The 288,358-nt window shown below is 46.2% G+C and overlaps 2 protein-coding genes across 3 annotated transcripts in view; one reads left to right on the top strand and one right to left on the bottom strand.

Moving 5' to 3' along the window:
- CREB3L2 (cAMP responsive element binding protein 3 like 2) overlaps positions 1–63,181 on the bottom strand; it is a 395,423-nt gene extending 332,242 nt beyond the window's left edge. For both annotated transcript variants that reach the window (XM_030215916.1, XM_030215917.1), the window contains exons 1-2: positions 62,893–63,181; positions 19,907–20,123 (exon numbers count right to left, since the gene is read on the bottom strand). In XM_030215916.1, coding sequence (XP_030071776.1) covers positions 19,907–20,123; positions 62,893–62,991 — 316 coding nt within the window. In that variant the 5' untranslated portion in view covers positions 62,992–63,181. The remainder of the gene's footprint in view (positions 1–19,906; positions 20,124–62,892) is intronic.
- Positions 63,182–131,119: 67,938 nt separating this feature from the next.
- On the top strand, positions 131,120–276,123 carry SSBP1 (single stranded DNA binding protein 1). The gene is made up of 5 exons (XM_030215619.1): positions 131,120–131,332; positions 180,965–181,027; positions 216,866–216,926; positions 275,297–275,437; positions 276,032–276,123. Exons 2-5 carry the CDS (start codon positions 181,004–181,006, stop codon positions 276,121–276,123), a joined length of 318 nt encoding a protein of 105 aa, XP_030071479.1. The 5' UTR covers positions 131,120–131,332; positions 180,965–181,003.
- Positions 276,124–288,358: the final 12,235 nt, after the last annotated feature.

Here is a 288,358-nt window from a genome sequence, read left to right as displayed (position 1 = left end):
GGCAAGGTGGTGTTCTTAGTCACTGCCATAACAAGGGAGTCCACCCTGGCAAGCTGCATTTTATCTTTTTCCTCCAGAACCATTGTATACAGGTGAGTCATGGCTCTTCCCACTCTCAGCCCCACATCCAGTGAAACCCATCCTGCTGTAATCAAGAGGCAGATGCAGCAACCAAACGTAAAAAAATCTAAATCGTTAAAGTCCCTAACGATTTTAAAATAACGAAAAATGCACCAAAAAAAAAAGTCACACATGCTGAGATCGGTAGTGAAACGTACAATGTATCAAAGAATCACAATACACATCGTTAATCGGCCCCCAAATCATGCGCAGAGCAGCCAAGCGTTATGTTAGCTGCTCTGCGCATGCCACAAACAGTCAAAACACAGTCAAATCGCAAGCACATGGCTCCCAAATAAAAACAAAAATAAAAAAAAAGGGGCGGGAGGGGGCAAGGGCGCTCATCAGGAGCGTCCTGTACAGACGGCCTTGCCCCCCCCCCCCCCGCTGCTCCCCACTTTCCGCCGCTCCACCCACCCCGAAAAAGCAAACTTCTAGAAGCCCCCGCCCCCTCCCTTCCTCACTACTCCCTCACCTCAGCTCCGCCTCCCGACATCCTCCATCCGTGCCCCGCCCCCTTTTGGGGTCGTCGCCGCCATTCCCCTCCTCCATCGGGCCCCCCTTCCTCTTACCGGGCCCGTGCAGCGCCTCTCTCCTCTGTCCGAAGGCGCTGCACGGGCAAGAAGAAAGCTGAATCAGCTGATGCCTGCCTTCGCCTAGCTTCGATAGAGCGTCTTTCTCCTCCTGGGCCCGCCCCTGTCTGACGTCAGTAACCTACGTAGGTTACTGACGTCAGACAGGGGCGGGGCGCAGCAGAAGAAAGACGCGCCATCGCGAAGGCAGGCATCAGCTGATTCAGCTTTCTTCTTGCCCGTGCAGCGCCTTCGGACAGAGGAGAGAGGCGCTGCACGGGCCCGGTAAGAGGAAGGGGGGCCCGATGGAGGAGGGGAATGGCGGCGACGACCCCAAAAGGGGGGGGGCACGGATGGAGGATGTCGGGAGGCGGAGCTGAGGTGAGAGAGTAGTGAGGAAGGGAGGGGGGCAGGGGCTTCTAGAAGTTTGCTTTTCGGGGTGGGGGGAGCGGCGGAAAGTGGGGAGCAGCGGGGGGGGGCAAGGCCGTCCGTACAGGACGCTCCTGATGAGCGCCCTTGCCCCCTCCCGATCCTTTTTTTATTTTTATTTTTTTATGTGTTTTCTGAGGTCCTTTGGACCAATCACAGCGCTTTTAGCTCTGCTAATGCGCTGGGATTGGCTCAAAGTTTGTTTATTTTTTCACTTAACACTTTTTCCTGCCACGGAGCTGTCCTAACGAGAGGTCCAGACCTCTCGTTAGTTTTCCTGCCTTTTTCCTGCGTAAAGGCAATCGGAAAAGGTTAGTGCATGTCGTTTCAATGGGGTTTTCACACTAATTGCTCATCTCCATTCCGTTTTCGTTAGCTGCTACTGTCGTCGGAAAATAGGCTTAAGTGCATGGAAAGGATAGGAAATTCTTCCCTGAGGGCTCATTTAACGATGAAAAACGTTTAGTGCATCTACCTCCAAGTCCTGAATGTCTGGATGCATCAGGAAGGCCTGAGAAAGACTTCTAAGTCCACTCATGATCAATGAAGATAGAACTCCTGATGCCGAAGCAGAAGACTCCTCAATGGAAAGCACTGCCAGTGCCTCAGAAATAGGAGTACTGAGCTCCTCTTTATGAAACAACTTCAGTACTTTCGGATCACCTCCCTCCTCTATCAGCACCTTCAACGATGGCTCCTCTAAACAGATCAAGGTCACATCAGACAAGAAGGCGGAAGAGATAGCCACATCTGCCCATTCCTGGGGGTCTAAACGAGATCTCTTAGGAGCTGGAGGCAGCGAGGCAAGAAACTGAAGTACCTTGAAGCAACTCTGACTGTCCTTGCATCAGTAAATAGGTCTGGTGTAAGAGAAATATAAACTCTGAAGAAAACAAAGATTCCGATGCAGCTGAATGCTGTCGGACCCTGAGGCTCTAAAATGGCAGCTGTACTCTATGCGTGATCAGACAGAGGCTGTTCCTGTCAGTTAGCCCCCAGCAAAATGGTGCCCGTTCCCACGCTCTCTTGCATCAAACTGAGCACCGGCCCTGCACCAATCTGAAGACATATTGCCACTGACCATTTCCTTTGCATCCTGTGGGCTTACACACACCTAAACAACTTGACGCCAGCCAGCGGGAACAACACTTAATTGCATCCACGGGAGTCGCCATTCACCCCCAACTGAATCAAGCGCAGCACAACGTGGCCCCTTCACCAAATAGAACTTGCAGTCTTCCAAGCAGTTCCCAGTTAAACTTTAGTTGAACTTACCACTGCCAGTTGCTCCCCACCATGAGAAAGAATCAGGACTGACACTCTGTCCCACGCTCTCCAGTAAACTATCTTTCCTGCTCATTTTTTTTTTTAAGGTTGTTGTGCTGAAAAAGGAGAGCTCCACAGGAAACAGGGGAGAGATGAAGGAAAGGAAGAAGTAAATTTGCAGGGCACCAAAGACAAGGATCTGAAGACCTCCACATATGAATGCAGATTCAAACCACCTGAAAAACTCAACTGGGAACCAGTTGATCAACTGGACCAGGAGCAAATCATTCAGGAACAGAGGCTGAAAAGTGCATCCTTTCACCTGCTGGAGATAGAAAATACTGAGGAGCTGGACTGGATGCAAAGAAAGACATATCTCTCTTTGCATCCAGTCCAGCTCCTCAGTATTTTCTATCTCCACCTTTCAGTTCTCTCCCCACCTGCTGGTTGATGGACACAACTATCCCACAGGTTCTGGAATAGTGCATAAGTACGTAAGTATTGCCATACTGGGAAAGACCAAAGGTCCATCGAGCCCAGCATCCTGTTTCCAACAGTGGCCAATCCACATCACAAATACCTGGCAAGACCCCCCAAAAAGTACAAAACATTTTATACTGCTTATCCCAGAAATAGTGGATTTTCCACAAGTCCATTTAATAACGGTCTATGGACTGTTCCTTTACGAAGCCGTCCAAACCTTTTTTAAACTACATTAAGCTAACCGCCTTTACCACATTCTCTGGCAACGAATTCCAGAGTTTAATTACACATTGAGTGAAGAAACATTTTCTCTGATTCGTTTTAAATTTACTACATTGTAGCTTCATCACATGCCCCTTAGTCCTAGTATTTTTGGAAAGCGTGAACAGACGCTTCACATCTACCCATTCAACTTCACTCATTATTTTAGTGGGAAGCTATGTAATAGAAATGAAAGTAGTTGACAGTAATCTATGCACTAGTCACCTCACAGATTGACTATTGCAATTCTTTGAACAATAGCCTTCATATTGTCTCTTAAAAGATCACACAGTAGGGGTGTTCAAATTCTTTCAACAGTGGGCCATGTATGTGTGGGCAGAATGAGTACTTTTACCTATTGTAGCATGATTTGTGTGTGGGCTGAATGAATAATTTTACCTATTGTAGCATGATTTGTGTGTGTCTTTCTCCTGAAATTGTGATTTCACGTCCACTATGTAGCTCTGTAATGCTTCAAAATCATTTGCAATAGCTAATTAGGTAAACTCTTTTTGCTAAAAAAAAAAAAAAAACTCAAGTGGGCCACATTTCAAGGTCAAGCAGGCCACACACTGGATACTCCTGGGACAGCTAATACAAACTATTATTGCTAAGCTTCTTTATGGTGCAAAGAAATTTGAATGAATGACTCCATTTTTATGAATCTCCAATGGCTTCCAGTGAGTTACTAGATTATATTCAAAATTCCGTCTTCAACCCATCACACCTTTTTCACTGATGCACCTATTTGGCTACCCATCTCATCATATATTTCCCTTCTAGAACTTTATGCTCTTCTCAGGCCCATCTTCTCACAGTTTCTCCTCCATACTATATTCATTTAAACAGCACTCGTAACTTGTTTTTTGCCAATTTGGCACCTGCCCTTTGGAACAAAATGCCATTTGAGAATTGTGATCAGAAAATTTTTTTTCAAAATTTAAGGTCAAAATAAGTAGGCTTTAATCTCACTATGTGAGGTTGTGCTCAGTCCAGTAGCTTTTCTTTTCCTTTTCTCACTCTTTCCCTCCAGATCCAAAAAGAGATCTAGGTAGTATTCTGGAATAGAACAGAATGCATGGAAGGTTGGCTGATGAATATTAACTCAGTATAAAATTGGAGTTGCACAGGCTCTGCCATGCCTGAGGGTACATAGATAGCCTTCACAAACTCCCATTTTTCTATCAGAAGGAAAAGGAGATTAAGGGTCTGTCATGCTTCACTTACATATTTTTTTGCACAAAGCTGCAACAAAATGGCTACAGATCTCACCAGTACAGGAGTGCTGAATAAGCCTTATTCCATCCACAATCTCATAGGCCACAACTCAATCTGGAGAACCCCTCCAGCTTCATTTCTGGTTGGGTGCTCAACCTCCACCAATCATACCCACCCACCTGGCACCTGCTTGTCTGCCTGCTCCCAAGTCAGGCCAAATACACTAACTCAGTGGTTCCCAAACCTGGTCCTGGAGGCACCCCAGCCAGTCAGGTTTTCAGGATATCCACAATGAACATTCATGAGAGAGATTTGAATGCAGTGGAGGCAGTGCATGCAAATCCGTCCCATGAATATTCATTGCAATTACAATCTAGGTCTCAACTCTATAATGTTACACATTATATTACAAATTATTCACTAGTAATTGTTTTACATTTTAAAATATATTTCTTTATTAAATCAATACAATTTTTCTAAAATAAAATCCATTCCCTTAACCCATAGTTATTAACCAATCCATACACCAATACATTTAAAACCAAACAATTCTCCACAATACTCTTTCAATACACATTCAAATAGCATATATCTGGCAATCTTTTACATCAATGTGTGATCACAGCTCTTTAATCATGTGTTAATCCACTGCTCCAGAGTCTCCCACAAGATTCAGCCTTGCTTCAAATCAGACTCATTAAATCACCAACTTATAAAACTTGTGAAAACAAGTGGAGTGGGAGAAGAGGGAGTGTGATCACTTCAAAAGGTTATACTGTCAGTAGCTCCTACTATCACACCCACCAAAGGTGAAAAGTCACCAGGCATCACTCAGTACTGGACCCACTGATGTGGGAGCTCAGACCCAACAGAATCTTTTCCCAAGGGAGAAGAGAATCAGCCTCAAAACTGCCCAGAGAAGCCAGAACAGGGTAACTCAAATTTCTGTCAAAACTAAGATAACTTGCCAGATGTCCTGTAGTTACTGTGTATTACTTAATATTTATTTTGATTTTGTTCACACCTTTTTCAGTAGTAGCTCAAGGCAAGTTACATTCAGGTACACTGGGTATTTCCCCATCCCTGGAGGGCTCACAATCTAAGTTTGTACCTGAGGCAATGGAGGGTTAAGTCAGAAGCGTAGCTAGGTGGGGTGCAGGGGGAGCGGTCGCTCCCCTAACCAGCTGTTTTGAAAAAATGTCACCGAAGCGCCTCGTGGCAATAAATATTTTTTTCTGCTCCCTCCCTCCCAAGTCCTCTTCTGCTCGTCTCTCCCGTTCTGTCCACGTGGTCACTTTTTACTTCCCTGAAGCCTTCTCCGTCTCCCTCCTGCGCCGCACTGGCGATTCACAGCCAGCCTTCTGGCAGCGTTGGGGTCTCTCTCTCCTCAGGCTCGTCCCGCCTACTCTACTGCAACTTCCTGTTTTCCCCAGAGGTGGGACGCGCCTAAGGAGAGAGAGGGCCCGAAGCTGGCAGAAGGCTGACTGTGAATCGAATCGCCAGTGCTGCGCAGGAGGGAGACGGAGAAGGCTTCATGGATGTAAAAAGTGACCACGCGGACGGGAAGGGAGAGACGGGCAGAAGAGAGGGTGAAACCAATTTTGGTAATCTGTTTCCACTCCCCCCCCCCCCCCCCCCCCGCCATTGTTGACGTTCGAAGCAAGCAAACTTACAATCTGCTGCATACACGTTTATTGTTGGTCCATCTGTAAAAATGCTAAAGCTGTTTCAGATGATAGAATATACTGAAATTAAATGGAAGTAGAATTAAACTCTCCCTTTCATTGGGGCACATGGAATCACATCTTCATCTGTGTTGTAGAAGTTTACCTTTTAGATACACAAATGGATTATTCTGTTTTTTTTACATGTTTCAGGGGCATGTGATTTTATTTATTTATTGCATTTGTATCCCGCATTTTCCCACCTATTTGCAGGCTCAATGTGGCTTACAATACATCATGGGTAGAGGAAATATAATAGAAAACAGACATTTAGTGTTACAGAAAATTTTTGGCAACATGATAATGATAAGACATGATAGTAGTATAACAGGCAGATATTATAAGACATTTCTAACTATGTGTTGAGGGGTTATGTATATTCACACTGGTTGATCTTTGTGGTAAGCTTTGCTAAAAAGAGATGGGTCTTCAATAGTTTGCGGAAGTTCGTTAGTTCGTAGATCATTTTTAAGTTGCGCGGCAGTGCATTCCATAACTGTGTGCTTAAGTAGGTGAAGTTTGACGCGTGCATTAATTTGTATTTTAGACCTATGCAGTTAGGGAAGTGCAGATCAAGGAATGTGCAGGATGGTCTTTTCGCATTCCTGAGTGGTAAGTCTATCAGGTCTGACATGTAGGCTGGTGCATCTCCATGAATGATTTTGTGAACTAGGGAGCAAATTTTGAACGTGATGCGTTCTTTGAGTGCGAGCCAGTGTAGCTTTTCTCGTAGGGGCTTAGCACTTTCATATTTTGTTTTGCCAAATATGAGTCTAGTTGCAGTGTTCTGGGCTGTCTGAAGATTCTTGATTATTTGCTCTATACAGCCGGCGTAGAGTGCGTTGCAGTAATCTAGATGACTGAGCACCATTGATTGTACCAGGTTACGGAAAACATTCCTTGGGAAGAAAGGTCTTACTCTTTTTAATTTCCACATTGAGTGGAACATCATCTTGGTTGTGTTTTTCGCGTGGCTTTTGAGTGATAGGTGTCTATCGATGGTAACTCCAAGAATTTTTAGGGTGTCCAAAATAGGAAGGTTCAGATTTGGTGTGTTAATGGCTGTGAATTTGTTCTTGTTATGCTGAGAGGTGAGTATTAGGCATAGGGTTTTTTCTGCATTAAGTTTCAATCGAGAAGCATCCGGCCATGAATGCATGATATGGAGACTTTGGTTGATGTCGTTGTAAATTTCCTTTATATCTTGTTTAAATGGGATGTAGATCGTTACGTCGTCTGCGTATATGTATGGGTTAAGGTTTTGGTTTGATAATAGTTTGGCTAAAAGTATCATCATTAAGTTGAATAGGGTCGGCGAGAGGGGGGATCCCTGTGGAACTCCGCATTCAGGTATCCATGTGGCTGAAGTAGTCGAGTTAGATGTCACTTGGTATGATCGTGTGGTTAGGAATCCCTTGAACCAATTGAGAACGTTACCTCCAATTCCGAAGTACTCAAGGATATGTAGTAGTATTCCATGATCAACCATGTCGAAAGCGCTTGACATGTCAAATTGTAGAAGTAGTATATTCTTTCCTGTTGCAATCATTTGTTTGAATTTCAGTACTGTGGTTAGACCGAAATCCTGACTGGGAGTCGTGGAGTATTGAGAATTTGTTTAAATAGTTTGTGAGTTGTTTGGTCACCAGCCCTTCCGTTAGTTTGGTTATTAATGGAATGGATGCTACTGGCCTGTAGTTGGTTAGTTCACTGGCGCTTTTCTTTGCGTCTTTGGGTATGGGGGTGAGTAGAATGTTTCCTTTCTCTTTCGGGAAGAGTCCATTTTGTAACATGCAGTTCAAGTGTTTCGTTATGTCTGTTATAAATTGTTGAGGAGCTGATATCATAAGGTTGTTTGGACATATGTCTAGTTTGCAGTGAGATTTGGCAAATCTTTTGAGCGTTTGGGAGATGATATCCTCTGGTAGTGTCTCGAAGTTGGTCCAGGTTCTGTCTGCTGGATAAATGCCAGGGTCTGGGTCTAGACAGTCAAGGAGAACAACATAGTCAATGGTACTGACAGGTTATCTTAAGTCGTAGTTGTACGATTTTCTCGTTGAAGTATCTCACAAGATTGTCTGCTCCTGGTGCATCTTTACTTTTGGTTGTGATTGGTGTAATATCTATTAGTTTATTCACGAGTTGGAAGAGTTTATGTATGTCCTTGAAGTTTGGTCCAATTACAGTTTTGTAATATAACCTTTTAGTTTATCTTATGGTATATTTGTATTTTCTTTGGAGTTGTTTCCAGGCGTTAAGTATGGGTTCGTCTTTCTTTTTATTCCATGCTCATTCTAACCTTCTAACTTGTGTTTTAAGTTTTTTTCAGCTCTTCATTGAACCATGGTATTGAATTCTTTCTATGTGAGGTTCTGGTTTGGATTGGAGCTATATTGTCTAATATGGATCTGCATCTGTCGTCCCATTCTAAGAGGAATTGGATTGTATCTGCTTTTATTGTCCATTCGTTGTAGTAGATCTGTTGCCAGAATATTACCGGGTCTATTTTTCCTCTCATGGTGTAGGTTTTCCATTCTTGTTTATTCGGCAAGTCTTTCGTACGCCATTGGAGGGAGATGTTTGCTTTATAATGATCAGACCACGGTGCGGGTGTCCATTTTGTGTCTGTTAGTATAAGGTTTGAGTCTGGATCAAATTTGTGTGTGACAATGTCTAGTGTGTGTCCTTAGATGTGAGTTGGCTGCATGTTTGTCCTGTGAAGATCCCATAGTTGTAGGAACTCTGCGCATTCTTGTTTCATGCAGATCTCTTTTGTTTAAATATAAATGGGCAATAAGCCCCTAATGCAGTCCAACTGTTTTCTTATATTTTGTTCTTAAGATGACTTATAATGTGCCAAAACTGAAAACTCTTATCTCTATCTGATCGATAATAAAAGGAACACTACCCACCCTAAAAAAGTTGTTTTGTGGCAGTACATGAGGAATTGTGATATTGGATAAATAAGTATATGTTTGTGTCCCTTGTCATGCATCCTACACTTATATAATCCTTTCAAGAAATCCTGTTAATTGTTTAACATTAGTGGAGGGTTGCATTTTTAATATGCTAATACAAGGGTCCAGCTAAGGAACAAGTTATTTTGAGTTAGTCTTCACTGGACCAAACTTACTTTCCTTGTGCCATCACTATCCAGCAGGATAGGCAGTGTCATGGAGGATAAAGGATTTTTTTTTTTACACTTATATCACACATTATCCCAAGCAAAGTCAGATACAGTGTGGCTTACATATAACACATGCTAGAGTGTCCCTATAACCAGCCCCTCCAAATGACACATGGGAAAATTAGGTTCTTATCTTGGTGATTTTCTTTCCTTTAGTCATAGCAGATGAATCCATTACGAGTGGGTTGTGTCCATCAACCAGCAGAGGGAGATAGCACTGAAAAACCATAGTGCCTCATGGCCAGCTAGCTCCATCTGCCTCCTCAGTATTTGAAGCTTCCAAAGCAGTGTTACACCTCAAAGCATAATAACATGAACTTTCCTCACAGCGGACGAACGCCCCAAAACTGGAGCTATAATTCAAAAGAGGGAATGAACTCATCCTCCTGGAGGGAATGAACTCATCCTCCTGTAACCGAACAGAAAATCCTGAAGACTGTTTTCCAACTTCTCCCAATGAGGGAACATACCTACAGGAAAAACTGAACATAAAAGTAACATAAATCATCCAAGATGGCGTCTAGTTGAACGGACGTGCGCCGAGCTCTCTCCTTTCTCCATTGAAACCTGCACATTGAAACCCAGTGCACTTGTCTCCGCGCGCAGGGTGGAACCAGCTCCGTTGAGGCAGATGACTCTGGCAGAGATGGGATTGCTGACGACGGGAGCTGGCGGTTTCGCTACGGGTGGTCCGGATAATCTTACAGACCTGAGCGCTGAGGGAGCCTCGTTGAGCCCTCCCTCAACGGCTGTACCCCCAAGGCCAGGAGAGAGGCAGGATTCAGCGGTGGAACGGAGCGAGGCATCCGGAAGTCGGTCCCCTGCGCTTGTTTGCGAAGACCCCGCTGCTTCCTCAACGCCAGAAGGAACACCGATGCAGGCGAGTGTACTGCCTACAGTGAATCTGAGCGTGTCCTCTGTCGAGCTGGGAGATTTGAAAAAACCTACAGCTATCACCCTAGAAGTTTTATGGGAAGCGATACAAGGCCTAAATTCCAACGTACAACAGATTGCTCGAATCCTAACGGGAGAACTGGCAGAGGTAAAGCAAACTCAAAAAGATATTTTTCTTAAAGTTGCAGAGCATACAATTAAAATGAATGTTTTGGACAATTGACTTTAAAGCAGTGAAATCTTCAACAGAAATGTTGATGAAAAGTTTCAACTTTCAGCAGCGTAAAATAGATTTCCTTGAAAACCAAATTCGCATAAATAATTTACGTTTTCTTAACTTTCCCAAATCTCTACTCATCCCAGCACTGGAAATGTTGAGGAAATATGTGCATGAGATACTGGGTGTCCCCTTTGAGGGATTCCCTCCTATTATTAGAGTGCAATATATTTCTGGTGCAAGAACGGGTGATATTCCTCAAAATCCTCAAGCTGCTACAAATTTAACTGACTTCCTGGAAAGTTCTATGGAGGTCATAACTGAGAGAACCACACTGCTTGCTACATTTGCACTGCAAACAGACCGTAATAACATCTTAAGACTTTATTTTCGCCATATGAACTCCACTTTTCTTGGGTCAAAAATACAGATTTTCCCAAACTTTTCCAAGGATACCCAGAGAAGAAGAAGAAGTTTTCCTGTTACTAAAAGAAAGAGTTTTCCGCTTAGGTGGAACTTTTCAATTGAGGTTTCCCTGTAAATGTCTTATCACTATTGATTCTATATCATATATTTTCTTTGACCCAGAAAAACTACAAGAATTTATTACCTCTAAAGAATAATGTTGTAATAGGCACTGTATTAAGTGCTATTCGGCTGCGATTTTCCGCCATCTCTCTCTGTTCACTTAAACTGATTGCTTTTTGATTTTAGTTATTTTCCTAGATCTTGGATCATAATTTGTGGTCGATATGTTGTTGAAAATTTCCGCTTTGACTGAATTTCCTTTATTTTTTATCTTGATTGATTTATGTTGTATTGCATAAATGTAAATTTGAATAAAGTATAAATAAAAAAATAAATAAATAAAAAAAGTAACATAAATCACATAATGAACCACTGAGGGAGGGCTCATGGATTCATCTGCTATGACTAAAGGAAATAAAATTACCAAGATAAGAACCTAATTTTCCCTTCCTTGTCATCAAGCAGATGAATCCATTATGAGTGGGATGTATCAAAGCAATCCCTAGATAGGGTGGGAACAAGCCACACCACGCACCAGCACTTATGCTCCAAAATGCGCGTCTCTCCTGGCAGCCACATCCAGCCTGTAATGTCGGGCAAACGAGAGCTTAGAAACCCAAGTAGCTGCACTACATATCTCTTGAAGAGAGAGTGCTCCAGTTTCAGCCCAAGAAGAGGAAATCGCTCTTGTGGAATGTGCCTTAAAGGCTTCAGGCGGAGGCTGGCCAGATAGCAGATATGCTGAAAAGATAGCCTCTTTGAGCCAACGGGCTATAGTGGCCTTAGATGCTGGAGACCCTCTGCACGGACCTGACAAAACAACAAAACGATGGTCAGAGGTCCTGAAGGCATTTGACATGCGCAGATATTGCAACAGAGCCCTTCGCACATCCAGAAGGTGCAACTGCCCATAGGCTACTGGAAACTCCTCTTTAGAAAAGGAGGGCAGGAAAATAGGCTGGTTTAGGTGAAACGCTGAAACCACCTTAGGCATGAAGGAAGGCACCGTACGTACCATTACTCCGGACTCTGAGAATTGCAGAAATGGGTCTCGACAGGACAGCGCCAGGAGCTCAGATACCCGTCTCGCCGATGTCACAGCCACCAAAAAGACCGTCTTTAAGGTCATATCCTTCTCCGAAGCTCATCTAAGCGGCTCGAAGGGCGAACACTGAAGGGCCTTTAAAACTAACCCCAGGTTCCATGCCGGACACGGGACCCCCACAGGAGGACGGAGCCGAAGCACCCCTCTAAGAAACCGTGTCACATCCGGGCAAGCAGCCAGAGAGAGGCCAGAGACCTTCCCTCGAAAACATGCTAAGGCTGCCACTTGAACACGCAGGGAATTATAGGCCAAGCCTTTTTGTAAACCATCCTGCAAAAAGTCAAGTATCGGCGAGACAGAAGCCCGCATGGGTGTAATCGCTTTAGAAGCACACCAAGCCTCAAATTGGCGCCAAATCCTGGCATAAGCCACGGAAGTGGAACGCTTGCAGGCCTGTAGGAGAGTGGAAATTACTTTACTGGAATATCCCTTGTCTCTCAATTACGCCCTCTCAATAGCCATGCCGTAAGACCAAAGCGGCAGGAATCCTCCATGGTCACCGGACCCTGTGACAACAGGTTCGGTACCAGAGGTAACGGCAGGGGATCCTCTACCAGCATCCGCCGGAGGTCCGCATACCACGGCCTCCTGGGCCAATCCGGGGCAATGAGAACCACCTCTCCTTGGTGGAGCTGAATCCGCAGGAGTACTCGCCCTATCAAGGGCCACGGAGGGAACATGTACAGGAGGCCCTGAGGCCAGAGTTGAGCCAAGGCATCCAACCCTGCCGAGTGAGGATCTCTCCATCTGCTGTAGAAGCACGGGACTTTGGCATTTGTGCTTGACGTCATAAGATCCATTACAGGCTTTCCTCATTTGGCACATATCTGCAGGAATACTTTGTCTGCAAGTTCCCACTCCGCTGGGTCGATCTGATTCCTGCTCAGATAATCAGCTTGTACATTGCTCTGACCTGCAATATGAGCTGCTGACAGAAACTGCAGATGAAGCTCGGCCCAGTGGCAAATCTGCGCGGCCTGCGCTGCTCTTGACAGCCAATCCTTCCAGGGTCAATTGAAAGGCCAGAAGCGCCTGGAAAATTGCTTTCAACTCCAAGTGATTGATGGACCACTCCGACTCCTCGGGTGTCCAAAGACCCTGGGCATGCCTTCCCCGGCAATGTGCACCCCAGCCCTTCAGGCTGGCATCTGTTAGCACCAGGCACCAATCGGGGAGCGCTAGTGACATTCCTCGCCGCAGCATGCTGTCTGAAAGCCACCACTCCATACTGAGCCGGGCCGCAGGGAGCCACATGAGTCTGCATTGATAATCCTGAGATATTGGAGACCACCGTTGAAGCAGGGAACACTGCAGAGGTCTCAGGTGCGCTCTCGCCCAAGGCACCACTTCCAAAGTGGCCGTCATCAACCCCAACAGCTGGACTATGTCCCAAGCTTGCGGGCGAGGCACCCTCAGGAGCAGATGGACCAGGTTCTGAAGCTTCCCCCGCCTTTGCTTGGGTAGGAAGACCATCCCCGAGGCTGTCTCGAAACGGACCCCCAAATATTCTAGAGATTGAGAGAGGGTCAGGTGACTTTTGGCTATATTGACAACCCAGCCCAGATATTGCAGTACTGAGACCACTCTGGCTGTAACCTGATGACTCTACAGAGTCTGCTCTGATGAGCCAGTCATCTAGGTACGGGTGAACTCGGATACCCTCACCTGAGAAAAGCAGCTACTACCATCATTACCTTGGAAAAGGTTCGGGGAGCTGTGGCGAGGCCAAAAGGCAAGGCCCGAAACTGGAAATGTTTTCCCATCACAGCAAAACGCAGAAACCTCTGGTGCGGGGGCCAAATTGGTATGTGCAAGTAAGCTTCTTTCAGGTCCAGAAACATGAGACACTCTCCTGGCTGTACCGCCACTATGACGGAGCGCAGGGTTTCCATGTGAAAATGCCGCACGTTCAGAGACTTATTGACTTCTTTTAAGTCTAGGATAGGCCAAAAAGACCCTCCTTTTCACGGCACCACGAAGTAAATGGAGTAATGGCCAGAGCCGCGTTCGGCGGGAGGCACGGGGGAAACCGCCCCTATATGAATCAAGCCTTGCAAGGTCTCCTCTACCACCGCTCGTTTGGCGGCAGAACTGCATCAGAACTCCACAAACACGTCTCTTACCGGGGCATTGAATTCTATTCTGTAGCCTTCTCTGATCAGGTCCAAGACCCATTGATCTGAGGTAATCTTGGCCCACTCCTCAAGAAAGAGGGAAAGTCGTCCTCCTATCACAGGAATCGAGGAGGGGCCGGCGCACCATAATTGAGAGGGTCGCCCTTGAACTCCAGGTCTTAAGCCTGCTGCTGCGGAACGTTTGTCCAAGTGAAAGGAGTTCCTCTGCTGAAAACGGGCACGCAAAGCAGAACCCAGCAGAACGCCCCGGGTGGTACCTTCTAGCTTCCCGGAAGCGAGGTCTGTAAGAGGAGGGAACCGCCTGACCCTTGGAAGAAATCCGCGGCCTATCCTCGGGTAAGCGCTGGGGTTTGGCATCACCCAGACCTTTCACAGTTTTCTCCAACTCCTTACCAACCAGGAGGCGGCCTTGAAAGGGCAACTTCACCAACCTTTGCTTAGAGGCCATGTCAGCTGCCCAATGCCGTAGCCACAGAAGACGGCAAGATGCCACCGCTACAGCCATCTGTTTAGCCGAAGCGCTGACCAGATCATAAAGGCCGTCAGCCAAAAATGACAAGGCCGACTCCATCCACGGTGCCACCTCCGAAAGGGGCTCCGCTCCATCTCCGGGCTGTTCCACTGCCTGTTGTAACCAAGCGAGGCAGGCTCGGGCAGCGTAGCAGCTGCATGCAGATGCCCGTAAAAATAGGCCTGAAATTTCAAAGGACCGTTTCATAGCTGCCTCCAGGCGACGGTCCTGCATGTCCTTCAGGGCAACTCCTCCTTCCACTGGGAGGGTAGTTTTCTTTGTCACAGCCGTGACCAGGGCATCCACTTTAGGCACTGCTAGGTGCACCAAATGCTCCTCACTTAGAGGGTATAATTGCCCCATAGCCCTGGCGACTTTCAAAGGCCCCTCGGGGTCAGCCCATTGAGCAGTGATAAGCTCTTGGATGGAGTCATGCAAAGGAAAGGCTCAAGCAGGCTTCTTAGTACTTGCCATCCTCGGATTACCGGAGGAGGTCTCAGTACTCCCAGGGTCTTCTATAGAGAGGACCTGCAAGGCATCAGTAATAAGTGCTGGCAGCTCATCGCGGTGGAAAATCCTCACCGCGGAAGGATCATCTGGATCCGGTGGCAATCCTGCACCTTCTTCTGGCTATCCAGACCACAAAGGCCTGCCAGACCCCTCAGAGTCCTCACATCCCGACCACGGGGGGGGAAAAGGGGGTGCGCCACTCTCTGAAGGGGAATCCACCCTTCTGCGCTTGTCTTACAGCCATCTGTCAGGGGAAAACGTGCCTGACGGTAATTTATTTATTTGCATTTGTATCCCACATTTTCCCACCTATTTACAGGCTCAATGTGGCTTACATAGTTTTGTTATGACATTGTTATTACAGGGTGTCAGATACAATTAATAATCCAAGGCCAGACTCCACTGGAGGGGATACAGAAAGCAGGGCCGCAGGGGACCCCTGCGGAAGAGCTCTTTTTAACAGGTATGCATTATGCAGCAATAAAACAAATTCAGGGGAAAATGGCTCACCCTGGCCTCCCGGTTCCAGTCTGGGGGAAACAGCTCTTCTATCAGCCTCCACACGAGGCGCCCCTCCAGGCTCAAACCCCTCCGCCTCAGCGGGGGTCGCGCCATGCTGTTCCAAAATGGCGCCCGCTGCCAGCTCCACGGAGCGGGAAGGAACATCGCTCGCCATGCTCAGGCCGGCTCTACCGTCTGAAAAGCACGCCTTACAGAGCCCCGCTGCAGATTTGCACTTGCCACAAAAGGAACAGCGCTTAACTTTCTCAGCAGCCATCGCCGAAAGCGGCGTAAATTCAAAATGGCAGATTCGCACCAAAATCGTCCCAAACACGGGCCCTCCCCGGAGGAGCTACAAAATGCTCTTACCTCACCAGACCGAGTCTCCGAGCTCCGGTCACACTGCACAATCAAAAGAAAACCTCTTTTCTGGGATCGCAGCACCAAAGTGCGACGCAACTTTTTTTTTTTTTTTCTTAACGCTGTGAGGAAAGTTTGAGGCAACAGCAAAAGAGGCAAATTTCCAACTCCGGAGGATCAGTAGCGTGGGAAAGGCAGGGAAAGGGCGAACCTATGTGCCTGCATCCACAGCGTGGGCAAAAACAGGGACAGGGCTTGCCTATTTGTCTACTTCCACATCGAGGGCCGGGTAAGGCAGGGAAAGGGCTAACCTATTTGCCTTTAAAGTGGGCACCATCAGCCACAACACCCCTGCTACAACTGGCAAAAGCACAGGAGCCACCCCAGGCAGATTTTCTGAAGGAGCTTGAACAAGCTGCAATCACCCTGCTGGGGAGATAGAGAATACTGAAGAGGCAGATGGAGCTAGCTGGCCATGAGGCACTATGGTTTTTCAGTGCTCTCTATCTCCCCCTGCTGGTTGATGGACACAACCCACTCGTAATGGATTCATCTGCTTGATGACAAGGAATGATTACGATTTATAACAAATTACTACTCTTCCTATGAAAAGTTATTCTGTTATTATACTTGTGTACATTCGTATACTGTACAAATCGACGTTTGAAAATATAAGTGAGATTAAATACAAATGCTACCAATAATAAACAGTGACAACGTTGATGCAGCAACTCATAGGTTTGCTTGCTTTCTTTTGAGAATGCGGTGATGACAGCTGCGCGGGGAAGGGGAAACTGAGACTGGCCTAATTGGTTTTAACATTTTGACTTCACTTGGTCTCCTGTCTATTAAAACCTCCTTGGAGCTGCCAGAGGATGGACCGTGGGAGCAGGCCATGGAGATATGTGGCCCTAAGGATGATGGGGAGCGCTGAAAGAGACAGGGAAGAAGGTTAACACGGGGAGAGAGAAGGATATAGTAAATGCTGGACAAGGAGGGAGAAGGACACAGAGTCAATACTAGACAGGGTGAGGGTAGGGACACTGGAACAGAAAGAGGCAATGCTAGAAAAAGAAGAAATGGGGACACAGGGCACTATGGAAAAGGGGGAGAGATAGGGGGCAAGGAGATAGGGACACAAAGAGGGCACTACTGGAAAGGGGAGGAGGATATAGGGACACAGAGGGGCACCACTGGAAGGGAGATATAGGGACAATGGTGAAAAAGGGGTGAGATGGGGACAAAGAGGTAATGCTGGAAAAGGGGGAAGATGGTAACAGGGGTAATGCTGGGAAATTGGAGACACAGGACAATGTTAGAAAAAGGGAGAGGTGGGGACACCAGATGCTAGAAAGGGGGGGAGATGAGAAGACCAGATAGGCTTGTGCTGAAAAAGGGGGGAGATGGGGACACAGAAAGGGCAGATGCTGGACAGGAAAAATAGTGATGCAGAGGAAAAAAGGATGGTGCACTTGGAGACAGATGTAGAGAAGGAAAGGAAGAAGACAAGAGGCAAGCGAAGAAATGGAAAGACCAACCTGGAAAAGAATTTGTAAGGATGACTCATGGAACATGGAAAAAAAGACTGGAACCAGCCAAATTTCCAGACAACAAAGATAGAAAAAAATTATTTGTATTTAATACTTTGTAAGGACTGAGATGTACCTGCTTTGTAAAATGTACATTTTTTTCTATTTTTATTTTGCAAAGTACAGGAGAAAATGCATGTCTGTCTTTTTTTTTTTGTATTGCACAGTTTAGAGTCTGGCTTCCTTGGGCAGGGAGGAGTCTCTATTTCAATTTTTGTTATATATTTTTTTGTGGCTCCCTATTCTGCATTAGATTGGTAGCATGGAATGTTGTCACAATTTGGGTTTCTGCCAGATGCTTGTGACCTGGGTTGGCCACATTGGAAACAGGATACTGGGCTAGACGGACTATTGGTCTGAGCCAGTATGGCTACTCTTATGTTATACAGATGAGGGTCTGTCCATGTTCTGCATGTGTGACTGAGGTGAAGGATTCTGCCAGCATGTAGTATCTGTGAAGGAATGTGTAACGGTGCAGCTTGTTCCAGTTTCCCAATAGTAGGTATATTGGTGCTCCAGAGCCCAGTGTACTATATATAGCACTGTTGTCTGATAGGTAGGTTAGGGCTGTTATGGTGTGGTAAGTTTTGTGTTCTAGGGCAGTCCTGGAGTACCCCTTGTCAGTCAGGTTTTCAGGATATCCACAATAAATATGCATGACATTGATTTGCATATACTGCCTCCATTATATGCAAATCTTTTTCATGCAGATTCATTGTGGATAGCCTGAAAACCTGAATGGCAAGGGGGTACTCCAGGACCACCTATGGAAACACTTCTCTAGGTCCCACGGTAATATTTATAGCACTGTCTTTTCATAGGTGGGTTATGGTGTGGTAAGTTTTCAGTATAGGTTTTGGGTGTCTTTTTGCAGGGGTTTGTGTTATTTCACAAAGTGTCTAGCCCTATTTGAAAGTAGGCTCTGGGGCAAAGGTGGCCCTTGTCATCCAAAATAAAAATACTCAAGACTAGTGTTCATCACATCCTGTAGAGTCACCACACAAACAAAAGCCTATCTTGATTTAAACAAGGTGTCTAGCAGTGGAAGGACTGGGTGTGCTATTCCTGAGGTGATGGTCACGATTTGAATATTTTTATTTGAAGTTAAGAAGACAGGTTGCCTGCTCTGGCCAGTCCAGGGACCTCTTCTGTGTCCTGCCTCCTAATGTAACTTACTGTTTCCTTGTAGGCAGGACGTAACAGAGACAGCCTGTATTAATCGTTGCCCGCCACAGTCCCTGAGCAACAACACAGACACTGCTGTCTAGCTGACACCAACCAGCGCCTATTTTATAAAATTCTGCTCCCCCTGAGATCAAAACCTGGCTACGCCTCTGGGTTAAGTGACATGCCCGAGATCACAAGGAGCAGCAGTGGGATTTTAACTGGCCACCTCTGGATGTCAAGCCTGATGCTCTAACTACTAGGCCACTCCTCCACTCCACTAATATGGAAGATGTTTAACATTTGGATGCATTTGCAAGCCTGTAGCCAAACTCCAAAACAAGGTATCTCTTGAAAAATGTGAGATATGTTAAGCTAGAACACAGTACCGTATTAGTTTTGTTCAAAAACTACATCATGGAATTCTATTTTAAAAAATCAGTTATTTAGACTTCATATTTACAATCTCAACAGTTACTGTTTTTTGGTTTTATAGGGCAGAAAAAGGACTACTGCCCACCATGTTCCTCAGACTTGGTCTATACTCCACTGGGAATCTAGACCTATTGCCTTCCCAGGAGCAACCTACCTGTAGTTGGTGCACCAGGCCACATGAGTGCACTACTTGCTAGAGCCAAAAGAATACTGAGGAGGTGAGGGCAGCAGAGTCCCTATTAAGGAAAGTCAGCTCTGGGGGGGGGGTTGTTTGTTTTTTGTTGGGGGGGGGGTTAACTCTGGCTCCATCTGTTGGCAGTGGAACATGACCCATTCGTCTGCACTGGTCTGGCATGGACAATAAAGCAATAAGGTTTTCTCATCCCATCCAAGGTATTCATTCACCACTTTCCATCCTATAGAACAAAGACATTTCCTTCTAAAAGGACTTAAAAGAAGTCAAACAATACTCCTTAACCTTGCTCCATACCTAAAATAGAAATGCAAACTTTCTTAAATTAATAAAGCAGCATATTATACCAACTAGACAGCTAGGTATCTTTTTCTGCAATTAATAGATCATACTACACAAGGCCACTGCAGTTACAGGCATACACCATCTGCTACCAGCTGAGGGTGAGGTGCAATCTCTGGTCCCACTATATACCCCAACTCTCATATCACAGCACTAGAGTACCTTCACCAAAGTTGTCCTCGGCTGAAACATGGGTAAGTGGGGACTGTGGACATGAGTCACCACAAAGAGAATAGCTATGTTCAGCCTGGATGAGTGGGGAAGGTGAGGCTGGGGACAGGTCCATTTCCATCATTTCGTTTTTCTCCGACAAGTAAGGATCATTCAAGAGCTGGCCAAGAACATCCTGTGAGAAAGCATCTAAGAATTCACTGAAGTGCTGCAAAACACAAGATAGGGAAAACAGAGGTTAGCCCACAATACAAAAATACAATAATAGTATCAACAAATTGGATTTTTAGCACACTTTCAATTGAAGTAGTATATACAGAAACCCTCAACCAGGACCTCTTCTGAGACAGGTGATGAAAATGTTATGGCAAAGTACATTCTTTTAGCAGTATACCATATCTCGGCTATACAAAGACATACGTTTGAAAGCTGATTAACCCAGTGAAGCCGTAATGCACAGGGCCAGCAAAAACCTAGAATGTCATGCTGCTACTGCTCAATCTATAAGATTCAATTGATTTTATTCAGAATTTAGAGTTTGTGAAATTTTTATTTATTTATTTAGATTTTGCTCACACCTTTTTCAGTAGTAGCTCAAGGTGAGTTACATACATACATATGGTAATTTTCTTTCCTTAAGTCACAGCAGATGACTTAAGTCACATTAACTGATGGGTTGTATCTGCCTACCAGAAGGTGGAGATAGAGCACACTGAAAAACCATAGTGCCTCTTGGACGGCTAGCCCCAACTGCCTTCAGTATTTGAGATTTCCAAAGCAGAGTGAACCATAAAGGTATAACAACATAAACATTCCTCACAGCGAACAAACACCCCAGAACAGGAGCGATAACCATACAAAGGAGGGATGAACTCAACCTCCTGTAGAAGAACATCATGTAGAAATTTTGAGAACTGGTATCCAACTTCTCCCAATGAGATATATATCTGCATGAAAGATCTGAACAAAAAACAAGTCAGCCAGGGAGGGATCATGGATTCATCTGCTGTGACTAAAGGAAAGAAAATTACCAAGGTAAGAACCTAATGTTCCCTTCCTTGTCATCAGCAGCAGATGAATCCATTAACTGATGGGATGTACAAAAGCAATCCCTACTTAGGGTGGGAACAGGCCACACCGCGAGCAAGCACTTCTGCTCCAAAAATCGCGTCCTGCTTCGCTGCAACATCTAGCCTGTAATGCTCCGGACAAAAGAGAGCTGAGAAGCCCAAGTAGCTGTACTACAGATCTCTTGAAGAGAGAGTGTACCCGTTTCAGCCCACGAGGAGGAAATCGCTCTCATGGAATGCGCCTTAAATGCTTCAGGCGGAGACCGACCTGAAAGCAGATACGCAGAAAAATACTGAAGGCAGTTGGGGCTAGCCGTCGAGGCACTATGATTTTTCAGTGTTCTCTATCTCCACCCATCAGTTAATGGATTCATCTGCTGCTGATGACAAGGAATGGACAAATTAGACAAACTGTTCAAAATTTGCTACAAGACTCCCAAGTCTCAGCATGGGAATTATTCTTTGGATATTCACCTACTGCTGATCATGTCTTTAATGTTTTAATTCACCCTATCATTATTTTAACTGGGGTACAAGTATTGCTATGCATTGTTATGATTTTCATGTGATGTAAACTTAGACATCTGTACAACTCTTTGCAAAGTTTAGCCTATAAAACACCCTCACCCCTATAAAGGCAGCCATACACACCAATACACACACTACTTTCCTTCCCATCTGAATTTTTTTTAAACTACTTTATTCCCAGCATTTACATTTTTAATCTGGCATGTTAATTTGGGGGGGGGGGGGGGACAGTACCATCATCTACCTTGGAACCACTCTAGTCTGGCAGGTTAATCTGGGCTTTTTATTCTGGGCATCCTGGTACCTGTAGGCCTTAACCTCCCAAAATGACTGCATCCCGTATGCACTGTCCATTTTCCAAGACGGGTAAGAGGTAGCATATTGGGTTATCCCCGCCCACTAGTGACTGCCCAACCTAAAGCATGAGGCTTGGACTCATAAGGCATAAGGGGTCTTAAACATCTCACTATTGTGGAGATATGAATAAGCAGGACAGGGGACCTGCTAGAATTAGCAGGAACAATATAACTGGAGGTAAGGGAACGTGAACAATCGTCACTACAGTGACAGATCAGGTATCCAGGTTTGCTTCCATCTTGCCTCCATGAAAAAAAAAAGCGGTGGAGATGTCAGGATGGCTGCACGTCAGGATTGATGAAACCAGCTTCTGACTTCTGAGAACTTCCCCCTCCCTCAGAAATCACTAAGGATGGCAAATGGACCAAATGTTGCCCAGCTGGCTGCTAGCCCTGTGTTTTCTTAATTACACCTAATTAACATACCTTTTGTCCTATCTGGGAGCAGAGCTCTCTAAGAACAAAGGAAGCCAGACAGAGAGGCTCCAAAACTAGGGACTTCAAAGGCAAAACCTGTGAAAATGGTCACCTTCCTTATATCAAGGAAATTAAACTGGTGTTTGGCTGGGAAGGAAAGAGGTTATTTGATCCCTTTCTGTTCCTGAGGTATAAAAAGCAGGAGCACATGACTCAGCTCAGGTACAGGACAAATATATTCCGCGTATTAGAAAAAGGGGAAAAAAGACCAAACATCAGCCGGCGTGGCTAAACAGTAAGGTAAAGGAAGTCATTAGAACCAAAAAACAATCATTCAGAAAGTGGAGAAGAGAACCGAATGAAAGTAACAAGATAAGACATAAGGAATGCCAAGCCAAATGCAGAGCAGAGATAAGGAGGGCAAAAAAGGACTTTGAAAAAAAGTTAGCGTTAGAAGCGAAAATACATAGTAAAAAATTTTTTAGATACATTAAAAGCAGGAAGCCGGCTAAAGAATCGGTTGGGCCGCTGGACGAAAATGGTGTTAAAGGGGTGATCAGGGAAGACCGAGCCGTAGCGGAGAAATTAAATGAATTCTTTGCTTCGGTCTTTACCGAGGAGGATTTGGGAGGGACACCGGTGCCGGAAAACATATTTGAAGCGGGCGTGTCAGAGAAACTAAACGAATTCTCTGTAAACTTGGAGGATGTAATGGGTCAGTTCTGGAAACTGAAAGAGTAGTAAATTGCCAGGACCTGATGGTATTCATCCCAGAGTATTAACAGAACTGAAAAATGAACTTGTAGAGCTACTGTTAGTATTGTGCAATCTATCCCTAAAATCGAGTGTGGTACCGGAAGACTGGAGGGTAGCCAATGTTACGCCGATGTTTAAAAAGGGTTCCAGAGGAGATCCGGGAAATTATAGACCGGTGAGTCTGACGTCGGTACCGGGCAAAATGGTAGAAGCTATTATCAAGAATAAAATTACAGAGCACGTACAAAAACATGGGCTGATGAGATAAAGTCAGCACGGATTTAGTGAAGGGAAGTCTTGCTTCACCAATCTACTGCATTTTTTTTGAGGGGGTGAACAAACATGTGTGGACAATGGGGAGCCAGTGGATATTTTGTATCTGGATTTTCAAAAGGCGTTTGACAAAGTGCCTCATGAAAGACTCCTGAGGAAACTGGAGAGTCATGGGATCGGAGGTAGGGTATTACTATGGATTAAGAGCTGGTTGAAAGATAGGAAGCAAAGAGTAGGGTTGAATGGTCAGTATTCTCAGTGGAGAAGGGTAGTTAGTGGGGTCCCGCAGGGGTCTGTGTTTGGACCACTGCTTTTTAACATATTTATAAATGACCTAGAGATGGGAGTAACTAGTGAGGTAATTAAATTCGCAGATGACACAAAATTATTCAGGGTCATGAAGTCGCAGGAGGAGTGTGAAAGATTACAGGAGGACTTCGCGAGACTGGGGGATTGGGCGTGCAAGTGGCAGATGAAGTTCAATGTTCACAAGTGCAAAGTGATGCATGTGGGTAAGAGGAACCCGAATTACAGCTATGTAATACAAGTTTCCGCGTTAGGCGTTACGGACCTAGAAAGGGATCTGGGAGTCATCATTGATAAGACGTTAACAACGTCTGCCCAGTGTGCTGCCGCGGCTAAGAAAGCACATAGAATGTTGAGTATTATTAGGAAAGGGATGGAAAACAAACACGAGGATGTTATAATGCCTTTGTATCGCTCCATGGTGCGACCGCACCTCGAGTATTGTGTCCAATTCTGGTCGCCGCATCTCAAAAAAGATATAAAGGAATTAGAAAAGGTGCAGAGAAGGGCGACGAAAATGATAAAGGGAATGGAACGACTTCCCTATGAGGAAAGGCTGAGAAGGTTAGGGCTCTTCAGCTTGGAGAAAAGGCGGCTGAGGGGTGATATGATAGAAGTCTACAAGATAATGAGCAGAGTAGAGTGGACAGATGTGAAGCGTTTGTTTACACTTTCAAACAACAACAAAACCAGGGGATTCAAGATGAAGCTAGAATATGGTAGATTTAAAACAAATAGGAGAAAGTTTTTCTTTACTCAGCGTGTAGTTAAACTCGAACTCGTTGCCGGAGAATGTAGTGACAGCAGCTGGCCTTACAGAATATAAAGGGGGTTTGGACAGATTCCTGAGGGAAAAGTCCACTGAACATTATTCATTTTTTTGGGGGGGGGGAGGGGGGGTTGCCGGGTTCTTGAGGCCTGGATTGGCCGCTGTCGGGGACGGGATGCTGGGCTTGATGGACCCTTGGTCTTTTCCCAGTGTGGCGGTGCTTATGTACTTAGGCAACCTGCAGGTTATTTTTCTTTCTTTCTTTGTCTGCACACCACCATCTTGAGTCCCAGAGCACATGGCTCTGCTCTTGCTTTCTTTCTATGCTCCCCCCCTTCTTCTCCAGCTCTACCCCAAAGCGTCTCTCATCCTCTGAACACTACTATCCTGTCTTTCTCTCATTGACTCCCATCTAAACACACACACCGATACAGCATTGTAATACCTGTACTAAGTGCTGTGAGCCTATATATGTACATACAATATACTTTCTATATATATCCAAACCCGTGTGGATTGTGTATTCTTTGGGAACCCACTACCTCTGTGAACTGGACCCGGGCACATACCTAGACAACGAATGCTGACATAGGGGACTTGGTCTCATTAACAAGTAGGCATGCAGTCGGCCCCTGGTATAAGGTTTCGATCGCCTGAAGGAACCAGCCCCCAAAACCCATGTAAGTTAAGACCCGGAACAAGTAGTCCCATCACACCTTATCAAATGCTTTTTCCGCATCTAAGCTAGCTAAAAGCAATTGCGTTTTGATGGACTGGCAGTGGGCAATGGAGAAGAGAACTCTGCGGACGATTAAAATATAGAGTGACGGGGTCACGTGATGACACGCTGAAGAACAGACGCGTTCGAGGAGAGCTCCTAGGCCCCGACAGCTTGAACAGCCTTAAAAACAGCTGCAAACGTCGATACTGAACGTTATAACGCTATAGGAAAATCGACGCGGGAACATAGTAACGGAGCTGCGAGCAATTCTAACCACGATGGCAGCCAAATCAGCATGAAAGCAAGGAGACAAACTAAAGGTGTTGGACACATCTAAAGTGGCGGACTCAGAGAATGGAGGCCCCAGTTCAGTGAGCTCCGCATGGGTGGCAGAAATTGTCACTGAAGTCACTCAGGCCCTGAACCACTCTGGATCAAAAGTTCCAGGGGATTACTGCTAAACTTGAAACGCTCAATGGGAAAATGGAGGCTATTAAAGGAAAATTTACAGCGTCATGTCAGCGTATCTCAGATCTGGAGGACCGGGTACAACAGATGACTACCGACAAAGAATCACTGCAGGCGAGAGTCAATGACCTGGAAAACAAGCAAGAACAGATCGCGCAGAGGAAACTTTCGCTTGGTAGGATTACCGGAAAACATCTCGGACAGTGAACTGCGGACCTTTTTAGAGGAATGGCTTACCCCCACGTTACAATTACAATCGTCGGTGGGCCCTCTCCAAATTGAACGGGCGCATAGACTGGGACCGAGGCGCCAAGGTGAAGCCAGACCGCGGGTAGTCATCTTTAAACTATTGAATTATGTCCATAAAATGGAGATATTAAGAGTGGTCCGGGCAAAAGGTCCCTTAAAATATGAAGCTAAAACAATTCTCTGCTTTCAAGATTTCTCCTCCAGAGTCTCCTCACTCAGAAGAGCCTACTCACAAATATATTCCACCTTGCATCAAAAACAGGTGCAGTTCGCGTTATTATATTTATTTATTTATTTTATTGCATTTGTATCCCACATTTTCCCACCTATTTGCGGGCTCAGTGTGGCTTACAATACATTGTAAATAATGAAAATGCAGTTTGTTACAATCAGTTATGGATTCCATTGTGAGAAGTTAAGCGAGACAAAGTCAAGGTGTCGTTAGGGAATAGGTCAAGGAAAAGAACAATGGAACAATGGAAAGAGACAACGGGAAATTGGTAGGGTGATAAAACCTTAGCAAAAGAACATTCGGTATAACATTGTCTGTGTGTGAAGGTTTAAGTGTGATGAGATTATGGGGGATGAGAGTTCAGAAAAGAATGTATTGGTGTATTTCTGGAATAGTGAGTGTGGACTTCATGTGTATTGCTCCTTGCAGTAAATTTTATCGAAGAGATGAGTCTTTTATACCCAGCGCGCCTCAAGATTTTCTCAGACGGGAAAACATCCTTTTTTGATACACCAGAGGCAGTTCGGGACTTTTTGAATTTATCAACGCCACTATAACAAGATCCTATGCAGCATGAGGATAGCGAGGCCGACGGAACTGGAATTTAGAAACCTGAACTTTGGATTACCCCCTTTGTGTGAACGGAGCGGGCCACTCACTCTGGAATTAATCATTATTCAACGACACAAGACAAGGATTTGGGAAAGACCTGATAACTGAGTTAAATCTGCGGAGGCCGGCTGGACTCGCTGAGACCTTTGGAGGATAGCGAGAGATGACTAAGAGATCTATCCCCCACCTTAAATCACTCAAAGTTACACTCTGGTGAATCCGAAGACTTGATTTTATTAGGATTTGGGAAAGACCTGATAATTGAGTTAAATCTGCGGAAGCCGGCTGGACTCGCTGAGATCTTTGGAGGATAGCGGGAGATGACTAAGAGATCTATCCCCCACCTTAAACCACCCAAAGTTATACTCTGTGAAGAGGTGAATCCGAAGATTTGATTTTATTAGACAGCATAACAAGCATGGCTGCTTAAACCTTTGACATCTCGACTGCATATATGGCTGCAGATTTGCCTAAAGACTTAATATGAGAGAATGTTAAGTACATAAAGGATGACTAATCATACTACAATAATGGGTGGGGGAAAGCGATGCGGAAGAACAAACAGATAGTCATAAGGGCTAAATACATATGCGGGTTTAATATGCTGTAAGACGGGGTTCTTAGAGTGAACTATAAGGTTTAGGCACGTCTCCTGAGAAGTATGTCCTGACGGGGGGGGGAGGGGGAGTGATGTTAACATGGATGATGTGGAAATAAGCATTAAGTGGGGCAGGAAGGTATAAGATAAGACACTTAGGGTTTAAAGGTGGATAGATTTTGATTAACATGTTCGCAGAAAGGTTCTATAATCCAACACACACACAAGAGGGATAGGTTGAGAAAAATAATATAACGGAATGTAACGGGATGGTTGTTTAGGGGGAAGGGGCAGGAGACTCTCCTCGGGGGACCTAGTAGGAAATGCCTGGCATGGACAATTCATGGTTAGGCAAACCTCATGACAGGTTATATAGGAATATAGGGGATATGGAAGAAAGAAGGGGGGAGAGGGCAGAGGGTACATGGGAAGGTGGAAGGGAAGGGGAGCAAGAAGGAAAGGAGGGACGAGTTAGAATTCGGCTATGTGCGGTCTGGTGGGGGGGAAGCACTGCGGTGGCTCTCGGGGGAGTGGCTACAAAAACCTCAGAAACCACTCATGTTGAGGCTCGAGAAAATGGGGAGGAGTTGGAGGCTGGGCTGGCTCCTTCTATTCAAAGGAAATTTAAATCCTTGATTCAGAAAGACCCTAAGGGGGAGGGATGAGGCCATTGAGATTCATCTCTTGGAATGTGTGTGTGGGGGGGGTAACCTCCCCGATCAAGCGCCAAAAATCTTGCAGCTTTTAAAATCGGCAAACAGCGGATGTAGTATTTTTACAGGAGACGCACTTGTCTTCGAGAGAACACGCTAAATTCAAAAAATGGTGGGTAGGACACCTATTAGAAGCACCAGCACAGAATCGAAAGGCTGGAGTGATGATACTCTTTAGGAAGACGCTGGAAATACAGATCCTGGGTTATTGGCGGGCAGAGGATGGTAGGTTTATTCTAGCCAAAATAGTGATAAATAAACAGGAGTTTTTGCTAGCAAACATATGCCCCTAATGTTTATGATCAGGCCTTCTTTAGATCGCTGGTTCACAATATTGCCCAACATGAAGGTGCCCAAGTCATTATTGGAGGAGACTTCAATGGGGTTCATAATCCTAGCTTAGATACATCGAGAGGACAGAGGGCCAAAAAAGGGTCAGGCTTAAAGGGAATCCCAATACTTTGTGAGACCCTAGATCTAACTGACGTGTGGAGGATGCTGCACTCGATTGAAAAGGAATACACACATATTTCCAGAGCACACTCTTCCCAGTCATGAATTGATTACTGCCTCTTTTCCAGGGTGCAGGAATAGGACCATATGGGGTCTCGGACCATGCCTATATATGGTGGACCTTGAAGGTCCCTGCAGGAGAGGGTAAAGTACATAAGTACATAAGTAATGCCATACTGGGAAAAGACCAAGGGTCCATCGAGCCCAGCATCCTGTCCACGACAGCGGCCAATCCAGGCCAAGGGCACCTGGCAAGTTTCCCAAACATACAAACATTCTATACATGTTATTCCCGGAATTGTGGATTTTTCCCAAGTCCATTTAGTAGCGGTTTATGGACACAGAAGGGCGGATGTGTACACGGGAGACAATGTTGGCGTCTGAGAAGGTAGAGACACGGGACCTATTAGCCTATCGGCAAATACAACACTATATCCAAAGCTTGAATATAGTGGACCAACGGTTCCCCCTTAGACAGAAAATACTCGAGTTTTTTGAGCCTATTCAGGATAGGGGGATCTCGATATCAACATTGAAACTAGCATTAGATAACATACAGAGGAAACCAGGGAAGGAGATACTACAACTGCGGTGGAGCCAAGGTTTGGGACTACCGGCCGCCTCCATAGATTTGGTTAAATTAATAGGGCGTATACCATCGGGGTTGGTTAGCGCAGAACTTCGGGAATGTAATTTTAAAGTACTACATAGAGCATATTTCACACAGGAACGCCTCTTTAAGGTAGGAGGGATTAGTTCTCCAATCTGCACGAAATGTAAGAGGGAGATAAACTCATTCATACATGCATTTTGGGAATGTGTGCAAATCCAAGCATTTTGGAAAAAAGTGGCCCTCTATTTGGAACATCGGGGGGGGGGGGGGGGGACCGGTGAGGCTATCCCCGACAGGATTTCTATTAGGCCACTTTGAGGACTTTGGGCTACAAGATAAACATTTTAAATTGCTGATTCGGAAAGCAGGGATGTTGGGCAAGAGAGTAGTGTTGGGGGTGTGGACCAGTGATCAGGCTCCATCATATTGGCAAAGGAGGAATAGATTACATAAGCTGATGCTATTGGAACTCCAGTATGCCCGCTCGACATTCAAGCGGAAAAAATGATTTCTTTTAACCTGGGATAGGTATATTCAATCCTTGTCCCATAGAGCCTGCAGTCTGGTATTGAACTTGATATCTTGAGGAGAACTATAGAGAGCAGCAAAGGAGCTAGAAAAAGTGGAGACTGGGGCGGCTGGGGCACCTCGCGGCCTCGGATGCACAGAGTCGAATTTTGGTGGGGAGAAAGACGAAGGGATAGGGGAGGAGGGGAGGGTAGAAGATAAACGGAGCAATGGGGAAAAACAACGGGTTACTAAAGACTGGACACACAGAGCATTACTACTTACAATAAGTTGGGAGGATTACACCCCGGGGGGAGGGGCTAAAACCCGGGGGGGGGGGGAATAGGGTATGATGGGGAATAAAATGTTAAATGGTTGACGTTCAGCTGGTTTCGGTGCTCATGTTTGACAATCAAGATTTGTACTAGACACATGACAAAAAATCTGTTGTGTACTTATCTACAATTTCATCATTAAATATGTAGAAACAAAGGTATAGAGGTGGGAGGAAAAAAATGTAAACTCTTGATGACAAAGCAGAAGACTTGTATCGAGGTGTATACAAATGAGGAATTACTCAAATGTTGCTAACAGAAATGTTAAGTCTTTGTTTATTCTGTTGATCATCAATAAAAATGGTTGAAACATAAAATGTAGAGTGACGACCCCAAACAAAACCCACCTGGTGGTCGCCCATCAGTGTGGGAATGTGGGAGACCAGGCGATCAGCGAGCACCTGTGCTAGTATTTTAAGGTCCACATTTAATAGGGAGATTGGTCTGTAGGACTCTAGGAGATCTTGTGGCTTGCCTAGATTAGGAATAAGAGTGATTAGAGCCTCATTTTCATGTGGGGAGAAGAACCCCCGTTGGACCACCGATTCATTGGCAAAGCTGTCCGGGACTGGGGCGGAGCCCAATGGAAGTGACTTAATAACCCTTTGAATTTCCTGGGCTCATATCAGCATAGATAATTGGTTCTGGATAGCTTGGGATAGGCAAGGTAGGCCCGTGTCATCCAAGTAATCCTGAACTAACGGACTGTGCTCTCTACTTTTCATGTACACATTGGAGAAATATGCATGAAATGCCTGAGCTATCTCCTCTGATCGATGTACACGAGATCCACCCAGCGTTACAATTACAGAAATGAACTGGCGCTGGGACCACATGCGAGCAACATGTGCTAGCAGTTTCACCACCTTGCTACCAAAGCGGTGAAAGTGCAAACGCCATGCAAAAAAAACATTTTTTTTTTGGTTCAGTCATGGATAAGCTAACATGGCATCACGATTATTCAGCGCACAGAACCACCATTCAACATTTGCCATCCTAACCATGTTAACCAAATACCCATACACACACTTACCCACTCCATGATACATATATTCCCAGAATTCCTGAAGTCCGCCCAACTCCCCCGCCCCCTCACTTCTCCCCCCACCTGAGTCCCCAGCCTGATTCCCTATAACTTCTAACATGTCACAGTCCCAATCAAGGGGGAAGGACAGGTCATTACCGATGCTAAATAGGGGGGGTGCCCTCTCCCTTCTAGAAAAAAATACTAATACCAACAAACAGTTCACTCTAAACAGTCAACATATGCCATCTTCATACTAAAATGTGTAACTTATAGCAAAGTCCAACCTGTAATCCACTTAAAAATAAAGAAATAAAGAGAGGTGACTTTATGGAAATATTGAGCCAGAATGGGTCCAGCCAGGCTTTCATGTGGCATCTAGCACTTGTATCCTGATCAGAACCTCCTCAGGGCTAGCAAAAGATTGCCAATGGTTGTCATGTTGGACCTGTAAAGTGGCTGGATACTGTAGAGAGAATCAAAGATGTTTCGTTACTAATTGAGTACAAACTGGTGTAAAAACCAGTCTCTTGGAAGAAAGGGTTGCCAAATAATCCTGAAAATTTTGAATCGGTCGGCCCTCGAACTGCACTCCATCCATTTTGCTTTTGTAGAGGCGAAGGATTTGGGCCTTCTGCAAGTACCAGTGAAATTTTGCTATCACAATTCTGGGCCTATCGTTGTTGGTACGCAGAGGGCCCATGCCATGGACACTGTCCAGATGAAGTGCACCCTGGGCCCCTGCTGAAGGAAAGTGCGCCAAGAGCCAGGTCTCCAGCATTGATGGTAAGGAGGACTCCTGAATAGAGTCCGCATTGAGCCTGCCATGAGTGGGAAAGCGCGGGGTACAAATGTAACAAAAATAAAAATAAATTCCGGGAAGCCCGCAAAGCAAAGATTCTCCCTGCGAGTTCTGTTTTCCAGATCGTCTAGTTTCTGTTGCTGAGCATGTGTCAGGGCTTCTAGGAACTCTAAGCTTTCGCTATGAGAATGAAGCAAGTCTTCCACATCAGAGACTCAACATTCGAGTTCTCCGGTCCTGCGAGCCAGCTCCAAGGTAGTTTGTGCAATCCCAGCAATCTGCACAAATCTAGGGTCCAGTGCTTTGACCATCACCTCTGTAAGTTCAGGGATAAAGTCCAAAGTGGGTTGCAATGGTGGTGACAAGGGTGCCATTTTGTCCTCTCCCGGTCAAGCGCGATCCTGGCCCCAGCATGGTGGTTTGGCTGACATCTGGTCCCACTGGTTTGCTTAGAAATCTGTCCATAAACACGTTAATAGTTGAGGGAAACCATCTGTCAAAAAATGTATGCTGTTAGAGCGAATTAAGAGGGTGAAGGGAGAGAATTCCTGAGCAGCGAGTCTAAGTGCGTCTGCCGCTGCTCACAGCATTACATGGCCTATTGTCTATCTTTTGTATATTTTTGTTTGCCTGGGGAGTGCCAATTAGGAGAGTAATTTTATGAAATCACTTTCACACTTATATGTGGCCACATATGCAGGTCAATGGCCTGTTATAAAATTCTGACTGGCATAAAAGTGCACACAATGACATGATAGCATGTAGAGGACAGAAGTTTGAATAGAGCAACAACAGTGTGGGCAGATTATGTACATTTTAAAATGGTGTAATTTCCTAGTGATGGTCTTATATTGCAATCTGCACTGATACAAGAATGAGAATATAAATTTAATTGCAATTGTAATAAAATAGGATAATTTACTGGCACACAACCTAGGCAAGCAGATGTGTCTGTGCATTCAATATAGATATGATTACTGTCGCTTAAACTAGTATTTTTTAAATACATAAGAGGAGGCAGTATAGCAAATCCCCCAAAAAACAATAAAATAGCACCTACAAAGATGCCTACTTGCCCTCTCAAACCAGGCACTTCCTTTTATATACAGTACATACTAGAATATAAGCCCATCTGAATATATGCAGAGATAACATTTTTCCATGGCTTTTTAGGGGAAAAATGTTAACTCAAATATAACCAGTATTCCGCTCCTATAGTGACAGGCATTTCCTCTTCTTCCTCCCACAGTGATCAGCATTTCTCTCCCTCGCCTGCCTACCTCCCTCCCTCCCCTCCCAAAGTGACTGATACTTCTGTCTTCCTTCCCCTGCAGCTCCACACCCCCCCCCCCCCCCCCCAAAGTGGCTGGCGTTGCCCTTACTGGCAATAAGCCTGGGTGATAACTGCTAATACAGAAGTAACTGCAAGCAGGGATGGTCTAGGACCTTGGAGCATCTGCGCATGCTTGAGGCCTGCCAGCTCCCCTGGATTGTGTTTTGAGTTTTTTTAGTTCGTCATTGAACCATGGTACCGAATTTTGTCTTTTTGATGTTCTTGTCTCTAAGGGTGCTATTTCGTTTAGTATGCTTCTGCATCTGGCCTCCCAGTGGTTGAGGTAGTGCATGGAGTCAATTCGTGTCGTCCATTCGTTGTCATATATCTGTTGCCAGAATATTTGTGGATCAATTTGCCCTCTCGTAGTATAGGTCAGAGGCGTATCTGGCCTCCGGCGGTAGGGGGGAGCCAGAGCCAGAGAAAGGGGGCACATTTTAGCCCCCTTTCTGTGGCTGGAATCAGCCGCTCAACTCCAGCACGTCGGCCACGGCGGACGAAGAACTTGAAAGACATCACCTCGGGTTGGCTGGCGGGGGTTGGGGTCCCCCGCCAGCTGAAGAAATATTTTTAAAGGCGCAGGAGGAAGCAGACCTCGGCGCAAAAGTAAGAAACGGCAGCGGGAGAGGGCTGGCGGCGGGAGGGGGGGCCAGGGTGAAATCTGCGGGGGCCCAGGCCCCTGTGGCCACACACAGATACGCCCCTGGTATAGGTTGTTTGTGCTGGTGTACAGTTTGAGTCCTTCTTTCGCCAATTTATCGATAGGTACAGTTTGTAATGATTGGTCCAAGGTTCTTCTGACCATTTCATATCTGTTATTGATAAGGTTTGATCTGTGGATAGTTTGTGTGATAAGAGGTCCAATGTGTGGCCTTTGATGTGGGTAGCTTGCATGTGAGGCCAAGTGAGGTCCCAAGACTAGGAAGTCTTTGCATTTGCGTGCATTGGTTGAGTTGGGATCTTCTAGGTGAAGGTTTATGTCGCCTAGTATTAGTGTATTGGAGTTATTTACGCAAGTGTTTGAGATAAAATCAGTGAAGATAGGCTGGCTTTCGTTCCAATTACCGGGCGGTCTATAAAATAGGACGCATGTCAGTTGATCAGTCAGGGATTTGTTTTGGATTCTGAATGATGCAATTTCTAGTTGGGGTATTATGGACTCGGCGACGGTTTCGGTGGTGAATTGTGCTCGGTGGATTAATGTGATGCCTCCACCTCTCTTTCCCAGTCTGGTCCAGTGAGTGATTTTGTAATCTTGGGGGCATAGCTCGAGGATTATAGGGTCCTTTTGGTTGTGGATCCATGTTTCGCTGATGAAGATAAGATCAAGGTTTTCCGATTTAATCCAGTCTGATATTACATAAGTACATAAGTAATGCCACATTGGGAAAAGAACAAGGGTCCATCGAGCCCAGCATCCTGTCCACAACAGCGGCCAATCCAGGCCAAGGGCACCTGGCAAGCTTCCCAAATGTATATATACCTCTATCATGTCTCCCCTCAGCCGTCTCTTCTCCAAACTGAAAAGCCCTAGCCTCCTTAGTCTTTCTTCATAGGGAAGTCGTCCCATCCCCGCTATCATTGTTGATGTTTTGTTAACTACGGACCTAGCATTAATGTAACCCACTTGGATATTTTGGTATTGAGCTGTTGGGTTAAGTGTTGTATGGATAAGTACATAAGTAATGCCACACTGGGAAAAGACCAAGGGTCCATCGAGCCCAGCATCCTGTCCACAACAGCGGCCAATCCAGGCCAAGGGCACCTGGCAAGCTTCCCAAATGTACAAACATTCTATACGTGTTATTCCTGGAATTGTGGATTTTTCCCAAGTCCATTTAGCAGTGGTTTATGGACTTGTCCTTTAGGAAACCGTCTAACCGCTTTTTAAACTCTGCCAAGCTAACTGCCTTCACCACGTTCTCCAGCAACAAATTCCAGAGTTTAATTATGCGGTGGATGAAGAAAAATTTTCTCCCATTTGTTTTAAATTTACTACACTGTAGTTTCATCGCATGCCCCCTAGTCCTAGCATTTTTGGAAAGCGTGAACAGACGCTTCACATCCACCTGTTCCACTCCACTCATTATTTTATATGCCTCTATCATGTCTCCCCTCGGCCTTCTCTTCTCCAAACTGAAAAGCCCTAGCCTCCTTAGTCTTTCTTCATAGGGAAGTCGTCCCATCCCCGTTACCATTTTAGTCGCCTTTCGCTGCACCTTTTCCAATTCTACTATACCTTTCTTGAGATGCGGCGACCAGAATTGAACACAATACTCAAGGTGCAGTCGCACCATGGAGCGATACAACGGCATTATAACATCCTCACACGTTTTCCATACCTTTCCTAATAATACCCAACATTCTATTAGCTTTCCTAGCTGCAGCAGCACACTGAGCAGAAGGTTTCAGTGTATTATCGACGACGACACCCAGATCCCTTTCTTGGTCCGTAACTCCTAACGTGGAACCTTGCATGACGTAGCTATAATTTGGGTTCTTTTTTCCCCCACATGCATCACCTTGCACTTGCTCACATTAAACGTCATCTGCCATTTAGCCACCCAGTCTCGTAAGGTCCTTCTGTAATTTTTCACAATCCTGTCGCGAGTTAACAGCTTTGAATAACTGTGTCATCAGCAAATTTAATTACCTCACTAGTTCCTCCCATCTCAAAATCATTTATAAATATATTAAAAAGCAGCGGTCCTAGCACAGACCCCTGAGGAACCCCACTAGCTACCCTTCTCCACTGTGAATACTGCCCATTTAATCCCACTCTGTTTCCTATCCTTCAGCTAGTTTTTAATCCACAATAGGACATTTCCTCCTATCCCATGACCCTTGTAAGTTGTCGTTCGTTGGATGATGTCTGTTTGTTGTGATATTTCCTTCCATTGCTTTGGTGGTGACCGTAGTTGGATAGTCTTCCTTCTCTTTGGTGAGTATCAGGTTGGTGGAGTATGGAGTGTTTTGATCAGTCTTTGGTGGATTTGAAGGATGGGTATGGTATTGTATTCTGTGAGTGGGATGGATAGTGTTAGGTGGGTCAGTATGAGGGAGTAGATTGCTAGGAGTATTTGGTTGTATTCATTTTGGGTTGGTTTAGGATAGTTAAATTACTCACAGTCAGATGCTCGCAAGTGATGTCCTGAGCGCGGCGCAGCACTTTGTAGCTCTAGACACTGTCTCCTTCCAGTTCCTTCCTATGATCAACTTAGTTTGTGATGCATCTTTTATGTTGCTGGACGAGAGCGTGTAGGTAGCTTGTGCTTGTACTGGGTTCCTGCGTTAATGCTGCTGTCCGGACCGTTTGTGTCAAGCGGTGGGGCTAGGTGAGCTTTCAGGGATCTCAGACAATCTTATGGGAGCACTTTCACAGCTACTTACTTCAGGATGGTCCGCTGGCTCAGCTCTTCAGTTTTCAATGCCGTCCAAACAGAAGTCGGGTGATCGGCCGCGCACAACTGTGGCTGCGGGCCTTGCGGGGGTGAACCTTACAGGGGAGGCTCAATCAGCTCTTTTGCTCGATGTGGTGGGCGGACGGAAGGAGGGCCGATCCTTACACCGGTTCTCGTGGGGAGGGCCGCGAGGTCACTCGCTCAATTCGGAGGGATCCACTGACCGGTTTTGGTCACTGCTTGCACCTTGGCGGACAGAGGGCTGATCTTTAAAACGGTTCTCGTGGGGATTTTCCTGGTTGAATATCCTATACACCATTTCTTACATGGACAGGTAATGCCGTATACTACTTGAGTAGATTCACAATTCATTTATACATTGATCCTGTAAGGTTTTCCTGTTACCGGATCATTCTCATTATCTTTCAGTTTTGCAATTCCATTCCTATCTTTTCTCCTTTCTCCAATATATCTGAAAAAGGTCTTGTCACCTCTCTTTACATCTTTTGCAATTTTTTTCATCTGCTTGCAGTTTCGCTAGCCTATTTCCCTCTTCACTTAATCCGATAATCTTTTCCGTGATCCTCTCGTTGCACTCTTTTGTATTTCTTAAACAAAGCCTCTTTTGCTTTTATTTTTCCAGCTACTTGTTTGGAGAACCATATAGGCTTCCTTTTCGCTTGTTTGTGTTTACTTTCCTTGCATAAAGATCAGCTGCCATACTTATAGCAGCCTTTAGCTTTGACCACTGGATTTTCCACACCAACAGATCCTTCTTCAGGTATTCCCCCATGTTATCAAAATCAGTACGTCTGAAATCCAGTACTTTGAGTTTTGTGCATCCGCACTCCACCTTTGCCCTTATATCAAACCATACCGTGTGATGATCACTATTTCATAGGTGGGCAACCACCCAGATATGATGCCCTGGATAAAGCTGCTCCTCTGCAAACCTACATATCCCACTTGAGATGATTTTATCTCTAGTATACTCCCTTGTCTGTGTATATGAAACAACGGTTGCAACAACTGAAGCACTGCTACTGTAAAAGCTAAGAAAATTTACTATATTCATCCTTGGTATCTAGAAATATAAATCCATCTAAGCACTTTAAGATTCTTCACCAACTGATAAACCTTTCCTTATCTTTGGGGGCTTTGCAGCTCTTAGCTGATGTCTTAGCATCTTGCCTTTCAAAGGAAAGTTAAAGGTTTGTGTTCCTCTATCTGTAAAATCTGTAATTAAGTCACCTTTCCGAATATCAAACACTGGGTCTCCTCAGCTGTCTCTTGCACATAGTTGTCTCAGTAAGCTTGCCCTGTCTTCATATATAAATATTTCAAAGATGATCTCATTAAATATTACTGCTATACTGTGAATCTCTTTTCAACAAACACTGGAGTATTTCCTGCAATTTGAAAGCTCCATCTCTGTCCGTCCTCAAAATCTAGGCTAAAAGTCCACCTTTTTGATGCTGCTTCTAATTCCTAACCCTTACTCAGTACCCTTGTTCAGTACCCCTGTTTTATCATTCCCACCTTAGTAATTCCCTCATCCCTTATTTGTCCTGTCATAAGGGAAAATTAGGTTCTTACCTTGGTAATTTTCTTTCCTTTAGTCATAGCAGATGAAGCCATTACATATGGGTTATGTCCATCAACCAGCAGGGGAGATAGAGAGCACTCAAACTTTCACAGTGCCCTCTTGGCCAGCTAGCTCCACTGCCTCTTCAGTATTTGAAGCTTCCAAAGCAGTATGGCAAACCGCAATGGGAATCACAAGAGCTTTCCTCACAGCGAACGATGGCCCATCACAAGGGCATGAACTCATAAAGGAGGGAATGCACATCCTCCTGGAGGGAATAAACTCATCCTCCTTATTGTATAAGTGGAGGGGAACACACGCGCCTCCTGGAGGGAATCACACATCCTCCCAACACACTGGAGGGAATGAACTCATCCTCCTATTTATAGAACTGGAGGGGAACACACGCGCCTCCTGGAGAGAATCAACACATTCTCCAAAACATGCTGGAGGGAATGAACACATCTTCCTAAATTTAAACTGAACATGAATCCTGAAGATTGTTTTCCAACTTTCTCCCAAGGAAGGAACTTCAGGAAATTAGAACAGAACCTGAAAAACAGATTCACAGCATACAGACAATCATACAGGGAGGGCTCATGGCTTCATCTGATATGACTAAAGGAAAGAAAATTACCAAGGTAAGAACCTAATTTTCCCTTCCTTGTCATCAAGCAGATGAAGCCATTACGTATGGGATGTAACAAAGCAATCCCTAGATAGGGTGAGAACAAGCCACACCACGCGCTAGCACTTGTGCACCAAATCGCGCATCCCTCCTGGCAGCCACATCCAGCCTGTAATGTCGGGCAAAGGAGAGCTTAGAAGCCCATGTTGCTGCACTGCATATCTCTTGAAGAGAGAGTGCTCCAGTTTCAGCCCAAGAGGAAGAAATCGCTCTAGTAGAATGTGCCTTAAAGGCTACAGGCGGAACCCTGCCGGCCAGCAGATAAGCTGAAAAGATAGTTTCTTTGAGCCAGCGGGCAATAGTGGCTTTAGACGCTGGAGACCCTCTGCGAGAACTGGATAGCAAAACAAACAGATGATCAGAAGTCCTGAAAGAGTTAGTAACTCACAGATACTGCAGCAGAGTCCTGCGCACATCCAAAAGGTGCAGCTGCCCAAAAGATTCTGGAAACTCTTCCTCTGAAAAAGAGGGCAAGAAAATAGGCTGGTTTAAGTGAAAGGCTGAAACCACCTTAGGCATAAAGGAAGGCACGGTCCGAACCGTGACTCCGGACTCTGAAAATTGCAGAAATGGGTCTCTACAGGACAGCGCCTGGAGCTCTGACACCCATCTCGCCGAGGTAATGGCCACCAGAAAAACGGCCTTCAGTGTCAAGTCTTTCTCCGATGCTCGCCGAAGCGGCTCAAAAGGAGATGCCTGCAGGGTTTTCAAAACTAGCCCCAGGTTCCAAGCTGCACAGAGTGCTCGCACTGGAGGTCGGAGCCGAAGCACCCCTCTAAGAAACCGTGCCACATCTGGGTGAGCAGCCAAAGATATGCCTTCCACCTTACCACGAAGGGAGGCCAACGCTGCCACCTGCACCCGCGGGGAATTATAGGCCAAGCCTTTTTGTACACCTTCCTGCAAAAAGTCCAGATACCTCAAAGGATCTAGTGTACAACTACGATCCTGCTGAAAATCAGGTCAAAAACCTCTGTTCCAGCGTCTCTGCATTCAAAAACGCGACGCAACTTTTTTTTTTTTTTTTTTTTTTAAGCTGTGAGGAAAGCAGAGGTATTGAAGACTCCGGAGGCTCAGATGAGTGGGAAAGGCAGGGAAAGGGCGAACCTATATGCCTGCATCCACTGTTGGTGGGTAAGGACAGGGAAAACAAGGCAATATGTCCACATCCACAGAGGTATGGGTAAGGCAGGGAAAGGGCTAACCTATGTGCCTTTAAAGTGAAGCTGCTATAGCCTCCAACACCCCGGTTAACAACTGGCAAGCCAGGAACCACCTCCCGGCAGATTTTTCTGGAGCTCGAACAAGCTGCAGCCACCCTGCTAAGGGAGATAGAGAATACTGAAGAGGCAGTGGAGTTAGCTGGCCAAGAGGGCACTGTGAAAGTTTGAGTGCTCTCTATCTCCCCTGCTGGTTGATGGACATAACCCATACGTAATGGCTTCATTTGCTTGATGACAAAGAATTAGATTGTAAACTCTGTCAAGAAGGGACTGTCTCTTCATGTCCATTGTACAGCACTGCGTAGGTCTAGCAGCACTATAGAAATGATTAGTAGTAGTAGTAGTGTTTGTGGCACCTTTGATACTGGACACTTGTGCACGCCCCAATTTTAACTGCAGGATGGGGGAGGGGGTCAGGATAAATTAGCACTGATTGTAAAACTAATTCCAGTCCCTGTGCCAAAACAGAGTTTCTCCCAGAAAAATGCTGAAATCTATTAAATTCAAGGTATTAATGACATGGCTTCCAAATGTGTAGCTATCCCAGTTAAATGGGGTACCCCTGTACAAAGTGAACAGGAGGAGGAAACCACTGCTCCCACTACAGTGAGAACAGAAAAAGAAATAACTGGAATTGATGTCTTTAAAAAGCTAAACTTAGTGGTAGATATGGCTAATTTTAAACTGTCATGCATTAGAAAAGTGGTAATACTATGACAGACAACAGTAGGGAAAATAACCATACACAGGAAAAACATATCCACGACTGAACAACATTTTTGTATATAAGAATGGATCCTCAGATAGCAACCAAGTGGTTATATTTTTAACCCATAAAGAAGCCAAAATCTTCACTGGTCCATTAATTTCCAATTTATACTGAAATTTTCAGTGTACTTTTTCCCCATTATCTTCATCCCTTAAATCAACTTTTGTGTTTTCAACAACTTCTTTCAATTTTTTCAAATATTTGTTATTACAAATCACTTATCTGCTCTAGAGGAGCAGTGGCAGTCTCCCCACCAACACTTAGGCCAAAGCCATCACTTCCTTCAGCCAACATGCCTTTCTTGCATCCGGCAAACAGCTCAAAAAGATGATCTGGACGACAGAAGCTGTTGGTGACCACCAAGTACTTGAGGAGAATGCACTGCATATCCAAACAGCACAGGGCCCGGAAATCAGCCAGATAATCCTTCCTGTGGAAGGCCAGAAGGAAGAGCGGCTGATTCAAGTTAAAACAAGACACAATCTTTGGGAGGAAGGACAGAACCGTACGAATACACACCCCTGCTTCCATAAAGTAGCGGAAAAGATCCCTGCACGACACTGCCTGCAGCTCCAACACCCACCTAGCTGAAGCGATGGCCATCAGAAAGACCATCTTCAAGGTAAGAACTTTTAAGGAGAGCATATCCAGAAGCTCAAAGGGAGGTCTCTGCAACGAGCAAAGGACCAAGTTAAGGTTCCAAGATGGAAGAACGGCCTGCCAAAGACACAAGTGATTAACCCCCCCCCCCCCCCCCCCCAAAGGAAACGAACAGTGCCAGGATGGACCACCAACAAAGTATTCTTCCACCTGGACCTTCAGCAAACTGAAGGATAGGCACTTGTAAAGCCCATCCTGCAAAAAGGCCACGTCAACACAAAGGCCTGCTTCAGAACACCAGGACTGAAAGCTCCACCAAACCTGTGTATAGGCCACCGAAGTTCACTGCTTCTGCGCCTGGAGCATAGTAGCAATCACCCTCTCAAGACCAAAGGGGGAAGGATCCTCCATGAGAATGGGACCCTGTACCAGAAGACCCCCGCTGGGGCGACAACCGAAGTGGGCTGTCGATCTGCAGTCTGACCAGGTCCACATACCACGGGCATCTGGGCCACTCCGGAGCCACCAGAATCACCGGGCCCTGGTGCCTTGCAATGCATCCCACTACGTGCCCAATCCCTGGCCACAGCAGGAAGACGTAGATCAGCTGAAACTAGGCCTGAAGAAGGGCATTAATTCCCTCCAAGCCACATTCCTTGCCCGTGCTGAAGAACCGAGGCACCTTCGTGTTGCTCCTCCAAGACATGAGATCCAGCACAGAGATCCCCCCACCGCTCTGTAATCTGATGGAAAGCGCCCCAGAGAGTTACCACTCCCCGAGGTTCAGAAAGGTCCGACTGAGATAGTGGGTTTCACTGAATGGCCAGGCAGACTATGTGCTCAGCCAAGAGCATGAACAGGTGATCTTCCACCCAGCAGCAAAGGAAGGATGCCTCGCTCGCCAGAACAGCACTCTTCATACCCCCCTGCCTATTGATATATGCTACTAACGTAGCATTGTAGGATAGCACACGCACCACCCGTCCCCGAAGGACAGACAAAAACTCCCAAAGGGCCAGACAAATCACTCACAGCTCCAACCAGTTGATCAATCAGGACGCCTCCATGGGGGTCCAGACTCCCTGAGCTATCCATCCCAGACGTTGAGCTCCCCAGCTCGACAGACTGGCATCCGTGGTGACCACTAAGAATGCCCCCGATGGGCCGAGAGCAGCCACCAATGCATCACAAACCGGGCCCCAAGTCAACTGGACATGATAGTCGTCCGAAAAAGGAAAACAACAGTTGAAGGCGGCTGACTGGAGGGGCCGCATATGGCTCCTCGCCCAATGAACCACCCCCAACATGGCTGCCTTGGAGTCCAACAACTGCAGGTAATACCACAGAACGGGCATATGCAGCAGGCTCTCTACCTGACCACAGAGCCACAGCCGCCTTGCCTGAGGCAGGGACACCATCCCAGCCTGAGTATCAAACACCACTCCTAGGCACTCCAGAGATTGTGATGGCAACAAGTACTCTTAGTCAAACTGACCACCCAACTGAGCAAGCGCAGAAGACTGACCACCTGGACCGTCATCTGCATGCTCTCCTACAGTGACAACACCTGGATCAGCCAATAGTCCAGATATAGATGAACCAGGACATCCTTCCACCGGCGGAAGGCTGCTACAACCACCATGACCTTGGAGAAAGTCCTGGGCACCGTAGCAAAACTGAAAGGCATCGCCCAAAACTGAAAGTAGCATAAACCAGAGGAAACGCTGATAAGGCACCAAATGAGAATATGCAAATAGGCCTCCATGAGATCCAAAGGGATCAGGAACTCTCCAGGAAGAACAGCAGCAATGACGAACCATAAGGTCTCCATCAGAAAATGACGGATTTAAAGAGCCCTGTTCACCTATTTGAAGTCAAGCACGGGCCAAGAGGACCCATCCTTCTTGGGGCACTACAAAATAAATGGAGTAACGGCTGAGATCTTGCTCTGATGGAGGAATAGGGACCAAGGTGGAGAGCCTCCCTGACCGCCGCCACTTTTGCAAGAGTCTTGCAAAGGGATTCCATGAAAAAGTCTGAAAGAGTACATGCAAACTCCTGCTTGTATCTGTCTCAGATCACTTCCAAGACCCATTCATCTGATGTAACTCTGGCACATTCCCCCAGAAGAGCGACAGCCATCCTCCTATGACAAGCGGGGGATGGACCAAGAACCCATCATTGTGATGCTCGGGCAGCTGTGGTGGTCCGACAGGAGAAGGTGCCAGAGCACCTGTCCCCTCAAAAGGGCTGCCGTTTCTGCTGAAAGCGTGGCCTCTGAAAGAAACCGGAACATCTTGGTCAGTAACGCCTAGCCTCCCAGAATCGGGAATGGGACTGAGTAGTGGAAGGAAACTTGGCTTGTCCTCTGGGAAATGCTGGCCCTTGGACTCCCCCAGATCCTTATGTTTTCCAAATCTATCCCGAAAAGCAGCTGCCCCAAAAGGGCAACCGAGCCAGACATGACTTTGAGGCCGTATCAGCCACCCAAAGGCGAAGCCAGAGCCAGCAGCAAGCCATCACCACTGAGACTTCCTTGGCAGCGTCTCTCTGCAGATCATAAAGAAGATTCACCAAGACAAGCCAGCTTCCAATGACAGAAAGGACCAAATGAGCTCATCCACTGAATCAGCCTTCTGAACACATGAGAGGCAAGCCTGGGCAGCATAAAGAGCCACAGAGGCCTGTAGGCACAGGGTGGTGATCTCAAAAACCATCATGAGGGAGAATTCACATTTTTTATTCTGTACAATCTTAAGGCCCGTGCCGCCCTCCACAGGTAGTGATCTTCTTCATGATTATAGTGATCGAGTCCACCTTAAGAATCCGCAAGGATTCCAACTCCTTCGCAGGCAGCAGGTAGAGCCCTGCCATGGCCCATGCAACCCTCAACCCAACATCTTGGGTCTCCCAATGTGCTGAAATGAGGACCTTCATGGCCTCATATGAATTTTCTAGTAGGACTTCATCTCCGACATTATGGAAGGAGCAGCAGGCTCAGCAGGCAGGGAGTCCGGCAAGGAAAACGTTCAGCACTTCTAGTGCATGGATAATAAACGCTGGGAGCTCCTCCTTATGAGACAGCCTAGCCGCCATGGGGTCATCACCTTCATCCAGCAGCAGCTCCCGCTCCTCCAAGGGTCACCAGATAAGGGACCCTCTGAACCGAAATCTGACCTCATGGAAACTTCAAGGTCCTGCAGGATCTCCAGCCATGCCCTCTTAAGCAGAAGTGTTTTAGGGGAACCCTAATTCCCCCCCCCCCCCCCCGGGCCCTTGCTGGGAAGATGGAGACCGAGACCCAACAAGCCTCTTCAAAAAAAATGTCTTGCACAAATTCGGGTGAAAACAGGGTATCAACCCCAGAGCCCTCACTGTACACTTCAGCCAGTCCACTATCGTGCAAATCCGATAGTGAAACCAAACTGCCCCCCAGCTGATTTCCCACCACCGGCACCTAAGCCTCACAACAGCAGTGAAAAAATGGCACCTGCGGGAGGAAAACAGCCCAGAGCAACCCGACAAAACTTCCCCAATGCTTCAACACTCTCCCCCAAAACTGGGCTAAATGGTGATGTCGGGCTGCTGCGGGCCCTGCACGGTTGCAAAAGCGCATGCCGCATAGACCACCAAACGCTGCTCTCCAGTTCCCACAACAGGAGCACCTCTTCACTGACTCAGCATGCGCTGCCATAAAAGAGCAACTACTCACAGATGAACAAAAGGAGTCCTCCATTGCAGTACCAAAAGTCCAACTCCTTCACACTGCTGTTGGTATGCTTTGGACTTTTTTTTTTTTTTTTTTGGAGAGGCAGGAAACTGAAGCTGGAGCCAAAACATAGCCATGGGCAAAAGTGCCCTGGGCAGAAAAGTCGTTAATGGGGGGAGAAAGGGAGGGACCTGGCACCATCAGGTGTACCCTAAAGTCAGCACGTGGGACAGGCCAAGAGCCACCTCAATCTAGAGCTGCACAGATATGACCATCCACCTGCTAGATAGAAAAAATACCGAGGTAAAGGCTGCTACACAAGACCATGTACAGCAGACCTCTAACTTTCTCTCTATACCCACATACTGATGGATAGACATAACCCACATCTCTGAATTGATCTGTGGGATGCTATGGAATAGGAATTGTTTATTGGACAGAAAACAGAGGGCAGGGTTAAATGGCCATTTCTCTCTATGGAGGAGAGTGAACAGTGGAGTGCCATACAATCTGTACTGGGACCGGTGCTATTTCACATATTTATAAATCTGGAATTCAGCAACAAGAGATGATTAAATTTGCAGAAGACACAAAACTATTCAAAGTTGTTAAAACACATGCAGACTATAAAACATTGCAAGAAAACCTTAGGAAATTGGAAGGCTAGGCATCCAAATGGCAGATGAAATTTAACGTGGACAAATGCAAAAAGTTTTGCACATTGGGAAGAACAATCCAAATCATAATTATCTGATGCTAGGGTCCATCTTGGGGGTCAGCACTCAAGAAAGAAAAATATCTAGGTGTCGTTGTAGACAATAGTTTTGACTAGTATGTGGTGGCAGCCAAAAAAAGCAAACAGGATGCTAGGAATTATTAGGAAAGGGATGTAAAATAAGACCAAGAATACTATAATGCCTCTGTATCACTCCATTGTGTGACCTCACCTTGCGTATTGCATTCAATTCTGGCCACCATATCTCAAAAAAGATATAGCGGAATTAGAAAAGGTTCAAAGAAGAGTGACCAGAATGATAAAGGGGATGGAACTCCTCTCTTATGGAGGAAAGATTAAAAGGTTAAAAGCTTGGAAAAGAGATGGCTGAGGAGAGATATGATTAAAGGTCAACAAAATCCTGAGTGGTGTACAAGTAGAAGTGAATCAATTTTTTTACTCTTTCAAAAAGTACTTTCAAAACAAATAGGAGGAAATATTTTTTCACTCGACAAATAGTTAAGCACTAGAACTCTTTGCCAGAGGATACAGTAATAGCAGTTAGTGTATCCGGGTTAAAAAAAAAAAAGGTTTGGATATGTTCCTGGAGAAAAAAAAATCCATAGTCTGCTACGGGACATGGGAAAGCCACTGCTTGCCCTGGGATTGGTAGCATGGACTATTGCTACTATTTGGGTTTCTGCCAGGTACTTTTGACCTGGACTGGCCACTATTGGAAACAGCATACTGGAAGAGATGGACCCTTGGTCTGACCCAGTTAAGTGACTTGCCCAAAGTCACAAGGAGATGCAGTGAGAATTAAGCCCAGTTTCCCAAAGAGTTAATAAGAGTGCTCAGTGGATAAGTCTGTAGATTCTCAGAGGATAGAGCTGATACAGAAAGTATCACCTTCCTGCAGATCAGAAATCACTCCAATCATTTCTAGGGGTCACAGGATTCTGCCCTGAATTTATGCACTTACTGTTCTGAAGTGAAAGCTCCACTGTACTCCCTGATGAAAAATAAAGATGTTTTGGAGGTAGGGGAGACAAATTCTGTTCTGTCTGGGCACCGTTTTCGGACACTTTGACTCCAGTGGCTCGTAGTAGAGTGTTAAATTCCTGAAGTTGGGGGGGGGGGGGGGGGAATGGGAGAAAATGTTATAAAATGTTTACTATTGGTGTTGGAACTGAATAAGGATATGTTTGGTATGGTATTCATTGCCTGATATGACATAGTAATATCCTGTTTTGTATGTTATTTGCAATAAACATGAGGAACATATAGATGCTGTGACTAAGGGAAAATTAGGTTCTTACCTTGGTAATTTTCTTTCCTTTAGTCATAGCAGATGAAGCCATTACGTATGAGTTATGTCCATCAACCAGCAGGGGAGATAGAGAGCACTCAAACTTTCACAGTGCCCTCTTGGCCAGCTAGCTCCACTGCCTCTTCAGTATTTGAAGCTTCCAAAGCAGTATGGCAAACCGCAATGGGAATCACAAGAGCTTTCCTCACAGCGAACGATGGCCCATCACAAGGGCATGAACTCATAAAGGAGGGAATGCACATCCTCCTGGAGGGAATAAACTCATCCTCCTTATTGTATAAGTGGAGGGGAACACACGCGCCTCCTGGAGGGAATCACACATCCTCCCAACACACTGGAGGGAATGAACTCATCCTCCTATTTATAGAACTGGAGGGGAACACATGCGCCTCCTGGAGAGAATCAACACATTCTCCAAAAAATGCTGGAGGGAATGAACACATCCTCCTAAATTTAAACTGAACATGAATCCTGAAGATTGTTTTCCAACTTTCTCCCAAGGAAGGAACTTCAGGAAATTAGAACAGAACCTGAAAAACAGATTCACAGCATACAGACAATCATACAGGGAGGGCTCATGGCTTCATCTGCTATGACTAAAGGAAAGAAAATTACCAAGGTAAGAACCTAATTTTCCCTTCCTTGTCATCAAGCAGATGAAGCCATTACGTATGGGATGTAACAAAGCAATCCCTAGATAGGGTGGGAACAAGCCACACCACGCGCTAGCACTTGTGCACCAAAACGCGCATCCCTCCTGGCAGCCACATCCAGCCTGTAATGTCGGGCAAAGGAGAGCTTAGAAGCCCATGTTGCTGCACTGCATATCTCTTGAAGAGAGAGTGCTCCAGTTTCAGCCCAAGAGGAAGAAATCGCTCTAGTAGAATGTGCATTAAAGCTACCGGCGGAACCCTGCCGGCCAGCAGATAAGCTAGTTTCTTTGAGCCAGCGGGCAATAGTGGCTTTAGACGCTGGAGACCCTCTGCGAGAACCGGATAGCAAAACAAACAGATGATCAGAAGTCCTGAAAGAGTTAGTAACTCGCAGATACTGCAGCAGAGTCCTGCGCACATCCAAAAGGTGCAGCTGCCCAAAAGATTCTGGAAACTCTTCCTCTGAAAAAGAGGGCAAGAAAATAGGCTGGTTTAAGTGAAAGGCTGAAACCACCTTAGGCATAAAGGAAGGCACGGTCCGAACCGTGACTCCGGACTCTGAAAATTGCAGAAATGGGTCTCTACAGGACAGCGCCTGGAGCTCTGACACCCGTCTCGCCGAGGTAATGGCCACCAGAAAAACGGCCTTCAGTGTCAAGTCTTTCTCTGATGCTCGCCGAAGTGGCTCAAAAGGAGATGCCTGCAGGGTTTTCAAAACTAGCCCCAGGTTCCAAGCTGGACAGGGTGCTCGCACTGGAGGTCGGAGCCGAAGCACCCCTCTAAGAAACCGTGCCACATCTGGGTGAGCAGCCAAAGACATGCCTTCCACCTTACCACGAAGGGAGGCCAACACTGCCACCTGCACCCGCAGGGAATTATAGGCCAAGCCTTTTTGTACACCTTCCTGCAAAAAGTCCAGAATCGACGAGACAGGAGCCCACATTGGAACAATGGCTCTGGAAGCACACCAAGACTCAAACAGGCACCAAATCCTGGCATAAGCCACGGAAGTGGACCGCTTGCGGGCTTGCAGGAGAGTGGAAATAACTTTATTGGAATAACCTTTATCCCTCAATTGTGCCCTCTCAATAGCCATGCCGTAAGACCAAAGCGGCCGGCGTCCTCCATGGCTACCGGTCCCTGAGTCAAGAGGTTCGGTACCAGAGGTAACGGCAGAGGAGCCTCCAGGAGCATCTGTCGGAGGTCTGCATACCAAGGTCTCTTTGGCCAATCCGGGGCGATGAGGACCACTTCTCCTGGGTGCAGCCGAATCCGCAAGAGCAGGCGCCCTATCAAGGGCCATGGGGGAAACACATAAAGTAGACCCGGAGGCCAGGGTTGAGCCAAGGCATCCAACCCCGCCGAGCGAGGATCTCTCCGTCTGCTGAAGAAGCACGGGACTTTGGTATTGGCACTTGTCACCATTAGATCCATCACGGGCTTGCCCCATTTGGCACAGATCTGCAGGAATACTTCGTCTGCCAGATTCCATTCTGCTGGATCGATCTGATGCCTGCTCAGATAATCGGCCTGCACATTGCTCTGACCTGCAATATGAGCTTCCACAGTGGCAAATCAGTTCGGCCTGCGCGGCTAGTGCTCTGCACCTTGTTCCGCCTTGTCGATTTATATAGGCCACCGTTGTCGTGTTGTCCGACATCACTCTGACAGCCAATCCTTCCAGGGTCACTTGAAAGGCCAGAAGCGTCTGAAACACCGCTTTCAACTCTAGGCGGTTGATGGACCACTCCGACTCCTCGGGTGTCCATAGACCATGGGCATGCTTCCCCTTGCAGTGTGCGCCCCAGCCCTTCAGGCTGGCATCTGTTACCACTAGGCACCAAACGGGGAGCGTCAGCGGCATTCCTCGCCGCAGCATGCTGTCCGAGAGCCACCACTCCATGCTGAGACAAGTAAGTCTGCATTGGTAATCCTGAGAAATAGGAGACCATCTCCGGAGTAGGGAATACTGTAGAGGTCTCAGGTGCGCTCTCGCCCAGGGTACCACTTCCATCGTGGCTGTCATCGATCCCAGCAGCAGGACAATGTCCCAAGCTCGCGGGCGGGGCATCCTCAGGAGCAGACGGACCTGATTCTGAAGCTTGCACCGCCTTGGCTCGGGTAGGAACACATAGACCAAGACTGTGTCGAACCTGGCCCCCAAAAACTCTAGAGATTGTGAAGGGGACAGGTGACTTTTGGCCATATTGACGACCCAGCCTAGAGATTGCAGTACTGAGACCACTCTGGCTGTAGCTTGTAAGCTCCCTGTTGCAGAGTCTGCTCTGATGAGCCAGTCGTCTAGGTACGGATGAACCCTGATACCTTCTCGCCTGAGAAAAGCAGCTACTACCACCATTACCTTCGAAAAGGTTTGGGGAGCTGTGGCGAGGCCAAAGGCCCTGAACTGGAAATGTTTTCCCAACACCGCAAACCTCAAAAACTTCTGGTGCGGGGGCCAAATCGGTATGTGCAAGTAAGCTTCTTTCAGGTCTAGAGACGTGAGAAACTCTCCTGGCTGAACCACCGCAATGACGGAGCGCAGGGATTCCAAGTGGAAATGCCGCACTCTCAGGGACTTGTTCACTTCTTTTAAGTCCAGAATAGGGCGAAAGGACCCACCTTTTCGCGGCACCACAAAGTAGATGGAGTATCGGCCGCAGCCTTGCTCGGCGGGAGGCACCGGGGTCACTGCCCCTAACTGAATCAGACCTTGTAAAGTCTCCTCCACTGCCGCCCGTTTGACGGCAGAACCGCATCGGGACTCCACAAACACGTCTCTTACTGGGGCGTTGAATTCTATTCTGTATCCATCTCTGATCAGGTCCAGAACCCACTGATCTGAGGAAATCTTGGCCCACTCCTCGACAAAGAGGGAAAGCCGTCCTCCGATGACAGGCATCGAGGAGAGGGCCGGCGCACCATCATTGAGAGGGTCGCCCCTGAACTCCTGGTCTTGAGCCACCGGCTGCGGAACGCTTGTCCGAGCGAAAGGAGTTCCTCTGCTGACCACGGGCACGTGAAGTGAACCCAGCAGAACGCCCCGGGCGGTACCTTCTAGCTTCACGGAAGCGAGGTCTGTACGAGGAGTGGACCGCCTGAGACACAGCAGGCTAATTCTGTCCCTTTTCTATGGTATACGATTTTCTTTTCTTGCTATAGTATTGTATACGCATACCAGTTTGATGGCTTTGCTTTGAGCAGTCAATCAAATAAACAGAACCTTGAACATTTACCTCCACCAATTCCACCAGGAGGCCGTTCAATGAATTCACCACCCTTTCCATGAAGAATTGTTTCCTCAGGTTACTCCTGAGTCTGTCCTCTTTCACCTTCATCCTATACTACCTCTGTGAGTGTCCTTTCAATTGAAAGAGACTTGCCTCCTGTGCATTTATGGCATGGGAGTATTTAAATGTTTCTATCATATCTCCCCTCTCCTTCCTTTCTTCCAAAGTTTACATATTGAGATCTAAACTGATTCTGCTAAATAAGCAGAGAAATTTTAAAAAGAAAATGAAATTACCTGTTTAACCCTGTAAGGAACACGAGGAGGAGAAGGAGAATGAAAGAGCAAGGAGGGGGCTGGAGAGAGAAAGAAAGAGGGTTCCTTTTCACCTGAAGAATAGAGGGAAGGGAAAAACTACAACTCCCAACTACGGGAGTGGCCCGTGCGCGACCGTTCCCGCCAGTTGAATGACAAGCAAAAATGATGAAAACGCAACTCCAAAGGGGAGGAGGGAGGGTAGGTGAGAACAATCAGCCTGCTGTCCTCGGAGAACACCTGCTACAGGTATGTATCATTCACTTTCTCCAAGGACAAGCAGGCTGCTTGTTCTCACGACTGGGGTATCCCTAGCTCTCAGGCTCACTCAAAACAAGAACCCAGGTCAATTTAACCTCGCAACGGCGAGGGTACAACAGAAAATTGACCTACGAAGAACAACTAACTGAGAGTGCAGCCTGACCAGAATAAATGCGGGTCCTGGAGGGTGGAGTTGGATTTACACCCCAAACAGATTCTGCAGCACCGACTGCCCGAACCGACTGTCGCGTCGGGTATCCTGCTGGAGGCAGTAATGTGATGTGAATGTGTGGACAGATGACCACGTCGCAGCCTTGCAAATCTCTTCAATAGTGGCTGACTTCAAGTGGGCCACTGACGCTGCCATGGCTCTAACACTATGAGCCGTGACATGACCCTCAAGAGCCAGCCCAGCCTGGGCGTAAGTGAAGGAAATGCAATCTGCTAGCCAATTGGAGATGGTGCGTTTCCCGACAGCGACCCCTAGCCTGTTAGGGTCGAAAGAAACAAACAATTGGGCAGACTGTCTGTGGGGCTGTGTCCGCTCCAAGTAGAAGGCCAATGCTCTCTTGCAGTCCAATGTGTGCAACTGACGTTCAGCAGGGCAGGTATGCGGCCTGGGGAAGAATGTTGGCAAGACAATTGACTGGTTAAGATGGAACTCCGACACCAACTTCGGCAGGAACTTTGGGTGGGTGCGGAGCACTACTCTGTTGTGATGAAATTTTGTATATGGAGCATGAGCTACCAGGGCTTGAAGCTCACTGACCCTACGAGCTGAAGTAACTGCCACCAAGAAAATGACCTTCCAGGTCAAGTACTTCAGATGGCAGGTATTCAGTGGCTCAAAAGGAGGTTTCATCAGCTGGGTGAGGACGACGTTGAGATCCCATGACACTGCAGGAGGCTTGATCGGGGGCTTTGACAAAAGCAAGCCTCTCATGAATCGAACGACTAAAGGCTCTCCAGAGATGGCTTTACCTTCCACACGATAATGGTAAGCACTAATCGCACTAAGGTGATTCCTTACTGAGTTGGTCTTGAGGCCAGACTCTGATAAGTGCAGAAGGTATTCAAGCAGGTTCTGTGCAGGACAAGAACGAGGTTCTAGGGCCTTGCTCTCACACCAAACGATAAACCTCCTCCACTTGAAAAAGTAACTCTTTTTAGTGGAATCCTTCCTAGAGGCAAGCAAGACACGGGAGACACCCTCAGACAGACCCAATGAAGCGAAGTCTACGCCCTCAACATCCAGGCCGTGAGAGCCAGAGACTGAAGGTTGGGGTGCAGAAGCGCTCCGTCGTTCTGCGAAATGAGGGTCGGAAAACACTCCAATCTCCTCGGTTCTTCTGAGGACAACTCCAGAAGAAGAGGGAACCAGATCTGGCGGGGCCAAAAGGGCGCGATCAGAATCATGGTGCCGTGGTCTTGCTTGAGCTTCAGTAAGGTCTTCCCCACCAAAGGTATGGGAGGATAAGCATACAGGAGGCCGGTCCCCCAATGAAGGAGAAAGGCATCCGACGCTAGCCTGCCGTGTGTCTGAAGTCTGGAACAGAACAGAGGCAGCTTGTGGTTGGTCTGAGAGGCGAAAAGGTCCACCGAGGGGGTGCCCCACTCTCGGAAGATCTTGCGTACCACTCTGGAATGGAGCGACCACTCGTGCGATTGCATGACTCTGCTCAGTCTGTCGGCCAGACTGTTGTTTACGCCTGCCAGGTACGTGGCTTGGAGGAGCATGCCGAACTGGCAAGCCCAACGCCACATCCCGACGGCTTCCTGACACAGGGGGCGAGATCCGGTGCCCCCCTGCTTGTTGACGTAATACATTGCAACCTGATTGTCTGTCCGAATTTGGATAATTTGACAGGACAGCCGATCTATGAAAGCCTTCAGTGCGTTCCAGATCGCTCGGAGCTCCAGGAGGTTGATCTGAAGATCCTTTTCCTGGAGGGACCACAGTTCCTGGGTGTGAAGCCCATCGACATGAGCTCCCCACCCCAGGTGAGATGCATCCGTTGTCAGTACTTTCATGGGCTGCGTAATTTGGAATGGACGTCCCAGGGTCAAATTGGTCCGAATGGTCCACCAGTGCAGGGAAGTGCGGCAACTGGTGGAGAGGCAGATGACATCTTCTAGATTCCCGGTGGCTTGAAACCACTGGGAAGCTAGGGTCTACTGAGCAGATCTCATGTGAAGACGAGCCATGGGAGTCACATGAACTGTGGAGGCCATATGACCCAGAAGTCTCAACATCTGCCAAGCTGTGATCTGTTGAGACGCTCTGGTCCGTAAAGCCAGGGACAGGAGATTGTTGGCCCTCGCTTCGGGAAGGAAGGCCTGAGCTGTCTGGGTATTCAGCAGAGCTCCTATGAATTCCAGAGACTGGGCTGGCTGGAGATGGGACTTTGGGTAATTTATCACAAACCCCAGCAGCTCCAGGAGGTGAATAGTGCACCGCATGGACCGGAGAGCTCAACGATAGAACTGAAAAATGAACGAAGTTTCGCGAACACGCGACGGTTTTCCGGGGCTAAGAGAGAGCGGGTAAACACGACTCTCTCCAGGTGCGGAAAAGAAAAGACTGGCGGGAACGGTCGCGCACGGGCGGAAAGACGGCCGCGCATGCACGGTGGGCGTGCCCTGCGTGCGGACCGCCCGCGAAGCTTCTTCCGGTTGGTGGGGGCTGCCGCGGACGTCACCCAGTCGTGAGAACAAGCAGCCTGCTTGTCCTCAGAGAAACCCAGATTACACGCACAATTTTTTCCTGTACACTGTAGTTGGGAAGAACAGTGTGGGTACAACACTAACACGCTTCTAGGTGGAGTCAGTTGCCCAACTGCTTTCTTTTCCAGAGTTCTCACTTCTCCTGAACTGAAAATGGAAAACTGTGAAAAACATGTACTGGAGGCCTTATGCAGAAGTCTGAACAAGTTAGCATGTAGTAAGATTAGGACTGAGAATAGTCCAGTGGACCCCAATACTGCAGGCACAGAAGTAAAGTATGAATTGCTGTAAGAACCCAAAGTACGGGTTGCAGGAATTATACTGGAGGGGTGACCTAATGATTGTCGGTCCTCACCTAGTGCCCCTAATCACATGATCTTTAGAGAAGTAGTACCGGACAAATTATCACCTTTTCTTCCTACAATACATATTGATGGCACTAACCAGTGTGAAGAAGGCAGGTGACTAGCAGGTTTTGCAATTGTACAACCGGACTCAAATAACCAAGTGATTCTGCAGACAGTAATCCAGTGGGTCAGTTTCAGCACAGTACTGTGAGCTAGTTGCATTTGTGGCCTGTTTGCAGCAATATCAGGATTCCCACCCAGAAACACAGATAACTTTAGATTCTGATTATGTGTTTAGAAATGCCACTGCATTGCTGCCCTTGTGGTTAGGTAGATGGATCTACTGTAAAAAAAAAAAAATTCATCACTAGAATATGGCACAAGAATTACGGTAGGTGAGACATTTTAGAGAGTGCACTTAACGTGAAAGCACACAGAAAGGCCCTTCAGTAAAAATTAACACATTAGATGACTCACTAGCCAAAGAGGCATGCCATTGTATGAGCAGACTCATACAATTTCCATTGCCACAAAGTCCATATATTATGATCATGTGGTACCACCAGACTACTTCATAACACTGCAGAAAAATAACCCTGAGCTTTCCTATCTGAGGCAGATAGTGCAAGACACCCCAGATAACATATCAGCGCATAGCCTCTCTCATACTCACTATACAGAAAGATATTCTATGTGTGAAGAGCAAGGAAGGCTTGGTTATAGCTATCCCCAGAGCTCAAGGTAGATATTAGATGCATTGAGAGTTCATGATGCAGGTCCAATAGACACCCCAAAACCGATGAAATTAAGACTATTCTTAACATGTTGGTATGGTGGGCAGAAATGAAACATGACATACAGGATCACATTTCCTCCTATGTAATCTGTGCTTCATTTGGTTGAAAACCTAAAAAGAGAAGGGGGACAGTTAATGAGAGTGCCTCCACATGGCCCATTTGAGATATTTCAGATAAAGGAATAGGGCCCAAATAACCTAGCAGCTAGGAAAAATAGGTTTTTACTCACTGTTATGGATTCCTTTTCTCATTGGGTAGAAACATTCTCTGTACCAGATCAAACTGCAAGGACCATCAATTAAGTCCTAACAATTAAAAAAAATTTTTTAACACTGGGGAATTCCTAAAATAATTAATTCTGATAATGGTCCTGCTTTTGTTTCTCAGCTGATCAAGGAATTGTTTGATTGTCTAGCACAGAACAGCAATTGCATATCCCTTACCACCCACAGGCAGCTGGGCAGGTAGAAAGAATGAATCAAACTATTAAGGCCCATCTTAGCCAATGCTGAATCTGACTGAGAAAAACTTGGATCAGGTACTCCCTTTTGGTCCTTATGAACATCGGAGCTAATGTCTGTAAATCCACAGGTTTTGCAACCCTATTACCCCTTAATGGGAAGGCCAATACCACAGTAGCTTCTGCATCTCTGCATCCTTTCTTCCAGAGAACCAGACAGTAATCCTGGTCAATGAATGGAACAAATCACTGCAAGGACATCTAAAAGAAATACAGACCACTGTGCTGGATAACAGAAAACTCCAGAGCTTATTTGCAGGAGGTGCATGCAAAAGGTTCTGATTTAAGGCTCCTCAAGGTTAGGAGTAAGGTCATGATCCTGAATCCCAGACCAAACCTCCCCTTTAGAACAGCAAAGTGAGATGGACTGTACTTAGTTACTGATGCGCTAGGCCCCAGCTTACACCAGATCCTAATGCCAGATAACCAGCACTGTTGGAAACAAATCACTCAATTAAAACCATATGGGTAATATGTGTTGATCAGTCTCTGTTTTCAGATATCACCTGACGATAGCACTGACAGCTGCTTTCTGAAGAAACGTTGCTTGGGGGATGGTGACTATATTATTTAGCTCTGCTGTACAGTTGATGAATCCTATATACCGAACATGTGCTTAATAATTATATAAATAAGTAGTAAACATTATCTCTTTTGTTGCATTGTATAAGTAGTGAGCACTAGTTAATTTGTTTTCTTCTAACAGTGAGTTAGCTTTTAATATGTCACGGTTTCCTTTTGTTCTTGTGCCTGCTCTCTTTTACCGAAGTCTCTATACAGGAACCATCATCCGAATATGCATGACTGGGTGGGCTAACTCCTTGGTGCACATCGCTATCAAGAAATACCCCCACCTTTACCTAAAGGAAAAATACCTCTTCATCCTGAGTTTAAACTGTTTCTAGTTACTCACAAATATCCAAAATGTTCTCAATTTATCACTAACCATATACATATGCTCAATATTTGGTTTGACATCCAGTCAGTCAGTTTCACCCCAAGCAATGCTAGACTGGAGAAGAGAGGGGGCAGATAAGAGATAGTCCAGACCAGAACAGAGAGGGTAAGGGGTCAGGGCTCAGGAGAAAAGGAAGTGAGAAGATAACCTGGAAATGTGGAGAGACAAGGACACAGAGGACAATATTGGGCACAAGGGGAGGATATATGGACACACGGGGATATGCTAGACATAGGGGGAGGATAGGGACACACAAGAAAGATGGATTGTGAGCGTAGAGAACTGTCAAAAGGACAGGAGACCGTGGAGAGAGAGTTGAGAAAAGCAGAAGACACACTAGGACCACAGCAATGCTCAGACAAAAGTAGGGAAAAATATTATGGTGTTCAAGGGAGGGGCATTTTTGAAAGGGACGTCCAAGTTTTGATCTGGACTAGAGAATGACACGGGGACAAAGTTTGTCCCCGTCTCCGCGAACTCTATCCCTGTCCCCGCCCCATCCCCGCGAACTCTATACCTATCCACAGAAGCCTCGCTGTTTAACCACACTTAAAATTTACCTTTGGGTTTAAAAAGCAAAATCATGTGCATGTAAGAACTGCATACACAAATTAAAACAAATGCCCTTAAAATGTAATAATACTGGACTGGTCTGGCAAGCAATAATGAAACAGTGATGGAATATTCATTCATATAACAAGCAATAATGAGCACTAATTTTTCTAATCATTCTACAACTCCAAGCACATTTAAATCTTTTCTCACTATACAAAACAGGGAACCACAGAAAAACTGAAATAGAGATCTCCCTCAAGAAAGCCAGGTAAACACTGGTAAAAGAGAAACAGAAACGTACTTCCTCCTGCACTCTGCAAAATACAAAAAGGGAAGAGAAATGGGACTTGATACACCGCCTTTCTGAGGTTTTTGCAACTACATTCAAAGCGGTTTACATATATTCAGGTACTTATTTTGTACCAGGGGCAATGGAGGGTTAAGTGACTTGCCCAGAGTCACAAAGAGCTGCAGTGGGAATCGAACTCAGTTCCCCAGGATCAAAGTCCACTGCACTAACCACTAGGCTACTCCTCCACTAGAAAAGACGTACATTTCACAAAGCAGGCACATCTCACTCCTTAAAAAGTATTAAATACAAATATTTCTTTTCTACCTTTGTTGTCCGATCACTTTATTTTTCTAATTGGGCTGGCCCCAGCCTCTTTTCCACTTTCCACATGTCCGTCTTCTCTAAATTCTTCTCCACGTTGGCGTTTCCATTTCTTCTCTCTCCTCTTGGCTTTGTCCTTTCCATCTCTACATCTGTCTGGCAGGGACCTTTCATTTCATGTGTCCCCCCCCTCTTATTTGTGTTTATCCCCCTTTCTCTCACCTTAGTCTCTGTTTCACTTCTCATCTACCTACTAGCTTTTACCATTGCTCCCTCTGTCTCTCACTTAATATCCAGTCTCCTAAACCCCTATCTTTTTTCACCCACTTCCTTAGCCCTCATTCCCATCCTATCAGCCCTCATCTACCCTCCACTGGACCTCATCACCCTATCAGTCCCCAGCGCCATCCGTTTCTCTCTTTCATTCCCTTGCTTCCAAGGCCCTATACCCCATGTCCTTCCTTCCTCTTCCCCCTTGCAAGGTCGAGTCACTCTCCCTCCCTCCCTTCTTCCTTCCCTCCAAGGTCCGGTGTCACTTTCCCTCCCTCTCCCCCTCCACAAAGTCTGGTGTTGCTTTCCCTCCATACCACCCCCCCCCCCCCCCACAAAGTCTGGTATCGTTTTCAATCCCCTCCTCCCCACAAGGTCAGTGTCACACTCCCTCCCTCCGTTCCCACAGGGTCCGGTGTTACTCGCTCTCCCACCCCCCACCACCCCCGCTGCCACCATCGGGTCCTGTATCACATTCTCCCCCCCCCCCCCCCCCTGTAAGCTCTGGTGTCGCTCCTGCACCTCTCCACTGTGCTCCCGCTGCAGCCTTTCCATCTTCCGGACTGCCAGCAGCATTAGCAATGTAAGCACGTTGCCTTCGTGCGCCGGGAAGCCTTCTCTCTGGAGCGAGCGGAAACAGGAAGTCGCAATAGAGAGAAAGCTTCCGGGCTGCACAAAGGCAGTGTGCTTACATTGCTAACGCAGCTGGCAGCCCGAAAGATGGTAAGGCTGCAGCAGGAGCACAGCGGAGAGGTGCAGAAGTGACACCGGAGAATGCAGAGAGGGAGGGAGAGTGCGATACGGGACCAAATGGCGGCGGGGGGGGGGGGACAGGGAGCACAAGCGAACGACACCGGACTTGGAAGGAAGGGAGAGAGGACGAGAAAAAGGTAGGTGTCTGTTGTACCACGGGTGCAGGGGTAAGTACTGCTCCTGCGGGGCGGGGAAATAACCTCTTTTTGCACCCGCGGTAAAACTTTTAAAATTTTCCCCATTCCTGCAGATTACCCGCTCCCATGTCATTCTCTAATTTGGACATCCTCGCAAAACGTCCAGATCCAGGGGTGGGGAAACCCGTATTTAGGGACGTCCAAATCCTTAAATTTGGTCATCCCTAGATATGGACGTTTCTGATTTTCGGCGATTTTTGAAACCAAGGACATCCATCTCTGAAATGACGAAATGCAAGCCCTTCGGTCTTGGGAGGAGCCAGCATTTTTTGTGCACTGGTTCCCCTCACATGCCAGGACACCAACCGGGCACCCTAGGGGGTGGACTTCATAAATTGCTCCCAGGAACATAGATCCCTTATCTTGTGTGCTGAGCCGCCCAAACAATCCCAAACCCACTACCCCCAACTGTACACCACTACCACTGCCCTTACGGGTGAAGGGGGGGCACCTAGATGTGGGTACAGTGGGTTTGTGGTGGGTTTTGGAGAGCTCGCTGTTTCCTCCATAAACATAACAGGTGGGGGGGGGGAATGGGGCTGGGTCCACCTGCCTGAAGTGCACTGCACCCACTAAAACTGCTCCAGGGACCTGCATACTGCTGTCACGGAACTAAGTATGACATCCGAGGCTGGCACAATATATTTTGAAAGATGTTTTTTGAGGGTGGGAGGTCATCCCCAATTCTCTACGATGGTCATCTAGGGCACCTTTTTGTGCCTTAGTCGTAAGAAAAATAGATCCGGGTGAGAACATCCAAGTGCTCGTCAGGGACGTCCTTCTTTTTTTTCCACTATGGGTCTAGTATGTTCAAGTGTTTGGCACGTCTAAGTCCCATCTTCGCTATGTCTCCGACAAGCCCCCTTGAACTTTGGCCATACCTGCGACAGAGTGCAGTTGGGGATGTCCAAAATCAGCTTTCGATTATACAGATTTGGACGTTTCTGTGAGGACGTCCACCTTCCGATGTGTGTCAAAAGATGAGCAACCTTCTCTTTGGAAAATGAGCCCAAAAGGGGCCCATCTCAATTTTTCCACCTGAGGTCCGTTCAGTCTCAGCTATGCTACTAGCCTGTGCCAGAGTTGAGGGAGCCCAAAATCAGCAGACACTCCCTTGACAGCCACAACGGCCTGCTTGAGCCAACAGGCAGCGGACACTGCTTGGCCTTTTCCAGGGACATAGGAGAGATGAAAAAGATGATCTGAGGCAAAAGTCACCACTCACCCTACCCCATGCCCCAATACAGCCTCCCTTCCCTCCAACTCACCCTGCCCCCATGCCCCACTCGTAAACACCCTTCTCTCCCCCACTCACCCTGCCCCATACGCAACTTCCCTTCTCTTCCCCCCTCCCCACCTCCACCCACCCTGCCCCGCGGATCCACCTTTCCACCCCTACTCAACCTGCCCCATGCCCCACATGCAACCTTCTTTCTTCTCCCAGTCACCCTGCCCCATGCCCTGCATGGCTTCCCTTCTCTCCCCCCCACCCCACAAGCAGCCTCTCTATTCTCCTCCCCCCCCCCCCCGGCACAGCTTGCTCAATGCCTCACACGATCTCCCTTCTCTTCCCCCACCCCCACTCACCCTACCCAATGCCCCACATGCAAACTCCCTGCTCTTCCCCACCACTCACCCTGACCAACATGCAGCCTCCCTTCTCTCCCCTCTGCACTGCCTGCCCCATGTCCTGCGCAGCCTCTCTTCTCTCCCCCCTACTTATCATGCCCCATACGGCCTCCACTCTCTACCCTGCCCCAGGAACACACGCAGTCTCCCTTCCAAGCACAATGATGGTTTTCGGCAATCTGCTTGTCTGTCTGTGTAGTTTTGTTTTTTCTTTTTTCCTCTGGTGGACTGCTGAAAGCCATCATTGTGCTTGGAAGCCTTCGGTATAACCTGACTAACTTGTGTTTTTAGGAGGATTGCTTTGGATTTTACTTTCTATCAAAAAGTATACTATTTTGACCCCTGAAGCAGGCGCTTTTCTGTGCCATAACACGGACCATGTTTGGTTTTTGGCATTAAAGATCTCTACATTGTTCCAGTCTTGAGGGCTCCTTTGTGCTTTCTTGCCGTCTTGATATTTAACACCCCCACATTTAGTCCTCACTGAAACAGGATTCACTATACCGACCTTTAATATGTAACACACACCATGGGGAAATTATGCACCAAATTTTACAAAAGTGACACACAGTTATGCACAACTCTCTGGAGTGTACCTACCTCACCTAAGGTGCTCTCTCACCCCTCGGCCATAAACATTTTCTCTCCTTTTTTCCTCTTTCCCAGCATTCTTCCCCCTCATGGTACACTGTCCGCCCCCCCCCCCCCCCCACTCCTATAATGAGTCCAGCATCTCTCCCTACCCCCTCAACCAGATACATCTCTTCCTTCCACCACCCCCCCCCCCCCCCCCACATGACCCACGCGGCCACCCCTAGGATTCAGGCACCACCGTTTAAGAAAAAAACAGCAGCAATCAGACATGAGTTCTGCATTTAAATGCAGGAGGAAGCGGGTCTGAGAAGGATTTGGAAAATAGGGAGATGTCCAAGAGGGACTCTGGGCAAAATTATATTGGATTAAATAACAGAAAGTTAATTTAATCTGAACAATGTCTTGGCCACAATTCTCAGCAACCACACTTGAATATGTGCAGGATGATTTTAAAATTAAAGTACACTTATCTGCCTCCCTCCCATCTGTTCCGCAGTTCCAAACACATCTTTTCCACATTCAGATATTATTTATTTATTAATATTTACCACCTTTTTTAAAGAATTCACTCAAGGCGGTGTACTGCAAGAATACGTCAAACATAATCAACAGATAATTACAACAGTAAAAATATTCAAACAATACAAAGTATGGCATAGTATGTTACATTACAATGTAAACAATAAAACATTTTACTTGACAGAATGGAGCGTAAGCAAAGATGGCACATATCGACAAATAACCTAGAGTAACATGAGTAAGAAAATAAGGGACTAGTTTTTTTAAAAAGTTTCTTTCTTAACTTGTATCATTCACTCTGGAGGGCAAATCCCCAACCCTTTTCTGTACCTCTGGGGCAGAAGGCCTCTGACAGTTTTGTTCCCCGCCCTGGAACCTCCTGTGTTTCATTCTGGCCCACACTAATTTAAACAGACCCCTGACCAGCTTGGAGATCAGGCTGGACACAAATCACCTCCACTCATAGTTTAGATTCTCGTGCCTTTGAAGAAGAAAACTTTCTAACCGGCCATTTATTTCAACCAACACTATGCGTGCTTTAAGCACTGAATAAATTTTAGCAGGCCATACAAACAAATAGATTTTTACTACAGAATATAATGATTTCCCTGTAATATTCTGGAATGGTAACACTACACATTCCGAAAGAATACAAAAGGTAGGATCTAATCTTCTAAATGCATTCCATACAAAAGAAACAAACACCGGCACCAATTTCCCCCACGCATTCGCCGATGTTGATTTTGCCAATTATAAACAGCTACTGCCAAATCCTAACAGAGACACAACATACAACCCCGCGTTCTCGGGAATTACAAGCAGCCTCACCGTTCTGTATAACAGGGTATCAGACTCAGGTGCGTCCGAAAGCTCACTCAGCTTGCGATCCCACTGCAGTACGGACTCCTCAATCTCCAAGACTTCCATGGTGTTCGCCTCACTAGATTGATAAGGACGTATACTCCGATAAATGTTCTCTATTACCTACTATGATGTGCACTTATTTCTTTTCTAGTGATCAATTAAAGGAAAAAGAAGCTGACAGGCCTAGTAATCACACAATGCACCCAACTCCGGGGATAACAGTCAGCAACAGACACGGCCCAGAAATTTCAACTTCCACAGCACATAGTAGGCCAAGATGACTAAGGAGGAGGAGCCTTGCCTACAGCCACACCGCCATTTGTAAAGCTCCACCTTTCGAGACGATGCGAACCAATAATCAATGCCAATGAAATTTGCCTCAGGCAACATAATCCAATCAGTAACAACTCTTGAAGGAAAACAAAACATTCTTCAGATCATGGGGGCGTCAACATAATGGTTGATGACCCCACCTCCATTTCTTCTTTGCCCAACCGAGACGAAACTTTGGAACCAAGGTCGCTCTTTAAAAAATTATTTGAGTAGACAGATTTTTGAGTGATAATCATGCTGCCCAATAGCATCCGTCAATAACAGTGTGATCCAATAGAATAAGGACAAGAATTACAAAGAAGACCCTGGAGTCCGCCTAGTAATAGTTACTTGGTTTGATAACGTACGAACATGATGCTGCTGCCTAGGACTGTACTGTAGCCTTTGTAACATCTTGAGAAGGGGCCAAGTTTATACGCGATCCTTTTGTACTACTTTATTTATTTTTTTGGATTTTGCCTTTTTTCAGTAGTAGCTCGTGTTACATTCAGGTACACTGAATATTTCTCTGTCCCTGGAGAGCTCACAATCCAATTTTGTACCTGAGGCAAGGGAGAATCAAGTGACTTGCCCAAGATCACAAAGAGCAACTATGTGTAACAACCCCTCCTGCCCTCCGGGAAATTGCCCTGGTGAAGAAGGACGTGCTCCTGTAGCCAGGACCTGCCCACCAGAGGATGTACCTCTCCCACCTAGGATATGTCTCCGATTACAGCCCACAGGGGAAAAGATAGGACCGCTATGGTAGTTGGCAACTCAATCATTTGGCATGTAGATAGCTGGGTGGCTGGTGGATGTGAGGATCGCCTGGTGACTTGCCTGCCTGGTGCGAAGGTGGCGGACCTTACGCGGCACTTAGACAAGATTTTAGATAGTGCTGGGGAGGAGCCGGCCGTCTTGGTACACGTGGGTACCAATGACGTAGGAAAATGTGGGAGAGAGGTTCTGGAAGCTACATTTAGGCTTTTAGGAAGGAAGCTCAAATCCAGATCTTCTAGGGTAGCATTTTCTGAAATACTACGTGTTCCACGCACAGGGCCCAAGCGACAGGCAGAGATCCGGAGTCTCAACGCGTGGATGAGACGATGGTGCAGGGAGGAGGGTTTTGGATTTGTCAGGAACTGATCAGCATTCTGGGGAAGGGAGAGCCTATTCCGATCTGATGGGCTTCACCTTAACCAGGGTGGGACCAGGCTGCTGGCATCAACTTTTAAAAAGGAAATAGAGCAGCTTTTAAACTAGAAACAGGGGGAAGGCCGACAGTCGCTGAAAAGCACATGGTTCGGGAGAAGGTATCTTTTGAGGATATCACCCAGATAGGGAAAAAATAGTTACTTGTGAGTAAGGATGACAAAGAAATCATAGAGGACCAGATGAACTTAAATAAAATTAATAATGACCAGACAGAAGACAACATATTAATAATGCCATGTATTAAACATAATAAAAAAGGGAACAACAAGCATACATTGAAATGTCTATACGTAAATGCCAGGAGCCTGAGGCATAAGATGGGAGAGCTGGAATACACAATGAAAAACTGGATATTATAGGCATCTCTGAGACCTGGTGGAAGGAAGATAACCAATGGGACACAGTCATACAGGGCTACAAATTATATCGTAGCAACAGGGTGGATAGGATTGGAGGAGGGGTAGCACTGTATGTAGATGAGAACCTTGACTCGGATATCCTGCAAATATCGCAGGAGACAAAACCCCTATTGCAATCCTTGTGGATTGAAATTCCATGTGAAAAGGGGAAAAGGACTGTGATAGGAGTGTACTACCGTCCGCCTGGCCAAGACGAGCAGACGGACGCAGCAATGTCAAGGGAAATTAGGGAAGCGAATAAAAAGGGCAATGTAATATTAATGGGTGACTTCAATTATCCGGATATAGACTGGGTTAATAAAACTTCGGTACATGCAAGGGAGGTGAAATTTCTTGATGAAATCAAGGACGGCTTCATGGAAAAGCTGGTTCAGGAGCCGACAAGAGAAGGAAAAATACTAGACTTAATCATTAGTGGAGCTCATGATCTGGTGCAGGGGGTAATGGTGCGAGGGCCACTTGATAACAGTGATCATAATATGATCAGTTTTGATATTGGCTACGAAGTAAGTGAACTCAGGAAATCAAATACACTAGTGTTTAACTTTAGAAAAGGAGACTAAAATAAAATGAGAAGAACAGTGAAAAAAACTGAAGGGAGCAGCTGAAAGGGTAAAAAACTTTCATCAGACGTGGATACATAGTAACATAGTAACATTTATTTATTTTATTTATTTTATTGCATTTGTATCCCACATTTTCCCACCTTTTTGCGGGAGTTAGGCGAGACAAACATACAGTGGTGGAAATAAGTATTTGATCCCTTGCTGATTTTGTAAGTTTGCCCACTGACAAAGACATGAGCAGCCCATAATTGAAGGGTAGGTTATTGGTAACAATGAGAGATAGCACATCACAAATTAAATCCGGAAAATCACATTGTGGAAAGTATATGAATTTATTTGCATTCTGCAGAGGGAAATAAGTATTTGATCCCCCACCAACCAGTAAGAGATCTGGCCCCTACAGACCAGGTAGATGCTCCAAATCAACTCGTTACCTGCATGACAGACAGCTGTCGGCAATGGTCACCTGTATGAAAGACACCTGTCCACAGACTCAGTGAATCAGTCAGACTCTAACCTCTACAAAATGGCCAAGAGCAAGGAGCTGTCTAAGGATGTCAGGGACAAGATCATACACCTGCACAAGGCTGGAATGGGCTACAAAACCATCAGTAAGACGCTGGGCGAGAAGGACACAACTGTTGGTGCCATAGTAAGAAAATGGAAGAAGTACAAAATGACTGTCAATCGACAAAGATCTGGGGCTCCACGCAAAATCTCACCTCGTGGGGTATCCTTGATCATGAGGAAGGTTAGAAATCAGCCTACAACTACAAGGAGGGAACTTGTCAATGATCTCAAGGCAGCTGGGACCACTGTCACCACGAAAACCATTGGTAACACATTACGACATAACGGATTGCAATCCTGCAGTGCCCGCAAGGTCCCCCTGCTCCGGAAGGCACATGTGACGGCCCGTCTGAAGTTTGCCAGTGAACACCTGGATGATGCCGAGAGTGATTGGGAGAAGGTGCTGTGGTCAGATGAGACAAAAATTGAGCTCTTTGGCATGAACTCAACTCGCCGTGTTTGGAGGAAGAGAAATGCTGCCTATGACCCAAAGAACACCGTCCCCACTGTCAAGCATGGAGGTGGAAATGTTATGTTTTGGGGGTGTTTCTCTGCTAAGGGCACAGGACTACTTCACCGCATCAATGGGAGAATGGATGGGGCCATGTACCGTACAATTCTGAGTGACAACCTCCTTCCCTCCGCCAGGGCCTTAAAAATGGGTCGTGGCTGGGTCTTCCAGCACGACAATGACCCAAAACATACAGCCAAGGCAACAAAGGAGTGGCTCAGGAAGAAGCACATTAGGGTCATGGAGTGGCCTAGCCAGTCACCAGACCTTAATCCCATTGAAAACTTATGGAGGGAGCTGAAGCTGCGAGTTGCCAAGCGACAGCCCAGAACTCTTAATGATTTAGAGATGATCTGCAAAGAGGAGTGGACCAAAATTCCTCCTGACATGTGTGCAAACCTCATCATCAACTACAGAAGACGTCTGACCGCTGTGCTTGCCAACAAGGGTTTTGCCACCAAGTATTAGGTCTTGTTTGCCAGAGGGATTAAATACTTATTTCCCTCTGCAGAATGCAAATAAATTCATATACTTTCCACAATGTGATTTTCCGGATTTAATTTGTGATGTGCTATCTCTCACTGTTACCAATAACCTACCCTTCAATTATGGGCTGCTCATGTCTTTGTCAGTGGGCAAACTTACAAAATCAGCAAGGGATCAAATACTTATTTCCACCACTGTAGTAGATGACGGCAGAAAAAGACCTGCACAGTCCATCCAGTCTGCCCAACAAGATAAACTCATATGTGTATACCTTACCTTGATTTGTACCTATCTTTTTCAGGGCACAGACCGTATAAGTCTGCCCAGCACTATCCCCTCCTCCCAACCACCAGCCCCGCCTCCTACCACTGGCTCTGGCACAGACCATATAAGTCTGCCTACCACTATCCTCGCCTCCCAACCACCAACCCCTCTTCCCCCCACCGGCTCCACCACCCAATTTCAGCTAAGCTCCTGAGGATCCATTCCTTCTGCACAGGATTCCTTTATGTATATCCCACGCGTGCTTGAATTCTGTTACCGTTTTCATTTCCACCACCTCCCGCGGGAGGGCATTCCAAGCATCCACTACTCTCTCCGTGAAAAAATACATGGGCACAATCGTGACACCGAAGCATGGAGTCCAGGGAGAGCTCAGCTGATAAAGTGCTGGCATCTGACATCAGCAGGGAGAAGGGGCACAGCCATAGGACAAAAGCAGGGGAAGGAGGAACTGGAAGACCAATAGGAGAGAAGCAAGGGAAGCCAGGCAGAGGAAGACCAGACCCAGGTGGGTGGAAGCAAAGCAATTAAGGAGCCTGCAACCACCACTCGCTGAACAAACCCAGAGAGGGCTACACACACATGGCTCAGGCAGTGCCAGTCAAGTGTGCGTGTCGACTGGACCCCGCGCAGCCCGAGGACGCTGCTTGCGTTGAGGTAGGGGACATGACACTAGCTTAAACCTGTTTTGTTTCCTTGTGTGGTTTCCCTTTTTACCTTTCACTGTTCAGAGAGCTGGTTGTTGCCAGTCCAGTTGCATTTCTTGATTACTTTGTTTCCACCGCCTAGCTGCTTCCCTGATTACTTTGCTCCCATACAGCTGGGTGTACTCTTTCTCTGCCTGCCTTTCCCTTCCCTACCTGGCTGTGTGTACTGGCTGAGTTCTGGTAAGAACATTGTTTGTTTTTCCATTGCATGCTTTAGACCTTTGACTGCATTGTAAGCCCTGCTTCTTTCTGATGTGTATGTAAAGGCAGCTTTCCCTCTTTGCTTGATTTTCCCTTTGTTTCTAGTGTCTGTTATTTGATTCTGTGGAGAGTAATCCACCTAAGTGGATGAACACTAACTCCCACGTAAAAATAACAGCACAGAAAGAGAGTGGGAAATGGACCAATGACTCCGGGAGAACGGGAGATAAGATTTCAAAGAACCACTTTATTCAATGACTCGACACAGAAAACTGTGTTTCGGCCAAAAGGCCTGCCTCAGGAGTCTAAAAACAATAAATATTTAAAAACATAAGTTCAAATAAACAACAATAATAAGAAAATTATACATCAAACAAAACTCTAACAGTATATATATAGTTAAGAAATAGATTAGAGTAAAACCATATATATAAAAATATACAAAATTATTAATATATATAGAGACATAATTTTACAAAAAATATATATATAAATAATGCAGATTGATAAAGGAAACGAACTTATATGGTGTAAATAGGAGATAAAATAAAATAAAGGCACATATATATACATATATAATTATATGTCTATATGTTTGTTTTTTCGTGGGGACTCTATATGGTATATCAGATATAGAGAACATGCTCATATATTATAGGGTGGTAAGATCAGGTCGAATCCTGATTGAATTATTTAGAGGCAGATGTGCACAAATGTAGATCTATACACTCATGCACATATATATATATATATATATATATATATATATATATATATATATACACACATATACATTATATGTATATGTATCTATAGTTAAAATTAAAAGTTAATAATATACTGAAAGTATATAATTATCAAAAAAATCCTTGGCAAAAAAACATTGAGTTTAGCCATGTTCATAGCACATTTACAGAGAAGACATAAGATTAGTAGTACAGAAAGTATGAAATGCAGTAAAAGAAAGGAAAAAAATGAAATGCAGTAAAAGAAAAAAGTGTTTGTATGAAAAAAAATAGATAAAAGATAGAATGATCGACCTTGGTGATTCTTGTATTCCCAAATAAAAAACATTTCTTGATTACTTTGTTTCCACCGCCTAGCTGCTTCCCTGATTACTTTGCTCCCATACAGCTGGGTGTACTCTTTCTCTGCCTGCCTTTCCCTTCCCTACCTGGCTGTGTGTACTGGCTGAGTTCTGGTAAGAACATTGTTTGTTTTTTCCATTGCATGCTTTAGACCTTTGACTGCATTGTAAGCCCTGCTTCTTTCTGATGTGTATGTAAAGGCAGCTTTCCCTCTTTGCTTGATTTTCCCTTTGTTTCTAGTGTCTGTTATTTGATTCTGTGGCACAGCCTTGTCGCGTTCTCGAGGACCTTGGCATTCTGTCAGGCTTCTTCCCCGGGAGCACTGGGTTCGTGAGTCCTTGGACCACTACCGAAGAGCGGCAGTGGCAGGCAAGGTCACCTTCAAGGTAGAGACGAGGCAAAACTGGACTGGAACCCCGGACTGGAGTTCTGCACAGGAATACACAGGACTGGAACGCACCGGACGGGTGCGCACTGGAGTGGAGCCCGCTGGACCGGGACACACTGGAGCAGAGCCCACTGGACTGGAACACGCTGGAGTGGAGCCCGCTGGACTGGAACACACTGGAGTGGAACTCACTGGACTGGAACCCACGGGACCGGAACCCGCTGGACAGGAACACACTGGACCTAGGCTTCACCTACGCTTAGCCACCGTTCCCCGAGGGTTGAGCCCTCAGGTTCAGGCAGCCGGCAGGGCTTACAGGAAAACCGGAACTGGAACTTGCAAGCAGGAACAACAGGAATCAGGATACAGAAGTGCCCCCAGGCACCTAGGCGAAAGCAAGGCAGACAGGCAGGGAATGTCCGGGTTCCGGCAGTAGGCAGGTTCAAAGCAAGTCTCTGGGCGGGTGGCTAGCAAAGCAGTAGTCAGGTTCAAAGCAATGGTCAGGTCAAGGAGCAAGACTATGGCTGGAGCTCCAGTATCAAGGAGTACTGACAACAGACAGAACAAGGGCTGAAGCTCCAGAAGCAAAAGAAAACACACACGGGAAAACCAGAAAGCTAAACACAAGAAGACTAGAAAACTGTACACAAGCTAACAGGAAAGCTATGCCCAAGCTAACCAGTCAAACACTAGAAACACACACTAAGCAAACACAGGAGATCTAGTAAAGCTGTACACAGGCTAACAAGCAAAGCTGTGCCCAAGCTAACTAGTCATACACTAGGAACTCACACTAAGCAAACACAGGAGATCTAGTAAAGCTGTATACAGGCTAACAAGCAAAGCTGTGCCCAAGCTAACTAGTAACAAGCTAGAACTCACACTGAACTGGACAATGTAGCAGTGCACAGAGCACTCTAACATACAGTGGGGGAAATAAGTATTTGATCCCTTGCTGATTTTGTAAGTTTGCCCACTGACAAAGACATGAGCAGCCCATAATTGAAGGGTAGGTTATTGGTAACAGTGAGAGATAGCACATCACAAATTAAATCCGGAAAATCACATTGTGGAAAGTATATGAATTTATTTGCATTCTGCAGAGGGAAATAAGTATTTGATCCCCCACCAACCAGTAAGAGATCTGGCCCCTACAGACCAGGTAGATGCTCCAAATCAACTCGTTACCTGCATGACAGACAGCTGTCGGCAATGGTCACCTGTATGAAAGACACCTGTCTACAGACTCAGTGAATCAGTCAGACTCTAACCTCTACAAAATGGCCAAGAGCAAGGAGCTGTCTAAGGATGTCAGGGACAAGATCATACACCTGCACAAGGCTGGAATGGGCTACAAAACCATCAGTAAGACGCTGGGCGAGAAGGAGACAACTGTTGGTGCCATAGTAAGAAAATGGAAGAAGTACAAAATGACTGTCAATCGACAAAGATCTGGGGCTCCACGCAAAATCTCACCTCGTGGGGTATCCTTGATCATGAGGAAGGTTAGAAATCAGCCTACAACTACAAGGGGGGAACTTGTCAATGATCTCAAGGCAGCTGGGACCACTGTCACCACGAAAACCATTGGTAACACATTACGACATAACGGATTGCAATCCTGCAGTGCCCGCAAGGTCCCCCTGCTCCGGAAGGCACATGTGACGGCCCGTCTGAAGTTTGCCAGTGAACACCTGGATGATGCCGAGAGTGATTGGGAGAAGGTGCTGTGGTCAGATGAGACAAAAATTGAGCTCTTTGGCATGAACTCAACTCGCCGTGTTTGGAGGAAGAGAAATGCTGCCTATGACCCAAAGAACACCGTCCCCACTGTCAAGCATGGAGGTGGAAATGTTATGTTTTGGGGGTGTTTCTCTGCTAAGGGCACAGGACTACTTCACCGCATCAATGGGAGAATGGATGGGGCCATGTACCGTACAATTCTGAGTGACAACCTCCTTCCCTCCGCCAGGGCCTTAAAAATGGGTCGTGGCTGGGTCTTCCAGCACGACAATGACCCAAAACATACAGCCAAGGCAACAAAGGAGTGGCTCAGGAAGAAGCACATTAGGGTCATGGAGTGGCCTAGCCAGTCACCAGACCTTAATCCCATTGAAAACTTATGGAGGGAGCTGAAGCTGCGAGTTGCCAAGCGACAGCCCAGAACTCTTAATGATTTAGAGATGATCTGCAAAGAGGAGTGGACCAAAATTCCTCCTGACATGTGTGCAAACCTCATCATCAACTACAGAAGACGTCTGACCGCTGTGCTTGCCAACAAGGGTTTTGCCACCAAGTATTAGGTCTTGTTTGCCAGAGGGATTAAATACTTATTTCCCTCTGCAGAATGCAAATAAATTCATATACTTTCCACAATGTGATTTTCCGGATTTAATTTGTGATGTGCTATCTCTCACTGTTACCAATAACCTACCCTTCAATTATGGGCTGCTCATGTCTTTGTCAGTGGGCAAACTTACAAAATCAGCAAGGGATCAAATACTTATTTCCCCCACTGTACCAGGGACCTTAGACGATGCAAAGGCAAAGGCTGCAGTCTCTAAGTGCTTAATAAAGCCCTTCAACACCAGAGGCGCAGCTGCAGCAATCTCTAAGTAACTACGGAGGCTGATCAGGCACAAACCACAGAGCAGGCAGAAAGCACAGTGAAACACAGAGAGGCTTCCCACACCCAGGTGTTGTGTAGTGAGGCAATTAGAGTCATGCTGGAAGCAGCCAGCACAGAGAGAGAGAGAGCTAACCCAGGCAACACCCACAGGTGCAGTATAGTGAAGCAATTAGTGTCATGCTGCTAGATGCAGCCAGCACAGAGAGCCAGAGCTAGCTCAGAAAGGACAGACAGAAGAAACAGGAGCCAGCTAGGAAGCTGACCCCCAGGAACAAGGTAAGTCTGAGGGTGGTCACGGCCACAGACGTGACATGTATTCCTATAGGTGGTTTTCTTTTCCCCTTTCCCTGAGTGCTGTAAGGTACAGCCTAGAGTGTTCCTAAGAGTAGCTTCCCCTTTTCCCTGAGTGCTGTAAGGTACAACCTAGAGCATTCCTATGAGTGGCTTCCCTTGTCCTTGAGTTCTGTGTAGCATTGCCAACTTCTCTTCCTGTTGTGTGTTTGAGCTAGATTCTGCCCCTGCTCTGTGTTTGAGCTAGTTCTGTTCCTGTTTCCTGTCAAGCCAGGCCTGCTCCAGAATCCTGTTCCAGCCAAGCCAGGCCTGTTCCAGAATCCTGTTCCAGCCAAGCCAAGCCCATTCCAGAATCCTGCTCCAGTCAAGCTACGCCAAGTCCGTTCCAGTATCCTGTTTGAGAATCCTCAATCCTGTTTCTGCCTTGTGTATTGTCTTGCTTGTTGCTTGTCTTGAGTGTGCTCTGTCTATTTGACATGGCTGGTATCCTGGTTGTATTCAGTGCCTGGTTCGCCTTTGCTCTGCGCCTCCCCAGAGAACTTGTCTGCTGCAACCTGGCTGCAGCCCAAGGGCTCACCAACCTGGGTTCTGTGACAGTGACTTGGAACGTGGGAGGCATTTCTTCCCCAGTTAGGTGTCAGAAAATACTTCAAGCGCTGAATCATCAGAAGGTGTCCATTGCCTTCCTTCAAGAAATGCACCTAGATGCTGCAGAACATAAAAAGCTTTGTCGATGGTGGTAGGTTCTTATTTTGAATCTCCAGCGTGGGCCAAAAAGGCGGGTGTCATCATATTAGTTTGGAAAGGAATTCAACTCATTACTCATAAGATTATCCATGATGATGCTGGGTGATTGTTTTGGCTCATGTAACTATTGAACTCCAATCACTGCTCCTTTGTAACATTTATGCACCTAACACATGTGGAGGGGCATAATCGAAAGGGATGTCCAAGTTTTGATGAGGATGTCCTTGCAAAATGTCCCAATGCAGGGGCGGGGAAGCCTGTATTATCCTTAGAGATGGTCGTCGCTAGACTTGGTCGTTTTTGATTTTCAGCGATAATGGAAACCAAGGACGTCCATCTCCGAAACGACCAAATGCAAGCTCTTTGGTCATGGGAGGAGCCAGCATTTGTAGTGCACTGGTCCCCCTGACATGCCAGGACACCAACCGGGCACCCTAGGGGGCACTGCAGTGGACTTCAGAAATTGCTCCCAGGTACATAACTCCCTTACAGTGTGTGCTGAGCCCCCCAAAACCCTCTACCCCCAACTGTACACCACTACCATAGCTCTTACAGGTGAAGGGGGGGCACCTAGATGTGGGTACAGTAGGTTTGTGGTGGGTTTTGGAGGGCTCACTGTTTCCTCCACAAAGGTAACAGGTAGGGGGGATGGGCCTGGGTCTGCCTGCCTGAAGTGCACTGCACCCACTAAAACTGCTCCAGGGACCTGCATACTGCTGTCATGGACCTGAGTAAGACATCTGAGGCTGGCAAAAAATATTTTGAAAGATATTTTTTGAGGGTGGGAGGGGGTTAGTGACCACTGGGGGAGTAACGGGAGGTCATCCCTCCGGTGGTCAGCAGGTCATTTTGGACACCTTTTTGTGCCTTGGTCGTGAGAAAAACACGACCAGGTAAAGTCGTCCAAGTGCTCGTCAGGGACATCCTTTTTTTCCATTATGTGTCGAGGACATCCTAGTGTTAGGCACGCCCAAGTCCCACCTCTGATACACCCCCTTGAACTCTGGCCATCCCTGCAACAGAAAGCAGTTGGTGATGTCCAAAATTGGCTTTTGATTATACCGATTTGGACAACCCTGTGAGAAGGACGCCCATCTTCCGATTTATGTTGAAAGATGGGCATCCTTCTTTTTCGAAAATTAGCCCAATAGTAAAGCCTTCTACAAGCGGATTCTGCATCATCTTCAGATCTTTGATGGGATTCCTTTATTGTTGGGAGGGGACTTTAATGAAGTAGGGGACCTGAGGCTAAATAGATCTCATGGGACAGCGAGTGGATCCTGCCAGGTCTCCAGGGGCATCCCAATGCTGAGTGAAATCCTGGATCTAGTGGATGTTTGGTGCACTTTACACCCAGTAGAACATGACTATACTCAGTTATCTTGGGCGCATGCCACCATGTCCAGGGTTTATTAAATTTTCATCTCTTGCTGTCTGTTTACATTAATGCGGGCAGCGGAGATTGGACCCATAACAATTTCGGATTATGCTATGGTATCTACTTGCTTGGAGTTCCCCAGGGTGTCTCCACGACACTATCAGTGGAAGTTTCCTGTCTGGCTTTACGGGAATGGGAGATTATTTTGCAGAAACATCAGCTATTTAAGGAAGCGAACGCCGCCCATGTGGATACTGCTAAGGCAGTGCTTAGGGGAGAGATTATAGCCTATGTTAGCCATCAAATGTGTCACGGTTGTCATCACCGACGTCCGTGCCTTGCTCATCAGTGCCCTGTTCCTCCTTCTAAACCTACTAAAATTACCTGCAGTTCCAGTTAGTGACCTGTGGGGTCACTGTAGAGTGGTGGAGGCCAAGCTGGTGATGTCATCAGCAGCACTGAACACTTCTTAAGCTGGCTTCTGAGTGTGCTCAGTGTTCTGGCAATTTATCCTTGATTAAGCCCAAGCCTGCATGGGGCTCTGCTAGTTCCAACTTCTGTTTCTTTGCAAGGCCGTGGCCTGAAGCTTTGCCTACAGCTTTTGCCTTATGCTCTGTTCCAGTGGAAGTCTGCTTCCAAGCCGGGTAGTTCTGAGGAGTAAAAGCTCTGCCTATAGCTTTCCCCTTTTGCTGTGTTCCTGTGAAGCCTGCTTTCAAGCCTGGTAGTCCTGAGGAGTGAAGTCTTGCTTACAGCTTTCACCTTATGCTGCATTCCAGTAGAAGTCTGCTTCCAAGCCTGGTCATCTCAGGAGTAAAGCTTTGCCTTCAGCTTTTACTTTGCCTGCCCTGGGCGTGCCGGCTCAGGTTTTGCTACTTCACTTCACCAACCCTGGGAGCATTGGCTCGTGCCTTGCTACTTTATGTTATGCTTTGCTGCAGCCAGTGTTGAGAGACGCAACTAGGCTGTGTGTGTTTGATTTCCCCATACAGCTAGGCTGTTCTACTTTACCTTTACTGTATACTTTATACTTTGCATTGTTTCCGCTAGTATTGAGATGCACAGCTAGGCTGCTTATGTTTGATTTTCCCTATACAGATAAGCTGTTCTACTTTACCTTATGTTTTATATTTGCCTTGCTCCAGCTAGGTTAGACTGTTAGGCTGCTTGATTTCTTTATGTGCCGTTTGGCAACCCTTTTAGCCTTGTATTTTGCAAATATTAAAGCTGCCTCAGTTTATCTCCAGTTCTTTAGACTTGTGGTCCAGTCCGGTTCTTTAGAGTACTCTTAGTTCTGAGGGGACTCGGTCTACCCAGAGGTGGTTGGGTGATTCTCATACGGCCACCTCTGGGCCAAGGGCTCACAAACATCACAAAAAGAAGGTCAGAGACAGGGAGATGCTCCGGTTGGAAAGGGAGGTTACACGTCTGAGACGTCTTTATGGGACCCACCATAATGTCCAGATAACAACTCAGCCTTTAGAGTTGCAGCAAACTCTAAACAAACTCATTCATCATAATACTCAAAGGTTGTACAGTTATTTTCAAGAATGGTAGATTGCTAGCCTGCTTAGCTCAGCCCCATCAGGGTCCATTTAAGATTGATGCTCTGTACTCCTCCATGGGGGTCCTGGAAAATAGGGATGTTCAAATTAACCACATTATGAGAGACTTATATGCCCAACTGTACTCATCCCCTGATCCTCCTGTGTTGGAAAGCTCTATGTATCTTTCTGGTTTGGATCTTTCATGGTTGGATTCAGATAGTTTGGCTATGCTAAATGCCCCTTTTGTAGCGGAGGAGGTATCTTGGGCTATTCAAAGGGGTCCCTTCAGTAAGGCTCCTGGACCAGATGGCGAAAGAGGAGAATTTTATAAGCTGCTGGGAGAGGTGGTTGTACCCCCACTGACCTCTATGTTTAATGCTATAGTAGGGAAGGGACTGTTGCCTAAATCCCTGCGGCTAGCCTAAATAGTTGTTTTGCCGAAGCTAGGACGAGATCCACAGAGCGGAGTCATATTGACCGATCTCGGTGCTTAATTATGAAGCCAAATTATTTGCAACGTTTTGACAAACCGTCTATCTTGTATACTCCCTGATTTGATTGAGGATTCTCAAGTGGGATTTATGCAAGGCCGCAACATTACTAAAAACATGAGAAAGGTTCTTACTACTCTGGAGTTGTCAGCCAGTCATGATGTTCCCTCAGTTTTGATGCTGAAAAGGCCTTTGACCAGGTGGTGTGGGACTTTTTGTTTGGGGTGTTGGATGCTTATGGAATACAAGGGTTTTTTTCAGGAAGCAATTCGGGCTTTGTATTTTCTTCCCCAAGCTCAAGTGTGGGTGAACGGACTGATTTCTTCTCCTTTTTCAATACATTGAGGTACCAGAGTTGTCTGCGCTCAACACTTTTGTTTGTTCTTACTTTAGATCCCCTCCTTAGCAAAATTAAGAGGAATCCTGATATACAAGGCTTTAAATTAGGAACAGACACCTTTAATTTTGTTTTTTTTATTTTATATTTATAAGTTTACATCTTTAGACCAAGAGTTTACACTTGTACAGAAAAGTGTTATTAAATCCATAAAGATTAGGAAAAAAAAAATGAAAACAGAAAACATTGCAAACAATGTAAAAACATTGTAAACCTCTTAAACACTCAAGTCCACATTAATGAGATCCAAGATTAAATTACAAATAAATGAGGAAAGATAAAAGAAATAACTTTAAGGTAATATTGTACCTAAGTATTAAGGCTGGAAATTATTTAAATGAGCTTATTTATCCTCCTAATTATCTTTTAGTCACAATAAAAGTTGATAAATGAGAGGGCTCTGTAAATGCATATTTTACTGCATTGTGTCTAATTATACATTTACAGGGGTATCTTAAAAAAAGTACCCCCTAATTGCAAAACTGCAGGCTTTAATATCAAACATTGTTTACACCTTTGTTGATTTTCCTTTGAAACATCAGGAAATAATTAGATTTTAAAATCTAGAAATAACTTCTCTCTGTTCTTAAAGAACATACGAAATAACCATTGTTTGTAAGGTAATAATGCTACAGTTGCTACCAATGTAGCTGTCATGGCTAGGTCTGAGTCTGAAGTGTCTAATAGAGCAGATACATCTAAAAGATTTTGCTGTTGTTGATCTGATGCTTTCTTTGGTAAGTAATAGGCTTGAGTGAAAGGAGGAAACTTATCTTCTGAAATTCTCAATATTTATTTTAAGTAACATTTCAATATTTCCAATGGTCTCACCAATGTGACCCTTGGAAAATTAATAAATTGAAGATTATTATTTCTCAGGAAATTTTCAAAAATTTCAGATTTATTCCTTATGTCAGATAAATCCTTAATCATTGATGTCTGTATATTTTCTATATTTGAGATATTTCTTTCTGCTTGTTCCATATATTCAGTTAGGGATTTAATTTCAGTCTCAGTTTTATCCATTCTCTGCTCAATATGAGATACTTTCTGTGTAGTATTGTTAACTTGTGTAAGAAAAGTCTTTCCTACTTGGGAAATCAATGCCCATAAAGAGTCTAAAGTTACCTCTGCAGGTTTAGTAAGAAATTCAGGAAAAATTGTCAGCGTTGCCTCAGCTTCCCTCTCACATTCAGAATTTTGATCACCTGCATCAAAACCCGCAGGCGTGATCTCTCGGGAGGGTGTTCGTTGTCTTTCTCCTCCTGCCTCACACCGTTATAGCAGGGGCATAGCCACGGGCGGGCCCGGGTGGGCCTGGGCCCACCCAATTTCGGGTCAGGCCTGCCCAGCAGCAAAGTTCCTGACGGTGATTCCAGTCGCAGGCTCCGCTCGCAGTCGCAGCGATTCCCACATGCTGCCTGCCAGTGCCGGCTGCCGCTCAATCTCCTTGCGCTACTAAGCGCTAACCCGGAAGTCTCTCCTCTGCAGGAGAGACTTCCGGGTTAGCGCTTAGTAACGCAAGGAGATTGTTGAGCGGCAGCCGGCAGGCAGCGTGTGGGAATCGCTGCGACTGTGAGCGGAGCCTGCGACTAGAATCGCCGTCAGGAACACTGCTGCTGGGCGGGCCTGCAAGGAGGGTGAGATGCTGCAGCTGCACAGGGGGGAGGGATGATGGAAAGAAAGATGCTGCACACGGGGGAGGGAAGATGGAAAGATGAGGCTTGGTTGGTGGGTGAGGGAGATGCACGGGGAAAAAGGGAGAGATGCAGCAAAGGGGTGGAGGGGTGAGGAAGGGAGAGGTCTTGGCTGTGTATGAGGTGGAGGGGAGGGACACATGCTGCATACAGAGGGGATAGGTGGGGAGGGGGAGAAATGGTAGGCATAGGGGTGGAGAGGAGGGAGAAATGGTGGGTATAGTGGTGGAGGGAGGGCGGAGCAGAGAAAATTTTGTGCCCACCCACTTTGGGCTCAGGCCCACTCAAAACTGGCTGTCTGGCTACGCCACTGCGTTATAGTGGAGCCCCACTGGAACCGGAGCCTTGCCTGCTTTCTAATGGCAGCCCCGATGACTCTAGAAGGCTCAGCATCATCTTGAGCCCAGAGAGAACACCGAACGTTCCTCTCTCAAGCCGGCATCTTCTATGGGGCCACTCCCGACTTCTCCTCAAGCCCCCAGGGTCCTCACATGTCGATCCATCAGACCTACAACTGGGGAAACTGGCAGTGGGGGGTCTCGGACTGCTGCTCTACCCTGTCATTTTAACAGACACCTTTAAAATAGCAGCATTTGCTGATGACTTGCTGGTCCATGTAGTTAATCCCCAAGTGTCAATAGGAGCTTTATTAGAATGCATGACTGAATTTGTGGATTTGTCAGGCTTTAAGTTAAATCTCGCCAAATCAGAGGTGTTGCAAAGGGAGGGGGATCATGGCGGGGTCTGGCAGAACATTACCTGTTGAAATGGGCTGGTGATTCTTTTCCCTATTTGGGGGTGTTGTTGGTTATGGAGACTTCGAGACTATATAGTTTGAATGTTGATAGGTTGTTAAAGACACTAATCTTCAGTTGAGAATAAATCTCTTTAAAATGATTATTTTTCCTCGCATGCTCAACGTTTTGCAAGTTTTACCATTGCGTCTTTTGCAGAAGGATCTTCAGCAGTTACATAGGATGTGCAGGAATTTCTTATGGGGGTAAAGAAATAAAAAATGCGTCTGGAATATCTTTATGATTCCTGGCCGCAAGGAGGTTTAGGTTTACCTTGTCTTAAATGATATATTCAGGCTTGTCTGCTATGTCATCTTCTGGATTGGGTGTTTGATACTGAGCAGTATACTCCTACGAGTTATGAATGGGAATTGTTTGCACCTTGGCATTTGAATTTTCTTTTGCTTGCTCAGACAAAAAAATTTGCCTTGATCTTCTCATGGGAGTGTATCGCTGCAGCCATTGTGACACATATGGCAGGTTCTTCTGAATTGTTGGTATCAGAACCCAAATTTAAGTGATTTATTGCCCTGTAGGGGTAATGCTGATTTTCCACCAGGGCTGGAGTACAGACAGTTTAAGATATGGTCAGATATGGGCATAGTCTTAATTGAGAATTTTCTTTTTTTTTTTTTAATTTTTTTTTTTCAACTTTTACAATAATTCTGAAAATTGCTTATAGATGCAAAAGACAACCACATAAACCATAGTACAATTATAACACAATCCCTCACCTCCCTCCCAACCCACCCCCCTCCCAAACTTTTCTTAGGTAGTCTCTGTCACGTATACACAGCAGGAACCTGGGTTTGTGAGCCCTTGGGCCACTGCCGAGGAGCGGCAGCGGCAGGAGAATCACCCCAACACCAGATAAGGCAGACCGGAACTGGAACACAGTGGACTGGAGTAAGGCTTCACCTACACTTGGCCACCTTTCACCAAGAGTAGAGCTCTGGACTTCAGGCGGCCGGTAGGACTTGCAGGACAAGGCAGGACACAGCAGCAAGCTGACAAATACCAGGAACACTAGAAACACGCTGGGTTCCAGGAAAAACAGCAGGCAAATGAACAATCCAGAAACAAGCCGGGTCAGGGCAGGCTGTAGACAGAAGAATAGTCCAATAAACAATCCGGGTCTGGGCAGGCGGCAGGCAGAAGAATAGTCCAATAAACAATCCAGGTCTGGGCAGGCAGAAGAATAGTCCAATAGACAATCTGGGTCTGGGCAGGCAGCAGGCAGAAGAATAGTCCAAAAAACAAGCACAGTAAAAGTCACCAACACGAAAAGCACAAAGGCACTGCAACACTTCACACCAAAGGAACGCCTCTGAAGAACACTGTTGCAAGTCAACTAGGAACCTTACCAGGTGGTTAATAAAGGCAGGTCACAAGGGAGTTCACCAGGTATGGGTGCTGCTTGGTTCCAAAAAACACCCAAAACAATCTGGAGAGCTGGAAGATCCGGACTGGACCAGCATATCTTCTGGAACACGGGAAACGGTAAACCATCACTTCGCAGCATTCCCCAGGTCTAAAACCTGGGAACGAGGTGACTGCGAGCCAGGGACCTGGGCACAACCGTGACAGTCTCAGAGTTTCAGTTGTTGTCAAACCAGAGAGGTACTGGTATTCAAAGACCAACGAACATAAGGGTCCCAAATACGTTAACTAGCCTGATCGTAGAGCTGTTAGCTTAGACATCAAATGAATATAGTCCATCTTTTGCAGAATCTGACAGAGTCCCGGCAAGGTTGGCTGCTTCCAAGCAGCTGCAAGTATCAGCTTACTAGCAACAAACATATAAGCCACTAGATGGTGTGTAGCGGACTTCACCTTTTGAGGACTGACATGTAAAAGGCAGTGCTCCACCTTCAAAGGGTACTTGCTTCCAGTGATCTTAAACACTAAATCCAGTACTGCAATCCAAAACTTTTGAGCATGCGGACATGCCCAACAAACATGCACCATATCTTCTTCCATCCCACATTGCCGCAAACATAAAGCTGAATTTGTAGAAAATATTTTAGACAGCCGTTTAGGTGTATAATACCAGCTATATAAAATCTTATGCCCATTTTCCATCAAGTTACTAGAAATCAACACTTTAAGCAAAGATTTAGATACACACTCCCATTGATTGAAATCAAGAGAAACACCCATTGCCCGCTCCCATTTTGACAAGTAGTATGTAACTGGTTTTCGATAAGCTAGAAGAGCTCTGTAGATTCTGGAAACACACCCCCTATTCGCCCCACTCATCACTGCCCACTCCAAAGGTATTGCAGCTGTAGCTAGCTCCCCTTTGGCTCGCCTAATCACAAAGTCTCACAACTGCTGATATTGAAACGTGTGACCAGCTGGGAGACCATATTCCTCCTGCAGTTCTGGGAATGAAATAAGCTCACCCTCCTCCCATATTTGGCCCAATGTACATAGACCCAATGAAAGCAGGGATCAATACTCCCAGGCATAAACTGTGGAGCAAATTGGATATACATATGTGTAAAATACTTTCGCCCTGGAAAAAACCTGTTTTGGATACCCAACCAAGTTGATAAGGGCCAACGAAGAAGTGTGTGGGGGGGGGGGGGGCTCAATAGTAATCTTTCTTAATAACCGGTCCAGCAGCCAAGGGATAGCTCTCAAGGGATATGAAGCAAGCTCTCCTTGCTCATAAAGCTTCCAGATCTTATCCGAACCATGAAGCCATTCATCTAAAATACCAAGCTGGGCAGCTTGATGGTATTCAGCAAAGGATGGCACGCCCATCCCTCCATGCTCACGCCTCTGGAACATCACCGCTGCTCACACTCTTGGTGGCCTCTTTTTCCATATGAAAGAGAATATCCTTCTCCTCAGGCCCTGAAAAAACCGATCCGGTATGAAAATAGGAAGAGCCAAAAATAGGTAAAGTAATTTGGGGAGAATAATAATTTTAACCGCACTAATGCAGCCCATCCAAGAAATTGTCAGGCCCTCCCACCACTCCAATTCCAAGAATAGCTCTCATACTTTCCATGGGAAATTTGCTTCATACAACTCATTTAAATCACGTGTCAATGGGAGGATGGAGACAGGGGGGCTTGGGAATTCCCAATATTAAATATTATAATATGGCCTGCCTCCTATGACATGTGAGAGACAGGATCTATCAGTCCCAGGAACACACACCTCTGGAGATGGAAGATACGCTCTTTAGTCCTTACCATTATATTACCTTAGTACATTTGCGGAACACGGAGATTCCACATAGATATAGAAACAATGTTCTGCTTAAACCTATAAGAGAAATGTGGAGATTTATAGGGACATTACTAGGAGGGGATCCGAGAATAACTGAACTTATAAGCATTAAAGGAAATCCAGCTTTTGTGCCTGGGTTGGAGAATAAAATGTTTGACAGATGGGAACAGTTGGAGGTGATCAATTTGGCAGACGCTCTAGGAGCGAATGGGGATATTAAACCACTGCCACAGTTGATGGCCCAAAATGAGCAGGGATGGGGTGACAAGTACGCACACTGCCAACTAAAGCACTATGTACAATCATTAAGCAAAGAAGCATTGAATAATAAATTAGGTAATAAAATTAAAACTTTCTTTGATGAGATTTCTGAAAACGCCCCATCCGTATCTCATATACATCAGAAATTGTGGAGTCTGGCCCCGAGGAAGGAGCTGACCCAGCTCCAGCAGAAATGGGAAAAGGATGTGGGACGGGAATTGGACTCTTGGGATATTATGACGCAGCTCAAAGATATACCACACATTATAGGGGGAGCTGATTATAGAGAATGTGCGTACAGAATGCTACATAGAGCATACTTCACCCAGGCTCAACTATATAAATCAGGGGGTATTGAGACAGCAATATGCTTGAAATGTAATAATTTAGAGAATTCAATATATCATGCGCTGTGGGACTGTGTACTAATACAATGATACTGGAGGCAAGTAGCTACTTATCTCTAAAGAGTTATGCTAGCCCCTGCTCTCAGTAAAATACAGGCCAATGGCTCATAATAAGAGCTAGGCTTCTTAAAAATCAAAATCATCTCTGATACAAAAGAGAGCTAGCTTGTAAGAATCAGTGATCACATTTCACTGTAGCAAGTGCTGAAATTAGGTAATTGAGAGCTGGCAAGGGAGGGGGGCTTTGCTCCCTAAGACTGGCACCTGCAAGACGTCATGAGCAAGATTGCCATGGTTATGTAGAGATAATATCCAAAGGAGGGGGCTAGGGAAAGTTTGGGGAACATGCAAAGTCATCTAATAAGATGCGCTCTGAGTATATCTTGTTTATACTTAGAGCTTGATAGTATGTGAAGTCATTTCAATCAACTGATAAGGTCCAAGAACCCTGGTGACAAAGCTAGGGTCCATTGAAATGAATAGGGTGAGAATAGTATAGAAATGGGAGTCAGAAGGGTATTACAACAGAAGGAAGGCTACAAGAGAAGGAGGGTGACAGACGTGACGTGGACTGCTGTTCAAACCATACGAATACCTGATTTGCCTGTATTTCTATTGGTAAGATTGAAATAAACTATCTCCTTATATCCCAGCAAGTCCTTCTGATTATGGAGTCCATTAATTCCTGGACTGTGTAAGAGCAGTCTGGGGGAGGATGAGGTCAGAATAGGTGGGGGAACACGCGAATTATAAACATTTTTGGTAACCCCGAACGTGTGCCTTAAGCAGCCCACCTTTGCTGATGTAAGCTGGGATATAATCTGTACCTATCTGCTGGGAAATTCCTTCTTTGCTTTTCTTTTTGAAAAAATAAGAAAGATGTTGCCTTTTCGTTCTGACTGTTTCAGTTACATGAACAGCAGGCAATCTAATCTAACTATAAATAACTCTACAAAATACTGGATCATCTTTTGCTAACTCAAGGTTTCATCTGGTATAATTGCCAGAGTAAAATTTTTTACACAATTTACCCTGAATACTCCTCCGTTCACAGAGCTTACAGAAGTAGAATTGTCACACTGAGTTTAAAAATCATTTTCTGTGTGCTTTCGGCTCTGTCCTGACAGACCTGTAAAAATGTGGCTTACTTTCCTGTAACTTACTGACCTTGTGCACAGCTGTGGGTTTCTCTTAGGGTCCCTCTTTAAATCTGCCACCTTTAAACCTGGGCATCTTTAAAATTGGGCACCGAACGGAACACTTACTTTGTATTCAAGGTTTCTTGTTTCTGGGAAGATTGCCAATCCTAGCTTGCTTACCAATTCAGCTTTGCTGAAGCAGCATATCAGCACTGCCATTTCTGCATTACAAATTGTATTTTTAATTCAACACTGTCTCATCAAGGAAAAAAAGAGAGAGGTGTTGCGAGTCACCTTCTCTTTGTATCCTTACTGTCCCAGCCCGTTGTGAATATATAGATTCATTGTCTAGGTGCCTCTATATGAGGTACTCTCCAAATTGTCCCCCAGATTAATTTTGTATTGTGAATACCAACAAGTGGTTTTTGGGGTTTGTCCTCATTCAGGTACTATAATTTTGGCTGACCATTACGGTTTTTTTTAATAGGTTTTTTTATGTTAACCGGTTGTTATGATCGTGGTCGGAACCCCTCTCAAACTTACCTTTTGCCTGGGGGTCAGCTTTTTAGCTGGCTTCTGTTCTGTTTTTCTGTCCTGTTTGAGCTAGCTCTCTCTCTCTCTGTGCCGGCTGCTGCCAGCATGGGGCTAATTGTCTCACTTCACTGCAGCTGTGGGTGTAGTCTGAGTTGCTCTAACTCTCTTTGGGTGTACTGGCTTCAAGTGCTTCACGGTGTTGCATTGGTATGGGTTGGGCCTCTATGGGTTTCAGTGTGCTCTCTGGGTCAGTGTGCTGTTGCCTGGGTCTAGGGAGTGTGACATCATCAGGGAGGGCCTTGATAAGGAAGTGGTGTTCTTTCCTTCGGGGCCTTCGCAACGTTTGCTTCTGGCTACTTGCTTTAGGTCCAGGTTAGTTTAGTGCAGTGTGCACTTGTGACTTGTGTGTTTGTCTTCCCTGTTTTTCCCTTTTGTTACGGTGAGTAGCACTGCTGTTCGTGCAGTGCTGGAGTTTGGTGCTGGGAGCACCCTTGTTAGTAAGTGCTTAGGAAGCACCTTTTGTTGTTTGGGTATTTGGCTTTCCTGCCTGTTTCCTTGTGTCTTCCCCGCTTTTCCTCGTGACCTGTGTTTAGCTGCTGTAGCTTGGTGCTTAGGAAGCACCGGGGTGAGAACCCGTGTTTAGCTGCTGCAGCTTGGTGTTAGGAAGCACCAGTGTTAGGTCTGGCATTTGTCTTCCCTTCCTTTTCCCTTGTGGCTTCCCTACACTTCTGTTAGTGTAGGGCGTAGGGGCACCCCTGTTAGTTTCTGTTAGGAGCACTACTGTTAGTGGAGGGCTTAGGAGCTTTTCTGTTGGTGCTGGGCTTAGGAACACTTTTGGTCACTTTAGGAGTTAGGTGCACTTCAGTTACAGCTTGTTCTAGTCCTGGTCCCTGTGTCGTCCAGTAAGTCCTGCCGGCTACTCGAACCCAGGAGCTCAACTCCTGGGGGCCTTAGTAGCTAAGTGCAGGTGAAGCTGTGTGGACCAGTCCAGTGTGCTGCAGTCCAGTGTTCCAGTCCTGTGTCCTCCAGTCCGGGGGATTTCAGTCCAGTGTTCCAGTCCGGGGGGTTCCAGTCCGGTGTTCCAGTCCTGTGTCCTCCAGTCCGGGGGATTCCAGTCCAGTATTCCAGTCCGGGGGATTCCCGTCCAGTGTTCCGGTCCGGGGTTCCAGTCCTGTGTCCTCCAGTCCGGGGAATTCCAGTCCAGTGTTCCAGTCCGTGTGTTCCGGCTCGCTGGGCGGTGCCTGCAGTCCCTGCCGGTGTCGGTGTGCTTGCCCAGCGTTGGTTGGTGGGTTTTGCCTGCTGCTGTCGCTCCTCGTCAGCAGCCCAAGGGCTCACGTTTGCTCCAGAGCCCGGCCCCGCGGGCTCTGAACCTGAGAACCTGACACCGGTCTACAGTTGGCTGAGGGGTTTTATACTGGTCGAGGTGACCAAGAGTTCCAGTTTAATACTGAGGGATATTTTTGTATTCCAGTCTAAATTGACTGAGGGTTATTCCGGTTCTAGGTGTGGAACCGAGGGTTCTTTTTTCCGGTCTAGAGTGACCGAGAGTTTGTCCAGTCCAGAGTCGACTGAGGGTATTTCTGGTCTAGAGTGACCGAGAGTTAGTCCGGTCTAGAACCAAGGGCCCGGTTCAAGGAGAACCGCAATTTTTATATGATACAGGTATTCTTTAGCGACTGCGTCTTTAGTGTCCTGTAATGGCTCCTGCAGCGAATAGGTTATAATTGGTGGACGCACTAATTAATAACTCAGGTTTGGACCGCGTGGTCTGCTAAGTACCTTGACTCATACATATACATATTGAAGTTTTTGTCTATGCACATATTGAAGTTTTTGTTTTTGTCCAACTCAGCTAAAATTGTACCTTTATGAAATTGCCGTAGGCAGCCCTGTCTTTTTACTTAGACATATTCACAGGTTTCCTTCCCTTTTGTGAAGTATCCCTGAACACTGGACAGTTCTGAAGACAGGTAAGTATAAAATTCACTTCATTTTTGTTAGAATCAATTTCTAATGAAGATTTAGTTAGTCTATTAAACCCCTTTCACACTGTAATAAAGTTAAGCACATAATTACACAACACCAGTTGTACCACCCTTTGTGTCATATACTTTTCTGACCATGACCAAGCCCTTAGACACAATTCTAAAGTTCTTCCAGAATGAAAAAAAGGCTCTCACCCGTATCTGTAAGAAATGGTTCAAAGTTTGGAATGCCAAGGATAAGACCCTTGATTGGCCCGTGTCCAGCTTTTTTGAACCTGCCAAATTACGTGGTTTAATTACTTACAACAACTCCCATAAAAAAAGGGAAGTCCAGAGATAAACATCTCAATGCCATAAACAAATTTATTCTTATTGGGGAGCAAGAAGGTAATTCTAATCCTCTGCTCAACTCCCAAAGCCCAGCACATCCACCTTTTGATGACACTGCACCCATGGCTGTACCTTCATATGAGGGGACTCCGCCTCCATATGAGCCAGGTCTTTCCAACAAACTTTTAAACTGTGGCATTGCCGTTGGTTATACGCCCATACCACCCCACCTTCTGAATCCCACACCTCCACTTCCCCCCACCCATCCCATCACTCTGGACAAGCCCACATCTGTACAGATCTCCGGTACGGTAGATCTGTCACCTGTCCCTGTTCCTTCTGGTCCAGGACCCATGATTCCAGGTGCTGTTGCCCCTGCCATCCCCCAGCCCATTGATCCAGGTGCTGCTATCCCTGCCATTCCTCCAACCATTGTTCCAGGTGCTGCTATCCCTATTATCCTTCAACCTGTCATCCCAGGTGCTGTTATATCTGTTCCTCCTCCCATTCTTCCTCAACCTGTACCCCTGCCAAGTGTCCCTACTACTGCAATCCCTTCTAGCTCTGGACCAGAATCCCGGCTCCAGACCTGCCCTTCAGTCTCAAGATCTGTAACCTTTAAACAACCCTCTAAAATAGTGAAATTTATGTTTCAACAATTTTTTATTGATGAGGTCACATGGTATACAATTCCATTTCAGTCAATATAAGTCGTATAACAGCAAAGTCTAGTACATATTACTAAACCTGAAATGTCCATCATCAATGTTTTCCAAACTTTTCTCCCCTATCCCTTCCTTCTTGTCTACTCCTATATCTATAATGTGTACATGTATAATTACTGTACAATGCATAACTATTAACAATAAACTTTTATATGAAACTCCAATATTTATAACTCATGTTTTACTCAGTGTATTATCCCAACAATATTTACTGGTGGGTCCTCTTAATGTGCTCATTCAAAGGATTGTTCTCCTATCTAATAATACACATGTCCCTCTATTATGCATTGAACATTACCCTTCCCACTCCTATACCCCCCTCCCCCCCATAAAATAGTGAAATTTAAACAGCCATCTAAACCAGTGAACCCATTGTTACTCCCCATCCCTTCAGACAATGCTAATCTAGGTCAGTTACAAATTAACGTTGTGACAACCCTTGACAAAATAGACAAGGCTCCCAATGTCTTGCGACAACCAGAAGTTGCCAGCCTAGATTGTGGCGAGCATATTAGGTGTGGGCGCTGTCATAGGTTGGGCCATTTTTCTGCCATATGTCGACAGTCCTTTCATAAGCATGCCCTGCGTAATAATCTCCCTGTCCAACGCCGTTCTCAGTAACTAGGCGTGGGCCATACCTGAGCAAATTATTTGGACCCTATAATCACTTTGCTCAACTGTACTATTGTGAAGAATAATACTTAGGCTATTAGATTAAAGATTAGGTAATTCTACTTTCTGTTCTATTTCTGACTTTATTCTAAATAGTGGTTACGTCCTACACTGTCTTGTATTATTATATATCCATGTATGTTTTTGTTTTAACATCTTATGCTAACATACCATGGTTTAATGCCGTTACTTTATCTGGTATTTACCTAGGAATAAAATGATCCCAATTCATCGGGCTTTCAATTTTTTCAATTTAAAAATTATGTACTTTTGTTCCCTAAATTAAAACAGTTTAATGCATTTGTTTTACCTAAACTTTTCATTAAATTGTACAGTCATTTCACAATGCAGCTGAACTGTTAGGGAGCAGGTGTCCTTGCTCCGTAGCTAACAGTGAGCTTCAAGGTTGCTGGCTACTTGCCGAGATTCAGAGAAACTCCATCCCTGCTTATCTGTTTCCTTTAGTTTCATTTTTGTTAGCCTGCTCTAAACTTATAACTTTATTTTTCCTTGTCACCACATTTATTAATGTTTGCTTTGAAATGCAACTTTTAATTAAACTGTGATGTCATTCTTTTACTTTTCTATATCATGTTTGCTTTCTGTCTGGCTTAACATCTCTTGTCTGTAGCGCGGCACTGTACGGATCTGCCCTATGCTGCAGCGCGAGATAAATCCCTCCCACATTTCTTTTCTCGTTTGACTTTGAACATATTTCTGAGTAGTTTAACATCTTGTCGCAGTAAATTATTTACTTTGAAAAAGTGTCTGATTTATTGTGAAGACACTCAATGTTCATATCCTAATCAGCTGTATTTTCTTCTCTCGGAGAAGTAAAACATTTCTTTCCTCTTCTGTTTCCTCTCTGACGTCAATGTATGAGTGTGTGTAAAGATTTATGAACTGTTTTTCTTCTAGCAACTGCAGATTCGTCGGCCACTTTTTACAGCCTCCGCAAATATTCTGTTATCACGATGGTGATCCAAAGAATGGAGGGATGTGTAAAGTGTACTATAATCTTGTTTACTTATTCTGACACTTTTTTTTTTGTGCTTTTCAGTATTTTCTTTCTCTGTCTTATTGGGCAATTGTATTCTCTTTAGCCACGTAAAGTGGACACTTGTTCTGGTAAGATGATTATATACTTTTCAACTTTTTTCTTATTTTCTGAATCTAAAAACTATCCTTCTTTTTAGCTACCATGGGGGCTACCATGATACAAATTTCCAGTATAGTTTTGATTAAGTTGCGGAGGAAGGTAAATGGATGTGCGAATCCCATTAATGTTGGGATAATTATGAAGGATATACAGGGATTGGTATTTCCATATGACAAGTTTCAGAAATGTTTGCAATGTAAAATGGTCTAGCTGTTCATGTATCATTGGATGTGCTTTCTATAAGTGCATATAAGTAGACATTCACATGACAGACCCTTAAGAAAGATTTTCGCAAGTCGAGTGGGTGCAGAGAAAAGTCGTAGAAGGTCCAGAGGAATTTTGAAAAGTTTGAATGTGGTAATGTATTTGCTATCCTCTGTGCTCTATTTATGTGTGGCCTTCTATTCTACCTAAAGCTTTTTGAGTTATAATGCTTTTTGTCTGTCTACACAATAACAACAAACAGTGTTATGCCCATATAATATCTATATCTTGTTTCTATTTCTCTGTATATGCTCTCACACAGATCACATTTATTTCCACACAACAATAGTTGAAGTCTCTACACAAACTGCTTATTTCTTTTTCATAATAATAAGTACCCTTTCCTGGATTAGGTATTTCACAAGAATGGGTATCCCTTAGAATATACCCAATACTGAATTTCCCTAATTCTCTAAATTTTTCTGTTCATAATGCTTTTCTGTTTCTCAGGCACTGTATAAGAATTACTAGCAACAAATCTGAATACCACATGAGAAAGCTTCTCTATCTCATGTCATTCCAGATCAGTGTTATCATCTGCTGTATACCTACTGGTCACTTGTGCAAGGGCCAGGCCTATACTAATTTTACAGATATGCAGATCCCTGTCAAAGTTAAAAGGTACCTGCTTGTCTGCGTGGATGCTTTCTAATCAAATTTAAAACAAAATAATAATAATGAATAGAAGCTTAGCCTTGCATCAGAGAAAGTGCCGTGACCATGACTTTCTCTCTGTCAGGAGATTATTCCCATATTTGGCAATCCCTGCAAAATTACTACAGACAATGGTTTTAGTTTTTGATGAGTTCCTCAAGTCCTTTATTCCTGCATTGGGCATTTCACGCCACAGTGCTTGTATTTACAAACCTAATAGCAATGCCCTAATTGAGCACTACAATGGACCTTTAAAAACTAAATTGGGACAACATATTAAATGGAATTAAAAATTGGCTTGATGCTCTACCACTGGCCTTGTTAGGTCTTGTTAGTTCTTTAGGCCACCCCATCAGTTTTCTTAAACTGTCTCCTTTTTAGCTCTGTAGAGGCCACAATATGCGCCTTCTTAAAGCTAATCCTAATAACCACCTGCCTGACCAATATTCTGTATATTACGATGTGTTACCCAATATCATTACTTTTTCTGTCTTCGATTTTCACAGGAAATCTCAGTCAGAAGAGGGGAGGGTCATGATAGCCCTTCCCCTGCCACCGGTCATCCAAAAGCTCTCAAAGTTGGAGATTTGGTTCACCGGAAGTACTACATCCCTATTTACATAGAACCCTTCCAAATTAGCCAAGTTGCAAGACCACACTTCCTGGGTCCACCTAAAGGACATCCGCATCTACAAGGCTCCTGATTCAGTCCCTTTCAAGCCACTTGATGATTCCAGATCCATCACCCCCACCAGTTCCACAGGTGCCATCCCTGCAGCCGCCGCCACCACTACTGATTCACCTGGCTCCTGTACCTGAGGTGCACATCCCCTACTTACAAGCCAGGATTCTGCATGTACTTGATTTGGTTGAAGCCTTAATCACTCCAGATGGTCCTGACATTGAACATCTTCACCACCTTTACCATGACCTCTTTGAGTTATACAGTCTTTTTGACTATCATTTTATGCTGATAGACTAAAACTTTCTGTCCTATAACAACTACAGATATTACTTTACAGGAAGAAATCACCTACCTGAACTCCAAAAACTGTATTGGGACTTGTTGTACCTATATTATTTGTGACTAATCTATTATACATTTGAAAAGACTCACAGGTTTCTTCAGTATACATAGTAATAATCACAGGAATCCATCCTAGGTACCCCAACAGTAGACTTACCCTGTTTTAATTGAAACCTTATATCTAATCATTATTTGCTCTTTTTAATTCTCTTTAATTCTATTATTCCTGACAATACGGGAAAATTGGAAATAGATATGTTGACATTTATAAACTTTACTCCGCATACGGTTTAACAGGTGCCGTACCTCTATTATCACTATAGATGCTATAGGAGTGTCAAGAGGGGTACTTGATTAATTTAAAACCAGAAATCATTGTTATATTTCCCAGTGATAATGACACTGATGATTCCATTATAAAGGTATTACAAGACCTTTTTTGCCTTAACCTACAGAATTAGCTACTAAATCAGGTGTTGATACTGTTGCATTATTCCCTATGTTCAGAGGTTTGTTTTAAGCCTCCTTGTTACTACTCTCAGTACAAGACAAACTACATTTCCATCATAAATTTTGTGTAGGACCACTGCTGTTTATTTTACTTTTTAATGCCTGTAACGCAAGTACACCTCTTTTATTAAGGAAGATATTTATTCTGCTTATGCTGTTTAATTGAACTATCATCAAGAGGGGAGGTAATGATAACCTTGCCTCTGCCTCCAGTTGTCCAAAAGCTCCCACAGTTGGAGCCTTGGTGCACTGGAAGTATTACACCAGCCTCCTAAACCATTGGCCACCACTTCCTGACCTGATACCTATGTCAGAATGGTGTATTCCAAATTTAAACAAAGAAAAACAAACAGCTGTCCTGTTAAACTATTTTCCTTTTCATATGGTTAGTTTGTAATGAGCTAAGTTATGTGAAATGTTCAGCATGTATAGAAAGATATTCAAGTTAGCTAGAAGGAATAAGAAATGTGAAAGTTTTTTAACAGGATTGTATAAGGATTGTATAGTTTCAGAACAGTGACCCCTACAGTTGCATTGTCGTGACAGGATATTTTGTCATGTTTGATAATGCTTCTGTCTACATAATTAGATTTTTACATATACCTTGAACTGTGCAAAGAATGACATCTGCAGAATGCTCCTGAGTTTACAGTAGTTATTCATTATTTGGCCAATATTAATCCTTTTTAAATGCTAAAATGAAATATTTGTTCCCTATTATTACCAGTTTTAGCTATATTTACACATTCAAAGTTTGACTAATGATAAACTTTGATTGAAAGTTTTCTTTCTCCTGCCTTCCAACATCAGCTTTGTAATCATGATATATTAATTAATTGCAATCATATACACTCAACCTTATTGATTCCATTGTATGGTACCTAGACTTAATTGACTTCACATATTTCCAAGTCTAGCTCTGCCCTAGAGGGGTGGGTGTAGGATAGTTAGGCCCCTTGGGTTGGTTATGATAAAAGGGGAAACCTAATGCTGCATTTCATCCAGCATATAATTATGTATCCACATACTGACTCTTGCTATGGGCTTGTCTCACTATGACAGAGCACCCCTGTCACCTCATCCCTATGCATCCCCCCACAGAACTCTAAGAGCCCTCTGGAAAGGACGGCCACACCCACACTAGTAGTCATGTGTGCCAGCCCCCCCTGAGGGGCCTGGCAAGAGGGGAATGAAGAGTTATGCTAGCCCCTGCTCTCAGTAAAATACAGGCCAATGGCTCATAATAAGAGCTAGGCTTCTTAAAAATCAAAATCATCTCTGATACAAAAGAGAGCTAGCTTGTAAGAATCAGTGATCACATTTCACTGTAGCAAGTGCTGAAATTAGGTAATTGAGAGCTGGCAAGGGAGGGGGCTTTGCTCCTTGAGACTGGCACCTGCAAGACGTCATGAGCAAGATTGCCATGGTTATGTAGAGATAGTACTGGGTCAGCTGTACCCCGGGTGATAACATCCAAAGGAGGGGGCTAGGGAAAGTTTGGGGAACATGCAAAGTCATCTAATAAGATGCGCTCTGAGCATATCTTGTTTATACTTAGAGCTTGATAGTATGTGAAGTCATTTCGATCAACTGATAAGGTCCAAGAACCCTGGTGACAAAGCTAGGGTCCCTTGAAATGAATAGGGTGAGAATAGTATAAAAATGGGAGTCAGAAGGGTATTACAACAGAAGGAAGGCTAAAAGAGAAGGAGGGTGACAGATGTGACGTGGACTGCTGTTCAAACCATACGAATACCTGATTTGCCTGTATTGCTATTGGTAAGATTGAAATAAACTATCTCCTTATATCCCAGCGAGTCCTTCTGATTATGGAGTCTGTTAATTCCTGGACTGTGTAAGAGCAGTCTGGGGGAGGATGAGGTTAGAATAGGTGGGGGAACACGCGAATTATAAACATCTCTGAGGTGTGTTATGTAGTAGAATAGAAATGAATCCACTACAGCTAGTGTTAGATATGAAGGAGCCACAGCTGAGATTGAATGCTGATAAAACATTGTTGTGTCGAAAACTATGTTTGGTAGCAAGAAAATGTATCATGCAACACTGGACTACGGCCAATCCGCCAACCTTTTGGCATTGGCGTAACCGGGTGCATCAATTGCTGGTTTGGGAGGCAAAGGAAGCTAAAGGATACTGTAAAAGGAAAACCCGATTTCTTAAAATATGGGGATGCTACTTAGATAAAATGACACAGAAAGGATGAAGCCTTATTGTTAATACTTTGTAATAATATACTATATGATAACGGAAATGTATTTGGGTACGTTAAGGGTTAATAGGGAGGGCAGAGGGGGAGGGTAGGGAGGTAAGGAGGAGGGGATAAGGGGAAGGGAATGCGGGCAAGAAGATGGAGTAGATGGGGGAAAACATCACTTTGGGGAAACTAGCAGTACATTTTGTATTAAGACAGAGTAATGATGTGGAAAATAACTGTACGTACCCCATGAAAGAAAATGTTATTGTATTACATAGATATCTTTATAATAAAAATTGTTGAAACATAAATCACGTGTCAAATTAACTCCTAGATATCTAATGAACTGCTTCGCCCAGCGAAAGGGAAACTTAGCCTGCAGCCTTAGCACCTGAGCGTCTGAGAGGCTAACATTCAAAGCTTCTGACTTCTCCATGGTAATTCTAAAGCCCGAAACCCTCTCATATTGTTGTAAAATAGATGACACGTCAGGAAAGGAGGTATCTGGGCTGGTCAATGTTAATAAGATATCATCTGCGAATAGCAAGATTCGCGACTCCTGACCCTGGATAGGTAACCCCAGGACTCCTGGATGTTCTCGTATACAGCAGGCCAAGGGCTCCACCGCTAGTGCAAAGAGCAGAGGCGACAAAGTGCACCCCTGCCTTGTGCCCCGTTTTAGATAGAAGGAGGGAGAACTCTGCCCATTAATTATCACTGAGGCACAGGGCGCCTCATATAGATGACGTATCCAAGATAAAAAAGGATCCCCAATGCCCACTTTTCCTAGGACTGCAAACATAAATGGCCAGTGCACTCTATCAAACGCTTTTTCCGTGTCCAAAGATAATAAGCCCATAGGAATTTTAGTCATCCTAGCGTAATCTATGAGATGCAGTGCCCACCGTACATTATCAAAAGTCTGTTGGCCACTAATAAAGCCCGCTTGATCTTCATGTATCAAAGCCGGAAGATAGTTCTGTAAACGCGTGGCTAATATTTTAGTAAAAATTTTATAGTCCACCCCCAACAATGAAATGGGGCGATAGGAGCTGCAGTTAAGGGAGTCCTTACCTGGTTTTAGTATAACTGATATGGTCGCCAAATTCCATGTTGTTGGTATGGGCTGACCCTCACTAAAGGAATTGAATAAACGCAATAACAACGGACCCAAGATTTTAGCAAAGGTTTTATAGAATTTGTTGGTGAGACCATCCGGCCCCGGTGCCTTGCCGGGGCAGAGAGTGCGGATTGCCTGAAGGATCTCCTTTTTATCATTTCTACAGCACTACCGGACGCACGCAGCGCTTCACACTTGAACATGGAGAGACAGTCCCTGCTCAATAGAGCTTACAATCTAATTATGACAGACAGACAGGACAAGTAAGGGATAAGGGTTAGGACAGACAGGACATATCAGAGATAGGGGACAGTTGAGGTTTAGGTTTAGGAGTTAAAAGCAGCATCGAAGAGGTGGGCTTTTAGCCTAGACTTGAAGATGGCCAGAGATGAGGCTTGGCGTACTGGCTCAGGAAGTTTATTCCAGGCATACGGTGCAGCAAGATAGAAGGAACAGAGTCTGGAGTTAGTGGCGGAGCAGAAGGGTGCAGATTAGAGAGATGAGTTCCCAGGGAGGAGTGTAGGGAGAGATGAGAGTGGAGAGGTACTGAGGAGCTGCAGAGTGAATGCATTTGTAAGTCAGTAAGAGGAGTTTGAACTGAATGCGGAAACGGATAGGGAGCCAATGAAGTGACTTGAGGAGAGGGCTAATATGAGCATAACGACACTGGTGGAATATTAGTCGTGCAGCAGAATTTTGAACAGATTGGAGAGGAGAGAGATGGCTCAGTGGGAGACCTGTGAGAAGCAAGTTGCAGTAGTCTAAGCGGGAGGTGATAAGAGTGTGGATGAGGGTTCTGGTTGCATACTCAGAAAGGAAAGGGCGAATTTTGGTGATGTTATAGAGGAAGAAACGACAGGTTTTAGCAGTCTGTTGAATATGTGAAGCGAAGGAGAGGGAGGAGTCGAAGATGAATGACCCCAAGGTTAAGTGCTGATGAGACAGGAAGGATGAGCATATTATCCACAGAAATAGAGAAAGGGGGGAGATCAATAGAATGAGACAATTGCTGTTGGGCTCCTGCTGAGAGCATCGGCATCATAACCTGATTCAAGAAACCCCGAACATCCTCCCTCATGGGGTGAACGTCCAGAGTATAAAGATTCTCATAGAACCTCTGAAACAACTTTTGTATATGCGATAGTTCAGATGTTATTGCGCCGTCCTCCATTTTGAGGCTAGACACATGATTGCAAGTAGCTTGCTTTTTAAGCTTGTGAGCTAGAAGTTTACTAGTTTTATTTCCAAACTCAAACTGATACTGCCGAACACGTTGCAGTTGCTCAGCTATATCAGCTAATTGCAGCTCGTGTAACTCGTTGCGCATCTTATGCAATTGCTCTAACTCTATGGGAGAATTTTGTGGGGCTTTCCGATGCAGTGTCCTTTCTACTGTTAACAATTTCCTCCTCAGGTCATGCTCCACCGCTCTACGCTCTCGCTGTATATGGGATTTTAATGCTATGAAATGTCCACGCAGTATCGCCTTCAACCCATCCCACAAAACTCCCAGTGAAACTTCCCCATTATCATTGACTGAATGTACTCCTTAATATGATTATCTGTACAACATACGACAGCTCTGAAAGGATGGAATCGTCCAGGCGCCACTCAGGCCGAGCTCTCTGAGTTGCCGAAAAACTCAGCTTTAATACTACTGGGCTATGGTCTGACCACGTGCGGCAGGCGATTTGATGTTCCAGAATTACATGAATCAGCTCTACATCCCCCAACCAGAGGTCAATACGCGAAAAAGATTGGTGAACCTGTGAAAAATAGGTGTATTCCCGACGAACAGGATTACTTTGACTCCAGAAATCTAATATCCCCCATCTCTCCAAAAAAGCGCAGAACAGCTTACGGTCACGCTGTGCATATAATACTTCTCTAGTGGAGTTGTCTGCAAGAGGATTGAGGGTTACATTAAAATCCCCCCCCCCCCAATGAGTAAGCGACCTACTTTATGCTTCAACAATACTTGGTCTAGCTGATGGAAAAAGTTTCTATGGTCAGCATTTGGCCCATATACGTTTAATAAATTATATTTTTGACCCCCCCCAGGGAGATAGTTACTAACAAGAAACGCCCTTCTCTATCCCTGATAACTTTATCCACATTCCAAGGTCGCGAGTCATTAAAGACTATGAGAACCTCTCTAGTTTTGCCACCCTCCTTATTAGAAGCAAAATATTGATAAGGATATTGACGATGCCTACACAGTGACTCATGAGCCGGTTTTAAGTGTGTCTCTTGAATGAAGGCAATATCCACCCTCAAGCGTAGCAACTCCCTAAACATCAATTGACGCTTCATAGGAATATTAAGGCCTCTCACATTCAAACTTATCAAAGTTAGGTCAGACATCCATACTGTATTAAGAGAAATTCAATATCAAGAGACCCATTATCCTTTACATACCAAAATCCCTCCCTCCAAAACAGCCCCTCCCTCTGGTTACCAAGATTATACTGAACAATCAGAAACTCTCTAGTACTTAGTTCCCCGGATTCCACCCCCCATCCCTCCCTTCCCTCCCACCATAACCACATAATTAAGATCCTCCCTTAGATCCCAACAGAGAGGTATCAGATGGAAAGAAGTAACACTCTCTCTCTGCTCCCCTCCCGCCTCATAACCTTCAAAACTTAGATTGAGATACACATCCTATTCCTAACAGTAGAATACCCAACATCATAAACAGATTAAATTTCTCAGGACTATTTTCACTCAGACACCAAGCAACCCAGGCGGCCTGATTAATAGCCAGCATACTTAATACAGTCAGGTCAGCTGTCCATCAGATTTTTGGCGCTGCAGACGTTTGTGACCTTTTTCAACTTGTTGCCACCATGGGCGTGCAGGCAATGAGGTCACTCTTAAGCTTCTGACGGTTTTTGTAGGTTCCGCTGTACTTTCCTCTGGGAGAATCATTCGGGCATCCTCTAACGATTTGATTTGCTGCATACAGCACTCCTTGTAAAAAACCAGGGCAAACGGATGCTGCCAGCGGTACTTAATCCCCAACTCTCGGAGCCTAAGAGTAACTGGTTTCAGTGCTGCTCTGCGTTTCAGGGTTGCTGCAGCCAAATCCTGATAGATTTCGATAGCATAGGTATCCCATTTAAAATCATGAGCTTTGCGGGCTGCCTGCAACACTTGCTCCTTTAGCTTAGTACATAAGTACTGTAAGGAGGAGGTAGAGGGAAAGCAGAGAAGAGCTGACAGGGGCAGTAAGCCAAGAAATGAAGAGCACTCTCTGCCGGGAAAAGGGGGTAGGAGACTTGTAAGAAAGGAAGAGAACTACAGAACCCAGCAGCACTTGCAAGGGAGGGGGGAACATGAGAAACAGCACTCCCACTCCCAGCAGGCAGAAAAGTCAAGAGGTGATTGGGAGATGGAGGATAATGAAGTGGAGGAGCAGCACCTGGGAGGGAGGGTGGGGGAAGACTCCATGGAGTGGGAGGAGATTGAGCTGGAGGAGAAGAGTGAAAATGTCATGAAGGAGGCTGAGCAGGAGCAAATGGAGTTCTTCTGCTCAGGACAAAGGTTAATTACCTGAAGAAGGTCAGTCTGGACATTTGGTGGGAGGTTGTCAGAGTGTTGGTGTCTGACAAGCGAGGGTGGAGCAAATGCCTCTATCTCCTAGGCAGTAGGAGCAAGGGAGTAGAGGAATTGACTGATTCAAAGGTTTATTTCAAGTTGTTGTGAAGTTTCAAGACTGAACTGTTCTGAACTATTGGGGATTGTTGGGTGAGGGGAAGAAGGGAAGCCAGGGGCACAGAGACCAGCAGCTATAGTCAGTGGGCCTGCTGTTTTCTCGCTGGTTGTGCTCTGGAATAAAGTACTCTGCTGAATAAATAGTACTGTAAATTACTCTTTGCAAGTGAGCAGGAACAGTTCTGCTGAGGAGATGGATTAGCCCCAATTGTGTGGGTGAAGAAGGACAGCACAGAGAGGTGCTAAGTTGCACACAGACCACACGGAGAGGTGTTGAGTGGAGAGCGGACAGCACGGAGAGGTGTTGAATCGAGAGCGGACAGCACGGAGGGGTGCTTGCGGACAGTACATAAGTAATGCCACACTGGGAAAAGACCAAGGGTCCATTGAGCCCAGCATCCTGTCCATGACAGCGGTCAATCCAGGCCAAGGGCACCTGGCAAACTTCCCAAATGTACAAACATTCTATACATGTTATTCCTGGAATTGTGGATTTTTCCCAAGTCCATTTAGTAGTGGTTTATGGACTTGTCCTTTAGGAAACCGTCTAACCCCTTTTTAAACTCTGCTAAGCTAACCGCCTTCACCACGTCCTCTGGCAACGAATTCCAGAGTTTAAATATACGTTGGATGAAGAAATATTTTCTCCGATTTGTTTTAAATTTACTACACTGTAGTTTCATCGCATGCCCCCTAGTCCTAGTATTTTTGGAAAGCATGAACAGACGCTTCACATCCACCTGTTCCACTCCACTCATTAATTTATATACCTCTATCGTGTCTCCCCTCAGCCGTCTCTTCTCCAAGCTAAAAAGCCCTAGCCTCCTTAGTCTTTCTTCATAGGAAAGTCGTCCCATTCCCGCTATAATTTTAATCGCCCTTCGCTGCACCTTTTCCAATTCTACTATATCTTTCTTGAGATGCGGCGACCAGAATTGAACACAATACTCAAGGTGCGGTCGCACCGTGGAGCGATACAACGGCATTATAACATCCTCACACCTGTTTTCCATACCTTTCCTAATAATACCCAACATTCTATTAGCTTTACTAGCTGCAACAGCACACTGAGCAGAAGGTTTCAGTGTATTATCGATGACGACACCCAGATCGCTTTCTTGGTCCGTAACTCCTAACGTGTAACCTTGCATAACGTAGCTATAATTCGGGTTCTTTTTTCCCACATGCATCACCTTGCACTTGCTCACATTAAAAGTCATCTGCCATTTAGCCGCCCAGTCTCCCAGTCTCTTCTGTAATTTTTCACAATCCTGTCGCGAGTTAACGACTTTGAATATCAGCAAATTGAATTACCTTGCTAGTTACTCCCATCTCTAACTCATTTATAAATATATTAAAAAGCAGCGGTCCTTGCACAGACCCCTGAGGAACCCCATTAACTACTCTTCTCCATTGTGAATACTGCCCATTTAACCCCACTCTCTGTTTCCTATCCTTCAACTAGTTTTTAATCCACAATAGGACATTTCCTCCTATCCCATGACCCTCCAATTTCCTCTGTAGCCTTTTATGAGGTACCTTGTCAAACGCCTTTTGAAAATCCAGATATACAGTACTTTGTATATCAACCGGCTCCTCTTTGTCCACATGTTTGTTTACTCCTTCAAAGAATTGAAGTAAATTGGTCAGGCAAGATTTCCCCACACAAAAGCCGTGCTGACTTGGTCTCAGTAATCCATGTCCTTGGATGTGCTCTGTAATTTTGTTTTTGATAATAGCCTCTACCATTTTCCCCGGCTACGACATCAGACTCACTGGTCTATAATTTCCCGGATCTCCCCTGGAACCTTTTTTAAAAATTGGCATTGCATTGGCCACCCTCCAATCTTCTGGTACCATGCTCGATTTTAAGGATAAATTGCATATCACTAACAGTAGCTCCGCAAGCTCATTTTCCAGTTCTATCAGTACTCTAGGATGAATACCATCAGGTCCAGGAGATTTGCTACTCTTCAGTTTGCTGAACTGCCCCATTACGTTCTCCAGGTTTACCGTGAAGTCAGTACGTTTATCCGACTCGTCCGCTTGAAATACCAGGCTATAATGTCTTTGGAGAGATTTCCTCGCGTGGGACCCAGGGCTCTATGAGAGCGTTCCAACATGATTTCTGCATGTTCAATCATTACACCCGCCTCCGCTAGCAGGGAGCTGACAGTTTGCTGCACCATTGCTTCACAATCCTGATATAATGGAACTTCGGGCAGTCCTCAAAAACGCAAATTGCGCCTACAGCCCCGATTCTCAAGGTCCTCAAGCTTATCTGCAAGCTGCTGACATTCTGTTTGTGCTTCATCGCACCTCCGATGTAGTGAACTTAACTCCTCCGCCTGATCATCCATTCGAGTCTCCACTTCCTCTATTCTTGTCCCGAGCTCTCGGATTTCCCCCTGCAAGTCCGCTCCCAGGGCAGCCAAGTCGGCGCGCACCGCCTTAAGATCTCCGCTGATCTCCCTTAGCCATTCTTTAAATTCAACACAAGGCACTGCATCCGACTTTGCAATAACCACAGGGACCTCTGTTGGCTCGCAAACGTGGTTCGCGGTTGCGCTGGTGATTGTGAACCCAACCTGGGAGAGATCTGCTTGCCGATTCATTTCACCAAAGCGAAATATGGATTTCTCAATATGTCTCAGCGACTTCGATCTCTGCACTGCTGGGAGCTTAGATTAAAGTAGAAATCTAATTTAACTCGGAGGGGAGCGGGAGCTGATTTTTCAAGCGACCATTACAGCCGATGACATCACTCAATTAATTTAGAATTTTCTTAATGAGGAAGGTGTTTTTTATTATTTTCAGAATTTGCAACAGAGGATGCCCCTAACTCACGCTGACTATTTTGCTTATCGGCAGCTTCACCATTATTATACTAGTTTAGATTACAGGGCTGTGTATCAGAGGTTAGGTCCAAGAAAACAGCAAGGCAAACGATCCGCAAACTCCAAGATGGAAAACAACGAAGCAGATCAGTGGAGAATGTAAACAAACTTTATTAAAAATATCATGTAGAGTATATTGCCCGACACAGGCCGTGTTTCCTGCATCTGGGGCTATAAAAATCGAATAAAACATACAGACAAATCAGTAACAAATAAGTAAATGAATGTATAAATATATGAATAAAACAAATAAAACAAAAATAGCCGATAGCACAGTAACACCATGACATAAATTAACGTACACATATATATATAGATCTCTCTGTATACATATATACAATTCACAAGAGAACATATTACTCAATAAATAGATAAAACTCATCAAATACATATATACTAATGGGTTATATAATGAAAAGCATCAGACATAAATATTTCTCTTAGTTTAAAAAATAAGAAATAATAAATAAGACATCTCTCTTGTATACATTTAAAATTCATAAATAGGTACTCATTCCATACATATAAAATATATTAAACAAACTAAAACAACAGAATACATCATATAAATAAAAAGCCATGTAACATAATGTAACCCCAAAGGGGTTAAAAATAAAAAAACGTACCCGTGATGAGAGAGGAGGGAGAAGTTGTTCAGGGGTGCTCTTCTGCAGCTGGTGTGGGGTTTAGGTGATGCTGATGCTGCGGGGGCGGATCCTCGGAAGCGGTGGCAGCTGTTTTAGGACAGCTGCAGTTGCAGGAGGCAGCCGGCCTCTTCAGCTGGGCGTGGTAAGGAGAGACGCTGGATCGCTGCATGCTTCGGGGCGTTTGGGGGGCCTCGAACCGGCTGAGCGGCGATGCAGGGGGGTGTCGACGCTGCTAAGGGGGCGGAGCCAGAATGAAGAGGAAAGCCCGGGAGGAGTCTGGGCTCTGATTGGCCCTGCGTCTGTTTCTGATGTTGATGTGATGACGTCAGACCCACGTTTCTGACGCAGGGCCCGGGGATTCCCTGCTTTTAAAGGGAACCAGCTCTTTTAAGATACAGAGCCAGTTCCAAAGACTAATTAGGACCAGCGTGGGACCGGGAAAGCTGGGGAAAGTGCTCCGATGCACTTTCCCAGCAGTTTTTTTTACTTTTATTGAAAAGGACGGATTTAAAATTAGCGCTGCACGCGCTGAATATGGAGAGAGGGCCGAGCATGAGCCAGATGGTAGCTCGCGGTCGGAGCTGAGCAGGAGGCTCATGCCAGAAAGAAAAAATAAGATTTTTCAGATTTTAAAGATTTAAAGGTACACATTTTTGTAGTTATTTAAACGCTGGGTAAATGTTTATGTTTATAAAATGGTTATAACAACTTTTACATGTTATTCCATTGAGTTTTGAATTAATTTTGTGTTAGAGGCTCGTGCCAGGAGCTCGAGCTCGGGAAGGTTTATGAAAAAGTTCTAAACTGTGTAGCTGGCAGTTGGGAGGTGAGTTAGAAGCTGTATAGACGTGTGTTTAAAGTCTAAGAGCAGCTGTGTGGAAAAGAAATCCATTTTAAAACAAATTGAGTGTATATTAAGGGTGACTTGTTTGAGGAAGGTGTGTTTGATGTTAACCGTTCCATTTTATAAGCCTTCCGCGTTTGTAACAGGCTTATAGAGTTGTGACTGGAGAGACTGAGAGCTGTGGGACTGATCTGGAAATTCTGAAGCACAGCCCAGCACTAGAATAAATCAAACTACTGTATTGAGTTTGGTGATGTGATTAAGCTTGAGTTGCTCTACAAGCTGAAATTGTATATTCCTGGCAAATGTGTCAGAAGAAATTCTAAAATAATTTCTATTGAGCCTGTTTGGTATTGGGAGGTAATATTAAACGGAAATTCCTCTCAAGTTTTCATGGCAGGGTATGCTGTTATCACTGTGAGTGATTTTAGTGATAGAAAATTCTGAGATTGGAAATAAAAACAATATATATATATATAGTTTTTTTATTTTATATATATCAAACTTCCTAATGAAATATTTTGTGGGAGGGATAGCACAGGGAATAAAAATTATCTATTTTTTAATTGGGGTGAGTTAGTGAGGAAAGTACTATAATGGTAGACCTACCTAATTTCTAAGGCTAAGGTATTAGTTAGAATTTAGGATTTTTCTTCCTTTCATTTCTTGAAGCTTAGTGTAGTAGGTTCCTGTTTGGTGGTTCCTGTGAATTCCAGTTAAATATATGGTACCCAATGAACAAAGAAAGAAGAAAATTTAAGAAAGCAGAAAAATAAGTATCCTTTAAGCCATCAATGAAAGCACATTGAGAAAGGATTCAACAGAGACTTGTTAGAGAGAGCAAAAATAAAAACATTGACTTGTATTTACCTTAAAGTTTACCTGAAGAAGTACCTAGGGGGAAAATGCACAAATAATCAATTCTTACAAGCTAAATAAATTCTGGAAAACATTCTTGGTGTTACATGCATGTTAACATATGAATTTTTTTTTTTGGGTCACGTGATGCCTGCTTCCTAGGAAGACGCAGACCTGAGCAGCTCCCCCTGATACCAGCCGAAATCTGCTGATATATCAAAGATCCCGAAATTCCTGAAGTCGGAAAGGCAGTGCGGCGGCGAGAAGAACATCACCGGCTACTGCGGGGCTGAATTCGGGAAGGCGGAACGTCTGAGTTATGCCGGGCGCAACGAAAATCTAAAACACCGCGAACCCAGGCCCTGAACAAAATGGCGGCGCTACAGCGTGATCAAAATCCAGACCCGAGCGTGCCTCCGAACCCGACGCTTATGCAGACAACGGAGTGGGTCCAGGAAATTACCCGTTCAGTATCAGCGGCATTAGCTGATCGCCTAAATAAACTACAATCAGCTGTAGAGGAAATACATGAGAAGTTCGATGCGCACATCCCACAGGCTGCAGGAGATGGAACAGCGGATCTCGACGGGCGAGGAGGAGGCGAGGGGCACGGCGACTTTGGTCGCCGCACTGCAGAAGGAGACGGGAGAACTGCGAGAAAGAATTGAGGATCAAGAAAACCGGAACCCGCAGGAACAATCTGCGGGTGATCGGCTGCCGGAGACGGTGGCAGGTAACGAATTGTACCGGTTCTTTGACTCCTGCTACCCCATGCGCTGGCCTGGAAGAACCCCAGAGTACCTTTTGCTGTGATAGAGCCCATCGGGTGGGAGCGAAGGGAGAGGTCAATGCCAAGCCACGTACAGCTATAGCCCATTATACTAACTGGCTCTCCAAGGAAAAGCTGATGAAAGCATTCCGGGCGCGTGGGAGTGTGGATTATGAAAATCACCGCATACTTTTGTTCAATGATTATTCCGCCCGGATTGCAGCGCAGAGGAGGGCAATGGCACCCACATGCTCCGAGCTCCATAAGAAGGGAGTGCGCTTCGCGCTCCTGTACCCCCGCGAAACTGCGAATATGGCATGGAGGGAAGACATTTCTCATGCAGGAGACCGGGGAGGCCCAAGCGTTTCTGCGCACGTTAAATGCCAATGCGCAAGAGGGCTGAATCGGCTGGAACTGTGGGAGCTGGAAAGCAATCTGTTTGCAGTGGCGGTAGACTGGTGATACTTTTGCAGCTTCATAGTACAAGGAGATCTCTGCATTAGGTAATGGCGAGCCTGCTGCCTCTGAGGTTTGGACTGGGAACATTGCTAAGAGTCTATTGGGAGAGAGGGCAGTGGGAGTTGAATTGGTTGTTATCTAGTTGAGAAGGTTCATTAATGATTTCAGTGCTCCTGGGACTTGGGCCAGTTACCATTAAGTGGAAGGGAAGGGATCCGAACACTTAGAGCTAAATGAGCTGGGAAGGGGGAGGGGCTAAGGGTGGCTCTGGAAGGTGAAGGATGGGGAGAGTGAAGGGGATTACAGAGGGGAAGGGGAAGGGAGGAGAGATGACAATGGGGGGACAGGGGAGGAGAATAAGGGGGGAGGAAAGGAAGGGGGATGTGTGTGTATGTGTTTGGTGTATGGAAGTGAGGGTGAAGGGGGTGGGGAGGGGAGTAAAAGGTACACAAAGATGAATTGAACCCAGATGGGGATTCAGAGGGGAGGAGGAGAGAGAGGAATGCGGAATAGATCTGGAAGGCCTTTGGAGGGGCAACAAGAGGGATTTCGCTGGGTCCAGCTGGGAGACCAGTGAACGTGATGCTGGCAAAACCATAATGAGCACTCTTATTGGTGGTGAAGGATGGCTAACTTAAAAGTAGTTACTCTTAATGTTGATGGACTTCACTCCCCGGTTTAAGAGAACTAAAGTGCTTTCCTGGTTGAAAAAAGAGAAGGCTGATATAGATTTCATTCAGGAGACACACTTAACCGCGATAGAACACCAAAAACTTAGGAGGGATTGGGTGGGAGAGGTAAAATATGCTTCTTATAACTCTAGGCAAAGGGGGTTGGCTTTTTAATCCATAAGCAACTGCCTTTTACCATGCATAAGGTGATCTCAGATACGGAAGGAAGATATGTACTTGCACTGGGAGACCTTTGGGGTCAGAGTATTCTATTGTGTAACGTTATGGACCCAACATCTACTCCCACAAATTTTTTTCAGAATTAGTAGCTAAAGTAGTACCATTCCCGGACTGTCACATAGTGATGGGGGGGAGATTTAACTGTATAGCCGACCAGACAGTGGATTGTAAACCAAGGAAGCTAAGGGGAGGGAATTGGGGAGTAGGGGGGTTAATTTCTTACTATCCCAGCTAGGGCTGGTGGATATCTGGAGGCTTTTGCACCCACATGACAGGGAATTCACCTTTTACTCTCACCCACACAACACCTATTCTCCGGATTGACTATCTGCTCACTACACCATCCCTGCTTTCTAGGTCCTCTCACGTTCACATAGTGGACTGCACCCTTAGCGATCACTCAGCTATCACCATGATGGTATCTTTTGGCAGGAGGCCAGGGAGAAAGAGTGTGGAAACTTCATCCCCTTCTGTATCATGACAGGAGTTCCAGGAATATTTACGGAACAAGTGGATAGATTACCAAACGCATAATCCACACAGTGGACGTAGATGCGGTACATACTAGGAGGCATCGAAGGCAGTGATGAGAGGTTACATCATAGCTTACACAGCGGGGAAAAAGAAGGAGAGAGAGGCAGACCTGTTTGAGACTGTCTAATGAGTACCATACTTTGAGGAGAACACATCTGAACACTATGATAAAGCAGGACAGTGCACGCATATTAGAGGTCGACATCAGATAGATGAAATCTTGAATCAGAGAGCGCAGCGGGATATATACTTTCAACGATTTTGATTATTTAAGTGGGGAAACAAGCTGGAAAAGTACTGGCAGCATTGGTTAGGCCATATCGTAAGCGGCAACTTATTACCACTATTAGGGATACGGCAGGTTAGGGAATGCACCACAGAAAAAAAACATCACACAGCAATTTGTTAATTTTTACAGTTCTTATATGGGGCAAGAGAGTTTGATCACGAAGCATGTGAAGCCTTTTTTCAAGATGTTCACCTTCCTACCCTGACATTCTGACCAGTTATGTACTCTTAACAGTCCTATAGTGGAGCAGGAGATTAAACAAGCCATCAAATTCTCTAAAGCTGACTAAGGCGCCAGGACCAGATGGCTATGGCCCAGAGTACTATAAAATTCTGGCAGACCTGGTGGCGGCCCCCTTGGGAGATTGGTTCAATGGGATGGGGAACAATGGGTTAACTATACAGAACAATATGGCCCATATAGTGTTAATACCAAAGCCCGGTAAAGACTCACCCAGGTGGGTTCTTATCGTCCCATCTCATTGTTAAACCAGGATATTAAATCCTGGCCGCTATCATGGCTCGACGGATGAACGTGGTGGTTTCTTGTTAGTTCATGAAGACCAAGTGGGATTGTCCCGGGGAGGCATGCCTCCATGAACATTATGAGAGCTCTTTTGGCCATACAGGAATGTAGGGGTAGAGGGGGGGCTGGAAGTCATCGCGGGCCTTGATATGGAGAAAGCGTTTGACAGCATTTCGTGGCAATATCTGTTTTGGACCCTAATCACTATGGCATAACAGGGGACCCTATATCTCTTGGATTAAAACGCTTTATACTCTCCCAGTGGGCCAGATTGTTAATTAACGGTAAACTCACAGAGAGCTTTCCCTTACAAAGGGGAACCCGTCAAGGATGCCCCCTAGTCACGCTCCTTTTTTTGCTGGCCATAGAACTGTTAGCTATAAAAATTAGGGGACATAGGGCTATAAGGGGGAGTAAGGGTGGGTAAACAGGCTCAGGGTGAATCGTTTGCAGATGATATCCTAGTATACTTGGCCAATGGGCCTAGAGATCTCCCCCGGGTGTTAGAAATAGTAGGGGATTATGGGGAATTATCAGGTCTGCGGGTCAACTGTTTAAAATCAGAAGTACTTCCCATTGTCAGGATGGACCCAGGCCTGTCGGGGATGCCAATACCGCTTGCCAGAGGAGCCATGAGATACTTGGGAATTTTCCTTAGTGTTAATACCTTGATATTCTACAAGAAAAATAGCGGATACACTGGATACATCAAAAGCTATGTGATGGAAACACTTGCCGCTTTCCCTGATGGGCAGAATGCCTTAGTTAAAATGGTCTTATTGCCAAAATCCTATACCCACTACAAGCGCCCCCTTATGGTTGTTGAGAGGACAACGCCTATATCGGTCTACATACGCTCCTTTATCTGGCGTGGGAAGGGAGCAAGGATCGGACATCAAAAGCTCTCTTTGAGTAGGCCATGGGAGGTCTGGCATTGCCTGAATTACGTTTGTACAATGTGGCTGCACTTATGCGACTTATTTTTGAGGGACTGACGGGTAACTACCGGTTTTTGCCGGGCTGGATTAGAGGACTGGAGTGCCCCGTGGTCTTTCACAAATTTACTGCATATGAGGCCTAGTAACGTACAGTGGTGGAAATAAGTATTTGAGTCCCTTGCTGATTTTGTAAGTTTGCCCACTGACAAGACATGAGCAGCCCATAATTGAAGGGTAGGTTATTGGTAACAGTGAGAGATAGCACATCACAAATTAAATCCGGAAAATCACATTGTGGAAAGTATATGAATTTATTTGCATTCTGCAGAGGGAATAAGTATTTGATCCCCACCAACCAGTAAGAGATCTGGCCCCTACAGACCAGGTAGATGCTCCAAATCAACTCGTTACCTGCATGACAGACAGCTGTCGGCAATGGTCACCTGTATGAAAGACACCTGTCCACAGACTCAGTGAATCAGTCAGACTCTAACCTCTACAAAATGGCCAAGAGCAAGGAGCTGTCTAAGGATGTCAGGGACAAGATCATACACCTGCACAAGGCTGGAATGGGCTACAAAACCATCAGTAAGACGCTGGGCGAGAGGAGACAACTGTTGGTGCCATAGTAAGAAAATGGAAGAAGTACAAAATGACTGTCAATCGACAAAGATCTGGGGCTCCACTGCAAAATCTCACCTCGTGGGGTATCCTTGATCATGAGGAAGGTTAGAAATCAGCCTACAACTACAAGGGGGGGAACTTGTCAATGATCTCAAGGCAGCTGGGACCACTGTCACCACGAAAACCATTGGTAACACATTACGACATAACGGATTGCAATCCTGCAGTGCCCGCAAGGTCCCCCTGCTCCGGAAGGCACATGTGACGGCCCGTCTGAAGTTTGCCAGTGAACACCTGGATGATGCCGAGAGTGATTGGGAGAAGGTGCTGTGGTCAGATGAGACAAAAATTGAGCTCTTTGGCATGAACTCAACTCGCCGTGTTTGGAGGAAGAGAATGCTGCCTATGACCCAAAGAACACCGTCCCCACTGTCAGCATGGAGGTGGAAATGTTATGTTTTGGGGGTGTTTCTCTGCTAAGGGCACAGGACTACTTCACCGCAATCAATGGGAGAATGGATGGGGCCATGTACCGTACAATTCTGAGTGACAACCTCCTTCCCTCCGCCAGGGCCTTAAAAATGGGTCGTGGCTGGGTCTTCCAGCACGACAATGACCCAAAACATACAGCCAAGGCAACAAAGGAGTGGCTCAGGAAGAAGCACATTAGGGTCATGGAGTGGCCTAGCCAGTCACCAGACCTTAATCCCATTGAAAACTTATGGAGGGAGCTGAAGCTGCGAGTTGCCAAGCGACAGCCCAGAACTCTTAATGATTTAGAGATGATCTGCAAAGAGGAGTGGACCAAAATTCCTCCTGACATGTGTGCAAACCTCATCATCAACTACAGAAGACGTCTGACCGCTGTGCTTGCCAACAAGGGTTTTGCCACCAAGTATTAGGTCTTGTTTGCCAGAGGGATTAAATACTTATTTCCCTCTGCAGAATGCAAATAAATTCATATACTTTCCACAATGTGATTTTCGGATTTAATTTGTGATGTGCTATCTCTCACTGTTACCAATAACCTACCCTTCAATTATGGGCTGCTCATGTCTTTGTCAGTGGGCAAACTTACAAAATCAGCAAGGGATCAAATACTTATTTCCCACCACTGTATATGATACTGCAGGGAAATTGACCCTTTCTGCAGCCTTTACGCAGGGCATGGGCTTGGTGAGAGGGCAACAACTAGAGCGGCGGAGGCGTCCCCTTTCTTAGGCATGGTGGGCAATGCAGACTTTCCGGCAGGTCTGGGATATTCTATCTTTGATAAATGGAGAGAGAAGGGATGTGTAATGTTAGTCCACCTTATGGAGCGGGACAGGAGCACATAGATTCTTTTGACCAGCTGAAGGAAAGGTGGGATATCCTAACAATCATTTATTGCAATACTTACAAGTACGGCATTATTGCTCTTCTTTGCAACAGGCACACAGGGACAAATGGTTGTGGGGACCTAGGTACAAGATTTTACTGCGTACACCGTACAAGATGAACAGCCTAACTACATGGTACAAAGTCCTGCAATGCAATAGACCCCTGGGGGGGATGGAAAGACTAATGGCTCAGTGGAATAGAGAGTTGAACAGGAATTATACTATTAAGGAGTTTGATAAACTCTTTTCTAATATATATGACTTGGTTAAGGTAGCGATCTCCAAGAAACCCAATACAAATATTGCATAGAGCATACATTACAAAGTGCTAAGGGGGCAGCTATAGGACTTGGGAAGAGGGACAATGCACCAAATGCCAGAAAAGGGCGGGGGACTTTTCTTCACTCCTTTTTGGGGTGTCCTTCCCTTTCCCTGTGGAACCGAGCATTTCAGTTGATTACTGAAGTCACAAATAGGCAGATAGAGTGGGACTATGCACCTTATTATTGGGGAGACCAAGATCTTTTGATTGCCCAAGGACTTACTAAGCCGTACAGAAGATTCATATACACCTCTCTTTTACTGATTAAAAAAGACCATCTTACAGTATTGGATCCAACTGAGAGCCCTCCGGGAGAAGTGTGGTTCAATAAAATGAGAATGGTTGGTGAGAATGATGTGCCGAATTATTCTGATTCCGCAAAACTTGCTTAACAGACATATCATGCTCTGTGGACAGCATGCTTAAAAGTGTTACCTTACAGGGTGATGAGGGAAGGGGGGGAAGGGTAAGTGGGGTGTGACATGGGATGCGGCTGATGAGTTATGGAGTGGGTTAGAGTGGTGAGCATGATGTATAAGTGTAAAGGGGGGAATAAAATGGAAAAATGCAGTATGCAGCGTAAGCCATGTTGGCGATTTACGGATACATCCTTTGACAGCTAACATTTCTTTGTGAGGTTGTAGTAACTATAATTGGAAGTTGTGGGAATTTGTATAACCACTGTGCACTGTGTTAATAAAAATAATAATTAAAAAAAAAACCAAAAAGAAACATATGAATTTTTGGCTGTAAGTAGAATGTATACGTATCTGATATGTTACTGTCGTGTCCAGTATTGAGGATAAAGTTGATTATCTGTGAAAAGAATCAAAGGCACTGTCATATATAGTGGAAATTGGTGGTTTAATTAACAGTGTTGAATAAATTAATTTTAAACGTAAGACATCTGTTTAATTATATTATTTACTTTAGATTTAATTCCCTTCTTGTTTTAGAAACAAGTAAGCGAGGTTAGTAAAAATAATTGCACCTCACCTCTGTCAGTTCTAGAAGAGTTCACCTGAGGTATTCCCAGGGTATTCGTAGGGTAAGCAATTGTATCCAGAGGTGGGGTCACAATAAATTGTGAAGGATCCCTCCACTACTTTCAGGAAAACTCTGGCCTCCGGCCCAAGTTTTAAGAATGTAATTCCAAAAGAAACAGTTAAAAAAACCCAAACAGTAGTTTAATAATGCAGTTCCAAAAGCAAACAGTTCAGGAATCTCAACAGCTTAAAAAATGCAGTTCATAAACACCTCAGGTCAGAAATCCCCCATCAGTTTCAATAATGCAGTTCAACACAAACAGGGCATGAATCTCAGCAATCACAATGATGCAATTCCAAAATAAGCAGTTCAAAAACAAACAGCTCAGAATCGCAGCAGTCACAATGATGCAATTCAAATAAGCAATTTCCCAAACAAAGCGTTCCAAAAAAAAAACCCAACAGTTCAAAGAAAACAAGCACTCACAAACAGGCAGTTCAAAATCAAGCAGCTTAAAATCCCCCCCCCCCCCCCCAGCAGTTCAGAGGAGAGAGCCTCCAGGGGTCCCACCCTTCTCTGGCCAAATCTATCTCCTGGCTTCCTCCCACTTGACCCCGTCGCTTCCTGTCTCCTCCACAATAGCCACTGCCTTCCTTTTTTACCCGCTCCTACACCAAGCGGTTACCTGCTGTTTGAACTTTCCACCTTTGGATCTTGCCAGAGCTGCAATATCCATCGGCTCCTCCTGCCTCACTTCCTCCTCCTTTTCTTCCCCCTTCCATTCCATGGGCTCCTCACCCCACCCATTCTCCAGCTGATCCTCCTCCCCCTGATCAATTCTGCTTAGAGGCCCCCCTCAATTCCTGGCCTCCCGACCGTGTCTTGGGTTTCACCTTTACCTGCCTTTCCCTTGGGCTCCACTGGGGGCTGCTGGGATAGGAAGTATGTGATTCTGTTGTAAGACCTCCTCAAGGGCTGCTGGGAATCATAGTTTTTACCCTGCCTCCAGCCCTCTGGGGATGATGATCTATGCCTTCTCCTGACCTGTGGAACTCCCTGAGCTAAGAATCTGGGTTGTCCCCTCCTCTGGGCCTTATCTTCTCCTCCGCCGGTACCGCCCCCCCCCCCCCCCCCCCCCCCCCGTTCCCTTATCCCCTTCTTACAAATGTACTTAAAAAAACGAGTAAAACCGTCTCTTTTAAACCAATCAACTCCAATAATATACAAAGGCAAAAGACAGGGCATCCATCTACTCAGTGATCCTTACTATATTATCTGATAAATGCATGTACCAGTAATAATAACAACAAAAAAAAATTAATAAAAAAAATGGGACATAAGAACTAAACCTTAAACAAATAGAAGAGTAAATACACTCACATGTTCAGGAAACAAAAGTTTTCTCTCATAGATTAGGAAAAAAAAACAGCACAAATCATTTGACTTAGACAGATGGTGACCTAAAGTCAAAAGAGAAAGAAAACTGAACTAAAAGTGTAATTGTTATTATATTTGGATGGATAATTCTGTAATCCCATAGCAGCCTATTAGACAGAAGATGTACTTTTAAACAAGTACTGTAATACCCTTACACTCTATTCAGAGGACAACCTCAATGTATAACAGACAGAAAACTGTCACGACTGTGGTCGTGATCCCTCTCTGACTCATCTTATGTCCCGATGGTCAGCTGCTGAGCTGGCTACTGTCTGCATTGTTTCTTTCCTGTGTGTTTCAAGCCTCACTTTGGGTTCAGTGTATTTCCTGCCTCTGTCCTGTAGGGTCTTCACTTCCTGCATGTTTCAAGCTTCACTTTGGGTTCAGTGTATTTCATGCCTCTGTCCTGTAGGGTTCTACTTCCCATGTGTTTCAAACTTCACTTTGGGTTCAATGTATTTCCCGCCTCTGTCCTGTTTATAAGGAAGTGGTGCACTTTCATTCAGTGCCTTTGCAATCCCAAAGGTCTCCAGGTTAGTCCGGTGCAGTGTAGCACTTCTGCCTTGTTCTTGTCTGTGTGCCTGTGGGCACTTCTGTCTTGATTTCTTGTTGCCTTGTTCACTGTCTGTGTGCCTTGGGCACTTTTGTCTTGATTTCTGTTTAGGGTGCCTGTGTGCACTTCTGCTTCTGTCTTGTCTGTTTGTCAGCTTTGTGTTCTGCCTAGTCTGCCTTGCTTGCTCTAAGTCCCCTCTACCTTCATCCTCAGCCATGTTCTGTTGTTTGGTGGGTCAGCTTCGTATCCGCTTGTGTCTGCCCTGGTTGCTGTTACTTCAGTTCCCTCCTGCTTGTGCTGCTCTGCAAGCCTTCAGCTTAGTTTGACCCTGCTGAGAATCCTGAATCAGGAGTGGAGGAGTGGCCTAGTGGTTAGGATGGTGGATTTGGTCCTGAGGAACTGAGGAACCTGAGTTTGATTCCCACTTCAGGCACAGGCAGCTCCTTGTGAACTCTGGGCAATTCACTTAACCCTCCCATTGCCCCATTGAAGCCGCATTTAGCCTGCCATGAGTGGGAAAGCGCGGGGGGTACAAAATGTCAACAAAAAATCCTGTTCCAGTCAAGCTTGTTCACGTATCCTGCGTCCTGTTGTTTGATAATCCTATATCCTGTTCCAGCCAAGCTGTTTGAGTATCCTGAATCCTGCTTGAGTATCCTGAATCTTGTTCCAATATCCTGAATCCTGTTCCTGCCAAGCTTGTTGAACACTCCTGAATCCTGCTTGAGTATCCTGAATCCTGTTCCTGCCAAGGTTTGTTCCAGTATCCTGCATCCTGTTCCAGTCAAGCCAAGGTCCGATCCTGCATCCAGTTCTGCCATGCTAAGTCCGTTCCAGCATCTGGTTCCACCAAGCCAAGCTTGTTAGTCCATTCATGCTTGGGGGTTTTGCCTCCTGCTGCCGCTTGACAACAGTAGGCAAGGGCTCATGTTGTTCCAGAGTCCATGACTGTTTGTTTAAAGCCGGGATCGTGAGAGAAAACAAGCATTCTTTATGAATAAATAGCAGTATAGCCGAAGTCCAATCTGATATTAAGTGCCAGAGTGATAAACCAAATCAAATAGGAGAGAAAGAGAAGCAAAACTAATACTAATACAACTTACATACAGAATTCTTCTCAAAGTCACCTACATATAATTAGCTATAAAGGGGTGAAAAATGTTGCACCCATAGCATTGCCTTTCACTTGTTGATAAATTTGCCATCAAAGGCAAACAAGGTTTTTAGTAAGTGCGATTGTAGCTAATCTCTCTATATAAAGGCAACCCCAACGTTCTGAAGCCCTCCAACGGAAGTTGAGGCGCCCGAGATATCCGGTGTGCCCTGGAGTGTCTGCACCGCCCTCGCGTCAAAACGTCATGACGTCGAGGGTGGAGCTATGACACTCGAGGGCCGAAACGGAAACGCCACAGGCAAGGCCACGGAGGCACAGCAAAAAAAAAACCCTCCCCACACACAGCCCCCAACAAGGCAAGTAGCTCGGAGGGACGGAGGGAGGAGCCCTTGCTAGCGCCCGTTTCATTGCGCTCAGAAACGGGCCATTTTTTCCTAGTTCTATAATAAACTCTGTGGAATCCTGCAATGGAATCTTCTATTCGCCAATATTCCTTTAATAATCTCAATGGATTCTAATTGGGCAATATTTGTGTAGGGACTATCTTCATCAAAAGGCACTAATAGCATATCACTGCTAAGAGTCATGGTGTTGTGTGTTAATCATATCAGCTGAATCTTGAGTGTATGAGGGAATCTCATGGATAATTAGCTCTCAGGACACTTTGATATTTGCAAATTTGGCATGCTTTTGGATTTGCACTATGACCTTTGACATACATATATATATACGTCGGAGTTGGACAACGTTATTTTTTTTCAGCTGCTACTGAGACGCAAGGGTGCATGACAATTTCTGTATGTAAGTTGTATTAGTTTTGCTTCTCTTTCTCTCCTGTTTTTATTTGGTTTATCACTCTGGCACTTTAATATCAGAATTGGACCTTCGGCTATACTGCTATTTATTCATAAAGAACGCTTGTTTTCTGTCTGTTATACATTGAGGTCGTCCTCTGAAAGGGTATTACAGTACTCGTTTAAAAGAAGTACGTCTTCTGTCTAATAGGCTGCTATGGGATTACCGAATTATCCATCCAAATATAATAACAATGACACTTTTAGTTCAGTGGTCCTTTCTCTTTTACTTTAGGTCACCATCTGTCTAAGGTCAAATGGTTTGTTGCTGTTTTTTTTCCTAACCTATGAGAGAAAACTTCTTGTTTCCTGAGCATGTGAGTGTACTTACTCTTCTATTTTCTAAGTGTTTAGTTCTTATGTCCCATTTTTTAATTTATTTTTTATGTTTGTTTGTATTTTCTTTTTTAGTTATTGTTACTGGTACATACATTTATTAGATAATATAGTAAGGATCACTGAGTATGTGGGTTGCCCTATCTTTTGCCTTTGTGTATACATTGGAATTGAAATGGTTTAAAAGAGATGGTTTACTAGTTTTTTTAAAGTACATTTATGTTACATGGCTTTTTACTTATATGATGTATTCTGTTGTTTTAGTTTGATTAATAGATTTTATATGTATTGAATGAGTACCTATTCATGAATTTTAAATGTATACAAGAGAGATGTCTTATTTATTATTTATTAAGCTAAGATAAATTATTTATGTCCTGATGCTTTTCATTATATAACCCATTAGTATATATGTATTTGATGTGTTTATAATCTATTTATTGAGTAATATATTCTCTTGGAATTGTTATAGTAGGTATACAGAGAGATCTATATATACATATTTATGTTTAATTTATGTCCTGGTGTTACTGTGCTAGCAGCTATTTTTTGTTTTTATTTATACTTTTGTTTATTAATATATTTATACATTCATTGACTTATTTGTTACTGATTTGTCTGTATGCTTATTCTATTTTTATAGCTCCTGATGCAGCCCTGCTGGGCGAAACACTGCATGTATCGGGCAATATACTCTACATAAGTACATAAGTACATAAGTAGTGCCATACTGGGAAAGACCAAAGGTCCATCTAGCCCAGCATCCCTGTCACGACAGTGGCCAATCCAGGTCAAGGGCACCTGGCACGCTCCCCAAACGTAAAAACATTCCAGACAAGTTATACCTAAAATGCGGAATTTTTCCAAGTCCATTTAATAGCGGTCTATGGACTTGTCCTTTAGGAATCTATCTAACCCCTTTTTAAACTCCGTCAAGCTAACCGCCCGTACCACGTTCTCCGGCAACGAATTCCAGAGTCTAATTACACGTTGGGTGAAGAAAATTTTCTCCGATTCGTTTTAAATTTACCACACTGTAGCTTCAACTCATGCCCTCTAGTCCTAGTATTTTTGGATAGCGTGAACAGTCGCTTCACATCCACCCGATCCATTCCACTCATTATTTTATACACTTCTATCATATCTCCCCTCAGCCGTCTCTTCTCCAAGCTGAAAAGCCCTAGCCTTCTCAGCCTCTCTTCGTAGGAAAGTCGTCCCATCCCACTATCATTTTCGTCGCCCTTCGCTGTACCTTTTCTAATTCTACTATATCTTTTTTGAGATACGGAGACCAGTACTGAACACAATACTCCAGGTGCGGTCGCACCATGGAGCGATACAACGGCATTATAACATCCGCACACCTGGACTCCATACCCTTCCAGTAACACCCAACATTCTATTCGCTTTCCTAGCCGCAGCAGCAACACTGAGCAGAAGGTTTCAGCGTATCATCGACGACGACACCCAGATCCCTTTCTTGATCCGTAACTCCTAACGCGGGACCTTGCAAGGACGTAGCATAATTCGGGTTCCTCTTACCCACATGCATCACTTTGCACTTGTCAACATTGAACTTCATCTGCCACTTGCACGGCCCATTCTCCCAGTCTCGCAGGTCCTCCTGGTAATCGTTCACATTCTCCTGCGACCTTGACGACCCTGAATAATTTTGTGTCTCGGCGAATTTAATTACCTCACTAGTTATTCCAATCTCTAGGTCAGTTATAAATACATTAAAAGCAACGGACCCAGCACAGACCCCTGCGGGACCCCACTAACTACCCTCCTCCACTGAGAATACTGGCCACGCAATCCTACTCTCTGCTTCCTATCTTTCAACCAGTTTCTTAATCCATAATAATACCCTACCCTCGATTCCATGACTCTGCAATTCTTCAGGAGTCTTTCGTGCGGCACTTTGTCAAACGCCTTCTGAAAATCCAGATATACAATATCAACCGGCTCCCCATTGTCCACATGTTTGCTTACCCCCCTCAAAAAAATGCATTAGATTGGTGAGGGCAAGACTTCCCTTCACTAAATCCGTGCTGACTTTGTCTCATCAGTCCATGTTTTTGTATATGCTCTGCAATTTATTCTTAATAATAGCCTCCACCATCTTGCCCGGCACCGACGTCAGACTCACCGGTCTATAAATTTCCCGGATCTCCTCTGGAACCCTCTTAAAATCGGAGTAACATTGGCTACCCTCCAGTCTTCCGGTACTACTCCGATTTTAGGGACAGATTGCATATTTCTAACAGTAGCTCCGCAAGTTCATTTTTTTAGTTCTATTAATACTCTGGGATGAATACCATCAGGTCCCGGTGATTTACTACTCTTCAGCTTGCTGAACTGACCCATACATCCTCCAAGGTTTACAGAGAATTTGTTTAGTTTCTCCGACTCCCCCGCTTCAAATATTCTTTCCGGCACCGGTGTCCCCCCAAATCCTCCTCGGGTGAAGACCGAAGCAAGAATTCATTTAATTTCTCCGCTACGGCTTTGTCCTCCTTGATCGCCCCTTTAACACCATTTTCGTCCAGCGGCCCCAACCGACTCTTTGGCCGGTTTCCTGCTTTTAATGTATCTAAAAAAAATTTTTACTATGTATTTTTGCTTTCCACGCTAATTTCTTCTCAAAGTCCCTTTTTGGCCCTCCTTATCTCCGCTTTGCATTGGCTTGGCATTCCTTATGATCTATCCTGTTACTTTCAGTTTGGTTCTCTTCTCCACTTTCTGAAGGATTGTTTTTGGCTCTAATGATTTCCTTTATCTTACTGTTTAGCCACGCCGGCTGACGTTTAGTCTTTTTTCCCTTTTTTCTAATACGTGGAATATATTTGTCCTGAACCTCCAGGATGGTGTTTTTAAACAGCATCCACGCCTGATGCCAGTTTTTTACTCTGCGAGCTGCTCCTTTCAGTCTTTTTTTCACCATTTTTCTCATTTTGTCGTAATCACCTTTTCTCTAGTTAAACGCTAGCGTACTTGATTTCCTAGTTTCACTTCCTTCAATGCCAATATCAAAAACCGATCATATTATGATCACTGTTATCAAGCGGCCCTCGTATCGTTACCCCCTGCACTAGATCATGAGCACCACTAAGGACTAAGTCTAGTATTTTTCCTTCTCTTGTCGGCTCCTGAACTAGCTGTTCCATGAAGCTGTCCTTGATTTCATCAAGAAATCTTATGTCCCTTGCGTGTACAGATGTTACATTAACCCAGTCTATATGCGGTAATTGAATCCCCATTATTATTGTGTTGCCCAGTTTGTTTGCGTCCCTGATTTCCTTTAACATTTCCGCATCCGTCTGTTCGTCCTGGCCAGGCGGACGGTAGTACACTCCCTATCACTATCCTTTTCCCCTTTGCACATGGAATTTCAATCCACAGTGATTCCAAGGAGTGTTTTGTTTCCTGCAGAATTTTCAATCTATTTGATTCAAGGCTCTCGTTAATATACAATGCTACCCCTCCACCAATCCGATTCACCCTATCACTACGATATAATTTGTACCCCGGTATGACAGTGTCCCACTGGTTATCCTCCTTCCACCAGGTCTCAGGGATGCCTATTATATCTAATTTTTCATTTAGTGCAATATATTCCAACTCCCCCATCTTATTTCTTAGGCTCCTGGCATTCGCATATAGACATTTCAAACTATGTTTGTTGTTCCTAAGTACATCATGCTTAGTACTTGACCAGTATTAATTGGCAATCTTTTGTCTGATTTTTATTGTTATTTAAAGATACCCGATCTACTACAATCTCTTTTGCAACCTCACTATCAGGATACTCTATCTTCCCTGTTATGGTGATATCTTTGAAAGATACCTTATCCTGAACCAATGCTCTTTTGAGCGACTGTCGGCCTTCCCCCCATTTCTAGTTTAAAAGGCTGCTCTATCTCCTTCTAAACGCCGATGCCAGCAGCCTGGTCCCACTCTGGTTAAGAGGAGCCCATCCTTTCGGAATAGGCTCCCCCTTCCCCAGAATGATATTTTTAATAAAGTTTTGTTTACATTCTCCACTGATCTGCTTCGTTGTTTTCCATCAGAGGTTAGGTCAGAAAATTTTAGATTTTTTTGCAAGGTGATGTTTTTGGCCAGGTTTCAGTATTGGGCCTACATAGAGCTTTGACTTCACTTCTCTCTCCCCGGGAGTATGGTCCTCTTAAGGAGGCCTGAAGCAGGGATCTTGGGTACAAATTGAAGGGGGTGAATTTCCTAAAATTGATTAAAGTTATCCCAAAGCAGGTAGGTAATGCTGATCTTCAGGAGAGTCAATACCGCATACTCCACAGGGCATATATATCACAATACCAGGCAGCTAGAGCTGGATGGGTGCCTACTGGTCAATGCCCCAAGTGTTAGCGTGGGGACAATACCTTTTTTTTGTGCTTTTTGGTGATGTAGTGGCATTCAAGCATTTTGGAGGTCGCTCCATCAATACTTAGGGCTTCTTTTTGGTCATCATTTAGTCTTTTCGTGGAAGGGAGTACTGCTTAATAAATGGGAGGCATATGGAATCTTGGATAAAAATTCACGCTTGTTACTAAGTAAGGCTTATGCATTGGGGAATAAGTGCATACTTAAGCATTGGATGGAGGAGGAGCCTCCTTCCTTTTGGTACTTCAGAAATAGATTACACGTTTTTATGCTATGGGAGGCAAGGGCTGTTAGGAATTCCCCTAAGGGAAGATGGGCTTTTATGTCTGTCTGGAATCGTTATTTGCAAACTATCTCCCATAAAGCAATAAGTGCAGTATTGAATAAGTTTCAGAGTGCTTCCTAAGTTGGTAATGTTATATTAGGGGTTGTTTGGGGGTTCTCTGCCTGGGTAAGAGCGGGTGGCTAGGGAATGTAGGACGTTATCCTTTCATAGATGGCCTGGGGTTATCAGAGTCCAAACGCCGGGTCATCTTTGTGAGTGTTCAAGATATGGGTTCCAGTAGGGTTGGGGGGAGGGGGTGATCTTGCCTATAATTGTTAAATTTGAGAGGAAACTAGGTAAGTGAAATGGATGGTATGGGCGTCTTCTCACAAAATAAAAATGGGATCATAAGTGATCCAGCCTTTTGCTGTATGAAGTTTTTGCTTATTACTATGCTCTGCTTGGTTATTGTCATGTAATGGCTTGATGTTTATGTTTCGTCTTGTTGTTTAGCTGTTCAATATTGGATTTGTATGATCCTGAATAAAAATTGTTAAACCTTAATTGGGTTGAAACCAGGTATAATTTAAAATGTTTATTTTTTTCTTGACTTCCCACCTTTGTCACCCTCAGACTTCTGGGATTCAGTAATTTCTGAACCCCCGATCCACCTTTTAGATCCCCGAGAGTTAAGATATCCTCACTGGGACCCGGCTCTGCAAGACGACCCCAGTTGGGATTCATTGACCCGATATCAGACACTGTGCGAACCCTTACTCGACACTTTGACTATTGGCCCCGATTGGACTATCATTCACACCCTTGCTTTGTTTGGAGGAAGTTTAGGTGTTATGATTGGGGTCTGAACCCCTCTCAAACTTACCTCTTTCCTGGGGGTCAGCTTCTTAGCTGGCTTCTGTTCTTTTCTCTTCCTTTCTGAGCTGGCTCTGTCTCTCTGTGCTGGCAGCTTCCAGCAGCATGGGGTTAATTGTCTCACTTCACTACAGCTGTGTGTGTGTTGCCTGAGTTGCTCTAACTCTCTTTGGGTGTACGGGCTTCAAGTGTTTCATGGTTTTGCATTGGTGTGGGTTGGGCCTCTCTGGGTCAGTGTGCTTTTGCCTAGGTCTAGGGAGTGTGACATCATCAGGGAGGGCCTTGATAAGGAAGTGGTGTTGTTTCCTTCAGGGCCTTTGCAACAGTTGTGTTTGCTTTAGATAGGGTGTGCAGTGTGCACTTCTGACATTGTGTCTAGGGTCCCTGCTTGCTTTTGCTAAGGTCCAGGTTAGTATTAGTGCAGTGTGCACTGGTGTCTATGTGTTTAGCTTTCCTGCTTTTCCCTCTTGGTTTTGGAAGCAGTGCTATGTGTAGGGCTTTGGAAGCTCTGTTGCTATTAGAAGTACTCCTGGGTTTGGTGTTGTTAGGAACACTGCAGAGTTTGCTGTTAGAAGTACTTCTGGTGTTTGTGCTATTGGGAGCATTGCAGTCTTTGCTGTTGGTGTTTGGTGATTTAGAATCACTTTTGGCTTATGTGTTAGCTTCACTGCTTTTTCCTTGTGGCTCCCCTGTCTTCCCTTTTAGTGCTAGGAGCTCTTCTGGTTGCTTGCCAGAGTAGTGCTTAGGAAGCACCTTGTTAGTTGTATCTAGCTTGCTAGAGCAGTGCTTAGGTAGCTGGTTAGTTCTGTGTTTAGCTTATTAGTGTAAAGCTCTGCTTGTAGCTTGGTGCTTAGTAGCACCTGTGTTAGCTTTGTGTTTAGTTCCCTGCTCTGTTAGTCTAGGGCGGAGGAAGTCCCTTTCTTGAGCAGGGATTAGGAGCTCCTGTTTAGTATAGGGCTTAGGAAGTCCTTTTGTCAGTTTACTGTTAGGAACACTCCTGCTGGTTTAGGGATGGGGAGCACGTAGATCAGTTTAGGTTTAGGAGCACTTCTGTTTCCAGTCCTGGTCCCTATGTCATCCGGTATCCAGTAAGTCCTGTCGGCTACTCGAACCCAGGAGCTCAACTTCTGGGGGGCTTAGTAGCTAAGTGCAGGTGAAGCTGTGTGGACCAGTCCAGTGTGCTCCAGTCCCGTGTTCCAGTCCTGTGTCCTCCAGTCCGGGGGACCAGTCCAGTGTGCTCCGGTCCGGTGTGTTCCGGTCCGGTGTGTGTTCCAGTCCGGGGGATTGCAGTCCAGTGTTCCAGTCATGTGTCCTCCAGTCCGGGGGATTCCAGTCCATGTGTTCCGGTTCGCTGGGCAGTGCCTGCAGTCCCTGCCGGTGTGCTTACCCAGTGTTGGTTGGTGGGTTTTGCCTGCTGCTGTCGCTCCTCGGCAGCAGCCCAAGGGCTCACGTTTGCTCCAGAGCCCGGCCCCGCGGGCTCTGAACCTGAGAACCTGACATTAGGCTTACAAGTAGAACAGACTGAAGTACCCCTAGTGAGACCAGAAAATCGTGAGGTAGTAGATTTCTTGTTAATTACATACAGTGTACTTAGAACTGATTGGATACCCTTTCTATTCATTAGAGAAGTAGGATCAAGACCTTTGGAGGTATTTAGTCTCTCTGAAACAGGAGCTACTAGAGTCTACCCCCCTTACACAAGCAACGCCTAATGGTGTATCAGTTCCTGGTGTATTTTGGAGTAGTGATTGTTGTAATTGCAGCTCTTGCTAAAACCCTAGGGTTAATTTTGTTACTCACAATATTCATTGCTCGCCAATTACCATTCTTACAATCCTGATACGGAGTTTAATCATGAAAACTGTCAACATGACGTGCCTTGCCCTCTTACTATGTGTGTTAGCCATGGTCATAGTATCTTCCAGGTCACAAATAATGCAGATACCAGATCGTTTAATTGGATACAAGATAGTATTAGCCCCAACCAAGGAGACGATTACAATAACCCTCGATGTGTGTGCTTACACTAGGTGTGGTGAACATCCTTACCAGCAATATTATTCAGCTTTTGATATATACATGTGTCCCTTCTCCACATGTGGAAGTTGGGCAAAGGTATGGTGGTACACAGGTACATGGGTTCCCTATTCAGGTCAAGCGATTCCTGAACTCAAGAAGAGTATTTCCATTATGAAACCACGAGTAATTACCAATTGTCCAATGACCAAGTGCAATCAGGTGGCTATCACTTTCAGAGGGATAACCTCTGTCACGTACAGAGCCTATTCCCTGGGAATAGATGCCACAGGCAGGGATCCTATTGGCACATTTCTTATTATTCCTCCTCCCAAACCTGAAAGAAACCCCTTAATGCCAACAAAGGCCCCAGAAGAAAAGATTCCCTACCAGGTTGTACAGATTACCAATGCCAAAGACTTATTTGCACTTGAAACTGGGTTTGGGGATACTAACCTGTGGCTCGAATGGGCCCACTATACCACAGCAAGTTTGAATGTTTCTAATTGTTATTTCTGCGCACATGCAAGGGCAGAACCTACAGCGGTTCCTTTTCCTTTAGATCTCTACAATGATCCAGATGGTTTTTGGTGTATGTTAGAGCTATTGCAGGTAAAAGAGGACATTAATCAGTCTTGTCAACACCTTGACAAACATCATCCCTACTTGCCCCCTCGGCTGAGGGTACCACCTGCATTCAGAATTCCAGACCCTGCCACAAGGTATCATACATGTCTGGACCGATATGCAGTTAAAAACCCACGGTTTTTGGGAAATTTGACCAATTGTAATACCACTCTAAGAAAAGGGGCCCTGCGAGGTCTGAACCTCACAGACTTTTCTCAGGCTAGAGCAGATGTATGGTGGTATTGTGGAACCAACACTATCCACCATACACTCCACAGAAGTTGGACAGGCAGATGTGCTTTGGTCAAATTGGTAATCCCAATAGTCATTGCATCCCTGATTCCTCCTCATAGCAGCTCTTCCTCACGAGTGAAGAGACATGCAGTGCCCGGATCTTTTGATGACTGGGTCTATACAGATGCAATTGGGATTCCAAGAGGGGTCCCTGATGAGTTCAAAGCCAGAAACCAGATTGCTGCAGGATTCGAATCTGCCTTCTTTTGGTGGGCAACTATCAACAAGAACGTAGATTGGATCAACTACATATATTACAATCAACAGAGATTTGTGAATTATACCAGAGATGCGGTTCAAGGTATTGCAGCACAGTTAGATGCCAGTAGCAGAATGACGCTTGAGAATCGATTGGTGCTTGACCAATCGCTAGCGGCGGATGGAGGAGTGTGCCGCAAAATAGGTACTCAGTGTTGCACCTTTATCCCCAACAACACTGCCCCAGATGGGTCAATCACCAGAGCTTTGAAAGGCCTCACCTCACTCTCAGAGGAATTGGCTGAAAACTCGGGTGTTGATACATCCTGGACTGGTTGGATGGATAAAGCTTTTGGTAAATGGAAGACATTTATCATTTCTGCAGCCACCACCATTATCATAGTGGTTGCTATTTTCATATTGGTAGGATGCTGCATAATCCCATGTGCTAGAGGCTTAGTAGAACGCTTAACTGAAACTGCCATAACAAAGAAAGCAGCAACAGGACAATATGTCCTGTACGAAAATCTCCTTCCCAACACCACAGGAGACAATACATTGGACTATCTCCCTATGAGATGGACCAATCGCTATGCAAATGCTAGAGAAGCTACAGATGTACCTGCAACTATATAATAGACTAAGAGCACACGGGAATGCAATATAATGACATAATGACATAATGCTTTATACAAGGATGTGATCAATAATCGATATAACTATGTAATCAATGCAAACGTATAATCAGCATATAATCAGTATATAACCGAGAAATCAATTAGCTTGATGATTTTTAGCTATATATACATATGTAAGAGTAGGATTAAACCTGTATATTAATAGGTTAAAAGGTATTGCCTTTGTAATTGTAGTTGGTTGCTCAATCGCAGATATGGGTTAGTCCCAAAAGGGGTTAGATTAAGACAGAGATGGTATCTATGTTGTGATTAGGATTCCAAAATCTTTGCCATACCAGCTTTCAATCAGACTCTCTAAATAGATAGCTTTACATGATAGCTTCTGGAATGGATGGTACCATGCTAGACAACCCTAGTGTCACCCTATGAGATAGGGTGAAGAGGGGAATGTTAATATGTGTCACAACTTGAGACCCCTCCACTGAAATAGTGGTGGGCCGAGCTCTATAGCCTAAGCTGCTGAAAAGCACTGACTAGGCCTGAAAATCTGATGATGGCCTTGCAGCTGAGTGCCTGCGGAAGCAGGACCGCTTGGCAAGCCTTATTAGGATCTAGTGTGACATTCAAATACAGTGTAAGGGCCAAGATGGAGGAATTAATGGCTAAAATAGTAAGAAGTTAGGTTCACAAGATGGAGTCTGCTTTTGTAAAGATGGCGTCCTGGTTCATGAGATATGAATACTAATCTCTGCATGTTAGGAAAGATGTTTACACTTCAGGAAATGACAGTTATGAAGAAATAGGGAGGTGGGCATCCGATCTGTGGTTTAGCAAACTGTCAGAAAGTATGATTCACATATGAAAAAAATTGTGTGCCCATTGAATTGAATGGCCAGCAGATTGTATTTAAGTTCTGCAAATCTAGGCGGAGTTTGGAATTTTCCCCAACTCTACCCAGAGGGCAGAACTACGGTCGGTCCACCTGAGAATCTGACTGATGAGTGTGCCAGATTGAAGTTCCAATTGATGAGAATAAAGATTATTTCTAACACTTACTCTCCTAGTCTGTGCCTAAATTTCTTGACTGCCTATCTGTTTCTTGGAACATTCCTACACAAATAGTGTTCACATAAGTAAGGAGGCTCCTACTCCTTAGTGCACTATGTGGGAGAATAGATACCCTAAGATACACTTAGACACCAGGAGTCAGAAAGCCGAGGTCCGGGGTAACAGACTTAAAATGAGCCTTCTGAAACCCACTCTTCATCTCCGTGGGCACGGGTCCCTCGAAGGTCTAGAGAGGGGTAATTAAAACAGTGCCTAGATCTAAAAAGAAAGATGGTGTATGGGAACATGCTCCTTGTGTTTTGTGGAATGTAGTGGTATATTATAAATATTAATTAGATATGTTTTTTATCATTACTATTTAATTCATGCAGAAGTTCTATCCAGAGTCAGTTATTGTCACGGTTGTGGCCGTGCCCTTATGTTCAGATCTACTGTTTCTCTCAGTATCTAGCTCTGTGACCTCTCCAGTCTGCCTTTTTCCCTATTGTTGTTCTTCCTGTTAGCCAAGCCTCGCTTTGGTCTCCCTGCTTCTGCTTCATTTCCTACTTGTGACATCATCAGCAAGTCCATTATAAGCACCTGGGAACTATCATGTTTTGCCTTTGCAAGAGGTCTCTTAATTTTGTGTTACCTGTTTAGATCTTACCCATGCTTGGCTTTGTTCTTGAGTCTTGCTCCTGAAGGTCTGTTCTGTGTTTCCCTGAGTCTTGTGTTTCAATGCTTTGCTCTGTTTGTGAGTTTGCTTTTGAACCTTGACCCTGAAGGCCAGGCTCTAGAGCCACACCCTGCCCTTGGTGTCTGTATCTATTTGACTTCCCTTGGCTTCTGCTTTTAGTCTAGCCCTGCTTTTGACTCTTGCTATAGTTAAGCTCCGTGTTTAAGCCAATCACTGTGTTTAGCCAAGCTCTGTTCCTGTTTTCAGTTTCCCCTGTTGTTTCCTGTGTGTGTAGTTCTTGTCTGTTAATTCTGAGAGTCTGTAGAAGCCGGCATTGTCTCTAATTATCTTACTGCTATGCAGGTGTGTCTGCTGCCTCTCAATCTGCCTGGCCTTTCCCTTCCAGCTGTGGATGCTGGTAAGCACATTGCTTCTTTGTTTGTTTGTTTGTCTTCCCTTAGTCTGCTTAATCCTTTGCCTGCTATGTTTGCTTCCTGGCTCTTGAGTTCTGTTTCTGCTAAGTTCTGCCCCTGTTGTGTGTTTGAGCTAGTTTCTGTCCCTGCTCTCTGTCAAGCTATGTTCCTTTCAGTATCCTGTTCCAGCCAAGCCAAGCCCGTTCCAGCATCCGGTTCCAGTCAAGTGAAGCCAAGCCCGTTCCAGCATCCAGTTCCAGTCAAGCTAAGTCAAGTCCATTCCAGAATCCGGTTCCAGCCAAGCCAAGCCCGTTCCAGAATTCTGTTCCAGCCAATCCTGTTAGAGAATCCTGAATCCTGTTTGAGAATCCTGAATCCTGTTCCAGCCAAGCCTGTTGGAGAATCCCAAATCCTTTTTGAGAATCCTGAATCCTGATCCAGCCAAGCCTGTTTGAGAATCCTGAATCCTGTTTGAGAATCCTGTTCCAGCCAAGCCTGTTTGAGAATCCTGATCCAGCCAAGCCTGTTTGAGAATCCTGAATCCTGTTTGAGAATCTTGAATCCTGTTCCAGCCAAGCCTGTTCGAGAATCTTGAATCCTGTTTCAGCCAAGCCTGTTCGAGAATCCTGAATCCTGTTTGAGAATCCTGAATCCTGTTCCAGCCAAGCCTGTTCGAGAATTCTGAATCCTGTTCCTGCCTTGTTTATTGTCTCGCTTCTGTTATTCTTGTTGTCTAGCTCCTACCCTGTCTTGCTGTCTAGGTGTGCTTTGTCTTGTCTCTTTCAGTCTAGTCCTGTCCGGATCCAGTCCTTGCCTTGTCCTGCCCTTTTGTGGACCATTTTAATCTACTTCTGTGTTTTGCCTTGTCTTGCATTTCTGGGTCCCAGTCTTAATCCAGTTCCGAGACTTGCCTTGTCCTGTCTGGGTTCCAGTTCTGGCCCTTTGCCTTCTTTTCCTAGCCTCATCTTGATCCTGTTCTTGTGTGGTCCATTATGTTTAGTTACCTCTGTGATGCCTTGTTGAGTCTGTTAGTTTATCCTAGTCCAGTCTATTCTGATTCCTGCCTGTGCCAGTCCAGGTGATTTGTCTGCCAAAGCTCTGGCTTTGGTCCAAGGGCTCACCATTCCTGACAGTTGTGACAGTTATATTTAGAAACACGCCAGCCTAACAGTTCCTAAACTACAATACAGCAAGCAGCACACTATTAGCCGTCACGTTCACACAAAGATAATAATTTTCAGTGGAAAATACATCTGTTGGCTGCCTGTTATGTGAATAATCCATCACGATTTTATTATTCCTACCAAGTATTACATATTTTGGGCATTTGCCTAAAACTTTGACTGGACAGACCGTACAGGTCTTTATCTGCCGTAACCTATGTGTTACTATGTTACTATGGTCTTAATTCATTTATCCAGACCTTACGTACACATGGTATTGCTTTGTAAACCCAAAGGCAACACCTAAGGGTGGCTTGATCGATTGATTTATTTGGATTTTGCTCACACCTTTTCCAGTAGTAGCTCAAGGTGAGTTACATTCAGGTACCCTGAGTGTTTTTCCTGTCCCTGGAGGGATCACAATCTAATTTTGTACTTGAGGCAATGGAAGATTAAGTGACTTTGAACAATTAGGTATTAACTGTGTTTTGTCTGACTTTTTAAAGAGGAATGAAAAAATAAAATTTGGATTTATTCTGTTGAAGCTGACTTTTGCAATGTGTGTATGGATACCTGTTCTGGTGTGTGCATGTGATAATGTTTGCATAAGTGTCTATACTTATGGCTATGATTTCTGAACATGTGGCATCATTAAAGGACAGACTTTTAAATGCCAGGTTGGGTATATATGCTAATCTCCACATTGTTAAATGTTTCAGACATATCCATCGACTTGCTCCCATGATGTTATTATAATCCAGAAAGAAGGGATAACAGTTTTCAGTTTTGGAACAGTATAAGTCATCACTAGAACAAAATATCAGAAAACCAATGGAGCCCATTTAGTTATGTTTCAACAAATGAGAGATGTGCATGAAAGCAAATATTTATTTTTTATTATTTTGACTTATAAAACCACTTGTCCCTGAAACATGCTCCAAACAGAATAATCCATTTGTGAATCTAAAATGTAAACTTTTACAAAAGAAATGAAATTAACATGTGACTCCATGTGCCCCAATAAGAGTTTAATTTTACTTCCATTTAATTTCAATATATTTCATCTTTATAACACCTCATTTTCCACTGAACATAATTAACTTTTCCCCGTTTACTAAGCCCTTCCCTTATTATTCAATACCCCCTGCGAAGAAGTAGCAATTAAAAAAAAAGGCAACTGCATGCCACAAAACAAAAAGCATAAGTTCCCATATGCCATCTTTTTCTTTTGATGTAGGCATAGGAAAAAAAAGATGTTAAATGCTCCCAGGTTTCAACGTAAGTATTATTATTTTTTAAAATTGTACTTAAAAATAGTAAGTCTTATTGCTAAGTGCCTGATACACATATCATGATGTCTGTATTGGTTGCTCTTTACTAGGTGAAAACATCTCTGCACGAATACATGCTGTATTTTGGGTAAATGGGGATGCCAGCTGCGCGGAGTAGAAGGAAAGGGAGTTTAGCTTTTTTTCCGTTTTACACCCGACAGTTCTCTCAATCTCAATCTAACCTCTCACAGCCCCGGCAGAAAGCATGTGCGGCTGCGCTGAATCAATGCAGCGAGGAGGAGGCGGTACCTATTTCCATCAAACCCCGTTTTCTGGTTGTCGGTTCATTCTTTTCTGACGCAATTTCCTGTTTCCGAAAAGGCGGGATACATATACCTCAGAGAGCTCAGGGAGAGAAGTGCTGCTGTGCTGTGTTATAGGAGACGGGGCATCGGAGACGGAACGATCTCAGGTACAAATTTGACCGGAGGAGTTTGAGGGGAGGTGCCGGGATCGCGGACAAGTTAGAGGGTGATCTGTTCCCGGATCTCCGAATCTGTGTGAGGAAAGGTACTTGGCGTGCAAGAGTGTGAGTGCAACCGAATGCGTGTGACTTGTATATTTACTGAAATGTAATAATTATAGTCCCTACAAAAAGTCAGAAAATATGCTTATGATTTTTGCCAGGTGCAAAGTAAAGTTAGTTACAGGGGTTATATATTAAAAAAAAGAAAAGAAAACAGCAGCATTGGATTGTAACCTGAGATAGGGTATGTATTGTATGTTTATTTGAATAAATCAAGTTTTTTCACAAATAATAAAATTATTCTTTAAGTATAATAATTTAACTTTTTTGTATATTTAGATTTATTATTTATAACCCGCCCTTATCCAGGGAGAGGTAGAAAAATATATAAATCATACAGACCTAAAAACACAGCAAAATATTACAAATTCAAATCTATTTCATAGGCCATGAGCAGGCAGTAAGAAGGTCTCAAGCACAACCGTAAACTTAACCAGCAGTAACATAAAAAGCCAGTGCCTTCAGTTAAACGCCAACAAATGGGTTTCATGTTTCAGTCCAGTTGGTAATTTAATTCCAGAGGCCCAGCAATCGAAAAAAGTGCCTTTTTTGGTCACATCCAAACGAAGTGGTTCAAAGCAGGCGACTGAATTTCCAGCATTCATTGACTGCAGCTGTCACCTTGGTAAATGCTGCTGAATAGCATTCTTTGAATACACAGTAGTGTCATGAAACAAAACTCGGTGAACTGACACCAGTAATTTGAATTTCACCCTAAATGCATCTGGTAGCCATCTCAATCGCTTTAAGTAAGTTGAAATGTGGTCCTATTTCAACAAACCAAAAACTAGGCATACTGCTGAATTCTGCACGATTTGCAAAGATTGAACACAAGTTGCAGGTAACCCCAAATAGACAATGTTACAATAGTCCAGGCCAGCCAACACAATGGTCTCCACCACCCTCACAAAGTCCCCACTTGAAGCAACCGATGCAGTCTGTTCAAAAGAAGTAACTTGAAAAATGAAGTTCGAATCGGGTGCAGAATCTGTGGCCGAAAAGAAAATCCAGAGTCTTAACAATACTCCCAGAGTCCTCACCTTAGTCGATACCCTTACAGAGATACCTGACAGAGACAAACTCCAGAAATACAGATGAAGCATCAACAGTCACAAAAAGCAATTCTGTCTTATTTACATTCAACTTCAGTCGAATCCTTTGCAACCACAACAGAACTTCTGCAAACACGTTCTGCATTCCAGTACCTAAAAAAACAATTCACAGTGTGAACTAGGAATGAAACAGTCACATCACCCAAATTTCTCAGCAACATTGGTGAACATATCACCCACTGCCCTTGTAGGTCGACATTTATTTAAAAAATTGTCTCATAGCCCTACCTTCTACAGATGAGAAATTCCCCACCAAATCTTTAATTCTAGAAAATGAGCCCACAATATTTTTAATCTTCTGATTAAAATAATGCACATGGTCATCTGGCGAAAAACGTGAGTCACAGGCATCTACAACACTATTTTGTGTAAGTAACCAAACAACTGAAGAAAACTTTAGGACACTTGAGCGACTCCCTAATTTGCCTCTGATAATGTGATCGCCTCCACTCTGTTTTCCTCAACTCCTGTCTGACCTGCCTCATACCAGGGGGCAACCAAGATTCAACTGACCTTTCCACGGGGCATTCCTTCACTATCTTCATTGAGGTAATCTGTTTTAAAGCTTTTACCAAAGTCCCGTCCCAATACTGAAGCAAAACCTCCTTATCCAATACTGAGGTATCTCCCAATAATGGAGCCCATACATCCCATAGTAGGGCAGAATCAACCCCATGGGTACACCATGTTAACACCTAAGGGCTCAACACCCATTTTCCTCTTGAATAGTACTTTCAATTCAATTAAAAAATGATCTGTCCAGGCCATCAGGGTAACAGCAATTCAAGCTTCTGTAGCCAACTGACAAAATAAAAACACTAAATTCAGAATATGGCCATCCTGATGAGTCACCTGTTGTAGAACGTGCTGAAAAGAAAATGCAGCCAAAGTATCAAACAAAATATGTGACACAATATCACCTGGAGAAATCAGGAGATTAAATTCCTCCAAATTCAGCAGCATAGGCAAATTCACAGAAAATTCTAACAATCTTGCCAATATGGAAGAGCAATCCACATTGTAATAACGCGGTAGACAGTAAATGAAGCACATGGAACAAAACGGTCTACTCAAAAACAACACATCCACACTATGTCTGATACCTCAAACCAAAGTTCTGTCGCAACCAACATATCCAAATCACATTGCTGAATCAAATCTTATTAATATTACCTTATTTCTCACTGACCAGGCATTAATTAAAGCAAGTTTCAACATATAAGAAAATAATGCCTGACCATATTTCAGTGGCATGTTCTTCAACGCACTTTAACCACTCCCCCTCCTACCCTTCCATTTAAATGGCAATGGCCGGCACCACCCCTCCGGCACACCGTGTCTCTGGAGTCTGCCTCTGGCTCTTCACCCCACACACCCCATGACTTCACTAGGGGGGGGGGGGAGAGCGCTCTCCCAGTGCATTAAGTTTTGGGCTTAAAGGGCTATAGTACTGGATTTTATCATGCAGCAAGCTCTCAAAACTAATATTGCATCAAGAACCCTTTGTTTCCTTGTGGATCCTTGGACTGTGAATGGGGTGGAGCTCGACTCCATCATTGGAATGCTGGATAACCTACTATTTGGAAGCAGGGTGTTGTCAGCAGCCGAGAGTGTTACATAAAGACCCTGAATAGATACTCAGTAACATGACTGTAATAACGCGGTTAGAGGTCCACGGGGGTTATAAGAGTACAGACTCCCGGTGGATTTTCTGAGTTTTTGTATGTTATTGTCTGTATTTCTGGGTCACTGGGTGGCTGCAGACCTGCGACAGAGGGATGACCACATGACAAGCCCTAGTGTAGAGGATGGATGAGGGTAGGGTGGGATAGTTGGGGTGGTAGGGGGGGATAAAATGGGGGAAATTGTTTTGATGGTGTTGGCTGTGTTGACTTTGAGAATTGTTTGTTGTCTTATTCATTCTGTTTGATTTTATGCTGTACACCATCAATAAAAACGATTGAAAAAAACCCCCCAAACTAATATATCTATGTATCTGTATACTTCTATATCTATATCTATATCTATATCTATATCTACATCTATATCTATCTATCTATCTATCTATCTATCTATCTATATATATATATATATATATATATATATATATATATTGTGAACTTTCAGATGTTGAAAACATTCTTGATGAGTAAGTAATAATCTATGTCCTTTGGCATGATTTAATAATCTATGCTTAGTGTTAACCTTTCATTGTTAGTCGATACTACTACTATTTGACATTTCTAAAGCGCTACTAGGGTTACAATACTGCTTATAAGCCACTTTGAACCTGAACCAGTCTGGGATAGTGTGGAATATAAATAAAATAAAAATAAATTAACCTGTTTATTATAATTACTGTGTATTAACTGGCTAACACAGAGTTAACGTGGGACCACTTATGGTCTTGCTAAGTGCATATGTGTTAATGTGGAAGCACGTAATGATGCCGTAAGTGGTCCTGTGTCAACTCTGCACTAGCCACATTGTACACAGTAATTGTAACACACTAGCTGGCTAACGCTTCCATTCTTTCTGGCAGGAAAATTCATTTACTTGTGGTTTAATACGCTGAAACTGGCAAGCTATCACAAAACCCCTTAATGCAGTCAAGCAGTAGCCTGTTTCTGCGTATTAACGATGTGTTAAGTGCTTAATGCCCTTTAGTAAAAGGATCCCATAATTCAGAAGAGGATTTCAGCACCCTTGCTGATTATGAAATGTGAATGGACGGCACTTACTGTAAATCTATGTGGCGGTGATAGGAGTTGTGTATTAGAAGTAGAATCAGGAATGCCCTGAAGAAAACCACACACTTCTTTGTGAAATATTCTGAAAGACTATTAAAGTGTATACGTCATCTTTCTGCAACAAGTGACTTACAAAGCTACCCAGTAATAAATAGCATAAAGAGGAACAGAACCAAGATTTACAGTACATCCCAATTTAATTAGAACAATATTTTATCAAAAGCAGAAAAATATTGAAGTAGAGACTTACTGACCTGAACATGTATACCCTGGAGGAAAGGACAAAGAGGGGTGATATTTATTTATTTATTGTGAACATTTATATCCCGCATAATCCCACCAAGGCAGGCTCTATGTGGCTTACAATGTTTCATGAAAAGTACAACATAATAGTACTAGTGCAAAGCAGAGAATAAAGTAGATGACTGGAAGAGAGGGAAAACAGCAGGGGAAGGAAGGCGGAGATGCAGAAGGTCAAGTAGCTGAGGAGAATGATCGATCACATAGGTAGGTCTTTAGGGATTTCATGAATAGACTGTGATTGGTAGTCTCTTTTAACGTTGATGGCCAGGGCCGTGCCAAGGGTCTCTGGTGCCCCCCTGCAGACTATCAGTTGGTGCCCCCCCCCCCCCGTCTCGCTTCTTCATTAGATGTTTCTCCATTGCTACCTGTCTTTCCTTTAGACTGAAAACTACAGGCCCTGCCAGACCTGACAAAAGGGTCTACCACACCCTTCAATGTCAAGCATATACTAGAAAACTGTAAATTAGCTTACACAGGAAAGCAGTTTAAAAAAAATAAACACAATTCCTGCTGTTTCTTAACACTGCTCTCCAGAGAAAGCACTGCCTTTATAAAGAGGCTTTTCAGTGGGACTTAACCTATTAAAAACTATTAGCATAATTAGGAATGGCCAGCCCTTGTAACTGCAGTGACCTAAGCTTTGATTATGCATGTTCCTGTCTTTGTTACAGTGGGGGGGGTGTGGGTCGGGTCTCTTCATCTCATTTACACAGTCTGACCTCCCTGGCTCACTGGGAGCCCAGTCTCTTGGAGACTGCTATACATTGCAAAATAAGATAGCAGATGTAAATTCTCAAAGTGGACATATTCCAAACACTAAAATGAAAATAAAACGATTTTTTTCTACCTTTGTTGGCTGGTGACTTTCTTTTTCTGATCATGCTGGCCCAGTATCTGATACTGTTGCTGGTATCTGTCCTCTTAACTCTGTTTCCAGGGCTTCCTTTCCACTGTATGTATCCCTCATTGATAAGTCTCTGACTCTAAAGTTTAGCAATTTCATTAAAGCAAAATGTATTTTCAAATATCACAAACTCTCCCTATCCAAGCAGAATGTTTTATATAAAAACAAACACACAAAAAAAGCAATCAGATTTTTACTTACCAGCTATTCTACACTATACGTCAGCTAAACTTCCTTTTTGAACCTCAGCCAATTAAATGGATTTTAGCTGTAGCTATGATAAATATGTACACATCATTGCAGTCATGCCCTCCTCTCAGTGTACATGCTCAAAAAACAAAAACTTTGAACCACTTACAGATAACAATTACACTATTTATTTTTTATTTCTCCCCAGTCTCACTTGCACACCTGCCGCCAAACCTGTTCTCTTTAATTTAATTTGAATCCAGCTCACCCTAAATGAAAGTTGTTCACACACCAAAGCCATAAATAGCTGCTGGTTATACTCTTTGAAGCAGCTTTAGCAGAGCAGCGTGTCTGTCTCAGCACTGCTGGGCTACCTTCACTTCCTGATGCGAGAAGGGCAGGGGAGAGAGGAGAATCACAACTTCAGGTAAAAGATTTTGCAAGTGAGTGGCGCCCTCTAGAGGTCGGCGCCCCCCTGCGTTGCTTACCTCGCTTACCGTGTCCGCACGGCCCTGTTGATGGCAGAGTGTTCCAATAACGGGAACACTGAAAGCAAAATGAAGAGGCAAAGAGCAGCTTGCATCTTAAGTTCCTGCAGTTAGGAAAGTGGAGATTGAGATAGGTGTGGGACGACTTCTCGGAATTTCTAGGCGGGAGGTCGATCAGGCTGAACATATAGGCTGGAGCGTCCCCGTATACAATCTTGTGGGTAAGAGCACAGACTTTGAATTCAATCCGTTCTTTGATCGGGAGCCAGTGGAGCTTCTCACGAAGGGGCGTTGCTGCCTCAAATCGAAAGTTGCAAAATAGCAGCCTCGCCGCCGTGTTCTGCGCTGTCTGGAGTTTCTTAAGGGCGTGCTCCTTACAACCAGTGTAAATTCCATTGCAGTAGTCGAAATGCAAGACGAGGGAATGGATTAGTGTCCTGAATAGGGCAAATGGTAGGTACTGCTTGATACGCCTAAGGGACCTCATGGAAAGGAACATTCGCGTCGTAATTGACGAGACTTGAAGCTCAAGAGTCAAATGGGGATCCAGAATGATCCCAAGGAGTTTCAAACTTGCTGCGACAGGAATGGAGAAGTTCTGCGCAGTAACCGTGCCCGGTATAGACTTGTTGAACTGGGAGGAGAGGATGAGGCACTGTGTTTTTTCCTGATTAAGCTTAAACTTAAATGTGTTAGCTCAATTGACCATGATGGCGAGACTGTTCTGAATGTCTGCTGAGATTTTGGCTATGGAAGACCGGAAGGGGATGTAGATAGTCACAACGTCAGCATAGATGTAGGGATTCAGGCCATGGTTGTGAAGGGCCATTGCTAGAGGTATCATCATGATGTTGAACAGGGTAGGCGAAAGGGGTGAACCTTGAGGAACCCCACAACGAGATCTCCAGGATGGTGAAATAGAGGACAGGACTTTGACCCGATAGGATCAGCAAGACAGAAATTCCAGAAACCAATCCAAGACAGTACCTCCAACACCATTTTCAGCTAGTAACATAAGGAGGAGATTGTGGTCAACCATGTCTGCTCGACATATCAAATTGAAGAAGTAAGATTTTTTTTTTTCCAAAAGACAGCTTCTTTCTAAAGTTGGACAGGAGAGTAACCAGTACTGTCTCGGTACTGTGGTGAGGTCGGAATCCAGATTGGGAAGCATGAAGAATCGAAAATTTGTCCAAATAATCAGCAAGCTGAGTATTCACCAAGCTTTCCATAGTCTTGACAAGCAATTGGATTGTAGCAACAGGGCGATAGTTATTAATACTAGGCGCTCACTTCGGATCCTTCGGGATTGGTGTCAGGAGAATATGGCCGTGATCAACGGGGAAACGCCTGTGCTGGAACATGTAGTTAAGATAGGAAGTAAATTCAGCAACAAAACATTCCGGCGCCGATTGCAGCAGGTAGTTAGGGCAGCTATCCAGCTTGCAGTGCGTACGTGAAAATTTGTGAAGGGCCAGAGAGACCCTCTTGGTGGTGACTGGCTCAAAGGTGGACCAATGACGGTCAGATGGGCAAGGGCCATGTGCTGGCGCAAGGCCTTGAAGGAAGTCAGCAGCACTAGAGGAGCTTAGAGGAAGTGAGTTCCGAAGTAGAAGGATTTTTTCCCTGAAATGGTTGGTCAGCTGGATCGCTGATGGCATGCCCTCACTTGGTGAAGTAACGGGTGATGTCAAGTAAGGAATCCAGCTGACGGTAGAGCTTCCGTGCATCCAACATAACTGTTTGAATTTTTTTTCTGGTAGTTTGTTGTTTTAGTGCTTTAAGGTCAAGAGTAAACCAAGCTTTAGATTTGCAGCAGAAGGAGGATTTAAGTTGCAAAGGTACAGTCTGTCTAAGATGCATTGACACTGGTTCTCCCAACGAGTGAGGTAATCAAAGGAGTCTGCGTTTGTATGCCAGGCACACCCATAAATTTGCTCTCAAAATGATTTGAGGTCAACTTCCCCTCTTGTATAGTAAGTGGTAGGTTCTTCAGAAAGTGGATGGCTATTCTTTCGCCAGCGGACTGCATTATATACATACATTACATTATATAGACGTTCAAATATTTGAAAGGTATTAATCCACAAACAAGCCTCAGCGTCTCGGGAACAAGGCGGAGAGAAGCTTAATTTGTACAAGGCAGCGCCTCAGCGTCTCAGGAACAAGGTGGAGAGAAGCTTAACTGGAACAAGGCAGCATCTTGGCGTCTTGGGGAAAAAGGCAGAGCCTCAACATATCAGGAATGTGTTGGGAACAAGCCAGAAGACATGAAGACACCAGCACTCTAGTTCAGGGAGATTAAATGCCCTGCTAAAAAGACGCCATTTGCTGCGTTAGACATGCAACTCATTGGGGCTGGGGGGAATAGCAGAGGCGGGCCTACGCTAACCCTGTGAATTCCTGGGCGCTTCTCTCAGCACCTGGTGTCAGCGAGTGGTATCAACCCTGTAGTCACGGTAGGACCATGACCAGCACCCCCTCCTTTAGGAGCTCTCTTACCCCGGTTCTGGGGTTTTGGTTTGTGAAGAAACAAGCGATGGAAGCGCCTCAAAAGAACTGGTGAATGAACTTGTGCAGCTGGTTCCCTTGAGTTGTCTTTGGTTCCAAAACCTTTCCAGGCTTAGGAATTGGAGTTGGCACCTGGCCTGACTTCTTTAGGGCCACAAGTTTAAGCAAGGATACATGGGAGTTGGCACCTGGTCTGACTTTTTTAGGGCCACAAGTTTAAGCAAGGATACATGGGAGTTGGCACCTGGTCTGACTTTTTTAGGGCCACAAGTTTAAGCAAGGATACATGGAAGGTATTATGTATCCGTAAGTTAGCAGTTAACTTTAGTGACAGAGTTAACTTTGTGCAGTACTGGATAAGGACCAATGAACCGAGGGGCAAACCGGGCAGATGGAGGTTGTTGGGTGGACAACCAAACCAAGTCTCTTTGCTGGAAACACGAGGCCGGACACCTTTTCTTGTTGACTTGACGCTTAGTTCGAAGTGCAGTCTGTTGCAGGATGTCCTGGGTAGTCTTCCAGATCTGTGTAAAGGAGGAGAGAGCCTTGCCGGTGGTGGAAACCTCCGGGGAGAGTGTTATTTGAACAGGAATTTGTGAAGGCTGCCCATACACAATCCAGAAAGGGGATGAACCCGTAGAACTTTTTTTTATATTAGATTAATATCCTTAATACTTTAGCAAGTTTTAAATGATTGAAAATGGAGACAGCAGGCCAGCAGCAAGAGGGGTGCTATCCAGTCTTTTGCATTGAGTGTCACATGTATGATTATCTCCCAGTTGGTGAGCAGTTATGTATGTGCCCGGTGCAAAGAGCTCCTAGCTCTCAGTGAACGGGTCCGTTCTCTTGAGGCTAGAGTAGCAGATTTGGAGGAACTGTGGGAGTCAGAAAGGTACATAGAGAAGACGTGTAGGGACGTTGTAGAGAAGTTCAACCTCCAGTTTGGCAGCCCCTAGAAGAAAAGCATCACCCTGGTGAAGTAGGAAATACTCCTGTTACCAGGACCTGCCCACTTCACTATACTCTCGCACTGAGGATATGTCTCCAAGAACTTCTGCCCAGGCGGGAAGGGTTAGGATGGCTGTTTTAGTTGGTGATTCGATAATTAGGCATGTGGGTTGCTGGTGCACAACAGGATCGCCTAGTCAATTGCCTGCCTGGTTCGAAGGTGGCGGACCTCACATGTCACCTAGACAGGATCTTAGATAGTGCTGGGGAGGATCCGGCTGTCTTAGTCTTAATGTGTGGTTGAGACAATGGTTCAGGGATGACGGATTTAGATTTGTTAGGAACTGGGCAACATTCTGGGAAAGGGGGAGACTGTTCCGAAAGGACGGACTACATATTAAGCGGGATGGAACCATGGGATCCAGGAGAATGAAATCTAGTGGAGTATGGTTTCTTGGTACATGGTTGGAGTTTTTGATTCATGGACCTGATGGCAACAGGCCAGAATGTGAAGATTCTAGCCTTTTTTAGTTGGAGAAAGGATTGGAAGTCAAAAAGAATAGATACCTTAATCTGTGGGATCTAGTAGTGTTGATTGCTCCAGATTGGTCAAGAAGACCTTTGTACAGGGACTTGATGCATCTGAAAGTAGAGGATCTTCTATCTCTGGTGAGCAGGGCATGTCTGTTGGTTCAAGGCCTGATCAGCATTCCGGATGTGTCTGTTTTGTCTTGGCTCTTGAGAAAGTGAAGTTATGTTTAAATCTGTTTATTGAGCATCTTAAAACTTGTACATATTCACACATCAAACCACATAGATAATGTATCTAACTCATAACAATGTTCCCATGCATTTTACATTTTTATCCCAACCCCCCACCCCTTCCCTACCCTCAGATACCTATAAGAACATATATCTCATAACTCTTCAACATTGCCAGCATACAACTACTCCATTTCCTCCAGAGAACCCAAATGCCGGCGTCCCAATACCTAACCTCTTAGTATCCTATACTATACAACAAACTTCTTATTAGCAAGAACTATTATGCCATTCATTGTGCAATGCTGCAAAGGGCCTGCTTTCTTATGACCCTTCGGCTGCAAGTCGTCTCTTTGGTGTTTGCTCTGGCATCTGAATGGTCAGAATACGAACCCTAAACCCTCCCCGCCCACCTTCCCCTCCCTCCCTACCCTTACCATGCAATAAGTCCTGATCCAATGCAAGTAGCCTCACAATGTGACGTGATCCTCAATCTATGCCCATCTGACACAGCGAGATTCGTCCTACCCCTCTCTTACAAAGATCTAAGTGCAGTCAAAAATTCAATATGAAGCTTCTCCCCCGTGAGGGCAAAGTCAGCCATAAACATAACATAGTAACATAGTAGATGACGGCAGAAAAAGACCTGCATGGTCCATCCAGTCTGCCCAAGACAAACTCATATGTGTATACCTTACCTTGAATTGAATTTGTACCTGTCCTTTTCAGGGCACAGACCATATAAGTCTGCCCAGCAGTATTTCCCGCCTCCCAACCACCAGTCCCGCCTCCCAGCACCAGCTCTGGTACAGACCGTATAAGTCTGCCCTCCCCTATCCTCGCTTCCCAACCACCACCCCCTCTTTCCCCCACCTCCCATTGCATTCGAAACTGCTGCCCAGGTACACTATCCCATGATTTAACCTGGCATCTATCTGTTCTCATCTGGGCTATCATCTGAGATCTCCAAAAAGCCAGAGAGGGTCCCAGTTCTGATGTCCAGGATTTTAAAATGGATGTAAGCCCAAAATAAACAGCCATTTGTATATATCCTTTAAATCCTGCTGGCGGTGAAGAAGTGTAACTATTTTTGAAAAAGATTATTAAGGGATCTGTCAACATTGTACATCCCCACTGACTATCTATCGTCTGCAAGAGCCCTCCCCAAAACTGTTGCACTTGTGCGCAGCTCCAAAACATATGACCCAAAGATGCATTGGCGCTTCCACATTTGGGGCAAGAACCATCACAGTTAGCGATCATCTTAGAAGCTCTCCTGGGGGGTATATACATTCGTAACAGAATTTTATACATACGTTCCCTCTGTGGAATCGAGATCCTTATAGAATATAACTGTTTTATAAAGGATTTACATAAATCTTCAATCACCTCACAGTTCAAGTCCTCCCTCCAGCCACGGACCAAGCGTGCATAATCTATCTCAGACGATGTCTCCCTCAATTGCTGAAGATGAAACCTGAGTGGCACAGACATCTGCGCCCCCAAGGAATACATTTCTGCTAACACTTCTTGGACGTCTTCAGTTAAGTCCGTCCAGCATAGGGAGGAAATGTAATGATGTAATTGAAAATAAGCAAAATGATGACTTGTCTCCTCCCCCAATACCTTCGTTAATTCTGAAAGGGCCTTTAACCTCCCCTCCTCGGTGAGCACATGAGATAAGTATATTAACCCCTTCCTTGCCCAACGTATAAACACTCCTCCACCCTGACCTGGAGGGAAAGCTGGATTATCACAAATGGCCAACCATGGCGTGATCTTACCCGAAAACCGATGTCTTCTACAGATCCATCTCCAAGTGGCTCTCAGAGCTGGTAACAAAGGATGATGTGCTAGCGCGTGTGGAGGCATCCCTTTCCCCCCGTGCAAGAGACTACTAAAATGCCACCCCGGGAACCACCTAACCTCCGCCTGTGTCACTGAAAATTCAGAGGTACCCCGGAACCAGTCATTAATGTGTCGCATTTCACATGCCACCGATAAGGTCTTTATACTGGTCAGGCCCATCCCACCACAATCCCTAGGCGATGTGAGAGTGGACATCGGGAGTCTGGGCCTTTTCCCCTGCCAAAGATATCGTTGGAGAAGGCGATTCACTCTCTTTTCATCTGTTCCCTTCAAAAATACTGGTAATTGTTGAAATAAATATAGCCACTTGGGGGCAATCAGCATGTTAAAAAGCGCTATTCGCCCCCACAATGACAGTGGCAGTCCCTCCCAGAGTGTCAATTTCCGCTTTGTCAGCTCAATCATTGGTTTAACATTGCATGAGTAAAGCCGTTTTAAATCTCTGGGGAGAAGGACACCTAAATATTTCAATTCCCTATCCACCCATCGCAAAGGGAATTCCCCCCTCCACCCAAGTTGTACTGTCTCGTCTAGGGCCATTGCACAAGATTTTTGTAGATTTAAGGAGAAGCCGGAAAGCCTGCCAAATTCTTTTATTGTAGACAAAGCCTTCCGCAAGGAAACCTGCGGATTCGACAACATCATCACAATGTCATCCGCATATGCCAGCGTTTTAACTATTTCAGAGCCAATGTCCACCCCCACCACCTCCACAGAGCTGTTCAACACTCTGATTAAGGGCTCTAGAAAAAGGTCAAACAATATAGGGGACAAGGGGCACCCCTGTCTAGTTCCCCTACATATGGGAAACCAGTCTGATCTACCCCCATTTACTGCAATGTGTGCTCCTATTCCAGTATATAATGTTTTTATGGCTTTCCAGAACCCTTCCGGCACTTCCATCCACTGCAATAAGTAAAAAAGGTATTCCCACCCCACATTGTCGAAAGCCTTAGAGGCGTCCAAACTGACCAACACCGCTGGATTCCCCCCAGAGACACTCTTGGCCATTGCCAATAAAATTCTGCGAACGTGCAGCACCGAGTGTCTCTTCGGGACAAACCCCACCTGCGCCGTACTCACCACTCCTGGAAGATGACCAATCAATCTATTCGCCATCATTTTGGATAAAAACTTAATGTCCACATTTATCAGTGATATGAGCCGATATGATTCTGGATCTTCTGATGGTTTACCCGGTTTAAGGAGCATAACTATTAGGGCTGTGTTTTCATGTGGCGGGAACGTTCCAGAGTCAAGCACTGCATTATAATACTCCAACAAGGACCTCAACAATGGAAGCTGCATAGTTTTATAAAATTCTCCAGAAAAGCCATTAATCCCCGGGGAAGAATTTAATTTCAACCCCTTTATTACCGTCTGCAGTTCCTTAGGTTGGAAGGGGCCAGCCAAAACTTCCTGTGCCTCCGTAGTGAACTTTCCCATCCCTGCCCTTTCCAGAAAAGCTACCACCTCTTCTTTGTTCGGGGGGCTCCTGTGCGCGTATAGATCTTGAAAATATTCTTTAAATATCTGCAAAATTTCCTCTGTGCGATTTGTTACTCGCCCCTTTGCATCTGTTAGAGCTCCTATGGTCCTATTACCCTTCCACGATTTTACCATACGGGCCAGGAGCCCACCCTGACGGTCTCCATGCCTGTAGAACCTATATCTCTGAAAAACCATCTGTCTTTTGGTCTGTTCATGGATCAATGAATTGAGAGTTACCTGCAAGGATAGATAATTTTCTCTATTAACCCGAGAAGGGGATTCTAACAATGCACGCTTGGCCCGTCGCAGCCGCCCAGTTAGATTTATGATGTTTGCCGCTACTTTTTTACGTCTCGTGGCTGTGTACTGAATAATGTCCCCTCTCAGAACTGCCTTTGCTGTGCACCAAAACAGCTTCGGGTCTTCCCTGTGCTGCTCATTGTGAAGGGCGAACTCCTCCCACTTCCCCTGCAAGTATTTAAGAAACTCCTGGTCTTTGACTAGGTGATTTGGAAATCGCCAGCGCTTTATGGGATGGCGGTCCCCTGGTGCCTCCAGCGCTACCCATATCGGCACATGGTCAGAGATCACCACCTGTTCTATCTGTGCCTCCGAAATCTCTGAGAAAAGACTGGCTGAGACAAACACATGGTCTAAACGTGCCCAAGAACCATGTGCCCTCGATCTATGAGTAAAATCCCTCTCTTCCGGATGCAGTGACCTCCAAGTGTCAATTAACCCTAAAGATGTGACAAATGTCAACAGGATCCCTGCCCCCCCTGTATTCAAAGTCCCTTGTGCTCTACTTCCCGTGCTATCCAGGGCAGGATCCAACAAGGCATTAATATCACCCGCAATTATTAGGGTCTTTCCTTGAAATGGTACTAGGTCCTTGAGAAGGTTAGGGAAGAACCCTGGCTCCCGGGAAGTAGGTCCATAAAGAGATAACAGGTATACCTCCCTGCCCTGTAAACAGAGCTTCACCAGCAGATATCTTCCCCCGTCATCAGCCATGATCCTCTCAACTGAGCAAACCAAGGACTTTCTAAACAATATCGCCACCCCCCCTCTGCGCGCTCCTGAGGAGGCCCATTCTATCCGCCCCACCCACGTCCTCTCCAACTTTTTATGTTCCTCATCAGATAATCTAGTTTCTTGGAGACAGGCGACATCCGCCTGAAGCCTGTTCAAATGTGCCAGAATTTTCTTTCTCTTTATCGGGGAGGAAATCCCCCCCACATTCCAGGATATTATCTTACATGAGGAAGAGACAGTTGTCTATACAGCCCACCTATGAATCATGTTTATGTATATATATCGAGACCGGGAGCCCAGCCCTCCCCCCAGCCTCTTGAATCTCAAACCCCCACCGTGCCAGCACCTTAACTTTCCCACTTGCATACACTCAGAGCCTAGATATATTACATTGCTCCCCACTCCCTCCCTACCCGTCCTACCCACCCCCCCAACCCATCCTTTCCATCTTCCCCACCCTCTCGCCCTTTGCCCTTGCCCCTTATAACAAACACGTGCTTGTGATGAGCCTAAACCCATCCCAGAAATCACATACATGCGAGGACCCCCGCTCCCCCCCCCAATACTTTCAACATCAGCTAAACATCATCTGTTACATAACGCATATCAGTAAACATGACCTCATTTTGAACATTACAAGATCAGTAAATCAAATCCTCCATTCCACGATCTCCAGCTTTACATCTGATTCCAGACCCCGACTTGTCTTCAGGTGGCCTCCCTCTTCTCCTCAATTTCCTTATTCACAAACTCTGATGCCATTGCCACTGATTCAAAAATATTCCATTTGCCGTCTCGCTGGATTTTCAGGACTGCCGGGTAGCTCAACATAAAACGAATCTTCTTGTCTGCCAACTTCGAACATAGAGGATGAAACCGCTTTCTGCGTTCCTGAACTCCGGCCGAATAGTCTGGAAAAATCAAAATCCTGTTGCCATCATATTTCAAAGTCTCTTGCTTCGCTTTATAGCCTCGTAGGATTTCCTCCTTATGCAGATAATTATGTATTTTCACAATTGCCACTCGGGGCCTGGTCTTGTCAGCTTGCAGTCTGCCGATCCTGTGTGCCCGCTCAAGGCACAGTGCCCCATTACTGTCTGACAAAGCGAATTCTTGTTTCAGCCACGCTTCCAATATCGGTCCCAGGTGTCTTTCTGCAACAGATTCAGGAAAGCCCACTATCCTTAAATTAGAACGACGGGCTCTATTTTCCAGTTCTTCGATCTTATCATTTTGTTGTTGTAATTGAAGCGCCATATCTTTCAGCTTTGGTTCAGCGGTGTTCCATGCGTCTTCTGTAGTGGACACGCGGTTTTCCACATCCAGCGTGCGCTTCGTTAATTCTGCTATTACTCATTTTGCCCGCCAGTGCCTCGAATCTTGGTTCCAAAGCCAAACCCACCGCCTTGACTATTTGGGCCACTTGTTGCTCCGTGAACTCAATATTAGATCCCGCTGTTGCGGCCGCCATCTTGGGTTCCGCGTCAGGCGTCGCGGTTCTCCCTTTTTCAGTTTTAGAGTTCTTTCGTGCAGTTCCTGCCGGCATCGAAACCAGGAACTGGTCCATCCACTATTCGTACGCTGATTTCAAGCGTCTCCCCGCTTCTCAGCGAGATCCGATTCCCGTTAACTTGAAAGGAAAGAGCGGGGGCCCCGGAGCACAACTACTTTGCAGCCGTTGCTCTCACTGCATCACGTGATCTCCGAGAAAGTGAAGTTAAAGAAGAAAGTTTATTTGAGTAAGGTCATAGCTACCTTGTTCTAGAAAAACATGTGCTTCATTAGCATATGTAAGGGTTTGGATGATTTTTGAGAATTGGTGACAGTATAAGTTTATTTTTCCTCTGCGTTTACCTGTTACAGATATTTTGGATTTCTTGCAAGATGTAAAACCCTGGTACACGATAAGAAAGGAGACTATAAGAAATGATTTTCTTAACAGCTGCATCTACTCTTTTCACAGTGTTTAAACCAATAGGTGACATTTTGAGACAACACCTCTGGGGTAGTGATTGCCTTATTAATTTGATTTTGTATATCTGTCTATGCATGATGTTATGATTTGGGTACGTTACTGATTTTATATATACACTTATTTAGGCAAATCACAGTGTATGGCCTGTGGTTTGAGTCTGTTACTTATTTATGATTTACAACAGCTCTTTTAAATATATTTACATTTGGTCTTATTTATATTAACATGCATTTTGTGTATTTATTGACAGTATTGTAGCAAGCCCCTGATGCAGCCCTTGAGAGAGCAAACATGGCCATGTTGAGCTTTCAATTGTTTATGTATGTATTGTTTTATATGATTAATAAACTGGACTATTTGGATTTTCCATCCTGTAATCTACTCTTCTGTTGTCTATGCCGGATCTTATGGATCATTTTCCTGTGTGTTTTTTGATAGATTTTTTTTTTTGGTCCACTTTAAATTTTTATTGTAATAATTCTGTAACAGTCATTTTCGCAAAGAGCACATCTTGCTCACATTTGCCCACACAGGGGCCATCATTTGCTGGACTATAACATCTTGAACTAGCGTATTAACTATATACACTTCTCCACAACACATTTTATCAAAATAGTCCCATAAACAGTATCTGCTCCCCAAACAGACTGTGCGCCCATAATATACACCATCACCTCTCCCGCCCCAGCAACCACATCCAACCCCTGCTCAACTTGAGAATGTCCCCTGATTCTTTGGGGCATGCTCTCCCTCCCCTGCTCTCCCTCCCCCACCCACCTCCTATAATACTCCACCATCCTAAATGCATGTCAATCGCTGTTGTAATCGAGCCCATCCACCTTTGTGTCACAGTGTGGTATGCCGTTAGGCGCTCTATTTGTATTAACTGACCCAACTTGCACTTCCAATCACCCAATGTCGAGGAGTCTGCCCTCTTCCAATGCTGTGCTATGAGGCACTTAGCTGCTGCCAACCCCCAGGGCAGCCATTTACGCTCCTCCCAAGAGTCCTTCTCATTACGTAAGCCCAAGAGGCACACCAAAGGACTGCACACCAAAGATGAGCCAATCAACTTTACCAATGCCTTCATAACAGCTTGCCAAAAGGGCACCACCCTGGGGCATGTCCACCATATATGTAAGAATGATCCGAATTGTGAGTTACACTTCCAGCATAGACCCGAAGTACCCGGGTACATCCGCTGCAGCCTCTCTGGTGTGTAATACCATCTTGTGAGAACTTTATATGCATTTTCCTGCACCAAAACACACACTGAAGCTGTCTGAACCTCCCCACAAATAGCTTCCCACTCCTGATTGGAAAAACTGCAATTTAAATCTGCTTCCCAAGCCCCCTGAAAGCTAAATGGTATGGGATCTCATCCCCCCCAAAAATTTATATATCACTGATATAGTTCTGGGCACCCTCATCAATAAAAGCCACAGATTTACCAAACTTTCCATCTCTTGAGGGTTCTCCCCCCTCCAACCCAGTGTCCCCACAAAGTGTTGAATCTGTAAATAGGAAAAAATATCTCCCCCGGGCAGGTCATACATGGAGCACAGCGTATCAAAACTCTTCATCCTACCCCCCTCCAGCACAGCTCGGAAATTCAATATATTCATTTGTTCCCACCGCACAAATATGGCATTTTCTCTCCCAGCCCCAAATTTTGGCTCCCATCGCAAAGACGCAAGTGTAGATACCCTATCAGTCTGGCCCCATTTCCTCTGCAGTTCTCCCCACAGTTCCACCAGATGCCCAGCCAAAATCACTCCCACTCCTTCAGTAGTCCACAAGTAGGAACTCATTGGCCTATGAATGCTATGTGACTGCTCCACCTGACTAGCTGGCTTTTTTTTCGCCCTCTCCCATTCTATAATCATCCACAGTTGGGCAGCAAAATAATACCACTCAATATTGGGCACCGCTCTACCTCTCCTCTCAGGAGAACCCCACAATACACATCCTGCCAAACGGGGATGCCTACCCTCCCATATAAACTGTGACAAAAACCCCTGCAATTGTTTAAGTGTCCGTCTCGGAACCGCCACTGGCAGTGCCTGAAACAGGAATAACAATCTAGGCAGCACGTTCATCTTCACCACTGCCATACGCCCCCACCACGAAAGCCACAATCCCTTCCATTAGGACAACTCCCCCCCCAAATTTGGTCTATTATCTTCCCATAATTAAGACTATACACCCTTCCCAAGTCCCTAGGAATCTGAATCCCCAAATACAGAATGTGGTGCTTGGCCCACTTGAATGCAAACAATGCTCTCAATCTACTTTCCTCCCCCGGGTTAAAGAAATCCCCAATAGCTCACTTTTATCCATGTTAACCCTTAGGCCAGCATATTGTTTAAATTCCCTAAGAATCTCCAACACCGCAGGTAGTGTCTGCTCAGGATCCACCACAAAAAGTAACACATCATCCGCAAACAAAGCAATACAATGTTACATCCCCCTAACCCTAATATCCCGAAAATCTGGATGTTGACGTATCATTACTGCCAACGGCTCTATGTACAGTGCTAAGAGGAGGGGCGACAAGGGACATCCCTGCCTAGTCCCTCTACCTATTGGGAAAAACAAAGTATACCCCCCATTAATATTAAGGCATACCTTCAGAGCTGTATACAAAGCTGCCAGCCAAGCCCCAAAATTATCTCCCAGGCCCATGTGATTCATCACTTCTTGCAAACCCCCCCAGCTTACCCGGTCAAAGGCTTTCTCTGCGTCTATAGCCAACAAGGCTGTGCTAGACCGGGATCTTTGTGCCTCCCATATTAAATGGAGAGTATGTCTTAAGTTATCCCCTACCTGCCTCTTCAGGATAAACCCAGATTGGTCTATATGGATCAATTTCGGTAACACCCTAGCCAACCTGTTATCCACAACCTTGGCTACTATCTTTGCATCCACATTCTGAAGTGAAATAGGCCTATAGGCACCGCAAACCACGGGCTTAGGCAGAATTGTTATCCCAGCCTCAGACATGGAGTGGCCTAGTGGTTAGGGTGGTGGACTTTGGTCCTGAGGAGCTGAGTTCGATTCCCACTTCAGGCACAGGCAGCTCCTTGTGACTCTGGGCAAGTCACTTAACCCTCCATTGCCCCATGTAAGCCGCATTGAGCCTGCCATGAGTGGGAAAGTGCGGGGTACAAATGTAACAAAAATAAATAAATACCGTGAGCCCATTGCCCTCCAAAACTCCATTTCCCACCCTCACCAATAAGTCTCCCAGCTTCTCCACAAAACATGTATAAAACCTCGCCGAGTATCCATCTAACCCTGGTGCTTTACCATTAGGGAGCCATTTTATTACGCCCTTTACCTCCCCTAGTCTAATGGGTTCCCCAAGTTGAGCTCTTTCAGACTCTTCCAATCGTTGTAATGGAACCTTGTCCAAATACCGAGCTATATCTGCAGCCGGTGTATCCTCAGAAGCACTATATAAATCTTGATAGTATTTCACAAAACAATTTCCAATGTCTGAATCAGCATAGTGCCAACCTCCCCTATCGTCTTTCATGTTTTGAATAAAAGAGCGCCCTCTCCTCGCCCTTAAATAACGAGCCAACATTGCACTTGATTTATTGGCAAACTGAAAATATTGCTGCTTTAGCTTGGTTCTCATAAAATCCACATCTGCCATTTGCAATTGTGCTATTTCCCCTCTCACTTGCTTAAGGTCTTCCCATACCTGTGGTGTAGGGTTTCTTTTATGCAGCTTTTCTAATTGCAACAACCTTATCTATAAAGTCATCGAGTGCTCTCCTATTCGTTTTAAATTTACTACGTTGTAGCTTCATCGCATGCCCTCTAGTCCTAGTATTTTTGGAAAGCATGAACAGACGCTTCACATCTACCCGTTCAACTCCACTCATTATTTTATAGACCTCTATCATATCTCCCCTCAATGAAATAATCAGTCCTCCACTAGTCCGCTTAAATCTGTGTTCCTTCAGGAAGCTTGCTTGGCAGAATGCTTCCCCCGATCCACCACCCTCTGCTACGCTGAATCCGCTCTGGGTTCCTTGGCAGTCTCCAGTAACTCTTTCAGAATGGGAACATCTCTACACCCCAAAGGGCGCAATGTTAACCATGCTTCATCCAGGGTCTTTACGCGATTTACCATCCACCATTAGCCACATGCCAAATGGGAATAGCCACCTGTATTGGATCCCCTTTGACCTCGTAAATATCGTGCCTTCTCAAAAGGATAGACGCTTTTGCAAAGTAGTCCATGCCAGATCTTGAAACACTCCAATCTTACAGTTTTTCCAAAGAATCTCTTTTTGCTGCCTTGCTTTAGACAATATCTTCTCCTTCGTGGGGAAGTCAGCAAAACACACTATAATGTCCCTCAGGTTAGATTCTCACTGCGGGCCAGCCACTCTGTGTGCTCTCTGGATGTGGCGGTCTGGCAGTTGACCACCTTCCTCAGAATTCAAAATGAACCCACACAACTCTCGAATCACTGGTTCACAGTTAGTTACTAATCACAAATTTTCGGCGCAACCTATATGCCAGGTCTTCCACCTGCTCCTTGAGTTGTTAAAATTCCCACGTGTCAGCATTCACCACGTTATGCAGTTTCCCCATGTCCTGCCTAAAAGTCTCCATCCCCTCCTCCACCTCACTGACGCGTTCCCAAATCGCAAATTTCTGCCCTAATTTCTCTCGGGGCAGTTTGTATATCCTTTCGGACCCTCGCAAGATCGGCCTTCAAGTCTTGAAACCAAGCCACTACTTCCAATTTTGCAATCTTGCCAGCCTCGGGTCCCTCCTCAGCGTGCTTCTCCCTGGCCACAGCCGGACTTTCCGCCGTCTTTGCTTTACTCCACTCTGGCCCCGCAGACGTTTTCTTACTTTGTTCCGTCGAAAAACGGAATCGCTCCAGGCCCTTCTTCAGCGGCATACCACAGGGACCTTTCCCCTTCGATGCGCTCTTCGGGATGCTGCTCAAGTCTGTGGGATTTGCTCTAAACAATGCCCCGACGGAGCTCCGCGTTTAAGCTGCCATCCAAGTCTGCGATGTCACTCCCCCCCCCTCCCCCCATTTTTTGATAGATTTAGATGGGATATATCTATAGATATAAAAAAAATTAGTTGGAAGATATACGAATTCAGAAAAGCAAAAAAGAGAAAAAACAGAGATGATATACTAAACATTTGACAGCAAAAATAAATAACAAAAAGGCCTGATAATGTTCTAAATTATTTAGAAACCGAAATAAAAAAGTTAGGATGTCTGCAGGATTGTGAACTCTCTTTCTAGTGGGCAACTACCAACAGCATTAAAAAGGGCAGTGGTGTGTCTTCTGCTAAAGAATAACCTGCTTGACTTGGAAAGCTCGAATGTTAACAGCCAGTAGCTAACATCTAATTTTTAAGGAAACTTATAGAACAAACAGTTCATGTTCAGCTCAACAATTGGCTAAAAGAGAGGTACTGGCTAGATTAATGTTAATCTGGATTCAGACCTGGTTATGAAACAGAGATAGTCCTTGGAGCCCTATTAGATGATGTTCACAGAAGTCGAGATAGGGGATTTGCCTTGATGTTACTACTGCTGGATTTCTCAGCAGCTTTTGACCCTGTGGACCACAACATTATGCACAACTGGCAGAAACAGATGTCAGTGGCATAGTACTTGCCTAGTTCAGATCCTTTCAATCAGATAGGCAACAGTCTCTATTCTTTGTCAGTATCTCATCACCACCATGGGCACTTACTTGTTGTATACCACAAGGATCGATACGTCACCTAATCTGTTTTGATAAATTAAAAACATAAAAAGTTTATATACATAAGTATCTACTGGCTTTAGTAACACAATCTAGCAAAAAGAAAAAAAAAAAAAAAGGAAAAAACAATAGGGAAACCCCCCCATAATATTCTTCCTTAGATCACTAACTTGGGAAGTGAATCCTAAAACAGGATAAGGTAATCCCCAAGGAATAACAAATTATACAGGCTAACTGATAACTCTTAATAACCAATCTTAAAGGATCTTCTCAATCTCAATGAAAGATTTAAGTTGTACAGGACTAAAGAATACATTTAGTCTTCACCTAAGTCTAACCAGGCACTTGCAAGGATAAAGCCACAAGAAAAGTAGCTCCAAGATTTTTTAGTCTCTTGTTGCATCACTAGGAAATACCTTCCTCCTTTCCTGTGTTGCTTTATTAACATTAGGATATATCTACACCTTCTGACCAAAAAATAAAGCTTGTGCATTGCGAAAATAGTCTCATTAACGCATTGAGATCTTGTTCAAATACAAAGCTCACTAAAAGCCCTTTGAGATATATCAGTCATTGATTCTTCCAATATTGCAGAAATGTTATTTAAATCCACCTGCATAGTCCGAGCTCCTTTCTGTACCCCGCCCCTTGGGAACTTTTAGAAGAAACAGGTGAATAAGCAGGTAAGTAATACAACTTATTCAGTGGCGGAACAGACTGCTGAGAAACTTTAGTACTTCCAGAAGATACTTCCTTGTCATCAAGCAGATGCAGCCATTACAGATGGGTTGTGTCCATCAACCAGCAGAGGGAGATAGAGAGCACACTTTTTTCAGTGCCTCATACCAGCTTGCTCCACTGCCTCTCTTCAGTATTCTCTATCTCCCCTAGCTGCAGCGAGCTCCATCTAAAATCTGCCTGGAGGTTGCTCCTGTGCTTTTGCCAGTTGTTAGCAGGGGTGTTGGAGGCTATAGCAGCTTCACTTTAAAGGCACATAGGTTCGCCCTTTCCCTGCCTTTCCCATACCTCCGTGGATGTGGACACATTGCTTAGCTTTCCCTGTCCTTCCCCACCAACAGTGGATGCAGGCACATAGGTTCGCCCTTTCCCTGCCTTTCCCACTCACCTGAGCCTCCGGAGTTCTATTTACCTCTGCTTTCCTCACAGTGTTAAAAAAAAAAAAGGAAAAGAGGTTTTTCCTTGCCTTTTTCTGTGGGACCGGAGCTGTGATACTCGGTCCAGTGAGGTAAGAGTGTTTTCTGACTCCTTTGGGGTGGGCCTGCGATCGGGGCGATTTGGCGCAAACCGCCATTTTGAATTTTACCGCCGTTTTCGGCGATGGCTGTGGAGACAGTAAAGCGCTGTTCCAAGTGTGGCAAGCGCAGATCAGTAGCGGGGCTGTGTAAATCGTGCTGTACAGACGTTAGAGCCGGCCCAAGCATGGCGAGCGACGATTCTTCGCGCTCTGAGCTGGCAGCAGACACCATTTTGAATTTACCACATGGCACGACCTCCGCTGAGACGGAGAGTCCTGAGCCCGGGGGGAGGCCTCAGAGTGAGGCTGATATGAGAGCTACTAGCCCCGGCAGAGATCCGGGTGCCCAGGGTGAGTTTTTCTCCCCTGATTTTGTCTTATTAATGCATAAAGCATACATGCTTAAAAGAGCTCTCCCACAAAGCCCTGCAGGGGCCTCTTCTAATGCCCCTCCCCCCCGGCGGATTCTAGCCTGGGTATGCCCTCTGAGGCGTTATTCCCTGATAATTGGCAGAATATGAAACGCAGAAGGGCTCTTCCCCTTCAGAGAGTGCTGCACCTCCATTTTCCCCCTGTGGTCAGGCTGCGAGGATTCGGAGGACTCTGGCAGGCCTTCATGGTCTGAGGAGCCAGAGTCTGGTGCAGAAGTGACTCAGGATCTGGACGATCCCTCCGCGGTGAGGATTTTCCACCGTGATGAGCTGCCAGCACTTATTTGTGATGCCCTGCAGGCTCTCTCTATTGAGGACCCTGCCAGTGGCACAGCCTCCTCTGTGAATCCTAGGATGGCTAGTACCAAAAAGCCTGCTCGAGCCTTTCCTTTGCATGACTCCATCCAAGAGCTTATTTCGGCTCAATGGGCTGACCCCGAGGGACCTTTGAAAGTTTCCAGGGCTATGGGGCAATTATACCCTCTGAGTGAGGAGCATATGGCTCGCTTTGCCTAAAGTGGATGCCCTAGTCACAGCTGTGACAAAGAAGCTACCCTCCCTGTTGAAGGAGGTGTTGCCCTGAAGGATATTCAAGACCGTAGACTGGAATCAGCACTTAAACGGTCATTTGAAATTGCAGGTCTCACTATTCGGGGCGTCTGCATGCAGTTGTTATGCTGCTAGAGCCTGCCTGGCTTGGTTGCAACAGGAAGTGGGACAGCCCGGTGATGGAGCGGAGCCCTTTTCAGATGTGGCTCCGCGGATGGAGTCGGCCTTGTCCTTTCTTGCTCACGCCCTTTATGATATTGTCAGAGCTTCGGCTAAACACATGGCAGTAGCAGTGGCGGCTCGCCGTCTTCTTTGGCTACGGCATTGGGCGGCGGACATGGCCTCTAAGCAAAGGTTGGTGAAGTTGCCCTTTCAAGGCCTTCTCCTGTTTGGTGAGGAGTTGGAGAAAATTGTGAAGGGCCTGGGTGAGGCTAAACCCCAGCGCTTGCCCGAAGATAGGCCTCGGCCTTCCTCTAAGGGTGCAGCGGTCCACTCCTCTTACAGACCTTGCTTCCGTGAAGCTCGAAGGTACCTCCCGGGGCGTTCTGCTGGGTTCACTTCTCGTGCCCGTTTTCAGCAGAAGAACTCCTTTCGCTCGGACAAACGTTCCACAGCCACTGGCTCAAGGCCTGGAATTCAGGGGCGACCCTCTCAATGATGGTGCGCCGACCCTCTCCTCGAGTCCTATCATCGGAGGACGTCTTTCCCTCTTTGCCGAGGAGTGGGCCAACATTTCCTCAGATCAGTGGGTCTTGGACCTGATCAGAGACGCTTTCAGAATAGAATTTGACGCCCCTGTAAGAGACGTGTTTGTGGAGTCCCGATGCGGTTCTGCTGCCAAACGGGCGGCGGTAGAGGAGACTTTGCAAGGTCTGCTTCAGATAGGGGCCGTGTCCCCGGTACCTCCTGTCGAACACGGCTGTGGCCGCTACTCCATCTACTTTGTGGTGCCGCGAAAAGGAGGGTCTTTTCGCCCTATTCTGGGCTTAAAAGAATTAAACAAGTCCCTGAGAGTGCGGCATTTTCATATGGAAACCCTGCGCTCCGTCATTGCGGCGGTACAGCCAAGAGAGTTTCTCACGTCTCTGGACCTGAAAGAAGCTTACTTGCACATACCAATTTGGCCCCCGCACCAGAAGTTTCTGAGGTTTGCGGTGATGGGAAAGCATTTCCAGTTCCGGGCCTTGCCTTTTGGCCTCGCCACAGTTCCCTGCACCTTTTCAAAGGTTATGGTTTTAGTAGCTGCCTTTCTATGGCGAGAGGGTATTTGGGTTCACCCGTACCTAGACGACTGGCTCATTCGAGCAAACTGTGCTGCAGAGAGTCAGCATGTAACAGCCAGAGTGGTCTCAGTACTTCAATCTCTGGGCTGGGTCGTCAATTTGGCCAAAAGTCACCTGACCCACTCGCAGTCTCTAGAATATTTGGGGGCCAGGTTCGACACAGCCTCGGGGTATGTGTACCTACCCGAGCAAAGGCGGTGCAAGCTTCAGAATCAGGTCCGTCTGCTCCTGAGGATGCCCCGCCCGCGAGCTTGGGACATTGTCCAGCTGCTTGGATCGATGACGGCCACCATGGAACTGGTGCCCTGGGCGAGAGCGCACCTGAGACCTCTACAGTATGCTCTACTCCAAAGATGGTCTCCAGTATCTCAGGATTATCAATGCAGACTCTCTTGGCTCCCTGCGGCCCGACTCAGTATGGAGTGGTGGCTCTCAGACAGCATGCTGCGGAGAGGAATGCTGCTGGCGCTCCCTGATGGCGCTCCCTGATTGGTGCCTAGTGGTGACAGATGCCAGCCTGGAAAGGCTGGGGCGCACATTGCAAGGGGAAGCATGCCCAGGGTCTTTGGACACCCGAGGAGTCGGAGTCGTCCATCAACCACCTACAGTTGAAAGCGGTGTTTCAGGCGTTTCTGGCTTTTCAAGTGACCCTGGAAGGATTGGCTGTCAGAGTGATGTCGGACAACACGACAGCAGTGGCCTACATAAATCGACAAGGCGGCACTCAGTGCAGAGCTCTAGCCGCGCAGGCCGAACAAATTTGCCACTGGGCCGAGCTGCATCTACAGTTTCTGTCGGCAGCTCACATTGCAGGTCAGAGCAACGTGCAAGCCGATTATCTAAGCAGGCATCAGATCGATCCAGCGGAGTGGGAACTTGCAGACGAAGTATTCCTGCAGATATGTGCCAAGTGGGGGCAAGCCTGTGATGGATCTAATGGCGACAAGCATCAATGCCAAAGTCCCGTGCTTTTTCAGCAGACGGAGAGATCCTCGCTCGGCGGGGTTGGATGCCTTGGCCCTTGATAGGGCGAGTGCTCCTGCGGATTTGACTGCATCCAGGAGAAGTGGTTCTCGTTGCCCCGGATTGGCCCAGGAGGCCTTGGTATGCGGACCTCCGACAGATGCTCGTAGAGGATCCCCTTCAGTTACCTCTGGTTCCCAACCTGTTGTCACAGGGTCCGATGACCATGGAGGACGCCGGCCGATTTGGTCTTATGGCCTGGCGATTGAGAGGGCGCAATTGAGAGACAAAGGCTATTCCAATAAAGTAATTACCACTCTCCTGCAAGCCCGCAAGCGTTCCACTTCCGTGGCTTATGCCAGGATTTGGTGCCAATTTGAAGTCTGGTGTGCTTCCAAAGAGATCATACCCCTGCGGGCTCCTGTCTCACCGATTCTGGACTTTTTGCAGGATGGTGTACAAAAAGGCTTGGCCTATAATTCCCTGTGGGTGCAAGTGGCAGCGTTGGCCTCCCTGCGTGGCAAGGTTGAAGGCGTGTCTTTAGCTGCTTATCCAGATGTGGCACGGTTTCTTAGAGGGGTTCTTCGGCTCCGTCCTCCCGTGCGTGCACCTTGTCTAGCTTGGGACCTGGGGCTAGTGCTGAAAGCCCTTCAGGGTGCTCCCTTTGAACTGCTTCGGCGTGCTTCAGAGACAGATTTGACACTGAAGGCCATCTTTTTAGTGGCCATTACTTCGGCGAGACGGGTGTCAGAGCTCCAGGCACTGTCCTGTAGAGACCCTTTTCTGCAATTTTCAGAGTCCGGGGTCACGGTTCGGATCGTGTCTTCTTTCTTGCCTAAGGTGGTTTCAGCGTCTCACCTAAACCAAGCTATTTTATTGCCCTCCTTTGTCAAGGAGGAGTTTCCAGAATCTTTTGGGCAATTGCACCTGTTTTACGTGCGCAGGACTCTGCTGCAGTATCTGCGAGTTACTAACTCTTTCAGGACCTCTGATCATCTGTTTGTTTTGCTATCAGGTCCTCACAGAGGGTCTCCAGCGTCTAAAGCCACTATTGCCCGCTGGCTCAAAGAATCTATCTTTTCAGCTTATTTGCTTGCCGGCCGGCCTCCGCCTGATGCCTTAAGGAGCATTCCACTAGAGGAATTTCCTCTTCTTGGGCTTCAATACATACCATCCTACAATCGGATTCAAAATTGACTACTCCCCAGAAAAAGTAAATTTTTGGACACCACGGTCTCAATCAGTGATGGCTGTATACAAACATCTATATACAAGAAACCCACAGACAGATGCAGCTACCTCCACAACTCCAGCTTCCATCCTTCACATACAAAAAGATCCATCATTTACAGCCAAGCCACAAGATACCACCGTATCTGCTCTGACCCAGGGGTCAGAGACAGACACCTTAAAAGCCTGACTGAATCCTTCAAACAGGCTACAACCCCAAAATAATCTCCAAGAATATTGCCTCCTCCCTCAAAACACCCAGGGAGAATCTGCTACAGTACAAAAAGAAAAAATCCACAGACAGAATCCCGCTTGTAGTGACATACAATCCAGAGCTGGAAAAACTGAGGAAAATCATAAGAGATCTACAACCTATACTCCAGTAGGATGAATTACTGAAAGAGATATTCCCATCCCCACCAGTACTGGCCTTCCGACAGCCACCCAATTTAAAACACAAGCTAATCAGAAGTAAACTTCCATCACAGACTGAAAAGAACAGAAGGGCACACTTCCCTGTAAATTATCCAGTTGCAAACTATGCCAAAATATTTCACAGGACCCCAAAGTCATCCACAAAGGAAAGATATTTAACATAAAGGGATCTTTCACTTGCTCATCTTCCAATGTGGTATATATCATTCAGTGTAAAAAATGTAACGAAGGATGCTATATTGGAGAAACAGGCCAGATGCTTAAGACAAGATTCAATTTACATAGACATCATATGAACAATACTGGTGCCAGCAGGGTTCCCACGCCTGTTGGTCAACATTTTACAGGACCAGGACACTGTACCAGTGACTTCACAGTGAGAATCCTGAAAGGTAACTTTAAAACCGTACAAGAACGTAAGACCTTTGAAGTCAGAATGATTGAATATTTTAACACCCAACAGAAAGGACTTAACAAGGATCTGGGGTTCCTAGCCCATTATAAACCATAAAGCTGTATGTCTCTGTTGATCACCCTCCCCTCACCTATCCACACCCATCCTGTTAGAATATCAATGATATGCTTTGATGTCCCCATGCATACTTCCCACCCTGTCAGACTGTCATAGTAATGCTTGAATGTTTTCACTTATATACACTGTCAGCTAGCACATTTGCTTATTTCCGATCGAAAGCTAATCAAGAAATATATTAAGTTATGTCCAATAAAAAAAGGTATCATCTTATTTTCTTTTCCATGTTTTATTTTGTTTGATTTCTATTGATAACCTCTTCTTGGGCTGAAACTGGAGCACTCTCTCTTCAAGAGATTTGTAGTGCAGCAACCTGGGCTTCTAAGCTCTTTTGCCCGACATTACAGGCTGGATGTGGCTTCCAGGAGGGATGCACGTTTTGGAGCGCAAGTGCTGGCGTGTGGTGTGGCTTGTTCCCACCCTATCTAGGGATTGCTTTGATACATCCCATCTGTAATGGCTGCATCTGCTTGATGACAAGGAAGGGAAAATTAGGTTCTTACCGTGATAATTTTCTTTCCTTTAGTCATAGCAGATGCAGCCATGATCCCTCCCTGTCTGATTGCTATCTGCTGTAAATCTATTTCAGGTTCTGTTCATGTTTCCTGGAGATTCCGTCCTTGGGAGAAAGTCGGAAAACAGTCATCAGGATTCTTGTTCAATTAAAGGAGGATGACTTAATTCCCTCCAGTTTCATGTTTTGGAGGATGAGTTTATTCCCTCCAGTTATGTCTCAGTGGAGGATGAGTTTATGCCCTCCGGGAGGATGTTTCATTCCCTCCATTCTGAGTTAATGCCCTTTGTTGTAGGGCCATCGTTCGCTGTGAGGAAATCTCATGTTATTCCCATTGCGGTTTGCCATACTGCTTTGAAGCTTCAATACTGAAGAGAGGCAGTGGAGCAAGCTGGTATGAGGGCACTGAAAAAAGTGTGCTCTCTATCTCCCTCTGCTGTTGAGGGACACAACCCATCTGTAATGGCTAGCATCTGCCTATGACTAAAGGAAAGAAATTATCACGGTAAGAACCTAATTTTCCCTTTTTAAATAAATCAGAGGGTGTCGTAGCAGGATACACCGGAAAATTCAGCAAGCGAAGATGAAGTCCTCCTATTAAAATTCTCAAGCTGTTCAATCTTCTTTTGTGTTTTATATTTTACTAGTAAAAGAGGCCTGTTTCAGAGCCAATGAAACGGGCACTAGCAAGGTGTTCGTCGCCAACACCCCTCCCTCCCTCCCTCCCTCCCTGGCCAACCCCTTCGTTATTCTTCCATTGCTCCGCCCCCAACGTCATGACGTTTGACGTGAGGGCGGGGCCCGGAGCGATTTCCCCCCCCACCCCCCCGCCTCCCTCCCTGCCAACCCCGTCGTGGTTGTGCCATTGTTCCGCCCTCGAGGGCGGGACCCGAGCGATTTCCCACGCTCCCTGCCTCCCTCCCTGCCAACCCCTTCGTTGTTCTGCATTGCTCCTGCCCCTCGGGGCGGGGCCCGGAGTGATTTTGGTGTGCTTCACCATCACGAACCTTCGAACCTTTTTGAAGGAAGTTAGGCTTGGCTTCACTGACAGTGTCCAGAACGTTGAGGGGAGTTTTATTATAGTAGATCCTTAATCAGAGCTGTCTGAAAGTCCTGGAGATCTTTAAACATTATCATATATCTGGATTTGACCTGAGTGTTCATTACATAAGTACATAAGTCATGCCTTCCTTGGAAAAAGACCAAAGGTTCCATCCGAGCCCAGCATCCTGGTCCCGCCAGCGGCCAATCCAGGTCAAGGGCACCTGGCAATCTACCCAAACGTACAAACATTTTATACAAGTTGTTCCTGAAATTGTTGATTTTTACCAAGTCCATTTAGTAGTGGTCTACGGACTTGTCCTTTAGGAAATCGTCCAGCCCCTTTTTAAACTCTGCCAGCTAACCGCCTTCACTACGTTCTCCGGCAATGAATTCTAGGAGTTTAATTACGCGTGGGGAGTTCAAAGAAGTTACGTCTTGAGAAGTTTTGGAGACAGTGGTTTTCATGTCTTGGAGTAACTTCCAGAGGCTTTCTAAGGTGACCACTGCACAAGACTGGTGACAATGCCGTTTTCCTGAGGATAAGCAGGCTGCTTGTTCTCACGATTAGGTCGTCGTCCGCTACGGCCTAGGAGATTGGCAAATGTTGCATAGCAAAAACGAAAGAGCCTTCCAGAACGCTGCATCGCACGGGCTGAACACAACCGCGCATGCGCAAATGGCTTCCTGCCCGTGACACGAGCGTGCCCTTCTCAGTTGCTTTTTTTCCGTGACAATGGTAACAAGTTTTTCTTATTCTGTGTTGCCTTTGGCCCAGGAGATGGCGTAGTGAAGTCTTTCTTTTATTTTTCTGAAAAGTTTTAAAAAAAAATAGTTTAGTATTCTTATTTTCTTAGTTTTCTCAACTATTTATGTTTTCTTTCTTTTCATTGCAGCCTACTTTTGGCTGCGTGGTCGGGATTGACTTTCCCTTTTTTCTCTTTTTTTTTGTGCCTTTTTTGTTGACACAATTGCGTCTTTTAATTTTGCAGCTGCCGTTTTTCCGTCCATGTCATCGAGGACACCCAGCGGCTTCAAGCGTTGTACTTGGTGCAACCGGACCATTTCGTGTACCGACCCCCACGCGTGGTGTCTACAGTGCCTTCATCATCTCCCTATCATCTCCCAGCTGCTTGTAGCTGTGTCTTTGATGAAAAAGCGGACCTAAGTTGCTTGAGAGGCTCGAGCTCAGCACGAAAAAACTTTTTAAAGCTGATTGGTCCGGTCCTTCGACGTCGGCATCGTCGTCTGTACCGAGGTCGGCAACATCGACTTTGGGAGCGCTGGTAATGGCTGCCGAGCGACTACATCGCGCTGGGAGCAGCGAGGCATCGAGTGGGTCTCCACCTGTCTCAAGTCCTACTGCTATGCAGGCCCCCTGGGACCGACCTTCGTCGGACCCGGCCCCGAGGAGGCGTGAGGATTCCACTTTCTCCTCTTCGGTACCGAGGAGTCTCGATGATGGGCGTCGAGTGAAGGCTAAGAAAAACCATCATCGATCTCCTTCCATGCACGGTACCCAGAGCTCCGGGGAGCCGAGGGATTCGGCATCCGAGAAGCGTCTGCACTGGGAGGACCGCTCACCCTGTATACAGGAGGTACTGATGTGTCGGTCTTCTGGCAGCCTGGTACTGGCGCTCGAGCCCCTCAGATTCAGCCACAGACTCCTGCACCGGCCCCCCAGCCTTTTCCGATGGAAGCTTTTAACAAGCGTATCAGGGCCCTTCTTCCAGAGCTTCTGGAGGGACTGCTGCGTCGGTCTGCGATTCCAGGGGTGCTTGCGCCTTCTGCATCGACTGTGGAAGTGGCATCTGGCCCTTTGCCTGTGGTGAGGTATCTGTCCTCAGTGCTGCTTGCGGCATCTGCGTCGGCCGCCACCCAGGTCGATTCTCTCCTCGACGTTGGCAGAGGAAGCTTTGCCGGAGTCCAGGCAGGAGTAGACTTCTAGACAATCCCCCTCAAGGACGTCGTGACAAGGCTCGGGTTTCATGCTGCTCTTAGAGAGCTTTTGTCCGATACCGATGATGGGCGCGTCGTGGGAGGAGGAGGAAGATCCCGATAGTCATATGGAGTCCCCTCATATCCTACTCCGGCAATTGAAAGAAGTTGTTGCCACCTGAGAGTCTTTCTCTTCCTCCTTTTTTCGGGAAATGTCTAAGGACTTCCTTCCCTATGGAGGTTGTGGATGAGCCCCGGGCCGAGATGCTCGAGGTCTTAGATTATCCTTCTCCACCTACAGAGGTTGCAACGGCTCCCTTGCATAACACACTCAGGGAAGTTCTTATGCGAAAACGGGTCGTATCCCTCTTTCACATCCAGTGGTCACCAAGAAAGCGGAATCCCAGTATAGAGTCCATGGAGAACCTATAATGGTGAAGTCTCAACTGCCTCACGATTCCATGGTGGTGGACTCTGCTCTCAGAAGAGCCAAGAGTACTAGAGACTATGCCCCGGCACCCCCAGCAAAGAGTCTAGGACCTTGGACTCTTTTGGGAGGAAAATGTATCGGGCCGCTATGCTCGCCGCCAAGATCCAAACTTACCAGCTCTATACGAGCATCCACTTGCGGAACTCGGTGAGGCAACTGTCCAGTTTGGTCGAAGCGCTTCCTCCAGAGCTCACCGAGCCTAAACAAATTCCTAGTCCGAGAGAATTTCAGGATGGTTTTCCCTGGGCACCCTTCTTCCCATGATTCAGCAAACTGCTTGGCTATGCTCTTTGGACTTAAAGGATGCCTATACCCACATCTCGATACTCCCTGCTCACAGGAAGTATCTTCGGTTTTGGCTGGGGAATCAGCACTTTCAGTACTGTGTACTGCCCTTTGGCCTCGCGTCTGCGCCCAGGGTCTTCACAAAGTGCCTGGCAGTTGTTGCAGCATCGCTACACAGACTGGGAGTGCATGTGTTCCCTTATCTCGACGAATGGCTGGTGAGAGCACATCGGAGGCAGGCGCTCTACGGTCCCTGCGGATGACTGTTCAGGTGCTAGGAGCTACTGTGGTTCGTGATCAATTATCCCAGGCCCATCTTGTCCTGGTTCAAAAATTGGAGTTCATTGGAGCTCTGTTGGATGCACGGACGTCTCGAGCTTATCTTCCCCAGGCAAGGGCAGATAATCTCCTGGCCCTAGTGTCCTTTGCTCAAGCGTCTCAACAGATCACAGCTTGGCAGATGTTGAGACTTTGGGCAAATGGCTTCCACAGTTCATGTTACTCCCATGACACGCCTACATATGAGATCAGCTCAATGGACCCTAGCTTCCCAGTGGTGCCAGGCCACAGGGGATCTAGAGGATGTGATCCATCTCTCCACTGACTTTTGCGGTTCCCTTCAGTGGTGGACCATTCGATCCAATTTGACTTTGGGACGTCCATTTCAAATTCCTCAGCCACAAAAAGTGCTGACGATGGATGCATCCCTCCTGGGGTGGGGAGCTCATGTAGATGGACTTCACACTCAAGGAGCTTGGTCCTTTCAGGAAAAGGTCTTCGATCAACTTCCTGAATTACGAGCGATCTGGAACGCTCTCAAGGCTTTCAGAGATCGGCTGCCCAATCAAATCATTCTGATTCAGACAGACAATCAGGTTGCTATGTATTACAACAACAAGCAGGGGGACACCAGATCTCGCCCTCTGTGTCAGGAAGCCATTCAGAAGTGGCTTTGGGTGCGCTGGCACGGCATGTTTCTCCAAGCCACCTATCTGGCAGGCGTAAACAGTCTGGCCGAAAGGTTGAGCAGGATCATACAACCTCACGAGTTGTCACTAAATATGGGCGTTGTCCACAAGATCTTCCGAGCGTGGGGCAACCCCTCGGTGGATCTTTTTGCTACTCAAATCAATCACAAAGTCCCTCAATTCAGTTCCAGACTTCAGGCCCACGACAGACTAGCGTCATATGCCTTTCTCCTGCATTGGGGGACAAGCCTTCTGTATGTGTATCCTCCCATACCTCTAGTAGGGAAGACTTTGCTGAAACTCAAGCAAGACCGCGGAACAGTGATCCTCGTTGCTCCCTTCTGGCCTCGTCAAATCTGGTTCCCTTTTTTGGAGTTGTCCTCCGAAGAACCGTGGAGACTGGCGTGTTTTCCAACCCTCATCACAGAGAACGAAGGGTCGCTTCTACAGCCCAACCTCCAGTCTCTGGCTCTCACGGCCTGGATGTTGAGAGCTTAGAAATTGCCTCTTTAGGTCTGTCAGAGGGTGTGTCCCGAGTCTTGCTTGCTTCCAGAAAATATTCCACGAAAAAGTTATTCTTTCAAATGGAGGAGGTTTGCTGTCTGGTGTGACAGCAAGGCCCTATGTCCTTTTTCTTGTCCTACACGGACCCTGCTTGAATACCTTCTACACTTATCAGAGTCTGGTCTCAAGACCAACTCCGTAAGAGTTCACCTTAGTGCAATTAGTGCTTATCATCAACTTGTAGAGGGTAAGCCTATCTCTGGACAGCCTTTAGCTGTCAGACCTCCACTAGTGTTATCATCTGATGAAAGCGCCTTTTGAGCCACTGATTTCCTGCCATCTGAAGTACTTGACTTGGAAGGTCATTTTCTTGATGGCTGTTCCTTCAGCTCGTAGAGTCAGTGAGCTTCAGGCCTTGGTAGTGCATGCACCTTATATCAAGTTTCATCATAACAGAGTAGTCCTCCGCACTCACCCTAAGTTCTTGCTGAAGGTGGTGTCTGAGCTCCATCAGAACCAGTCAATTGTCTTGCCAACATTCTTTCCCCGTCCTCATACTCGCCCTGGTGAAGAGAAGTTGCACACCTTGGACTGTAAGAGAGCATTGGTCTTTTTCGTGGAGCGGACAAAGCCCTACAGACAGTCTGCCCAGTTGTTTGTTTCTTTTGATCCCAACAGAAGGGGAATCACCATTGGAAAACGCACAGTCTCTAATTGGCTGGCGGATTGCATATCCTTCACTTATGCCCAAGCTGGGCTGACTCTAGAGGGCCATGTTATGGCTCATAATGTCAGAGCCATGGCTGTGTCAGTGGCTCACTTGAAGTCAGCTTCTATTGAAGAGATTTGCATGGTTGCTACTTGGTCATCAGTCCACACATTCACATCTCACTACTGCCTTCAGCAGGATACCCGACGCGACAGTCGGTTTGGGCAGTCGGTGTTGCAGAATCTGTTCAGGGTTTAGAGTCCAACTCCACCCTCCTAGGCCCATTTCTGTTTTGTTCCAGGCTGCACTCTCAGTTGTGTTTCTTTTTGGGTGAATCTTTATGTCCTCGCCTTTGCAAGGCCCAATTGACCAATGTTCATTGTTTTGAGTGAGCCTGGGGGCTAGGGATACCCCAATCGTGAGAACAAGCAGCCTGCTTGTCCTCGGAGAAAGTGAAGATACATACCTGTAGCAGGTATTCTCTGAGGACAGCAGGCTGATTGTTCTCACAAACCCACCCTCCTCCCCTTTGGAGTTGTTTCAGTTCTCTTTTAGCTTTTTATTCAACTGAGGAGGGCACACTCATGTCGTGGGCTGGAAGCCGTTCGCACATGCGTGGTGTGTTCGGCCCGCGTGACACAGCATTCTGGAAGGCTCTTTCTTTTTGCTATGCAAATTTTGCCGGTCTCCTGGGCCGTCGCTTACGATGACCCAATCGTGAGAACAATCAGCCTGCTGTCCTCGGAGAATACCTGCTACAGGTATGTACCTTCACTTTACTCCTTCGTTGACCTCTAACCAGGAGGCAGAACTCAGCATTCCACCCACACACAGCCAGATTAGCTGCTACTTCCGGTCTCTTCGACCCAGCTGGAATGCCAATACCACTGTCAGACACAGTAGCTGATTAGGTTCTGGAGTTGAAAGCATGACATCTTGTCCCAAAATGGCAGTCTTTCCTTCCGACTGCCATGTAACAGGACCCTAATCTCTGGTTCTTGTCACTGCTCCAGTGGTGAAACGATTGATCATCAGCTGATGTGGGGAGGAGGTCCGGGCTGATATGGGAACAACTCTGACCGTTCCCTTCCTCTTGGTATGTGGCATAAAGGTAAAAAAGTAGAAAACAGCAATGAAGAAACAAGGCACCCACTCATCTACTCCTCACGTTTCACCAGCCAGCACATGACTCCTTGTATAGATATATTCTGTTTAATATCTACCTCAATCCAGTAGCCAAGTTGATTGTCAGTGGATACTTACTTCTGCATTTATGTGAATGATATGCAGCTACTTGTACCTGTTGAACCAGACTTGCCTACAGCCCTGAATAAACTTGACCACCCATGTAACAGCAATTCAAGAATGAGCTAAAAGCAACAAACTTTGGCAGAATGCAAGTAAAACTGATCTCCCTTGGGTTGCTAACTTATGCTGGCCCATACTAACACATCTCTTTTGGGAGATATGAACTACCCCTTAAATCACAAGTTATGAACCTTGGGATACAGCTAGACTCATCACTTTAAGCTGATCCTCCAAATCCAAGTAACCTTCTGTCTGCGACAACTATGCAGCCTCTCTCCATACACCATGAAGGCAAGTCTTGTCATGGTGGTTCATGCCAAAATAACATCAAGACTGAATTACCATAATGTATTCTACATTGGTCTGACTACAAAGGGTTTACACCAGCTTGAGTTGATTCAGAATGCTGCAGCAAAACTGATCATCTTTTTTTTTTTTTTTTTTTTTTTTAATATCTTTATTGCAGTTCTCATCAATACAAATAAGAATAAGGAAACGGACTGCATCCACAACCTGCAGGTGGGAAAAGCAGTCAGTAACAGATAACATACAATAATATTTATAGTTAGTCCACACATCTGAGACCTCCAGCAACTGTTTTTCTATTTTCACTCCCTCCCAACCACCCCCTGCCCTTAGTGAAACCCCTTAGGTGGAACAACCTATATCACTCCATCTACCAGATACCCAGAACATCAAATAAAATAATACCATGGTAGTGTATCATTGTAGTATAATATTGCAACCCGCCTGGCAGAGCATCAGAAGCACATCCCCACCTAAAGAAAGATTCCTACGAAATCTCCTCAAGCATTAAGTAGCAGGCTGCGCTCCCGATGTGTGAGTCGAGACCAATATGGTTCCCAAATGCTCTGAAAAGATTTCCACTGTCTTTCAGTTCTATTAAACATGACGTGGCGCTCAAAAAGCACTAGTTCAAACAGAAGCTTTTTCTGCATATCTACTTGAGGGGCTCTTTGCATTCGCCAGTGCACCAATATTACCTTTTTCGCTAACAGCAGAGCTTTTGCCAGAAACAGATGTTGTGCCATATACTCTACCTGCAACAGTGTCCCCTCTTGAAACAAGAAACCCACTGGGTGTCTCGGCACTTGCCTCCCCAGACATCCGGATAAGAACCTGCTTACTGTAGAAATATGCTGTCCCTTGCTCTCAGAGAAAAAAATATCCGCCAGAAGGCAGGAGGAACTCTAGACGCCCCACGGACAACAACGAGAAATGAAATAAAGTGGGAGGGCGACCAAGGATTCCAAAGACTGAAAGGATATATAATAATAAAGATCTTTATTGAGGTATAAAGACTCGACACAACGTCGTGTTTCGGCCGTTAGGCCTGCATCAGGAGTCTATAATCAAATTTTGAATACATAAATTATAAAAACAATATAAAAGTAGACAACATATATGTACGTTTAAATATTTAAAATTAATTTTATAATTTTAAATATTATATAAAAAAGTATGTATAATAATAACAAATTAGATGCATTTAAGAGTGAATATGAATTTAAACAGATGATTAAATTTTTAAGAAAATAAACATGTAAATTCATCAAAAAATAAACTCTTCCATATTTAAAAATATGTAAAGACAAAAAATGGTGTGCTTGTATAAAAATGATGTACATATAAATAAATAACAATATGTAAATGAATTCTCATGTCTACACAAAGTAAGAAAGCAGTGTGGTTTGGATACATTAAACAGGGATAACCAAATGCATTCAAAGGTGAAATTTATGTTTTAAATCTGTTTTATTGATAATCAACATTATAAACTTGTACAATTTCTATCATAGCGTACAAATCCGATGTCATTTATGAAACTACCATCATTGTAACATATTGCATTTGTAGAGATTTGTTTTCTCAGTTTCTCCCCCCCTCCCCCTCCCTATATACCTTATGCTCCAACCATGTTATTTATTCCAAAATTTGTTTACTAGAGTTATAATGCTTTAAGTATTCACAGGTGGGCTACACCCCACTATTGTCTTACTTCCTGCTGTAATTCACACTCTTCCTTCCCTATTCTACAACTAGTCTTCTCTACTTAATCTAAACATGTCTAGAATTGCGTCCACTACTCTCGCTTCATACATTTACTTCTGTGTGAAACCTTAATCTTAACAACTTCTTCTATTATTTCCTTATTCTAATTTCTACTCCTCCCCCTCCCCCCCCCCCCCCTTAAAACCCCCCCCACTAACTACCCCACCCTAGGAGGATATTAATCAACATCTTTGTCTTAGTCTCTTGCTGTCAGTTCTTAGAGGTTGAGAATTCGAGATCTGCCCCCTTTAGGGTTGTCTGCCAGAATGGAATGCCAGATTTTGAAAAAAAACTTTCTCTGTGAAAACTGGGATCATGGTTGCTTTCTGCTATTTGTCGTTCAAATTTCATGAAATCCATCATACCACTTCGCCATTGTTGTAACGTTGGTGATTTATTTGTAATCCATTCTCTTAGTATCGCTTTCTTTGCCACTGCTGTGGCTCTATATGAAAAGCTCTTAAATCCCACTGGACAGGGCCTGCTCGTTGTAGTTTGGCCAAATAGTAATTTAGCATCTGTTCTCCATGTCGTCCTCCACATCGCTGTTGTGGATTGCTGTATCATTCTCCAGAATTTTTGAATTTCTGGGCAGTGCCAGAACATATGGCCTAAACGTACTCCTGGGGCTGCGCATTTAGGGCAGGCCCCATCTGGGGAAACCCCCATATGAAATGCCCTCCTTGGTGGTATATAAGTTCGTAGCACAAATTTGTATTCCATTTCACTGTATGTTAGTAATTTTGAGGATCTCTGGAGTGAATATATGTAATCCGTGAGAGTTTGGGGTGTTATCTCGACTGATAGTTCTAAGCTCCATGCTTTAGCCAATAATTGATAGTCTACTTCCATGATCATGTCTCTTATATGTCTGTGGTGCATTTTCATTGGTACTCTATTTTGGGCCTGCAGTGAATATGCTGATGACAGTTCTTCTTGCACATCCTCCGTGATGTGTTCCCTAGGCAGGCTATTTATGTAGTGTCTGAGTTGTATGTAGTGAAAATAGTCTCTGTTGGGTAAATCATATTGCCTTTGTAAGTCTTTGTAGGCTTTCACCCTGCCCTCTTCCGTTAAGACCTGTATAATATATATTAGGCCTTTACTTTGCCAGTTCCGAAACGCTCGGTGCAAATCCCCAGGGGGAAATTTTGGATTTCCACATATGGCCAGGAAGGGAGTAGTGGTGTTTGAAAATCTGTGGTATCTGCAAATCCACCTCCACACTGCTTTAGCGGTGGGAAGTATATGCGATTGGTCCAAAATCTCTAATTGTTCCCCACTTTTTCCATGTAGTAGGCTACTAAAGTGTACTCCATTCATTAAAGCAGTTTCTAGTTCAGTGTCCGAAAACTCTGAGGTGGTTCTATACCAGTCCGAGATATGTCTCATGCCACAGGCTACCGAAAACTGACGTACGCTCAGCAGCCCGAGTCCTCCAAACTCGCGTGGTATCTGTAATGTTGAAATCGCTATACGAGGTTTCTTTCCTCTCCAGAGGAATCGTTGTAACTTATTATTTAATGATTGTTCATCTTCTTTGCGCAGGTACAAGGGCAGGGTTTGGAAAACATACAGCCATTTCGGCACTATCATCATGTTATATAGGGAGATACGACCCATTAGAGACATTGGTAGGGTTTCCCACTGGTTGAGTTTCAAGCTTGTGGTAGCCAGCAATGGGGTAATATTCTCTTGGTACAATTTCGATAAATCTTGCGTTATATAAGTGCCCAAGTATTTAATCTTGTTTCCCGCCCAGGTCAAGGGGAATGTTGAGGCATCTGGCTTATTTTGCTCGGGATATACTTCCAAAGCTAAAGACTTCTGTGCATTTAAGGTGAACCCAGAGAGGTGTCCAAAGTTTTGTATTGTCTCCAACATCTTGGTTAGGGCTCCATATGGGTGTGTTGTAATTACCATTAGGTCGTCTGCAAAGGCAAATGTTTTGACCACCTTCCCCCCTACCTGCACTCCTGGTACTCCTTCCATGATTTTCAACGCTCTTAATAGGGGTTCTAGTGTTAAAATAAATAGTGCAGGTGAGAGTGGGCAGCCTTGTCTTGTCCCCCTTGAGATTTTAAAGGGACGTGCTTTGATCCCATTCATCAATATGGAGGCACTGGGCTCTGTGTACAAGGTCTGCACTGCATTGTAAAACCAGCCATTGAACCCCATGTATTGTAATACTGTGAATAGGTATTTCCACCCGACTTGGTCGAATGCTTTTTCTGTATCCAGTGAATAAAGATTTGTTGGGGTCCCTGTCAGTTGTCCTGAAGCCATTGCTATCAGGAGGCGTCGTATATTTTTTGCTGCCTGTCTAGATCTGATAAATCCTACTTGCTCCTCCCCCACTAATCTTGGCAGAATCCCAGCCAGTCTGTTAGCTAACACTTTTGCTAAGATCTTTTGATCTACATTTAAGAGGGATATTGGTCTGTAGGACCCTGCTTGATCCTCTGGGCGTCCCGGTTTCAGAATCAGAGTGACTAGGGCAGAGTTTGCATGTAGTGGAAATTTCCCTTCACTGACCGCCTGGTCTAGGTAGCAAAGGTGAATTTATACACATTAAAAATTAAATGAATCCTCTCATATATTAAAAAAAGGGGGTCAAACAATGAATAAATATATAAACACATAAATACAATTTGCACATGAATAAATACAAATATGTCAAAGAATTCTCATGTCTAAACACACAAAAGATTATAGCACATATATGCATGTGTTTGAAAAATTAAACGAAAGTGATCAATTAATGGCAGATTCAGAAAATTGACTGTATGGAGATTTATGGTTCTAAATTTTTCGTGTATTTCATTGTTTGTCATTCTCACTGCCTTGTTTGAAACACTTTGTTCATAAAAACGGAGTTTACATTCTGTATTGCTCTAACATTTGTGAAAGAAATGCTATAACATTTTAACTTTCTTTTGTTTTTGAGCTGTTTGAAATTGTTCCCACACAAACCCACTGGGAGGCCATCTCTTTGCTTCCATTCTGACTGTTTTTCATTCTCTGTTGTTGAGCACTAGTGTCCACATATCCTCAACCTATTGAGCTTGGCAAGGTCCAAACTTGAGACTGAGTTCTACTCCAGGTCATCAAGAAGTCTAAGGCATCCAGAGTACACCACCTTCTCGCAAGGATAAGCCCAGCTACAAAGGGGGGAGGTGTTTCAATAGGAGCCCTTTTCTCAAACCTGTGCACGAGAATAGCAACCTAAGCGGAGAATTTAGGGTCAAAATGAATTCTTCACACCTGATACCAGATGACCCACGTGACAATTGACTGACACAACAGTGTGACTCGCCCGTTTGGCCTGCTCCCGTCTAATCTGGACACTTTTGCATTTGCACTCTTACTCTATATCGTCTTTCTTTCACAGGACTTTCTTCCTGTACAATTTGGAACTCTTGACATAATGAAATATACTAATGAAATTGTTTTTCTAATATTTCTGTTGCCTAGTTTCTACTACTACTTATCATATGCTGTCTACTGTTATACTCGTTAACTCTTCTTCTGTTGTGGTTAACTGTAATGAATTCTTTGTATATATTCCCTTTTCCCTATACAGGTCAACACTAGGTCAAGTATTTTCTTTTGTCTAGTATACCCTTATCAATTGCACCCCTGCTGCTGCTTATCTGTACAGGTGCTGATTTCTCAATCATCAAGAGGGGGAGGGGTAATGATAGCCTTGCCTCTGCCTCCAGTCATCCAAAAGCTCTTACAGTTAGAGACTGGTGCACCGGGAAGTACTACACCAGCCACCCCCATCAGCTCCAACGATGCCACTCCTCCTCTAACCATCAGCCACCACTTCCTGACCGATACCTATGTCGGAAATGACGTATTCCAGATTTAAGCGAAGAAAACAAACAGCTGTCCTGTTTAAAACAGACCTTCTCAAAAGGAAAATAGTTTGTAATGAGCTAAGTTATGTGAACTGTTCAGCATGTCTAGAAAAGCTATTGCAAGTTCGCTAGAAGGCATAAGAGATGTGAAAGGATTGTATAGTTTTCTGAACAGTGACCCCTACAGTTGCATTGTCATGGCAGGATATTGTTTCATGTTTGATAATGCGTCTGTCTACATGATCAGATTTTTACATATACCTTGAAATGTGCAAAGAATGACATCTGAAGAACTCCCTTAAGTTAATGACATGTTACTAATGAAGTGGACAACTATTAGATGGACTGTTTAACTGACTGGAAACTACGAGAAGCTTTCAGTAGAAGTCTCCTAGATGCAACATGTCTTCCATGTGAACCCCTGCCTGTCTGAGTGAGCCTGCCGAGTGAATCTTTCAACAGACTGCTGTTTCACAATACCAAAACCACCTACACTGACTTATAAAATCCTCTGATGCCAAAATTGTCTACTCATCAGATCAATGAAATTTTAAGTGACTTTGAATTACCTGATTTCTAGCTGCTTATATTTTAAAACTACACATTGTGGACTTTTCTAAAAGATTCTATTCTTTTTACTGAATTATCCCTTTATATCACAAGCTGTTTTATGCACTGTTAATGTTATATAAATGTTCACCATGCTAGGGAGAACCTTTATATTTCTCAATTGCTGTATAACACCCTGTATCAAAAGTTTAGTACAACAGTTAGTTGCAACTGCTTTAAGCAAGAAAGAACCTACAGGCCACTATATCCTGTATGAACGCCTTATGGTTGATACCGAGCTTATTGCTGGAACAAAGGAAGAAGAAGATTATGTTCCTATGTATTTTCCAGAAACACTATAACTCAACAGTGCCTTCGTATACGATCTAGATCTATTACACAGAGTTTTGCCAGTATCTTGCTCATAATTATAAGACTGCTGTTTAAACCTGCAGTAGTTATTCTTTACCCTAGTAAATTTGTATTTGGCCAATATTAATCCTTTTTAAATGATGCAATGAAATATTTCTTCCCTAATACTTCTAGTTTTTAGCTATACTTACACAATTAAAATTTGACTAATGATCAGCTTTGTAATAATGATATATTAGTTGATTGCAATCATACACTCAAATTTGTTGATTCCATTGTATGACACATAGACTAATTGAATTCTTGTGTTCCAAGTAGGTGGTAGGTGTAGGACAGTTAGGCCCCTGGGGTGGTTATGATAAAAGGGAATCCAACGCTGCATTTCATTCCAGCATATAATTATGTATCCACATGCTGACTCTTGCTATGGCCGTGTCCCTCACTATGTCAGAGCACCCATGTTACCCTCAGATATATATATATCTCCTCACAGGACTCTAGGAGCCCTCTGGAAAGGATGGCCACACACTAGTAGTCATGTGTGCTGGCTCCCCGGGGGGGGGGGGGGGGGGGGCGGGCCGGCAAGAGGGGAATGTAGAAATATGCTGCCCCTTGCTCTCAGTGAAATACAGGCCAATGGCTCAGCTAAGAACTAGGCCTGTAAAAACACAAGATCATCTCTGACACAAATACATTTCACTGCAGCAAATGCTGAAGTGAGTTCCCAGAAAGCTGACAGGGGTGAGGGAATCTGCTCTGTAAACAATAAGGGGACCAGCACCTGCAAGAAGTCATGAGCGAAGATGTTTTGGCTAATGGAAGATAGCAGTAGGTCAGGTGCAAGTAGGATGAGAACATCCAAAAGGGGGCTAGAGGAAGGCTTGGGAACATGTGAAGTCATTCTTATCAACTGATAAGGACCCAAAGAGTTCTGCGTGAGAAAGCTAGGCTCCATTGGGATGAATAGAGCCAGAAGGGTATAAAAAGGGCAGTCTGAAGGGTAATACAGGGCAGAAGGCTGAAGAGATAGATCAGACTGCACCTGCTGTGTGAATGTTGTTCCCATCGTGATCCAGAGATGAAACTAATTTGCCTGTACTGCCTTTGGGTAAGATACTGATGCTAATAACTATATTATTACTAGCCGTTAAGCCCGTTAAACGGGCAAGATTCCAGCTACCCTCCTCACTGCCGCTCCCTCCCCCTCCGTGCCCCTGCACAGACCTGACAGCGCCTCTCACCTCAGTTTGAAAGCGCTGCAGGCAGCAGCAGATCGCTGTGCTGCTGCCTGCAGCGCTTCCACACGGAGGTGAGAGGCACTGGCGGGGTCAGTGCAGGGGGGCCCGATACGGAGGGGGGGCAGGAGCGGGGGGGGGGGGGGGGGGGAGGGTGGAGGTTGGTGTGCGCGATGCTCGTTCCAGGCGGCAGCGTCACACAGTCCGACTCAGTTTCTCTCTCTGTTCCGCCCTCTGACGTCATCGCGGGACAGAGAGGGAAGTCTGTACTGCACATTGCAGGTGTGTCGGTCACTTGCCATTTATTGTGTTTGATATCTACTGACTACTGGGTTTCTTTCTAATTATGGAGCTTGCCACTGCCCAGACTGTGTAAAGCAATCATGAGCAAATACAAGGTCAGAGTAATTAAGTATTTTGTGGGGATATGCAGTCCTTTTCAGGGTAGTAGAAAATCCCACTGCTTCCGCTGCCAAACCGTTCTGGCAGACCCAATTATATTCATTACCCCCCTCCCAGAAAACCTGTGTCTTGCCACAAGCCCAATACATATGCCCCAATGTAGCATTGTCTAAACCACACTTAGGGCATCTACTGGAGTCTGCAAAGCCAGCTCGAAAAGCCCTCCAAGGAGCAATATGCATTCTTAGAAGGAATTTATACTCCTGCTCTCTGTGCAGCTCGTTAATAGAGGTTTTTTACCTATATTATCAAGAACATTTGGAGCACCCCTACGTCAACACTACTCTGTAAATTACTCCGTCCATGCCTCCGCCACTCTCTGTAAAGAGATTGCCGGCCTGACTTAATAAAGCGCTCTAAACATAGTTGGATAGTCGAGGGTGCACCTCCATCCTCCAGCTTCAAACCCTCCATAATCTGCTCTAAGCTGGTCCTTTGGCAGGAAGAGAGATAATGTCGCACATGTAAGAACAAAAATATGTCGGAGTCCCTCAAACCATATCTCTCGCACAAATTCGAAAAAGGGAGTATTTTTCCTTCTGTGTCTAATAAATCTCCCACCCACCGTATGACCACCACCCTATCTGTCCCCAAGAAACCCGCCTCCCCCCCCCCAGGCGGAAAGTCTAAATTCCCCACCAACGGCAAAAAAGTTAACACTCCACGAGTTCCCCGAAACGCTTTACATAAAGCCCGCCACACAATCCTCATATATCTCCAGATCACATGCTTCTTGAATGCCTCCGTCAACCGTGCTGCTCTAGCATGCAACACGATAAGGTGCTGACAAAGGATGCATATAGCCAATCTCTACACTAATGGCGTAAACCCAGATGTTCCGAGAAGCCAATCTCTTGACATGCCTCATACCACAACTCAGGTTATATTGCCTCAAGTCTAGAAGGTCCCATCCCTCACTTAGACCTAGGAGTCATAAGAGTAGACAAAGAGACCCGAGCTCTCTTACCCCTCCATAGAAAAGAGCTCAATACTTTATTGAGCTTTCCTCAAATCTACCTCTCTCAGCATAAAGGTAAGCTCTGCAACAGATATAGCCACCTAGGCACTGTAATCATATTTACAGGAAGATTCTACCAGACCGAGTCAATGGAAACCCCATCCACATGCGAGGGCACTCCTTCGATTTCCTTAAAAGCGGAAGCACATTTAACTCATACAAACTTGCTTGTGTCTGCAGAGTATAACACACCTAGATAAAGGGAGCCCTCTGCTTCCTTCAATGGGAACTCATTCCCCATGTCGTCCATCCTCACAATAATTGGTAAGCTTCAGACTTAGATACATTAAGTTTGAGCCCAGACAATTGCCGAAATCAGCAAACAACTGTAATACCCTCTGCCAGGTCCTGCTTGGGTCTGTCACCACCCGGCATATCAACAAAGGCCATACACTTTAATGGGGTGCACCTCTGCAATAATACTATCCCTGGTATCTTTTAGCGCTTCTCAGTTGTTCCAACAACGGTTCAAAAAAAGAATATACAACAAAGGCGATAAAGGGCACCCTTGCTGTGTACCTCTCCCCAACGGAAAGTACTCCAACTGATTCCCATTTACCAATGGTGGGGCTAGTTCTGGGCAAGACTTCTATGGTCTGTGTCCTGAAAATGGCAGATAGAAATCAAGGTAAGGTATACACAAGAAGTAGCACATATGAGTTTATCTTGTTGGGCAGACTAGATGGACCATGCAGGTCTTTTTCTGCCGTCATCTACTATGTTATGTTATGTTACAATACAGCGGCTGATGGATTAGCATATAGGGTGCGTATAGCCTGCAGAAAAAAACCCTCGATTCCATAAAAGCCCAAGAGTGAATAGAAAAGACCACTCCACTCTGTCAAAGGCTTTTTCCGAATCGAAACTTATAGCCATAGCAGGGGTATTCAATTGTGCACATCGCTCAAGACCCAATAATAACTTTCTAACATTTACTCCAGCATGCCTACCTTTCACAAAACCCACTTGATCAACTCCCACCAACCGAGGTATCACCAGTGCCAACCTCTCAGTCAGTATCCTCGCCAACAATTTAAGATCAACATTTATGAGAGAGATAGGCCTGTAGGACCCTGGCTGCAATGGGTCCTTCCATGGCTTAGGGAGAACTGTGATCCATGCTTGATTAGACCCTCGGGAAAGAACCCGCCCTGCACATCTGCTTCAAAATATTCACCCAGAAGGCCCAATACCTGCACGTTTAAAATTTTGTAGAACTCTCCGCTATACCCATCTGGCCCCAGGGATTTATGTAGTTTGAGGTTCTTAATAGCACTCTGCATATAGCATATCAGCATATCAGACTCTGATATGGGCTCATTTAACCTGAGTTGTTCTTCCTCTGATATTTTTGGCAGATTACATGCATGAAGGAATGTCTCCATTTTATCCTGCTGTCCACCCCCCTCTGCCGTATATAGTGATCTATAAAATTGGGCAAACATCTGCTCCAACTTCTTCTGATCTGTCACTACCCAACCCCCAGAGTCATAGAGCACAGAAAGTACAGACATACCTGACCATCTTTTAGTAAGGTTTGCCAGCAGCTTACCCGGCTTGTTTCCAAATTTAAAGAATCTGAACTGATGATAGAAGACATTTTTCTGCACCTGTTCCTGAAGTAAACTATTGAGTGCCCTTGAGCTCTCTCCAAGGCATGTCTACCCGCCTCTGTGGGACTTGAGCCCATCTGGCTCTTCAGCATCCTAATCTTTCTTTCCAGCTCAATCATCCTACTAGCCTGCTGTCTCTTCCTCTTAACAACAAAAGCTATAATGTCTCCTCTGATAACTGTCTTCCCTGCTTCCCACAACAAAGTTGGGTTTGTTCTATGCTCTTTGTTATTGTGCAGATACTCTTCCCATTTTTGACTAAGATATTTCCTAAGGGTCTGATCTGTGTATAAACGCGCTGGAAACTTCCACCTCCCCCTTGCTCCTACTCCTGTTTCCTTCCAAATCTACGGTGATATATACAGGTGTGTGATCAGAAATCACCAGAGTTACAATATCTTCCTTCTTTATCTGAGGAAATATATCCCTCAATATAAATATGTAGTCTATTCTAGATTTCGTTGCATGTGCCCTCGAGACGTGTAAAATCCTGCTCTAGAGCATGAAGTACACTCCAAGAATCCACCAGATCTAAACTCAGCAGGACCCCCAACCCCTTTGTGGTTCTAGGCCTAAACCTCTGTATTCCAGCCGTGGTATCCATATTTGGATCAAGAATTGCTTTAAAGTCCCCCAAAATAATTTTTGGCCCAGAAATCCCAGACAATTGAGCAACTAATGTTCTAAAGAAGACTTGTTGAGAAACATTAGGCGCATAAGCAGAAACTAACATGAGACTAGACTGATGTAATTTCCCCTCCACAATCACATTTCGCCCCTCTGCATCTGCAGTGACCTTATGATGCACAAAGGGAACCATCTTGCGAATTAAGATGGCTACCCCAGCCTTATTTTTCGGCGCAGACGCATAATAGCACTGAGCCACCCATGAACGCTTCAGTTTTTGATGCTATACGTCATTGAGCTTAGTTCCCTGCAACCCAACAATATCAGCCTTATGTGCACTTAGATACTGCAGAATCTTAGCTCTTTTAATCGGTGAGTTAACTCCAGACACATTCCAGGATACACAAGTTGCACCCTTAGGTGTCCCCATATGCAGTAAAGAAACCTTGACAGACACCCTCCATCAAACGTACTTGCTTTTCCCACCATGGGACCCAGCCGTCCCCACGATGAACTACCAAACTCGTCCACACCACCACATCCATTCTAAATGTTAACTAGTTTAAGGTTTAAGCTTTGATACTTTCTACAGCTGTGGAAGTGTTCTAGAGAGCCATTTGTAATGTGATGGCAGCATAAAAGGGTATTGAGTTTTTGTAGTGTAGTATTTCTTAATGATTTGTAATTATTCATGTGACTGCCATGTTAAAATACTGATGTCATATTACCTTTGAATTTGTAGAATGGTTATATCAAACATGGCAAGAGGCGTACTCACTCGCAAATGCGCAGTAGAGACCCTCTTTGTCCCGCCCCTGCATCAATACATGATGACGGGGGCGTGACAGAGAGGGAACCTGCGCACCTGCGAGTGAGGGAACCGCCGCTGCCACCCACCCTCCACCCGGCCCGGGTACCTGGCTTCACTATTCAAACCGCCGGAACACAGCACACAGCTCATCTGAGCTGCCGTCGGCCTTCCTTACCTGCCTGTGTCCCACCCTCGCCGACGTTACGTCACACGAGGGCGGAACACACGCAGAGAAGAAGGAAGGCCGACGGCAGCTCAGATGAGCTGTGTGCTGCGTTCCGGCGGTTTGAATAGTGAAGCCACATACCCAGCCCGGGTGGCGGAGGGGACTCCGGGGGGCGGCGGCGGCGACCTATCCGGGGGGGGGGACTTTCAACCCCCCCCCCCCCTTCCTTTACTAGCCCCGTTTTTACGGGCTCAACGGCTAGTGGATATATAATTGGCCTCTTATTTTTTTTTTTCTAGGTACTGTGGCTAAACACAAGCAAGTGAAAGATTGAAAGAATGCTGCAGAGGCCAGTACTGCAGGTAAGAATAAGTTGTTGTTTGGGGGGGGGGGGGGGGGGGGGGGTCAATTTTGGTGGTGTTTGCGAAGTTTCAGGTCTCAGGTTTTGAGTAGCAGTGACATTTGTGTAAAACTTATACTGTAATCATTGAAAGAATCCACTGTTTCACTGCTGCTTACTTAATCTTTGTTTCATCTACAGGTAGTCTTTTCTGCTTTATCCCTCAGAGATGGACACTACCTCATAATCGGACAGTTGACAACAAGATGTTCATTTGGTCTTAAAGCTGTGGGTATGGGGGCTATGATGAGGGACTGGAGATACATGCCCCAACTACTTTGTGGCCTCTGTGAGGACATGTATCTTGGCCTGTATCCCCTCTGTGGTGGCGACAATGAGGCCCATGATCGGTTGTATCTGCATGAAGGCTAGCAGCAGATCCTGTCGGAGGGAATTGAAACTGCTGCTGGACTTTCAACACCTCTTTTGTCCTGGGGGCCTCATGGTCATCACCTTGGTTATCTGAGTGGGAAGCTACTCCATCTAGGGGCACATCGATTGGCGGAGGCAAGCCCGGACCAGCATGTCTTGTCAACTGTCCGAGAGCTCCAAAATAATGCTGCCAGTAAGCAGCCACCACCTTAGTGCCTGGCACATATAATAAAGTTATGTTTTATAAGTCCTAGAAATTATTTTCAGGAGACCAACATTTTGAAAATTGTGGACTCCAGTTTATCTGGTATGACATTTGTTTTTATTTCAAACACAGTTGTGTTCCATTTTGGGTTTGTTGTTATGCAAAATATGTTAAATACATCGTCTAGTCTCCTCTTTGCTATCAGGTGAACACCTATTAGATCCACCAAGCTACCTCATATGATCCTCTCCCCAACAGACACCTGCACTCATAGTACAGTTAACCCAACATCAGACAGCAAGAAATATGTATACGTTGTTGAACTTCCCCCACCACTTCCATTCATAACCCCCTCCCTAAAAAAATAAACTATTTACACATTTGATCCCCCCCATATATATAGTCCCACCCCCCAAAAATAAAACTTTTTCTTTAGTGTCCATGCCAGACCAGTCCAGAACTAGTGGATTTTCTCAGTCAGTCAGCGGATGGATACAAAGAAACAAAGTTGTTTCTTAATGGCACCATGCACCGAAGAATGTTCGGTAGGTGGAGATAGAGATTACAAAGCTGAAGGCAGTGATACCAGACAGCCAGCTCCTCCTTCACTTCAGATATCTCTATCTCTAGCAGGTGGTAGACGGTGTCTCTGCAGCTCCAGGATTTGTCTCTTGGGCCTGTCCCTTTTCTCCCAGAGTTTGGGCTGTAGCCTTCCTCAAAACAAAAACCTTCTAGTCCACAACAGACCTCTGTTGCTGCTGTTATCAGCTGTTAAAAAAAAAAAGCGATTCGGGACACAGGCTCTGCAACTGCAACAGGGCAGCATGTTGCTAAGAGGAGCCTTGGGTGCAGTGTTTCTGGAGTTGCTGTGTGTGTGAAGCCTGCTGAGCCGGTTTGGTGGCAGGCTTGCCTGGGAGATCCTGCTGTTGGCGAGAAGTCTGGCTGCGCGTCTTGGTGAGTGCATTTTTTTCTGCCATTGGGGCACATGCGGTATTGGCGTGCGGAGGCCAACATAGGGGCTCGTATTCTGAGCAAGGGTTGGCAGCAGCAGGGACGTATGTTGCCGGGTGCACAAAGGCCAGGCAGGCACCAGGGATTTTCTTTCTCTAAAATGAGAATTCCTGCTTTGAGATGTCAGGTGCACACACCATTTCCTTTAGGCGCCTATCCTGATGTGGCTCGCCGCTCTTCCAGCTGTTGGCGGCTGAAACTCTGCTATGGGGACCCTTCAGGTTCTGTACCGACCTCTCCTGATTTGGGGGAATTGTTTTGTGCTTCAGATTCATTTGTCCTTTTTCCCCACGTCCACTGGTTGAAGTGGATTTTGCCCCCTTAGTATTTGTTTGTAGCCCACCCCTTTAGAGGGTTTCTTCGGGTACAGTTAATGACTTTGCTACCCTCTGCGGTAGATCTGGTGTTCCAGGAGAGGCGGCTGGGTGCCATATCGGAGATGGGGGCATTGGGACCTCTCTCTGTTTTCCCCCTCGATAGCTTTGGGCTCGAGGGAAGTTTTACACCCATCTCGGGCGGATGGGTTCTAGACTGCAAGGTTTTCCAGAAGGGATCTGATGGTCCTTCTGCGGTGCACCTTGTTTTTCGGGATGCACATCAACCAGCCATTCTGGGGGCTTCTGACCTCTCCTCCTCCCCCCCCCCCTCCCCCACCCCCCCCCCCCCCCCCCCCCCCCCCCCCCACACCCCGAGTTCAGTCTGCTGCTCCATATGCCAATATGTTGCAGAAGTCTGGTAGGGCAACTGACAGTTCCTTTTTAGTTCATCCTTTGGAGATTTCTGGCTTGTTCCGTCTCAGTCTCCACTGATGGACCCTGCCCCAAAGACGGGATGTTTACTCTCCAGATCAGCAGTAGGTTCTATTGCTTCCCTGTCTTTCTCTTTTTGGAGGGAGTCTTTTAGGGGCAGTCCCTTTCTGCACAGAGGCAGCAAGAATCACCTGAACTGGAAAGCCATGTTTGCCTAAGTGGGTGCATTGATGGCAGCAGTCTCCAGTAGGCCTCACTGTTTGTTTGTGGTGAGTTAAATTTTTCTTATAGTTCCTGCGTTGGCTAAAGGCTGTTCCTGGTGTGGGAAACAGTGACTAGCATAGAGCAGGGCTCCTTCTGTGTTGGCCTATTTCATATTTTTATTTACAGACTTTTCGGTCCCCTCAATTTTTTCTCTGAGGGCAGTTACTTAAACACCCTGAAAGTTTCTGTCACTTCTTTTGTGGAAAACTCTTTATTTTGGCAGTATAGGTATTGCCTGTGGGCACACTACCCTAAGTGTGCCTGATCTGCTCTGATCTTGGAAGCTCAGCAGGGTTGGGCCTGATTTCTTCTTGGATGGGAGACTGTGTGGGAATACAGATGTTGTAGGTTTTCTTTTTTTTTTCTGCACCTTTACAAGGGAGTTTCCAGGCTTAGTTCTTTTGGCTCCAAGTTTCTGTGAGAAATGTTACATATTGTTATTTTCTGGGGCTAGTACTCCAGTCTCCATGGTAACCATGGAACCTCAGTGCTGCTATGGGGGCATTATCTCCAGGTGCAGTAGTTTCAGCAAATAGTTTTTTTTTTTTTTTTCTGGAAGATGGCTGGCTTTCAGGTTTAAGACTGGTTTGTGCTTCTTATTGAAGCTTTGGTCCTTGGCTCCTTTTCATATGGGGCATATTTTAATTCACTCTCCCACATTGTTTGCCTTGACAAGCAGTTCTTTGCTTAGCTGGGACAGCTAACACTATGCTACAGTGCTAGAGGTTAGCTGTGTTGGTCTTCCACAGCAGCTCTGCTTTTTTAGTATGGCACTTTGACATTGGTCAAACTATTGCATACCAGCTGCAGCTTCCACTGTATCAGCGGCACCTACTACTACTACTACTTAACATTTCTAGAGCGCTACTAGGGTTACGCAGCGCTGTACAATTTAACAAAGAGAGACAGTCCCTGCTCAAAGAGCTTACAATCTAATAGACAAGTGAACGGTCGGTCCGATAGGGGCAGTCAAATTGAGGCAGTCTGGATTCACTGAACGGTAAGGGTTAGGTGTCGAACGCAGCATTGAAGAGGTGGGCTTTAAGAAAAGACTTGAAGACGGGCAGGGAGGGGGCTTGGCGTAAGGGCTCAGGAAGGTTGTTCCAAGCATAGGGTGAGGCGAGGCAGAATGAGCGGAGCTAGCTGTATGTTGTAGTGCCTCCAAGGCTTTTATTGCACTTTTTCTTTATATTGGACAGCTAGCTATATTGCACAGCTACTTAAATTTAGCGTCCTTCCCTGTACTTCTCCTCTTGGAAGTGTTTCTGCTCTTGCCTCTTTGGCCCCCTCATCTGCAGTTTCTTTGGTTGGCCACTCTGTCCCCTCATGTTCAGTTCCAGGCTTTGCCTTTCGGCATGGCTACGTCTCCATTCACCTTTTCCTAGGTTTGGGAGTGTTGCGGCATTCTCTGCAAGTACGGCATCAGAGTTCACCCCGCTCTAGACGAGTACCAATATTTATTTATTTATTTATTTAATTTATAATTTTCTTTATTAATTTAACAAATCATAACATTCATTTCAGAATGATATTACACAAAACATTCACTATTATTATTTGAAAAAAAAAAAAAAAGAACAAATCTCCACAAAATCAATTCTTTCTATCGACCACATAATTCAGATGAACAATCCAAGATTTAAGGAAAATAAAAAAAGAGAAAAACAAAACAAATATTCCATCATTAAATCAAGACTTGTATCATGCCGGAGGGTTAACTCAAAGCTGCTATACAGTGTTACATTATGGTCTTAAACTCGCACATTAATATCCTCTCTGCTTACTAGGAAATTTTCCAGTTGTTTGGGATCAAAAAACTGATGTTGTTTTGTCTGAAATATTATTCTACAAATACAGGGAAACTTCAAAAGAAAATTAGCCCCAGAGCAATAACTCTGGGTCGCAAAGAAAGAAACATTTACGTCTTTGTTGTGTTTCCCTTGATAAGTCTGGAAACACTCTTATTTTTAAACCCATAAACAAAGAATCTAAATGACTCAAAGATAATTTTAGCACAGCATTCCTATCCATCTCCAGTGCAAACGTAACTAATAAAGTAGTTCTTTGTGTAATCACTTCTAGTGATGATTCTAGGAAGCCTGTTAAATTCATTGCACCCTGAGAGTTCAAATTATCTGGTATTTTACCAGTAACTTGTAGGTAAAAAGCATGTGTAATTGGCGGCAATGAATTATCAGGCGAGTACCAAGATTTAATCTTCCCGGGTCTTCTCACTTTGGAATCCTTGGGCTGGGTGGTCACCCTTCAAATGAGCCACCTCATCCCATCCCAGACAGGCCTAGTACAATTTTTTTCTTGACCGAGGACTGGAGAATCTTTCTTCAGACTCTGGTGCGCAGTGTGTTCATGTCTTGGGCGCTGTGGTGGCTACTTTGAAGGTAGTGTCGTGGGCTGTGCTCACATGCGACATCTACAGCTCTCGCTTCTCGGCAGGTAGTCTCCTGTGTCTCAGGAGTGTCAGCGGCTTCTTCCATGGCTGTTTTTGGCACAGCTGCGCATGAACTGGTAGCTCTGCAATTCCTCCCTGTGGAGGGGATGCCTTGGCACCTTCGCAGTCGATGGTGTGGTCACGGATACAAGTCTTTTGGACTGGAGAGCCCTTTGGTTCCTTCTTCTTGCCTCCAAGGGTGGTGGATGGCACAGGAGACGGTGTGACCGATCTCACGTCTGGACCTGTTTTTGGTGCTGTTCGTCTTGTAGCCTTTCAGGACTTGTGGGCCAGGCGTTGTTTGTGCCGTTGGAGACATGACCGCGGTGACTGCTTCTTCGACAGGGTGGGAGGGCCCTGGCCACCAAGGATGTCACGCCCATGGAGTGGGCAGAGGATCTTGTTCTCCGTTCTCCATGGCCCACTTTGCGGACTTTTCCTATGGTGAGCTCTCTTTTTCTGCCATCTTCTGGTCTCAGCAGAATGGTTATTCTGCACCAGTGCTTCTTCAGTTTGGCCTCAGGTGAGAGCTCCGGAGGTAGATCTGATGGTGTCCTGGCTGGACGCAAGGTGCCTTCTTTCTTTTGTCATCAGAAAGAGGGCGATTCGGCAGGGCTGGTTGTTCAGCTCCTTCTTTAGTCAGAGGACGTTCTTCGATAATGTTTCCTCTGTGGCCTCTCTGCGGCCGAGTTATTTCGGATTGCTTGCCACCGGGGTCGAGTCATTCTGGTTTACTCTGGATTGGCCACGGCACCCTTGGTATGTCAATCTGGTGTGGCTCCTGGTGGTGCCTCCGTTTCGAATTCCGCTAGACTCCGGTGTTTTTCCTTCAGGGTCTGTTACAGAGCGGAGGATCCCTCTTGCGTTGGTCTTACAGCCTGGTTTTTTGAGAGGTTGACTCTGAGGAGCAGAGTTCTTCAGACACAGTGATTGTTGCTCTATTGTGAGCTTGTATGTGATCCACTTCGACCACTTATTCTCGGGTATAGAGGATTTTTTGAGGTATGGTTGCAGCCCATGCTTGGTCCCCATTGTGGGTGTCTGCTCCTTAGCGATTGATTTCTTTTTGCAGGATGGGTTGCAGAAGGGCCTGGCCTCTAATTTGCTTTGGGTGCAGGTGGCGGTAGCCTGCTTCTGTAAGAGAGTGTCTGGATTTTTTGAAAGGTCAGCTTCGCACCCGGATGTGGTGCATTTCTTGCAGAGTGCTTTGCTCCTCTGCTGCTGTGACCTTGTTTGCCCTGAAACCTCGTTCTTGTTTTTCGAGCCTAGCTTAGGGCTCCTTGTCTACCGAGCATTGCTTCGGACTCCTTTTTATCCTTTGCAGCAGGCTTCACTTGGGAGCTTACTCGCAAGCGGTGTTCTGGTTGCCAGTTCTTCAGCACGCAGAATGTCTGAATTTTATTGCTGCTGTGCCGAGCTGATTTTTCTGCAATTTGTTGCCTTCTGGAGTGACCTTGCATACGGTTCCTCTTTTCTTACCGGCTGTGGTTTGGCTTTTCTTCTTTATCAGCCTCTCTTTCTTCCCTCCTTTTTGGAGGGGAGTGGAAGGGGGAGATTTTTACGCAGAGTATGTGGCGCTTTGTCGTCTGGATAATTTAAGTACATAAGCATCGCCATGCTGGGACAGACCAAGGGTCCATCAAGCCCAGCACCCTGTCACCGACAGCAGCCAAAAGAACAAGCAATTTGTCCCACCCATCCCGAGATAGTGGATTATTTCCACGTCCATTCGATAACACTATGGCCTTTCCTCCAGGAAGCCGTCCAACCCTTTTTTGAAGGACCGCTAAGTTAACCGCCTTAGCCACTTTTTCCGGCAATGAATTCCAGAGTCCAATTACGCGTTGAGTGAAGAAATATTTCCTCCAATTCATTTTAAGTTTACCACACTGCATCTTCAACGCATGCCCCCTTGTCCTAGTATTTTTGGAAAGCGTAAACAGACGTTCCACATCGACTCGTTCCATTCCACTCATTATCTTATAGACCTCTATCATATCTCTCCTCAGCTGCCTCTTCTCCAACCTGAAGAGCCCCAGCCTCTTCAGCCTTTCTTCATAGGGAAGTCATCCCATCCCCTGTATCATCTTTGTCGCCCTTCTCTGCACCTTTTCCAATTCCACTATGTCTTTTTTGAGGTGCGGCGACCAGAATTGAACACAATACTCGAGGTGCGGTTGCACCATGGAGCGATACAATGGCAGAATAATATCCTTATTTTTGTTTTCAATCCCTTTCCTAATGATACCGAACATTCTATTTGCTTTCCTAGCCGCAGCAGCAGATTGAGCAGAAGATTTCAACGTATCATCAATGATGACATCTAGATCCCTTTCTTGGTCCGTGACTCCTAACGCTGAACCTTGCATGATGTAGCTATAGTTCTCCGAGGACAAGCAGGCTGCTTGTTCTCACGACTGGGTTGACGTCCACGGCAGCCCCCACCAACCGGAACAAAAACTTCGCGGGCGGTCCGCACGCAGGGCACGGCCACCACGCATGCGCGGCTGTCTTCCCGCCCGTGCGCGACCGTTCCCGCTCAGTCTTTTCTTTTCCGCGCTGGAGAGAGCTGTGTTCGTACTCTCTCTCTGTCGCCCCGGAAACCGGATCGCGTTGTTTGCGAATCTTCTTCTTTTTTTCGTTGCCGCGTTTCTCTTTAGTTTTCTCTAAAAAAAAAAAACGCGCTGAACTTGATTTTCCCTCGTCTCTTAGCGGGGGCGTCGCGTTGCGGCCTTGTGGCCGCGCGGTCGATTTATTTTCGAGGTGTGATTTTTACCGCCACCATCGACGACTTTGATTTCGCCGACGCGATTTTTCTGTCGATGTCCTCGAAGGTCCCGAGTGGATTTAAAAAGTGTGGTCGGTGCGGCCGGCATATCTCGCAGACCGACACTCACGCTTGGTGCCTCCAGTGCCTCGGGCCGGAGCACGATACCAAGTTGTGTCTCGGTCTCCGGAAACGGACACAAGTAGCGAGGCAAGTTCTTCGGGACCGTCTTTTTGGAACTTGCGCCGGCCCCTCGACGTCGACTTCGACGGCATCGGTATCGGGTATCGACGGCCGGTTTCTATCGGTACCGGTATCGATGTCCACGAAATCGGCACCGATGGCATCGACCCCAGGAGCACAGGTCCCGTCGCCCGCCGGTCCTCCGGTGACGGCAGGGGTGAGAGGCCGCGTGGGCAATCGGCCCCGGTCACTCCCTCTACCCAGGGCCCTCGGGACCGAACCCTGTCGGACCAGGTCCCTCGAGGCCGAGGGGGATCGACCTCCTCCTCCTCCATTCCACCGAGCGCCGATGACTGGCACCGCAAGAAAACGAAGAAGCACCGTCATCAGTCGCCATCGGTGCAGTCTCCTGGACCCGAACAGCTTCCGGCACCGACGCCTCTACCGGCCCCCTCGCCTTTCCCGATGGCGGGCTTGACGAGTGCCTCCGAGTCATCCTTCCGGGGATCCTGGAAGGGCTGATGCGCCAGACTGTGCCGGCGCCGGGGGTGCTTGCGCCCTCGGCGTCGTTGACTGTGGCGCCGGCGAGCTCTAGCCCGGTGCCGAGGCCTTCGTCGCCGCCGCCGCTTGCGGCGCCGGTCTCGACCGCCACGCAGGTGGAGTCCCCGTCGACGTCGATGGAGGGAGCTTCATCCCCGCCAGCGCGGGAGTCCACCGCTCGACGACACCACCGAGGCCTCGGTGCCTCGACGTCGAGCCGGGCCCGGTTGAGTACTCAGCTGCACGAGCTTATGTCCGACACCGAGGAAGAGGCCTCGTGGGGGGAGGAGGAGGACCTCAAATATTTCTCCTCAGAGGAGTCTGTGGGCCTTCCCTCCGACCCCACTCCTTCACCAGAGAGGAAGCTCTCGCCCCCTGAGAGCCTCTCCTTTGCCTCCTTTGTCAGGGATATGTCTATTTGCATTCCCTTTCCCCGTGGTCTCTGTGGATGAACCGAGGGCTGAGATGCTCGAGGTCCTCGACTATCCATCACCACCTAGAGAGTCCTCCATGGTACTGTTGCACAATGTCCTCAAGGAGACACTGCTTCGGAACTGGTTGAGACCATTATCTAATCCCACCATTCCCAAGAAAGCAGAGTCCCAATACAGAATCCACTCGGACCCAGAGTTAATGCGGCCCCAATTGCCTCATGACCCGGCGGTTGTGGACTCTGCTCTCAAGAGGGCACGGAGTTCGAGGGATACTGCCTCGTCGCCCCCGGGGCGGGAGTCTCGCACTCTGGACTCGTTTGGGAGGAAGGCCTACCAATCTTCCATGCTCGTGACCCGCATCCAGTCTTACCAGCTCTACATGAGCATCCACATGCGGAACAATGTGAAGCAACTGGCGGACCTGGTTGATAAGCTCCCGCCGGAGCAGTCCAGGCGTTTTCAGGAGGTGGTCAGGCAGCTGAAGGCGTGCAGAAAGTTCCTGTCCAGGGGTATATATGACACCTGTGATGTGGCATCTCGTGCTGCGGCCCAAGGTATAGTGATGCTTAGGCTCTCATGGCTGCGTGCCTCTGACCTGGACAACCGCACCCAGCAGAGGACTGGCCGACGTCCCTTGCCGGGGGGATAATATCTTTGGCGAGAAGGTCGAGCAGCTGGGTGGACCAACTGCATCAGCGGGAAACCGCCCTCGACAAGCTCTCCCACCGGGCGCCTTCAGCATCCACCTCAGCAGGTGGACGTTTTTCCCGGGCCCGGCAGGCTGCGCCCTATGCTTTCACCAACGTAGGTACACCCAGCCGGCCCGAAGGCCTCGTCAGGCACAGGGACAGCCCCAGCACGCTCGTTCTCGTCAACAGCGTGTGCCTAAGCAGCCCCCTGCGCCTCCACAGCAAAAGCCGGGGCCGGGCTTTTGACTGGATCCATGGGAACATAGCCGCCCTCAAAGTGTCCGTACCGGACGATCTGCCGGTCGGAGGGAGGTTGAAATTTTTTCACCAAAGGTGGCCTCTCATAACCTCCGACCAGTGGGTTTTCCAAATAGTGCGGTGCGGTTACGCCCTGAATTTGACCTCCCTGCCACCAAATTGTCCTCCGGGAGCTCAATCCTTCAGCTCCCATCACAAGCAGGTACTTGCAGAGGAACTCTCCGCCCTTCTCAGCGCCAATGCGGTCGAGCCCGTACCACCCGGGCAGGAAGGGCAGGATTCTATTCCAAGAAAACAGGGGGGATGCGTCCCATCCTAGACCTGAGAGGCCTGAACAAATTCCTGGTCTAAGAAAAGTTCAGGATGCTTTCCTTGGGCACCCTTCTGCCTATGATTCAGAAAAACGACTGGCTATGTTCCCTGGATTTAAAGGACGCATACACTCACACCCCGATACTGCCAGCTCACAGACAGTATCTCAGATTCTGTCTGGGCACACGGCACTTTCAGTATTGTGTGCTGCCCTTTGGCTCGCCTCTGCCCCACGGGTTTTACAAAGTGCCTCGTGGTGGTGGCGGCGTATCTACGCAAGCTGGGAGTGCACGTGTTCCCATATCTCGACGATTGGCTGGTCAAGAACACCTCGGAGGCGGAGAGGAAGTGACGTCACGCTCCGCAATGGCAGCTTGAAAGTGGAGCTCCTGATAGCCAGCTTAAAAAGGAGATAAAAATATTGCTGTCTGAGCCCACGGGTGGATTCTAAAAGCACCAGAAGCGAGACGAAAGGTCGCGGACCTAATGATGTCGAACTCCAAGCTTAAAACGACGAATTTAAACGCCTACGCATTTCGGCAGCGAGAACAGGCGCCAGAAACACAGGCCGCAGAAAAAGGCGCGAACGTGAGCGCCATGAGGCCATGCTCGCCAGCGGACCCTAAAGTCAACAGTGAAGATGGTGATATGCAGCCGGATAAATGGGACCAGCTGCGAACATGGTTCCAGGATATAAAATCGGAGATGAAAGAAATGCGCAGAGAATTTGCTCAGTTGGGGGCAGACCTGCGGGGAGAGATAAAAGAGCTGGGAAACAGAGTCAATGAGACTGAGGCTGGCCTAGAAGAACACGCGGACTCTATAAATGCGATTGAGAGGCAACTGCTGGAACAGCAATCAGAGGTACGGTTTCTCACTGACAAGGTGGAAGACCTCGAGAACAGGAGCCAACGGGCAAACATTAGGATAAGGGGCCTACCCGAATTACCGGAGTATAATAAAAGTGAGCAAGTGGTGCAGGCATTGGCAGCCCACCTTCTATCCACGCCGGAACAGGTTGTGGCCCCCGAATCCATCCGAATAGAGCGGGCACACCGGGCGTTGGGCTCGCGTAAAGCTAATGTGCCCAAGTTTATTGTGGCATGTTTCACAGAATTTAAGACTAAAGAGAAGTCATGCATAAGGCGAGGGGCGAACGGGCCTATTATCTGGGAAACATACCCTATAGAATTATATCACGACATATCAGCTACAACGCTCAAGCGCAGGAGAGCATTACGTCCGCTGACAGAACACCTGCGAGCAGATGGCATTAAATACAAATGGCAGCACCCGTTTGCCCTAGTATTCTATCGAGAAGGCAAACAGCGAAGAGTAACATCAATCGATGAGGCTCAAGAATATATGGATCCGGAATCGTCGGCGGAAACAGGTCGATCACAATCACTAAAAGACCCATCAAAGAGCCACAAATCCAAATGGCAGCGGGTCTCCCAGGGGCGTGGACGCCTGAGACGGCAAGTATCGGGACATACAACTATAGAGGAAAAGGCCAATTGATCTAGAGTTTCCCTATGGATTACAAAGATTGCAACTTTTCCTGTTTGGATATATAGCGGCAACGATACGAAGATTATTTTGACTATCAGTTAGAGGGCCAGACATATTCAGCAAGCTGGCGAAGATGTCGGGACATTGAGTCATAACTCCAAAGATATGTCCCATCGGGTGAGAGGGACATGTTGGTTATGGTTTAAGGCTGGGTGGGGAGGGGGGGAAGGGGATAGGGGGGAGGGAGGGGGAGACTAAGTGGTGGTTGTATCACATGATGTATGATTAGAAATGGCAGATAAAATGATCACGTGTGTAACTATGAATGTGAGGGGGGCTTAATTCACCTATGAAGCGCAAGTTAATGTTTAAAGAGATGCAGCGCCTAAAAGCGGATGTAGTTCTCTTGCAAGAGACACATCTTAAAAAATGCTATGAGAAGTTAGTATATCATAAGCGTTACCCTATAATGTGTTTCTCGTCTTGTGCAGCTACCCCAAAAAAGAGAGGAGTGATGATAGCGTTAGCTGGGACACACCCGTGGCAGGTGCTAAAGAATATAACTGATAAAGAGGGTAGGTTTCTATTGATGGTGGTCTCCCTATACAATATCCAATACACTATACTTAACGTATATGCCCCAAATCAGGGACAAGGCCCACATATAGAGCAGATAGAGCAGGCTTTGCAGCAACACCAACAGGGTATATTGCTAGTAGGGGGAGACTTCAATGTGACTATACACCCGCCACTAGACAACTCCACGGGCCAAGCTCCATATGCTAAAGCTGATAGGAAATTGTTAAAAGGATTTATGACCCGATGGGGATTGATAGATCTATGGAGGGCGAATCAGGGGTCTAAGAAAGATTACACATACTATTCCTCCAAATATCACTCCTATTCTAGAATAGACTGTTGGCTGGGTGATGGGGCCCTGGCAAATAAGGTACAGAAGCTAGCTATTGAACCACGAACATGGTCTGACCACTCTCCAGTGATACTAGTAATTCGAGCTGGCTCCAAATTTATAGGCCCCAGATATTGGAGACTGGATGAGGCTATCCTAAATGACAAGAAGAATGTTCCAGTGATAAAAAAATATATTGTAGAATATCTGGAATACAATGACATGGGAGAAATCCAACCGGCCAGTCTGTGGGAGGGTTTGAAGGTTGTGATTCGTGGGCACTTAATCGCCTTACGGGCCCACATTATTAAAACCCGCACAGAACAGGAGAATAACCTTAGGGAGGAACTGCGGAGAATAGAACAGGAGCATAAAGAGAAGCCAGCGGACACTAAAGGATGGGGGAAACTGCATCAGTTGAGACTAAAGCTTAATGAACTTCAATTAGCAGACCTAGCCGCACAATTACAAAAGGTGCAGCAAGAGCACTTTGAATTTGGAGACAAGGCGGGTAGGCTGCTGGCTAATAAGCTTAAAAAGCAGGCCCAGCGTAATTACATTGGGGGCATTCAGAATCAAACGGGAGAATATGTCACTCAGACAGAGCAAATTCAGGACACCTTTCTAGATTATTATAAGACACTGTATGAGGCAGAACAGACATCAGAAACAGCAGTAATTGAGCAATATCTACAGGAAGTGGATATTCCCCAAATAGGAAGCAGAGAGTCTGAATCTCTATCTGCCCCCATAACGCTCGAGGATGTCAACTGGGCGATAGCGGACCTCGCGAATGGCAAGGCTCCAGGCCCTGATGGATTTCCCACAAAATTTTACAAACTGTTTGCGAAGCACCTGGCTCCAGTGCTGTTACAACTATTTAATACGCTGGAAGGTGCCCAGGAACTCCCTCCTTCGTGGAGATTAGCAGGGGTGACTTTAATAGCAAAACCAGGGAAAGATCCCCAGCTCTGTAGCTCCTATAGGCTGATTTCACGCCTTAATGTGGATTATAAAATCTTTACAAAAATATTAGCCCGTAGGTTACAAGAACAAATGCCGCACATAATACACGCAGATCAGGCGGGATTTATAGCTGGACGTCAAACATTCGATAATATTAGATGTCTAATACATGTCCTCCAACAAGTGAGGGATGATCAGACGCCAGCAGTCCTGCTTTCAATTGATGCTGAGAAAGCGTTTGATCGCATGGACTGGACATTTTTATTTGCGGTATTACGGCGAGTAGGTATTACAGGGAGATACTTAGCCTGGCTCCAACTCCTATACAAAGGCCCTTTAGCCACATTAAAAATTAATGGAGCATATACTAAAACGTTTAACCTAGGGCGAGGGACCCGACAGGGATGTGCGGTATCTCCACTCCTTTTTGCCTTATATATAGAACCATTGGCCTGCCTGGTGAGGAAAGATAAGGAGGTTAGAGGGATAGTGAGAGGGTGGAGAGAACATAAACTTATGCTTTTTGCTGATGATATTTTATTGACGTTAGCACAACCTGAAATTTCAGTAAAGAGGGTAATAGAACATATGACACACTATGGACAGTTATCCGGGTTTAAACCAAATCTAGCCAAATCTGTATTTCTTAATCTTACAGTAGCACCAGGAGATCTGCCGGGTCTTCGTGCAGCTTTCCCATTTGTTTGGGCGCAAAACTCCATTAGGTATCTAGGCATACAGATAACACCAAAGGTGGAGGACCTTTTTCTTGCTAATTTCCCTGGTAAAACAGAGGAGTTATTTAAAGAACTTGATGGCTGGGAAGGCCTTAATATTTCTTGGAAGGGCCGTATACACGCTGTTAAGATGCTGCTGCTTCCCAAATTACTATATCTCTTTCTGGCGCTACCTCTCCCAATCCCGGCCTCCTTCTTTGTTAAGCTGAATCGCAAAATTTTTGCGTATATCTGGAGGAAGCGTCCACCGAGGGTGCGACGAGTGATGATGTATCAACCCTATGAACGAGGAGGCATGGGAGTTCCCAATTTTTTTCTTTATTATCAAGCAGCCCAACTAAGAGTATTGGCGGAGTGGACCCCCGGGGCCTCAAAGAAATGGTTGCATTGGGAGAGGGCATGGCTACATAGGCGTGAGATTGAAGATATTCTATGGATACCAGGGGGAGAACTAGCACATATCATAAAACAGATGCCTCTAGCTCTGAAACACCCGCTTATGACATGGTATCAGATTAGGAAACAAATGTTCCCGGAGAGGAACTATTATAGACAATCAGCGATCAGATGGGCGAAGGGATTCCCAATGGGAAGATCAGAAAAGGTATTCGACACATGGGCTAAAGCGGGATTGCGTACATTGGGACAGGTTTGGAAGGAGGGAGAGTGGGTTAGCTTTGCAAATCTGCAAGAGGAGTATGGACTAGAGGAAAGGGATCTGGCCTACTACTGCAGCCTTCGGAACTTTAAGAGGCGAGCACAAGAAGAATTAGAGCTAGCTGAAACAGCCCTAGAATTAGCAATATGCAGGGGGGGCGGAAAGGGTAGTATCACTCGTATCTATCTAGCCCTATTGAGCCGTTCAGATCCTCAGGTATTTTACCATGCGAGATGGGAAAAGGCGCTGCAATACTCTTATCCTAAGGAGGTATGGGTGAGGAATTATAAATACTTGCTCAGATCTTCTTTAGCACAATCAGTAAATGAAAATGGGTTCAAATGTTGTATTGGTGGTACTACACCCCCGTTAAACTACAAAAAATATATCCGGGTCTGACGGGACAATGCTGGCGGGAGTGTGGTCAAAGGGGCACATTCCTTCATATATGGTGGGAATGCCCGAAAGCAAAAGTATACTGGGCGAAAGTGGTGGATTTGGTCAATAAAGTAATCCAAAAGCCCTACCCAAATAGGGCAGAACAATGCCTACTCCACTTCCGGCCGATATCAATCCCTAGCTGGCAACATAGACTAGCAACCCAATACTTTGCAGCGGCCAAAATCGCATTAGCCAGGGCGTGGAAGCAAGTGGAAATGCCTACATTGCAGATGGTGACGCAGAAAGTAGATTTCCTTTACCAAATGTCAAAGCTAACGGCATTACGAAGAGGGACTATGATGACCTTCACGAAAATATGGACGCTATATGAACAATTACAAGAGCAAGATCAAGCACCACGAGTCTAGGGGGAGGGAATATACAAGGTGGGGAAATGGGGGGGATTAACTATGTAATAGCTATATGATACTGTTTAAATGTCAATGTATCTTGAATGGTTAACAATAAAAAATTACTAAAAAAAAAAAAACACCTCGAAGGCGGGAGCTCTCCGGTCCATGCAGTGCACTATTCAACTCCTGGAGCTGATGGGGTTTGTGATAAATTACCCAAAGTCCCATCTCCAGCCAGCCCAGTCTCTGGAATTCATAGGAGCTCTGCTGAATACCCAGACGGCTCAGGCCTTCCTTCCCGAAGCGAGGGCCAACAACCTCCTGTCCCTGGCTTCACAGACCAGAGCGTCTCAGCAGATCACAGCTCGGCAGATGTTGAGACTTCTGGGTCATATGGCCTCTACAGTTCATGTGACTCCCATGGCTCGTCTTCGCATGAGATCTGCTCAATGGACCCTAGCTTCCCAGTGGTTTCAAGGCACCGGGAATCTAGAAGATGTCATCCGCCTCTCCACCAGTTGCCGCACTTCACTGCACTGGTGGACCATTCGGACCAATTTGACCCTGGGACGTCCATTCCAAATTCCACAGCCCACGAAGGTGCTGACGACGGATGCATCTCGCCTGGGGTGGGGAGCTCATGTCGATGGGCTTCACACTCAGGGTCTGTGGTCCCTCCAGGAAAAGGATCTGCAGATCAACCTCCTGGAGCTCCGAGCGATCTGGAACGCACTGAAGGCTTTCAGAGATCGGCTGTCCTATCAAATTATTCAAATTCGGACAGACAATCAGGTTGCAATGTATTACGTCAACAAGCATGGGGGCACCGGATCTCGCCCCCTGTGTCAGGAAGCCGTCGGAATGTGGCGTTGGGCTTGCCAGTTCGGCATGCTCCTCCAAGCCACATACCTGGCAGGCGTAAACAACAGTCTGGCCGACAGACTGAGCAGAGTCATGCAACCGCACGAGTGGTCGCTCCATTCCAGAGTGGTACGCAAGATCTTCCGAGAGTGGGGCACCCCCTCGGTGGACCTTTTCGCCTCTCAGACCAACCACAAGCTGCCTCTGTTCTGTTCCAGACTTCAGACACACGGCAGGCTAGCGTCGGATGCCTTTCTCCTTCATTGGGGGACTGGCCTCCTGTATGCTTATCCTCCCATACCTTTGGTGGGGAAGACCTTACTGAAGCTGAAGCAAGACCACGGCACCATGATTCTGATCGCACCCTTTTGGCCCCGTCAGATCTGGTTCCCTCTTCTTCTGGAGTTGTCCTCCGAAGAACCGTGGAGATTGGAGTGTTTTCCGACTCTCATTTCGCAGAACGACGGAGCGTTGCTGCACCCTAAACTTCAGTCCCTGGCTCTCACGGCCTGGATGTTGAGGGCGTAGACATCACTGCATTGGGTCTGTCTGAGGGTGTCTCCCGTGTCTTGCTTGCCTCTAGGAAGGATTCCACTAAAAAGAGTTACTTTTTCAAGTGGAGGAGGTTTGTCGTTTGGTGTGAGAGCAAGGCCCTAGAACCTCGTTCTTGCCCTGCACAGAACCTGCTTGAATACCTTCTGCACGTATCAGAGTCTGGCCTCAAGACCAACTCAGTAAGGAATCACCTTAGTGCGATTAGTGCTTACCATTATCGTGTGGAAGGTAAAGCCATCTCGGGAGAGCCTTTAGTCGTTCGCTTCATGAGAGGCTTGCTTTTGTCAAAGCCCCCTATCAAGCCTCCTACAGTGTCATGGGATCTCAACGTCGTCCTCACCCAGCTGATGAAACCTCCTTTTGAGCCACTGAATACCTGCCATCTGAAGTACTTGACCTGGAAGGTCATTTTCTTGGTGGCAGTTACTTCAGCTCGTAGGGTCAGTGAGCTTCAAGCCCTGGTAGCTCATGCTCCGTATACCAAATTTCATCACAACAGAGTAGTGCTCCGCACCCACCCAAAGTTCCTGCCGAAGGTGGTGTCGGAGTTCCATCTTAACCAGTCAATTGTTTTGCCAACATTCTTTCCCAGGCCGCATACCTGCCCTGCTGAACGTCAGTTGCACACATTGGACTGCAAGAGAGCATTGGCCTTCTACTTGGAGCGGACACAGCCCCACAGACAGTCCGCCCAATTGTTTGTTTGTTTCGACCCTAACAGGATAGGGGTGGCTGTCGGGAAACGCACCATCTTCAATTGGCTAGCAGACTGCATTTCCTTCACTTATGCCTAGGCTGTCAGAGCCATGGCAGCGTCGGTGGCTCACTTGAAGTCAGCCACTATTGAAGAGATTTGCAAGGCTGCGACGTGGTCATCTGTCCACACATTCACATCACATTACTGCCTTCAGCAGGATACCCGACACGACAGTCGGTTCGGGCAGTCGGTGCTGCAGAATCTGTTTGGGGTGTAAATCCAACTCCACCCTCCAGGACCTGAATTTATTCTGGTCAGGCTGCACTCTCAGTTAGTTGTTCTTCGTAGGTCAATTTCTGTTATGCCCTCGCCGTTGCGAGGTTCAGTTGACCTGGGTTCTTGTTTTGAGTGAGCCTGAGAGCTAGGGATACCCCAGTCGTGAGAACAAGCAGCCTGCTTGTCCTCGGAGAAAGTGAATGATACATACCTGTAGCAGGTGTTCTCCGAGGACAGCAGGCTGATTGTTCTCACCTACCCTCCCTCCTCCCCTTTGGAGTTGCGTTTCATAATTTTTGCTTGTCATTCAACTGAGCGGGAACGGTCGCGCATGGGCGGGAAGACGGCCGCGCATGCGCGGTGGGCGTGCCCTGCGTGCGGACCGCCCGCGAAGTTTTTGTTCCGGTTGGTGGGGGCTGCCGTGGACGTCAACCCAGTCGTGAGAACAATCAGCCTGCTGTCCTCGGAGAACACCTGCTACAGGTATGTATCATTCACTTTTGGGTTCCTCTTTCCCACATGCATCACTCTGCACTTGTTCACATTAAACATCATTTGCCATTTAGACGCCCAGTCTCCCAGTCTTGTAAGGTCGTCTTGTAGTTTTTCATAATCTTCCCGCGAGTTGACGACTTTGAATAACTTTGTGTCATCAGCAAATTTGATTACCTCACTAGTTACCCCCATCTTGAATGGTTCTCTTCCAGCATTCGCAGATTTCACATGTTTTTCAGTGTTCTGATCTTCTCTTTGTCTTTGACCTCTGGTTCTTGCCATGGGACAGTGGCCTTTGAGCCGACTATTTCTCATTGGATTGCAGATACTTTTTTTCCATGGATTTTTTTGAAGGTTGCATCCCGCTGGTGGTGTTGCAGGCTCGTTCCATGAGGTTTCTATCTATCTCTTGGGTGGAACGGGTGTGCTTTCATTATTCAGATGCTTCCTTGGCAGCGGCTGTTCTGTCTCGGGGAGTGGCGACTTCCCACCCTAATTAGGGATTGCTTTGGTGCATCTCACCAGTTCCTGGCTTCATCTGCTGCATACGCTAAGGAAGGTAAAATTTATGCCTTACCTGCCGATAATTTTCTTTCCTTTAGTAGCAGCAGATGAATCCAGGATCCCGCCCTCTGTCAGCCGCATTTGTTTTGCCTTCTGTTCTTGTCCTGGTCTTTAGTTAAAAAAAAACAACAAAAAAAAAAAACACTGAAGAGGAGTCCATCGTGGTCATGGTTTCTATAAGTTGGACTGACGAGTTTCTGTTGTGTTTGGTTGGTGAGGTAGGCTTCCTGATTTCTTGTCTGATTCTGCTTGGTGATGAGACATATACTGAAGTGAAGGAGGAGCTGATTGTCTGGTATCACTGCCTTCAGCTTTGTAATCTCTATATCCTTCTGGTAGATGGTCACAACCCACCGGTTTTTGGATTCATCTGCTGCTACTAAAGGAAAGAAAATTATCAGCAGGTAAGGCATAATTTTACCGAGTTATTTGGTCTTAATGACATTCATTCTGAGACTCTGATAAACCTATGCTGTCCTTGCATTGGCAGCTGCTGATAAGCACCGAGTGTCTGTGTTGTTTTTTGGGGGAGTTACTTGTTATCAGTCAGTTACTTTCCTTTGGGCTATACAGTGAAACCTTGGTTTTCGTCGATAATCCATCCAAAAACAATCGGCGAAATCCGAAACCGATGAAAACCGAGGCAATTAACGAGGACGCCCAAAATCGGGAGAAGGACGTCCATCTTCTGATACAAATTGGGAGATGGACGTCCTTCTTTTTCGACGAAATCCGAGACAAATTTCTTGTCAAAAAATCAACGAAATCCAAAACCGACGAAAACCGATGTCAATGAAAACCGAGGTACCTACAGTATTAGCAAGTCTCTCTCTCTTATGCTAGTGTGTATGGAGTTATTCCACCATAGTGCTGGGTAAAATGTGGCTCATTGGGATTCTCTGATATCCTCACTAGAATTTTAAAGGCAATAAATCAGCTCTTGAGAGGCTCAACACTATGTGCACCTAATCAGTTTGCACATCTCTTTTTCTACCAAGGCATCAGCACTAGCAAAATTGCCTTCAACATGTCCTCATTAGCTCTCCCCTACTGTTTAAAAAAAAAAAAAAAGGCAAGTCTGTGCATCTTCTCTCTAGGAGGATTTCTTATCATGGGTGCGTGGACCAAGACAGTGGTTTGGCGTAAGGGTGGAGTCCGCACACCTGAGGTAATTGATTGAGCACTTCTTTGGTGCGATTTTGCAGACAAGAGAACTTGGTAGTGCCATGCAGTCACTGTTCTGAGAATGCCTACAGTCAGCATTTATTCAATTAATTATTTCAGTATATATTTCCTACATCTAGTTTGGACAGTTCTATATATTAGTGGATTATTATAATTTGGACATTTTCACGGCAGTGGTCAGACCCACGGCTTGAGTAGTTATGCGAAAACGGTGTCTCACTTCTTAAGCTTACTCAGTGCCATTCTGAGTCTTTTTGTCAGTGGTCACCTGTACCATGAAATTTTTCAGGTAGATTGCCCTAGTAGAGCTCTGTGTGCAGTTCTTCCCCCCACTCTCACCTTCCACTCAGAAGGTGGTTCATGGGGGATGGGGTGCCCATATATTCCATTTTGGGTAGTAGCAAAATCTAGGTTGTGTGTTTCCAGTCAGTTCTGTTTTCTTATCTCCATATGAAAAAAAAATTAACATTTTAAGAGAAGACTTTCTGGTGGAAGAAAATTCAATCTTGTTCTCCCTGGACAGATTATATCTTGCAGCCACACAAGTGAAGTGACTCTCCCATGACGTCACTGACCCGGACCCGTAGCAAAGCATAAAATTTAAAGTTATTTACATACGTGCCCCGTGCAGGTTCCCGTTCCCTGGGCCAGTATAAATGCACAGTAACACCTCCTCCTTATCAGTTTTTTTCTTTTTGCATGATGGTTAGACCCGTGATCTCGTATACTATCTGTGCAGTTTCTCGTCACTAGTTTTATTTTTTTAACGAGTGTACGTTTATCAGCATAATTCCCTTACTCAAAGAATTTAATTTAGCAGCAATTTTCTTCCCTGCCATGCCACCGAAGAAACAGGGCTTTAAGCGCTGTGTGGCTTGCAACGGAAAAATGTCTAATTCAGACCCACACGACCAATGTGTGCTGTGTTTAGGAAAAGCGCACTTAAATACAAACTGTAAAGACTGTGCCAGCATGTTCCCTCGCACATGAAAGATCAGAGAGCTTAAAATGAGAGCAGTTCCTGACTTACCTCAGCACTCGCCTTCCAATCAGCTGGGTAAGAAATCTACAACCAAGAGGAAACACACCGAAGAGGGGAAAAACTTGGAGAGTGTCTTTTCTTTGCTAAATCTACAGCCTGCCCAGCAGCTGTTTATCTCTCCTCAGTCTCTGCCACCACAAATCACTGATTCAGTTGTCGATGCCGAGACTCAGCCTCAACATATGCCACCTGGCTCAGGGCAGGCTCTATCTCTTCCTAAGAGAGCAAAGATGATCCTGGAGCCACAGACTGCCACTGACCCCCCCCCCCCCCCCCCGCACCAACGCAGAGCTCATTCTCGTTGGCACCATCATTCTAGGCACCGAAGGAGCTCTTCTCCCTCTCATCGGCACCGACACAGCTCCTCCCATTCTCGTCATAGAGCTGGCTCCTCCCACTCTCATCATCATCGCCCTAGCTACTCCCACTCTCATAGGAACCGATCCAGCTCCTCCTCCTCTCACCAGCATAATGCTTCTTATCAGCAATTTTCTGCTTCTTCTTCTCCTTCACAGGATCACTCTATTCCAAAACGGATTCCATCTCTTTCTCCACAAGGAAGGCAAGAGGTGGTGTACCAACACCACTCAGAGTTGCTGGCAAATATGCCTCAGGGCAATCCCTCTCATTCCTTCCAAGTGTCTGTCCAATCAGGATATTCTCCAGTTGCTTAAGGATTTTTTTATTAAAAATTCAAACCCAGCAACCATCAGATTCTCAGCTGCCATTGGAAGCGGCAAATCAACTCTCACGCGCTGCTCATAGCAAGCGCTCTTCCTCAGTCTCTACCTCAGAATCCATGGCAGCAGAAATTTTCTCCAATTACGAATCTTCTCCTCTGCATCCTCAGACCCAATCCAGAGCTTCCTCCCCGGATTATCATTCTGATCAGGACGCTGGCACGCCGGGCTTGCTTTCGGATCCCTCTCCTACGCAGCCATCTTAAGTCCTCTCAACCGGAGGATGTTTCATACCCCAAGTTCCTTCTCAAGCTGGCCTCAGCTTTACACATTCACTCAACCTCCCAACCTGATCCCAGATCAAAAAAGCTACAGGCTCTCCGCTACAAGGAGGCACTTAAAGAAATAATAGCCCTTCCATTACACGATGTCCTGGCGGACCAACATAAACTTATCTGGACAACTCCTTTTTCAGCAACACCTACAAAAAAAGACACAAAATACAAAGTCCAGGACACTTTAGGCTTTGGCAAACCCCAATTATCTCATCAGTCTATAGTAGTCCATTCAGCCATGCGCAAGCATAAGAGCTCACAAGACCATTTTAATTTTCCACCCAAAAAGGACATGAAACTCATGGACTTATTAGGCAAAAGGATGTACCAAAATGCCATGCTCAGTGCCCGCATAGGGCTGCACATCTTTCATTACACAGACTACCAGTTCACCATACTAGAGGCTCTGTCGAAAGTGGTGGATTCCCTGCTGGCTGCGACATAAACGCAGCTACGACTAGCCCTTCAAAATCTGGACGAGTGTGCAACCAACTTAATAAGAGCGGCTCACGATTCCTATGACACGTCAGTGAGAGGCGCAGTGGTGGGCATTTCGGCGCGACGCCTGGCCTGGTTAAGGCTTCAGGTCTCCGCGAGGATTGTGCACAACAGAGTAGCGGACGCCCCTTGCACGGGCGACAATCTCTTTGGTGATCAGGTCAAGGACATTATTGATAACATAAAACAAGATTTTACAACTTTGGATACCCTAGAGGATGACAATCTCAATCAGTCCAGATCTTCTTTTCAATGCTCATCATTTGCTTCCTCAAAAAGGAGATATAATTCTCGCAAGACATACGCCTTCAATAGGTACAATTCTAACTACAAGTAAAACAACAAAATGAATAGATCTCAGCAACCTAAAAAATCTTTCAGAGAGCCGAGAACTCTTAAACCAGCGACCCCTATGCCACCAAAACCCTTATCTTCTTTTGGACCAGATACCAGAAGACTAGCCAGTGGGGGGGGGCCGTCTTCAGTATTTTGCTCCACAGTGGTCCCTTATCACGTCCGACAAGTGGGTCCTTTCCATTGTTCAGCAAGGCTATCATCTTCATTTTACAAATCATCCCCCACAGACGCACATTGTCACCTCGCACATTCCTCCCTGTCACCATCAGGTTTTCCAGGAAGAAATTTCCTGTCTCTTGCAGATCAGGGCCATCGAACCAGTGCAGGAAGTGCATCGAAACACAGGGTTTTACTCCAGATTTTTTCTTATTCCGAAAAAGAACGGAGGGCTATGCTCTATTCTGTATTTAAGATCCCTAAACAAATATCTCAATAAAGAAAAGTTCAGAATGACAACTCTCTAGACGATTCTTAAACTACTAGACCAACATGCCTGGATGGTATCTCTCAATCTTCAGGAGGCATACTTACACATTCCCATCCACGGTTCGTCCACAAGTTACCTCCATTTCCAAGTGGATTCCCAGCATTACCAGTTTTGAGTTCTACCCTTTGGCCTTTCCTCAGCACCGAGAGTCTTTACAAAATGTGTGATCACAATCGTATCATATCTCCGTCAGCAGAGAATAACGATCTTTCCTTATCTGGACGATTGGCTCCTCTCCTCGCCCACGGCTCAAGAAGCCCTCCAAGTACTCCAGAGAACCACTTCCCTGCTAACACTTCTGGGATTCCTCATCAGCTCAACAAAGTCTCAACTTCGTCCATTCCAACACATCCAGTTCATAGTTGCATACACCTTGCATGCCGGGCGTACTTGCCTCTCAACAGAGCCTTACAAATTCGGTCTCTCATCTCTCAGCTGAGTCCGCTATCACACACCACAGCTCGGGTGTTGTTAGTTCTCGGACACATGGTGGCCGCAATCCCGGTGGTACTCCTAGCAAGATTGCACATGAGAACCTTGCAGTGGCATCTAAGAGACCGATGGATTCAAGCTCTCCACCCGCTCTCAGCAAGGATACAGCTTGCTCGCAAGCTAAAGGCTTCTCTACAATGGTGGACCCACATCTTCAGGTATGCCGTTCCGACCTCCCCTGCCCTCAATTTACCTAACCACCGATGCATCCAAACAGGGGTGGGGTGCTCACATGAGATCTTACAAAACTCAAGGCCTCTGGACTCCCGAGGAGGCCCGGCACAGCATCAGTCTCCTGGAACTACGAGCTATCAGACTGGCTCTGCAAGCATTTCGCTGTCACCTGTCTCAGCAGCAGATCCATGTCCGCACGGACAATCAGGTAGCGATGTACTACCTAAACAAGCAAGGGGGCACAGGATCCCGACAGTTATGCAGGGAAGCCCTTCACATCTGGCATCTGGTTCTAACTCTCCAATCCACAATCTCAGCATCTTACCTGCCGGGCGTGCAGAATGCCTTGGCGGATTCACTAAGCAGAAAGCTACAGCCTCACGAGTGGTCACTCGAGCACTGTTACGATCTATTCAGCAGGTGGGGGCAGCCTCTCATCGACCTCTTAGCGTCCCCTCTCAACGCCAAATGTCGCAAATTTTGTTCAAAGTTTCCCAGTCCGAACAGAATAGTGGAAGACGCATTCCAGATTCCTTGGACAGAAGGTGTCCTTTATGCGTTTCCTCCGATCCCACTCATTTCAGAGGTACTGCAGAAGGTGAAATCGGAAAGAGCGTCCCTTTTGTTGATCCCCCCCACATTGGCCAAGGCAGGCATGGTTCATGTTTCTTCTAAACCTAACCCTACGGCCTCCACTTCCACTACCGCTAGAACCGGACCTGATCACACAGCAACAGGGCACCCTTCTTTATCCGGACCTTGCATCCCTCCGCCTCACGGCTTGGCTGCTGGGTCCCAGTCAAACATGATTTTTTCCCAGGGTGTCCTCAAGGTTCTACTAGCCTCCAGGAAACAGTCCACCTTAAAATCTTATGGAGCAAAATGGCACCGATTTTTCTACCTGGTGTTCAAATTCTCATCTATCTCTGGAGACGGCGGCTATATCCCGCGTCTTCGATTACCTTCTCCACCTGGCGAAATCTGGGTTATCTTATTCGTCAGTCAGACTTCATTTGGCAGCTCTCTCAGTGTTCCATGATCCCCTGGACAACTTGACTCTCATGCAACATCCTCTGTCCAAACGGTTTCTCAAAGGCATCATGCATCTCTACCCTCCCATCCGCCCACCAGCACCAGCATGGGACCTTAATTTGGTGCTTAATGCACTCATGAATCCGCCTTTTGAACCATTTCACAGCACGGACATCAAGTACCTTACCTGGAAGACATTGTTTTTGATCACCTTGACTTCAGCGTGAGGTATTGGTGAGATTCAGGCCCTAGTCCACTATCCTCCATATACACAGTTACTTCATGATAAGGCGGTACTTCGTACTCACCCGAAGTTTTTGCCTAAGATTGTCTCACCTTATCACCTAAATCAGGTTATAATGCTGCCAACCTTTTATCCTCCTCCGCATGATTCGGAGGAGCACAAACAATTGCATACTCTAGACTGTCTAAGAGCTCTTACCATCTATCGCCAACGAACCAAATTTACAGACAGACCATCTCAATTATTTCTATTTCTTTGGTCCACTCTGCATCCACAACCGATGACAAAAGGAACATTATCTCAGTGGATTGCAAAGTGCATTGCTTTGTGCTACCAGTTGGCACAATCAGATCATCCCTCAGACATTCCTCATGTTACAGCCCACAATCTCAGGGCCATGTCCGCCACAACGGCTAACCTACAAAGAACGCCACTACACGACGTCTGCAGAGCAGCTGCATGGTCCATGATGCACACTTTCACCAAGCATTACTGCATCGATACCACGTCCTCGGCTGAAGCATCTTTTGGACAGGCCGTGTTGTCTGCTGTTCTGTGAGGCGTCAACTACCATCTTCTCCTCGCACAGGTACCAGTTTTCTTTCAATATACAGTGGTTATGCTTAATCTGTTACCTGTGTAGCTTGGGAGTCTTCACTTGTGTGGCTGCAAGATATAATCTGTCCAGGGAGAAATAGAATTTGCTTACCTGTAACGGTAGTTCTCCTTGGACAGATGATCTTGCAGCCACACAATCCCTCCCACCCTCCCTGAAGTTGCCATCAGCTGTTATACTAACTGATAAGGGGGAGGTGTTATTGTGCATTTATACTGGCCCAGGGAGTGGGAACCTGCATGGGGCACGTATGTAAATAACTTTAAATTTTATGCTTTGCTACGGGTCCGGGTCAGTGACGTCACGGGAGAGTCACTTCACTTGTGTGGCTGCAAGATCATCTGTCCAAGGAGAACTACCGTTACAGGTAAGCAACTTCTATTTTTCCAATGAATTAGCCTGGAAGTTGCAATTTCTGCATAAATGTTTCTTCATTAGAGCTTAATTTCTCTAGTCTTTCAAGAGCTAAATGGAACCAGTAACTTCCTATGCTGCCCAGCATCAGCCTTAATTTTTACTGACAGAGTTGCTATCTAAGCACCACTTGACATGCATACTCATGTGCAATCATTTAAGTTTTATTTTTTTTATACCATTCATTTTCTAATTAAAGATCCTCTGTGTTCATCCCAGGCCTTTTTGAATTCTGCCACTTTTTTTTATTTTCTCTACCACCTCCCTTGGGAGGGCATTCCAAGCATTAACTACCCTCTCTGTGAAAAAGAATTTCTTGACATTACTCCTAAGTATATTATCCCGCAACCTCAATTCATGTCCTGTAGTTTTACCGTTTTCCCTTCTTTGGAAAATATTTGTTTCTATATTGATACAGACGTTTAAATACTTGAAAGGTATCATATCTCTCCTGTTCCTCCTCTCCTTTAGGGTATTCATTTCTTCGTCTCATATGTCTTTTGGCGCAAGCCCCATATCATTTTTGTCACCTTCCTCTGCACCATTTCTAGTCTTTTTACATCCTTAGCAAGATATGGCCTCCAAAACTGAGCACAGTACTGCAGGTGGGGCCTCACCAGTTACTTGTACAGGGGCATCAACACCTTTGTTCTGCTGGTTATTCCTCTCTGTACAGCTTAGCATCCTTTTGGTTATGGCCACTGCCTTGTCACACTGTTTCATTGCCTTCAGATCCTCAGATACTATCACCCCAAGGTCCCTCTCCTTGTCTGTGCATATCAGTTTCTCACTACCTGACACATACGGCTCCCTTGGATTTCTACTAAACTAAGAATAACTTTGCATTTCTTTGCATTGAATTTTAATTTCCAAACCTTAGACAATTCTTCTGACTTTTGCAGATCCTTTTTCATGTTTTCCACACCGGGGTGTCCACTCTGTTACAAATCTTGGTATCGTCTGCAAAAAGACAAACCTTCTAACCCTTTGACAATGTTGCTCACAAATATATTGAACAAAATCGGTCCCGGCATCGATCCTTGATGCACTCACCTTTCCTTCCTCTGAGTGAATTCCATTCTCCGAGGACAAGCAGGCTGCTTGTTCTCACTGATGGGTGACGTCCTCGGCAGCCCCTCCAATCGGAATCTTCCTAGCAAAGTCCTTTGCTAGCTCTCGCGCGCCCGCGCGCACCGCGCATGCGCGGCCGTCTTCCCGCCCGAAACCGGCTCGAGCCGGCCAGTCTTCTTTCGTCCGCACTCGGTACGGCTGTGTTTTTGTCGTGTCGAGCCCCGGAGAGTCGACCTCGCGCGTCCGTTATCTAAATCGACGTGTTTTTTTCTTCGGAAAAGTTTCTTTTCGTTCGGAAAGTGCTCCGGAAACCCCCTTGGGTTTCGTTTGCCCCTTCCCGTATTTCCAGTTTTTGCCCCGGTAAGTTTTCTTTCGTTGTCGGGGTAGGCCTCTTTTCGGCCTCGGTCGAGATTTTTCTCCCTTAAAGTTTGGTGCTCCAAATTCGTCATTTCGGATTTTGACTTCGCCGGCGTGATTTTTCCGCCCATGACATCGAAGCCTTCCAGCGGCTTCAAGAAGTGCACCCAGTGCGCCCGGGTAATCTCGCTCACTGATAGGCACTCTTCGTGTCTTCAGTGTCTGGGGGCCGAGCACCGTCCCCAGAACTGTAGTCTGTGTTCCCTCTTACAAAGGCGGACTCAAGTAGCGAGATTGGCCCAGTGGAACGTTTTGTTCTCGGGCTCTTCGTCGGCATCGGCACCGGGGTCATCGTGTGCATCGACGTCATCAGCGTCCAGACCTTCTTCCTTGGCTGCCAGTGCATCGAGTGCATCGAGGCATCGGCCCTCTGCATCGGCGCCGAGACATCGGATAGCTGCATCGACGTCGGTGGTACCGGGACCTCGTCTCCTGATGTCGTCGGACGGTGGTGCATCGAGTGGAGTGCAGGTGAGGGCTGTCCATTCCCCTGCTGGTGGCGGTGAGCCCTCGGGTGGGTCTCCTCCTACCCTGAGGGCTCCTGCGGTACAGCCCCCCCGAGACCGACCTCCTTCGGCCTCGGCCCCGAGGAAGCGACGGCTGGATTCTACGTCCTCGTCGGTGCCGGGGAGCTCCGGTGACATGCTTCGGAAGAAGTCGAAGAAGCATCGACACCGGTCCCCTCCCCGCGTCGGCATCGAGAGCTCTGGGTCGCCGAGGGAGTCGGCACCCAGCAGGCATCGGCACCGAGAGGACCGCTCACCCTCTGTTCAGGAGGTGTCGATGCGCTCCACTCTGGACAGCCCGGAACAGCCTCCACGCCCGGAACAGGTTCTGACGTCGACGCCTGCATCAACCTCCATGCCTTTCTCTGCAGCCGCTCTGAACGAGAGCCTCCGGGCCGTTCTCCCAGAGATTCTGGGAGAGCTGTTGCGCCCTACCCCTCCGGTACCGGCGGTGCTTGCGCCTCCGGTACCGTCGAGCGTGGCGCCGGCTGGCCCATCGCCCGGGGTGAGGTCCCCGACGTCGGTACCGCGTGCGGTGCCGACTGCGGCCACCTCCCAGGAGGGCTCCCCGAATACGTCGGCGGAGGGAGCTTCGCCAATGCGGGCGAGGGAGTCTACCTCTCGACGCCCCCATCGTGGACGTGGCTCCACGGAGTCGAGCCGGGCACGGTTGCAGACGCAGGTCCGTGAACTTGTGTCTGACACCGAGGGTGAGGCCTCGTGGGAGGAAGAAGAAGACCCCAGATATTTCTCTGACGAGGAGTCTGAGGGTCTACCTTCTGATCCCACTCCCTCTCCTGAAAGACAGCTTTCTCCTCCCGAGAGTCTGTCTTTTGCTTCCTTTGTCCGGGAGATGTCTACGGCCATCCCCTTCCCGGTGGTTGTGGAGGACGAGCCCAGGGCTGAAATGTTTGAGCTCCTGGACTATCCTTCTCCACCTAAGGAAGCGTCCACTGTTCCCCTGCACCATGTCCTCAAAAAGACATTGCTGGCGAACTGGACCAAGCCTTTAACTAATCCCCACATCCCCAAGAAGATCGAGTCCCAGTACTGGATCCATGGGGACCCAGAGCTGATGCGCACCCAGTTGCCTCACGACTCTGGAGTTGTGGATCTGGCCCTAAAGAAGGCTAAGAGTTCTAGGGAGCATGCTTCGGCGCCCCCGGGCAAAGACTCTAGAACCTTAGACTCCTTTGGGAGGAAGGCCTACCATTCCTCTATGCTCGTGGCCAAAATTCAGTCTTACCAGCTCTACACGAGCATACACATGCGGAATAATGTGCGACAGTTGGCGGGCTTGGTTGATGCTCTTCCCCCTGAGCAAGCCAAGCCTTTTCAGGAGGTGGTCAGGCAGCTGAAGGCGTGCAGAAAATTCCTGGCCAGAGGAGTTTATGACACTTTTGATGTTGCGTCCAGGGCCGCTGCTCAAGGTGTGGTGATGCGCAGGCTCTCATGGCTGCGTGCCTCCGACCTGGAGAATAGACTCCAGCAGCGGATTGCGGACTCGCCTTGCCGTGCGGACAACATTTTTGGAGAAAAAGTCAAGCAGGTGGTAGAGTCTCTCCACCAGCGGGACACCGCATTCGACAAGTTCTCCCGCCGGCAGCCTTCAGCTTCTACCTCTACAGGTAGACGATTTTTCGGGGGAAGGAAGACTGTTCCCTATACTTCTGGTAAGCGTAGGTACAATCCTCCTTCCCGACAGCCTGCGGCCCAGGCTAAGCCCCAGCGCGCTCGCTCTCGTCAGCAGCGTGCGCCTCAGCAAGGCCCCGCGGCTCCCCAGCAAAAGCAAGGGGTGAGCTTTTGACTGGCTCCAGCAGAGCATAGCCGACATCCAAGTGTCAGTGTCGGGCGACCTGCCAGTCGGAGGGAGGTTGAAAGCTTTTCACCAAAGGTGGCCTCTCATAACCTCCGATCAGTGGGTTCTGCAAATAGTCCGGCAAGGATACACCCTCAATTTGGCCTCCAAACCTCCAAATTGTCCACCGGGAGCTGAGTCTTACAGCTTCCAGCACAAGCAGGTACTTGCAGAGGAACTCTCCGCCCTTCTCAGCGCCAATGCGGTCGAGACCGTGCCATCCGGGCAAGAAGGGCTGGGATTCTATTCCAGGTACTTCCTTGTGGAAAAGAAAACAGGGGGGATGCGTCCCATCCTAGACCTAAGGGCCCTGAACAAATATCTCGTAAAAGAAAAGTTCAGGATGCTTTCCCTGGGCACCCTTCTCCCCATAATTCAGCAAAACGATTGGCTATGCTCTCTGGACTTAAAGGATGCCTACACACACATCCCGATACTGCCAGCTCACAGACAGTATCTGCGATTTCAGTTGGGCACACGCCACTTCCAGTACTGTGTGCTACCCTTTGGGCTCGCCTCTGCGCCCAGGGTGTTCACAAAGTGCCTAGCTGTAGTAGCAGCGGCACTTCGCAGGCTGGGGGTGCATGTGTTCCCATATCTCGACGATTGGCTGGTGAAGAACACATCCGAGGCAGGAGCCCTGCAGTCCATGCAGATGACTATTCGCCTCCTGGAGCTACTGGGGTTTGTGATAAATTATCCAAAGTCCCATCTTCTCCCAGTACAGAAACTCGAATTCATAGGAGCTCTGCTGGATTCTCGGACGGCTCGCGCCTATCTCCCAGAGACGAGGGCCAACAACTTGTTGTCCCTCGTCTCGCGGGTGCGAGCGTCCCAGCAGATCACAGCTCGGCAGATGTTGAGATTGCTGGGCCACATGGCCTCCATGTGACTCCCATGGCCCGTCTTCACATGAGATCTGCTCAATGGACCCTAGCCTCCCAGTGGTTTCAGGCTGCTGGGGGTCTAGAAGACGTGATCCACCTGTCCACGAGTTTTCTCGAATCCCTGTATTGGTGGACAATCTGGTCCAATTTGACTCTGGGACGTCCTTTCCAAATTCCTCAGCCACAAAAAGTGCTGACAACGGATGCGTCTCTCCTGGGATGGGGAGCTCATGTCGATGGGCTTCACACCCAAGGAAGCTGGTCCCTCCAGGAACGCGGTCTACAGATCAATCTCCTGGAGTTGCGAGCGATCTGGAACGCTCTGAAGGCTTTCAGAGATCGGCTGTCCCATCAAATTATCCAAATTCAGACAGACAACCAGGTTGCCATGTACTATGTCAACAAGCAGGGGGGCACCGGATCTCGCCCCCTGTGTCAGGAAGCCGTCAGCATGTGGCTCTGGGCTCGCCGTCTCGGCATGGTGCTCCAAGCCACATATCTGGCAGGCGTAAACAACAGTCTGGCCGACAGATTGAGCAGGATTATGCAACCTCACGAGTGGTCGCTCAACTCCAGAGTGGTGCGCCAGATCTTCCAAGCGTGGGGCACCCCCTTGGTGGATCTCTTCGCATCTCGAGTGAACCACAAAGTCCCTCAGTTCTGTTCCAGGCTTCAGGCCCCCGGCAGACTGGCATCGGATGCCTTCCTCCTGGATTGGGGGAAGGCCTGCTGTATGCTTATCCTCCCATTCCTCTGGTGGGGAAGACTTTGTTGAAACTCAAACAAGACCGAGGCACCATGATTCTGATTGCTCCTTTTTGGCCGCGTCAGATCTGGTTCCCTCTTCTTCTGGAGTTATCCTCCGAAGAACCGTGGAGATTGGAGTGTTTTCCGACCCTCATCATCCGGTCCCTGGCTCTCACGGCCTGGATGTTGAGAGCGTAGACTTTGCCTCTTTGGGTCTGTCAGAGGGTGTCTCCCGCGTCTTGCTTGCTTCCAGGAAAGATTCCACCAAGAGGAGTTACTTCTTTCTGTGGAGGAGGTTTGCCGTCTGGTGTGACAGCAAGGCCCTAGCTCCTCGCTCTTGTCCTACACAGACCCTGCTTGAATACCTTCTGCACTTGTCTGAGTCTGGTCTCAAGACCAACTCTGTAAGAGTTCACCTTAGCGCAATCAGTGCATACCATTACCATGTGGAAGGTAAGCCGATCTCGGGACAGCCTTTAGTTGTTCGCTTCATGAGAGGTTTGCTTTTGTCAAAGCCCCCTGTCAAGCCTCCTACAGTGTCATGGGATCTCAATGTCGTTCTCACCCAGCTGATGAAACCTCCTTTTGAGCCACTGAATTCCTGCCATCTGAGGTACTTGACCTGGAAGGTCATTTTCTTGGTGGCAGTTACTTCAGCTCGTAGAGTCAGTGAGCTTCAGGCCCTGGTAGCCCAGGCCCCTTACACCAAATTTCATCATAACAGAGTAGTCCTCCGCACTCACCCTAAGTTCTTGCCAAAGGTCGTGTCGGAGTTCCATCTGAACCAGTCAATTGTCTTGCCAACATTCTTTCCCCGTCCTCATTCCTGCCCTGCTGAACGTCAGCTGCACACATTGGACTGCAAGAGAGCATTGGCCTTCTATCTGGAGCGGACACAGCCCCACAGACAGTCCGCCCAATTGTTTGTTTCTTTTGATCCCAATAGGAGGGGAGTGGCTGTAGGGAAACGCACCATATCCAATTGGCTAGCAGATTGCATTTCCTTCTCTTACGCCCAGGCAGGGCTGGCTCTTGAGGGTCATGTCACGGCTCATAATGTTAGAGCCATGGCTGCGTCGGTAGCCCACTTGAAGTCAGCCTCCATTGAAGAAATTTGCAAAGCTGCGACGTGGTCATCTGTCCACACATTCACATCTCATTACTGCCTGCAGCAGGATACCCGACGCGACAGTCGGTTCGGGCAGTCAGTTCTTCAGAACCTGTTTGGGCTTTAGGATCCAACTCCACCCCCCGAGGGCCCTGTTTGTTCTGTTCCAGGCTGCACTCTCAGTTAGTTGGTAAATTTTTTAGGTCAATCTCAGTTATGTCCTCGCCGTTGCGAGGTCCAATTGACCATGGTTGTTGTTTTGAGTGAGCCTGGGGGCTAGGGATACCCCATCAGTGAGAACAAGCAGCCTGCTTGTCCTCGGAGAAAGCGAATGCTACATACCTGTAGAAGGTATTCTCCGAGGACAGCAGGCTGATTGTTCTCACAAACCCGCCCGCCTCCCCTTTGGAGTTGTGTCTTCCCTTGAACTGTATTGTCTTGCTACATACTGGACTGGCTGGCTCGAGCCGGTTTCGGGCGGGAAGACGGCCGCGCATGCGCGGTGCGCGCGGGCGCGCGAGAGCTAGCAAAGGACTTTGCTATGAAGATTCCGATTGGAGGGGCTGCCGAGGACGTCACCCATCAGTGAGAACAATCAGCCTGCTGTCCTCGGAGAATACCTTCTACAGGTATGTAGCATTCGCTTTAACCACCACCCTCTGGTGTCTGTCTGTCAACCAGTTCATAATCCAGTTCACCACTTTGGGTCCTAACCTGTCAAGTTTATTCAAGAGCCTCCTATGAGGAACCGTCTCAAAGGCTTAGCTGAAATCTAAGGGAACTGTGTTCTGCTGTGGGTGGGATTTCACTCGTGCCTGTGTGGTGAAGTGTGACTTGTGCTCCACAAAGCTATCATTTAGCTTTGGTAAATCCAGGACCGGGCAATGCAGATCGATGCCACCCACTTGTGAGAATATAAAGCCCTGCTGTCCTTGGAGAACACCTGCGCTATACAGCTTTAACGGATATGCTGAGCAAAGCGGTATACAGGCTAAAATAACACAAGAAGAAGAGGAACTATATCAACAAATTGAAAAGGCAATCATTCCAACATTACTACTAATATCAGAAACGTATGAGCTACCTAGGGGAGGTGCTTAGAGCAACTGGGCCCACCTGAGTCAAGTTCCATAGGCCTCCTGAATGAGTCTTAATTGCTGGTTTAAAATGTTTTAAAAATAGCTCACTACAAATCATTAGTGATGGGGTGTTCCACAGAGCTGGGGCAGTGTAAATAATGCACTGTGTCTAGTATTTTCTAACTGGGCTGCTCAGGATCCTGACAGGACCATACGACGGTCATTTATTGATTTGAGAACACACTTTGTGGTATAGGGCATAGTTAGAGGAGAGGAATGACGGGATACCTGTTCAAAATGCCTTAAAAGCTCATAGTATAACTTCACTTGATTCACTTGATATTCAGCCGGAAGCCAGTGATGCTTTTTGAATAAAGGAGTAATAGGATGAATCCTTGTGTAAGGTGGATAGGTCTCTAGGGCCTGAAGCTCACTGACCCTGCAGGCTGAAGTGACTGCCAGCTTCCTGGTCAGGTACTTCAGGTGACAGGAATCGGATGGCCGGCTCAAATCGAGCTTTTATCAGCTGGATGAGAACAATGTTGAGGCCCCGTGACAGTCGGAGGTTTGACAAGGGGCTTTGTCAACAGCAAACCCCTCATGAAGCGAACAGCTAGGGGCTGTACAGAGATGGCCTTACCTCCTACAAAGCGGTACCCTTCAGGATACTTAATAGAGATTGCAGTGATCAAGGTTGAAACTGACCAAGGATAAATTTACTATAAATTGAAGTAAGACATTGTTGTAGAATCCAAGTGAGTAAGATCTGGAGTAGTCAGATTTTACAGCAAAGAGGAGTAGGATGGTCTGGCCTTTGCAATAACCAAGGGAGACGTCTAAAAATTCAGTCTATTAAGAAACATCAAATATTTTTTTGTATATTTTAGTATACTTTTTATATATGTTTTTCTAGACTCCTGAGGCAGGTGTGTAGGTGCCGAAACACAGCTGCTGTGTCGAGTCATTTTGATGTTTCTTAATAAAGACTGAATTTTTAGACATCTCCCTTGGTTATTGCAAAGACCAGACCATTCTACTCCTCTCTGCTGTACTATTTTGACGTAGGACTGTGGGTTCCTCCACCTTCTGTGGTCGTTCCTTGTAGTCAGATTTTAGTCAGGTAGTGTTGATACTTAAGAATAGCAGGACAATAAATGTATAACTAGCATATTCTGTGCTGGTGTGGCCAAGGTTGAATGATAGCTCCTTTTGTCACATTAATAACTGTTGTAGTGTGATGAAACTTCCTTTGATTCCTGTTTTTTCAAGGTCCCAGAGCTGTGCTGATCTTGATCATTCTGTTTTTTTGCTAGGTGTTACAGCGACTGGTAAAGCCTATATCCACAGATTCTGCCTCCCTTGTTTTGGAGAGATGTAAGTGTTCATTGGTTTGTGATTTGTTTCTTTCTTTCTTTGGGAAGCGTGAAGGAATTTTTACTTGGTCTCCAGTTTTCTCCCTTGCAAGATAGCAGAGACTTGATGAGTTCCTCACCAGGATCCTGGTACACTTTTCAGTTTAATATATCTGAAATATGCCTGCAGCCACTTCTTGGGCTACTTATCTGCCTACTGGTTTTCATAGAGGGTGACGTGGAATGAAACAATGCAGATAGTGTTACTGATTGCACCTAGATAAATTGCCTGAATTCCACAGAGAGCTAATGGCAAAGTTAGGAGCTTGAGGAGTTCATGTGTCTTGTTTCTGTGCTCTAATTATGCTTAGGGACCTTTGAGAAGGGCTGAATGTTTTGTTGTTGTTGTTTTTTTTTTTTTTTTTTTGGGGGGGGGGGGAGGGGAATAGAGGAAAGACAGAGCACTATGTTCCTACTTCTAAATTCATACAGCTTTCTCCTTGGGTGCTGGTTCACTTTTTTCTGGACTTGCATGCTTTTTTTTTATATTCTTAATTTAATTTCAGATATTACCTGGCAACCGATTGACTGGTCAGATCATTTTCTAGACTCAAACAATTGAATAACAATAACCCAACATACAGTGTAAGAATAACAGTGCAATTTGTTCAATGTGTTAAGTTATACAGTAATAAAGTGCTCTGTAATTTACCCATCACTCCCTAAACCCTTCCCCAGCACATGAACAGATGTTGTCGAATGAGGTTACTATATACCCCCTCCTGAGAAGAATCACCTTCCGCTGTACCTAAATATTTATACCATAAGAAACAGGCGTGATGTGCTTGGACATAGGTCATCACAGCCTACTCAGCATGGATAGGCAGCAACATGCACACATCTATCTATCTATCTATCTATCTATCTATCTATCTATCTATCTATCTATCTATCTATCTATCTATCTATCTATCTATCACCTCCACCATTCTAATGAAGCCTCAAGTTTCCCAACATTCGAACTGTGTCATGGTGTATTTCGCTGTCTGCCCCACCCTCACAGCGTGACCCCTTGGGATCTCCTGCTTCTTGTCCAAAACACCTTGACAGAGGGGGGCCCCTGCCGCACACTCTCATTCTTTCTCACACAGACAGCCTCAAACTGTCACACACTCGCACATTCACTCCATGTCTCTCTCTCTCTTTCTCACACACACTCTCTGAAACATACACACTCCGCTGAAAACCTTGCTAGCGCCCGTTTCATGGGTCTCACAATCGGGCCTTTTTTACTAGTGTGTGTATATATATATATATATATATGCGCACACACACACATACAGATATACAAGCACACACACATATATATATATACACACATACACACAATGTGATCTATTAAAACACCTGCTGCCTGTGAAGGAATTTCATCCAACTGATTGAAAATAAGACATCGTGCCCTGAAGGGAGCACCTGAATATGTACATCCCAGGTCAAAATAAGTGTTTGTCAAATTCTATTATAAGTAGCTCGTGCAATTTATTCCTCCATTGCCAGGTGCTTGTCTTGTACCCTGCACTGTATATTGGCCCACAATACTGGCCTTAACCCCCCCAAGTACATAGTCCCTCGCCTTTGATTTGTATTACCTGTAGTTGTCCCAAAATGAAACCCACTGGACTGAAAACAATAGATTGTCAAAGGATTCGCTCCATAAATAAAGCTATGGATCTCCAATATTGTTTAATTTGAGGACAGTGCCACAAGACTTGAAGCAATCTGTTCCCCTCACTATTACATTTGGTACAAAGAGATGAATCAGACCCTCCCATCGTATGCTTTAGACACCACCCAAAGCTGGATTTCTCAGAGAGCAAGCAGGCCCAGTTCTATTCTCACATGTGGGTGACGTCATCTGACTGAGCCCAGTGCAGACGCTGACTAGCATATAGATGTTTCAAGAAAATTCTAGTCGTGCCCTATTACACATGCATGGGTGCGTTCCTTCCCGATGCACAAGTGTGGGTCCTTCAGTCTTCGTTTTTCCAGTCTCCCCTCAGTGCTTTTTTTCTCTGCTTTTCCGGTGCCTCCTGTATGGGTATTTTCCCCTCATTTCATCATATTTGTCTTTAATTTCACTTTTTGTTATTTTCCCTCTTAATTCTTAGTGTTTTTGGCCCTTCAAATTTTCTTTTTCATGCCTCAATAGACCCACATAAACCTGAACACCAACCACAATTTGGGTTCTGCCCTTTTTATAGTCCAAAATTAAGGAATTTAATTTGGCTGCTATTCTTTTCTTGATGTCCAAGAAGATCCCCAGTGGCTTCAAGAGGTGCATCCAATGTTAGTGGGCGATTTAGGTGGACTCGCACTCTTGGTGCATCAGGTGCCTTGAGCCTAACAATGACACTAACTCCTTGTCTCTGTGTTTGAAAGTGCAGTTGAGTACATAGAGGGCATGTCAGGTTCTGCAGGAAAGACTTTCTTGCTCCTTGAAGGCCAATCCATCAACATCAAAACCAGAAGCATCAACCTCGATGGCTGCCTAGACAATGGTTACCACTGGAAGTGCACCGGCATTGAGGAGGTCACCACTCCTCGGCATCAAGCGCTGATATTTGGCCCCAGGACTGGTAAGCATTGCACCCGACACTGAGAATGTGTACAGGTTCGACGTCCCTGTTGGCACTGAAGGACCGCAATGCCGAGCTTAGAGGGACATCCAAGAAGCACAAGCATCTGTCCTCTTCGACACACTGTGCTGGGAGCTCCTGGGCATTCGCAGTGCAGGTACCAAGAGGAGTGCTACTACTCCTTGGTGGAGGTGCTGGTGTGTCAGTCTCTAGGCAACCACGTTCCCACTTACGGTTCAACACCAGCTCCATTGCAGACTGTCCCTGTTCCAGTTCCCTGGCCTTTGCCAATGCCTACCTTTGATGAGCAGTACCGAGTCATGCGCAGGGAGGAGCTGGGGTGTCCTTTCTGATCCCTCTCCACCAAAGGATCTGTCTTTCACAGGTTTTGTGAAGAAGATGGTTTCAGCCATCCCATTTAAGTTGGAAACCGAGGCGGAACCCAGGGCAGAGATGCAGTCTATTCTCGATAATAGGAGTCACGGTTCCATTACACCCTACCCTTAAAGATGCACTGATGAAGAACTGGGAATCTCCCTTCTCAGTGCAGGTTGCACCTAAAAAAAAGTGGATACACAGTACTGTATCCATAAGGCTCCTGGATTTGAGAGAGCTCAGCTGCCTTACCACTCGCTGGTAATCAAATTCGCCCTCAAACGAGCCAGGAATTCCAGCACTCATGCCTTAGCTCCCTCAGGTAGAGAGGCATATACATTAGGCTCGTTTGGGAGGAAGGTTTATCAGACCTCAATCCTTGTTATCTGCATCCAGTCCTACAAGCTATACAGTTTTTCTACGCAGTACTCTTAGTCTTGCGGATTCTCTCCCTCAGGTGCAGGCCGCTGAGCTTTGCCAGTTGGCTGGTAAGCAGCTGGTGTGCAGAAAGTATCTGACCAGGGTACTTAAGACACTTTTGATGTGCGTCCAGACTCTCTGCCATGGGTGTGGGTATACACAGATTCTCATGGCTAAGTGTCTGACCTAGAACCAGTGGTTCAGGAGAGATTAGCGGTCTTAACTTGCTGAGGAGACAGTCTTTTTTGGGGACAAAGTAGAGGATGTAGCTAACCTCACCGAGAACTACTACTACTACTTAACATTTCTAGAGCGCTAGGGTTACGCAGCGCTGTACAGTTTAACAAAAAGGACAGTTCCTGCTCAAAGGAGCTTACAATCTAACGGGCGAAATGTCAAGTTGGGGCAGTCTAGATTTCCTGAATAGAGGTATGGTGGTTAGGTGCTGAAGGCGACATTGAAGAGGTGGGCTTTGAGCAAAGATTTGAAGATGGGCAGGGAGGGGGCCTGGCGTATGGGCTCAGGGAGTTTATTCCAGGCATGGGGTGAGGCGAGGCAGAAAGGGCGGAGCCTGGAGTTGGCGGTGGTGGAGAAGGGTACTGAAAGGAGGGATTTGTCTTGAGAGTGGAGGTTACGTGTAGGAACGTATGGGGGGAATTTGAGGGTAGAGAGGTAAGGAGTGGCTACAGATCGAGTGCATTTGTAGGTTAATAGGAGAAGCTTGAACTGTATGCGGTACCTGATTGGAAGCCAGTGAAGTGACTTAAGGAGAGGGGTGATATGAGTGTATCGGTCCAGGCACACATTGACACCATCCAGTCCCTCTCTCTGCTGCCTCCAGCTGCATCCTCAGGAGTTTTTCAAGTGGGCCTAGGTGATGGTTCTATTACTCAAAGATGTAGGTTTCTGCCACCTTCTTGCTCTGCCCAGAAACCCCAGTTCCAGCGCTTTCGCCCTCATCAATCCCGCCCTTAGAAGCTCCAGCCGGCTCCCAGTCAAAGCAGGGGATGGGCTTTTGACTGGCACCTGGAGGCGTATCTAAACCGCGCTTTTGAGGTTTATTCTTTAGCCCTCCAGGCTTCTGTCTGTAGTTTGTACGCTGCCAGAGCTTGCCTTAGCTAGTTTCAGCAGATGCTCGAGCAAATCTGGTTTCGAGGTCTGGTTTTGGTGGCTCTGTCTCCCTGATAGAATCAAGGTTTACTTTTTTGGAAGACTCCCTATATGATTCAGTGCGGGCCTCAGTCGACAGATGGTGGCGAGGGTTTCTTTCCGCCGTTTGTTGGGTCTTCATTATTGCCCTGCGGACAGGGCGTCTACGCAGCGTCTTATATGGCTGCCCTTTCGAGGTAAGCTTCTCTTTATAAAGGACCTAGAGAAGACTTGGGCGATTCTAGGCTCAGAGACTACCAGAAGATAGACCCAAGCCCTCTTCAAGGGTCGGGTCTATTAGACCCCGCCTTTGGTAGGCTTGCCGGTGCTGGGCAGGGCATCTGGCTCCTTCGAGCACCCTCACTTTTAGCAGTGTTCTTTTCGAGGGGACAAGCGACCCTCTGGCTTCACCTTGTCGGGGAGCAGGCAGATACACTTTCCAATGATGGGGTGCCCTTCCGTGCCCAGCATCAGCAGTCTTCTGGTCCGTTTCTATGTAGAGTGGGCCAGTCTTTCATCCTATCGGTAGGTCTTTGGTTTTGTTCGTGAAGGTTCCAAGCTGGAGTTGCTTCTGCTGTGCGCAGGGTGATTCTGAGTTGCTGTGGGATCCATTGTGCCACTGCTTCCAAATGGCTGGCGTTCCGGGACACGTTGCAGACCCTGCTGGATCTGGGGGCGGTGGTTTCTGTGCCTCCACCAGATGTGTGTTTGGGAAGATATTCAAATTACTTCAGGGCCCTTCAGTAAGTGGCTTCCTTTTGCCTCAGTTTCTTCTTATGGAAAGTGAATTAGTTTCTCTTCGTGCAACTTTTTCGCATGGAGACTCTCAACTCCGTTGTTTCAGCGGTGCAGGTGGGGGAGTCCTTTGCGGACCTTACTGCTAGCTATTTTACAGAGCTGTTTCACTTTAGCTTTCTGCCAGGCACTTCTCCTCTGGAAAACGGTTCTGCTCTTTTCTCTTTGGCCCCCCCTTCTGCTCTTTCTCCAATTGGCCATTCGGGGCCTTCAGGTTCAGTTCCACGCTTTGCCTTTTGGCATGACTATGGCTCCACACACCTTTTCCTAGGTGTCGGAGTGTTTTGGTTTTATCCGTAAGGACGGCATCTTGAGATCACCCTGCTGTAGTCGAGTTCCAAGAGTCAATCTGATTCTTCCTGGGTCTTCTCCCTGTTGGAATCCTTGGACTGGGTAGTCCATTCGATTGAGCCACCTCGTCCTGATCCAGTCAGTTCTGGTACAAATTAATTTTTTTCTTGATCAAAGACTGGAGGGTCTCGCTTCAGATTCAGGTGTGCAGTCTGCTTGGGAAGGCGAGTCCTCAGGCCTGGCAATAAGTTCTTGTCTTGGGCCCTGTGGCTATCAATTTGGAGGTAATTCCATTGGCTGTGCTGTCAAGCATCACCTACCGATCCTGCTTCTCAGCAGGTGGTCTCCTGTGTCCCTTTAGTGTCAGCGGCATCTTCCATGGCTGTTCTCGGCACGCCGGCACATGTATTAGTGGCTCAGCAATGCCTCCCTGCAGAAGGGGTATCTCAGTGTCTCCGCAAGAGCTGGTGGATGTCTCAGATGCCAGCCTTTCAGTCTGGAGAGCCCTTTGTCTCCTTTTTCAGCCTCTGGAGAGGTGGATGGCACAAGAAACGGTGTGGCCGATCTCCCACCTGGACCTGCTTTGGGTGCTGTTCGTTCTCTAGTTTTCGGGTCATGGGTGCTTGGGCCGTTGGAGTTCACGATGGCTGTAGCTGCTTCTTTGACAAGGTGAGTCACAGGGTCGGGTCCTGGCCACTGGGAATGGACAGAAGACCTTGTGTCTGTTTCTCCATGGCCCACTCTGCGGCTTTTTTCTAGGTTGAGCTCTTTTTCTGCTGTCTTCTAGTCTCAGCGGTATGGTTGGTTATTCCACACCAATGCCTCTCCAGTTTGGCCTCAGGTAGAGAACTCCTGAATGGTGTCCCGGCTGGATGCTGAGGTGCATTCTTTCTTTTGTTGTCAGAGAGAGGGCTATTCAGCATGGCTGGTAGTTCAGCTGCTTCCTTAGCCAGAGGACATTCTGTAACAGTTTTTCTCTGAGGCCAAGCAGGCTGCTTGTTCTCACGACTGGGTGACGTCCACGGCAGCCCCGCAGAACGGAAATCTTCCTAGCAACAAAAGTTGCTAGAGCCTTCGAGTGCGTGCGGGCGCGGCCATCTTCCCGCCCGTCGCGCTGGAGTCCCGCTTAGTCTTTTTCTCTCCGCGGTAGGGAGCAGCTGTTTTACGGTCTCTCTCTGTGCCCCTGTGAAAGAGCCTTCATTTTTCACGAGTTTTCCGCCTTTTTTCTTCAATCCCTTCTTAAGTTTCTTTTCGTTGCCGCTGCGGCCCGCTTCTCATTTTTGTGCCCTTCTTTTTTGGCACCATCGAGAACTTTGACTTTGCCGCCGCTATTTTTCCGTCCATGACATCGAGGATTCCCAGCGGCTTCAAGAAGTGCAGTCGGTGCAGCCGGTAATCTCAGGTACCGATCCCCATGTGTGGTGTATCCAGTGCCTTGGGTCTGACCATCGCCCAGACACATGTAAGTTGTGTCTCAGCCTTAAAAAGCGGACAAAGGCGTCGAGAAAAGTTCATCGGAACCGTCTATTTGGAGCTTTGCCCGGCACTTCGGCGTCGACGTCTGCACCGGAGATGGCATCGACATCGGGAGGCCAGGTAATGGCTGTCCGGAGACCACCTCACGCTGGGAGCAGTGAGCCATCGAGTGGGTCTCCACCTGTCTCGATGGCTCCTGCTGTGCAGGCCCATCGGGACCGACCTCTTTCGGACCCGACCCCAAGGAGGCGTGTGGATTACACGTCCTCATCGTCGGTACCGAGGAGTACTGATGCCGTGTCTCTAGCGAAGGCTAAGAAGCATCGCCATCTGTCTCCTTCCAGACACGGTACCGGGAACTCCGGGGCGTCGAAGGATTCGTCACCCAAGAAGCGTCGACGCTGGGAGGACCGCTCGCCCTCCATTCAAGAGGTGTTGGTCATCGGACACCCCGATTACTGCCTCCTCGCCCTCTGCAGATTCTGCCTCCGACTCCTGCACCAGTCCCACAGCCTTTCCCGGTAGACACTCTGGACGAGCGCCTACAAGCCATCCTTCCAGGCCTTCTGGAAGGGCTCCTGTGCCAGTCTGTGGCGGTACTGGGGTTGCTCTCCGCCTGTGGTGAAGTCTTCGACGCTGGTGCTGCTTGCGGCATTGGCTTCGGTTGCCACCCAGGTCGACTTCCCGTCGACATCGTTGGAGGGAGCTTCATCACCGCCAGCACGGGAGCCAACCTCTCGACATCGTCATCGAGGATGTCGTTCCTTGGAGTCGACACGAGCCTGGTTTTGGACTGCAGTTCGAGAACTTTTGTCCGACACCGAGGAGGAGGCCTCGTGGGGTGAAGAGGAGGATCCCAGATATTTCTCTTCTGAGGAGTCTTGTGGTCTTCCCAATGATCCCACTCCTTCACCAAAAAGAAAGCTTTCTCCCCCGGAGAGTCTTTCTTTCTCTTCGTTTGTCCGGGAATGTCTCTGGGCATTCCCTTCCCTGTGGTAACTGAGGATGAGCCCAGGACTGAGATGCTCGAGGTCCTTGGCTATCCTTCGCCACCTAAGGAGTCGTCCAATGCTCCTTTGCATAATGTCCTTAAGGAGACATTGCTTAGGAACTGGATGAAACCATTAACTAGTCCCACCATTCCCAAAAAGCTGAGTCCCAGTATCGGATTCACGGAGAACCTGAGTTGATGAGGACGCAGTACCTCACGACTCTATGGTTGTGGATTCCGCTCTCAGGCGAGCCAGGAGTTCTAGGGATTTTGCCTAGGCGCCCCCAGGACGAATCTAGAACCCTGGACTGTTTTGGGAGGAAGGCCTACCAGTCCTCTATGCTCGTGTCCAAAATTCAGTCTTACCAGCTCTACACGAGCATTCATATGCGGAACAATGTGAAGCAACTGGCGGACTTGGTGGACAAGCTCCCTGTGGAGCACGCCAGGCCTTTTTAGGAGGTGGTCAGGCAGCTGAAGGTGTGTCGTAAATTCCTGTCTAGGGGTGCTTATGACACTTTTGATGATGCATCCAGGTCCGCTGCTCAAGGTATAGTGATGCACAGACTCTCATGGCTGCGTGTCTCTGACCTGGACAATCGGACCCAGCAGTGGCTTACGGATGTCCCTTGCCGGGGGGATAATATTTTTGGGGAGAAGGTTGAGCAGGTGGTAGAACAGCTCCACCAGCGGGAAACCACCCTCGACAAGCTGTTCCACCCTCGACAAGCTCTCCCACCGGGCGCCTTCAGCATCTACCTCAACAGGTAGACGTTTTTTTCCGGGGAAGGAGTGTTCCCTATACTTACAATAAGCATAGGTACATGCCACTTTCCCGACAGCTTTCTCAGGCTCAGCCCCAGCGCGCTCGTTCGCGTCAACAGCGTGCGCCCAGACAGGCCCCTGCAGCTCCCCAGCAAAAGCAAGGGACGGGTTTTTGACTGGCTCCGGATGAGCATAGCCGCCATAAAAGTACCTGTGCCAGACGATCTACCAGTCGGGGGAGGTTAAAATGTTTTCACCAAAGGTGGCCTCTCATAACCTCCGATCGGTGGGTTCTTCAAATATTCCAGTTAGGGAACTCCCTCAATTTGATCTGTAGACCTCCAAATTGCCCACTGGGGGCTTAATCTTTCAGCTTCCAGCACAGGCAGGTACTTGCTGAGGAACTCGCCACCCTTCTCAGCGCCAATGTGGTCGAGCCCGTTCCACCCGGGCAAGAAGGGCTGGGATTCTATTCCAGGTACTTCCTTGTGCAAAAGAAAACAGGGGGATGCGTCCCATCCTAGACCTAAGGGCCCTGAACAAATTCCTGGTTCGAGAAATGTTCAGGATGGTTTCCCTGGGCACCCTTCTTCCCATGATTCAGGAAAATGATTGGCTTTGCTCTCTGGACTTAAAGGATGCTTATACATACATTCCGATACTTTTTAAAATATTTTTGTTACATTTGTACCCCGTGCTTTCCCACTCATGGCAGGCTCAATGTGGCTTATATGGGGCAATGGAAGGTTAAATGATTTGCCCAGAGTCACAAGGAGCTGCTTGTGCCTGAAGTGAGATTCAAACTCACAGGAAGTATCTTTGATTCCATCTGGGGACACAGCACTTCCAGTTTTGTGTGCTGCTTTTTGGTTTCGCGTCTGCGCCCAGGGTGTTTACAAAATGCCTTGCGGTGGTTGCAGCGTTGCTACGCAGACTGGGGGTGCATGTGTTCCCTTACCTCGATTGGCTGGTAAAGAACATCTCCGACACAGGAGCTCTACAGTCCATGCAGATGACTATTCAACTCCTGGAGCTACTAGGGTTTGTTCTAAATTATCCAAAGTCCCATCTTCTTCCAGTTCAAAAACTAGAATTCATAGGAGCTGTGCTGGACTCACAGGCGGCTCATGCCTATCTTCCCGAGGTGAAGGCAGACAACCTTCTGTCTCTTGGTTTCCATGGCCAGAGCGTCTCAGCAGATCACAGCTCGGCAGATGTTGAGGCTTCTAGGCCTATGGCTTCCACAGTTCATGTAACTCCCATGGCTCGTCTTCATATGAGATGGGCTCATTGGACCCTAGCTTCCCAGTGGTATCAAGCTGCTGGGGTGATCTAGAGGATGTGATCCAGCTGTCCACCGACTTCACAATTCCCTTCGGTGATGGACAATTCGATCCAATTTGACCTTTGGACGTCCTTTTCAAATTCCTCAGCCAGAAGAAGTGCTGACAACGGATGCATCCCTCCTGGGGGTGGGGAGCACATGTAGATGGGCTTCACACCAGGGAGCTTGGTCCCTCCAGGAAAAGAGTCTTCAGATCAACCTCCTGGAGTTGCGAGCGATCGGAACGCTCTAAAGGCTTTCAGAGATCAGCTGTCCAATCAAATTATTCAAATTTGGACAGACAAATCAGGTTGCCATGTACTACATCAACAAGCAGGGGGGCACTGGATCTCGCCCCCTGTGTTGGGAAGCCGTCCAGATGTGGCTTTGGGCTCGCTGTCATGGCATTCTCCAAGCCACTTATCTGGCAGGCGTAAACAACAGTCTGGCCGATAGATTGAGCAGGATAATGCAACCTCACGAGTGGTCGCTTAATGCGGGCGTCGTACGCAAGATCTTCCAAACATGGGGCACCCCCTCGGTGGATCTTTTTGCCACTCAGGTCAATCACAAGGTCCCTCAGTTCTGTTCCAGATTTCAGGCCCACAACAGACTAGCGTCAGATGCCTTTTTCCTGTATTGGGGGAAGGGCCTTCTGTATGCATATTCTCCCATACATCTGGTGGGAAGACATTGCTGAAACTCAAGCAAGATTACAGAACCATGATTCTGATTGCTCCCTTTTGGCCGCGTCAGATTTGGTTCCCTCTTCTTCTGGAGTTGTCCTCTGAAGAACCGTGGAGTTTGGAGTGTTTTCCAACCCTCATCTCTCAGAACGAGGGGACGCTTCTGCATACCAACCTCCAGTCTCTGGCTTTTACGGCCTGGATGTTGAGGGTGTAGACTTCGCCTCCTTGGGTCTTTTGGAGGGTGCCTCCCAAGTCTTGCTTCCGGGAAACATTCCACGAAGAGGTGTTACTCTTTTAAATGGAGGAGGTTTGCCGACTGGTGTGACAGCAAGGCCCTAGATCCTAGCTCGTGTAATACACAGACCCTGCTTGAATACCTTCTACACTTGTCAGAGTCTGTTCTGAAGACCAACTCTGTAAGAGTTCATCTTAGTGCAATTAGTGTTTTTCATTATCGTGAAGAGGGTAAGCCTATCTCTGGACAGCCTTTAGTTGTTCGCTTCATGAGAGGTTTGCTTTTGTCAAAGCCCCCTGTCAAACCTCCACCAGTGTCATGGGATCTGAACGTCGTTCTCACCCAGCTGATGAGACCTCCTTTTGAGCCACTGGATTCCTGCCATCTGAAGTACTTGACCTGGAAGGTCATTTTCTTGGTGGCTGTTACTTCAGCTCGTAGAGTCAGTGAGCTCCAAGCCTTGGCAGCCCATGCTCCCTATACTAAATTTCATCATAACAGAGTGGTCCTCCGCACGCACCCTAAGTTCTAGCCGAAGGTGGTGTCAGAGTTCCATCTGAACCAGTTAATTGTCTTGCCAACATTTTTTCCCTGTCCTCATACCCACCCTGCTGAACCTCAGTTGCACACATTGGACTGCAAGAGAGCATTGGCCTGTTATGTGGAGCGGACAAGCCCTTTCAGACAGTCTGCCCAAATATTTGTTTCTTTCGATCCCAACAGAAAGGGAGTTGCTGTCGGGAAACGCACCATTTCCAGTTGGCTAGCAGGTTGCTTTTCCTTCACTTACCCAGGCTGGGCTGACTCTTGAGGGTCATGTCACGGCTCATAATGTTCGAGTCATGGCAGCGTCAGTGGCTCACTTGAAGTCAGCCACTATTGAAGAGATTTGCAAGGCTGCAACGTGGTCATCAATCCACACATTCACATCTCATTACTGCCTTCAGCAGGATACCCGACACAACAGTCAGTGTGGGCAGTCAGTGCTGCAGAATCTGTTTGGGGTTTAGAATCCAACTCCCCCCCCCACCCCCCCAGGCCCATTTTTGTTCTTTTCCAGGCTGCACTCTCAGATGTTTCTTCGTAGGTAAATCCTTCTTATGTCCTCACCGTTGCGACGCCCAACTGATTTTCTTTGTTGTTTTGAGTGAGCCTGGGGGCTAGGGATACCTAGTCGTGAGAACAAGCAGCCTGCTTGTCCTCGGAGAAAATGAAGATACATACCTGTAGCAGGTATTCTCCAAGGACAGCAGGCTGATTGTTCTCACATACCCGCCCAACTCCCCTTACAGTTGTCTTTTCCTTTTTGCTTTGTTATTGAACTAAGCGGGACTTTTCACACGACGGGCAGGAAGATGGCTGCGCGGTGCGCGCACTCGAAGGCTCTAGCAAACGCTTGTTGCTAGGAAGATTTCCCTTCTGCGGGGATGCCATGGACGTCATCCAGTCGTGAGAACAGTCAGCTTGCTGTCCTCGGAGAATACCTGCTACAGGTATGTATCTTCATTTTCTTCCGTGGGCTCTCTGCAGCTGAGTTCTTTTTAGATTGCTCGCCACTGGGTTTAGGCCATTCTGGTAGCTCTGGATTGGTCTCGGCGTCCTTAGTGTGCGGATCTGGTGCAGCTCCTGATGACGCCTCCGCTTTGAATTCCTCATGACTCCAGGCTCTTCCTTCAGGGTCTGATACAGAGTGGAGGATCCTTCTCGCTTTGGTTTGCAGCCTGTTTTTTTTGAGAGGTTGGCTCTCAGGAACAGAGTTCTTCGGAATGTAGTGATTGCTGTTCTATTGCAAGCTGGTATCCAGTCCACTTCGAACCACGTATTCTTGGGTGTAGAGGATTGTTTGAGGCATAGGGCTACCCTCGCTTTGTCTCCTGTTCGGTTGTCTGTTCTTCTGTGATTGGTTTCTTTATGCAAGACGGGTTGCGAGGGCCTGACCTCTTCACTTTAGGTGTAGGTGACATATCCTGCTTCTGGAAGAGAATGTCAGGCTCTTCTCTGGTTTCACACATGGAGGTGGTGCATTTCTTGAGTGCTTTGCACCTCCGCTGCTACGACCTTAGTTGCCCTGAAACCTCCTTCTTGTTCTCTGAGTTTAGCTTTAGGCTCCTTGTCTACCAAGTATGATTTCGGACTCCTTTTGATCCTTTGCAGAAGGCTTCGCTTAGGAGCTTACTCACGAGCGGTGTTCTTGGTTTCTAATTCTTAGGCACGCTGTGTGTCTGAATTTTTGGCGCAGCTGTGCCAAATTGCTTTTCTGCATTTTGCTGAGTCTGAACTGATCTTACATATGGTCCCTCCTTTTCTTACCGGCTATGGTTTGGCTTTATTTCTTTTTCAGCCTCGGAGGGAAATTTTCATGCAGAGTACGCGTGCTTTGTTTTCTGGATGTTGAGAGAGTTCTGTGGCATTTGCAGATGTCGCACGTTTTTCAGCATTCCAATCTTCTCTTTGCCTTCTCGCGGTCCTTGCCAGGGAACATCAGTCTCTGATCTGACTTTTTCTCGTTGGATTTGTGAAGGTTTTGTACCGCCAGTGGCGTTTGCAAGCTCATTCCACGAGGTTGCTGTCTACCTCTTGGGTGGAACAGGTGTACTTGCTCTACTTGGATGCTGCCTTGTCAGCGGCGGTTCTATCTTAGGGAGTGGTGACTTCCCACCCTAATTATGGATTGCTTTGGTACATCCCACCAGTTCCTGGATTCATCTGCTGCATACGCTAAGGAAGGTAAAATTTATGCCTTACCTGCTGATAATTTTCTTTCCTTTAGTAGCAGCAGATGAATCCAGGATCCCGCCCTCTGTCAGCCGCGTTTGTTTTGCCTTCTGTTCTTGTCCTGGTCTTTAGTTAAAAAAAAAAAACCCACTGAAGAGGAGTCCATCGTGGTCATGGTTTCTGTAAGTTGGACTGATGAGTTTCTGTTGTGTTTGGTTGGTGAGGAAGGTTTCCTGGTTTCTTGTCTGATTTTGTTTGGTGATGAGACATACACTGAAGTGAAGAAGGAATTGGCTGACTGGTATCATTGCCTTCAGCTTTGTAATCTCTATCTCCACCTGCTGGTAGATGGTCACAACCCACCAGTTCCTGGATTCACCTGCTGCTACAAAAGGAAAGAAAGTTATCATCACGTGACAGACACACACACCTTTCTTCAGTCCCCCCACACATGTGACATACAGACACACACTATTCACCTTTCTTCAGCCCCCCCATCCATGTGACACACACACTCACTCTATCCACTTTTTTCCAACCCCTAGCCTTTCCTTGGCATAGATCACCCATTGACTGTACTGCAGCCCCTTCTCCCCCCCCACCCATGGCATACCCCACTCCATCCAGTTTTTTTTCCAGGCACACACCCTTCCTGGCTCTGTCCCTGCATACAGACCATTCCAGCGCAACGAGGAGCTGCCCAGCCAACATATCGGGGTGCTTCCTGCTCCTTTTCCATCCAAGGCCCGACTGTTCTTTTGAGCCACGTGGACCTTAAAGGAACTGCCGAGCACCAAATCGGCAGAGAAGGTGGAAGCAGTCCATTCCATATCCTACACTGCAGATGAATCCAAGAACTAGTGGGTTGTGTACATCACCTAGCAGGTGGAGATAGAGATTACAAAGCTGAAGGCAGTGATACCAGAAGGCCAGCTTCTCCTTCACTCAGTGTATCTCTATCTCCAGCAGGTAGTAGACAGCATCTGAGCAGCTCCTGGATTTTCCTGGGCCTTTCTGGCCAGTTGAGATTGGGGGGGGGGGGGGGGGGGGGGTGTCTGGACTTTGTACCAGCTTTACAGGCATACTTAGTGTTCTGGGTCCCTGCGTCACCCTGTGGACCCTTTTCTCCCTGCATGTGAGCTGTTGTTGAGGTGGCAGTCTTCCTCACCAAACCTGTGTTCACTGTTTAAAAAAAAAAAAGTCAGAAAAACATAGCTTTATTCGGGAGATACAGTCTGCAGCTGTTTGCAGTCTTATGGGATCCCCTCAGAACCCTCCCCTCCATCTGAAAGGAGATGGTCTCCGCCGGAGCTTTTTCTTTTCCATCTTTTGTTAAGGAAATGGCTAATACCATTCCATTTCCTTTGAAAGTAGAGGATGAGCTCAGGGCCAAGATGCTCGAGTTCCTGGATTACACATCTCCTAAGGTGGCTGTGACTGCCCCTCTCCACGAGGTACTCAAGGAAGTTGTCATGGAATCTGGGGTGGTGAGCCCTTGGCCTGCAACCAGGCTGCAGCAAACAAGTCCTCTGGGGCGGTGCAGAGCAGATGCGAACCAGGCACTGAGTACCAACAAGATACCAGCCATGGCAAATAGAGCACACTCAAGACAAGGTGAAACCAGAGCCTGGTTAAAGCGAAAACCAGGAACAGAGAACAAAAGCAGGAATCAGGAACAAAGGAAGGAGGAGGTTTTGCCGTCTGGTGTGACAGCAAGGCCCTAGATCCTCTTTGCCGGAGAACGTGGTACGGGCGGTTAGCTTGACGGAGTTTAAAAAGGGGTTAGATAGATTCCTAAAGGACAAGTCCATAGACCGCTATTAAATGGACTGGAAAAATTCCTCATTTTTAGGTATAACTTGTCTGGAATGTTTTTACGTTTGGGGAGCGTGCCAGGTGCCCTTGACCTGGATTGGCCACTGTCGGTGACAGGATGCTGGGCTAGATGGACCTTTGGTCTTTCCCAGTATGGCACTACTTATGTACTTATGTACTTATGTACACAGACCCTGCTTGAATACCTTATACAGTTGTCAGAGTCTGGTCTGAAGACCAACTCCGTAAGGGTTCACCTCAGTGCAATTAGTGTAGAGGGTAAGCCTATCTCTGGACAGCCTTTAGGTGTTCACTTCATCAGAGGTTTGCTTTTTTCAGAGCCACCTGTCAAACCTCCACCAGTGTCATGGGATCTCAACGTCATTCTCACCCATCTGATGAAAGCACCTTTTGCGTCAATGAATTCCTGCCATCTGAAGTTCTTGACCTGGAAGGTTATTTTCTTGGTGGCAGTTTCTTCATCTCGTAGGCTCAGTGAGCTTCAGGCCTTAGTAGTCCTCCGCATGCACCCTAAGTTCCTGTTGAAGGTGGTGTCAGTTCCAATATTTTTTCCCCGACCTCATACCCACCCTGGTGAAAGCAGTTTGCACACCTTGGACTGCAAGAGAGCATTGGCCTTTTACGTGGAGCGGACGAAACCCTTCAGAGAGTCTGCCCTGTTGTTCGTTTCTTTTGATCCCAACAGTAGGGGAGTCGCCATCGGAAAACGCACAATCTCCAATTGGCTGGCAGATTGCATTTCTTTCACTTATGCCCAGGCTGGGCTGACTTTGAAGAGCCATGTCAAGGCTCATAATGTTAGAGCTATGGCTGCGTCAGTGACTCACTTAGTCAGCCTCCATTGAAGAGATTTGCAAGGCTGCAACATGGTCTTCAGTCCACACATTCACATCCCACTACTGCCTTCAGCAGGATACCTGATGCGACAGTCGGTTTGGGCAGTCAGTGCTGCAGAATCTGTTCGAGGTTTAGAATCTAACTCCTCCCTCATAGGCCCTTTTTTGTTCTGTTCCAGGCTGAGCTCTCAGCTAGCTGTATATTTATTTTTTTATTTTATTTTTGTTACATTTGTACCCCACGCTTTCCCACTCATAGCAGGTTCAATGTGGCTTACATATTATATACAGGTACTTATTTGTACCTGGGGCAATGGAGGGTTAAGTGACTTGCCCAGAGTCACAAGGAGCTGCCTAGTTTCAGGTTAATCTATGTTATGTCCTCGCCATTGCGAGGTCCAATTGAACAATGTTCATTGTTTTGAGTGAGCCTGGATGCTAGGGATACCCCACATGTGAGGACAGCAGGCTGATTGTTCTCATAAGCCCTCCCACCTCCCTTTTGGAGTTGTTATCTGTTATTTCATTTGCTTTTTGATTTAACTGAGGAACACGGTCTAGTGGCTTGCAGGATGTCAGTCCGCGCATTCGCGGTGCGCGCTGCACGTGCACAAGAAGACTGTGGCAAAACTTTTTTATATTTTGCTTTGCAAAACGCCGATTTCCGGGCCGATGCGGACATCGCCCCACATGTGAGAACAATCAGCCTGCTGTCCTCGGTGAATACCTGATACAGGTAAGTATCTTCGCTGTTTAGTAAGTGAGATCACTGCCATGTAATTCAACCTGTATATTTTGTTCACTCAGTTCTAGGTGCAGCACAAGCCAGCCATGGTAGTGAGAGAGGTTGTAAAGGGTCAAAAAGAACATGTAACTTCACACAGAAAGGCACAGAAATGATGAAGCAGAAGTTGAAAAATACGTTTTTCTTTTGGACAAGCTCTAGTTTTATGGTGGAGAAAGAAATATCAAAGAGGGGCAAAATGGCAGCGATCCACCATGCAGAGAGTTGCAAGCTATCCATAGCCAGTACTAGCAAAAGTCATTAGAATATTGCCAGTTTCTAAGTAGAACAAATACAGTAGATAGCTTGGCACAGGAAGCCTCTGATCTCACATACCAGGCCATGGCGGCAGAAGCAATTAAAGACATCAAAACATCATACAGACCCAGCAGGGGAGAATCAGTCCCAACACTTTGGCAGCTCCTTCCGCAGCACTAGAACTTCTGGAAGTTCCAGGTCTCTGAAATCACACAAGATTAATCAGTTCAGTCAGTTTGCAACCAATTCAGCAGCTCTCTAGTTTCGCGCTAAGGCCGAGGCACCTAAATCAAAGATTCTTTATAGTAAGCAAGAAGCAGCTATAGCACTTAAGATTAGCTATTGCCTTGAAGAAGCTCCAACAACAGAGCCGCCTTTGAGGCCGACGGTACAGCCCTGAAAATGGGTATAAGGCAGGATGGCGGGGTGAGCCAGCTTAGTTGCATTATTGTAGAAGATTCTGCCCTGTGAACAGCATCATATTTGAAGACTCATACTCTGATACACAAAAATGTACAGTCTGACTCAAAAGAGTCATCATATTCTGAGGAAGCCCATTCCTCCACACCACACTTGCCCGAAAGAAGCAATATTATGGTAAAGGATGCCATAAAGGTTGAGCCATTACCGCAGTGATCCACACTCTCACATACATACAGATACACTACCACTGGTTCTTGCTTCAGACTCTGGTGCCAGCCAGGACAACAGAGATAAAATTGTAGCAGTTATCACCAGCACAACACCCTGTGATTAAGCAAGAGCCATCTGACCAGCCACACTCAATGCCTGACTTCAGACAAACCCTGCACACAGCCAGCCACAGGTACCTACTGCCAGCATGTAGAAAGATCAGAGAGCGAAGATCTAGCAACATACATGGCACACAAAAAGATGGTGAACATGAGGCTTACTCAGGTCACTGATTGCTCCGGAAAGTATAGAACATGGAAACTCTGAACCAAGAAGTGAACCTGATAATAAAATGGCTAGGAACAGAGTCAGCTGAGCTTATGCAGGGTTTACCAAATAAATATTTGCACAAGCTTTCTAGAGGATTGAAAGAAATGTGGGAGAGACTTGACCAGTGCTATAGCAGCCCAGAAGCTATCTAACAGGCATTGATGAAGAGAATAAGGGGTTTCCCAAAGGTGAGAAATAGAGATGATAACAAGTTACAGGGATTAGGAGTTATCCTCCCGGAACTGGAAGCACTTAAAGCTGATCTGAATCTTCCAGCCTCTACTAGGATACAGCTTAGGGCATAAATGAGATTATATCAAAGCTGCAGTATGGCATAAGAGAAAAATGATCATCAGTAGGTGCGAAGTATAAGGAGGACCACCAAGAGAAGTTTTCTCCCTTCCCAGTGGTGTGAAGTTCATCCTAAATTTGACAAAGAGGAAAAATGATCCCAGTTTCATATTTGATGTGTCTGAAGTGGGCAAGACAGTCTACTTCCAGAATGGAATGCTGGCCAAGACGTACCTCAACACCGGGAATCTTATAGCTATACACATGTCTGACATTGCTGCCTAGATGTCTCAGCGTCATCTGAAACTAAACATGACCAAGACTGAGCTTCTTATCTTTCCCCATAAACCAACCTCTCCTCCTCCCCCCCCCCCCCCCCCCCATTTTCTATTTGTGTGGATAACACTCTCATCCTTCCTGTTTTATCAGCTCGTAACTTTGGGGTCATCTTCGAGTCCTCCCTTTCCTTCTCTGCACATATTCAGCAGACTGCTAAAACCTGTCGTTTCTTTCTCTATAATATCAGTAAAATTCGCCCTTTCCTTTCTGAGCACACTACCAGAACCCTCACCCACACTCTTATCACCTCTCGCTTAGACTATTGCAACTTCTCACATGTCTCCCACTTAGCCATCTTTTTCCTCTTCAATCTGTTCAAAATTCTGCTGCACGACTAATATTCCGCCAATGTCGTTATGCTCATATTAGCCCTCTCCTCAAGTCACTTCACTGGCTTCCTATCCGTTTCCGCATACAGTTCAAACTCCTCTTATTGACCTATAAGTGCATTCACTCTGCAGCTCCTCAGTACCTCTCCACTCTCATCTCTCCCTACATTACTACTACTACTTAACATTTCTAGAGCGCTACTAGGGTTAGGCAGCGCTGTACAATTTAACAAAGAGAGACAGTCCCTGCTCAAAGAGCTTATAATCTCCTCCCCCGGAACTCCATTCACTGGGTAAATCTCTCTTATCTGCACCCTTCTCCTCCACTGCTAACTCCAGACTCCGTTCCTTTTATCTTGCTGCACCATATGCCTGGAATAGACTTACTGAGCCGGTATGTCAAACTCCATCTCTGGCCATCTTCAAATCTAAGCTAAAAGCCCACCTTTTGATGCTGCTTTTAACTCTTAATCCTTATTCACTTGTTCAGAACCCTTATTCTATCACCCTCACTTTAATATTCCCTTATTTCTTGTTTGTCCTGTTTGTGCTAATTAGATTGTAAGCTCTGTTCAAGTGTACAGCGCTGCATGCGTCTAGTAGCGTTATAGACATGATAAGTAGTAGTAGTAGATAGATATATCTCCCACAGCAACCTCGCGCTTTGTGTGTCTAGTACCACTATAGAAATAAGTAGTGTAGTAGATAGATATATCTCCCACAGCAACCCCTCCATCTGATCATCCTACTTCAGAGAAAGCAGAGGATCCATATTGGCAGTGCCCTATACATAAGAAACCTCATCCTTTCAAGAAATGTAGAGGGTTTAGAGAGAAACCCTTTAGAGTACATAGATCTGTTGAAAAAGTATAGAATCTGCTACAGATGTTGCTCTTCATCCAAGCACATGACCAAAGACTGTAAAGCAGCATCAAATATGCAGAGTGCAGTAGTAACCAGCATGTCAGTGCCTCACACCCTGACAAGTGTAAACCTACTGCTATGGGAACCCGAAGCTCAAAGTCCAGCCACAGCAGGAGAAGGAGGTAGACTAAGCGTCGCCACTGAGCATTACTCGAAACTGTACACATGAGATTGAAGGGGGGCAGACTCAAGAAAAATGTCAGGAAGTATTTTTTCACGGAGAGAGTGGTGGATGCTTGGAATGCCCTCCCGCGGGAGGTGGTGGAGAGGAAAACGGTAACAGAATTCAAACATGCGTGGGATAAACATAAAGGAATCCTGCTCAGAAGGAAGGGATCCCCAGAAGCTTAGCCGGTGGTGGGAGGCGGGGCTGGTGGTTGGAGGTGGGGATAGTGCTGGGCAGACTTATACGGTCTGTGCCCTGAAAAAAACAGGTACAAATCAAGGTAAGGTATACACAAAAAATGGCACATGTGAGTTTATCTTGTTGGGCAGACTGGGTGGACTGTGCAGGTCTTTTTCTGCCGTCATCTACTATGTTACTACGTTAGGTGTGCGAAGAAAGCCGCAGTGGGCGATCATGCACTAAAATATATGTAGAAAGTATATCCAAAAGAGCAACCAGAAAAGGCAGTAAGGATGTATGTCATCGTGGATCAGCAGAGTAATCATTTCTTGGAAAGGACAGAATTCTGTCTTATTTGACATCCAGGGAGGTATCCCTACCATCTAAAGACCTGTACAGGGCTGAGAAAGAGGATGGGGTGAAGAGCAAGTGGATACATGATAGAAGCGATGGATGGCAGTAGCAAGACCCATTTACCGATTCAATGCAATTAGATACCGGATAACAGGGAGGAAATTCTCACAGCAGAGGTTGCATAACACCATCATTTACAACCTAAAGCTGAGTATGTGCAGCCGTTGGACCCAAATACAAAGATCTTACTCTATTTGGGAAGAGACGCACCAACATCGATCAGAGTTCATGAGTCACGTACAGGTCCACCCGACACCCTATATGCCTACTGACTCACCCTGGGATGGGTGATAGTTGGTGACATCTACCTTAACAGACTGAAGAGACCAAGTACAGATGTCTACAAAATGTGCATCTTGGAAAACGAGTGCACCACCTTGTTCAAGCCTTATTATAAACATCTGCACGTGAAGGAAGTTTACAGCTGGGAAGAACCAGAGCCAGCTCAACCATCTTGTCAGAACACTTTTCCCCCAGATTTAGGAGAGCATAGTAACATAGTAAGTGACAACAGATGAAGATCTGAATGGTCCATCCAGTCTGCCCAACAGTCACATTCATTGTCAATTCAAGATTTAAATTAACAATGAATGTGATACTATATACTTGATCATCGTCTTTCTATGCTGTTTCTGGGACATAGACCATAGAAGTCCGCCTGACTTTGTCCTTATGTTTCAACTATTCGAAAATGGCCACCGCTTAGCTCCGGGGATCCTCAGGGGTTTAACCGGCGGTTATTTGTAATCTGTCCCGTTTTTTTTTTTTTTTGCAGGATCTGTGCCAGCCCTGATCCGAGGTGCCGTATAGTGCCTGTTGGAAAGTTGAAATCCTGCTGGGCGGACCTACCCGTTGTCGTATTTGTTGGGGGTCAACCGCCGTTCAACCGCGGTTTGACTTGTTTGGTCTGAGGGTGCTGCGACGGACTGGGCGGAGTCCTGCCTCTCCTTGCGGGATCGGGTTTGCTGCGGGTAAGCCTGTTGGTCTTCGCTCCAGTCAGACTCCGTACATTTTCGGTGTTACCGTTGGCCCCGTTGGTGTACCAGGCATTGCCCGCATCAAGTGCTTTGCTGTGTGACCGGGCACGTTCTCTCCAGCAAACTTCCTCCCTGGCCTCCTAATTTGACCTTTCTCCTGCCCATCGTCCTACAGAGCTATGGATTGGCCCCCTTCTAGCCTGTCTCTCCATTTGTCTTTACGTCCAGCCATTATCTCCTACATTAGGGGGTAAAAGGCAGCCCTTGTGCAGTAAAAGAAAGGGAGCCCTCTGCTGTCCATTGAAGAGAGCTGCTGTTTTTGTCTGTCTCCTTTCTGCAAACTATAACCATCTGCATGGTTCGTGATCCTTGGAACCAGCCTACCTATACTTTGTAACTGAACTTCAACACAAGACAGTGTTACAAGACTGATTTGGTTTTCCACTAGCTCAGCTCAGATGCAAAGCAACTCACAATACCGAGCAGATGGAATATTAAAGACATTTATCTACTAAAAGAGAAAGACAGGCAGCATTTAGTTATTCCTAACCTGTCAGGAGATTGACTCACTGCTCAACATTGTTGTCTATTTTATATCCCTGTCGTTCAGCCTCTCTCTCTTCTCTGTGTCCTGGCGCAGATAGCTAGACTGGCTGCGGGCCCTTAGGGGAGGAGCACTTCAGTTCAGCACAGTGTGTTACCGGGCCATCCCTACTAAGACACCAGCCTATTACAGCTGCCTACAGCCCTCAGGAGGAGCCTACTCATTGCTGCATTTGGGACAGTTTTTGTTTCTCCTCCTTGAACTGCTGCCATCCACCTTCACTCATCCATCAGGTTTCCTGCAAGATGTCATACCGCCCATGTAGCCGTCTCCGTCCAATCATAAGTTTTAAGTACAGCGAACATCCCTAAGTCTTATCTACCATGTCCTCCTCCTCAGCCCTTCTAATCATTTTTAATTCTATCTTAATACATTCAACGCTGACTTCAGAAGCAACAACCTCTAATTGCATTCCCATTATCATAAGGAGTAGATGTTTTTCAGCCCATCGTTTCTCTCATACGTTCACTCAGAATTCAACAGAGTCTACTACAGCAACTCCGAGATTACTTTTCAACGTTCAGCGGATTAGAATTGAAACAGATTATTCTCGTCATTTTCGAGTGGGCTACATTAATGCCTGTTCTGTAAAGAATAAGCCTGAATTAATCTCAGACTGGATTTCCACAGGTGGTCTTGATCTCCTCTTCATCACTGAAACTTGGCTTCAAATACCCAATGATCCAATTGTGTTAGATCTCTGTCCAGATGGCTATAAGATATTGCACTGGGATAGGACAGAGAGAAGAGGAGGAGGAATAGCGGTAATACCTCGATCCGACTTGTCTGTCGAGGTCTGTACAGAACTAATTACCCCATTCCTTGAAATCACTGCAGTAAGAATTCATCACTGCACTCTTCGTCACCATCTTGTCTGTATCTTATACTACAGGCCTCTAAATTCCTGGTCTAGCTGCCAAATTGACCTTTTAGAATTTATCTCAGCAATATGGTTCACTCAAATATATTATTACTAGGAGATCTTAACCTGCATCTTGACAATCTAATTTCTCTGGCTACAAAACAATTTTTGGAGTTCCTTGCTGCTTGGGATGAGCGATGTGGGCATGTCCTAGAGAGTATAGCGCCTATGCAACTCAAAACGTCCCATAACCGTAGATCTGCACCATGGTTTAACCAAGAATTGAAAGTGCTTAAGCTTCACACAAGAAGGCTAGAAAGAGCTTGGCGCAAACTAAAATCAGATCATGCACTGACTGCATGGAAGTCAAGTCATCGTAAGTATAAGTATGCAATCAAACAGGCAAAGCGCTCGTACTTCGCAGATAAATTGAAGTCTACTGGCAAAGATGCACGCAAGTTGCAGCAGCTCCTAAACTTATTCCTCGATACCAGAAAGCTGTCGTCCTTACAAGCAGACCTTCCCTCTGCAGATTCACTTGCCATCTATTTTAACGATAAAGTCAAAAAGTTGCATGCATCTTTACACAGTAGTACACTTGCCATTGACGACTTCCTCGGTACCCTTGACCCTCCTACTGAACTGTGCCTGGCGGATCGCTCCTGGACCAGTTTCTCATGTCTGACTGTCGACAATGTATTGAGAACACTTTCTAAGTTCGCTAAAAAGCTTTGTGGCCTTGTTAAAATCTGCCCCACACTGTTTCATTGTGGAGTTTACCCCTACTTAAACTTCATGCTTGGCAATGGATTTTTCCCCTCAGAGCATGGACATATTCTCTTAACACCTATTCCTAAAAACCCAGAACTTAGAGCAGATGTCATTTCCAATTATCGCCCAGTGGCGTCTATTCCTTTATTTGTCAAAATAATGGAAAGTCTAGTTCATTCTCAGCTCATGGATTATCTGACTAAATTTGTTATCTTACACTACTCTCAATCTGGGTTTCGCCCACAATTTAGCACTGAAACAGTATTGGTTACTATTATGTCAAATTTTAAAAGAGAAATTTCCTTGGGGAGGAAAATATTATTATTACAATTCGATATGTCCAGTGCCTTTGACATGGTGGACCATGAGCTTTTAACCTATCTTATGGATACTTTTGGACTCAGAGGCAACGTGCTTAACTGGTTTAAGGGTTTTCTGGCTTCAAGAACTTACCAAGTTAAATCTAACTCAACCATTTCCGCACCTTGGAAGTCTCAATGAGGAGTACTTCAAGGATCACCTCTCTCCCCTACCCTATTCAATCTAATGTTGACCCCTCTGGCGAAAGCGCTTGCCAAACAGGATCTCAATCCATTTATTTATGCGGATGACGTAACTATTTACATCCCTTTCATATCTATGCTAACAGAAATCTATGAGAAGAGCGAAGCTAGCTTTTCCATCCTAACCTCATGGGCAAAAGTATTTCAGTTTAAGATAAACAAAGACAAAACACATTGTCTTATGCTTTTGTCTCAGCACAATAAAGTAATTCCAACTTCACTTGATGTCAATGACTTTAAGCTTCCAATCTTAAATAGCCTGAAAATCCTTGGGGTCGAGCTAGACAACCACCTGCTTATGGACCATCAAGTGAGGGTTGTCGTGAAGAGAATGTTTTTTGCAATGTGGCGGCTGAAGTGTATCCGAAATTGCCTACCTAGAGATCTGTTCCACACTCTTGTCCACTGGCTGGTCCTTTCTCACCTGGACTACTGTAGTGGGATATATGCTGGTTGTCATGAGTATTTACTACGAAAACTCCACAGCCCAGAACACGGCTGCTAGATTAATACTCAGCAAATCGTGCTTTGCCCATGCACAACCATTGCGTTTCGACCTGCACTGGCTCCCAGTCAGAGTCTGCTCTTTTAACGCACAAGATCATTTACGGAGAGGCCCCTGAATACATGCTTGGCCTAATTGACCTGCCCCCAAGAAATGCTTTGTCAACATCGCGCAACTTTCTTAGTCTTCACTATCCCAGCAGTAGGAAAGTCAGATACAAACATATGTTGGCTTTGTCTTTCCCATTTACCAGTGCTAATACTTGGAACGAACTGCTGAAGCAATTAAAAGGGATATTAGACCATCAATTATTTAAGAAGTTCTTAAAGACATTCCTATTTATGAAAGCCTATTCCTTAATGAACCCCACCATTTGACTCTGCCGTTGTAGTTTGAAGTGGAACTCTAACCTAATTTCTCTTGTTGGACAGTTTTTCCTTCCCATGCCTTTTCTGTGATTTCCGCCTAACTCTGTCATCCTATGTTTCTACCTTTCATTTATTGTAACTTTTCTTGAGCTACTCTACGCCACATTGTGCCTGCGCTTGTGGGAAAATGTGGGATAGAAATGCACTAAAATAAATAACTAAAATATTAACTACTGGTTGCCATCAAAGCCCACTCCAGCCTATCCAAATCCGTCTTGTCATTTGCAGGACAAAGACCGTAAGAGTCTGCCCGGCACTGTCCCCATGTTCCAAATTATTGGAGTTTCTGTCAGCTCTCTCCAGCCCATCCTAAACTTGATTGCTATATGCGGGACTAAGACCATACAAGCCAGCCCATCACTGGCCTTAGTTGATGCAGCCAGATTGGCCATCTAAGCACCACTTGACATGCAAACACATATGCAACCCTTTAAGTTTTGTTTTTTATATCATTCATTTTCTAATTAGAGATCCTCTGTGTTCATCCCATGTCTTTTTGAATTCTGCCACGTTTTTTTCCCCACCTCCTCCCTTGGGAGGGCATTCCAGACATCAACCATCCCAGTGTTCCAAGTCACCAAGGATGATGACAAACTCTTTCTGTAGAAAACAGAGTTCTTGAGAATCATGGATAAGGAATTCTACAAGGATGAGTCAACCAGTTGGTAGCCCCTCTTCCATTTCTCTCTTGTCTTACTTCATTGCAAAAGACTCTGAGAAGGAAACCAGAGACAAAACATCACTTTACAACATTATGTAGAACATGCTGGATAATGGCCATGCAGAGCCAGCCCCACTATTAAAGAACAATGAAGAATGTTGGTACTTACATACCTTTGGGGTATATCACCCACAAAAACCAGGCCACATCAGGATTGTGTTTGATTCCAGTGCTCAAGTTCAGGAAATCTCGCTCAACAATGTGCTGCTTTCTGGTCCTGACATGACAAGCATTCTAGTGAGAGTAATGATTCACTTCAGAAAGGAACCCATCACCATAATAGTGGATATACAGCAAATATTCTATTGCTTTGTCATACACCCAGACTACAGAAACTACTTGAGAATCCTGTGGTACCATGACGACATCAACCAGGAGGTTGTAGAACACAGATGAGAGTTCATGTCTTTGGTAACAGTCCTTCTCCTGCAGTAGCAACCTATGGACTTAGGACTGTCCAAGAAGGTGAAAGAGAATATGGCATAGATGCTAGATGCTTCATTGAAAGAGACGTTTATGTTGACGATGGTTTGAAGTCTCTTTTCTACCGTAGGAGAAGACATTGACTTGTTAAAGAGAACATAAGCAATGCTGGCAGAGGCCAATCTGAGACTTCATAAAATCGCCTCCCAACAGTCCAGAGGTAATAAGAACATTTCCTGCAGAGAATCATGCCAAAGATTTAAAGTAGATTTGAGAGTAGACAACTTTCCACTTCAGAGAAGCTTAGGATTGCATTGGGATCTAGAGAGATGTTTTTACCTTTCAGGTCTCCACCCAAGAGAAACCATGTACGTGCAGAGTTGTCTTGTCCATAGTCAAGAGTCTGTATGATCCACTGGGATTTGTGGCTCCAGTCACTATTCAAGGAAGATCCCTACTAACTGAGCTTTCCCAAAGTACTTATCATACTGCCACCAGAAATGTGACAAGAATGGGAGAGATGGAAAGATTCTCTAAAGATTCTTTAACAACTGCATATACCACACGCTCAGTAGTGCCTCTCACGAAGAGGTTGCATCTTCACTTCATCAACCAGCTGATGAAAGAATGTTCACCAACCACTAAATTGCCATCAGCGATACAGAAGTACTAAAAAATCAATGACATTTTGGCACCACCTGGGAACTTTGACACAAGATTTACCTGGAAGACAGCAAATGTCTTCAGCAGGGCCATCACCGAGCCAGTGATCTACATGATGAAGAGATGAGGACTCTGTGGACTGTTGCCCACTCCAGAGACTCAGACTTTTCTTCCTTTTTTGTGCTGTTTGTGTTGTCTCTCTCTCATTTCGGCTCCTGTGGGACTGCAAGAGAGAAGTCGCCAGAGCAACAGTGAACTGGAGACGAGCAAGACATTGCCAAGCTTTAAGATCCAGATATAAATGGACTTTTGCATGCTTATAATGTGTATAGTTTAAGAAGTTAAATAGAAGTATCTACCAATACCAAGGGGGGAGTGTTCTGCCACCATATTCATGGTAGCAGGGTACATTGTTATGTATATTTAGTTTGAGTGTTATTTGTATTCAACTACATTGTCTGTGTATAGATAGCATTATGTACTAGAGATGCTATCCCTGTAGTTTGCAGTTTTCTGTGATTTGACTCCTTGTGAGCTTTTCCTTTGGCTTTTAGTTCTGGGCCAGCACCAGCCCTCCCTCTCTCTTCCTGAAGGCTGTGATAAAGAGTCCCAGTCTTCCTAGCATACCTTTCTGATCAGCAGCTGTTCCTAGGGGCTGATCCTTCCTTAATCTACTGTGATTCCATCAGAATTCTTCACCATTTTCCCAAATCACTTTCCTACATTTTCCCGTTTGAGTATTACAGTTTTTCCTCTCGGCTGGTTGAGATTCTGGCCTCTGAGGTGGCTAGATATGCCCTCTGTTTGCAGAAGGCAAAAATTCTTTCCAAGCAACTGAACTATCTTTGCTTGCTATGATTGCTGTCTTAAAGAAGTGTTGGATTAAGACTTGCGAGTCTACTGGTAAAGCTTTTACTTGGGAATGGCTTATGCTGGCTGTTGAAGCTTTGTGACCACAGCTGGCCTAGAACAGCACAGCCTCAGAGAGAGATTATACTTAAAGCCTCTAGGCCTACTTAATAGCGTTATCAGATCCAAAGATGCAAAGAGTTTTGAAATATAAAAGGAAGCATCCAGAATCCATCTTGATCTTTAAACTTGGACAAGCATTCTGACAACTAGAAGGAATGAGTGAGAATCCATCAGTACACGTAGAGAAGGAGCAACAAAATTTGCAAAAGAAGAGGAAAAACTGTTTGAAGAATTAGATCAGCCATCAAGGAAAAACAGGTGATAAATCCATACGTACAGTGGCAAATAGAAAACGTTACTCCATTTGCTGATTAAAACCAGAGAGGTGAATTAAAATCTAAGGATAAGCAATTGATACTGTAGTTGTAGTGCAAATGGATTAAAAACAAGCTTGTTCAGAGCAAGCATTGAAAACACTGGTACAGCAGACATCTGTAGAATCAAAGAGAATTATGCAGATTGAAGAGGCTGTGATCACTTGGGATATTCCCATTCCAAACAAATAAAAAGCTGGATGCAAGAAAGCTGGACATAGTGATAAAGGAGAAAAACACAAGAACTATATTGAAGTAGAAGTGTCGGTACCAAATGATTATTCTGTGAATCGCGTGGAGAGAGAGAAGATCCTCAAGTATTAAAGACCAAGAAAATGTGACATATATAAAAATATTTCCCTTAATTTTGGTCTCAGGCTTGATTGAAAATAACTTTCAAGCACACCTTAATAGGTTTCCTGTACATGTTGCATCTTAAGAACTCCAGAAGGAATCTCTCTTCGGCACAAGGCAAGTACTATGGTGAGTGTTTAAATTTGAGACCCTGAGATCATACTTCACATACTCTTGATTAGGAATGAGGTTCATTACTCTCATGGTGGAGACCCTGACACCAACTGCATTCCTGTCAGCCCATTTGGGCTTATGATTCTGCTCCATGACGTCATTGCAAGGGGCATTAAGTTCCTGAAGCAGCCCGATGGCGGTTGCATTGATTCTGTGCCTGTTTGAGCCTTACTGCACTGTATGTGTGCGGGGGGGGGGGGGGGGGGGGGGGGGAGGAGCTGAACTGCGACCTGTGGAGACCTTGACATCAACTGCATCCCTATCAGCCTGTTTGGGCTTGTGATTTCGCCCCCTGACATCATTGGGAGGGGGTGTTAAGTTCCTGAAGCAGCTTGACAGCGGCTTGCAGAAGGCGAGCACACCTTATCAAGCCCCTTGGAGAGTCCTTGGAGAATTATTGAGAACTTGTAGGGTGAATTGGTTGTTTGGTGTGTGGTTGTTGGTAGAGTGTGTGTGGTTTGGTTGGTGATGTGTCTTGCCGCTATTCCTGTGGTTAGTGGGTATGATCGTTATAGGAATTTGGGTTTTGGGAAGAGGCGGGTGCAGAGGGATAGAGTGTTATTGTCTTTGCATTTGAAGAGGGTGGGTTTTTCGAGTGTTTGTAATGAGGGTGTTCAGAGTTTGTGTGTTTTTATCAATGCATGGTCTGTGCGTAACAAGACTCAAATGATATATATGACTTACTGATTGATACTCGACATGATGTTTTATGTGTGATTGAGAGTAGGTTGTTGGACTCTGATTCTACAGTCATCTCCCAGTTGACTCCACCTTCATATTTGCTATTTCTTGTCCTCGGGAGGGTAGGGTTGGGAGAGTTTTGGTGGTATTTGAAGAGTCTGTGCAACTGCAAGTGTGTAATGATTTTGTTATAGGTTCTTCTGTTGAATCTTTGTTTTTAAAGTCTGCTTCTGTAAGTTTTTTCTTTTGTTGTATTGTCCTCCTGGTGTTTTATAATGGTTTTTTTTTTTTATTTAAGCTGTTAGCACATCAGGTTTGTTGAATGCTAGCACTGATTTTAATTTGCATGTTGATATGGTGGCTTCTAATTTGGTTGTGGAAGGTTTTATTTTTTTGATGTCTTGTTTAAGTTGGCAGTAGGTGGTGTCAGTGCCTACTCATGCTGGTGGCCATGAATTAGATCTGGTGTTTTTAATGTTGAGAATACAATTCAGTTGGATGTTGATAGTTTTCTGCTGTGCCCTGGTCTGATCATGGGTTGCTTTCTTTTCTGTTGTTGCAGGGAATGGGTGTGCTTAATTCGACATTGGCTGTGTTATGTAATCGGTCGCAATTTGAGTTGTAGGATTTGCGTGAAGCTTGGCTTCCTGAATTGTGGAAATTGGAAACGTTGGGAGCTTTGTTTGTTGGTGAGGCAGTGGATAGGTGGCATGGTACACTAGTTTGTGCCTTAGATCAAGTGGCACCTATTCGTGTTTATGATAAGTGTGGGAAGTGTCATCCTTGGTATACTCTTGAGTTGAGGGAGCAGAAGTGTGCGCTGTGGAGGAAAGAACGTAGTTGGAGGCTATGTCCTGATGCATTCATGCATGTGGAGTATTTGGAATCGTTGGAATTATATTAGCGTTCTGTTGTGTATGTGAAACGTTCTTATTTTGATAACAGGATTGCCCAAGCTCCTTCCTAGGTGAAGGAGCTTTTTTCAGTGGTAAAGTCTTTGGTTGCTCCTCATTTTTTCCTTTCAAGTGAAGATGTGCAAAGCAGTTGCATCTGATGTGACAGATGGTGCTTTGTCATTGGAGAAGGCTTAATTGTAGACTGACTTTCAGCCTGTTGAGTCACAGTAGGTAGTAAGGGTGATTCAGGTGCTTAGTATTTCCTCTTGTGCTCTGAATCCGTGTTCTACTACAGTGTTGAAGACTTTGAAATCTGAACTTTTGGACTCCGTGGCTTTTCTTATTAATTGAATGTTGGCTGAAGCTGCTGTTCCAGAGTCTTTGAAGAGGGCGGTTTTGCGCCCTTTGTTGAAGAAGTCTTCGCTGTCTGTGGAGTAGGTTGATAGTTTTCGTCCTATTTCTAATTCAGGTTTTTTTGCAAAGGTTCTTCAGAAATTGGTGTTTCAGAATGATTTTGTGGAGCAGCAGTCTCTGTTGTATTCCTGTCAATTTGGTTTTCGTTCAGGACATAATACAGAGACTCTTATTTATAATGCTTGATGAGATCTGCCTTGGTTTTGGGCAGGTTATGTGATTTTTGTTGATTTTGCTAGATGTGGCAGCTGCATTTGATATTGTTAGTCATGAGCTTTTGCTGGAGCGACTTTTCTCCTTTGGCATCACAGGTAATGTTTTGGCCTGGTTTTGGTCTTTTTTTGGTGGTCCATTCTTTTCAGGTAGTTCAATGTTCGTCTGTTTCTCAGTGGGTGCATGTGGTGTCAGGTGTGCTACAGGGTTCTTGCTTGTTGTCATTGCTGTTTAATTTGTTCATAGGTCCAGTGTGTCAGGTGTTTGCTGACCTGGGGGTCAGTTATCGCCTTTATGCGGATAATTTGCTGTTTCTCCAGTACTGGAGGATATTGTGATTTTTGTGACCCATATCCAGTTGCAGCTTATCATGGTTTCAGCTTTAACAGCGCGCATTTAAAACTGATAAAGAGTGCAAAACTGGACTGACTTAAACTAGCTCAAAAAGCTGTCACCATAAAGTGGCACACATAGATTGCTTAGCCCTCTTGAGCACATCGGGTGGCAACTTACCAGATAACTTAGTGCCTAATCCTATCCCCGTAATCTATAATCAGTCTAGAAAACCCTGTACTAAGAAACACCCTAATTGTTATGTCAGATACCTACGAGACAATGCCAGTATATACAGTCAGAATACTACTGTGGTTACAGACCAGAGCAAAATGGCTAACATTCGACGGCCTAAAAAACCTCGCTATCTATTGCAATTAATCAAACTCTCCCCTTTGGAACACAAGTCTCAACTCACTCCTGTTCCAGCCATCTATATCAACACTAGATCTGTGGGGAACAAGGCTCTCTTACTCGGGGATCTGCTAAAATCTTCAGATCTAGGCTTTCTGTTTATCTCAGACACATGGCTCACAGAAGTTGGTAGTTCAATAATGCCCCACATCTATCCAGTATGTCTTTGACCTTGGTGTCCCAGCAGGATTTGATTCCTGCTGGGACACCAAGGTGAAAGTCATACTAGGCAAAATTGCTCCATTTGCCACTAAAAAGGTCAAGACATCCAGAATTTTGCCATGGTTTACAGAGGAGCTATCCATCCTAAAAAAGAAACGTTGACACCTTGAAAAGCAATGGAGAAAGAACGAAGATACTACTGATAAATCCAAATGGAAGTCAGCCTTTCAACGCTTCAAACAGAAGGGAGCTGACTCAAAATGCCAATACTATAGCAGCCTAATAGGTCAAGATGATCTGTACCACAAACAACTTTTCTCCATAGTTAAAATAGACTTAAGATGGCGACTTGAATGGATACTGAGACGGGAGCTCCGCAGGAGGACTGAGTTCTAAGCGAGTTCTGGGCGAAATTGCCCCGTCGAAATTGCGATTCGGGTGCCGATGCATTTGGAGAACGGAGACACTCCCTCCAGGGAGATCGGTGTCCCGGAGAGACGGTGATCGGAGTCGGCTGACGGAGCCCGGGAGACTGGAGGATCACGTGGAGTTACTGGCGAAAAGGCTCCGTCAAGACCGCAATCCAAATTCCCCGCAGCCGTTGGAGAGGCGGAATACCTCCTCCGGGTAGGAGTGGGATCACCGGAGAACGTTGATCGGAACTTGCCGGGCCCCTGGGAAACGGGAGGCCATGTGAGGACCGAGCTCCACTGCCGTGGCCTACACCTGTGAGACACAAAGGCGAGCCGAGGCGGCCTGACCCGAGAGGCACCCGTGCTGCGCGTCCGGAGACCAAGCCAGATAAGACCAAGCCAGATGGGAATGTCGGCGCAGGACACCACGAGATCGAGACCGAGTGAGCGCTACCTTCGCCGAAACTAAACGGGTCGCCATGTCCAAGTTACCGGGAGGGAGCTGACGTGCTGGGGATAGGAGGCCCCATCGGGACGCAGAGCGTCGAGCGCGCTTCCCATTCGAGAGACGAGGGACCGCGGACTGCCCACTGAGAGAACCACGGGGCTTGATTCGGAGCCTGGTTACTGCTTGGCCGTCTGAACTGAGCTGAAAGCGACTACATCGAACCCTTTTGGACCGATCCGGCTCGTGACCAGCCACCACGACACCACGCGGAACGATATGGTCGCATGGAAGACTAGAGTGGAGAGCCACTTCCTCGCAATAACCTGGGAGCAGCTGTCGGAGCACAGCGCCGATGTGCTGACGATGCTGGTGAGCTGTAGTCCGACAGACATTGCCCATGTGAGTAGAGAGAAGTACACAGGTTGACTCTTTGTTTTCTGCACGCAGAGTGGCCTCCTAGGAGGCTTTCTAGGTCGGTACTCTGGGCGATCTATGGAGGGCTGAAACATTGTAGCAATGAACTCGTGAGATAACTTGGTAGCATAAATGTTTTAAATGCAATGCTATTTTTAAACACAGTTTAATGCCTTTTAAAATGCTTTGCTTCTAAATGCTTTCCAGCGCCTTGCCTTATAAATGATATGCTAAACATAGTTCTCCGAGGACAAGCAGGCTGCTTGTTCTCACTGATGGGTTGACGTCCTCGGCAGCCCCCTCCATCGGAAAGTTTACTAGCAAAGGCCTTTGCTAGTCCTCGCGCGCCCATGCGCACCGCGCATGCGCGGCCGTCTTCCCGCCCGAAACCGGCTCGAGCCGGCCAGTCTTCTTTCGTCCGCGCTCGATACGGTCGTGTTACGCCGTTCGTGCCCCAGAGAGTCGACCTCGCGCGTCCTTTTCGACGTGTTTTTTCCTTGTTTTTCTTTAAAAAAAGTTCGGGAAGCGCTCCGGAAGTGTTCCGGAAGACCCTTTCGGGTTTTCTGCCCTTCCCGTAATTTTCACAGCTTTTGCCCCGTAAGTTTTCTTTCGTTGTCGGGGTAGGCCTAGTTTGGCCTCGGTCGAGATTTTTCTCCCTTTAAATTTTGGTGCTTCAATTTTCGCCATTTCGGCCTTTGATTTCGCCGGCGTGATTTTTCCGCCCATGACATCGAGGCCTTCCAGCGGCTTCAAGAAGTGCACCCAGTGCGCCCGGGTAATCTCGCTCACTGATAGGCACTCTGCGTGTCTTCAGTGTCTAGGGGCCCAGCACCGCCCTCAGAACTGCAGTCTGTGTTCCCTGTTACAAAGGCGGACTCAGGTAGCGAGATTAGCCCAGTGGAACGTTTTGTTCTCGGGCTCTTCGTCGACATCGGCACCGGAGGCATCGAGTGCATCGACGTCGTCAGCGTCCGGACCATCTTCCTTGGCTGCCGCTCCATCGACTGCATCGAGGCATCGGACCTCTGCATCGGCGCCGAGGCATCGGGCGACTGCATCGACGTCGGTGGTACCGAGACTTCGTCTGCTGATGTCGTCGGACGGAGGTGCATCGTCAGGAGTGCAGGTGAGGGCTGTCCATTCCCCTGCTGGTGGCGGTGAGCCTTCGGGTGGGTCTCCTCCTACCCTGAGGGCTCCTGCGGTACAGCCCCCCCGGGATCGACCTTCTTCGGTCTCGGCCCCGAGGAAGCGACGGATGGATTCTACGTCCTCCTCGTCGGTGCCGGGGAGCTCCGGTGACATGCTTAGGAAGAAGTCGAAGAAGCATCGACACCGGTCTCCTCCCCGTGTCGGCACCGAGAGCTCTGGGTCGCCGAGGGATTCGGCACCCAGCAGGCATCGGCACCGAGAGGACCGCTCACCCTCTGTTCAGGAGGTGTCGATGCGCTCCACTCTGGACAGCCCGGAACAGCCTCCTCGCCCGGAACAGGTTCTGACGTCGACGCCTGCATCGACCTCTCAGCCTTTTTCTGCAGCCACTCTGAACGAGAGCCTCCGGGCCGTTCTCCCAGAGATTCTGGGAGAGCTGTTGCGCCCTACCCCTCCGGTACCGGCGGTGCTTGCGCCTCCGGTACCGTCGAGCGTGGCGCCGGCTGGTCCATCGCCCAGGTTGAGGTCCCCGACGTCGGTACCGCGTGCGGTGCCGACCGCGGCCACCTCCCAGGAAGGCTCCCCGACTACGTCGGCGGAGGGAGCTTCGCCGATGCGGGCGAGGGAGTCTACCTCTCGACGCCCCCATCGTGGACGTGGCTCCACGGAGTCGAGCCGGGCGAGGTTGCAGACACAGGTCCGTGAACTTGTGTCTGACACCGAGGGTGAGGCCTCGTGGGAGGACGAAGAAGACCCCAGATATTTCTCTGACGAGGAGTCTGAGGGTCTTCCTTCTGATCCCACTCCCTCTCCTGAAAGGCAGCTTTCTCCTCCTGAGAGTCTGTCTTTCGCTTCCTTTGTCCGGGAGATGTCTACGGCCATCCCCTTCCCGGTGGTTGTGGAGGACGAGCCCAGGGCTGAAATGTTTGAGCTCCTGGACTATCCTTCTCCACCTAAGGAAGCGTCCACTGTTCCCTTGCATCATGTCCTGAAAAAGACATTGCTTGCGAACTGGACCAAGCCATTAAGTAATCCCCACATTCCCAAGAAGATCGAGTCCCAGTACCGGATCCATGGGGACCCAGAGCTGATGCGCACTCAGTTGCCTCACGACTCTGGAGTTGTGGATTTGGCCCTAAAGAAGGCTAAGAGTTCTAGGGAGCATGCTTCGGCGCCCCCGGGCAAAGACCCTAGAACCTTAGACATTTTTGGGAGGAAGGCCTACCATTCTTCTATGCTCGTGGCCAAGATCCAGTCTTACCAGCTCTACACGAGCATACACATGCGGAACAATGTGCGGCAGTTGGCGGGCTTGGTTGATGCTCTTCCCCCTGAGCAAGCCAAGCCTTTTCAGGAGGTGGTCAGGCAGCTGAAGGCGTGCAGAAAATTCCTGGCCAGAGGAGTTTATGACACTTTTGATGTTGCGTCCAGGACCGCTGCTCAAGGTGTGGTGATGCGCAGGCTCTCATGGCTGCGTGCCACCGACCTGGAGAATAGAATCCAGCAGCGGATTGCGGACTCGCCTTGCCGTGCGGACAACATTTTTGGGGAAAAAGTCGAGCAGGTGGTAGAGTCTCTCCACCAGCGGGACACCGCATTCGACAAGTTCTCCCGCCGGCAGCCTTCAGCATCTACCTCTACAGGTAGAAGATTTTTCGGGGGAAGGAAGACTGGTCCCTATGCTTCTGGTAAGCGTAGGTACAATCCTCCTTCCCGACAGCCTGCGGCCCAGGCTAAGCCCCAGCGCGCTCGCTCTCGTCAGCAGCGTGCGCCTCAGCAAGGTCCCGCGGCTCCCCAGCAAAAGCAAGGGGCGAGCTTTTGACTGGCTCCAGCAGAGCATAGCCGACATCCAAGTGTCAGTGCCGGGCGACCTGCCAGTCGGAGGGAGGTTGAAAGCTTTTCACCAAAGGTGGCCTCTCGTAACCTCCGATCAGTGGGTTCTGGAAATAGTCCGGCAAGGATACACCCTCAATTTGGCCTCAAAACCTCCAAATTGTCCACCGGGAGCTCAGTCTTACAGCTTCCAGCACAAGCAGGTACTTGCAGAGGAACTCTCCGCCCTTCTCAGCGCCAATGCGGTCGAGCCCGTGCCATCCGGGCAGGAAGGGCTGGGATTCTATTCCAGGTACTTCCTTGTGGAAAAGAAGACAGGGGGGATGCGTCCCATCCTAGACCTAAGGGCCCTGAACAAATATCTCGTAAAAGAAAAGTTCAGGATGCTTTCCCTGGGCACCCTCCTTCCCATGATTCAGCAAAACGATTGGCTATGCTCTCTGGACTTGAAGGATGCCTACACTCACATCCCGATACTGCCAGCTCACAGACAGTATCTGCGATTTCAGCTGGGCACATGCCACTTCCAGTACTGTGTGCTACCCTTTGGGCTCGCCTCTGCGCCCAGGGTGTTCACAAAGTGCTTGGCTGTAGTAGCAGCGGCACTTCGCAGACTGGGGGTGCACGTGTTCCCATATCTCGACGATTGGCTGGTGAAGAACACATCCGAGGCAGGAGCCCTGCAGTCCATGCAGATGACTATTCGCCTCCTGGAGCTACTGGGGTTTGTGATAAATTATCCAAAGTCCCATCTTCTCCCAGTGCAGAAGCTCGAATTCATAGGAGCTCTGCTGGATTCTCGGACGGCTCGCGCCTATCTCCCAGAGACGAGGGCCAACAACTTGTTGTCCCTCGTCTCGCGGGTGCGAGCGTCCCAGCAGATCACAGCTCGGCAGATGTTGAGATTGCTGGGCCACATGGCCTCCACAGTTCATGTGACTCCCATGGCCCGCCTTCACATGAGATCTGCTCAATGGACCCTAGCCTCCCAGTGGTATCAGGCCGCCGGGGGTCTAGAGGACGTGATCCACCTGTCCACGAGTTTTCTCAAATCCCTATATTGGTGGACGATTTGCTCCAATTTGACTCTGGGACGTCCCTTCCAAATTCCTCAGCCACAAAAGGTGCTGACCACGGATGCGTCCCTCCTGGGATGGGGAGCTCATGTCGATGGGCTTCACACCCAAGGAAGCTGGTCCCTCCAGGAATGCGATCTGCAGATCAATCTTCTGGAGTTACGAGCGATCTGGAACGCTCTGAAGGCTTTCAGAGATCGGCTGTCCCACCAAATTATCCAAATTCAGACAGACAACCAGGTTGCCATGTACTATGTCAACAAGCAGGGGGGCACCGGATCTCGCCCCCTGTGTCAGGAAGCCGTCAGCATGTGGCTCTGGGCTCGCCGTCACGGCATGGGGCTCCAAGCCACATATCTGGCAGGCGTAAACAACAGTCTGGCCGACAGGTTGAGCAGGATTATGCAACCTCACGAGTGGTCGCTCAATTCCCGTGTAGTACGACAGATCTTCCAGGTGTGGGGCACCCCCTTGGTAGATCTCTTTGCATCTCGAGTGAACCACAAAGTCCCTCAGTTCTGTTCCAGGCTTCAGGCCCACGGCAGACTGGCATCGGATGCCTTCCTCCTGGACTGGGGGGAGGGTCTGCTGTATGCTTATCCTCCCATACCTCTGGTGGGGAAGACTTTGTTGAAACTCAAGCAAGACCGAGGCACCATGATTCTGATTGCTCCTTTTTGGCCGCGTCAGATCTGGTTCCCTCTTCTTCTGGAGTTGTCCTCCGAAGAACCGTGGAGATTGGAGTGTTTTCCGACCCTCATCACACAGGACGAAGGGGCACTTCTGCATCCCAGCCTCCAGTCGCTGGCTCTTACGGCCTGGATGTTGAGGGTGTAGACTTTGCCTCTTTGGGTCTGTCAGAGGGTGTCTCCCGCATCTTGCTTGCTTCCAGGAAAGATTCCACTAAGAGAAGTTACTTCTTCCATTGGAGGAGGTTTGCCGTCTGGTGTGACAGCAAGGCCCTAGATCCTCGCTCTTGTCCTACACAGACCCTGCTTGAATACCTTCTGCACTTGTCTGAGTCTGGTCTCAAGACCAACTCTGTAAGGGTTCACCTTAGTGCAATCAGTGCTTACCATTACCATGTGGAAGGTAAGCCGATCTCAGGACAGCCTTTAGTTGTTCGCTTCATGAGAGGCTTGCTGTTGTCAAAGCCCCCTGTCAAGCCTCCTACAGTGTCATGGGATCTCAATGTCGTTCTCACCCAGCTGATGAAACCTCCTTTTGAGCCACTGAATTCCTGCCATCTGAAGTACTTGACTTGGAAGGTCATTTTCTTGGTGGCAGTTACTTCAGCTCGTAGAGTCAGTGAGCTTCAGGCCCTGGTAGCCCAGGCCCCTTACACCAAATTTCATCATAACAGAGTAGTCCTCCGCACTCACCCTAAGTTCTTGCCAAAGGTCGTGTCGGAGTTCCATCTAAACCAGTCAATTGTCTTGCCAACATTCTTTCCCCGTCCTCATTCCTGCCCTGCTGAACGTCAGCTGCACACATTGGACTGCAAGAGAGCATTGGCCTTCTACCTGGAGCGGACACAGCCCCACAGACAGTCCGCCCAATTGTTTGTTTCTTTTGATCCCAATAGGAGGGGAGTGGCTGTAGGGAAACGCACCATATCCAATTGGCTAGCAGATTGCATTTCCTTCACTTACGCCCAGGCGGGGCTGGCTCTTGAGGGTCATGTCACGGCTCATAATGTTAGAGCCATGGCTGCGTCGGTAGCCCACTTGAAGTCAGCCTCCATTGAAGAAATTTGCAAAGCTGCGACGTGGTCATCTGTCCACACATTCACATCTCATTACTGCCTGCAGCAGGATACCCGACGCGACAGTCGGTTCGGGCAGTCAGTTCTTCAGAACCTGTTTGGGCTTTAGGATCCAACTCCACCCCCTGAGGGCCCTGTTTGTTCTGTTCCAGGCTGCACTCTCAGTTAGTTGGTAAATTTTTTAGGTCAATTTCTGTTATGTCCTCGCCGTTGCGAGGCCCAATTGACCATGGTTGTTGTTTTGAGTGAGCCTGGGGGCTAGGGATACCCCATCAGTGAGAACAAGCAGCCTGCTTGTCCTCGGAGAAAGCGAATGCTACATACCTGTAGAAGGTATTCTCCGAGGACAGCAGGCTGATTGTTCTCACAAACCCGCCCGCCTCCCCTTTGGAGTTGAGTCTTCCCTTGAAGTGTATTGTCTTGCTACATACTGGACTGGCCGGCTCGAGCCGGTTTCGGGCGGGAAGACGGCCGCGCATGCGCGGTGCGCATGGGCGCGCGAGGACTAGCAAAGGCCTTTGCTAGTAAACTTTCCGATGGAGGGGGCTGCCGAGGACGTCAACCCATCAGTGAGAACAATCAGCCTGCTGTCCTCGGAGAATACCTTCTACAGGTATGTAGCATTCGCTATGTCTTAAACACATATTAACGGCCTTTTAAATGTTTTGCTTCTAAATGCTCTTAAATGCCTTGCGTTATAAATGATTTGCTAAAGGTAAATGTTTAAATGCTAACATAAATGTTTTAAATGCTTTTGCCATTTTTAAACGCATTCTAAAGGCCTTCTAAATGTTTTAAATGCCTTGCCTTATAAATGATTTGTTAAACATCTAATACCACCATAAGGAAGCACGATCTGTAATTTGCTACATATTTTTAAATACATATCACGCATTTCGGCACAGCAGCCAACATGAACACCAACAAATTGCTCATGATAATCTACTTCCTCCCCCTAATATACTACGCATGGACTATCCCTAACATAAATACCAATTTACCCACAAAATACACACCCTACATACAATATACGCACAACTCACCAGAACAAAAGAATAACAACCAACAGAAAGGGAAGAAAGGACACAACAAAACTAGATACCAGGAAAGCAGACAACTAATAAAAATTAACACATCTACGTCCCGAACCGAACCTTACCACTCAATCCAAACGGGATACGTAAACGCCAGATCAGTAGTAAACAAAACAGAGACTATAACAGACTGGATTACTGCAGATAACCTTGACTTCCTATTCATCACTGAAACCTGGATCCACGACCTTAAAGACCCTATAATCTTAGAATTATGCCCACCAGGATACAAAATTACCCATTGGACCAGAAACGGAAAAAGAGGAGGAGGAATAGCCATAATATACAAAGCTGAATTCACTGTCACAAACACAGCTGAATCCATACTGCCACAACTCGAAATTGCCTCAATAAGAATCAATCACCCAAAACTGCAGAAACACCTTAACGCGGTTATACTTTATAGACCACCAGGCAACTGGCAAGACACCCAAACACACTTCATGGACTTTATCTCAAACACCTGTATCTCTTCCTCAAACCTCATCATAATAGGAGACATCAACCTACACCTTGAAGATCTCACTACAACAAGTACCCAAGAATGCAAAGAGTTCCTACAACTATGGGATCTCCAAGGACCAAACTCGCAACCAACTCACACTAAAGGACACACATTAGACATCATTACACACAAATTTGATCGCAATGTAAACGTTATATTAACAGATACTAAATGGACACCTATACCGTGGTCAGACCATTATAAAGCACATATTACCCTCCTATGGAGAATGAAAGACTCACCTAACAAACAAACACGAAAAGCTTACACCACGAGAGGAAAAATAGATCCGATAAAGTTCTGGCAACAGATATACCACGACGGATGGACAATAAAGGCAGACACAATCCAATTCCTCTCAGAATGGGATAATAGATGTAAATCAATACTAGACAACATTGCCCCAATCCAAACCAGAATTTCGCACAGAAAGAACTCTATTCCATGGTTCAATGAAGAACTGAAAAAACTCAAAACACAAGTTAGAACATTAGAACGTGCGTGGAACAAAAAGAAAGATGATCCCAACACTTAATGCTTGGAAACAACTCCCAAGGAAATATAAACATACCATAAGACAAACCAAAAGACTATACTACAAAACTGAAATTGGACCAAATTGCAAAGACACACACAAACTTTTCCAACTCGTGAATAAATTGATAGACACCACTCCAGTCACAAACAACAGCAAAGACACACCAGGAGCTGACAACCTTGCGAAGTACTTCAAGGAGAAAAATCATACAACTGCGACTCAAAATACCTGTTAGCCCCATCGAATACACTACACTCCTAGACAGCCTAGACCCAGACCCCGGATTATACCCAGCAGACAGGATTTGGACTGAATTCGAAATACTATCAGAAGATCTCATCTCACAAACGCTTAAAAGATTTGCCAAATCTCACTGCAAACTAGATATATGCCCAAATAACCTTATGAAATCGGCCCCTCAACAATTTGTAACAGATCTAATGAATCTCGTGAACTTTATGCTACAAAATGGACTCTTCCCAAGGGAGAAAGGAAACATTCTACTCACTCCCATACCCAAAGATGCAAAGAAAAATGCCAATGAATTAACTTAACTATAGACCAGTAGCATCCATTCCATTAATTACCAAAATAACAGAAGGAATGGTGACCAAACAACTCACAGAGTATCTTTACAAGTTCTCAGTACTACACGACTCTCAATCAGGATTTCGCTCTAATCACAGTACCGAAACCATACTAGTTACGCTCATGACCAAATTCAAACAAATGATACCAACCGGCAAGAATATACTACTTCTACAATTCGACATGTCAAGCGCCTTTGACATGGTTGATGATGGAATTTTATTACACATCCTCGAATACTTCGGTATCGGAGGCAACGTTCTCAATTGGTTCAAAGGGTTCCTAACTACACGCTCATATCAAGTGACATCAAATTCGACTACATCAGCCACATGGACACCTGAATGCGGAGTTCCACAGGGATCCACCCTCTCACCGACCATATTCAACCTAATGATGATACCCTTGGCCAAAGTACTATCGAACCAAAACCTCAACCCATACATATACGCTGACGATGTAACGATCTTCATCCCATTCAAACAAGATCTAAGTGAAATTTCCAGCGAAATCAGTCTACATATCATGCATTCTTGAGCAGATGCATTTCAGTTGAAACTTAATGCAGAAAAAACCCAATGCCTAGTACTTACCTCGCAACACAACATGAACAAATTTACCACCATCAACACACCAAAACTAAATCTACCAATTTCGGACACCTTAAAACTTCTTGGAGTCGCCATCGATCGGCACCTAACACTTGAGAATCATGCGAAAAACATAACCAAAAAGATGTTTCACTCAATGTGGAAATTAAAAAGAGTAACACCATTTTTTGCAAGGATTGTCTTCCGCAATCTGGTACAATCATTGTACTCAGTCATCTGGACTATTGCAACTCAATCTACGCCGGATGCAAAGAACAAATACTCAAAAAACTCCAAACAGCCCAGAACACGGCAACCAGACTAATATTCGGAAAGCCAAAATACGAAAGTGCGAAACTCCTACGAGAAAAACTACACTGGCTCCCACTTAAACAATGAATCACGTTCAAAATATGTACCCTAGTTCATAAAATCATCCATGGTGCTGCCCTAGCCTACATGTCAGACCTAATAGACCTGCCACCCAGGAATGCAAAAAAATCTTCTCGCACATTCCTTAATCTTCATTTTCCCAACTGCAAAGGTCTAAAGTACAAATTAATGCACGCATCTACCTTCTCCTGTATGAGCACGCAACTCTGGAATGCGTTACCACGCAATCTGAAAGCGACCTATGAACTGATCAACTTCTGTAAACTACTGAAGACTCATCTCTTTGACAAGATATACCACAAAAATCAACACATGTAAAAATCTCCAAACATACCCAGAAACGTCTTATACCGTCTAATGTATTATAATGTCTTCTGTCATACCACTATCTTGTATTTCTAATGTCTTATAATGTCTTCTGCTATACCACTATCTTGTATTTCACTACCATGTAACCCATCATCCTTCTTGGACATCCTGGACATAAGAAGAGAATCTACATTTGGCTGTAAAACCAAATGTAGATTCTCTTCTTATGTCCAGTATCCATGATGTATGATGGAGCTTGACGTACCGGCTCAGGAAGTCTATTCCAGGCATATGGTGCAGCAAGATAAAAGGAACGGAGTCTGGAGTTAGCAGTGGAGGAGAAGGGTGCAGATAAGAGAGATTTACCCAGTGAACGGAGTTCCCTGGGAGGAATGTAGAGAGAGATGAGAGTGGAGAGGTACTGAGGAGCTGTAGAGTGAATGCACTTATAGGTCAATAAGAGGAGTTTGAACTGTATGTGGAAACGGATAGGAAGCCAGTGAAGTGACTTGAGGAGAGGGCTAATATGAGCATAGTGACAATGGCGGAATATAAGTCGTGCAGCAGAATTTTGAACAGGTTGAAGAGGAGAGAGATTGCTCCATAGTACAACACAATACATGCTTTGGACTGTGCTTTCCAAAAGAGTAAACCAGGTGGGAAAACGTGGGATACAAATGCAATAAATAAATAAATAAAAACACTAACTTCCACTAATAAGGATGAACATTCACAGAAAACATGTCCCACCGCCCAAGACCTTGCTGGTCATTCGCCAATAAGATCCTCCAAATTAGGTCCAAACTATCTAAGGCTACTCCAGCAGAGGAAAATAGCCCAACCCATAGTCCAGCCTTAATCGCTGGAGATCCTACAACCCAAGGACTCAAAACTGGGAATCTTTTCAACCACTAACAGCTGAGGATGTAAGATCCATATTGTTGAAATGCTCCCGAGCCAACTTCTCCCTGGATCAGCATGCCCAAAACACCTACTCAAATCCATCCCTAGAGAAGCAGTAAACTGGTTACTCGATGATCTCAATGAGCTGTTATGGGCAAAATTGTTCTCATTCCACTGCTGAAGGGATCTGGGCTAGACGTAACATGACCTGCAAAGTACCATCCAGTGGCAAGCAATGCCCCTTTTTACTAAAGCATTAAAAACATACATTAGTAAACAAGTCTCTCTTTCTATCTGGAAAAATTTTCTATTTTACCCTGGTCACAATTTGGCTTTGGATCGTCACATAGTATGGAAATATTACTGCTAGTTCTAACTACATATGTCAAACACATATGCAAAGGTGACCAAGTAATTCTTCTCCAATTTGATAATTCGGAGGCGTTCGATGCAGTTGATCACACATTGCTATTCCAATGGATCAGCTAAGAATAACAGGGACTGTGTTCAAATGGTTCTGTGAATTCCTTTCAAATCGAAGCCATTCTGTCAAGCAAAACAACCAACTTTTCAACTACTAGTCTACTAACTGCAGGGTACCGCAAGGATCTCCCCTCTCACTGATCCTGTTCAACCTCTTTGTCATCCCTCGCCTTAATACATCTGGGACTTAATGAACTACTATTACCATATGCGAACAACATCCTGCTTCTCTTACCAGTAACAGCAGCAAAGATCCAACTCAGTCTGTAGCGAATGGTATGACTGCTGTTAGCTCCTGGGCCCTGACCAATAAACTGCAACTGAATGCACAAAAAAACAAGGTCTTGTGGTTCCAAAATCAGGGAGTTGAGGTCCCATCATCAATATCTTTATAGTCGAATCTGAAACCAGAGTATTAGGGGTCTTGCTGGAGTTTTCACTCTCCTTCTCTTCCCATATTAATCAGCTATTGAAGAAAACACTATTCAAAATGAGACAACTACATCTAGTCAGACCATTATTTGACCAAAAAGCATTCGCACTACTAGTACAAATGTTAGTCCTACCTCACTTGGATTACTGTAATGCTCTATTTCTTGGTATTGTGTCAATATCAGAAAAAATGGAAATCATACAGAATACAGCTGCAAGACTAATATACTAGTGTTTCAACTCATCTAAACAAACTGCACAGGCTTCCCATAGCAGAAAGACTCAGGTTCAAAGCTGCTTGTTTAGTTTTTCAAATCTTAAAGGACTTCACTTCTGAACTGCTGACTAAGACTGCTTCGCTATATCCGGTGCAGTCTAACAGACTGAAACAACAAGTAATGCTAGCATCACCATTTCAAAAGACAATTCGAAATCAGAAGATTTTCAGCTCTCTATTCCCCGTACTTGGAATCAAAATATGGAACACTCTACCTATCCTATCAGAACAGAAAACAGCTACTTCAACTTCAAGAAGAGGCTAAAAACTTTTCTCTTCCCAAAGACAGCTTCATAAGAATCCATCATGACTTCTACTTCCTAGTATCATCCATTATCCTTTCCTTTAATGTTTTTAGTCTCAAGCATTACACCGATGGTCTTTAATGTTTCTCATACCTCCTAGAATGTGAACCGCACTGAACCCTGGAAAGGGGATATTAGCTGTATACTAGAATTGAATTGAATTCATCCAAGCTTAGCTGCTTGATTTCAGAGTTTCTTAACACCATGGATTCAGCCACATGTTTAATCAACTTTAACTTCGTACGCTCAATCAACTTTATTGATATATGCTAGGCAGAGTTTATGCTTGCAGGCTGCTTTGAAATCAGTTTCACAGATTTAGTTGAGCATAGCCTCATCGCTCACCTGTGTAATGCAGCTGGTGAAGCACTAGGGTAATACAGCTAGATGGAGCAGCTAGGCAGTGTAGCTGGATTGAGCGGCTGAGCGAGAGAGCTGACATACAGCTGTGGAATTGTTTGGCTCCAAACCTGACCAACATATCTGGCTTTTCCAGAAGTCCAGTGCATGTGGGTTCTCTAGCTGGGTTAACTTTTGCAGATTTGCAACACAGCTGCACCTAACCTCCTTGTCTTTTGTGTCTTTGACTACATGGGCCCATCTGATCATCATTTCTTAACCTCACTGGGCCTTAACCTTTTGTCGTCTCAGTTGAAACTTTCTTTTAAGATTAAGCTGAGCTTATCCTCTCAGCCTCCTTTTAGTCATCTAGCTTGACCTCTCTTCTCAACTGTGTCCTCTCTGACATGCCTGAGTTTCATCTCTCTGCAGCAGGGAAGATTATGTTCTCTATTTTCAGCTGAAGTCTTAATTCATAGATTCAGTTGGTTTAATTTAATTGTTTCAGCTACACCTCTTCTAGTTCCATCTGAGGTTTTTTTTTTTTTTTTAATTTCTTCCAACTTCAGCCACATTTAGCCCCGTTTTGGGCAAGAAATATATTTTTTGGAGTGCAGCTAGGATTTCCTCTTATGAATTTACAGATTACAATACTGGCACTTTTTGAAGGCAGCTGCCTTTTTCCTGCAGAGTTTTTCTTTTTCATTCTGACCTACCTAGGTTGATTCCTTCTGAGTCAACACTTGTCCTCAAGACATTAGTGAAATCTTTCAAACATGGACTCAGCAGTTCTTCTGTGTACAGAAGATGCAGTACCTGGAAATATCAGTTTCTAAAAGAGATGCTGCTGATCTTGGAGAGGATTCCTCCCCCTCCCCCCTTACACACAAACTCAAACTTCACTGGGGACAATGTTGGGATGACGGGGAAGAAAATGAGAAAGGTCTCAGCTGCCAACTCATAATTTTTTAGACTGGCTTCTAGATTGAACAAAATGTGTTGAGGCCTAGTATGCACCATTTGGAAAATACAATGAGAAATACTAGTTCAAATGATTGATTAGAATTATATGATCGAGTTTTTTTTTAAATTTTTTTATATGTAGATTTGAACTGCATGCAAGAACATTTTTCTTATATGACTGTACCATAAGACCTTGAAAAAAATTAGTGTTAAATTTTTAACAGCCTTATTCTTTCTTCTCACCACAAAACAAACCTCCCTTCATCCATAAAAACCCCGGAACATACTCTCCCAATATTGGACAAACTGAAGATCCTTGGAATTACTATTGACACCAGCGTAACCCTGGAGAGCCTCTGCCACCACAAAGAAAAAGTTCCATGCAACGTGGAAACTCAAACGGATCAAACAATTCTTCCCAAGGGAAACTTTCCGTAACATAATTCAACAATGGTACTATCACATGTTGACTGTAACGCCGTATATGCGGGATGCAAAGAACAGATCTTAAGGAAATTCCAGACCGCGCCGAACACGGCAGCTAGACTCATTTTTGGAAAGACAAGATTCGAAAGTGCTAAACCCCTACACGAAATACTGCACTGGCTACCAATCAAGGAACGAATAGTCTTCAAAATTTGCACTCTGGTCCACAAAATAATCCATGGTCTGGCCCAACCTACATGACTGAACTTATCGACTTATCAACTAGAAACATAATTGAATCATCAAGAATGTTTCTAAACCTGCATTACCCAAACTGTAAAGGACTAAAATACAAATCAACATATGCATCCAGCTTTTCCTACATTTGCACCCAGCTCTGGAACGCATTACCTAGAAGCATTAGAAGTGTGAACATCCATCTAAAATTCCGAAAAGACCTCAAGACTCACCTCTTCCGGAAAGCCTACCCAGCAGACCTGAATTAATTCATGAACAATGCATCGCATCTATCGAACTAAGAAATGAAACAATACTCCTTCCACATAATCCTATTACTTCAGACTGTACGAATTTTACCACTCCAGTTTAATTAAGTGTACTTCTACCCATATCCTACTCTGTATTGCTCACTAGAAGCTGTAGTCCCATCCCCGGAGACTTATCAGCCTCATTGGGATTAATTCTCTCTATATGCTACTATATATTCGTCCCAGAGTTCTATTCTTTTTTTCCTGAACCTTATCAGCTTCCTTGCTCCTACTGTTACTCTATTTTCCACTCTGTATATATTCCCGGAGTTGGTACTGTCCTCTCCGGAACCTCTAAGCCACATTGAGCCTACTGCTATGCGGGAAAATGTGGGATACAAATGTAATAAATTAAATAAATAAATTATGTTTTTATTTCTGCAATGATTTACTTTACTTGATGTAATAACCTAATTATAAACAAAACTGAGTAAAGTAAAACTGTGCTATTTAACATAAAGTAAAAGAGAGTGCTAAAATAGAAGTTAATTTCAAACTTTACCTCCATTTTAATTGTGGAGGCTTCCTTGTCCATTTAGTCCCTTACCTGGCACCCTTTCTCTGTGACCAACAGTACACACCTGTTCCACATCCTTTGTTGTCCTTTTCTATTACTACCATTTTGGAAAATGGCAGCATTCTCCGAGGTCAAGCAGGCTTCCAATTCTCACAACTGGGTAGATGATCCAGGTCGGCAATATAGCCAGCAAAAAAGTTTGCGAGAGCCTTCTGGGGTGCGAGGGGCACCTCAGTGCGCATGTGCAGAGTGCCTTTCTGCCCGAGAGCGACCGCGAATCTTCAGTTCTTTTTTCCTCTGCGTGAGGGATGGCGGTGTTTTTGTTGTCACTCCTCACATGCCTGGGAAAGAGCCTATTTTTGTGCCTCAGTGCTGTTTTCTCGCTTATTTCCCCTTTTATTTCTCATTTGTTTAAAAAAAAAAAAAAAGCAACCAAACAAAGGATTTCCTTTTATTTCTTTCCTTTTTTTGGCACGCGTTTGTTTCCTTTCTTTTTTTCAATGTGGGCTGCTTTCAGGCCTGCTCAGCCGGATCTCCTTTCTCCCCCTGGACCGTCCATCATTGGAGTTGACCCCAAGGAGACATGAGGATTCGACGTCCTCGGCACTGAGGAGCTTGGGTGACTTACATTGGGAGAAGGCCAAGAAGCACTGATACTGATCTCCCTCAATGGTGCCAGGAGCTCTGGGACAAGAAGCACCCGAGAAGCATCGGTGCCAGGTGGATCGCTACTTCTCTGTCCAAGAGGTGCAGATTCGTCTGTCTCCGAGCAGCCGAGATCCTGCTCCCACACCCCAGCCGATTCAACAACCTTACCCCACACCGATGACAGCTCTCGATGAGTCTATTTGGGCCCCACTCCCTGAGCTCTTGGAGGGCTTGTTGCAGTGATATGCATCGGCATCAGGGGTGCCTGCCATGCCTTCTGCTGCGGCCTCGTCTGGCCCTTCAGTCCGTGGTCCAGCCCCCTGCACCAGCTCCGCTTGCAGCTCCGTTATCAATTGCCACCCAGTCCAGTTCTTTTTCGATGTTGGTGGAAGAAGCTTTGCCGGAGTCGATGCGAGAGCCGACTCCTCGATACCCTTCCTGAGGACATGGGTCCTTCACGTCAAGGCATGCTCAGTCTCGGACACCCCTGAAGGAAGTGCTGTCTCAAAACTGAAGAAGAATGCTCATGGGAATCGGAAGAGGATCCCAGATACTTTTCCTCCGATGAGTCCTATGGGATCCTTTCTGAGCCTTCTCCTCCATCTGAGAGGAGATTGTCTCCACTTGAGAGTTTCTCCTTTATCTCTTTTGTATGTACGGGAAATGGCGGAGGCTATTCCATCCCCTGTAGAAGTGGAGGATGAGCCCAGGGCCAAGATGCTCGAGGTCCTGGACTACACCTCTCCACCTAAGGAGGCAGTGACTGCTCCTCTTCACGAGGTACTCAAGGCAGTCCTTGTACGGAACTGGGCATCCCCTCTGTCTGTGGTCCCCAAGAAAATTGATACCCAATATTGGATCTACGGGGAACCTGGGCTGGTGAGGTCTCAGTTACCCCACAACTCCATGGTGGTGGATGCCGCTCTCAAAAAGCCAGGAATACTAGGGACTATGCCTTGGCTCCCGCAGGCGGAGAAACTAGAACCATGGACTCTTGGGAGAAAGATGTATCAGGCTGCTATGCTTATCGCCTGTATCCAGTCATACCAGCTTTTCATGAGCGTCTACTTGCAGAACTCGGTGAGGCAGCTGTCAGACTTGGTCGATGGGCTCCCACCGGAGCAGGCCAAGCCTTTTCACCAGTTGGTCAAGCAGCAGAAGGCGTGTCGCAAGTTCTTGACCAGGGGCACTTACAACACTTTTAATGTACATAAGTACATATGTAATGCCATACTGGGAAAAGACCAAAGGTCCATCGAGCCCAGCATCCTGTCCCTGACAGCGGCCAATCCAGGTCAAGGGCACCTGGCATGCTACCCAAACTTACAAACATTTTATACAAGTTATTCCCGAAATTGTGGATTTTTCCCAAGTCCATTTAGTAGCGGTCTGTGGACTTGTCCTTTAGGAAACCGTCCAACCCCTTTTTAAACTCTGCCAAGCTAACCGCCTTCACTTCGTTCTCCGGCAACGAATTCCAGAGTTTAATTACGCGTTGGGTGAAGAAACATTTTCTCCTATTTGTTTTAAATTTACTACACTGTAGTTTCATCGCATGCCCCCTAGTCCTAGTATTTTTGGAAAGCGTGAACAGACGCTTCACATCCACCTGTTCCATCCCCGCTATCATTTTTGTCACCCTTCACTGCACCTTTTCCAGTTCCACTATTTCTTTCTTGAGATGCGGCGACCAGAATTGAACACAATACTCAAGGTGTAGTCGCACCATGGAGCGATACAATGGCATTATAACATCCTCACATCTGTTCTCCATACCTTTCCTAATAATACCCAACATTCTATTTGCTTTCCTAGCCGCAGCAGCATCCAGTATTTGTGGTATCCAGAATCTCTGCCCAGGGTATAGCAATTAACAGACTCTCCTGGCTGTGTGTTTCTGACCTGGACCATTCAGTCCAGCAGAGAATGGCTTTTTTCCCCTTGCCGGGAGGGTAATCTTTTTGGAGAGAAGGTCGAAAAGGTCACTGACCAGATCAAAAAGCACACTAAGGCTATGCCTTCTCTCTCCCGCTGGACGTCTTCTGCAGCCGCCACCTCATCCAGGAGGTATTTTGGTAGGTCCCAGAGTGCTTCTTATTCATACTCCAGGCGTAGGTATGCCCCTGTGTCTCACCAGTGCCTGATCAGGCTAAGCCCCAGCGCGCTTGTTCTCATCAATAGCGTGCACCCAAGACCCCTACTGCTCCCCAGCAAAAGCAAGGGACAAGCTTTTGACTGGCTTCAGCAGAGCATAGCCTCAGTCAAAATGTCCATGCCGGACGACTTGCCGGTTGGAGGGAGCTTAAAATTTTTTCACCAAAGGTGGCCTTTTGTAACATCCAACCAGTGGGTTCTTCAAATAGTCCAGTTAGGATACACCCTCAATCTGTTATCCAAACCACCAAATTGCCCACCGAGAGCACATTCATTCAGCTCTCAGCACAAGCAGGTACTTGCAGAGGAACTTTCCGCCCTTCTAAAAGCCCAAGCGGTTGAACCTGTTCCACCAGGGGAAGAAGGGCAGGGATTCTATTCCAGGTACTTCCTTGTACAGAAAAAGTCAGGGGTGATGCTTCCCATCCTAGACCTAAGGGCCCTGAACAAGTTCCTAGGCCGAGAAAAGTTCAGGATGGTTTCTCTAGGCACCCTTCTTTCTATGATTCAGAAAAATGATTGGCTATGCTCTGTAGACTTAAAGGATGCATACAGTCATACCCTGATATTTCCAGCTCACAGGAAGTATCTTTGGTTTCGGCTGAGAACACATCACTTTCAGTACCGCCTATTGCCCTTTAGCCTCACATCAGCTCCCAGGGTTTTCACAAGTGTCTAGCGGTAGATAGATATAGTGGAATTAGAAAAGGTACAGAGATGAGTGATGAAAATGAATAAGGGGATGGGACAACTTCCCTATGAGGAAAGGCTGAAGCATCTAGGGCTTTTCAGCTTGGAGAAGAGGGGAAATACGATAGAGGTCTATAAAATAATGAGTGGAGTGGAGCGGGTGGAGGTGAATCGTTTGTTTACACTTTCCAAAAATACTAGGACTAGGGGGCATGTGATGAAGCTACAAAGTAGTAAATGTAATATGAATTCGAGAAAATTTTTCTTCACTCAACATGTAATTAAACTCTGGAATTCATTGCCAGAGAATGTGGTAAAGGCAGTTAGCTTAGCGGAGTTTAAAAATGGTCTGGACGGCATCCTAAAGAAAAAGTCCATAGACCATTATTAAATTGACTTGGGGAAAATCCACTGCTTATTTCTGGGATAAGCAGCATAAAATGTATTGAGCTTTTTTGGGATCTTACCAGGTATTTGTGACCTGGATTAGTCACTGTTGGAAACAGAATGCTGGGCTTGATGGACCTTTGGTCTGTTCCAGTGTGGCAATACTTATGTAGTCACAGCGTCACTACGCAAGCCGGGAATGCATGTGTTCCCATATCTCGATGATTGGTTGGTGAATAGCACCTCGGAGGATGGTGCTTGGGAGTCAATGCGAATGACTATTCAGGTAGTGGAACTACTAGGGTTCGTAATAAATTACCCCAAGTCCCATCTCCATTCAGTTCAAAAATTGGAGTTTATATGAGCCCTGCTCGATATTGAGAATGTCCGAGCCTTCCTCCCAGAGATGCAGACGGTCAACCTTCTCTCTTTTCCATCAAAGGTTTGGACATCACAGCAGGTCACAGCTCGGCAGATGTTGAGGTTGTTGGGCCGCATGGCCTCCACAGTATGTGTTATACCCATGGCATGTCTTCATATGAGATCTGCTCACTGGACCCTGCTTCTCAGTAGTATCAAGCCACAGGAAGCCTGGAGGATGTCATCCAAGTGTCCCCGGAGCTTGTGCACTCTCTTTCAATGGTGGATAGTTTGGCCCAATCTGACCTTGGGACTACCATTCCAAATTCCTCATCCACAAAAAGTCCTGACGACGGATGCATCTCTCCTGGGGTTGGAGAGCTCACGTAGACGGCTTCACACCCAGGGAGCTTGGTTCTTCCAAGAAACGAATCTTCAGATCAATCTCCTGGAGCTCCGAGTGATCTGGAACGCTCTGAAGGCTTTCAGAGTTCGGCTGTCCATTCAAGTTATTCTAATTCAAACAGACAATCAGGTTGCAATGTGTTAAACCAACAAGCAGGGTGGCACCTGATCTCACCCTCTGTGTCAGGAAGCTGTCCAAATGTGGCTCTGGGCTCGCCATCACGGCATGTTATCTCCAGGGTGTCAGGCTTCTCACGGAAGCACAAGGTTTGTGAGCCCTTGGACCACTGCCGTGGAGCGGCAGTGGCAGGCAAAACCACCCCCAAACCAGAGGCAAGGCAGAACAGGACTGGAACCCCAGACTAGAGTTGCAGCAGAGGCAAACAAGCTGGGACAGGCAGAGCAGGAACAGCTAGACTTCACCTGTGCTTGACCGCCGTTCTCCAGGAGTTGAGCCCCTGGGTGCAGGTGGCCGGCAGGACTTACAGGACAGGGCAGGAACTGGATACCAACAGGAAACACACAACAGAGTCAGGATTAAAAGCTGCCAGGCAGCCACTAAGTCAGAAACACAGACAGGTGAGAGTCAGGACTGAAAGCTGCCAAGCAGCCACTAAAAGGGAACACAGACACAAGACAAGGAAATGCAGACCAGAAGCAAGACTGGGAACTAAGCAATAAAACCAAAGCTAACTACACACAAACAAACTAGAACCAGGCAAGAAACTCAGACTAGAACTGGACTAAGCAACGTGCACAGAGCACACCCACATACCAGGGACTTTAGACGATGCAAAGGCAAACACAGAAGTTTCCAGGTGGCTAATAAAGCCCATCAGCAGCTGAAGTTCATGTGCAGGAATCACAAGGCAGCTACGGGTGCTGTTCAGGCACAAACCAGAAAAGCAAGCCTGGAAGATCTGGACCGGACTGAGCTGAAGTCTGGAACGTGTGACAGTTCATAGCAGCCACCGGTTCTGGCCACCAGAGGGCGAGGTGAGCACAGACAAGGAAACAGTCACCACCGTGACACAGGGCACATCTGGCAGTCATAAACAACAGCCTGGCCGACACCCTGAGCAGGATCATGCAACCTCATGAGTGGTCTCTGAACATGGGCATAGCCTACAAGATCTTCTGAGCATGAAGCACCTCGGTGGATCATTTTGCCACTTATCTCAATCACAAGGTCCCTCAGTTCTATTCCAGACTTCAGGCCCACCACAGATGCCTTTCTCCTTCACTGGGGGACAGGCCTTGTGTATGCGTATTCTCCCATACCTCTAGTGGGAAAGACTTTGTTGAAACTCAAGCAGGACTGCGGAACCATGATACTGGTCGCTCCTTTCTGGGCGCGTCAGATTTGGTTCCCTCTTCTTCTGGAGTTGTCCTCCAAAGAACTGTGGAGATTGGAGTGTTTTCCAAGACCGCTCAACCATGATTCTGGTTGCTCCATACTAGCCATTGCAGATATAGGTCTCTCTCCTTTTGGAAGTGTCATCCGAAGAACCGTTGAGATTGGAGTGTTTTCCGACCCTCATCAGACAGAACGAGGGGTTGCTTTCACATTCCAACCTCCAGTCTCTGGCTCTCACGGCCTGGATGTTGAGAGCCTAGAATTCGCTTCCTTGGGTCTTTCGAAGGGTGTCTCCTGAGTCTTGCTGGTTTCCAGGAAAGATTCAACTATGAGGTGTTATTCTTTTAAATGGAAGAGGTTTGCTGTCTGGTGTGACCGCAAGGCCATTAATCCTATTTCTTGTCCTACACAGACCCTGCTTGAATACCTTTTACACTTATCAGAGTCTGGACTCAAGATGAACTCCGTAAGGGTTCACTTTAGTGCAATTAATGCATATCATCAACATGTAGAAGGTAGGCCTATCTCTTGAGAGCCTTTAGTTGTTCGCTTTATGAGAGGTTTGCTTTTGTCAAAGCCCCCTGTGTCATGGGTCCTGTGTTGTTCTCACCCAGTTGATGAAAACTCCTTTCGAGCCACTGAATTCCTGCCATCTGAAGTACTTGACCTGGTAGGTCATTTTCTTGGTGGCTGTTACTTTTTTTTTTTTGTTACATTTGTACCCCGCGCTTTCCCACTCATGGCAGGCTCAATGCGGCTTACATGGGGCAATGGAGGGTTAAGTGACTTGCCCAGAGTCACAAGGAGCTGCCTGTGCCGGGAATTGAACTCAGTTCCTTAGTTCCCCAGGACCAAAGTCCACCATCCTAACCACTACTCCACTTCAGCTCATAGGGTCTGTGAGCTTCAGGCCTTAGTGGTGGATGCACGTTATACTAAGTTTCATCACAACAGAGTAGTCCTCCAAACGCACCCTATGTCAAAGGTTGTGTCAGAGTTCCATCTGAACCAGTCGATTGTCCTGCCAATATTCTTTTCCCAATCTCATGGCCATCCTGGCGAAACCACCTTGCACACCTTGGATTGCGAAAGAACACTGGCCTATTACTTGGAGCGGACCAGGCCCCACAGACAATCCACCAAGCCTTTTTTTTCTTTTGATCCCAATAGGCTGGGGGCCACCTTCGGGAAATACACCATTTCTATTTGGATGGCAGGTTGCATTTCCTTCACTGATAGTCTGGGCTGGCCTTGGATAGTCATTTCACGGCTCACAATGTCAGAGCCAAGGCCGCGTCGGTAGCCCATTTGAGGTCAGCCTCTATTGAAAAAATTTGCAAGGCTGTGATGTGATCGTCAGTCCACACATTCATATGACACTGCTGCCTTGAGCAGAGTACCTGACGCAACAGTCAGTTCGGGCAGACAATGTTGCAGAATCTGGTTGGGATCCAGAATCCAACTTCACCCTCCTAGACCCATTTTATTTTGTTCCAGGCTGCACTCTCATTCAGGTTGCATATAGTTTCAGGTTAATCTGTTTGCCTTCACTGTTGTGAGGCCCTATTGACCAATGTTTGTTGTGTTCCCCAGGGGTCTGTGCTGGAACCGCTGCTTTTTAACATATTTATAAATGACCCAGTGATGGGAGTAACTAGTGAGGTAATTAAATTTGTTGATGACACAAAGTTATTCAAAGTTGTTAAATTGCGGAAGGATTGTGAAAAATTACAAGAGGACCTTACGAGACTGGGAGACTGGGCGTCTAAATGGCAGATGACGTTTAATGTGAGCAAGAGCAAAGTGATGCATGTGGGAAAGAGGAACCTGAATTATAGCTATGTCATGCAAGCTCCACGTTAGGAGTCACAGACCAAGAAAGGGATCTAGGTGTCGTCGATGATACGTTAAAACTTTCTGCTCAGTGTGCTGCTGCGGCTAAGAAAGCAAATAGAATGTTAGGTATTAGGAAAGGAATGGAAAACAAAAATGAGGATGTTATAATGCCTTTGTATCGCTCCATGGTGCGACCACACCTCAAATATTGTGTTCAGTTCTGGTCGCCGCATCTCAAAAAAGATATAGTGGAATTAGAAAAGGTGCAGAGAAGGGCGACGAAAATGATAACGGGGATGGGACGACTTCCCTATGAGGAAAGGCTAAAGTGGTTAGGGCTCTTCAGCTTGGAGAAAAGGTGGCTGAGGGGAGATATGATAGAGGTCTATAAAATAATGAGTGGAGTTGAACGGGTAGATTTTAAGCGTCTGTTTACGCTTTCCAAAAATACTAGGACTAGGGGCATGCAATGAAGCTACAATGTAATAATTTAAAACGAATTGGAGAAAGGTTTTCTTCATTCAACGTGTAATTAAACTCTGGAATTCGTTGCCTGAGAATGTGATAAATGCAGTTAGCTTAGTGGAGTTTAAAAAAGGTTTGGACGGCTTCCTACAGGGAAAGTCCATAGACCATTATTAAATGGACTTGGGGAAAATCCACTATTTCTGGGATAAGCAGTATAAAATGTTTTGTACTTTTTTTGGGATCGTGCCAGGTATTTGTGACCTGGATTGGCCAGTGTTGGAAACAGGATGTTGGGCTTGATGGACCTTTGGTCTTGCCCAGTATGGCAATACTTATGTACTTATGTTGGGTGAGCCTGGATGCTAGTGATTCCTCACTTCAGAGAATTATAAGCCTGCTTGTCCTCGGAGAAAGCAAAGATACTTATCTGTAGCTATTCTCAGAGGACGGCAGGTTTACATTCTCACAATCCCGTCCACCTCCCCTTGGAGTTGTCTTGTTCATATTTTTTATTTCCTATTTATGCTGTTGTATTTAGCTGAAGAGGCGCGGTCACGCTCGAGTGGGAAAGCACTCTGTACATGCGCATTGGGGCGCCCCAGAAGGCTCTTGCAAACTTTTTTGCTGGCTATATTGCTGGACTGGGCGACGCGGATCATCTACCCAGTTGTGAGAATGTGAAATCTGCTGTCCTCGGAGAATACCTGCTTACAGGTAAGTATCTTCACTGTCTGGCAGGGGTGGTGGAACCAGACTTAAACTAATTTATAATATACTCTACAACCTTAATTTTTGAAGAGAAAACACTCATATTAATTGTTACGAGTCCCGGGATGCACGTGTGCTTTTTAGTACCCATGCCCAGGGCGCAGGGGACGCACCTGATTGGCTGTAAAGACATTGGATGGTATTGGTGGAATTAGCAGAAGTTAATAAGAGAGTTTATTATTAGCTGGGTAATTTGACAGCTTTGGTAAGGGTCTGGAGACTCAACCTCCTTCCCCACTCAGATTGGCAGCTTTGAGCTTTCTACCTTGTTGGGCAGACTAGATGGACCGTGCAGGTCTTTTTTCTGCTGTCATCTACTATGTTCTACAGTTATTCTCTTGTTTCCTTGTGCGTTGAATCTTACATCTTTCTTTCATAACTCCTAGCTCTGAATCGAGTGCAGTTACTTGGCCGAGTGGGTCAAGACCCTGTTATGAGGCAGGCAGATGGAAGAAATCCAGTTACAATCTTCTCCTTAGCAACCAATGAGATGTGGCGATCGGGTGAGAGTGAAGCTTTTCAGACAGGTGAGCATGAGCCTGCAGGCATATTTATAGTACAGTGTATGTTAGGACCTCAACACTGGAGGCAACTGCATTTAGAGAATATGCTAATGAAAGTCTGCTACTATATAATTGTTGTTTAAATTTCTCTATCATGATATCCACTGTAGTCCATATTATTTTAACAAAATTGTTTTGCGAAGACCTTCTGGTGAAAGGAATAAAGCCCAATATCACCACCAACGATCCCAAGGTCTGCCCATGTAACTTCAATGAATGATTTAGTGTCGAGCAGGTAACAGTCAGGGTAGGCTCTTTGCAGCGAGCTTCAACTGTTGGATCCTTTTTGATAATGAAAGTAGAAATTATTAACATAAACACCATATTGTTAATGACTGGCTGCTAGCATTCAGTTCTGCATCACAAGATCTGCATATGGCAGTTGAGGATACTATCCTATGGCTTGGTCTATCATGCACAAGCTGAGTGAATAGAGATACTTGGTTGAGATGCAGGAAAATACAGAGATGCTACAGGTGGGGAGCATGAAATCTTAAAAATGGACCTCTTTTTGAGGCCAGAAAATACACTGATATTCCTCTTTATCATATGACCCAGGAGACATCAGCCAGAAGACAACATGGCACAGAGTGTCTGTTTTTCGGCCTGGCTTGAGAGATGTGGCTTATCAATATGTAAAGAAGGGGTAAGTGTAGTATGGATGTTTTTTTTTTTTTTTTGGCGGGGGGGGGGGGGGGGGGGGGCGGAATAGTTTCCTAGCATATGACACCTTTATAGTTTGCAAAATAGGCTTTGTGAATTGTAGACACTGTAAAGTTTTATTTCTATTCCTCTTTATTGCTATTTCATGTTATGGGGTCGTGTATGCAGAGTTAAGGTGTTTATAGCAACTTTTTCATAAGTTGTATGAAGAAATTTAATTCTCCAAGGACAAGCAGGCTGCTTGTTCTCACATGTGGGTCGACGTCCGCGTCAGCCCGGGAGCTGGCATTTTGCAAACAAAATATTTTAAAAGTCTTGCCAGTCTTGTGGCGCGCGTGCAGTGCGGACTGATTTCACGCGTGTCACATGAACGCGTTCCTCCGTCATCGTTCTTCTTCGACACATGGTGCCGGGAGCTCCGGGGCGTCGAGGGATTCGACACCCGAGAAGTGTCGGCGCTGAGAGGATCACTCTCCCTCTATTCAGGAGGTGCCGATGTGTTGGTCTAGCAGCCCGGTACCTGCTCCCGAGCCGCGACAGATTCTGCCACCGGCTCCTTTACCGACTCTGCAGCCTTGTCTAATGGCGGCTCTCGACGAGCGCATCAGGGTCCTGCTTCCAGATCTTCTGGAAGGGTTACTGCGCCAGTCTGCTTCAGTGTCGGGGGTGCTTGCGCCTTCCGTACCGTCTGCTGCAGCGGTATCTGGCCCTTCATCTGTGGTGAGGTCTCCGACCTCGGTGCCACCTGCCACCCAGGTCGACTCCCCTTCGACGTCGGTGAAGGAAGCTTCACTGAAGTCCAGGCGGGCGTCAACGTCTTGGCACCGCCATTGAGGACGTCGTTCCTTGGCGTCGAGGCAGGCTCAGTTTCGGACTGCTCTGAGGGATGTCTTGTCCAATACTGAAGATGAGCGTTCGTGGAAGAGGAGGATCCCAGGTACTTTTCTTCTGATGAGTCCTATGGGATTCCTTCTGAACCTTCCCATCCACCAGAAAGGAGACTTTCTCCACCGGAGAGTCTATCCTTTACCTCCTTTGTCCGGGAAATAGCTGCGGCTATTCCCTTCCCTATGGAGGTTGAGAATGAGTCCAGGGCTGAGATGCTCGAGGTCCTGGATTATCCTTCTCCGCCTAGAGAGGCTGCAACGGCTCCTTTGCATAATGTAATGAAGGACGTCCTTATGCGAAACTAGTAGTTCCCTCTCTCTGTCTAATCCCGTGATCCTGAAAAGGACTGAATTCCAATATCGGATCCACGGGGAGCTTGAATTGATGAAGTCTTATCTACCTCACAATTCCATGGTAGTGGACTCCGCTTTCAAAAGAGCCAAGAGTACTAGGGACAATGCTTCGGTGCCCCCAGGCAGAGAATCTAGAACCTTGGACTGTTTTGGGAGGAATGCGTATCAGGCCGCTATGCTCACTGCCAAAATTTCAAACATACCAGCTCTTAACAAGCTTCCACTTGCAGAACTCGGTGAGGCAATTGTCTACCTTGGTTGATGCACTCCCTCCGGAGCAAGCCGAGCCTTTTCGCCAGGTGGTCAGGCAGCAGAAGGCGTGTCAAATTCCTGGCCAGGGGTACATCCGACACTTTTGATGTAGCATCCCGGATCGCTGCCCAAGGTATAGTGATGCACAGACTCTCATGGCTGTGTGTCCTGGATCATTCGGTCCAGCAGCGGATGGCGGATGTTCCTTTCTGGGGGTTAACCTTTTTGGTGAAAAAGTAGAGGATCTAGTTGACCAGCTCAAGAGGCTCAATGATGCTATGGATTCTCTCTCCCGCTGGGCGTCTTCTGCTACTACCTCCTCATCTAGGAGGTTTTTTGAAGGGAAGAGGAGTGCTCCCTATTTCTATGCTAGGCGTAGGTACACTCCTGCTTCTCGGCAACCTGTCCAGGCTCAGTCCCAGCGCGCTTGTTCTCGTCAACGTGCGCCTAAGGCCTCTGTGGCTCCCCAGCAAAAGCAAGGGACGGGCTTTTGACTGGCTCCAGTTCAGCATAGCCTCAGTAAAAGTGTCTGTACCGAACGACTTGCCGGTCGGGGGGAGGTTGATATTTTTTCACCAAAGGTGGCCTCTTGTAACCTCCGACCGGTGGGTTCTTCAAATTGTCCGGTCAGGATACACCCTCAGTCTGGAATCCAAACCTCCAAATTGTCCACCGGGAGCTCATTCTTACAGTTCCCAGCACAAACAGGTACTTGCAGAGGAACTCTCTGCCCTTCTGAAGGCCCAAGCGGTCGAACCCATTCCACCAGGGGAAGAAGGGCTGGGATTTTATTCCAGGTACTTCCTTGTGAAAAAGAAAACAAGGGGGATGTGTCCCATCCTACACCTAAGGGCCCTGAACAAATTTCTTGTCCGAGAAAAGTTCAGGATGGTTTCCCTGGGCACCCTTCTTCCCATGATTAAGGAAAGTGATTGGCTATGCTCTCTGGAATTAAATGATGCTTACACACACATCTCGATACTTCCAGCTCACAGGAAGTATTTTTGATTTCGGCTGGGAACACAGCACTTTCAGTACCGTGTACTGCCTTTTGGCCTGGCGTGTGCGCCCAGAGTGTTTACCAAATGCCCAGCTGTAGTTGCAGCGTCGCTACGCAGACTGGGAGTGCATGTGTTTCCTTATCTCGATGATTGGCTAGTGAAGAGCACCTCGAAGGAGGGTGCTCTGGAGTCCATGCGAATGACTATTCGGGTGCTAGAGCTACTGGGTTTCATCATAAATTATCCCAAGTCCAATCTCACCCCAGTTGAAACATTGGAATTCATTGGAGCTCTGTTGAACACTCAGACAGCTCGAGCTTATCGTCCCGAGGCAAGGGTGCACAACCTTCTGTCCCTGGTGTCCATGGTTCGAGCATCTCAGCAGGTCACGGCTCGGCAGATGTTGAGACTTCTGGGGCACATGATGGCCTCCACAGTTCATGTCACGCCCATGGCAAGTCTACATATGAGATCAGCTCAATGGACCCTAGCTTCCCAGTGGTTTCAATCTGCGTGGGATCTAGAGGGTGTAATCCAACTGTCTACCGGATTTCGGAATTCTCTTTACTGGTGGACAATTCGATCCAATTGGACCATGGGATGACCATTCCAAGTTCCTCAGCCACGAAAGTGCTGACGAAGGATGCATCTCTCTTGGGGTGGGGAGCTCATGTAGATGGGCTGCACACTCAGGGAGCCTGATCCTTTCAGGAAAGAGGTCTGCAGATCAACCTCCTGGAATTAAGAGCGTTCTGGAGCGCTCTAAAGGCTTTCAGAGATTGGCTGTCCGACCAAGTCATCTTAATTCAGACAATCAGGTTGCCATGTTTTACACCAACAAGCAGGGGGGCACTGAATTTCGCCCTCTGTGTCAGGAAGCTGTCCAGATGTGGCTTTGGGCTCGCTGTCACGGCATGTTTCTCCAAGCCACTTATCTGGTAGGTGTAAACAACAGTCTGGCCGACACGTTGAGCAGGATAATGCAACCTCACGAGTGGTCACTGAGCATGAGCGTAGTCCGCAAGATCTTCCGAGCATGGGGCACCCCCTCGGTAGATCTTTTTGGCACTCAGATCAATCACAAGGTCCCTCAGTTCTATTCCAGGCTTCAGGCCCACGACAGACTAGCATTAGATGCCTTTCTCCTGCATTGGGGGGCAGGCCTTCTGTATGCGTATCCTTCCATACCTCTAGTTGGGAAGACTTTGCTGAAACTAAAGCAAGATGGCGGAACCATGATCCAGATTGCACCCTTCTGGCCACGTCAGATTTGGTTTCCTCCTCTTCTGGAGTTGTCCTTCGAAGAACCATGGAGATTGGATTGTTTTCCATCACTCAGAATGAGGGGTCACCTCTACATCCGAACCTCCAGTCTCTGGCTCTCACGGCCTGGATGTTGAGAGCTTAGAATTCACCTCCTTGGGTCTCTCAGAGGGTGTCTCCCGAATCTTGCTTGCTTCCAGGAAAGATTCCACGAAAAAGAGTTATTCTTTTAAATGGAGGAGGTTTGTCGTCTGGTGTGACAGCAAGTCCCTAGATCCTCTTTCTTGACTTAAACAGACCCTGCTTGAATACCTTCTACACTTGTCAGAGTCTGTTCTGAAGACCAACTCTGTAAGAGTTCACCTTACTGTGATTAGTGCTTATCATCGGCGTGTAGAGGGTAAGCCTATCTCTGGACAGCTTTAGTTCACTTCATGAGAGGTTTGCTTTTGTCAAAGCCCCCTGTCAAATCTCCACAAGTGTCATGGGATCTCAATGTTGTTCTGACCCATCTGATGAAAGCTCCTTTAGAGCCACTGAATTCCTGCCATCTGAAGTACTTGACCTGGAATGTCGTTTTCTTGGTGGCTGTTATTTTAGCTCGTAGAGTCAGTGAGCTTCAGGCCTTGGTAGTGCATGCACCTTATATCAAGTTCCATCACAACAGAGTAGTCCTCCGCGAGCACCCTAAGTTCCTGCCAAAGGTGGTGTCGGAGTTCCATCTGAACCAGTCAGTTGTCTTGCCAACTTTCTTTCCCCGTCCTCATACCCACCCTGGCGAAAGCAGTTTGCACACCTTGGACTGCAAGAGAGTATTGGGCCTTTTATGTGGAGTGGACAAAGTTTTAGACAGTCCGTCCAGTTTGTTTCTTTTGATCCTAACAGGAGGGGAGTCGCCATCAGAAAACGCACAGTCTCTAGTTGGCTAGCAGATTGCATTTCGTTCACTTATGCCCAAGCTGGGCTGTCTTTAGAGGACTATATCACGGTTCATAATGTTAGAGCCATGGCTGCGTCAGTGGCTCACTTAAAGTCAGCCTCCATTGAAGAGATTTGCAAGGCTGCAACGTGGTCATCAGTTCACACATTCACATCTCACTACTGCCTTCAGCAGGATATGGGACGTGACAGTCGGTTTGGGCAGTCGGTGCTGTAGAATCTGTTCGGGGTTTAGAATCCAACTCCACCCTTCTAGACCCAGTTGACCAATGTTCATTGTTTTGAGTGAGCCTGGTTGCTGATACCCCACATTTGAGAACAAGCAGCCTGCTTGGCCTCGGATAAAGCGAAGATACATACCTGTAGCATGTATTCTCTGAGAATAGCAGGCTGAGTGTTCTTACAAACCCGCCCACCTCCCCTTTCGAGTTGTTATTGTTTCTTTTTATGCTTTTGATTTAACTGAGGAATGCGTTCACACGACGGGTGGGAAATCGGTCCGCGCTTGCACGCTGCACGCACGCCAGAAGACTCTGGCAAGACTTTTTAAATATTTTATTTGCAAAATGCCAGTTCCCGGGCTGACGCGGACATTGACCCACATGTGAAAACAATCAGCCTGCTGTCCTCGGAGAATACCTGCTACAGGTATGTATCTTCGCTTTTGTTCAGTTTCTTGATATACCGCCCTTCAAGTAGGCAATCAGAACAGTTTACAGACTAATTTTGATACAGGTAGAAAGGAACTAAAATTTATAGATAGGACAGAGAAATGATAGATGAGAGGTGGGATTGGGGAGGCAGAGCAACAGAAGTGGGGAGTATCTAGACTTACTCCAGTCACTGAAGATGCTGCTGCATCATGCACACACTACTCCTGGTAATGCAAGGGAGAAGAAATGAGTTTTGAGCAGTGATTTAAACTTCAGGTAGGACAGAGATCACATTCTTTAGCAAGGAAGGACTCTCATCTGACTTGCTCCGGGGCTTATGTAACTAATTTGTCAGCACATTGATATTTCACTGGTCTGTTTCCACCTTATTTATTTATTTATATCCCACATTTTTCCACCTATTTGTAGGCTCAATGTGGCTTACATAGTGCTGGAGAGGCATTACAGACTCCGGTGTAAACAAATACAAAGTGATGTTATACCTTAGTGATTGCTGACACTTTATGGACAAATATTTGGAGCATTCTGGGGACCACATGACCCCCAAATCCCTCCAAAAGGACTGTGACAGAGGGAAGCAGCCTCTGGCGATCCAAATGTCAGCTCCCACATTGGGGGCCATTTCTCAGTTTTCGGAGTGGCCCTTTGTAGTTGACTCATGTGGTGGAGCAGGCTCTGGGCCTTATGTTGGAGGGCCTATCTGGCCAAATCACAAGTTTGAAAGAGCTTCTTACCGACACAGCTAACCACATCACAGACTTGTAGATGAGTGTGTCTGGGCTTGAGGACAGGGCACAGAATGCTGAGACGGCCCTGAAACAACTGCAAGATACCATGCATGCCCACAAGGCCAAACTGGAGGATCTAGAAAATCGATCGCGGCGGGCTAATCTACATTTCTTTGGTATCCCAGAGTCCGTTCCAGACCAACACTTAACAGAAATGGAGAACTGACTGGACAAAAATTGACCCCTGTGCACAGGTATGAGCCTGGCACCGCTTGAAAGAGCACACAGGATTGGGTGGAAAACTACGGGGAAGCCCCGTCCTTGGGTCGTGATAGTCAAATTTCACAATTAACTGCATAAAAAGGAAACATTGAAAGTGTATAAATCTTGTCAGAACTCCCTATCCTATGTTAAGAAAATACTTAAGAACATAAGAGTAGGGTCAGGCCAATGGTCCATCTAACCCAGTATCCTGTTTCCAGCAGTGGCCAAATCATGTCACAAGTACCTGTCAGAAACCCAAATCATGGCAGCACTCCATGCTACCAATCCCAGGGCAAGCAGTTGCTTCCCCATGTCTGTCTCAATAGCAGATTATGGATTTTTCCATTACGTTACTTCCCACTATTTCAGGACATGTGGGTAGTTATGTCCATCGACTAGCAGGTAGAGATAGATAACTCAGAACTGAGCTGTCACATATATACTCAGTCAGCCAGCCCAGATCTCCAGTATTTTATATCTCCAGCAGGTGGATGGACATGCTTTTCTGCTCCTGGTTCTGAGGCCCTACTCCTGGTCCAGTTAGTCAACTAGTCTCCCAGGCGAGTCTAGAGGGTGACGGTCTAGTTCGGGTCATATCTGGTGGTGCCAGATCCCTGTCCTTGGTCCCCCGAGTAACCCTGCGCTCTCTGTTTCCCCTCTGCTCTCTAGTACATAAGTATTGCAATACTGGGAAAGACCAAAGGTCCATCAAGCCCAACATCCTGTTTCCAACAGTGGCCAGTCCAGATCACAAATACCTGGCAAGATCCCAAAAAAGTACAAAACATTTTATACTGCTTATCCCAGAAATAGTGGATTTTCCCAAAGTCCATTTAATAATGGTCTATGGACTTTTCCTTTAGGAAGCCATCCAAACCTTTTTAAAACTCCACTAAGCTAACCGCCTTTACCACATTTCTTTGGCAATGAATTCCAGAGTTTAATTACATGTTGAGTGAAGAAAAATTTTCTCCGATTCGTTCTAAATTTACTCCATTGTAGCTTCATCGCATGCCCCCTAGTCCTAGTATTTTTGGAAAGCGTGAACAGACGCTTCACATCTACCCGTTCAACTTCACTAATTATTTTATAGACCTCTATCATATCTCCCCTCAGCCGCCTTTTCTCCAAGCTGAAGAGCTCTAGCTGCTTTAGCCTTTCCTCATAGGGAAGTCGTCCCATCCCCTTTATCATTTTCGGGGCCCTCCTCTGCACCTTTTCTAATTCCACTCTATCTTTTTTGAGATACGGCGACAAGAATTGAACACAATATTCGAGGTGCGGTCGTGGTGGTAGAGATGAAAACGGTAACTGAATTCAAACATGCGTGGGATAAACATAAAGGAATCCTGATCAGAAGGAATGGATCCTCAGGAGCTTAGCTGAGATTGGATAACTGAGCCGGTAGTAGGAGGCGGGGCTGGTGGTTGGGAGGCGGGGATAATGCTGGGCAGACTTATACGGTCTGTGCCAGAGCCGATGGTGGGAGACGGGGATAGTGCTGGGCAGACTTGTGCGGTCTGTGCCCTGAAAAAGACAGGTACAAATCAAGGTAAGGTATACACAAAAAAGTGGCACATTTCTTGTGCAGACTGGATGGACCGTGCAGGTCTTTTTCTGCCGTCATCTACTATGTTACTATGTTACCTGTGTGCTTTCTTGGGCTTAGTAAATGTTTGGCAGGTGCTTCACCCAACATAGCGAGACTACACAAATGTATCCAAAGCCCATAGTACAATTTTGCGCGTTTATTATGTTTTGTTGTCTCTCACTCTATATCAGCACATCAATCAAGCAGAAATTGGACTTATTCTGGTAACTGAGATGCCATGCTCTTGGTGGATCTGGACTTGGGTTTGTGGCCTGCAGGGCATAGCACCTGGTGTTTTCCAGCCTACCTCTCTTAGGATAAAACATTTTCAACAGTATTTGTGTACCAAATTGGATGACTACAGCTTTTAACGTGCAGCAAGTGACTACTCCTGGCCTATTTTGAGAGGCCTCCAAGGCGGTCCTAAGAGGTGATATAATCTCTTATGTGGCCCATGGAAAATGCAGATTGGCTCAAGGTATAGTTCACCTCAAACATAGTAACATAGTAGATGACGGCAGAACAAGACCCGCACGGTCCATCCAGTCTGCCCAACAAGATAAACTCATGTGTATACCTTACCTTGATTTGTACCTGTCTTTTTCAGGGCACAGACCGTATAAGTCTGGCCAGCACTATCCCCTCCTCCCAACCACCAGCCCCGCCTCCCACCACCGACTCTGGCACAGACCGTATAAGTCTGCCCAGCACTATTCCCTGCCTCCCAACCACCAGTGCCTCCTCCCACCACCGGATCTGGCACAGACCGTATAAGTCTGCCCACCACCAACCTCTCTTCCCCCCACCTGCTCCACCACCCAATTTCGGCTAAGCTTCTGAGGATCCATTCCTTCTGCACAGGATTCCTTTATGTATATCCCACGCATGTTTGAATTCCGTTACCGTTTTCTTCTCCACCACCTCCTGCGGGAGGGCATTCCAAGCATCCACCACTCTCTCTGTGGAAAAAAATACTTCGTGACATTTTTCTTGAGCCTGCCTCCCTTCAATCTCATTTCATGTCCTATCGTTCTACAGCCTTCCCATCTCTGGAAAAGATTTGTTTGCGGATTAATACCTTTCAAATATTTGAACGTCTGTATCATATCACCCCTGTTCCTCCTTTCCTCCAGGGTATACATGTTCAGGTCAGCAAGTCTCTCCTCATACGTCTTGGAACGCAAATCCCATATCATTCTCGTAGCTTTTCTTTGCACCGCTTCCATTTTTTTTACATCCTTAGCAAGGTACGGCCTCCAAAACTGAACACAATACTCCAGGTGGGGCCTCACCAACGACTTGTACAGGGGCATCAACACTTCCTTTCTTCTGCTGGTCACGCTTCTCTCTATACAGCCTAGCAATCTTCTCGCTACGGCCACCGCCTTGTCACACTGTTTCGTCGCCTTCAGGTCCTCGGATACTATCACCCCAAGATCCCTCTCCCCCTCAGTACATATCAGACAAACAGAAGTATGCCCTGGCTAAGCGTTTTACATTCATTCTCCTACACCTGCCACCAGGGAGGCTCTTACATTTACCAAAGCTGCGCTTAATGCCCTTATTCATGAACACACCAAGAAAATGCTTTTTTTTTTTTAATAGGAAATGTCACTACTACCATTATAGCAACAACGTGGGCAAATTTTTGGCCTACCTTACGAAGCGCTGGATGAGCTCCAGATATATCCCAAGCCTTCTAGATTGTCATGGTAAATTGTAACAAGAACCCCAAATTATTGCGCAACTTTTGTTGCAGCACTTTCTTTTTGCAGCGCATCTGTGCGAGACCAGCCCTGATATCTTGGATTATTTGCAGGACTTTGGTATGCCTCAGTTGTCCCAGAGTGATTGGGCGCTCCTTAATCTGCTTTACTGCTAAGGAAATTCAATTGGCAATTAAGACTGCAAAGGTTGGATGCCAGACCGATGGCTTCTCACCTGAGTATTATAAGTTGTTAGCAGTAGAACTCTGTGGTCCTTTGGTTGCTTTTTATAATGGGGCTATAGCGTGTGGAGAATTTTCTCCTGGCACTAACAAAGAGCTCATTACCTTGATTCCTAAACTGGGTAAGGTGTGTGCTGATCCTACCTCCTTCCAGCCAATTTCTCTAAGTAATGTAGACCTTTAGATCTTGGCTCACATTTTAGCGGACCGCCTGTCGACCCTTCTCCTCTTTCTGATCAGGGACTGCCAGACTGGTTTTGTGAGGGGTTGTCAGTTGGTGCTTAACATCTGGAAAGTGTTTGTGGCCATGGCATATGCGCAATCCACCCAGTCTCCTAGTATGTTAGTGAGTCTGGCTACAGAGAGATCATTTGATCAAGTGGACTGGCAGTGCTTATTCAATTTTTTGCTTTATGTTGGGGTGAAGGGTTGTTTTTTTTTTCAAGCTGTCCATTCTGTTTATCATACTTCTATGGCAGCGGTACTAGTTAATGGTACTAAAACTGCTGCTTTTTCCTTTGCACACAGAACACATCAGGGGTGTCCCCTTTCCCCATTGTTATTACTTTTGTATCTGGAGCTATTCTTAAGAGACTGATGATATAGGAGTTAGGATTGAGACACATGAAGTTTATATTTTAGCATTTGCTGATGACATTTTGTTGGCCCTCTCCCACCCTCAGGCCTCTCTGCAATGATAAATATTGTGTACGAGTTTCACTTCTTCTCGGGTTTCAGGCTCAATTTACCGAAGTCTATAGTGCTTCTGCAGGCTTCTGTCTGTACTTCTTGGGAGGGGGATTTTCCATTTACGTGGGCTGATCGTGAGATCAAATATTTAGGTATCAGCCTCAGAAACCTGTCCACATTGCCTGCAATTTAGAACCCCCTTTTCATGGATACAGTTACTAAATTACAGGAATAGCAGACTTACTCCTTGTCCCTCCCAGGGAAAATTGCATTGTACAATATAGTACTTCTGCCTTATTGGCTGTAAGTTTGTCAAATTCTCCCTATGGTATTGAGTTTACTAACAGGCTCATTGTCGAAAGAGAAGGACGCCCATCTTTCGACATAAATCAGAAGATGGGCGTCCTTCTCACAGGGTTGCCCAAATCGACATAATCGAAAGCCGATTTTGAGCATCCCCAACTGCTTTCCGTTGTGGGGACGACCAAAGTTCACGGGGGCGTGCCAGATTTAGCGAAGGTGGGACTTGAGCGTGCCTAACACATGGGCGTCTTCAACCCATAATGAAAAAAAAAAGGGCGTCCCTGACGAGCACTTGGACGACTTTACCTGATCCTGTTTTTCTTACGACCGAGCCACAAAAAGGTGCTCGAACTTATTTATTTATTTTTATTTATTTATTGCACTTGTATCCCACCTATTTGCAGGCTCAATGTGGCTTACAAAGACCTGTTATGGCATCGCCATCCCAGGGTAGAGAATACAATTGGTGTTACAAAAAATCAAGGAAACAGGAGGATTTGGTTAGATAGTTATAGAAAAATACATTCTGAGTAAGTGAGTAGATGCTGACATAATAGTTGGTTATGGGTTTTCGTGGTAGGCTCTGTTAAAGAGATGAGTTTTCAGAGATTTGCGGAAATGACTTAATTCGGTGATTGTTCTCAAGTGGATTGGAAGTGGGCAGCTGCGTACTTATGTAAGAAAAACTGGTCGCATGTGTTAATTTGTATTTTAATCCCTTACAGATGGGGAAGTGCAGGTTGAGAAAGGTGTGGGAAGATCTTTTAGCATCTCTGGGTGGTAGGTCCACGAGGTCTAGCATGTAGGTCGGCGCATCTCCGTAAATGATTTTATGAACAATCGTGCATATCTTGGACGCGAAACGTTCTTTCAGAGGGAGCCAGTGTAGTTTCTTTCTTAGGGGTTTTGCACTTTCATATTTTGTTTTACCAAATATGAGTCTGGCTGCGGTGTTCTGGGCTGTTTGAAGTTTCTTGATGACTTGTTCTTTACAGCCAGCGTACAGTGCATTACAATAGTCCAGGTGACTTTAGTACCATTTACTGTACTAGGTTCCGAAAGATGGCTCTTGGAAAGAAAGGTTTTACTCTTTTGAGTTTCCACATGGAGTGGAACATTTTCTTGGTTGTATTCTTCGCGTGATTTTCAAGTGTAAGATTTCGGTCAATAGTAACTCCCAGAATTTTCAGATTGTTTGAGATGGGGAGGGAAAAGTTGGGTGTTGAGTTTTAGCTGAAATGCGTCCGCCCAGGAATGCATGATTTGGAAGCTTTGGTTGATTTCGTTGGTGATTTCCTTTAGGTCATGTTTGAATGGGATATAAATCG

This window comes from Microcaecilia unicolor, chromosome 10 (assembly GCF_901765095.1).
Source record: "Microcaecilia unicolor chromosome 10, aMicUni1.1, whole genome shotgun sequence".
Classification (NCBI taxonomy): Eukaryota; Metazoa; Chordata; class Amphibia; order Gymnophiona; family Siphonopidae; genus Microcaecilia; species Microcaecilia unicolor.
Note: the sequence above shows the minus strand (reverse complement) of the source record. Positions and strands in the feature narration are given on the sequence as shown.

Coding starts and splice junctions, on each gene's coding strand:
- SSBP1 (XM_030215619.1), top strand. CDS start 181,004: ATGCTGCAGAGGCCAGTACTGCAG. Junction 181,028..216,865: donor TGCAGAGGCCAGTACTGCAG/GTAAGAATAAGT, acceptor TTTTTTTGCTAG/GTGTTACAGCGACTGGTAAA. Junction 216,927..275,296: donor CTCCCTTGTTTTGGAGAGAT/GTAAGTGTTCAT, acceptor CATAACTCCTAG/CTCTGAATCGAGTGCAGTTA.